This window comes from Canis lupus, chromosome 30, assembly GCF_048164855.1.
Source record: "Canis lupus baileyi chromosome 30, mCanLup2.hap1, whole genome shotgun sequence".
NCBI classification, from domain to species: Eukaryota; Metazoa; Chordata; class Mammalia; order Carnivora; family Canidae; genus Canis; species Canis lupus.
This window is the reverse complement of record NC_132867.1, coordinates 10,883,240-11,171,597: the sequence shown is the minus strand read 5'-3', so window position 1 is coordinate 11,171,597 and position 288,358 is coordinate 10,883,240.

Below are 288,358 nucleotides of genomic sequence, written 5' to 3'. Positions count from 1 at the left end.
TTGAATATCCCGGTATAGTACACAGAGGACAAATACAGTTCCATGACAGGTAAAATTAGGTTAACATTATAACATTTGTATAGTTTTATAATTTGCTTTCCTAAAGTTTGTCGTCATTTGCAAATCCTATCTTCTTAATCCATAAGGTACCCAACTTTTATCATTCAAACATAGCTGCATACAACTGCTTTGAAGACTGAGCTATGTGAAAAGCCTAAATGCTGGAATGAGCTTGGCAGGAACGACACTTTGAAAAGAACCAGTATACAATCCACCAAGCAAGAAAATGACTGCTAGAAGATTAATCTTATAGGGTTAGAACCTAAAAGAATCCATCTGTAAACCATGGTAAACTTCAGTTGCCATAGATGTCTACCAGAAGGTTTAAAGCAGCATGATGACAGAACATTGTAAAAAATGTCACCAGGAACCCTGGTGATAAAATTTTAGAAAGCAAAATTGAAAGTTGATAATTGGGAAGATTCAAGATATATTTTGAATATAGAGGGAAAAAATTCTCATGGTATGTTTATAGGAGGTGATGAACAAAGTAGGGTGGAAGTGAAATAGACTGGAATAAAAACAGGTTGTAGGCAGGTGGAAGCAGAGAAACAAAGTTGAGTTCAATTTACCAGGAAGATGTCCAACAGGATCTCATAGCAGCTGATATATGAGTTTGGACGTTAGAGCGTATGCCCCAAGTCAGGATATACATTTAAGAGTTGTCAGCATGAAAATGGCACTTAAAGCAAAAGGAAGATGGACCAGAGATACTGTCTACCAGTGGATACTCAAGTTGTATTAGGAAAACCAACATTAACTCTCTATTTTGACAAGTGTTCTGCAGGTTTTTCCTGCTAAATCTCATGTGGATTTTGGCAAGAACTGGAGAAGGTGAGAAGAAAACAGTTTTATTTAGGCAGAAACTTTTGTATATCTTTTACTGTACTGTTTAACTGACACGATTATAGCTAAAATATTTATATGCATCAGTTTAATAAAGCAAAGTTGTACCTTATTGATTTTAGCAATATTATTTACTACAGATAAGAAAGCTGTTCTAGGGAAAATAAATAATGTTATAAGAAGTATGACTCACAACTGATGTTAGGTAACTATTTAGTATCATTGATTTTATTGTTTGAGCCTGGTATAATGTTTTTTACAATTAGTCAAGAAATGAAACTAAGATTCAAAATTTTAAAAATCAAATCACATCAATCAATCAATAAATAAATAAATATGCACACACGTATTTAACAGATTTTTTCCTTCAGGTTTACTTAACAGTTATTTGTCTCACAGATTATTTTTTTTTTTCCCACAGAAAACATCGTATTTGAGAAAGTTTATTTTATACTTTATGAACACAAAATTCATTAAATTTTTAGTTGGCTTCAGGTTGAAGGGTATTTTTGAGGTTACCATGGGAAAAATAATAAAGCAGAAGAAGGTAATTTAATCAGAGGGGAAAAAATATTTCCAGGATGAAACCACTTTTAAAGGAAAAATATCTATGATATTTACCAAGTAGTTGTATTTCTTCATGCCCTATAGCCTCAGATCTTTGAAAGAAGACAAAGTTTTACAATATATATATATATTTTATATATATATATAAATAAAAAATATATATATTATTTCACATTTATAAGATTCTCAAGAAATATTTGTTGATTTGATAAGGATTGCTGCTTGGTATAATGTTACACTAACTTGAATGACAAGTATATTTCTTTGAAAGTATTCCTTAATCTAGTATTTTATTTGGTATTCTTTTACAGTGATTTTAATAGAAAGAAGATTTTATAAGAGTCTTACCTGAGAAAGAAAATATATATAAAAAGATGGCAAAATTATCTCCAATAATTGACTTGAGAACTTGCTAAGAGTAAAGCCACTCACTTCATTTATTAATACAATTCTAAATTAGATTGGTAAGCATTAATTTAAAAAATATTAAAACTTCAAGTAATTCAGATTGTATATGGAAAGTGTGTACAAGAGTACCTAGTACCCAGAATAGCCAGTGCAAGGAACTCTTAAAATTTAATAATAATGAGACAAGTGAAACAAGTAAAAAGTGGGCAAAAGATCTGAACAGACACCTTAGAAAAGATATACAAATGACAAATAAGTGCATGAAAAAATATTCAACATGATATGTTATTAGAGGATTCAAAATCAAAACAATAGTGAGATACCACTACACAAAATCCCAACACAGTGGCCAAAATCCCAAACACAGAAAATTCCAAATATTGGCAAGGATAAGAAGCCACAGGAACTCTCATTCATTGCTGGTGGAAATAAAAAATGGTATAGCCACCTTGGAACAGAGTCTGGCAGTTTCTTACGAAGCTAAACATACTCTCACTATACAATTCAGCAATCATGCTCCTTGGTATTTATCCAAATGAGTAGAAAACTTACATCTACACAAAAACCTGTATATCATGAGTGTTTATGGCAGCTTTATTCATAATCACTAAAATTAGAAGCAATCAAGATGCCCTTCAGTGGAATAATGAGTAAATCCTGTATATCCATACAATGGCATATTATTTAGCACAAAAAGAAACAAGCTACCATGCCATGAAAGGACGTGGAGGAACCTTAAATCCATATTGCTTAGTGAAAGAAGCCAAATGAAAATGCTACGTACTCTGTTATTCCAACTTCATGACATTCTGGAAAAGGCAAAACTACTGAGACAGTAAAAAGATAGTTACTAGGGGTTCAAGGGGAGAGAGGAGTGGATGAATATGTGAGTCACAGGGGATATTTTAGGGCAGTAAAACTGTTCTTTATGACAGTGTAATGGTGGATATATATCATCATGCCTTCTTTAAAATCCATAAAATGTACAGTGCAAAGAGTAAACCCTAATGCAAACTATAAAATTTACTTAATAAGGATTCAATTTTGACTCATCATTGTAACAAATGTACCACATTAACGGAGGATTTCAATGATAGGGGAGCTGAGGTCTTGCTAAATCCCATATACCCTTTCTTGTTCCTGAGGTAACAGGAAAGGGTATATGGGAACTCTTCCTACTTCCTGGTTACTTTTTCCCTGAAACCAAAATACACTAAAAATAAGTCTATCAATTGAAAAACAAAACAAAACAGAAAAATATCAATTCTATATCTTTTACCTGCACAGCTCTAGGAAATATATATAATATGCTAAAGTAGTTCCAATCTCATGAATATTAAATGAGATATATATAAATATATATATATGCTAAATATATACCTGGCATCTAGTAACCATCAATAAAAGATTGCTGTTTTTTTTATAAATTTATTTTTTAAAAGATTGCCTTTTTTTTATAAATTTATTTTTTATTGGTGTTCAATTTGCCAACATATAGAATAACACCTAGTGCTCATCCCATCAAGTGCCCCCCCAGTGCCCGTCACCCAGTCCCCCCCCCCACCTCCCCTTCCACCACCCCTAGTTCGTTTCCCAGAATTAGGAGTCTCTCATGTTTTGTCACCCTCTCTGATATTTCCCACTCATTTTTCCTCCTTTCTTCTTTATTCCCTTTCACTATTTTTTATATTCCCCAAATGAATGAGACCATATAATGTTTGTCCTTCTCCGATTGATTTAGTTCACTCAGCATAATACCCTCCAGTTCTATCCACGTCGAAGCAAAAGGTGGGTATTTGTCGTTTCTAAAGGCTGAGTAATATTCCATTGTATACATAAACCACATCTTCTTTATCCATTCATCTTTCGATGGACACCGAGGCTCCTTCCACAGTTTGGCTATTGGGGACATTGCTGCTATAACATCGGGATGCAGGTGTCCCAGCGTTTCATTGCATCTGTGTCTTTGGGGTAAATCTCCAGCAGGGCAATTGCTGGGTCGTAGGGCAGATCTATTTGTAACTTTTTGAGGAACCTGCACACAGTTTTCCAGAGTGGCTGCACCAGTTCACGTTCCCACCAACAGTGCAAGAGGGTTCCCTTTTCTCCACATCCTCTCCAACATTTGTGGTTTCCTGCCTTGTTAATTTTCCCCATTCTCACCGGTGTGAAGTGGGATCTCATTGTGGTTTTGATTTGTATTTCCCTGATGGCAACTGATGCGGAACATTTTCTCATATGTGTGTTGGCCATGTCTATGTCTTCCTCTGAGATTTCTCTTCATGTCTTTGCCCATTTCATGATTGGATTGTTTGTTTCTTTGCTGTTGAGTTTAATAAGTTCTTTGTAGATCTTGGAAACTAGCCCTCTATCTGATATGTCATTTGCAAATATCTTCTCCCATTCTGTAGGTTGTCTTTGAGTTTTGTTGACTGTATCCTTTGCTGTGCAAAAGCTTCTTATCTTGATGAAGTCCCAATAGTTCATTTTTGCTTTTGTTTCTCTTGCTTTCGTGGATGTATCTTGCAAGAAGTTACTGTGGCCAAGTTCAAAAAGGGTGTTGCCTGTGTTCTCCTCTAGGATTTTGATGGAATCTTGTCTCACATTTAGATCTTTCATCCATTTTGAGTTTATCTTTGTGTATGGTGAAAGAGAGTGGTCTAGTTTCATTCTTCTGCATGTGGATGTCCAATTTTCCCAGCACCATTTATTGAAGAGACTGTCTTTTTTTCCAGTGAATAGTCTTTCCTCCTTTATCGAATATTAGTTGACCATAAAGTTCAGGGTCCACTTCTGGGTTCTCTATTCTGTTCCATTGATCTATGTGTCTGTTTTTGTGCCAGTACCACACTGTCTTGATGACCACAGCTTTGTAGTACAACCTGAAATCTGGCATTGTGATACCCCCAGCTATGGTTTTCTTTTTAAAAATTCCCCTGGCTATTCGGAGTCTTTTCTGATTCCACACAAATCTTAAAAATAATTTGTTCTAACTCTCTGAAGAAAGTCCATGGTATTTTGATAGGGATTGCATTAAACGTGTAAATTGCCCTGGGTTGCATTGACATTTTAACAATATTAATTCTTCCAATCCATGAGCATGAAATATTTTTCTGTCTCTTTGCGTCTTCCTCAATTTCTTTCAGAAGTGTTCTGTAGTTTTTAGGGTAGAGATCCTGTACCTCTTTGGTTAGGTTTATTCCTAGGTATCTTCTGCTTTTGGGTGCAATTGTAAATGGGATTGACTCCTTAGATTCTCTTTCTTCAGTCTCATTGTGGGTGTATAGAAATGCCGCTGACTTCTGGGCATTGATTTTGTATCCTGCCACACTGCCAAATTGCTGTATGTGTTCTAGCAATCTTTTGGGTTTTCTATATAGAGTATCATGTCATCGGCGAAGAGGGAGAGTTTGTCTTCTTCTTTGCCAATTTGAATGCCTTTTATTTCTTTTTGTTGTCTGATTGCTGAGGCTAGGACTTCTACTACTAAAAGATTGCCATTTTTGGGATCCCTGGGTGGCGCAGCGGTTTGGCGCCTGCCTTTGGCCCAGGGCGCGATCCTGGAGACCCGGGATCGAGTCCCACGTCGGGCTCCCGGTGCATGGAGCCTGCTTCTCCCTCTGCCTGTGTCTCTGCGCCTCTCTCTCTCTCTGTGAGACTATCATAAATAAATAAAAATTAAAAAAAAAAAAAGATTGCCGTTTTTGTTGACGATTATGTTCCCATTAGAATTTGAAACAGGAACATAATCGTCAATAAAAACGGCAATCTTTTAGTAGTAGGAGAATTTGAAATCTAAGATATCATAATTTAAGTAATTTGAGAAAAATCAGGGAGAGCAAAATATGAATTGGGCATTTCTACACGGGCATGACTGGGATTGACAAGGCAAAAGTTAAAAAAGAATGAAATAAACTTTTCATAGCAAGCAAATAGATCCTATTGAATAAAGAAGTAATGAAGTATCACTTGATGACCAAGAGCATACTCTTGCTTCTCCGTAATCTGTTTTTGTTATCTCCAGAAGGTATTGTAATCAAACTGCAAACAATCAACCAAAAACATTTGAAAAAAGTAATAACACTCAAATATGGATACACAGGTAGGGAATAAAGCAACACATGAAAATAATCTAATATTTATGAGAGATTTCACGTCTATAAATGAGAAGTATAGAAGGCTCTTGCACATGTACGTTCAGAACAATAGTCAATGAGAGAAACCACGGACAACGGCCCACATCCAAAATAATGAGGCAAATATTATTGCAATTTTCCAAAATGGGAAATAGGGGATTTTGAAACTACATACCAATTAGCCAATAAACTTGACATGTGTCTTTGGCACAATCCTAAAACAGATTTATGCAGCAGATGGTTTGTGAGCATTTCACAATTAAAGTGTTGATCACTAGGCACCAACATGAATTCACATTGTGCAAATCATACCAAAATAATTTTATTTCCATTACCCTTGTGTCAGTTAGACCCACGGGTATAGAAATCATAAGATCTTGAATTCAGCAAAGAATTTTACAAGTTTATATCAAAAATTTTCATGTGCTTTTCAAAAAGTTAGCTGGCATGAGAATATTGTCACAGGGAAATTTTGCCACTGAATAACTCCAGCTAATTCTTGTTATAAATTTGTTCCAATGGTTCTGAATAAGTACTGTTTGTCAGAAACACCTGTAGAGCAGTTTCTAAAAACATATACTTAGGTCCAGGCCCTACCCCAGATATCCTGATTCAGTCAGTCTGGTTACATCTAGGCTATTTCAAATGGTAACTCATAAAATAATAGAATGAAATTGATTTTTCAATTCAACCTAAGGAAATCAATACTATTTATAATGATCCTTTCAGTTTTAGGGCTGCACTATATATGTTTCACTACTGACTTTATTCTACCTTTAACTATTCTCTAAGTATTCCATTGCTAATTCAAATCATCACAGTGACAGTATTTTCCGTTTTTATATTAAATTTTATTTCCTGACATTGAATATATTTTGACATAGCATGCAGAGTAACCCTTAAAAAATAAGTAATATCAGATTATGAATCCTCTTGAAAACCTTTAAGGACTTGACTTCCCATATGAAGTAGGAACTTTCCCCACGTGGTTAAGTATAATTGACTTCTCTATCACCTCTCAGCACTCACCTTCTAATGGCTTTTTTCTCATTCACTCCACTTTGGCCACACTGGCCTTTTTTATTACTTTTCAGACAAGCCAGGAATGCCACCACCCTGGTGCCCTTGCTTTTGCAGCCTCTCTACCCCTAGATGTCTGCAAGGATCGCTCCATCCCTTATTTACTTCATTTATTAGCTATCTCTCATGCAAGAATTTTTGTTTGTTTTGTTCAATGTTATATCTATGGGTACTTAATTGTGTCCATATAGAAAGAACATATATTAATGAATCAGATAAATAAAATAGTTCCTGCCCCTATGCATTTTAAAATAGAATTATAGGTTTACCTTATCTTATTGCACTTCACTGTATTATCCTTCACAAATACTGCATTCTTTATGAAATGAACTTTGGTGGCCACCCTGCTTTAAGCAAGTCATTTGGTGTCATTTTTCCAATGGCATTTGTTCACTGTATGTCTCTGTGTCACTTTAACAATTCTCAAAATATTTCAAACTTTTTCATCATTACTATATTTGTTACATTGATCTGTGATCAGTGATCATTGATGTTATTATTGTACTTGTTTTGGGATGCCACGAAATGTACCCATGTAAGATGGTGAACTTAATAAATATATGTGGTCTCATTGCTCCACCAACCAGCCATTCCCCCATGTCTCTCCCTCTTTTTGGGCCTTCCTATTCCCTGAGTCATAATAAAACTGAACTTAGGCCAAGTAATAACCCCCACAATGGCCTTTAAATGTTCAAGTGAAAGGAAGAGTAGTATGTCTCTCACTTTAAATCAAAAACTAGAAATGAGTAGGTTTAGTGAGGAAGGCATGTTGAAAGCTGAGATGGGCCGAGAGCTAGGCCTTTTGTACCAAACAGTTATGAATGCAAAAGAAAAATTCTTAAAAGAAATTAAAAGTGCTACTTCAGTGAACACACTAATAATAAGAAAGCCAAACAGTTTTATTCTGAAATGGAGAAAATTTTAGTACCTGGAGACATCAAACCAGCCACAACGTTCCATTGACAGAAAGCCTAATCAAGAGCAAAGGCCTAATCCTCCTCAATTCTATAAAGGCTGAGAAAGTTTAGAAAGCTATAGGAAAAAAAAAAGTTTAAAGCTAGCACATATTGGTTCACAGGTTTCAGAATATAGCCATGTCCATAACATAAATATGAAGGTGAATCAGCAAGTGATGACGTGGAAACTGCAGCAAATTATCCAGAAGATCTAGCTAAGATAATTAATGAAGATGGCCACACTAAACAACAGCTTCTCAACGTACATGAAACAACCTTCTATTGGAAGAAGATGCCACCTAGGACTTTCATAGCCAGAAGGGAGGAGTCAATGCCTGGCTTCAAACCTTCAAAGGACAGTCTGACTCTTTGTTCGAGGCTAATGTGTCTGGTCACTTGAAGTTGAAGCCAGTGCTCATTTACCATCCCCCAAATCCTGGGGCCCTTAAGAACTTTGCTAAATCTATCTGCCTGTGCTCTATAAATGGAACAACAAAGCCCGGATGACAGCACATCTCTTTACAACATGGCTTACTGAATATTTTATTTTTTATTTTTATTTTATTTTATTTATATTTTATTTTTGCTTACTGAATATTTTAATCCCTCTGTTGAGACCTACTGCCTGGAAAAAAGAAAAAGATCAAAAACAAACATTCCTTTCAACATATTATCACTCATTGCCAATGTACTTGATTACCCAAGAGCTCTGATGGAGACATAAAATGGGATGAATGTTGTTTTCATGGCTGTTAGCCCAACATCCATTCTTTAGTTCATGTATCAAGCAGTGATTTTGACTTTCACATCTTAAGTTTTAGAAATACTTTCATAAGGCTATAGCTGCCATGGATAGTGATTCTTTTGATGGATCTGAGCAAAGTAAATTGAAAACCTTCTGGAAAGGATTCACCATTCTAGATGCCTTTAATAACAGTCATGTTTCATGAAAAGGTCAAAATATGAACATTGACAGGAATTGGAAGAATTTGATTCCAACCCTCATGGATGACTTTGAGGGGTTCATGACTTGAGTGAAGGAAGTAACTGCAGATGTGGTGGAAATAGCAGGAGAACTAGAATTAGAAGTAGAGCTTGAGGATGTGACTGCATTGCTGCAATCTCACAATAAAACTGGAATGCATGAGGATTTACTTCTTCCAAATGAGCAAAGAGAGTGGTTTCTTTAGATGGAATCTACTCCTGGTGAAGATGCTACAGAGACTGTTGAAATGACAATAAAGGATATAGAATATTATATAACCTTAGTTAATAAAGCAGCAGCAGGATTTGAGAAGACGGCTCCAATTTTGAAAGAAGTTCTAATCTGGGTAAAATGCTATCAAACGACATCTCATGCTACAGAGAGGTGTTTTTGAAAAGAAGAATCAACTGATGCATCAAACTTCATTATAGCCTATTTTTAAAAATTGCCACTGCTACCCCACACTTCAACACCCAACACCCCGATCAGTCAGCAGATACCAACATCGAGGCAAGACCTTCCACCAATAAAAGGATTATGATTGATTAATAACTCAGATGCTAGCATTTTTTTAAAAAAATTATTTATTTATTTATTTATTTATTTATTTATTTATGAGAGACACAGAGGGAGAGAGACGCAGAGACTCAGGCAGAGGGAGAAGCAGGTTCCATGTAGGAAGTCTGATATGTTACTCGATCCCAGGACTCACTCCCTGGGCCAAAGGCAGGTGCTAAACCACTGAGCCACCCAGGGATCCCCAGATGATGCACTTTTAAACAATAAAGTCTGTTTAAATTAAGGTGCACATACTTATTTTTTTGATATAATGCTGTTGCAAACTTAATAGGCTACAATGTACTGTAAATATAACTTTTATGTGCATTAGGAAACCAAAAATCCATTGTATTTACTTAATTGTGATATTTATTTTATTGCCATAGTTGGAACCAAACCTGCAATGGCTCCAAGGTGTGCCTGTATGTGATTATCAAAATTATTTTTTTCATATGTTAATCAATTCTGTTCTCCTAAAATAACTTTGAAAATACACTTTTTGCTCTATATCCCCTAGATGCTGTCTATATATACTGCTTTAAGTTTTTTATCCTTTAAAATTTTTCTGAGCTTATTCAAATCCTAAGATTTCATTTCAAATTTCACTACATTTTTTAAAGTAGCTCTCAAAAGTAATTTCTTTCACTATTATCAAAATCTCTAGATACTTCAGTAATATTTTTTATATCTTAGAGATGTCACCTGAGTAAGACCATTTCTATTTTCAACTGATGATCTCTTTTCTGGAACAAATGTAATTTCTGTTATGATGATGCCATTTATATAACTAACATTTTCATATTAACCCTTAAGGCAGAAAAATTTGCATTTCTTCTTTCATTGTGGTTTTCCACCCACAAACTGATATAATACTGAAAAGTTATGGAGAATTAAAAAAATTTCATTCTCTTCCACTATGTTAAGTATATATCAGTTAATTTAGTTATATTTGTGTTTCCCTCCTTGGAATCTGGTGTGTGTATGTGTGTGCGTGCGTGCGTGTGTGAGTGTGGGTGGATATAAAGTAAGTTATATGATTCATATATTATTTTTTGTCTTACATTATTTTTTCATAGTTTTTCCCCCTGTTTTTTTTTTTTGTTTTTTTTTTTTGTTTTGTTTTGTTTTTCCCCCTGTTTAATGCTTTAGCTACGAAACATTTTCAAGTAAAATTTCCTCAGCGTTTTAGAATCCCTTGTAACACAAATTGAAAACCATAGCTTTATAATAACCTTGAAATCATTCCATGCTTACTATATAGCAGGAACTCAAACAGGAAAATTTTGCCTTCACCCTGGGGACACTTGATTATGTCTGGAGATAATTTTGATTGTCACAACTGTGGTGAAGTGTTCCTCTGGCCTTTAGAAAGTAGAGGGCAGAGATGCTGCTAAACACCCAACAATGCATAAGACAGCTCCCTACAACAGTAATTATCCAGCTCAAAATGTCAAAAGTGCCATTGTGGATGATTCCTATTATGGAAATGTGTTATGAATGAACATTTATTTATTCAGCCAAGAATATTGATAATCTTGCTGTTGGTGAATATACTCCATACGATAATGCCTTGAATTATAAACCAGTATGAAAAATTATTTACATAAATTTTCATAACTTATTCTCTAATTCCCATTAATGTTAAACAAGTACATCGATAACCTATGTTTTCCAAGTAACACCAATCTGGAGGTAAAAATTAAGAATTAGGTTGAACCTCAAATAATTCATGTTGATTTTTACTCCTAAAACTGCTCCTATGACATTGCTTTACAATACAACAAATAGCACCAACAATTCACAACTTGTATAGACCAAATTTTAGTCATCCATTCATTACCTTTTGTTGCTTTCTTCCTCTCACCTAACACATCTCATCCAATAGGAAATCCATAGTGCATGTACAAAATAGATTCAAGTAATCGGGTTTTATAGGAAAAATATATATTTGTGTTTGTATATAAGCTGACTACTTTTCCTTATTTCCAGTTTTATTGTTTTAGAGCAAGCCATGGCTACAGTAATAGCTTCCAGATTGACAAACTAATTTCTGTGCTGCTTCTCTTACTACTTCTTATCTTCTCCTCAGGTCATTTTGCCATGTATTAGTCAAAATTACATTCTTTTTTTTTTTTTTTTTTTTTTAATTTATGATAGTCACACAGAGAGAGAGAGAGAGAGAGAGAGAGGCAGAGACATAGGCAGAGGGAGAAGCAGGCTCCATGCACCGGGAGCCCGACGTGGGATTCGATCCCGGGTCTCCAGGATCGCGCTCTGGGCCAAAGGCAGGCGCTAAACCACTGCGCCACCCAGGGATCCCCAAAATTACATTCTTAAGACAGATGCAAGATCATGCTTCTCCTTTCCCAAACCTCTCCATATTCCCATGATATATAACATGAAAAAGGCAAAGGTAACACCTCACCAAAGATGTACAAAAGACAAATAAACATATGAAAATATGCTTAACATAATATACATTAGAGGATGGCAGGTCAAAACAACAGCAAGATACCACTATACTTTGACAACAATGATCAAAATCCAAATCACTGACAGCCGCCTAGTCAGATTGTGGAGCAACAGGAACTCTCATTCATTGTTGGTGGAGGCACAAAATGGTCCAGTCACTCTGGAGTACAGTGGGCCTGTTTTACAAACCTAAACATATTCTTACTATACAATCCAACAATCATATTCCTTGGAATTTACCCAAATGAGTTGAAACTTCTGTTCACACAAAAAGCCAGCACAGGAATCTTTGCAGCAGCTTAGTTAATAATTATCAAAACCTGGAAACAACCAAAATGTCCTTTTGTAAGGGAATGGGTAAATAAACTGTGGCACTTCCAGACAATGGAATGTAATTCGACCCTAAAAAGAAATGAGCTGTCCTGCCATGGGAAGCATGGAGGAACCTTAAATGCATCTTAAGTGTAAGAAGCCAATCTGTAAAGGCTACATCGTATCTGCCTGCTAGAGCTGCCATGACAAAATACCACAGACTGGATGGCTTGAACATCAATTTATTTCACACTTCTGGAGGTTGGAAATCCAAGATCAAGGTATAAAAAAGCTCCTTTCTCCTAAGGCCTCTCCCATTGGCTTGGAGACAGCTCCCTTCTCACTGTCAGCACATGGTTTTTTTCCCTGTGCCCGCTTATCTCTGGTGTCTCTTTCTCTTCTTAGAAGGACACTGAGTCTTTTTGGTTTAACTCCCCATCCTTATGACTTCATTTCACCTCAATTACCTCCTATCTCCAAATGGAGTCACAGTGGGGGTCAGGACTTCAAAAATTAAATTTGGGGCAGGGGAATCACAATTCAGACTATAGCAGCTGCAATTATTTACAATTCCAACTATTTGATACTCCGAAAAAGGCAAAACTATGGAGATTATAAAGATCAAAGGTTTCCAGCAATTAGAGAGGAAGAAAGGATGAATAGAACACAAAGGATTTTTAGGCAGTGAAACTATTCTGTATGATACTATAATGTTAGAGACACAAAACCCATAGCATGTTCCATATCAAGAGCGACACCTAAGGTAATCATGGACTTTGGATAATAATGATGTGTTGTCGCTGGAGGTTGTTAATTTTAACAAATGTGCCTCTCTAGTAGACAATATTAGTGTAGGGGACTGTGGTATGTGGGGCAGAGGATATGTAGGAACTCTCTGTACTTTCTTCCCAATTTTACTGCGAACCTCAAACCTAAGATATACAGTTTATTAAAAATTAAAAAATGTGCTATGTTGGTTTCCTAGGAATGCTGTAACAAAGTGCCACCACTCGGTAACTTAAAACAGGAGAAATGTGTTGCCTCAGGGGTCTGGAAGCTAGAAGGCTGAAATCAGGGCTTGGCAGGGCTGTACTCCCCACTGAAATCTGTAGGTGAATACTTCCTTGCCCCTTTTTTGCTTTGGGTGGTTTGCTTAAAGTCTTTCGTGTTCTGTGACTTACAGCCATATAACTAATCTCTGCCTCTGTCATCACAGGGTGTGCACCACTATGTCTCTGTCTTCATAGGGATGTCTTCTAAGGGCACCAGTCATAATGGATTACGGGACCACACTATTTTAGTATGGTATCATCACAACCTATTACGCTGGCAATGACCCTATTTCTAAATTAAGGTTACATTTGTGGTGCTGGGGTTAGGGGTACAACATTTATTTACTTTGAGTGGAGGAGGGGGGTAGGCAGACACAGACATGATTCAACCCCTACCAGTGACGGGGACTACATGGCTGTTTACAATCTGGCCTCTGACTCCCCCTGAATCCAGTGTCTGCCCATCTGCTTTTAATTCATCTTGCTAAGACCACACAGGTCTTATTGTTGCTTTGAGTTTATTTTTGTTGCCTCTTCTGCTTAAAATACCTTTTTCTAGAGATAGTTAGATGTCTCATTTCTTCACTTCATTCAGATAGCTCAGATGTGATCTCCTGAGAAAGCTTTCTCTGGCCAATTATGCTGCCTATCTCTGCTGTATTTTGCATCATGATACTTCTTGTTATTTGATGTTTGTTTTATTTAATATATACTTCCATTCAAGGATGCAGAGTAATATTGTATTTCCAGCCACTGGAATGGTTTAGCGCATGATATGTACTCAGTGGATATACATTGAATCAGAGAATGATAAAAGTTTGGTGAAATATTATTAGGTGGATCACTAGTCTAATCACTGTAACCTCAGCCCAGGAGACCCCCAAGTAATTTAAATATTCTCAATACTCTGTAAAAGTGTGTGTGTGCCATTCTCTATACTTTCCTTAATTGTAGGCTGGGTTTCTGGAATCTCTTTCTCATTACGTCGAGGTTGTTTTGCAAGTGTTGGATCTTAAGATTAGAGATTGGGGAAAAAAAACCCACTTCTTTCGTAAGTGTTATCTTTAAAAATTCCTTAACCCCTCCTCAAAGTATAATTTTAATCATGACTATAGAGTATAAAACCCTGGGTAGTAAAATGTAAAATATATTCTGCAATTCATGTATCCATAATAAAAAGTACACATTCGAAATATGATTTTGCAGCAGCTACCATTACATAAATAAAAAAATAAAGAGATTTTGTAAACATAAAATTGTATAAATTAAGTATGAAAATGACATGTCTTTCCACTCCTGATAAGACTCCCTGGTGTAGCCCCCGATTTAACATCCGTCTATGGCTGTTGTTGTTTATGTTTATGAAACAGTTGTTTCTGTTTATGTCACTTCTCTGCACAGTCCTAATGATCGTTCTTCAGAGTGATGCACCATGCTGACATGAGAGCAAGGTGCTTCTCTCACTAAGGTTAACCTTATGTTATTGGACTACAAATAAATTTGTGCTCCTGGTTTATCATAATATCGTTAGTCAAATGCTAGTTCGGTTGACCAACCCCTTCATTTAATTGGCCCTTTGAGGATAGCATTTCCCGAGGTATACATAAGAGTCCTTTTGCAGGGCCAGCTGGGGCAGCACACTCAGTGTCATCCTCGGATATCTGCTGAGAACCAGCTGATGTTGCTGAACAGAGCTGAGGCATATGCCTCTTCCTTTTAGGATAAGTTGCTTTTTCATTGAATGCACCCACTCTTAAGGTAAAGGAAAACTTCTGCTGCCCCTCTTTTTCTTTATAGTATAGTGACAGCTGTAGAGCCTATTTACAAAAATCGTTTCCTATGTCTCTTATTATATGGTTCTGTTAACATTTGTCCAGACTTGTATAACTTCTTTCAGTGACCATGCTCCTAAACAAACTCTGCAATGCTTTCTCCAAAAGGGAAGTCTATTGTACAATTTCCTATTTATTATCATAGTTCTAAATCTTTGTCTCATCACAGATTCTTTCACGTACTTTATCACTCTTTGTTTCAGGTCCTCCAAGACATATGACTTCACTGTGGTCCACAACTCATTCTTTAAAACTGGCCCTCTTTTCCGTTCCTCTTGACGTGAACTTGGCCCCTTTGCAATGAACCTGAATAACCTCCCTGGCTGTGTAACCTCCACCTGCTTTGTGCAAATACTCATCTTGTTTTTGCAATTCTTAGGATAGCTTTCCCCAGCATTTCTATTGTGCGGCTTGATGTACCACCGGTTTCAAGAATGATATCTGGACCGACCTCATAGGTATGTGGTTCACGTACTGTCCATACAAAACAGCCCTTACCTCCCCTCCCTTCTGTCTAACCTCACATACAAACACGCATCACAGACCATGTGCTATTCATAAATATTCTTGTGATGTCCTGCATAAACCAGACATTACCATCTCTAGGCCATGTTCAACTGCTTGTTTTCTCAATAGTGAAAGGGTTTGGCTTATCTGTCCATATGGTCACAAGATCCTCCTGTGACTAGGGAGAGACAGACATTTATAAAACAGCTGCCCAGATTTAAGAGCTCCTGCTCTGAAATAAAACAAAATGTACAATCTGGAGACAAACCCCATGACTATGTTGTAGGTGAGTTCTCTAGTAACAAAAAACATGCTGGAAGAAAATTTGCCTAAAGCTAGGCTGCTTTTTCTTTTCTTTTTTCTTTTTTTCTTTACATATGCTGTCGAGTTTCATAAAAATGGCTTGGGTTGTATGATTTCCTTTGTAAACATTTTAAGTCTTCAGAGAAAAATAACGATTTCAGTGACACCCTCCATAGAACCAAAGCAATGACATTAAGAAAAAACTAAACTTGACTGTGATTAATTCTTAGTGTATACATAATGTCAAAGAAAATTAACATTTTGTAGCATTCTTTGTCTGAAGAATGATTTTTCTTTAAAGGATGCTACCAAAAAAGAAGAGTTTTTGTTAATGGGAGAAAATAGGCATAGGTAATACCAAACAACACCAGAAAAATCATACTCTTTAAAAATCAAATCTCTTAAGCTTGGGCATAACTTGGAGATAAAATGTAGAGGCATGTCAATAAAAATTTAGAAATTCTAAGGCTAACATCAGATCGGCTAGAAATTGTTATTTATTTATTTTTAGCACAATGAATATCTCTCATGTTTCCTCTTGGTAGAAAACGAGTTTGATTAGGTCCTTCTTCAGTCTATTTCATATATGTATGGTCAATAGCGAGCAGAGACTAGAGAAATTGCTCAATGCATTTTTATGGAATCAATAATAACTTTAAATCTTTAAGTATTTACTATATGCAAACTCTCTGCCTATAGGCTCAATCCTTTTAAATAATCAACTTTAGACGTATAATTTAAATAGAATAAAATGCCACCACTTTGAATATATAGTTTCATGAGTTTTGGCAAATATATAATGTACCCGAATCAAGGTATAGAATATTTCCATCTCCCCAAAAACTTTCCTTTTCCCTTTATGCAGCAAATCTCCACCTCTTCTAAATTAGTGGTTCAGGCAGCCACTCACCTGTATTCTATCACTATGCTTTTTTCTCTTCTAGAGTTTAATATACATAGAATTACTTAGCAGATTTTTTTTTGTATGTCTGGATTTTTTGTTCAGTATTGATTTAAAAAAAATCAAGCCCTGCTGTTGTATCTATTAGTAGTTCATTCATTTTTGTAGCTGGGTACATTTTTTGAATATACCAACATTTGTTTTACTATTCCTGCTGTTGGGCATTTGGATGGTTTTCAGTTTGGAAATATGAAAACTGATCAAAATTCTTACACAAGTTGTTATGTGGGCACATGTTTTCACTTCCCTTGGATAAATATCTAGGAGTAGATTTGCTAGGCTGTATGGCAAACCTATGATTAATTTGATCAGAGGCACTGATTTATATCCTTACCACAGTGTATGAGAGTTCTAGTTGCTCCAGACTCTAATCAACATCTGTCATCTTTTTAATTGTATCCTTAATGTTCATTGTGGTATCTGATTATAGTTTTAATTTGCGTTTCTTAATGACCAATGAGAGTAAATATGTTTTAATGTGCTTATTGGCCATGTGTACATTTTGTTAAGTATCTGTACAGCTATTTTTATTTGATCATTTGTTTTCCTACTATTTGTATTACTGTATTATTATTAATCACTTGTTTCCTATTTCTTATTATTTGTAAGGATTAATTTAAGACTTTCTTTTAAAGATTTTATTTATTTATTTATGAGAGACACAGAAAGAGAGAGGCAGAGACACAGGCAGAGGGAGAAGCAGGCTCCATGCAGGGAGCCTGATATGGGACTCGGTCTCGGTTCTCCAGGATCACGCAGCGCTTAACTGCTGAGCCATCCAGGCATCCTTATTTGTAAGGATTCTTTAAATATTAGGATATAAGTCCTTTATCAGATACATGTACTGAAAATATTATTTTCTAGTATTTGTCTCCTTTACCTTTCCTTCCCTTCCTCTTCCTCTTTCTCTTGCTTTCACAGTGATTTTAAAAAATAATGTTTTATAATACATTTTGAAACTTTGTATTCATAGGCATAAATATTCATCCTTTTTATCAAAAAACTCTTGGCTCTCCTAAGTACTTTGAGTTTTCATATAAACTTTAGAACATTGTGCCTTTTTCTACGAACAGCCTCTTTGGATTTTGATTTGGAGTACATATTCTTTTAACTCCTTAAAACATATTAATAATAGCTCTTAAAAAGTTTTGTCTGCTAGTTTTATCATCTGTCATTTCTGGTTCTGTTTCTATTGTATTGATAAATTTCCTTGATTATCTGCACGTCAATTAAATTTTACTGTATGTTGTAGATTGTAGATGCTACGTTTTCGAGAGTCTAGTTTTTTTTTTTTTAAGTCATTCTTTAAGGGACGTTGAGTGTTCTGACAGGTAGTTAATTTAATTATAGTTCAGCTTGTTCCTTTCAAAACTTGTTTCTAAGCTTTCTTATTGTACATATAAACTTTATTCTGAGAGTAGTTAGCCTTGCTCTCAAAATGAGGCCTTTATGGGGTCTATTAACTCTCCTAGATGTTCCATGAGGTTACTTCACTATTGTTGCATAATTTTTGTAGGGTAGAAGAATATGTCACCCCAAAATATGTCTCTGGGCCCAAGATTATTTTGAACTGATTATTTTTGAGAAACTGCAGACACAGGGGGAAATTCTGAAAACAGAGTAGAAGTTAGCTTTTTGTAAGGGAAATTTTCATTAGAAAGGGGCCTAGGCTAGTAAGATAGCTATTACCAGGGATAGACTATTCTCCCGAGAGATCTATCTACAGAGCAAGACAGCATTTGTTTGCCAAACATTTCCTCTTCTTACCTTCTTGTGAATTGCCTTCCTGCTTTTGAAGGCTCCTATCTCTTTCCTTAGCTGAGGATAGTATATATATGCTTCAATAGTCTGGCAGACTTTTGAGCCTCAGATCTTTGTGGGGTTCTCTCTCTCTCTCTCTCTCTCTCTCTCTCTATATATATATATATATGTATATAGTTTATATATATTTATATTTAATTATATTTATATTTAATTTATATATAAATATATATATATATTTAATATTGCTTTTCATTTTCTTCCATGTTTTGTAACACAGAGACCTCTGCCAAAACCTAGAAGGGTAGAAGAAAAGTCATTTTTCCTTCCTTATGTTTAATATGGGGTCAAAGACTTAAATGGACCATATGCAAATTTCTGTGATTTTTCTCTAGTTCTCCTTTTCCATTCTGTCATGCAAATTTCATCTTTTTCTACATCTGTAAATTCTGATAGCTATCTCTTCTGCTGTCTGTTAGTGAGGCTCAGATGTTCTTTTACATTCTGTTCTGTCTCTAAGCTGGGTGAAGTTGGGTAGGGGTGGTGTACTTCCAGAAAAGCAAACAAGCAGTTCAGGCATGAGTGGCTTTAGAATGAAGCAGTAGGCTTCATGTAGTTTTTGTTTGTTTTTCACTGTGATCTCTACTCCCATTACCTGCTAAGCTGTACATTCACAGGTACAGACTTCATGAGTCCAAGCAAAGAACAAGCTTCTAAGTAAATAACAAAAACAAGGAAAGAACAACTACAAGGGAGCTCATAGGGGTTTGAGACATCTGAGCCAGTGACCTCATTGAACACTTACAGCATTTAACAGAGACTCCAGAGTGGTCCTACTTTACAAGCAGAGTTAATTACTCCCAAAATAAAGATTATCTATATTTACACTTAGGAAGCTTAGAAACAAGTTCTGTTAAAACAAAACAAAACAAAACAAAACAAAACAAAACACCCAAAAACTGGAAGCTGGAAGCAAAAGTATCTAGCTCTTAGGATAAAATAGGAATAAATCCTTTATTTTTTATTTCTGGAGTCCACTACCTATGAAATAACTCAAACTATTTGAAATGTATTTCTAATGTAGAAATTCCTTTCTAAAAAGGACTTTTCTGCCAGCTTGTAGATGAAATATTTTTTTCTTTTCCTCCTCTATTTTGAGAATATATCTTCTTACTCTCTTCGCATTAAGGTTTCTTTTGATGAACTTAGCTTTCCTTTTAAACTCTTATCATGATCGTGTTCATATTAATTTTTATTTCTGAGTAGGTTCTTTTCTTATGTTCTCAGTCTTTATATTCATTTAATTTTCATCTTAATTTCTTAGCTATAAAGTTTAATATATGTATGTTAATGTTTTAATCATTTTAAATAACATTTATTCTGGGTTTCTGAATTTTACATACCTATAGTTTATTTTAGCTCTATTTCCACTGAAATTTTTTGAACATTTTCTTTTTAGATAGTTGACTTAATTAATATTAACTACTTTAAAAGTCTTGAAATTATTTATCTATGTAAAATTTCTGTTCCCATTTAAATTTATCATTATATAATTATGATTATATTGCTATATTATTGTTTAATTTTATTTCTCCTTTGTAAGTTGACCTATAAAATAGTGATACCCAGTCATTCAAAACATTACTGAGATTCAGAAAAGTGCCAGAATTAGTCTTTCTCAAAACATTTACCCAGCTCTCCAAAAGTGAATAGGACAGTATTATTAGAGGATTTAGTTCCTTCAAGAGTAATCAATCCTTCCAGAAAATATAGCATTTGCCAAATAACCCAGTACTAACAGAATGTCATCCTGTCTGCAGGGCTCAGGTGACTTTTTTTTTAAAGATTTTATTTATTTATTCATGAGAGACACAGAGAGAGGCAGAGACACAGGCAGAGGGAGAAGCAGGCTCCCTGTAGGGAGCCTGATATGGGTCTCCATCATGGATCCCAGGATTACACCCTGAGCTGTAGCCAGGCGCTCAACCGCTAAGCCACCCAGGCATCCCGGGCTCAGGTGCCTTTTGAACGCTAAAGAACAAAGGCCCACTTGGAATGTGTTTTAGTTCAAAAGAACTTATTGATTAGAGAATATGACAAGACCTATACTTCTGCAAATCCAGCATTGCAGGGGGCTTCAGCATCTCATGACCATCCTTGAGGAATTCAACTACTTTTTACAGGGAACATAAGTTATCATGATGGCATATTCATCTATCTTATGATGTTCACTGGTCTGTCTAGGGTCAAATTTCTGGAAAGAGTGGGAAGTGGAACAGCTCCTTCCTGTATACCGTGGAAAAGCCTCCTGATTTAAGAGGTACTTTCACCAATAACATGATCATTAGTGCAAAGGTCCAGCCCTTTCTCTGGAGCCCAATAATGATTTGGAGGAAACTATAAGCCATATTTCTACTCAACTTCAATATCAAGGTAGAAGTCTGAAGAAAGAACAATCTGAATGAAACCCAAGTCTTGAAGGACATCAAAAAGGGAATTGTTAATTCTTGTACAAGTTAGGTTCAAATTAGCACATAACCATTTTTGCTTTTCTTTTTTTTTAAAATTTTTATTTGTATCCCAGTTAGCTAACATGCAGTGTTAGATTAATTTCAAGTGTACAATATAGTGATTTAACACTTCCATATAATAATCAGTGCTCATCACACCGAGTGCACTCCTTATTTTCATCACCTATTTAACCCATCCCCTACACCTCTCCCCTCTGGTAATCATCAGTTTTGTTCTCCAGAGTTAAGGGTTTATTTCTTATCTCTCTCTCTCTTTCTTTTTCCCTTTGCACCTTTGTATTGTTTTTAAATTCCAAATAAAAGTGAAATCATATGGTATTTCTCTTTCTTTGACTACTTATTTAACTTATTTACTTATCTTTCTATGATGGCTTATTATTATTATTAGCATAATACTCTCTATCCATGTCGTTGCAAATGGCAAGATTTCATTTTTTTATTGCTGAGTAATATTCCATTATGTGTGTGTGTGTGTGTGTGTGTGTATGCTACTTCTTTATCCATTCATCAGTCAATAAACATTTGGACTGTTTCCATATTTTGGATATAATAGATAATGTTGCCATAAATATTGAGGTATGTGTGCCTCTTTAAATTAGTATTTTTGTGTTCTTTGGATAAATACTTAGTAGTGCAATTGCTGGATCATAGAGTAGTTATATTTTTAGCTTTTTGAGGAAGCTCCATATTGTTTTCCAGAAAGGCTGCACCAGTTTGCATTCCCACCAATAGTGCAAGACAGTTCTTCTTTCTCCACATCTTTGCCAATACATGTTGTTTCCTGTTGTTGATTTTAGCCATCTGACAGATGTGAGGTGATATCTCATTATAATTTTGACTTGTATTTCCCTGAGGCCTATTGATGTTTAGCATCTTTTCAAGTGTCTGTTGGCCATTTATATGTCTTCTTTGGAAAAATGTCTATTCATGTCATCTGCCCATTTTTTAATGGATAATTTGTTTTTTGGGTGTTGAGTTCAAGTTCTTTTTTTTTTTTTTTTGATAAGTTCTTTATAGATTTTGGATACTAACCCTTTATCAGACATGTCATTTGCAAGTAATTTCTCCCATTCTGTAGGTCACCTTCAGTTTTATTACTTGTTTCCTTCACTGTGTGAAGCTTTTCATTTTGATGAAGTCTCAATAGTTCATTTTTGCTTTTGTTTTCCTTGCCTCAGCAGACATATCTTGTAAGAAGTTGCTATGGCCAATGTCAAAGAGGTTACTGCCTGTGTTCTCCTCTAGGATTTTGATGGTTTCCTACCTCACATTTAGATCTTTCATCCATTTTGAATTTATTTTTTGTACTAAGAAAGTGGCCCAGTTTCATTCGTTTGCATGTTGCTGTCCAGTTTTCCCAACACCATCATTGAAGAGACTTTTTCCCATTAGATGTTCTTTCCTGCTTTGTGAGGATTAATTGGCCATATAGCTGTGGGTTCATTTCTGGGTCTTCTGTTCTATACGTGTCCATTTTGGTGCCAGTATCATATTGTCTTGATCACTACAGCTTGGTAGTGTAACTTGAAGTCTGGAATTGTGATGCCTCCAATTTTGCTTTCCCTTTTCAAGGTTGCTTTGGCTATTTGGGAGCTTGTGTGGTTCCATACAAATTTTAGGATTATTTGTTCTACCATTGTGAAAAATTCTGGTGGTATTTTGTTTGGAATTGCATTAAATGAGTAGGTTTCTTTGAGTAGTATAGATATTTTAACAATATTTGTTCTTCCAATTCATAAGCATGGGATATTTATCCATTTCTTTGTGTCATCTTCTATTTCTTTCATCAGTGTTTTATAGTTTCCAAGTACAGATCTTTCATCTCTTTAGTTAAGTTTATTCTTAGGTATCTTGTTGTTTTGGGTGCAATTATAAGTAGGATTGATCCCTTAATTTCCCATTCTGCTGCTTCATTATTGGGGTATAGAAATGCAATAGATCTCTGTACCCTGATTCTGTATCCTGCGACTTTACTGAATAAAGCTGCTTAAAAATGTAATCAGGGTTTAGAACTTACAGATTTTTGGAGTTCTCCAAAACTAGATGTTCTATTGATTTTTCCTATAGGATTTATTGGCAGAGTTCTTGTGTCTTTTCCTCTTACAAGAGTACCAGTCCTATTGGATTAGGACTCCACTCTTATGACCTCATTTAACCTTAATTGTTCCCTAAAAGGCCTTATCTTCAAAATAATCACCTTGGGGGTTCAGGCTTTACAAATGAGCTTTGTGGGACACAATTCAGATCATAGCAACTACAGGCATAGGCATATACATAGATGGAATTTAGAATCAGAATATGAAGTAAAAACAGTTGCAAAAATGCTGAAAAAATTTCATAAGCCAAAATACATGCAATGCAAACCACTATGTTTTTGAGATATTTACAGATATGTATATTAAAACTATAACAGAAGAAGGAGAATATGAAGTCCATCCTAAACTTCTTAGATAACTTTGGTCTAATGAGTGAGAGGGAAGTCACTGCCACTGAATGCACTAGGGGATCCACAGTATGGATAATGTTCTACTGCTTGACATGGGCAGTAGATACATGATAATTCACTTTATTATTCCTAGTAACTTACATTTCAAGTTCCATAGCTCTTATCCTAATATGTCATCTGTTGTAACACATATCTTTAAAATATGTTAAAATTGAAAAAAAGTGCATCTTTTTATTTATGAGATATATATCCTTTTATACTAGTGACACATTCTACTATTGAAATTGTGAAACAATCTTTCTCTACAATTGATTTAGTATTATTAATATACATTTTCTACAAATTTATCCCACCAAAAAATAGGTGATATATTTTTGTATTATCTGAAACAATAGAGTGTATTCTTCCTCAGAGCTTGGTTTTGATTTTATATACATATTTCAACCTGACCCCAAGAAAAAAAGTATCTTAGCATAATTTCATTTAATATTTACTATTCTATTGTTCTGTGTTCCCTATACTATACTTTTCAACAAAAGAACATTTTTTTTTAAAGGTCTTTTTTTTTAAATTTTTATTTATTTATGACAGTCACACACAGAGAGAGAGAGAGAGAGAGAGAGAGAGGCAGAGACATAGGCAGAGGGAGAAGCAGGCTCCATGCACTGGGAGCCCAATGTGGGATTCGATTCCAGGTCTCCAGGATCGCGCCCTGGGCCAAAGGCAGGCGCTAAACCGCTGCGCCACCCAGGGATCCCAAAAGAACATTTTAATATGCCTTAGCTATCCAAATTCATATGTAAATTTTTCTGCTTTTAATTGATTTGATTGTTTCAATTTCTACTGGTCACCCCATCTCACTACTTCTACTTTCTAAATTCCTTGAGGAAATAGAATGGTGGCCTTTCAGTTTTCATAATTGGAAGTTGTATCATTATCTGTGTCAGGCTCTCTGATTGATTGCAAAAAGCATTATGCCTATTTTGTTAATTAACTTTAATCCTTATACATGCAGTTAAAAATATAACTCTTCGTAATTTACTGAAATGTAAGAAATTTAAATGTCTGTCTCTGTCCTAAACTGCTAAAATAATTTCAGCAGAAAAGGTTGTCAAATTTCCAAGTAAACATATCATTATCTAGCATTCATGCATTATGGATTTTTTTTCTTTTTAGTTTTACATCCCATGCATTTCATTATCCATTATCCAACTAGAGGACTTGCCCCCTCTAAAAGTTCTACATAGTACTGTATGCCCATGGTGAGAGCACAGAATTGAATTAAAAGTGCAGTATCAGAGCCAGGCATTTGTGGTTAGGTATTTTGCAATTAATTTAGTGTAACAATGCTAATTTAAGTCTGCATTAATATTCCTTTTCAAACATGCTGAAAATGTAATTGCAGTGTACACAAGACAAATAATAGGAATGGCTTGCCCAATTTATTACCCTACAAAATAATTAGTGTGATGGCCAATTAAAAGATGCTTTTAAATATAGTTATTATATTGTTTATCAAACAGAAATAACTCAAGGGAGGTTAAGGTGTTATTAAAAACATTAATTTAATTTCTTCTATAAATGACATAAAAATATCATAAGGCAAAATATATGGTCATGGAAGAGTACTTTAATGAAGTCTTGGAATAATTATAGGGGTTATCATGATAATTTGCCACTAATAAAATGAAAAGTCTACTAGTGCATTTCCTTTTTCTTATTTTCAAAGCAATAAGAAACAAATTTGATGAAATAGGCTCTTTGTATTATATTTTATATAATATGTATCCTATATACATATATATTCTATTGACAATAGTAATATTTTTGTTTCTTTTGTTAAAGATAACTGCTTTTATTCCAAATGTCTAATATAAAAAATTTTGGTCAGCTCTAATGCTACCACATGCTTTGTTGTTCCATCAAAGTGGAGATAAAACCAACACAGGCGAGGGGAAGAGACTGAAAATCAGAATGAATGAAGGAAGAGAAAAACACAGTTTCTACTTTCCATAAGCTATGCTTCAACTCCATCTTTTGTTGGTGTCCCAAGGGGGGAAAAATCTGTCTTGCATGCTTCCATCAGTGTTCCTCAGAACCTTTTTGTTTTTTGAGATATTAATTTTCATGCTATGGGGAAAAAAGTGAATTTTGCTGTTATTGTTAATTGTTTGCTGTACTGAACAGATTCAGTTCAACTTCTAGCAACATAATTCCTGAGGCTTTTAAAAATAAGTGCCAATAATCTATATGGATTTCTAAGAATGGAAAATTGATTCCATTATTCCTCCAAAACAATTCTTTAATAAAAGAATAAAGCACCCATTAACATTTATAAGAATACCGTACATCATAATAGACTCACACAATTTAGTTAATTTAAGTGGAGAAAAAAGTGTTGATCCTTAAATACCTAACAATTTCAACCCTCAGACAGAGTCTATCGTATTGTTTAAATATCTTAGAATGTCATTCTCGAAATCTCCAGTCACTAAACTAGTGACGGAAGCATAAGGACTCCATGGATTTAGTGATAAAACCTGTGTTTGAATTATATCCTTATCTCTTCACTCTTGAGAACCATCTTGCAAAGATGCATATAAACATTTCCAAGCACATCATCTTAATTTTTAGATAATCCACAAATCTACTGACTCAGGAAAAATGATGAATACAGGCATGGCACTTATTTTATATTTCAAAATTATGAGTCAAATGATACTGCAGGTTTTATTTTAAAGATTTTATGTATTTATGCATGAGAGACAGAGACAAAGAGAGAGAGAGAGAGAGAGAGAGAGAGAGAGCCAGAGACACAGGCAGAGGGAGAAGCAGGCTCCATGCAGGGAGCCCAAAGTGGGACTCGATCCTGGGACTCCAGGATCACGCCCTGGGCTGAAGGCAGGGGCTAAACCCTGCGCCACCCAGGCTACCCAACACTGCAGGTTTTATATTATTCATATTTATAACCAACCAACAAGCACTGAGCCATGGGTGATTATGATCAGCAACTGCTTAAACAAAATCAGAATTAGTAATTGGTAAGGGAGAGCTTCATCTGTCACGTATGGGTGAGAAATATTGTAAAAAATATATCTAAGTGCCACCTTAAGAAATTTTGAATTCAGAAGGGGGCTGATGTGTATCATAAGATACTACAAAGGAGAAGAAGAAATCATTTCCTGTTGAAACTCCAAAGGGATGTGTCAAAGCTGATCCTTTCCCCTTCCTTTATACTGACCTCTACTGTTATAATAAAATGTGGGTTGTTTTAGCAGTCATGGACTTGAATGGTCTTATGATAGCTATTTTAACTTAAATATACACTGATACTACTCAGATTTTAAAGTCTTGCTTTACTCTGGATTATTACTTGACCTCTGGTTGCTGACTTATAGCATAAGATCAATAACACCTAATATTCTATAAATCAAAATGTTGTAAGTCTTTACCACTTTAAACAACGACTCTAGGGAGACCAAAAGGATTGTGGTGAAGAAGGGATCCCCATAACGAATGCCTTAAAATATCACACCATTATTGGCCATTGAGCTATGAATAATGATTAATATTTTTTGTTTTTATTTGCTATTAAAATAACTTTTCAATATTATCTTCTAAGTCTGTTTTGTAAACTTGAATAGTAATATAATACTCACTGGGATATTTTTTTCCACTGGAATATTTTATTTTACCCCTGGCAAAACTATAAAAAGTGATCTCATACCAAATTTACAGTCTAGGTTTTCATCTCTTATAATCTTGGCCATCCTTAATTTATATTTCTTTACTGTTACCACTGTGGTGACATGAATGCATCTCTGACCTTTTGTATCGCACTGTGACCTTTACCTACAATATTTTATTTTTATTCATTTACAATTCACTTCAAAACCTATGAATTAGTCTAAATGCTAAATAGTAAATCATACATTATGTTATTTGAAGAAAAATAATATAGAAATTTAAGAAGCATTAAAAAATATGCCAGGACGTCTAGGTGGCTCAGCGGTTAAGCACCTGCCTTTAGCCCAGGGCATGATCCTGGAGTCCCAGGATGGAGTCCCAGGATGGAGTCCCACATCAGGCTCCCTGCATGGAGTCTGCCTCTCTCTCTGCCTACGTCTCTGCTTACGTCTCTGCCTCTCTCTCTCTCTCTGTCTCTCTGTTTCTCATGAATAAATAAATAAAAATCTTTAAAAAATGCCTATTTTCATTTGGTATAATGCCCTTCTGGAATTAATTGTGGGATAAATTATTTTATATATATAACTTCCATTAATTTGAATGTGCTTTTATATGTGATTGATAGTATGAAACATGAGTGTCTATTAGCAGGATTTTAGAACTTGTTGAATCACTTATTAATCAATAATCAGTTGTAGAGCAACTACCAATCAGGAAATTGTTCTAAATACTTTGTAAAATTTAGAACATATTCAACAGGCCCCTGCCCTGAAAGAGCTCATCATTTATTTAGAATTGTTTTGCAGGATAGTATTTGTTCCAATATACTTATTTTGCAACTAATTTATTCCTGAGTGGATTGTTCATATACATTTTTTTTCACTTCTAAAGACATCAACAAATCTTATTCAGATTTTGTCACTATTAAGAGTATTCAATTTTTCTATGAAAGATTCCTACCCACTTCAAACATTCAGACCAGGTAGCTATTCTTTGCATACTTCCTTTTATCTTGAGAGGAAAATATATTCAAACCATGAATGTAAACTTGAAATTAAAGATGACATTAAATGCAAATTCTGTAATAAATGTCAGCCACCATTCTAAAAGATATACTGTGCTTATCTTCACGATGATGATGACAAATAAAAAATAAAAACTCTACTTAACAGAAGATAGGAGTATGCTTTTTAGGAAATAAAATATATTTTTAGTCAAGACAGTAGCACTCTTTTGTGATGTTTTTAAACTCAGTTATATCGTCTCTGCCCATGGTAGGGAACATAAGGGTTGGAAGACAAAATTAAAAAAATAAAAATTAAAAAAACAATGTAATATGTGTGTGCATTTTGGTTTATGTTTAGATATACAAGATTGATAAAAATGGTGAGATTTACACTTTCAGATCCAGCGTACTCCTATCACGTCACTCAAGAATTTCATAATATCGTATAGCCATAAGATGTATGCTAATTATATTTCTAATAAAAGGAACATATTTTTTTTAGGAACATATTTTAACACCAAAAAGAACCACATTCAAGATAATTTAATGTTAGGATAGCTTTAAGTTTTCCTAGAGTGCAATATACTACAGATCAGAAAGACTAGACAGTTTTTAAAATGGCTAGATAGATGGCATTTAGGAGAGGCTGGCCAATAAGAAATAGAGTGTAATTGAGCATATGTGCTAATTTTAGTGCACATAGTGTGCCTCCTACCATTCTCACCCTTCCTCATCATCCCAAGAAAATTGTGAAGTTAAGTTGCTATATTTTCTTTACCTTACATTTCTCTAGAACTAAGGCCAAGCCCAGAAAGTTTCTTCACTGTCCTTCTCTATTGGGTGACTTGTTTTTCCCCCTGATTCATACTTAATATGTCTTATTTTAAGGGTTCTGTCTTTCTTTAGATTCTCAAATCCTATTTCTCACCCTTCAAGGGCATCAGGAATTGCCTCCTGTTCCTGACATGTGGCCCATTAAAATCCAGGCTATGAGCCAGCAAGACTGGCAGTTAACCCAGGGCAAATTCCATCATTAGCCTTCCCTTAATTCTGTAGATTCACACTCTGATGTTATTTTTTTTCTATTCTTTATTGAATTTTTATACTTTTTCGTCAGTTAGGCTATGATCTTTAGTATGATTTAAAACATATTTTCAATAGCATTTTTGATGCACTATACATAGTTTTGACAGAACATTAAGAAACAGTTTCAAGCCTTTCCATCTTGCCTTAGTTGAATACAGCTCTATTTGAATAGTAATGTGTAAATTATTCTTAAGCATTTAATTAAATGAACTTTCTTTAGCAGAGTGTAAGACTTTTGAAAGAAAGGTATTACACAAATCCAAGATATTATCATAGCCTACTTTACACAGAAATAGAATCAAAATAACTTTCAAGAAAAGGGCCTACAAATTATATTTATAGCTTCGTTTATTTAATTCTAAAACAAAAATATGTAAAATCAACTGCAAATAAAATAATGTAAAGAAACATTTATTATTACAGTATAATTATCATAAGCAGTATAGTATTTCAGAGAGTCAACACTGTTACTTATTGTAGCAATTAGGATACTTAAATTGAGTTTCTAAATGGAAGAATAGGTTAGATGCTGATTTTACAGGTCTTTCCTGTAGACTCAAATAGGTCAGATGCCATGAATCTTGTTTGACTCTTTCTTGCAACATTAACTCAAGCCATTGTTACGAAGATGCAAGAGCCAATAGTTTCCCTGAATTATAATGGCATGTGTCAAATTAGCATCATATTTTTTGACTGTACATGACCCAATAGTGGAGGGACTTGGACATCAGAATTTGTGCCTGCTAGCTATGAGATCACTGCTATGCTGTAGCTCTATATGCTGTGTTGGTTCTTGCCCTGTGGTATTCCTTAGAGTTAATAAATGTGATACCCAGAACAAGAGTATTCGCAGATATGGCATCCAACTTGAATGCAAGACCATTGCTCCCATCAAAACAAAATGGACAGACAATTAATTATCTATCAGAGTAACAGAGTTGCATTAGAAAATGGGAAATTTTATAAATTGAAGATTTTCCCTGGAAACTTACTGAAATAGTCTACAGATGAAAGGTATATGTGATATAGTACCATTTTTTAAAGGTGTGTGATTAAAATGTTCCCATTAGTATTTCAGGTTTATATGAAATATACCAGATAAAAATACTTTTTTTCAGGACATAAATGGAATTGGGAACACATTTATTAAACTCTACAGCCTAAATATTTATATGTTCTGAACAAGTAAAATGTATTTGATAGCCCTTTCTTCTACTGAGATTTTAATTGTCTAATATTATTTTATAGAGAATTTTATTAAAAGGTTTACATGTAATTTATATAAAACAGGACAATTATTGTTTGTTATTTGCAAGATTGAAAATAGTACATACAAATCCTTGGCTGTCTGTAATCCTTATGTTATCTGTGTGTATTTGTGTGTGTGTTCTCTCTGTGTGTATATTTTATATACATCATATTCAATATAATTGATTCCTTAGAAATGCAGATCTTACTATAATGGATTCTCCCCTATTCATTAACTGTGTGTAACCTTTTGAATAAAATATTAATCTAGTGGTATCTTGGCCATAGCTGAGAAAATTCAAGGCAATTTACTGAAAAAAGTTTGAGGGGAAAAACACATATTGATCACTACTAAGTAGTAAAAATTTATTGCAATGTTGTCAGTTGCTTTATTCCAGATCAATACAAATCTCACCAAAAGCTTCTTAAATGCAATAAGAGTCTGACAAGACCTTTTTGTCACAGATTAGTGTTAAAGCAATGAAAGAGCCCCCAAGGAAAATTGTCTTTCTGGCTGAAATGCCAGCTGTATTATGTATCTGAGGTGTTCCATGCATGTATGACATCTTTATCGATATTGTGGGTGTCTAAATTTTTTTTAGAGAGCTTAAACATTTTGTGTGCAGACTAATGCAAATAAGGATAACCTGAGAACTTAAATTTAGATTTATTAGTTCTCTCGAAAATCCTCTATTTGATGCATATTATATTGCTGAGCAGAATTAGATTATAGAAGCCCAAGCCCAATTAACTTCTGCAATATTTTTAGTCTTTTCCATCACATTGATTTTAAATTAATAAAAAAGGTAATGTAATATTTTCAATAAGATGTAAGAATAGGTTAGCAATACATTTTTTTAGAAGAAAACTGTTATAAATTGGATAAAATTTAAATTTAGATTTCACCCAATAAAGCAACTACATAAAATAGTAGAATCTAATTTGGGACTGCAGAAGGAGTTCTCTGGAGCTTGAGACAAGCTGCATTTCATGAATTCTGATAACACTAGAATTTAGTCATCTTGGCAGTATTGTAATGTCAGTTTGTATATGTAAACCCATTGAGACTTGCTTATTTTGGTATATATTTCTTTTGGCACTTTCAATTATTTGGACAGAGAGAGCACATGCATCTTCCATGATAGTTATGTGAATTTAATTTTATGAAAGGTATCAGTTTAACTGTGTAGGGATTTATCTTTTTCAAATAAAAGAAAAAAATCTGATTTTGAAACTGCAACTTTTGCTTAAATTTGTTATTTTAGAATCCTTTTCTCCAGGCACATAAACTCATGCATGCTTTGCACACAAGTCTTGCTTTTTATTCTGTCCCTTCTCTAGATTTTTGCCTTTGTAATCTCAAATATTTCTTGTTAGTGCACCTGTGTAGCTCTATATACTACAATTTCTATTAGCTGCCAGAATTAGTCTGATTTTAAGTATTGTATAAATACATAAAAACATCATGCCAATATAGAATATTGTTTTGCAAGTACAATATACAATTTTATGACATAAATCCAGAATATTTATAATCATTAAAAATACATATATAAATAAGTGATATTATATATGTATACACAAGTAAATTATTCTCTTCTCTTCTTTCTTTTCTTTCTCTTCTCTTCTCTTCTCTTCTCTTCTCTTCTCTTCTCTTCTCTTCTCTTCTCTTCTCTTCCCTCCCTTTCTCTCTCTTCTCTTCTGTCTTCTCTCTCTTCCCCTCTGCTCTACTCTATCCTATTATACCAGTGCCACTCTAAGCACTGTGATATTCTTCTGATAACTACTGCCACGATTTCAATTTTTCCAAGTTGACTTATAATGGATGCTGCTACCTCACAAGAAATTCCTGAGTTAAAACTGACAAGGTAGAACATGGAAATATATTTTGCAAGGAAATTAGAATGGGCATTTATTTAGCCTACTCACAAGTCTGAGCCTCAAGGAGAATTGCCCCAAGGGATACTCTGAGTGATACTTATGTATGTTGGAAAACACTGTGAGGAACAGTGTGGAGGGGGGTAGATTATTAGCAATATCACACTGGACATACTTTTATGACGTGATGGTATTTAAAAGCCATCATTAGGGTCTCGTTCTGCATTAGTGGGCTTTAAGGTAAATGTACATGAGCATATGGTTAATTACACCCTGTCCCTACCTGAGGCTGTCATCTATATATCACAGCTTTGGAACCCACTTTTACTGAAAGATTTGAGAAATGCTAAAGGACAACTAGTTATATAAAAGGAGGATAGCTTTGAGTGAAAAGTGTATCTGGCTTTAACCACAGGCTCCATGTCTAACTAGCCCTGTGACCTTATGAAATTCACTTCAGCAATTTGGCCTCAGGTGCCTGGTTTTTTGAAACAGGGTAGTCATGATATACCTTTCTGAGGAGTGTTTCTACCTTAAAGCTTTCATATATTCTGTTTGTATCTAGAGTGGTAGTGTCTCCACGTGAGTTCTCCTTCATCCACTAGCCTAATAGGCATGCTGTCCTCCATCATATATTAATTTCCTGTTCCTCCCCTGGGGCTTTACTTGTTTCTTGTCTTTCTTAGGTACTAATTTCTAATCATTAGGCTTTGCAACTGGATCTTCTCGAATTGGTCTCTTGGATATGGGATGCCTTCCCCAGTAAAATCAGATATAGCTTCCAGAAACCTCCAGAATGAAGATGAAATTGCAGCCTGTGTTGGAACATAGCCATGTCTGTGAGTTTACATCTTGTCTGTGCTGCTCTCACTACAAAGGCAGAAAGTTTCAATTTATGACCCTCTAAAGCCTAAAATGATTGCTATCTGACTCTTCACAGAAAAGGTTTGTGGATCTCTGATCTAGACAGTGGAGTGATAGTCTGGTTTTATGATGAGTTATTTCAAGTGAAACATATCTTTATGGTATGAAGAGGAAGGATCTAAACACCTCATTATGTCCTGCAACTACAGTGCCTCTGCTTTCATAACAGTCATTAAAAATCATTAGACATAAGTCAGAAGACCATATGTTGAAAGAAAGAAGGAAAGAAAGAAAGAGCTTTCAACTGATCAAATCAAGCACACCTGAGTCTCCTGACATCAAACTCCTGTGTCCCTTCCTTCCTCCAAAATAGTCTTTTAAGTGGTGACTATTACAACTAGAGCATATAGAGCAAAGATTGAACCACATTTTAATTCCCATAGAGAATTTCGTCTGCTTCTAAAATCATTCACAGATGGTCTCTACCCTCCATCCAAATTCCCAAAGACCTGATTTCCCACGTGAGTGGAGGAGGCTTTAGCTAATAGCCCTAGTTGTTACAATTTTTATGTTTCTTGCACTTAACATGTACCTAATTCTGCAAAGGGGGAAAAAAGAACTATAGTTGCTATTCCTGTAAATATAGCACCTTTTGTGCCTACTAAAACCAGCGTAAGAATCATTAAATAGATGCATTTATTCATTGAGATATTACGCTCCTGTGGCTACGCATATGGAATAAATCAGGCTGAGCAGTCGTGTTCCTCTCCCTAAGGGCCTCCAATTGGGTTGAAATATCTTTCTGCCTGAAGTCATATGGTTTAGAACCTAATCAAAATGTGTGGATTAGAATTCCTGAACATTTTTGACAGTCTGGGGAACAAATAAAAATGAAAAAAAGGAGTCTCTAGGAGTCAATGCTTTCTTTAGATACAGACAATAGTGAAAGGAGGTATTGCTCATTTTAATTTCTACTAAATCAGGTATGGTTTCTATATATCGTGTATGTCTCAGTATGTACGTTTTGGAAGTGCTTTTCAAGAGATAACCTGAGAGATGAAAATGACAAGAGAGCAAATTGAATTTTATTAAAAAATATTTTAAAAATCATTTCCTTGGAGGTGACTACTGTGACTTCTACCCTTACAATAGTTTTTAAAATTTTACATCCTTCCTCCCCTCAGATACATGCTGTTTCTTTATTCCTTCTTGCTGAGCTTATAAGAGCATGTTTTTCAAAAATAAACTTTTTTTTCAGTTTTATTGAGAAATAATGAACATACATTAATGTAAAAGTTTAAGGCATACAACATGATAGTTTGATTTACAATTTTGTAAAGTTTATATTAGATTTGAGAAAGGTTTAGCTGAGGTGGTTCATATGGTTACAGATAGCTCAGATGCCTTGGCTGTGTCCCTAAAATCTAGGGCTTCAGTTTGTGAAAATAAATTAAGGAAACTTTATTTAAAACAGAAGCCCTAAAGGGGGAGCTCTCATGCACGTACCAGCCTGCAGCGCGCACAACCAGCAGGAAGAAGGAAGATAAGAATTATCTTGACAAGGGAGGACACTTTTTCTTCATAGGAATTTTATTTCCTGCTTTTAAGAAAAAGAGGGATGATCCCTCCTTGCCCCTGCAACTATGCACTAACCACTGCTTGCAGCCCAGAAACTGCCACAACCACACAACCTCCTTCTCCAAAGAACTTTTATTCAAAACGACCCTCTCCAAGTTCCTCCTAAAACCTAATAAAAGTTGACTTTCCCTTTGTCTGTTTGGACTTGCCTATGGTTTGCTATAATTTGTTTGTCCTGAACTACAATTCCTTTGCTATTTCCTAATAAATTCACTTTGCTGGTGAAGTAACTGGCCATTTTATTTCAAAGTTAAAAGTTATACTTGTTATCAGAAGCCTTTGTTTTTTTTCTTTATATGTTGTCTGCTGAAGCAAGAATGTTCAAGATTGTTTCTTCATTCATATTATGGTGCCTGGGCTGGACTATGTGGAACAGCCTGGTTGGGCATCTCTCTTAAGGCCTTCTCACACAGCTAACTTGGGCTTTCTCACCACATAGTATTGTCAAGATGGTCAAACTTTCCCCACAACAGCTGTCTCTTTCGTGAGTCTTCTGAGACACATCGAGAGACAATACAAGGCTTTTTTCATTCAATTTCTGAAGTCATTTTCACTACACTCTCTGATCAAACAATGTGCCAGGACCAGTTGGAATTCAAGGGGTTGGGGGAATATACTGGCTTGAACATAAATAATATTCATACACAGTGGAAAAGAATTGATGATAGTTGATATTAGCCATCCTTTGTTCTTTTCTCATATTTGTCGCTTCTCTAAATGACAATAATATAAATCCAATGACATGAAGGAGGGGAAGAATATGAGTTTATCAAAGGGAACCGTAGACTGCATTTACTAAATGAGTGATTTGACATACCTTGCCTCATTTCTTTGATCTTTGCTTCCTTCCTTAGATATGCAAAGCAATATGGCCCCTGGCTGATACTAAAAAAAAACCCTGATTTTGCACTCTTTTCACAATAACAAAATTACGATGAACCATGTTGCTATTGCCTTCCTCATGCAATATTGTCTTCCTGTTCTTCAAGCCCAAATAGTAATACATTGAAAAACTGGTTAGAAGCATGGGTTCTTATTGTAAAAACAAGTGTTGTAAATATGCTCTTCCTTATGTGCTTGCAACACAAAGTCTTTCTGTGTATGGCTTAGAGGTGTTAAAACTAGATTATTGAAGAATCCTTATGTTACTTTGTGAATTAAAGGAAGATTTGCAGCCTGGGTCAACGAAAAGGCATGTAGATCAATGGTAAGGAACATCTGCTATGTATTGTTATGCCACTTGTACATCATAAAACACATAGTGGGGATCAGTCACACTAAAAAGGAAGCTTTCAGAATCCAGAACAAAACAGGTAACAGATGTTCCAGTCAGATGGTAAAACTAAAATATGTATTATAACTGGCATCTAAAGCAGAAAATAAACAGGATTTATGCCTTACATAGGGTTTTAATTACTCTGCATTCAGAAAAGTTTTATTGTTAAATTTAATACTCTTATCCAAAGGAAATGACATAATTTTTAAGGGTATTGGTGTTACATGGTGAATTGTGACAATGTATTTTTAAAATATTTTATTTATTTATTTGAGAGAGAGGGAGAGAGAAAGAGAGAGAGGCAGAGACAGCAAGTGAGAGCACGAGTGGGGAGGAGAGGGAGAAGCAGCCTCCCCACTGAGCAGGCAGCCTGATGTGGGGCTCCCTCCCAGGACCATGGGATCATGACCTGAACCCAAGGCAGACACTTACCCGACTGAGCCACCCAGATGCCCCTGAATTTTGAAAATATTGTTTATCATTAGTGATTTTACTATATTTGGCACAGAAAAAGTGTTGGTAAAATTAACACAGAATTTTGTATTTTTATGCCTACTCTGTAGATTATTTAATAGAGTTATGATTTTAAAATTTAATACATTTTTAAAGATTTTACTTATTTATTCATGATAGACACAGAAAGAGAGAGGCAGAGACATAGACAGAGGGAGAAGCAGACTCCATGCAGGGAACCTGACATGGGACTCGATCTCGGAACTCCAGGATCACAACCTGAGCCTAAGACAGATGCTCAACCACTGAGCCACCCAGACGTCCCTAAAAATTAATATTTTAAAATTCTTTATCATTTAATTTTTATACATTTTTATTGAGATATAACGGACATATAACATATTTGTTTCAGGTGTACAGCATAATGATTTGATATGTATATATTGTGAAATGATCATCACAGTAAAGCTATGTAATATCTATCACCTCCCATAGTTATATTTTTTCTTGTGATGAGAGATTTTTAAGATCTTTTCTTAGACTTAAATGTGAAACTTGAACCATACAACTCCCAGAAGAAAACAGAGGCAGTAATCTCTTTGACATCAACCGTAGCAACATTTTTCATGTCTCTTCAGGCAAGAAAAACAAATGAAAAATAAACTGTCGGGACTAAACCAAAATAAAAAGTTTTCACACAGTGAAGGAAACCATCAATAAAATGAAAAGGCAACCTAGTGAAACGGGGAATATATTTGCAAATGATTTCCCCCATAAGTGTTTAATATCCAAAATATATAAAGAACTTACATAATACAACATTTATTTATTTTTTAAAATTTATTTATGATAGTCACACACAGAGAGAGAGAGAGGCAGAGACACAGGCAGAGGGAGAAGCAGGTTCCATGCACCCGGAGCCCGACGTGGGATTCGATCCTGGGTCCAGGATCGCACCCTGGGCCAAAGGCAGGCGCTAAACCACTGCACCACCCAGGGATCCCTTTTTTTTTTTTATTAACACAACATTTAAAAAACCCAAATAATTCAATTAGAAAATGAACAGGGGACCTGAGTAGACATTTTCCCAAAGAAGATACATAGATGGCCAACAGGTACATGAAAAGATGTTGAACATCACTAATCATTAGATAAATGCAAAGCAAAACCATCATGAGATGTCACCTTCTACTTGCCAGATTGACTAGTATCAAAAAGATAAGAAATAAGGTTTAGAGAGGATGTGGAGAAAAAGGAGCCCTTGTGCACTATTGGTGCGAAGGTAAGTTGGTGCAGACACTATGGAAAATAGTACAGAGTTTCCTTAAAAAAATTATAAAATAAAAATAGCATAAGACTCAGTAATTTCACTACCGAGTATTTACCTAAGGAAAACAAAAATGTTAGTTTGAAAAGGTGTATGCACCCCCTTTTTATTGTTGCATTATTCACAATAGTCAAGATATTGAAGCAATCTAAATGTCCATTGATAGATAAAGAAGAGGATATATATGTGTGTGTGTGTGTGTGTGTGTGTATAGTTTTAGTTATTTATATATTTAGTTTATTTAGTTATATATATTTATTTAATTTAGTTATAATGTATATAGTTATATAATATATATATTTACCATGATCTATTACTCAACTATAAAAAAGAATAAGACTGCCATTTGTGACATGGATGGAATTGAAGCATATTATACTGAGTGAAGTAAGTCAGACAGAAGAATAAAAATAACATATAACTTCACTTCTATATGGAATCTGAAAAACAAGATAAATGAATAAATAAGTGAAAAAGCAGTAACAGACCCATAAATACAGACAACTAGTAATTTCCAGAGGGGACGTAAGAGTGGGGATGGGCAAAAAGGAGCATGGGTTGAGGGAAATATAGGCTTCCAGTTATGCAATAAATGTCATGAGGATTAAAGGTCCAGCATAGGGAATATACTCAGTATTGTAATAGCGCTGTATGGTGACAGATGGTATCTACCCTTGTGGGGAGTGTAGCTTAACCTATAGAGTTGTGAAATCACTATTCTGTATACCTGAAACTGATGTAACATTGTGAGTCAAATATTCTTAAAATATTATTTTTAAGTAGGCTCTATGCCCAGTGTGGACTCCAGTTTGGAGCTTGAACTCATAATCCTGAGATCAAAACCTGAGCTGAGATCAAGAGTTGGACACTTAACCAACTAAGCCACCCAGGTGCCCCTACTTTAATTTTTTTTTAAAAAAAGATCTACTCTTATAGCAACTTTCAAATACACAATATAGTACTAATAACTCCAGTACTATGCTGTACATTTCATTCCTAGGACTTACTTACTTTATAGCTGGAAGTTTGTACATTTTGATGGTTTTAGTGATTTTGTCTACCCTTCCACCCACCACCTTTGTCAACACCAACCTGTTTTATGTATGAGTTTTGTTAGTTTTTTTTTCTTTTAGATTCCACCTATTAAATGTTGCAAATTTATATATTACACATTGGTACCTTATCAGATACAATGATTTCACTTATTAGTGGATCACATTTGGTTGTTACTGGCTGTGTTTTAGAAAGCTTAGCTCTCTATTTGTATATAAGCATGCACTTATAAACCTCATACAGGACCACATAAAATTTACAAAATAAATAATAATTAAAAATAGTGAGTATTACTAGGAGTGAATATTACTCCTTGTTGTACTATACTGTACCATAAAATACAAGATATCCAGGATATTCCAAGACTTAACAGTACAAAAAAAAAAGCACTATTTTTCAAAAGCATAAGAAAAGAACAATGAAAACTGGTTAATACACAGCCATGAGAGAGTCCAGAAGTTCTATTTATTTCACTGGCCTGAAGAACTAAAAAAAAAAAAAAAAAAAAGAAGAAGAAGAAGAAGAAGAAGAAGAAGAAGAAGAAGAAGAAGAAGAAAGAAAGAAAATTAAGAAGCTTATTTAAGCTCCAAGGCAAAAGTGTCATATCCAAGCTGTCCCTCATTAGGTAACCTAGTGGCATCCTTTGTAAATCTGGTTAACTCTCAGGATTACTTTTATTCATTCTTACTTGGGAGCTTATTTTGAATGCTACTGCTGTGGCTGTAGCTGTCTTCTCCCATCTAAAAACTAGCATTGATGATAATTGCCCGGTTTTTAGACCACTTAGTTTTTCAAGGAGTCTTTGACATGCCGCCTCTGTAATGTTTCCACTAGTCGTCATTTACAGAGACGACCTCACAATTCACAAATAATTGGACTTAATTGCAGGTGCACTTGGACCTTTATGATAACAAAACAAGAGGCCAGAAACCAATTGTGGCTCAATTATTACAGAATGTCATAGCCACATTATCGTACCAAGAAAAAGAAATGAACTGACAAAAAAGGAATGTGCCTTTAAAACATATTTGTCTCACTGAGCTCCTTGTAATAAGTTTCTCTCCTTTTTTTTCTAGTAATGAAGCCTTATCTTCTCAGACTAGCTGCTTACTAACTGCTACTCTCTGTGTCCTTTATTATAAAAACATTGCATCGGATCCCTCACAATTGGGTAAAGTATTTCATCCTTTATTAGCTTTTTTCCTCTATAGACAAAGTACAGCGGGTAAAGATGTCATTCTTGTTCTTTGAAACAAGTAGATTAGTCCATTTTCTCATGGGGTTTGGCAAAGTCCTCCACAGACGTGACTGGCAGAGGAAGAGGCTGAAGATGCTGGCCCCAGGGAATAGATTGCTGACTTGATAAATCTTTGGGTCATAAAGGTCACCCCTTGATGTCTGGAAGAAAGATTAACTTACTAACAAAGACCAGCAAGAGATCATTCTGTAGTGTAAAATGTAAAGAAAACAAACAAATATCGAAGGAGCATTTGCATGCTGGCAACACCAACGCCAGAAAAAAATGCAGATGAAATTTGTTCAGTTTTAAATTTATGGTGAGTGATTTTTAAAATTTCAAAGTCATTGCTGCAGGAAAGCAAATCTTTTCTTCGTTGTTTCGATTTCCAGTGGCCTGTGTAGAAAATACATAGTGAACCCCTAAACAGGCAATTTTGAGCAGAAGTCATGATGGCCACATCCTGGAAATGCTACTTTGAAATCTAGGAGTAATAAAAAAAAATGGCTTGAAATTGTCAGGTGCTCATAAAAGCTGCTCAAAATTAAAAATCACATGGGCAGTTGAGGTTGAACTACTTATTATTAATGAATTCATAAACCTCACTGTAATATCTGGCTGCAGTATTTTCAGCTTGAAAGAGAACAGTAATAACTGAGTTGGAAAATCAGAAACAAAACAAAACAGGTTTCCAATCAGTTAGTCCCATAAGATCATTCCCCCCACATCAACTGTTCCTAAATTTAGGAAGCAAATCCAATTTCTTTCTTTAATTAGCTTTTTTTTTTTAAAGAATCAAAACATTGAAATATTCTGAGTGTATGCTTACAAAGCTTTGACCTGCCATTACAAAAAATGGCACCAATATTGCCAGGAAGCCCTTTGTTTGTTTGTTTACATTCCTACCTGTTTTTTTGACCACCTTGACTCCCCTTAACATGGCAAACCTGTGCTTTACCCCTAGCGAAGTGATCTGGCATGCTAAGTCTCCAATGTAGGAACTGTGCACTAGGAAATTTCTCCAGTACTCCACATCGGTGTAATTCTTTTCTTGAAAGAATATAAGAGGAGCATGAGTTGATACCCTGAAAGAGGAGTTCCCTTGCTAAAAGGAAGCAAATTCAGGCTGCTGACCATAGTGAGCTTCTACCACAGTGGCCCAAATGCTATTTCACCTTTTGCAAAGTTTGACATCTAATTTTAATGTTATATATCTACATACATATGCATGTGTGTGTGTGCAAGCACACACACACACAGATTGCTAGATTGTGGTGCCTGGCAAGAAATTCAAAATTAGACTTTGTTTCTGGCATTTTATAAATTCAATATTTGGATGTATCCCCAGGATCCAACTGGAATTAAATACATATGCATTATATATACACACACACACACACATTACATGCATATATATACACATTATAGGTGTATGTATATATAATATTTCATGTATATATAAACTGTCCTGCGGTAATTCATACAAGGCAAATATTTTAACCATATACATTTTGAGGGCTGTAAATTATTCTAAAACTTTGGCAACACAAGATTTGTATAGAAATCCAGATGCAGGGCTAGAATTTCATGAAGGATTTCTGAAATTATGTATTAACTGCAGAAGGGCTAGCTATAGTTTTTGTAAGGCCCTTTGTATGCATCATGCCCAATCCTTACACAGCTCTGCACACATATTACTACTTCTGTTTCGTGGATGACATCCAGAACAGCTCCATTACTTGATCTAGTCACAAATATTTTCAATGGAGTAATCGGGCTATCATCACGTCTGCCTGACTTCAATACCGAATGTTTGACCAATTCAAGGAAAACACAGTCACATATTTTTGAAATAACATAGGAAGTACTCATAAGAGAATATGATTGTGAAGAAAGAGACTGAAAGTTTCTTGGCCTAGAGATTTGTGTGGGTCAGAGTCTTTGACGGTGCAGGGACTGAGGGATATGGGAGGAATGTAGCTCTTTGGCAAAACTCTTATTTATAAATTGCTGCTGGTGGGGTTAGAGGCTGTCTTAGAGGATGAGTGCTCTTGTTAGACTGAGTCCTTGAAGATTACCTGAAAACAGCTCATGATGTTCTTTTCTGTTTGAGATGATGATAAGCTGGATCTGAACAGTTGAAAGAGGCCTCCACTCAATGATGACTTGAAATGATTGAAGGAATCTCAATTAGAGAATGAGTCTCAGAAAACAACTTGTCCAAGCAACTCATTTTACATAAAGATAATGAAGAGTTCCAGAGAATTAAAACTATCTTTGCTGAACATTCCATATAGGCTCTCCCTAGGAAATCTCATACCCTCCCTGTCACTGCACATCACTCATGTCTGAGCCATGCAGAACTTTTCTGCCTCCCTCCAAAAGGCACACATGCTGTCCCATCTGGTCATAATTCCCTTTCCTCATTTTGCTGCCTAGGAAATGTCACTCTTTCAGGAATAGGACCAAAGGCACAATGTATCTTCTCAGTAAAATCAAGGAAAATGTAAATAAATAAATAATTTAAAAATGAGCTATTTCTCCATACCATTGGTAATTCCTAGATGGTGGCAGGAAATAGGTGTCTATAGTCTGGAAAAATGCCTGGAACCAGAGGATGTAATTCAAGGGTACTTGTGTGTGTGTGTGTGTGTGTGTGTGAGAGAGAGAGAGAGAGAGAGAGAGAGAGAGCCAGCAAGCGCACCAGAGCTTGCCTAACATGAACTGGGGAGGGTCAGAGGAGATTGCACAACAGAGAATCTTAAGCAGGCTCCATGCCCACCACAGAGCTCAATGTGGGGCTTGATCTCATGACCCTGAGATCATGATCTGAGCTGAAATCAACAGTTGGACACTTAACCGACCAAGCCACCTAAGCACCCTGATTCAATGGTACTTTAAAGAAGAATCCTTGAGCATTCAGTGAACCTTTTGCCCACAGCCTCTTTCCCAGCAAAGTTATTCAGGGGCAACTCAAGAGTAGATCACTGTGTGTTGTGCACAATGTCTTCACCAAGCTTCTCACAGTGGAAGGAAGCAGGTGTCAGTGTTTAGGCACCAGACTGTGAGGCTGTTTTCAAGAACAGGACTAACAGAGAAGGTGTGTTTTGGATCATGTTTTGCTGGCTCACTTAGTGCCTCCTCTGGGAGTTTGAACATGGGATATGAAGGGAATGAAAGGCATCTTTAAGTGGTGCTGTGAAAATAAAAAAGCAGGGTAGCCCCGGTGGTGCAGCGGTTTAGCGCCGCCTGCAGCCCAGGGCATGATCCTGGAGACCCAGGATTGAGTCCCACGTTGGGCTCCCGGTGCATGGAGCCTGCTTCTCCCTCTGCCTGTGTCTCTGCCTCTCTCTCTGTCTGTGTCTCTCATGAATAAATAAATAAAATCTTAAAAAAAAAAAAAAAAGAATCTCTTAAAAAAGAAAATAAAAAAGCAGTAGAAGCAGTTACTTAGAGGAATTCAATCACCAAAATGGCAGAGAACTGGGGAAAGACAAAGGCTCTTGCTTGTAGTATTAAGAAAATGAAGAAAAGAGATGGCCAGAGGGGTCTGGTCTGTCTTCGAATTCCTACCTGCACAGCTAAGACAGTTTTCTGCTTTTTTCCTCATTCCCATATATCCATAGGTAAATCTTATATTACATAAGACAAGCTGATCATATGTCTGCCTTTTACATGTGACAGCTGTATGTGTTTTATGAGAAAATGAAGTCAGTCCACAGAGTGTTCCTTGAAGGAAACAACAAAGTAAACTTCCTAGAAAACATGAATACTGATTATTACATTTTTGTTTTTTGTGGCTAAATTAAAAAATTTCATTAGAAAAAATCAAGCCATGGGGTACCTAAGTGGCTCAGTCAGTTAAGTGTCCAACTTTTCATTTTGGCTCAAGTCATGATCTCATGGGTTGTGAGATTGAGCCCTGCGTTGAGCCTCTGTGCTCAGTGGGCACACTGCTTGAAGATTCTCTCCCTATCTCCCCCCCAACTCATGTGCACACTTTCTCTCATTTTCTCTTTAAATAAATAATTTTTTAAAATGGGAAAAATATTGAATCAAATTTTAAAACATGTTCAAGCCTACAATAGAGTTAAAGTGTTTTTCATTTTTATTTGAAAATGAGAAATGAAATATCATTGTATTTATAATTTGTAAACATATTTAGCAGCTGAGGAAAAAACATAGGACTATAAAATTAACAAAAAACATTAAAGTGTCAAAAGTTGTCACTAATACCAATGACCTCATGTTCCCATTTCCAATGGATGGTTTTTATCCTCATTTTACTTTCCATGTAATCAGCATGTGTTGTCATCATTTTATCTACAAAATAAAAATCCAGAACTTCTACTTCCTTAAGCTATTTTGGGAATTAGAATAAATATCACCTTCTAAGTGATTCACAGATCTTGATAATGTATTTTTGCTTATCCCATACTAATGAAGCAAAAAATTACAGTCGAAGGGGGTTAAATATATTGTTACATTAATTTTTAAAAAGAATCTAACATCTCTTAAAATCATATAGGAAAAAGTTTATATGGGTATAAATGAAATTTATCTTGTATATTAAGAAATAAAGATACTCTAATTTTCTATTGATGACTTAGTAAGGCTTATAATAGTAAATTTGATTGCAAATAAAAGTATTTATATGCTTCATTTCAACGAGTCATACCAAAAAATCAGTATATACAATATTCAATAGGATATGATTTATAAAGTCACATATGTATATTACCTGATACAGTAATAAATTAGTAAAGCAATACACTAAATTTATTTCCCAACAAATTATAATTAGAACTATAAATATCCCAATTAATAATAGAAAGCAGAAGCATTTTGTTACTTCATAAATAGGAACTAATTTAAATATATTCATGCACTTTAAACTGTTGCTTGGTTTCTGCTCAGAGTAATTAGGCAACCATGAAATTAAAGGGAATAATTTGATTACATTTCACATCACATTAAGATTTTTTTAGGTTTGGAACAGGAGAAGTAATAGATAATAGAGTCTCATATTTTCTCTTTCCATTGATTTAGTATGATTTTTCAAAGTGCATTTTATTTTTATAACTAAACATACATGTTTAATTCCATATACTTGTTATAATTTTATTCTAAATGCAACTTATAAAATAAACAGATCTTCTGTTAACTCTAGATTTCTGCTAGTTATATGTTTAAAGTGTGAATTTTTAAAGGATGAAAAAAAGACTGGCTAACTCCTTCAGTTCCTATGTCTGTCTATAATTCTTACCTTTCTAATGATGCCTACCACGGCCAATTTTGTGAATACTGCAAACTGGCACCGCCCCCCCCCCCCCCAATAAATCCCCTGCATCTAACTTGGTTTTCTTTCTATAGTGTTTGTCAACCTAAAACATACTACATAAGTTACCTAGTGGTTCTTATTTGTCCTTCTCAGGTTAGGCTCTTGGACAGCAAGGATCCTTATCTTTTAATGAACGTGTCCCAGCCTTGTTTAACAGTCCTTACTTAATGAACAAATACATTTGATAACAATGTTTCGTTGGATCATATTTTTGTTCATTTACTCAACTAGGGCAATCAAATAGAGCATTTTCAAGACACTATTTAAACGCAGTATGCATTTTAAGCATGGTTAGAAAAATGGCCTTTTAGTAATCTCACAATCTGTCAGTCAATCCTGCCCAAACTGAGCAGGAAAAGTAATCATAAAGGTTAATTTAGAAGCAGCACATTTAAAATAGGATCTGTTAATTAATTTTGCAAATTCATGATATATTTCATTAAGGAAATGTAAGATAGAATGCTTAGGAAATGCAGCGTCATTAATTGGCTAATCATTGTAATGGAAGTGTAGTGATCAGTATTAAAAGTATATCATGATGGGAAGTCCAGAAAGTAGCTCTGAGTTATCAAAACTGTCCTCAGGTACTAGTGACATAATGGTGAATATGCAAAGCCAAATGGTAGTTTTTCCTTACACTTGCTCAGCTGGCTGGAATTTTATCTCATCAATGAGAGGAATATTTACATCAAAATGAACTGCAGTCAATTAATGTACAGAAAAAATAAGAGAGTTTGTTCTGTGTGTTGGAATGGGGGAAGGAGAGTGCATGAATGCATGTGTGTGTGTGCACGTGTGTGCTGTGCATGCATGCGTGCTTGCATACTAAATCTTAGAACTGGGTAAAGAGCTTATAACCTGCCTATGACTCAATGTGAATGCTTTCAGGTAAAAATCACCAGTATTAGTGAGAAAATCTCTGCCTCTTTCATCCTGTTTGAATTACAAGCTTAGCCTCAGGATGAGAAGGGATGGGTGGAAAGGGGGCTGCAGACTGTATACTCAGGTATGGTGTCTGCAGTGAGGTCCATTTCCCACCTGAGAAGAAATTCAGAAAGTGCCAAACAACACTCCTAACTCCAAGTGTTTATAATTGTGTGGCTTCTCCGTTTCTGTAATTTCTTTTTAAATATCCTATCATATTTCCCCTAATTATGGGCAACAACAGCCTTAAATTGAAATGCCCTGTGTGTTTGTCTCTGCTAGCTCTAAAAATGAAATACATGATAGAATAATCTTTCCACTTTCCAGCCAGATTTGAGAGGAATAAAGCTTTCCCAATGGTCAATTACATGCGGGCAGCTGCCAAAATGGGAGAAAATTGGGAGTAGTCCCTATGGCTAGTAGTAGTAAAGGAAAAAAAAAAAAAAAAAAAACCTGAATTGAGCCTAAGAAAGGACCCTGCACTTAAATATTTTAAATATCTGTTTGTTTGCCTCATGTCTATCACTCCATATTACTGAAAGCAGTCCAAGTACACATTTATTCTATTTGCCTGGGATTCGCCTTTATGGACCGTCTTTAGACAGTACTAACCATTATGGGACGCACAAAAGAAAATTTTAAGTACGCAAAAACAACTAAGGCTCAGATCAGATTTTAGGACCAGAAAGGAATAAATGATTGCCACCAGAACTTCATTACCTGTATTTGGCACCTTACACCTTTGAGGAGCCAAATAAAACTGGCTTGCACAGAAAGCCATACAGGAGTTTTAAATTCTTCAGAGAAATGCAAATGATCCTATCTGATAAAGTATGGATTTTTAGCAAATTCTGAACACTGCTTTCATCTCTGTGTCATTAGCCTTCCCCTAGCACACAGCAGAGTGCTAAAACAATCCTGAGTAACAGTCCCACTGGAAAGGACAATAAGCTTTGGCCTTGAGCCTTATTGAGAGTCAACCGACATTCAAGCCCCATAACCACCCGCCATTTTCTTGGGAACATTGTGGACAGCAGGCCTATTTTCCTTGAGAGCCACTTAGAGTTTTCTGTTGTGACCTTCTGAGATTGCTCTTTATTCCCCCACCTGGAACTCCTTATTACAACTGCCTTTGCCCCTCTGACCGTGAGTTGCCTCTGACGTTTCACCTTTTGGTCTCCAGCAATCTGGATCTCATTTTCTTTCTGCAATACCAGTGCTGGTGGCTTGTGCTGGGACAAAAAGGGATTTTCCCTTTGTTACAGCTTCTTAATTAGCCAGATTGAAGAATTTTCCCTCTTCCTTCCTCTCTCAGAAATCATGAAACAAATCACGACAGGTTTGGGTCAGCCCAGTGTGACACCCAAAGCTCCCACAACTCACAACTGCCCAGCAGTCAGGAAGCATGCAGCGTCAGGCCCATATGCTCAGGGAAGTCTCTTCGGATGGAAGTTTCTTTTTCTGCATAGCTCAGGATATGATCCAGGGAGTTAGAGAGCAATATTATAAAAGCAGAAAAGTATATACAAATATTGATTTTATCCTAAAAGCAATTATGTATTTGTTATAATTTGTATTTAAAATAACTTCAATTAAGAGATGTTTTAGAAGATAATAAAGGCAAGGATAAAAAAAAAAACAACACTTGAGGATTGGCTTTAGGGTTAAACTAGCTTTTATAGCCTGCCTTCAGTCCTTTCTAGGTAAACATAATTATTATCACACAAGGACAATGCATCAGAACCCTGAGTTCTGTAATGTTCTCAATACAAGAATTTCTTGAAGACAAACTCAAGAGACTGTTGCCTTTGGAGGTTGATTGCTGTGTTCACCTCTGCTCCTGAATGAATCAGAGCTGCCAGCTTGTGCCCATGTGGTGGAGCAGACTGATGTTTTCCCATCTGTTCTGTTTGTTGTCATACAGGTTCAAAAGCATCGACCTACTACAATTTTATCTGTATTCTTGGCTTTTCTCTTCTCTTGGGATATGAAATTTTAATTTTTCTATAGAAGACTTTTAGCTTGACTAATTATCTAATACAGGTAAATAAATACAGAAAGCCTATGCTCTAAAAGATATCCATATAGTTATCTATCTATGGCAAGAAACTACAGGTGACATTATTTTGAGTTTGAGAGAGTTATGACAGATGTAGACAGGGAGAAAACTTCTTTAATTCAACTGACTGTTCCATGTCACAAATTCATAGGGCAAGGGGAAATTATGAACTGTACTTTAATTGCTAATTGTGTGATTGATGCATTTTAAATTTTCATTGCTCTAGCCAGATAAGAATCTCTACCACATTGAGGCCACATCTTAAAGGATGCTAAAGACACCTGAAATGCTTTTCTTCAATTTTATTTTCATTTTTCCTCTGTTATGTTTCTGCATTTTATCATTTAGAGAATAAAATATATATTTATATTAGTGCTAGCAATTTTGACCAACTTATTACCTGTTGCCTTACATTTTGTTTCTGTATTTATCTCTACATTTCAATTCCATTCTCTTTAAAGATGTCTTCCTTCAATGTTTGTTAATCTCCATTTTATTAGATGGTGAAGTATTGGCTGTAGCTTCCTAATTCTAAAGTTTATTTCTAATATTTGAGAAAATTAATAAGTATATCTTCTTGAATTTATTTATTTTTCTTTTTTGAATTAAAAATACTAATTGAGGTTTAATGACTTAAGTATATTGCATTGATCATGGACTATCTTGCTCAGGTATGAGCAATATGTGCAAAGGGACGGGCATTCTTAAATCACCCGGTAAGGAAAGGTTAGTTTTTCTAATTTTGTATGTTGTTACTAATACTCTTCTTCACTCTCATTCATAAAATAAAAATGCAAATAACAACTACACTGGACTACTATGCTGTATCTATCATTTAGAAAAATCCCAAAATTTGATAATACATTCTGTTGGCAAGACTAGGGAGAAAAAAAGTATGTTCATTTATCCCTGGTGGCACTATAAATTGGCTCATTCCCTAAGGAGAGATATTTGGCAATATCTATCCATATAGCAAATTCATATACTCTATACCAGCAATTTCACTTCTGGGAACTTACCCTTCAGATACTCTTGGCACACACGCAAAAGACAAATGCTGAAAGTCACTTAGTGGAGCATTGTTTATAATAGCAAAGGATTGGAAACAACCCAAATGTCTATCAGCCAAAGATTGCTTAAATACATTATAGCACATCAATAGGAAATAATATTGGGAAGTACTAAAGAAGAATGAGAAAGGATTCTATTTACTTGTAGGGAAAATAAATGTATAGTTTACATTGGGAAATGAAAAACAAGGCATAGGAAAGCATATGCAATATGTTAATTTTATATAAAAAAGAAAAATAAGTAAATATAAAAACATAAAATATAAATAAGTAAAATGAAATATATTTATTTAAAAATATTTATATAAAAATATAAATAAGTAAAAATGTAAATATATTTACGTTTGCTTGTATTTGCGCAAAGATAACCATAAAAACACACATACACACAGAAAAGCTGTTATCTAACAGGATTGAAACGGATTCAGAAAAACAAAGGACAAAATGAGTAGTGGGATTTCTATCCTATTCCATTTTGTTCTAACATAGTAAATATTTTACTTTACACACATACATAACAGGACAGGTCAGAATGGAGAAGAAAATTTATCAGAAAACTCATGGTCACTCTTGTTATTATATTGAGCAAAGAATTCGGCTCCAAGAAAATTTCTGCCTGCGTGGAAATATCTGTATCTTGATCATGGTAGTGGTTTCACAGGTTTGTATATCTTTAAAGTTCAGTGATTGGCACACTTTACATTGATGAAGGCTATCAAATGCAAATTATGTCTCAATAGAGTTGGTTAAAATAGCTTCATTCTGGACCTCCAAAACTAAGTAATAATAATTATGATTAGTAATAATAATTATTATATTGAGACGACTCTATCATATAGAAAAGCCTTTAGAAGTTATTTACATAAAATGGAAGGTATTTTTCCACATGTATAATGTTAAATCTCATATGAAGACATTTCTAAAGAATGCTCAAGTAGTCTGATTTGGTCTAAGCTCTTCATTTCTTAGAAAGTCCACGTGCTTCATTTTCTGTAAGAAATTTGTTACTACATATAATAAGTATCTGTACTCTCCCTTTAGAATGTAAGCTCCCTGAGGATGGGGACTTTGTTTAATTCATTGCTCTAACCTTGGCATCCTGTGTACCCATTAAGCGGTAGGTATTCTATGTTGTGCGCGCTGCGGCAACACGATCAGGGTCCCGAGGATAAGGGGATGAGGAAAATAAAAGAAAAGAGATGGGGACAGGCGAGACACAGTGGATGATGCCCAAGCAGTGCCAGCTTTATTCAAGGTTTTACAACATTTTATAGCATGAGCAAAACAAAACCAAGGTGTTTATTTTTAGCAGGTTTGTGAAACCCTCCAAAGTTCCCCTTTCTCAGCATGCAAGACAGACTCACGGGTGCCAGAAGACCTTGGTAAATAGATAAGCTTGTTGCTCCAGATGTACATACTTCACAGGAATATTAGGTATGGTAAACAGACCAGCAAGGACAGACAGACCCTTATTTACACTTATGCCCAGGTCAGAATAAGTTGTATCTATTGTGTTATGTGGGCGATCACGTACAAGCGAGCCCTGAGGACCATTGCTCAAGCCCTTTCTCAAGCGTCTACCAACTATTCACCCTTTAGGCTCTAGAGCCTTTTGAGTGAATGAGGGATGCAAGTCCGGGCCTGGTTTGGTTCAGTTACTCCAGCTAGTTCGTGGTCTCCCACAATTCTATAAGTACTTGTTTAATTACTTAATAAGTGGATTAAACTATGTTTTAAATAAAACCCTTAAATTTGCCATGTTGGGAGTCAAATATTCTTTCTCATTAGCTCTCAAAAACCAACATTTCTTCCAGTACTGGAATTAATCATCTTATCTTTTATTGAGTTCCAAAGGAAATAGTTGTCTAGTATTTACCAGGAAAAAAGTGTAAAACAATTCATTGAAATTATAGCTTTAGCAAAATTAGATGCTATCCTATGATACATGAAAGCCAAAGTTGGCAGTGATGGAAACAGATTAACTTCTTCCTTTTCAGCTCACTTTTGGGCATAAATTTATTAAGCAGAAGGTTTGCTGGAAACCATCAACTATTTAACTTGCTCTCTCGTGTAATCTGTTTTTGTTTAGTTTTTCCTTGTTTTGTTTTGTAGTGTGTGTATATTTGTTTATGACCATCTCAAAAGTTGAATTTGTGTATGTTAGATATGTATTATTAAGGATCCTAACTACTAAAGTCTTCATGATCATTGTGTACTTTGTTTCATTCATTCAATTATTTATTTAATACATTTTTTCAATCAAGACCTACTAAGAGCCAGGAGCTGTTGTAGGTACTGGGGACCAGACAAACAAAGTCCTGTCATCCAGAGTTCACAGACTTACGAGAAAGACAGAAAATGTACTTTTAAATACATAAAATTGAAAATACTAGTGCCAAGATGATACACAAAGTATGTGAAAAAATGGAAACTTTGTTTAGTGCAATGACAAAATCAGCACTTTAAGTGAACAATGTTGAGATGATTCTACTTTCAGTAGTATGGACATAGGAAAGCTCTCTGTGGAGGATACCTTTTGATGAAGACATGAGTCAACTCTAGTTATTACGGTCAAAATAGGCTTGAAAAGGAAAGAGTGAAGTCCGAAGATCTTTTTTAGACTTTTGGATTACTCAGGAGAGAAACAGAAGTGACTTGGTCTGCATGAGTTAAGGCATTAGAAATGATTAAGAAATAGTTGAATTCAATGTCTCTCTTGAAACTTATACTCAATGGATTAAATGGATTGGATGTGGGATGTGGGATGTGAGGTGATGATGAGAAACATGAATGCTTCTTTTATTTTGCTCAAAGAAAACAGTTTAAAGATGGGGAAGATAGCTTCTGAGTCTGTTTTTGTTATATGTTTGATATGCCTATTGGGCGCTAAACCAGTGTTGAATAGAAAATTGGAAAAAATAAAGCTGAATTCCAGGAAAAAATCTGCTTAAGATATTAATGTGGAGTTTATTTATTAATATTGCCTATTAATGTAAGATTTATAGCTGGCATTGTAAAGCATGAGACTAAAAGAGTCATCTAGGAAAGAAAAGAAGGTGGCAAGAGTATGTGATGGGCTTGAGCCCTTGATGTTCCATTATTTAGAGATTTGGGAAGAGAAAGAAGAGCCAGCAAAGGACTCTGAGAAAAAGTAGCATTAAGACAGTCAGTGTGTATTGAAATCACCTAGATAGCACTATATTTTTTTGCAGCATTATTAAAATAGCCAAAACACTGAAATAGTCAAAGTGTCCATCAATAGATGAATGAATAAAAAAAAACGTGATGTGTGTATGGAATGGAATATTATTCATCCATAAATAAGAAAGAATTTCTGTCATTTGTAGCAATAAAAGTGAAATTGAGAGCACAATGCTAAGTGAAATAAGTCGGAGACAAATACTCTATGATATCACTTATATGTAGAATCCAAGAAAGCTAAATTCATATTGATGGAGAGTAGATTGGTGATTGGCAGGGGCTGGGGGATGGGAGAAACTGGTAGATTGGTCAAAGGTATAAACTTCCAGTTATAGGATGAATAAGGAGTTCTGATGTGCAGCATGGTGATTATAGTTGACAATATTGTATTAAATACATGAAAGTTGCTAAGAAAGTCAGCCTTAAGTACTCTCACCACAAAATAAAAAAAAAGGTAATCATGTGAAATGATGAATGTGCTCACTAATCTTACCACGGTAATCATTCGACCATATATATGTGTAGCAGATCATCACAGTAAACACCGTAAAACTTAGGCATTGTTACATGTCAATAATATTTCAATAAAGCTGGAAAAAAGGACAGGCAGAAAATAACAAAACAAGATGAAAAGCCTCTAGTGGGCATATTGTTTCAGAAGCAAAATGAAGAAAACGCTTTTTAAAAGGAGGAAGTAAGCAGCTGTATTAAATCCTGCAGAAATTTGAATAAACTGAGATTGAGAAAGGACCATTGAATTATACCAGATATTGGTGTCTATCAATCTTGATAAAAGAGATCTCTGGGGACTGCTAGAGGTTTATGCCTAAATAGAATATATTGGTAGAAGAAAAAAACAGGGGACAGAGAACTGGAGATAGCGATTTTAGATAATTATTTCTATCATATTGATAGACTGCACTGTCTAAATATATCATCTGTGGGCACTTGGGTGGTTCAGTTGGTTAAGCATCTGTCTTCGGCTCGGGTCATGATCCCAGGGTCCTGAGATTGAGTCCTGCATAGGGTTCCCTGCTCAGCAGGCAATCTGCTTCTCCCTCTCTCTCCACATCTCTCTCTCTCTCTTTCTCTCTCTCTTGTGTATCCTCTCTCTCAAATAAATAAATAAAAATTAAAAAAATAAATATATCATTTGCACCTGAATTCTTGGCACAGGCTCATCTTCTTGGAGAAAGAACTACAAACCCCAATGCTTTATTTCAGTAATATTTCATACATTAGAATGAAAATTCAGAATAGAACTGAATAATCTCTGTAATGTAATACTGTTAATTTTTCACAAAATGTATCAGAAAACTATTTCCTATAGGAATTACTCATTCTGACAATGTTCTAAGCATAAGCCACTAGCTTTATGTGTTAGAAGTACAGATTTGTTACAAGACATAAGCAAAAGGGGAAGAAAATACTCACTTTTAATGACAGTGAATTAATAAAAACTTGATTCTTTTTACTAGCTTTTTCCACATCCAGGAAAAGACCTTATACCCAAGAAATATGAAAAATAATAAAATTGCTAAAATATTGATCTATATAATATTAAAAAGAATATGTTTCCTCTCTCCCAGTATTTCCCCAGTGGTATTAATTGTGAAACTGATTAGTCTCACACACACACAATGTATGTCAAGTGTTTTGAAAAGAAAAATTAATAAAAACAAGGAAATATAAAAATGTGTATAGTAAATAAACTCTTACAATGTTTTAGAACTTTAAATTTTATGGCTACAAAGATTGTTCAGTTTACCTGCATTGACATCTGTTAAAATTTAAATCTCATTATATTCTTGCTCCATTTTTCCAGAATTATAAGACTCTGTAAAGGAATTTTTTGACTGGGAATTTTTTTAGAGATTTTCTTGCAAAACTATTTACCTGTACCCCTATTCTTGGCTTGTGTCTCTCTTGATTATTTAAAAAAAAACCTCTCATGTATTCTGTGAATTTTCTTCTCCATACTAATGTTCAAAAATAAATCATCCTCTATCTGAAAAATTGTATTCCCTAAATGAGAACAAATATTTGTAAATGTCACATACAGAGTCTTGGAGGAGGAATGAGAAACCTTCCTCTATATGTAAGATGAGAATCAATCCTCAGGGACAGGCAGTGATTGATGTCACAACTAGATTATACTTGAACTGAATAATATTCTGTGTATTTTCCACTCGAATAATACTAACAGAGCATAATATATTCAAAAATAGCATGCTGCCTGAAATAACCACTTACAGGTTTTTTTCTAATTTTTCTTTACTTTTTAAGGAAAAATAGCAAAGTGCCTACAAATACTATGAATAGAGCCAGTATTTAATAAGTATTTGTTAAATGAACAAATGAAGAGAAAAATCACATTTCACATTCAACTAAAACATAAATTTCTTATTCTGTGTCAACTCTGGTAAAATCTACTTCTGTGCAGTAAGCTCTCAAATTTTACATTAGTACTTATGATGAAGAAGAAACAATGATGATTGAAGGCCAGACAAGGTCCAGCTGATAAAATCAGCTTAAGGTAATAATTAAACAGGTGAAAATTGGTTTATGCAAGGTGACTTCTGCTGGGAAAAGGTATTTTGACTAGTGCGAAATATATCCATATATAAAAATACAGTGATTGGGTCAATACATTTTCTCAAATATGAGAAAAAGGTCAAAGCATTTTCTCAAATATGATCCATTTAAAATGTGAGAATTGTGCTGGAGTCATATGATTTTTACAGTTGTGTCTGCTAAGTTACAGTTGGCATCCATGAAAAAAATGTGCATGAACCAAACAAGTTTCTTAGAAAGGATCCTCATTACAGGGTAATTTTGTTGCTAGCTTGAGGGGGGAAAAAGTATGGAAGAACCATTTTCTACACCATACATCAAAGACAAAATATACCATAACTTACATACATTATTGTGACAATATTTCATTTTATATTTGGCTTTTTCATTGTGTGCTTTGCCAGTGTGGGGGAAGAGAACCTGAGTAGTTTAAGGATGATTGTCAATAAGCCTCGAGATGTAACAGGAGTGATAATGAAAAATAATATTCTCTTGGAAATCTCTGGAGGTTCTGCTACATGTAGTATAATTGGAAAGGCCTAGCAACCCAGTACACCAATTTCCAAATCAAGATTATGAGTCATAGAAAGCATGGATACTCCATATCCATCATGGGATTCTAATCAATAACAACAGGAGGTACATCTTAATTTTAAAAGTTCAAGAGAGAAAGGATGCCCCATAATATTCATTATTTAACTACTTTGGTTTGTAGATTTCTCTCTTAAAAAAAAAGAAGGATAGGTTTCTATTAACTTCAAGTATTTTCTTGCATTTCTTTTATTGTTAAACCTCTTTAATTTCCAGATGCAAACTTTTTGGAAGCTGGAGGCAATCTGAAACTTAAATGATGAAAAGATGCAATTCAAAACTTTTTGAGGCAGATACGTTCTTTGCACATACATAAGTAAATGTAACAAATAAATATGTAACATAATTGTATTTTAATCATTAATTTGGCCATAATAGCATTTTGGCCAAAAAGGACACTGTTTTACTTATTTTATTATTTATTTATTTGTTATTTATTTATTTATTTATTTATTTTTACTTATATTTATATCAAATTAATATTGTAAAGTCACCTTGAAAATATTTTCTAATAAGCTATACAAAAGATTTCTTCTACCGAGGATGTAATTTCATAAAAATATAATTCATCTAATTTTTATATATATATGAATTATTTGATTCATGATTAGAAAATATAATGAATTTTTAAAAATGTGTACCTCTTGCTAATATGAAATAAAAATGTAGAAACTCAGAATTTCTACAAAATGATGCAACTATTAATTTCAAATGGGAGTCCAGAATCAAATATTCTTTACACGAAATATACCTATACACTCAATGACTTTCTCTCTGTATAAGCTCTGACCTTTTTCCTCTATATTGCCTATCCCTGTGGTAGAGTGTGAAGTGGTTAGAAAAGAAAGGACAATACCAATTCACAACTCTGGAACCCAACTGGGATGAGTTGCTAAAGATATTTCTGATCAGAAATAAAGAAATAACCTGCATCTGCAGGGTTTTTCAACTTTGACAGCAGGAAATCTATTCAATTCTGAAATAAGAGAAATCCACCAAAATAATTGTTCTGCAAAACTCTGACTCAAAATGTGGCTTTAGCAATAAAATGTTGCATCATCAAGATTTTGTCTTCTTAGAATACCAAGTCAGCCTATATATTTACTTCCATATATACTTATTGAATTTTAAGTAGTAAAATATGGGAAACATGGTGGTGTTCCCTTAATAGTATTACTCAGCTAAGAAATTTAGTTGTGTATATTGTTCAACACTGATCATTATTTTTTCTCATCTTTAAATCTATGATTTTTTTGTTTTCTGCAACTTTTTTTTTAGAATTTTTTTTTCTTGAGAAGCAAAAGAAAAGGATATATGTATGTTAATCTCCAAATTTTTATAACTATGCATTGCTTCTTGGCTAGAAAATGGTCTGGCAATTTTGAGAAATTATTTGGCAACACAAAACCAATTGGATTAGAGTGTCAGTGCAAATATTATTGTAACTGCTCCCAAATTTTCTGTCTTCTATGTGAATTCTCACAGGAAAAGTTCTCTAAGGAATTAACCAGACACTAAAACACTTTTTATTACCCAACTATCCTTGGGGTAATGTTTGGAACATTGGAAAAAGAAAATTCATACTCTTCCCTTTTATCCTTTCTTCTTCCTTTTAAACTCCCTTTTATAAACAAGTAAAACCAACCAAAGCAACAAGAAACAAAACAAGAAAAACCTTTTTAGGGTTTTAGCCCTGCGGAAGCAGTATTTACACCCAGAACCCAGGCTTTTGGGCCACAGTTGGTTGGAGTGATAAATAAATTGATCTTAGTTACTCTTACCAAATTCTCTTTCATTTAAATTAAGCTGACTCCTAGAAGCAAAAGGTCTATGATCTGAGCTGTGGTGAGGTGGGAATCTCCTACTTTGTGGCTAGAGAAGCCAGGCAAGCTGAAGTTAACAGAAAAAAAAAAAAAAAAAAATCAAAAGAATGCCATAGAAAAGCAGTAGAGACAAAACAAACAAAAAGGAAAGCAGAGAATAACCTATTTTTCTTTCAGCATTCCATTTCCAAAGTCTTGTTTCTTCTCAAGGGCTCACTCTATCCCTACCTTCAGCTTCAAGAAAAATTTCTGTAACATGATACATGTTTGATTAATCACCATTTATTATAATTGCTCTCTTCTCACAGGGATGAGGAGAGAGAGGAGGTCTGAATTGATTTTTGACTCCAAAAATTATTAAATTGTGATCATAAAAAATTGCTTCCTGAGAAAGTCTTCTCCAATGTAACAGAAACCTCATAATACAGATAACATAGGATGTCTGTGAGGGATACATTGTGTGCTTTAGGTAAAGCATCCTGAACAGCACCTCACATGCATGTGTCTCTCCCCCTTCACAGTCCTTTGACACGCCTTTATAAGATCCAATAAACAAGTGTACACACAAGCAATGTACACATAGATATTTAAATTCTGTTATGCATAGATTTATACCTAGTTCTATTATGGCCATAAAAATACTTAGATAATATAGTAATGCAGTAATACAAATGTGTCCACTTATATAGGTGCTCCTATACAGATAAAACATTGGTCCCAGCTGTAAACATTCACCAACACGCAAAGGCATGCCCATCAATGGTCTATATTGAAAATACCTTTGTAGTGTTGTTTTTAAATTCTGAATCTCTTTTCATATTTTCAAATAAATCTGAGTTTTCCTGACTCTTCTGGTTTAAAATGATAGAGATATAAAGATAAAATTATTTACTGTGTTACTCATTTGCATTTGTTTAGACTCTATGTATGTAAAAGCAGGTGGGCAAAATGGTAAGAGTGATAGCAAAAATCTTTGGAAATCAGAGGTTACAAGTAGAATCTTTGATATTTTCTGAGTTGACCAATTCTTTCTGCTTATGCATATGGATTTGTAATTCCTGAGTTAGCATTAGCATAGAGTGCCAGCAAAAGTCAAAAATGGTTTGATACACACTAATTAGAGCTTCATTTGGATATTGTCCTGTTGAGCTTTTACCTCATTGTGATTCTATAAAAACTCAATTTTGGATATTACCCTTGCAAAAAAATAGCTTACTTCAGATTATACAAAGAATACTATTCTTGCATCATCAGGCAGTTAACTTTTATCATTCTTCATTCAAATTTTTAAAAGAAATTAAAGGAACATGGCCATACAAAAGTAATAATTGGGGTTGCTATGCAGAAATATATGAAATACTGACTCTACCCTTAAACTTATTTTAGAATGAAAGCAGACACTCAAATAAAAATCTAAAAATGCACCATGGCTAGTAAAAAAGAAAAGCATAGAATTTTCAGGGATGGGAGAGATGTTAACATATTTAGAGAGTAGGAAGCACTCTTAGGTGAAGAGAACTGTATCAGGACTTGATGGGCATCGTTTGATCCTGGACTCCAAGCCTGGTTGAGAATTTTAAGAGTCTTAGAATAATGGATATAATTTCTATGTGAAAGGGATGTGAATGATTATTAACAGAAAGAAGAATATGAGCAATTGCAAAAATCATCACAATTTTCCTCTTTCAGTAAGGGATGGGGTCTCCTTCACACCTTGAATCTGCAGTAGCCACGTGACCGATCTTAGCCAATGGGAAACTGGCAGTCATGAAGCATGCATCAACTTGAAGAGCATTTGTACTTGCTGATTTGGGAACATTTTGTCATCATGTAAATTATTCTAGATTAGACTGCTCTATGAGAAAGGGCATGTGCTCCAGTGGTCCTTGTTATCCATCTGTCATCCCGTCAACCTCCTGAAACAGATCTGTTGAACTGACTAGGAACTGAACACAGATGGATGAGTGAGGCCAGCTTAAAGGAGCAGAAAATTACCTAGCTGAAACCAACCTAAACTTACTCTCAGAATCAGGAGCTCAGTAAACGATTGTTAATGTCCCTTTCCTTAGTTCTCATTTACCTGTATTCACTCATACCACTGAGTAAAACACAATCTTTCTCCCTATTGTATCCTATGCTTTTGTGATTTTGGTTCTAGAACTGAGATGAGAAAGACTGATCATGTATCATTTTTAAAATCTAAAATGCGAAAGTGGCAACTTTTGGCAATATTTTGAAAGTTATCTGTGTCCTTTAATGAAGTTGATTTCCCTTCTGACATCCCTGTTACTCATTGTCGCTCCTTCTTGGGAATTTCAGAGGCCCCTCTTTGTTATTTATTTATGTTTACTTTAGTCAATTGAATCAGGATTCTCTGAAACACGTTGCTATAAGGAATACTATCATTTTGTTGTTGTTACAGAAAATTTAGGAATAGAATTTCTATTTATATACTCCTATTTATTTGCTAAAAATTTCATAATATTTTGTTCAATAGAAACTAATAGATAACCTTATAAAAATACACCCAATGAAAAACAAAATATCAATGAAAAATATAAACTTGGAGTTGGAAAAATATGAGCCAGAATCGAATAAAAGAATTAAGTAAAATAGAAGTAGCAGATACTAACAGGAAAGATGTAGTTGTTTGAGTTGAGATCCAAATTTGATTCTAAGTGTCATAGTAAAAAAAAAAAAAAAAGTAATAATAGACAAGTAATTAGGTAAATTAATTATATCATGTAGTTAAATGATACATTTAATGTTGAGAGATGCCAGTCAAGATTAAACATTAACTTAGGAGAAATGATACTGAATCACTTTTTTAACAGTTATTATATTGAAAGAACAATTTCCTATTAATGATCCTTGTAATTTATAGTATGTCAACACACAGAATATCAATATCTTCAATTATATCTTCATATACTTTATATTATCCATGGCCATGGAAGACAAAATTGAAAATATTGACCACACTTACCCTTTTCAGGATACTTTGTTACTTCCCATAGAGTTTTTACTGGGGCCAGATCTTCTCATTCCATTTATCTGATTCAACTCTTTATGTTCTATTGTCTTCCTTTTCTTGGAGCAATAACCCCTAAATGATCTCTTTCCTTTTCAGTTTCTTCCTACAATGCACAGTAGAGTTATAGTTTAAAAAATCTGGTCATTCCACTGCTTAAAGTTCTCTGTCTATTGTATAAAGTACGAAATCTAAAAAGAAATTCTTGCAAATGTCCTTCAATGTTCACCCTCAGAGCTCTTTTTTAATAATACAGTGTATTATTTTTGGCAAGCACATACCAGTAGATGATACATTTATAAACATTTTGGCTTTGGGTTTCTTTACTGCCTGTCTCTGGTGCCCCCTCTCCTACCCACCCAGAGGAGAGTGAACCACCACAAACAGCAGGTAGGCAGCTCTGCGAATTTACTTCCCGGTGCTCAGTCTGTAACCATCTCCTCATTAACAGGCAGGGTAGTGGAGGAGTATTTACTGCCTGAAAGACTACGGTTTGTTCAATAAGTCCACTACATATTCCTGAGGACTTCCCGAGGACTTTCCATTAATCAGCCTGCAGAAAGGTCTTTATCTTTCTTTTCCAGAAAGACATGTCTATGTCACTATCAGGTCCTTGTAATCAGAATTGCAGAGTCTAAGAATTTACCCTGCCCACAAGCTAACAAGTTAGCCTGCCACAGTTCCATGAATATTGGTAGGAAAACAAACCTGTTGGCTCAAAGATAAAGACCAGTTTGTTACAACAAAAACAGTAGCCAGAGTAACATCACTTGTTCTGATTTCCCACAGTATGACCTATGGGAGCTAAATGATAGCTGCATGCACTGTGGGGTACATTGCAGGAGAGGAAACCAAGTTTAGGAAACCCTAATCTTTTGTAAGGGACCTCTAGCAAATCAAATCCTACCTTTTCCTAGAAGACATTGTCTGAACTCTCTTGGACAGCATTGAGATTTGTCCTCTGCTCCAGAGGGAATTACTCTTCTTTCAAGGGTATTTACTATCCAAACATCTTTGGGGAGGAAAAAACAAAAAAACAAAAACAAAAACGAAAGATAAAAAGACAGTCAAAACAAAAGCTGTTGATGGATTTTCTCAGAAGATGTGAGAGGTTTATGGAGAAACATCTCCTGACAGTATGAACGCATTGTTCAAATCAATTTATAAACTCACAATAGTATGTGATATCTCTCCTTCCCCCATGCTCTCGACTGGACACTGAATTTCTTTTTCGTTCTTCCAAGTTTTTATTTAAATTCCAGTTAGCTAACATATAGTTTAATGTTACTTTCAGGTGGAGGATTTAGCAATTCATCACTTACATATAACACCCAGCGCTTATCACAAGTGCCTTTTTTAATGCCCATCACCCATCTAGCCCACTCTCTGCCCACCCCCCTTCCATCAACCCTCAGTTTGTTCTCTATAGTTAAGAGTCCATGTTATGGTTTGCCTCTCCCTCTTTTCTCCCCACTCTGTTCATCTATTTTGCTGCTTAAATTCAACATAGGAGTGAAATATGGTATTTGTCTTTCTCTGCCTTATTTCACTTAGCATCATACACTTTACCTCCAACCATGTTTTTGCAAATGGCAAGATTTCATCCTTTTGGATGGCTGAGTATATAGGATTTCTTAATTTTATAGATTTTATGTAGGATTTCTTAATTTTACAGATTTAGAGAGTATAAAGTGGTACTTTATTATAGTCATAATTTGTACTTCCCTAATTATTAGTCAGCTTAATCCTCTTTTTGTAGGTTTCTGAGTCATTCCGAATGTGTTCAATTTGTGAAATGCATTTCCTAATTTTTGGAATTTTTTACAGGACAGACTGTATTTCTGGTCAATATACATAAATGATTTGTATAAAGATGTCCCCCTAGTCCTGGTTTTCCTTTTTCATTTTTAAAAAGTGGCCTTTGATAAAGAAATGGTTTTGATTTAATGTTGTCATAATTGTCAACATTTTTTTGTGATTGACACCTTTGTGTGTAATAAAGATACACTTTCATCTTTCCTTTCTCTGTGTTGCTACTATATGCTCCTGAAAGGTTTAAATTTTCTGCCTTTGAAATGTGAATCTAATTTACCCATATATAATTTTCTTTTTTGTGTGTGGTCTATTTATTTTATTTATTTTTGGCATATTTTATCTATTATCCATAATCAACTTTTCCTCATCTGGACAAGTAATTGTCCCACTACCACTCATTTAACAGTCCGTTTTTTTTTTTTTTTTTCCCAAAGAGCTTCAAAACCAGCTCTGACTTTTAATGTTCATGTGTATTTTGGGCAGTGTTTCTCCACTTGGTTCCACAGGTTGAATTTTTCTATCCCTGTGCCAAATCTCTATGTTTTCGTTATTAGGCCTTTATAATTCTTACCCAAAAGGCTGAGAAGTGATAGGCCTTTATAATTCTTGATCTGTGGTAGAACAAGCCCATTTTGCTATTTTTCTGCCTCCTGTCCTACTTTTTCCATTTTCTTATCCTGCTCCTCTTCACATTTTTTTGTCCTTTTTTTTTTTTAAGATTTTATTTTTATTTATTCATGAGAGACATAGAGAGAGAGAGGCAGAGACATAGGCAGAGGGAGAAGCAGGCTCCTTGCAGGGAACCCTATGTGGGACTTGATCCCAGGACCCTAGGGTCACATCCTGAGCCAAAGGCAGCTGCTCAACCTCTGAGCCACCCAGGCATTCCACATTCTTTGTCCTTAAAGGTATCTTGGCTATTTTGATTTTGGCTCCTAAATTTACATTAGAAAAAAACTTTTTAGGTGGGAGAGGAGGAGAGAGAGAGGCAGAGAGATAGAGTATCATAGCAGGCTCTAAACCCCGCCCCTGTGCAGAACCCTACATGGGACTGGATCATATGACCTTAAGATCATGACCTTAGCCGAAATCAAGGGTTGAAAGCTTAACCAACTGAGTTACTCAGGTGCCCTGGCCTAAATTTACATTTTAGAGATAAGATTTTATCCATTTCCTTGGGGGCAAAAATGTGGTTAGTAATTACTTTAAAATCATAGATTAATATAAGAGGAATTGGAATTTTTATCACATACAGTTCTTCTTATAACACACATGGTTTATATCTCCCTTTATTTAGGACTTTATTTCAATTACTTTAAAAATTTCCCATATGTGTTTTATTTTTTTTATTTTTTTTTCATATGTGCTTTAAATATCTTTTGTTTGATATGTTCTTATTTAACTTACATTTTGGTTGATGTTACAAATGAAACATTTTGAAATAAGTTTTCTAACTTCTTATTATAGGTTTATAAAGACATAATTTGATTTTTCATATTTATGTCAGATTGGAACATCTAAATAAATTATCTTATTGTTTCTAATGAGTTATCTATAGATTATATTTTTACAGGCTTAATTTTCTCTTTTTTTGTACAATCTACCTGTGTATGCATTCAATAAGACAGTTTCAAAATAAACAATGTAAAAATTGACAGCTGAACAGAAAAATAGGCAAATTAAAATTTTACTTGAAGAATCCACATTATTATATGGAACAAGTAGAATCTCAGTAAAGACAGAAGTTTTGAGTAACATTATCAACCAAACTGACCTAAGAAACATATACTGTATAATTCATGCACCGCCACCAAACCATGCATTCTGTTAAGTACCCATGCAACATTTACCAACACGATATATGCTGAACACAAAACGTGTTTCAATTCATTTACAAAAACTCTATTCACAAAGAATATATATATTTATATAAATATTATATTTATTTATATATTTATTTAAAGTAAGCTCCATGCCATTGTGGTGCTTGAATTCATGATCCTGAGATCAGAGTCACACATCCTACTGACTGAGCTAGAGTATATTTTTTTGATTGCAAGGAATCACGTTAGAAATCACATTAGAAATCAGGGATCCCTGGGTGGCACAGCAGTTTAGCGCCTGCCTTTGGCCCAGGGCGCGATCCTGGAGACCCGGGATCGAATTCCACGTCGGGCTCCTGGTGCATGGAGCCTGCTTCTCCCTCTGCCTGTGTCTCTGCCTCTCTCTCTCTCTCTCTGTGTGACTATCATAAATAAATAAAAATTAAAAAAAAAAAAAGAAATCAATAACATGTAGAAATCTGGAAATGTCTCAAATTCCTGCATCTAATTGACACACTTCTACCCATTTGTATTTTGTAGGATTTCTATTAGTCTTCTAGGGCTTCCATACCAAATTATACAAAGTGGGTAGTGGTTTAAGCCACAACAGAAATGTGTTTTCTCATAGAGGCTGGAAGTTCAAAATCAAGATACTAGTTTCTGGTGAGAACAGTATTATAGTTTCTGGTGAGAACTCTCCTTAACCTGCAGACCACTGTCTTCTCACTGGGTCTTCACATGGCCTTTTCTCTATGTGTGTGCACTTCTGGTATCCCTTCTTCTTCCTATAAAGACACCTGTCTTATTCCGTTAGGACACCATAATTATGACCTCATTTTACCTTAATTACTTCTTTAAAGGTCCCATCTCCATCTATAGTCACATTTGGGTTTTACAGCTGAACTTCAGTTTTGAAAGGACACAATTCAGTCCATGGTCCATTTTTCTTTAATTTTAAAAGCTCTTATCTCCTAATTCTTACATCTATATAACTGCTTGTTCTATTTCTTTTGACGGATTTTTCTCTGGACTTTGGGTTACACTTTTTGGCTTCTTGGCGTGCCAAGTAATTTTTGATTGGAGGCTAGGTATTCTAATGCTGAGAATATGAATTTTTGTTTTCTACTTTTAAAGGGCACTGTGCTTTGTTCTAGCAAATAGTTAACTTAATTGAGTATCAACTTTATCTTGTTTTTAGTTACTAACCAGTGCTACAGTTTAGTATAGAGCAGCTTGAAACTAGGGAAAGTTTAGATGTATTATTAAGGTGAGAACTTTTTGACGTTTCTACTGAATTACCCATACCATTAAAGAGAACCTTCTATTTTTGCTAATCAGAACACAGAAATATCCTATCTTATCCGAGCTCTCAGAATTGTTTGGCTTGGAGCTAATATTGGTCATTTAGTCTCGTGGAGCTAATATTAGTCTATTTAGTCTCATGGAGCTTCTCCTCACATTTGGGGATCTTCAGCAAGCTGTATCTAGCAAAAACTGAAGACAATCCCAATGCAGATTTCTGGGGCTCTTTTTCTGTATAGGTTCCTTCTCCCTGAAGCTCTATACTGTAACTTCCAGTTGCCTAGATTTCTCAAACTCTGATATCTGTATTCTCAATTCAGGAAGACCCTATAGAAAATTTTTCACTGAGGTCTGGAATATTATTCCAGATAGAAAACTAGGATAATTATAAAGCTTATCTGGTATATGTCCCTTTCACAGAAATCACTGATCTTCACTGTTGTACAATGTCTGAAAACAAATATTTTGTATAATTTCTCCAGTTTTATAGTTGATTACTATGTGAAGGTAAGTAAGGTGCCTCTGCAGCATGATCAGAAGTAAAAGTTGTAGACAACTGAATTTAAATAAAAACTAAATATAAAATTCTAATAAAGCAGAACATTTTACAGTCTGAATCTAACACTGTAAAAGACAAAGGAAGTTTATTTTTCTACCATAGATACTAAATTGAATTAGGTTAACTTAAAAAAAATTATTTGAGAGAGAGAGACAGAAATTGTGCAAGCAGCGAGGAGGAGCAGAGGGGAAGGAAGAGGAACAAGCAGATATCCAAATTCAGGCATATGCGTATTTATATTTGACATTGGACATGATAATATTTTCCATATTGATATGTTCATATACAAGAGACATGGATTCTGAACTGCTTTAAAATGAATAGGGGCAGCCTGGGTGGCTCAGCGGTTTGATGCGGCCTTCAGCCCAGGGCATGATCCTGGAGACCGGGAATCGAGTCCCAGATCGGGCTCCCTGCATGGAGCCTGTTTCTCCCTCTGCCTATGTCTCTGCCTCTCTCTCTATGTGTCTCTCATGAATAAATAAATAAAGTCTTTAAAAAAATGAACAAGAGTGATTTTACTCAAAACTTAACAAAACTAGTCAAAATGCAACTATATTATACCACTAAGATTAAAATTATGTAACGGGCACCTGGGTGGCTCAGTTGGTTAAGGGTTGGACTCTTGATTTTATCCCAGGTCATGATCTAAGGGTCATAAGAGGGAGCCCCATGTGGAGCTCCTGCTCAACAGGGACTATGCTTCTCTTTGTATCTCCCTCCCTCTGTCTCTCATCCTGCTCACACACTCTCCCTCTCTGAAATAAATAAATAAATCTTTAAAACAATATAAAATTATGTGACAATAGATATTTTAGATTCTATTCTATTCTAGACAATAATAAATGTTTTCAGCCACCTCTTTGAAAAGCAATATCTGAAGTGAATATTTTTAGATGATCTGGGATATTTTAAATCTTAAGGTAGTAAGGAGTAGATGACATTCAAGTAAATATTGCAGGGAAATGTAACATTTCCTACAATTTTTGTTTTTGCTGAGCCCTAGTTTCTTATCATCCACCATGACTAGAGATATGGACCAACGCAATACGGTCTAACCTTAAAGAAATTGAAGATAGGGATGCCTGGGTGGCTCAGCATGTGATCCTGTAGTCCCAAGATGGAGTCCCACATCAGGCTCCTTGCTTGGAGCCTGCTTCTCCCTCTGCCTGTGTCTCTGCCTCTCTCTCTCTCTGTGTCTCTCATGAATAAATAAATAAAATCCTAAAAAAAATTTGAAGCTTGCCTTAGGCACCATATAATATGATTGAGACAAGATGGAAATGCAATGCTTCATTAATTGAATAAATAAATCAAATATGTAATTAAGGGTTTTTTTTAAATCAAATAGCAAAAAGTAATTCTAGAAAGAAAGTCAAATGAAAAATTAATTTAACCACAGTTTTATCTAATTAATTTTGAAGTAAGAATTCTAAATTTGTATCTCCAATATACCAAATATTTCCTTTATTTTTTAATTTTTTTAAAAAAGATTTTATTTATTTATTTGAGAGAGTGGGAGTGGTGGGGGAGGGGCAGAGGGAGAAGCGGACTCCCCACTGAGTAGGGAGCCTGATGCGGAGCTCAATCCCAGAATCTTAGAATCATGATCTGATCCAGACCCTCAATTGACTTAGCCACCCAGGCATCCCTCTTTTTAAATTTTTTTATCTAAATTCCAATTAGTTAACATATAGTGCAATATTAGTTTCAGTAGTAGAATTTTGTGATTCTCCACTTACATATAACACCCTGTGCTCATTATAACAATTGCCCTCCTTAATATCCATCACCCTTTTAGCTCATTCCCCCTACAACCACCACTCCAGCAACCCTGTTAGTTCTCTATAGCTGAGAGTCTGTTTTATGGTTTGCCTCTCTCTTTTTCCCCCATGTTTACCTGTTTCATTTCCTAAATTCCAGGTATGCATGAAATCATATGGTATTTGTCTTTCTCTGACTGACTTATTTTACTTATTATAATACACTCTAGCTCCATCCACATCGTTGCAACTGACAAGATTTCATTCTTTTTTACAAACTCTTCTTTATCAATTCATCAGTCGATGGATATTTGGGCTCTTTTCATAATTTAGCTATTGTCGATAATGCTGCTGTAAACGTCAGGGCTCATACATCCCTTTGAATCAATATTTTGTATCCTTTGGGTAAATATCTGCTAGTGCAGTTACTGTATCATAGGGTAGTTCTATTTTTAACTTTTTGAGGAACCTCCACAGTGTTTTCCAGAGTGGCTGCACCAATTTGCATTGCCATCAACAGTGCAAGAGATTCCTCTTTCTCTGCATCCTCACCAATACCTATTGTTACCTGTGTTGTTCGTTTTAGCCAATCTGACAGGTGTAAGGTGATATTGTAGCTCTGATTCTAATTTCCTTGATGATAAGTGATGATGAGCATGTTTTCATGTGTTAGCCATCTGTATGTCTTTAGAAAAACATCTATCCATGTCTTCTGCGCATTTCTTAACTGCATTATTTGTTTTTTGGGTGTTGAGTTTGATGAGTTCTATATAGATTTTGGACTCTCATCCCTTATCAGATATGTCATTTGCAAATATTTTTTCCCATTCTGAAGATTGCCTTTTAGTTTTGCTCATTTGTTTCCTTCACTGTGCATGTTTTTATCTTGATGAAGTCCCAATAATTCATTTTTGCTTTTATCTCCCTTGCCTCCAGAGACATATCTAGTAAGAATGTCAAAGAGGTTGCTGCTATGGCTGATGTCAAAGAGGTTGCTGCCTGTGTTCTCCTTTAGGATTTTGGTGGTTTCCTGTCTTACCTTTAGGTCTTTCATCCATTTTGAATTTATTTGTGGGTATGATGTAAGAAAGTTGTTCATTTTCATTCTTTTGCATGTTGCTGCCCAGTTTTCCCAACACCATTTATTGAAGAGACTGTCTTTTTTTCCATTGGATATCCTTTCCTGCTTTGTGAAAGATTAGTTGACCATAGAGTTGTGGGTCCATTCTGGATTTTTTTATTCTGTTCCACTTTTCTATGAGTTTTTTCTGTACCAGTACCATACGGTCTTGATCACTATAGCTTTGCAGTGTAACTTGAGGTCCAGAATCGTGATGTCTCCAGCTTTGTTTTTCTTTCTCAAGATTGCTTTGGATATTTGGGGTCTTTTCTGGTTCCATATAAATTTTAAGCTTGTTTGTTCTAGCTCTGTGAGAAATGCTGGTGATATTTTGATAGGGATTGCATTAAATGTGTGAATTGCTTGGAGCAGGATAGTAGAATGAGTTTTCTAAGAACCACCTGCCCTCCCAAAAGAGAAAAAAAAAATCCATCCTTTGTTTGCCTCTACACACAAACATCTAGCAAAAAAAAGGTGACTAAAAATTTGAGGTCAACAACAGCAAAAAGTAGCTTTAAATTTCCCAGGATCCAAGTTAAAGAAGACTATTATGGAATTTATAACCTCTTTCTCCTTTTTTGTTCTTTTCTTATGTAAGGGAACATGGCAGTTTATCAGGACCAGTATGAAATTGCTCTTAATCTGGTGGAAAACATACATTTTACAAGTATTGTAGACATGTTCCACATCAGGTCATGTCTCATGTCAATCTTTCGCAAAGAATGATGTCATAATTTTAATTCATTTTGTTAATCCATTGACTAATTCATTTGAGTACAAGTCTTTTAGGACCCATGCTCAAAATTGAGATAAGATTGTTGAAAAGGAGTCTCTGGCCTCAGAAAACTGAAGTGTGGAAGACTTTCCATTATAATGAAGTCTGATATGTGCTAAAAGCAACAAAAGCAACGGGGACCTTGAGTACACAGAAAGAAATCCAAGGATGGCTTTCCAGAAGGATAACATATCAGCAAACAAGTTTTCTTTCTTTCTTTCTTTTTCTTTCTTTCTTTCTTTCTTTCTTTCTTTCTTTCTTTCTTTCTTTCTTCTTTCTTCTTTCTTTCTTTCTTTCTTTCTTTCTTTCTTTCTTTCTTTCTTTTTCTTCTTTCTTTCTTTCTTCTCTTTCTTTCTTTCTTTCTTTCTTCTTTCTTTTTCTTTCTTTCTTTCTTTCTTTCTCTTTCTTTCTTTCTTTCTTTCTCTTTTCTAGTCATTTTTTTTTTTTTTAGAAAAAGCATATGATTTATGTAATTTGAGAGAAAAGAAAGGTTGATTTTGTGGCCAGAAAACAAAATATTTCTGTGAATGCAGAGAAGAACAGGAAAGCCCTATTGCCTTTGGAAACTTTTAAAGTTGATATGACTACACCTCCAGAGGCATGGTTTTAGGGACTTATATGGGGGATAAGATCAAAGAGCAAAAAGACCAAGTGTATAGGTGTCCTTGTATCCTGTACAAAGACTTGACAGTTAATTCATTATGTAGTGGGGTTTCATTCAAGAATAACACTATAAATTTGGATTTTAGGAAGATCACTTTAGTAACAGAATGGGATTTAGGATCATGTAGTTTGAAACAAAGCAGAAAGAGACAATTTTGCAATACTGAAATGATGAACTAGTGCATTTTGATATACTACCAAAATGGTAACAGGATGGAAAGGCCAGAACTTGAACCAGAGTAGAAGAAAAAGAGCAATGGAGAAGCACGTTTACAAGCAGCTGTTTTTAGGAGATGTCCAAGAGAACACATTTAGAGAGAGATTGGAGTAAAATAGAAAGATGTTAGAGAACTCAGAATGGAAACCAATCTCTGTGACACCTACAAAGTTAGTCTAAGGATGAAATGTTATAAAATGAATTCCATGGACACCCACCAGAATTCTTGCTATAGCCTGACCCACTGTGATCTCTTCAAAAATGATAGAATCTAGGTTAGATTATGGAAGACACAGGGCAATTTATCTGCCTTCTTTTACTCAGTATTATATAGAAAAATAAAGAGAAATGAGAAAAGTTTTAATTAATCTCAAAAAATATAAATTGAAGCAAGCCCACGTGTTTGAGCTTTTGTGCATCTTTGAAGATTTATTTATTTATTTTAGAGAGAGAAAGAGAGAGAGTGCATGGGAGCTGTGGGAGGGACAGAGGTGGAGGGAAGGGAGAGGGAGGAAATCTCAGACTTCCCATCAAGACAGAACTCTACACAGGGCTTGATCTCATGACCCTAAGATCACGACCCAAGCCAATACTGAGTCAGACACTTAACTGACTGAGCCACTCAGATACCCCTTGTGCATCTTTGATTCACCAGTCCCAAACAAACCATATCCAATGGTTTTGTGTCACAAATTGTTCTACATTAAAGAGGAAAACATGAATTGCAGTCCCCGTGGCGCCTTGTGGTTTTCATTTATTAGCCTACATTCATGATTTTCAAGATTAAATCTTATAACCCATCCTCAAATTACCTTAGAATGGTTATAAGCATATTAATATAAAAAACAGCACAGCGCTGGCCAGAAAATTTGTATTTCTAGAAAGCCACCCAATACTTATGAAAGATACCGGAATCTTTTTCAAAGATCTCACTGGTCATAGGGAATAATTGTAAAATTTTTTGTTTTGAAATTTAAATGTGTCGTTCTGCTCTTTTGCAAATATCCTGTGCCACCCACAATACGAGGGCAACGTGACTTGCGAAAGATCACATTGTTAGTAGTAGACATTGAATGGGAGTTTTAATTTAGGACCAATTTCCTCCTTCCTTATCATGACAGAAAAGCCAGTGTATACTGAGCAAGAAAAGTAAATGGAAGCATGTCATTTAGTAAGAATCTTTTCCATATTTATGCTACTGGATTTTGAGTGTTTTTGTATGGTATCAGCCCTTTGACTTTTGTAGTATGTTAAGCTATACCTGGGATACTTATACCATTTAATGAATATCACATTGTGATCATAACTAAATTACGTAACCAGAAACTATAAACAGAACTTGCTTTATTCCCTTCTATATGCTCTCATGAGGGGGAAAAGACAAAAGGGCACTGCAATGCAACATGATTCTCTCATCTCCACTAGCACCAGGAAACAACTTGCATTCAATATCTCTATACCATTCCATTCTGTTATCCCCCTCTCACATCTTTTATTGGTTTTCTACTGTTGCTTCAGAAATCACTACAAATTTATTGCCTCGAAACAATAGTCTGTTATGGTTCTGTATGTCAGAAGTCGTACATTATTCTAAGCAGGCTCAAATCAAGGTGTCTGCAAGCTGCATTCATTTCTGGATTCTCTGAGGCAAAATTCGGTTCTTTGTGGTTGTAAGATTGAGGCCTCTGTTTTGTTGCTGGCTGTGAGTTGAGAGGTGCTTCCAGCTTCTAGAAGCTTCTTGCATTTTTTGGCTCATGGCTCCCTTCTTCCATTTTCAAAGCCTTTAATTGTGAGTCAAGTACTTCTTACACATTGTCTATGAGGAACTCTTCTGCCTTCTTCCTTGTCTTTTAAAGTATCATTTGCAGAGCCCTAACCCCAGTGCGAAAAGATTACAGGGCCCAAACCCTGACTAAGACACATTAGACATATCAATTTTTAGCTATACTACCTTACTTTCTCTTCTATGAGAACTTCTTCATTTAAGGATATCCTTACATATACTATTAAATTCCCTTTTAATTATATTATTAACCCCTCTCCATTATATCTTTTACATACCTATGTTTTGAGGCACAATTCAAAGCCAATTTTTCCACAAAACTTTTTGACTTCTAATTGGAATCAATGCCTCTGTCTCCTAGAGTCCTTATTGGAGAGTAGGATGGATAGGACAATTAGGAAAGGGGACTAAGATTTATTCCATGTCTATGATATGCCAGGTGCTGTAAAGACATTTATTGTACACACCTATCCAATGAAGTTGGTGTTATTAATCTTATTTAATAGGTGAAAAACATGTCCCAGAAAGGGTCATTCACTTCCCTGATACCACATGGCTTATAAATGGAGGAGGTAGGATATAGCTGCTGATGTGGTTAGATCCCTCTCCATTTATAAACAGCTGCATTTTTTTCTGCTGCCTCAGTACACTTTGTACTCTGTGATAGCCCTTATCAGAGAACATATATTTTAATATCCGAGATACTAATAATCCTTCAAATTTAAATAATGTAAGTCCTCATTCTGCATATTGTAAGAGGTCCAGTGCCTTCTCTGGAATTTTTGGCCAGCTCCTCTCCATGTAGCTCACTTTGGCACCAGACTCTTAGCAGCCTTCCTCCAAATATAGCTTCTGTTGACGTCTTTAGGGACTATCTCATGTCTTCTCTGAGTCTGCCTGCAGAACAGCTTTCTTCTCCATTGTCCTACCTTTTGTCCTCGAATCCTCAGCTGCTGTTTCTTCTCTTTACTACTTCATCAGACACCAAGTGCTTTCTCTTGAATTTTGCAAATCATGGAATCATGACTATTGTGTCTCTGAAGTTGGGAGAAAGAGAGACATATTCCAGAAAAGCATAGGCGATAATTGAAAAATAAATATGAGACATTGTCATTTTTAACAGTTCTTCGGTTGCCTCTGCCATGAGACATTTCTCACTTGCTGTGTACCTCCTTTAACCCAGTATGCTGTCAAGCAGCCGAGCATCCAACTGCCTCCCCCAGATTTTCCATCCCAACGCTGCCTCTCCCCCTATTCCGGATTACCCAGAACGCCTTGTGTCTTCTATCATTCATGGAGAAAATGAAATGTCTAGTTAATTTATTATTCAAGCAGTGCAATTTGGAAGTGTGTGGGAAATATTCCCATCCTATTCCCAGTAGACAGATGGGCAAAGGGGGAGGACATTCTACTCATTAAAAAGGCCTAAAACAGTGTTTTCCAAAATAAAAGAGCTAGTTATTTCTGAGTTGTGCAACACCTTCCCTTCAATTAGAATAGTGTTTTTTTCTTTTTTCTTTTTTTTTTCCAATATACTCTTTTCACGTTCTTGTCACAAATGTAGTGCGTGGCAGTGGAGTGAGATGTGGGGGACATACATGCATTTCACCACCAGACATGAGCTCTTCACTTTTCTTGCTCTTATTGGACTTCATCCACGTTAGTTGCCTAGCCAATGTTTTGCAAGTTGTAACTGTGAATGTTCAGCATGTGAACATTCCCCTAATAGCTTGCTGCCTAAGCCACCTGGGAAACTACAGTGTTGAGTGCTTTGGAGATTTTCTAAATGACTCTAAGATTTATAACTTCTAAAACCACACCTTTTTTATCCAATTACTTCAACTGCAATGATTCTTGCTTTATTTGTTTATTTTGCTAAGACTTAAGATGCCATTATATTACAAAATTGAACGCTTTCTTGAAAAATAAATTATTCACAACAGGCATTTTATTTTAAAATGGATTTTGCATATGGGCTCTATTTTTCTCTCTATAAAAGTAGCACAGCTCAAATATATATGTTCCTGAAAAGAAATGCCAGCTTTCATCAAGAATTCCAGACGTAGTCACAGCCCTTGAAGTGAAAAAAAAAAAACAGGTTAATTCTTTAAGATTGCTATTTGTTCACTCTATATTCTAATGTATTCTTAACTGGTATTGAGGATTTAACAAAATAATAGAATTAAAAATTTACAGAAAATTCATTGTCACTACTTTGTTCCTATATTTTCTGGCTCCCAGAATTGAAGAGCACCTAAACAGTAAGTTATCTATTTTTAAAAATTTTTTGTGAATATGCAGTTGATAGGAGGTCTTTGTTAAAATCATATGTAATCCCTTTTAAAATCCTTGGATTAATAGTTTTTAGGTAGAATTATTTTGGCCTATGCAATTTGCTGTGGTTATAATGCCTCTTTAATACTTACAGAGATGGTGGATAACTTAACTGAATTTGGAAAGCATTACACGTAGAAATTGTAAAGTGCCATGTACTTACTCGTCTTTGGAAAACTGCCAAAGCAGTGGGCAAGCACACTGCCAAATATGTGCATGGGGCATCCGTGAATGACAGACTAAAGTGCATATGAGTCTGTGAAAACAGGTGGTCTGGGATGCCTGGTATCAGCAAAGCATCTGGGCCCTGAAGTGTGACTGAATTATATTTTCTGCTCCCAAAGGAGAACAATGCTAATCATGAAAACGCAGAGGCTGGCATTGTTTAGAATCCCTTTGTTTTGTAACCCTTGCAAGGTATTAGACTAGAAATGGAACCATGCTTTTAATATTTGAAAACTAAGACTCATCTATGATTGCTCTGGGATATATCTATTCTTATAGTGCTGTTAGTAATACTAGATGCACATATGTTAATCTAGATGCTCAATTTGGCTCTTTTTCAGTTTTGAGGATGCACATATGCTAAATGAATGAGATGGCTTTCTGTCTTCATTGTTCAGTTACAGATTTGACCCCTAATAAATGTTACAAAATAAACACTAATTATAGACATAATGCTTCGTTCTTGATTTCCCTGTTTTTAGCTCTTCTTTTAAGACAGGAGGGCTCCAAAATGCTTTCCCAAACTATAATTCCTAGATATCATAAACTTAACTGCTATGCACTTTCTAGAAACAGTAAAACACTCTTTTAATTTATGTTTGAATAATATTTAAATGCAAGTTTGGAATGAACCAGAACCTAATGTAATTATGCTCTAAACAAAGAATGCTCAACAATAAAAGCAACTGGAATAGACATTATTATTTTCTTCATATGTAGGGCAAACCACCTTTTGACTCTATTATATTTCAGTGATTCTCAGCATGGAGCAAACTTTACAATTATGGAGGGAGGGCTTAAATACTGGTGCTTAATATCCACATGTCCATGAACAATTTCATTTAATTGTTCTGAGACAAGGTTCATGCTTCAGTATTTTTAAAAGCTCCCCCAGGTGATTCTAATGTCCATCCAGGATTAAAAACTATTGCTATGTCTAAAACTACTTTAATATACAATCCCCCAACCTCATATTGTGTTTGTAATATACTTCTCTTGTTATATCTCTGGACTTTGTAAAAATGTCTCTTGCTTATCTCTTTTCATATCCAGTATTCTACTTAATAGAAGGGAGATTTCTTTTTTAAAACACTACTGGTTTTGAAACACCATGATCACTAATCGCTTCATTTAATGCCCCAATCGGTGAAAAGTGAGGGAAGGGGAGAATCTTTCACCCTACTTCTTTCTACTGTTTTGCTAATTGACAAACTAGATAGAAATGCATAATCGTCTTTCCCTTTAGTTCTAATTGCAAATTGATTAGAAATTTGTCACTTATTAGCATGGCACATCACAATCAGAAAACTGGTTAGAAATTCAGAAAGAGCTTTTGGTGTAAGAAGCCTCCAAGTCCCCTCTGTAAACAAACAACGTGAGTAATTGTCAACATTGTTCCCTGGTTGATATTACTGCTAAATACTTACCTTGCATTATTGTAATTCATAGCAAGCAATATATTGATAAGTGGCTTTATGGAGTAGAGTCTAGGGAGCATAAAGCCAGAAAAAATTTGAATAGTGATATACCAATATTAGCTGTCTGTTTTACTAATTATCTATAATGGTCTGCAGTTCTTTTTTATTTTTTTTTAATTTTATCTCAATGTTTACATCTCTGATATTTGATAAATATTTTTATCTAAATAATCTACATTGAAATTGAAATTTAAGAATTAAATAGCCATATTTATAATCTTGAGATATTGCTAAGAAACAACAAGCAAAGAAAAACTTATCAATTTTTAAATTGACTTTAGTGATTTTCCAGAATATGGTGATGATGATGATGATGATGATGATGATGATGATGATGATGATGATTTTAAGTAGGCTCCATGCTCAGCATGGAACCCAACATGGGGCTCAAACTCACACATAGATCACAATCTTAACTGAGACCAAGTGCTGGGTGCTTCACTGACAGCCACATAGCCATCCCTCCTGAAGATTATTTTTATCTCCTCTCTCATTTACTTACCCTTCTTTCAATTCTTTTTTTTTTTTTTTTTAGGATTTTATTTATTTATTCATGAGAGACACTGAGAGGCAGAGACATAGGCAGAGGGAGAAGCAGGCTCCACGCAGGGAGCCCGATGTGGGACTCGATCCCAGGATGCTGGGATCACACCCTGAGCCAAAGGCAGATGCTCAACAACTGAGCCACCCAGGTGCCCTTTAACCATCAATGCTTGTCCTATTATCCATCTTCAATATGAAGATACCAATGGTCCTGACTTTGAGCTTTGTATACAGAGAGAAAGATAAGACGAGCTGGATGTAATGCTCATTTTAAGACAAACCGATTAAAAAAGCCAAAGGCTAATTAGCTGAATTATATGAGGCAATTTTTGGGTAGTAACAAAACTATGTAAGACTCCAACACATAACACATTTTAAAACATATATACATATTTTTAGTTTCCATTTTTTTTACAAAAATACTTATATCCCTTATTTATAAGAATAAATTTTTAAAATTTATTATGAAACTTCTATCTTAACATTTGCTTACGTATTCTTTATTATTTTTCTCAGAACCATAGCTAAAATTAAAGCATTATTAGAGGCAATAAGAAAGAACATAACTAAAATCCATTTTTGCTATAAATGAGACTTCTCTAATGTTAAATTTCAATGCCATAGTAAAAAGGTTATCATTATTTATTATGTGAAACTAAGAACTTAAATTTTACTAATGTACAATTTTCTTTCTAATTCATTCTTTACTTAATAGCACATAATTGTTTGACTAAAATTTAATGCCTTCTCAAAAAAGCAAAGGCATTGTGAAGAGGCATATCCAACTCCAACTTAAAATTTTAGTTAAGTTATAAAAAATTTGTGAATAATATTAATGCATTCTATGTTGGTGGTTTTCCCTCACATTTTTGAAACTGAAATATGTGTCAGAATATTACCAGTTATTTGTTCATCATGGAATAAATCAATATAAGGTGATTAATTTGGCAAATACCTTCTAGTATGAAGCAACAAAAACAGAAATATATATATCAAAATAATTTATCAGTTATTATAATGAAAAAGTAGCCTTATGATTTAATGATTTTTATAAACACAAAGTAGGAAGCATATGTAAACAGTGAATGCTTAACGTCTATCAAATGTCAATAACTTCCTTCCAAGGAAATATTGCTTAACAGTTGCATGATAAATTCTGGGAAGAAAATGTCCATCCTCTAATGTACCATTTTCTGCATGATATTAGACCTCTCTATTCTTTCTTTCTTTCTTTCTTTCTTTCTTTCTTTCTTTCTTTCTTTCTTTCTTTCTTTCTTTCTTCATAGACACAGAGAGAGAGAGAGGCAGAGACACCTCTATCCCGGGTCTCCAGGATCACGCCCCAGGCTGCAGGCAGCGCTAAACCGCTGCGCTACTGGGACTGCCCCTCTCTATTCTTTAATTCACTTAGGTGGTGAGCATATACCATGTATGTATGAATACAATTATAATAAGAACCAAAGAAAAAGTCAAGATTGGGATGAGAAATTAGTACAGAAAGACCTAAACCAAATTTGGCATTCAGAGATTTTTCTTTTCTTTTCTTTTCTTTTCTTTTCTTTTCTTTTCTTTTCTTTTTTTCTTTTTCTTTTCTTTTCTTTTCTTCTTCTTTCCTTTTTTTTTTTTTTTTGGAGAAGTGATACTCATGCTAATATATGAAGGATATGTTATAATTACCCATAAAATACAGTGGGAAAAAACACTGTACACAAAAAGGATGTACAAAAGACAATAATCGATTAACTAAAGATCTGAGTTCTGAAAACAGCCGGATTTGGGTCAAATTGAAATTAAAAACAAACAAACCATGAGTTAGATTTTCTGATACCTTGTGAAGAAAAAAAAGCTAAACAATGGCTGTCAGATTCTGCAAAAAGGTCATCTGATGGTTGACAACTAATTTGAAAACTACATTTGATTGTTTTCAAACTTTCTTAAACTTTTCTGTCTTTCTAAATGAGACATCAACCCCACATTCTCTATTTTGCTGATGTAAAATTTTAATTATATTTATAAAAAAATACCTCAGGCTGAAAGATTAATATTTCTCCTCTCATTTTTATTGCTACTTTCTTTTACTGTGTACACATGAATATAAATATAGGTACAAGTTATGTATCAATACTTCTATAATCAGTTATCAATTAATATGTACTTTGGTTTAGTGCTTTCTCCGTGTTTCTCTTTCTGCTCTGGTGGGGGTTTATTTTTGGTATGCTTTCTTACTTAGGTGCTAGTAGAGTATAGGACTTGTTCCTTCATTTTAAAAAATGCATTAATCCAACCTAAACTGACTGCCCACAATCTAATCTGATTCATTAGTGTTTTTGACTTTGATTTCTCAGAAGGGCCAGCATTCTTTTAATGAATGCTCCTGTCACTCTTTCCAGTCACACCAAGCACAGACCTGGAGACCTAATAGACTCATTTCATTTACACTTTGCCATTATTGCAAAAAAGTGGTGATTTTCTAAATGGTCTCTAACAGCCTGAAAGAGCTAATTTAACTTTCCGAAGTGCTTAACTTAACTGTGAAACAATTCATGTAAGACTGATTCAGTATATCTAGCTGTGATTATTGCACTAAGAAATCTCTGATCCTAAAAGTTTGGAACTGAAAGTATCTCCCCCAGGTGAAGATTAAATCACAATAGAATTACCACTCATACCCATTGCATTTTGAGACACATTTAAGCGTTTACGTTTTTCTTCCTACATGAAAACATGTTATGTTTATACAACATAAAATAATTATTTTTATTCCACATAAAATTAGTATTATCCTAAATAATGTTTATATAAGCCTAATATAATGAACATATATACATTTTTTTAGTCCAAAGAATAATACTTTCATCCACATAAAATGAATCAATATATTTAGGAAATGGGAGAATTAGCAATTTAGGCACCAAATATTATTTTTGTCCACAAAATTATATGCCCTGGTATAAAATATCTAGACATTATTTTATTTTTTCTATGTAAATTTTATTAAGATGATTTAATCCTAAAACATAAGCTCTACAGCTTTAAGACGACGTTACTTGTTAACTCATATTTAACACTCTTAGATAGTAAAAGAATACTCTTTTTAATTTATGGTAAGGATTCTCTGACAGCGTAATATGGCTAAAACAACTGTGAGGAAGTTTTATGTTCTTACTGTGGTAATGAAAGACCCTTGCCTCAGCAAGGAGTCGGCTACTCCCTCTTCCTCAGCCTCTCCAAATTTCCTCCCCCACCATGCATGCACACATACACACATGCTTTCTCTCAAATAAATAAATAAATAAATAAATCTTAAAAAAAAAAAAAAAGATTGTACGGTAGCAGTTTCAAGGTAGTGATGAAGGTGGAGAGCCTGAAAGTCAGAGGTAAAGTGCGGAAAGCCTGAGGAAAGTGAATACAGAGTTAGGTGAAGAAATAATGTGACGTGATTAGGGAACAAAGGGCAAGTTGGGAGAGTAGTGATAGTTGTTTCTAGAAGGGGAGGTGGGACTCAGATAATTTATACAATTTTAGATTGTTAGTCTTTGCAGCGATAGGGCATGTGAGAGATGATGGTCAGTTGGACTTCCACCCCAATATACAACACCAAGCCCTGCTCCAGAGGTGTGGACTTGCCTGACTGTCCCACAAAAGTTTTACTTACCAGCGCACACAATTACATGAGCCAGTTCCTTGAAATCACTATATCTATCAATGTATTTCTGTTATATCTATTTCTGTTTCTCTGGAAATATGAAATTACGCAAAGTAGAAAATTCCTTTGGGAATTTGGCTTTAAAGATAAGCAGAAAAAGCTGGATGATAGGACAATTGCTGGAGGGGAAATACAATTAAATGCTAAGTGAAAGACTGCAGTAGAAAAGGAAAGAATGGATACACAACGCAAAGAATTAAAAATGAATTTCTTGATCAAGAAGGCTGGGTGTATTCAAGGTAGAAGAGCAGGAGTTATTGTCCTTAAACGGTGATTGTGAAAACTTAGGTCTGAGTATTTTGTTACCAGGGTATAGTAACTAGAATTTGTATGTATCTAGTCTTATGGTTTCAATTTTCTTTATGAAGTCGGCTTTCTTTATGAAGTATCTACTGAGACTGAGCCCAGGTAATGTGAGAAAGAGGCAGTTACAGATCTGACAAGAATAGAAAAATTCTAAAATAGAAACTTAGGTGGGATTTCAAGCATGGACATAGCATGTACCTCCTTTTCCTCATGAAAATTATTTTAAACAAAAACAACAATCACTTGAGATAATAAATAAAAACACCTTACAAACTCAATTTCATGGGAAACTAGAAAGCAGATGTGATCCACAGACTCCAAATTATATGTAAATGATCTAAAATTGGGCAAATGGTGAGAGAATAGGGAGATAAGGTGTGGATAATGGTAACACTAGGAAAGTTTATTTCAGAAAATTCCAGGGAAAAGACATCTTATCAATGTTTATCTTGTGTGGGAACTATAATAGTTAAGGAAGACAGAAGAAGCTCTTCTGCAAGTGATTGAGCTCAGTTTTTTTTTTTTTTAAGATTTTATTTATTTATTCATAAGAGACACAGAGAGAGCAGCAGACACATAGGGAGAGGGAGAAGCAGGCTTCCTGCAGGGAGCCTGATGCAGGACTTGATCCCAGGACCACAGGATCACAACTTGAGCTAAGGGCAGACGTTCAACCCCTGAGCCACCCAGGAGCCACCCAGGGGCCCAATGGGTTCAGGATTTAGAACTGCACAATAAATCAAAAAGAATACAATCTGATTCTATGGCAACAGAGGTAGAATTATTCATTGGTGTATAGTAATTTTCTTGCCTGGTAGATTACCTGGACCACTTTCTATATACAGGAAATTAATAAAAACAGATAGACCAAGTATATGTAACATAGCTCATGGTGAAAAGTATAGTAGAAGAAATAATATGCTATTGTTATAAAAACATTATTAGTAAAACAAGAAGGAAAAGAAAAGATAAATCTACCAAGCAACAAAGTGATGAAAAAAAGTACTACCACAGACAAAATATAAATTTTGGCCATGTATGTTCCCATTAATTAGAAAACAAACTTAGTAAACAAATAACATTGATGAAGGAAGACAACAACACAGAAACAAAACAAAACAAAACAAAAGTTAAGGACTAAAGGATAAGAAAGATGGGGGAGACAAAATGGGAACATGGACAGGGTTTAAGAAGGAAGTAGGAAAAATTAACCACAGCATCACAGAAATGAAGGCAAGCTTGAATGAGACACAAATAAAAAGACCTATAGATATCACAGTAATAGACATGGAGGGTTAAAAATAAGGACAAGGGAATGGTAATAAAACCAGTGTTAAATGAGATAACAGAATAAATAAAAGATTTAGAAAACAGGCAGAAAGATTATATATATATATATATATATATATATATATATAATTGGAGTCTTTAAAGACAAAATAATGGAATGGAGTATAATTTTAAAATGTGATAATAATGAATCTGCACCGTTAGAATAAATTAATATCTGCATATGAAAGGAAACAGCATTTGTCTAAAAAATGAAATATCATCTCATTGAGAGGGAGAAATTAATTCAATTGAGATTCAGATTTCTTTCACAATGATATTCAGTGTCAGAATGTGGACCAATACCTAGAAGAGATAGCCTCAAGGAAAGAAAATATCACCCGAGACTTGATATTCAGTCAGACTTTCAACAGAAAGTCTCAAAAGAAGAAGAAAAAGAAAGAAATCTCTACAGATGGTAACATATTCTGTTAATGAGGCTTTGGGGAGATAGATATTCACACTGATGGTGAAAATTTTAACTAGTACAAACCTTTTAAGAGTCAATTGCTAACACTGACCAGATTCAAAACATATACTTTGACAGAGCAATCTCACTTCTCAGAATTTATCCTTGTGGCATACTTATTTATGTGTGAAATGACATATTTTCTATTTATTCAGCTCATTGTAATACATTAATTTTGGAAACAACTTAAATACATAAACTATTTATATCCACATAGTGATATAAGCATGTGAGGAATTTATTTACTGACATAGAATAGAGCTTATATAGAAAGATCTCCAGAATACATTGTTAAATGAAAAAGTTCTGAGCAGTGTGGACAGTATGATACAGGTAAACAAACAAAACGATGGAAAAATAAAATATTTATTTTTTCTGTCTGTATCTATCTACGTTAAAAAATCCTTATTATAAAGAAACATAAGAAATCACTAACAGCAGTGGGTTGGAGCCCAAGATGGTGGAGGAATAGTAGATCTTAGTTTCACCTGGTCCCAGGAATTCAGCTAGATAGCTCTCAAATCATTCTAACATCTATGAACTCAGAGAGCTAAGAAAAGAAAAACTGAAACTCTACAAATAGAAAAGCAAACTTTCTGCAAGGTAGAAGGTGCAGAGTAATGAATCTGAGACAATATTTGGGAAGATAAACTGCAGAGTGGGGGAAGGGAGCCTCTGTAACTTGGGCACTGGAAATTAATATAGCAGCAGAGCACAAAATCAGAAATTCTAGAAGTCTGATCCTGTGAGGATGTCCCTGCCTGAAAGGTACTCAGGCAGTGCAGTGGGGTGGAATCCTAGATGGGACCATATGGTCTCAGGACCTTGGGGTCACAGGAGGACTGAGGGTTGCTAAGTGTGGCAGAGTTCACAGGCATCAGGGCAGGGAAGCTGGGTACAATCAGCGAGCCCAGGAGTGAGCTCTCAGCCTAGAGTTGCCATGAACTGCCAACCACAGTGGTTAGGTGATTGGTCCCCTCCCTGGGGAGCAGTGGCAAGCATGCGCAGGAGAGGAGTCTGCAGGGTTTGGAGACTCTAAATGGGGTCACATGACTGATATTGAAACACTCGGTCACAGGCTGTCCACAGAGTGTGGACAGAGACCAAGGAGATAAGAGTGGTTGCTTTTCCCTGGGGGTGCACTGAGGAGTGGGGCCCCAAGCTTTTGGCTCTGGGAGGCCACCATTTTCATCCTTATCCTCTAAAGCTGCACAGAAAGCCTTCTGGGAACAAAAGCCACCTAGAGCAATCAGGGCAGATCACCTCACCTGGGCTCCTGGCAAGGACCCTGCAATTTCGCCCGGGAAAAGACGTTTGAGAATCAAATAACAGGCTCCTCCCCCAGAAGATGAGCAAGTGCATCCGACCAACAGCACGTTTACCACACAGAACTGCACAAGTCCAGCTCTAGGGGGAAGATAGTGTATAGAATTTGTAGGTTTTTGTTCCCCATAATTCTTTAGTTTTTCAATTTTAATTTTTTTCTCTTTTCTTTTTCAATTTCTTATTTTATCAAATCTTTAAAAAAATTTAAAAAATTTTTCATTCTTACAGTTACATTCTATCCTTTCATTGTATTTAATTTTATTTTATATATGTATAAGTTTTTCTTTCATTACAATTTTGGGATGCAGTTTCTTCTAACAAACAGACCAAAATACGCCCAGAATGTAGTATATGGCTTTGTTCTCTTCACTCGTCTGATCATATTTTTCTCTTTTTAGTTCTTCTTCTTTGTTTCTTAAAATCTTTTAAAATTTTTATCTTTACAGTTAAATTCTATCCTTTCAATGTATTTAATGTTATTTTTTCATATATGTAAGTTTTTCTTTGATATGTAGTTTCTTCTAACAAACAGACCAAAATACACTCAGGATATGTATAGTGTATTGTTCTGTTCACTTTTCTGTTTATATTCCTTCTTTTTTATTTTTGCTTTTTTCTCTTTTAATTTTAATTTTTATAGTTACACTCTGTCCTTTTATTTTTTTTTAATTTTTTATTTATTTATGATAGTCAGAGAGAGAGAGAGAGAGGCAGAGACATAGGCAGAGGGAGAAGCAGGCTCCATGCACCGGAAGCCCGACGTGGGATTCGATCCCGGGTCTCCAGGATCGCGCCCTGAGCCAAAGGCAGGCGCTAAACCGCTGCGCCACCCAGGGATCCCTACACTCTGTCCTTTTATTGTATTTAATTTTATTTTTGTACGTGTATAAGTTTTTCTTTCTTCAAAGTTTTGGGATTTAGTTTTCTAACAGACTGAAATACACACAGGATACGGTGTATTGCTCTATTCTGTTTACACGTCTGATAATACTCTTTAAAAAATATTTTTTGGTTTCAGATCTCTTCTGATTTGTTTAATGTATATTTCTCTGAAGTTGTTATTGACATTTTAGTATTTTGTTCTTTTGTTCACTACAGAATCCCTTTCTGTAGAAACAAAGAACTAAAATCTAATTAAGTCAAAATAAAAAAGGCTATGAATGAGATGCAGTGAAAACTAGAGGCTCTAACTACTAGGATAAATGAGGCAATAGAGAGAGTTGGTGATTTAAAAGACAAAATAATGGAGAAAAAAGAAACTGAGAAAAAGAGAGATAAACTACTGGATCACGAAAATGGATTCAAGAGATAAGTGGTAGCATAAAGCAAAACAATATTAGAAAAATTGGGATCCTAGAAGAAGAGGAAAGAGGGAGAGGGAAGAAAGTATATTGGCGAAAATTATAGCAGAGAACTTCCTTAATCTGGGGAAGGAAACAGGTATTCAAGTTCAGGAGACACAGAGAACTCTCCTCAAAATCAGTACAAATAGGTCAACACCCCTTATATATATAACAGTGAAACTTGAAAATCTCAAGAGAAAAGAGAAAATCCCAAAAGCAGCTTAGGACAAGAGGTTGGAAACCTATGAGAGTAGAAACATTTATCCTGACAGCAGACCTATCCACAGAGACCTTTCTGACAAGCCAGAAAAGACTGTCATCATATATTCAAGGTGCTAAATGGGAAAAAATACATAGTCAAGACTACTTTATCCAGCTACACTGTCATTGCAAATGGAGAGATAAAAGCTTCCAGGACAGACAGAAACTAAGAGCCTGTGATCACTAAACCAGCCCTGCAAGAAATATTAAATGGGATCCTTTAAGAGAAGAGAGAGCCCAAAAGTAACACAGACCAGAAAGGAACAGAAACAATATAAAGAAACAGTGACTTTACAAGTAATAAAATAGCACTGAATTTGTATCTTTCAATAGTTACTCTGAATGTAAATGGGCTAAATGCCCCAATCAAAAGACACAGAGTATCAGATTGGATAAAAAAGCAAGACCCATAGATATGCTATCTGCAAAAGTCTCATTTTAGACCTAAAGAGACCTCCAGATTTAAAAATAAGGGGGTGAAAATAGTTTATCAAGCCAATGAACATAAAAAAAAAAAAAAAAAGCTGGGTCAGCAATCCTTATTTCAAACAAATTAGGTTTTAAACAATAGTAGAATAATAGTGGGGGACTTTAACAACCCATTCACTGCAGTGGACAGATAATCTAAGCAGAAGATCAACAAGGAAACATACTGACCAGGTGGATTTCACAGTTATATTCAGAGCAGTTCATCCTAAAGCAACAGAATACCCATTCTTCTCAAGTACACATGGAACATTTCCAGAATAGATCACATACTGGGTCACAGATCAGGTCTCAATAGGTACCAAAAGCCTGGGATCATTCCCTGCATATTTTCAGATTACAATGCTTTGAAACTGGAATGTGGGACACATGGGTGGCTCAGTGGTTGAGTGTCCGCCTTTGGCTCAGGGCATGATCCCAGGATTCCAGAATTGAGTCCTGCATTGGGCTCCCTATGGGGAGCCTGCTTCTCCCTCTGTCTATGTCTCTGCCTCACTCTCTGGGTCTCTCATAAATAATGAATAAATAAAATCTTAAAAAAAAAAACTGAAACTCAATCACAGGAGGAAATTTGGAAATAACTCAAATACATAGAGGCATGCTACTAAAGAATGAGCGAGTCAACCAGGAAATTAAAGAAGAATTTTAAGAATTCATGGGTACAAATGAAAATGAAAACACGACTGTTGAAAACCTTGGGGATTCAGCAAAGTCAGTCCTAAGAGGGAAGTATATAATAATACAAGCCTTTCTCAAGAAACAAGAAGGGTCTCTAACATACAACGTAAACTTACACCTAGAGGACCTGAGGAAAGAACAGAAAATAAAGACTAAACCCAGCAGAAGAGAATTAATAAATATTAGAGCAGAAATCAATGAAATAGAAACCAAAAATATCCCAGTAGAACAGATCAATATAAGTAGGAGCTGGTTTTTTTTTTTTTTTTTTTTTTTTTTTTTTTTTTTGAAAGAATAAGATAGATAAAACCTGGACCAACTTATCAAAAAGAAAAGAGAAAGGACTCCAAAAAGTGAAAATCATGAATGAGAGAGGAGAGTTTACCACCAACACCCGGGAAATATAAACAATTATAAGAACATATTATGAGCAGATATAAGCCAACAAATTAGTCAATCTGGAAGAAATGGATGCCTTCCTAGAGATGTATAAACTACTAAAACTGAAACAGGAAGAAATAGAAAACCTTAACAGACCCATAACCAACAAGGAATGGAAATAGTAATAGTAATAAAAAATCTCCCAACAAACAAGAGTCCAGGGCTGGATGGCTTCCCAGGGAAATGCTAGGAAATATTTATTTATTTATTTATTTATTTATTTATTTATTTATTTATTTGTTTTTTTGTTTATTTTAAAGATTTTTTTTTTTTTTGAGAGATAGAGATAGGGAGATGAGGAAAAGGAGAAGCAGGCTCCTTGCAGAGCAAGAAGCTTGATGTGGGGTTCAATCCCAGGACCCTGGGATCATGATCTGAGCTGAAGGCAGATGCTTAAGTGACTAAGCACCCTGGCACCCCTCTACCAAACATTTAGAGAAGAATTAAAAAAAAAAAAGTAGGAATTGAAGGAACACTTCCAAACTTGTTCTATAAGGCCAGCATTACCTTGATCCCCAAACCAGACAAAGACCCAACCAAAAAGAATTATAGACAAATATTCCTGATGAATATGGATGCCAAAATTCTCTCCAAGATCCTAGCCAATAGGATCCAAGAGTACATTAAAAGGATTATTCAACATGACCAAGTAGGATTTATTCCTGGACTGCAAGCCTGATTCAACATCCATAATTCAATCAATATGATACACTACATAAATAAAAGAAAGGACATGAACTATATTATCCTCTCAATAAATTCAGAAAAAGCATTTGACAGAGTACAGCATCGTTTCTTGATTAAAAATCTTCACAGTGTAGGGATAGAGGGAACATGCCTCAATATCATAAAAACCATATATGAAAATCCCACAGTGAATATCATTCTCAATGGGGAAAAGCTGCGAGCTTTTCCCCTAAGGTCAGAAACATGGCAGCAATGTCCACTCTCAGCACTGTTGTTCAATATAGTACTAGAAGTCCTGGCCTCAGCAAGTAGACAACAAAGAGAAATAAAGGGCATTTGAATTGACAAAGAAGTCAAACCCTCACTCTGCAGATGACATGATACTCTATGTGGAAAATCCAAAAAGCCCCACCCCAAAACTGTTAGAACTTATACAGGAATTCATCAAAGTCACAGGATATAAAATCAATGCACAGAAATCAGTTGCATTTCTATACACTAACAATGAGACAGAAGGAAGAGAAATTGAGTCGATCCCATTTACAATTGCACCAAAAATCTAAAATACCTAGGAATAGACCTAACCAAAGAGATAAAGGATCTATACTCTAAAAACTACAAAATACTTATGAAAGAAATTGAGGAAGACACAAAGAAACAGAAAAACAATCTATGCTCATGGATTTAACATCATTAAAATGTCTATGCTTCCTAGAGAATCTATATATTCAGTGCAATCCCTATCAAAATACCATCAACTTATTTCACAGAGCAGGAACAAATAATCCTAAAATTTATATGGAATAAGAAAAGACGCTGAATAGCCAAAGTAATGTTGAAAAAGAAAATCAAAGCAGGAGGCATCACAATCCCAGACTTCAAATCTATTACAAAGCTGTAATCATCAAGACAGTATGGTCCTGGCACAAAAATAGATACATAGATAAATGGAACAGAATAGAGAACCCAGAAATGAACCCTCAACTCTATGGTCAGCTAATCTTGGATAAAGCAGGAAAGAATATCCAGTGGAAAAAAGGCAATCTCTTCAACAACTGGTGTTGGGAAAAATTGAACAGCCACATGCAGAAGAATGAAATGACCATGTCCTTACACCATACATAAAAATAGACTCAAAATGAATGAAAGACCTAAATGTAAGATACGAATCCAACAAAATCCTAGAGCGAACACAAGCAGTAGCGCATGTGACCTTGGCTGCAGCAACTTCTTGCTAGACATGTCTCCAAAGGCAAGGAAAAAAAGGCAAAAATGAACCATTTGGACTTCATCAAGAAAAAAAGCTTTTGCATGGCAAAGGAAACAGTTGGCAAAACCAAAAGACAACTTACAGGATTGGAGAAGATATTTACAAATGTCTTATCAGATAAAGGGCTAGTTTCCAATATCTATAAAGAACTTATCAAAATCAACATCCAAAGAACAAGTAATCCAATCAAGAACTGGGCAGAAGACATGAACAGACATTTCTCCAAAGAAAATATACAAATGGCCAAAAGACATGAAAAAAATGCTCAACATCCTCAGCAACAAGGAAGTACCAATGAAAACCACAATAAGAAACCACCTCACACCTGTGAGAATGGCTAAAATTAAGAAGTCAAGAAATGACAGATGTTGGCAAGGGTGCATCCACTCTAGAAAAGAGTATGGAGGTTCCTCGAAACATTGAAAATAGAGCTACCCTATGACCCCTTGATTGCACTTCTGAGTATTTATCCCAAAGATACAAAAGCAATGATCCAAAGGGGCACCTGCACCCTAATGTTATAGCAACAATGTCCACAATAGCCAAACCCTGGAAAGAGCCCAGATGGCTATCGACAGATGAATGGATAAGGATGTGGCATATCTATAATATCTATACATGGAATACTACCCAGCCTTAAAAATCAATCAATCAATCAATCAATCAATCAATCAATCTTGGCATTTGCAATGACATGGATGGAATTAGTGTGCATTACGCGAGGTGCAATAAGTCAAACAGAGGAAGACAATTATCATATGGTCTCACTCATATTTGGAACTTAAGAAATAAATCAGAGGATCAAAGGGGAAGAGAGGAAAAAATAAAACAAGATGAAATCAGAGAGGGAGACAAACCATAAGAGATTCTGAATCATAGGAAACAAAGTGAGGGCTGCTGGAGGGTAGAGGGGTGAGGAGGTGGAGTAAGTGGGTGATGGACATTAAGGAGGGCACATGAAGTATTGAGCACAGGGTATTATATAAGACTGATGAATCACTGACCTCTACTTCTGAAACCAACAATACATTGTAAGTTAATTAATTGAATTAAAAAACAAATAAAAATAAATAAAATAAATTTCCATAAGAGAAAGCAATCACTAACAGGAGTTATTTTGAGGCAAAGATATAGATTGGGAAAGTGAAAAATGGGCGAGATAGTAGAAGAAATATTTTCACTCTGTACCTTTCTTGGGTATTTTGGGGGTTTTTTTTGTTTGTTTTAAGATTTAATTTATTTATTCATGAGAATACACAGAGAGGAGAGAGAGAAGCAGAGACACAGGCAGAGGGAGAAGCAGGCTCCATGCAGGGAGCCCGACATGGGACTCGATCCTGGGTCTCCAGGATCAGGCCCTGGGTTATAGGCGGCGCTAAACCGCTGAGCCACCAGGGCTGCCCTGTTTGTTTGTTTTTAAGATTTTATTTATTTATTCATGAGAGACACAGAGAGAGAGCTAGAGACACAGGCAGAGGAAGTGCTTCTTAAGCAGGCTCCATGCAGGGAGCCCGATGTGGGGACTCCATCCCCGGTCTCCAGGATCAGGCCCTTGGCTGAAGGCAGGCGCCAAACCGCTGAGCCACCCGGGCTGCCCTATTTTGGGGTTTTGGATCATTGAAATGTATTACATATTTTAAAAAATTGTGAATAAATTAATAAAAAAATACTAAATACAATAGATGAACTACCTGAACAAATATTTCTAGGCTCACAAACTAATTCCTTATTAAGAATCTTTTCTTAAGTCAATTGAGAAAAATGACATTCATAGAATAATTTTCAATAATGGCTATATTCTGAGGGATAAAGAACAACAATGTTCTGTAATCCTACCCAGCTATGTGTCTCTGACATGTGACAAAATAATGTCACTATGTCTGCTTCAACTAAAATTGGAACTTGTGACAATCCTATTGAATTATTAAAATAAAACAAAACAAAAAACCTCACCAACAATAAAACTTTGCCACTATCATTAGTCATCGTTTAAGATTTAAATTTTTAAGGATCTGTTGAAATAATTGTTCTTCATGTGTCAGTGCTGTTCTATCTCTGTCATCATTGCAATGCTGGTGACTTTTTAGACAATCTACGTCATCTAAAAGCTACTAAATCTATTTTAGGGTAAGGTAGTTGGAAATAATGCAAAAATTATAGAAAGCTCCTTATTAGGAAAAATAGTTCTTTAAGGTAATTACATATGAAATCTCTGCAGAATACATGCTAAAAGGAAATATATATGTAGTGAGAGTAGGTCTCACCCCTAAAATAATAAGTATTTTAACTAGCAAAATTGTAATATTTTGTGACTCCATTCTTGTATTACTGGAAAAGAGTACAGAAATACAAAATTAACTCCAGTAATTTTTATAGCTAGAAAAAATTATGTTTTCTTCTGTTTCATGGACTAGGTGGTATAACTATTATTTTTGGACTGCTCTAAAAGTGCAATTTCTGCTGTGAGTGTGTTGTGTCCAGTCATCAGACAGAAGTACAGTGTTTAACTTTTGGATAATACAAAGCCACACTCATCTTGAATCCTGTTTATTACTTCCAAATAGGAAATTAAAGTGTAGGAAAATCTAATGGAGAATCAAATTAATATTACTAAATTGGAAACATGATCATTAAATATCTTAAAATGAGAATAATCTTGCTTCCTTAATAAAACCTTTCATTCATTTTAATAAGTCACACCAGTTGTTCATAAATAGGCTTTTTCAAAATCCATTTTTTGTTTGTCTCTTAAAAACATCATTTTTTGGAATTGGTTTTGCCATGCATCAAAGATATGATTACCTGGTATTTGAGAATGTTCTTTTGGAAGACTTCTATAAATTCACATCATGAGTTTTGTTTCATCTTGTTTTTAATCTCAAGTTTTTTAATTACCGTCTAAAATTAATCTATATTCCCCATTCAAATATATGATAATTAACTGGGATGAAATTATGTGTAATATAAGTTGCTGTCAGATACAACTTCAAATTGCAGTACATAGTATAAACCAAAGTAAATTATCCTCTTCAAATTAATGTATCTTCAGTTTACATTGACAATAATATAAAAACTAAAGCAGCCATTTAAACCAAAGAAAGCTGCAGAGCATATTATTGGATGTGAGATGTAAATGAGGACTGAAAAAAAATAGATGAATGAGTTTGCAATTCTTTATGTGACTGCTCAATGCTTCTGCTTTTAAATTAACACTCTAATTATCCTGTTTATAAATCTGCTTATATGATATATATGTTTCTGGTGTATTCAATATCTAATTACAGTGCTTGTTAATAGAAGTGTATTTTATATGTTAACATATTTCTTTTCTTGAAATAGTAATTGCAGAAGCTATAGCAAGCCATGGCTATCCTATCAGAATTGATGAATCTTAATATGCTCTGAACAGAGGAAAAAAGTACAATATATTAGAACAGAAGCACTGGATCATTAAAATAAATAACTTGTATTAACAACTGTAATGTGAAAATTTTAACAGTCACATCAGATATTTTCCCACTCATTTGTACCACCTAAGAATCTATTCAACATACTCACCAAAGAAATATAAAGGGTATAAATATAATGTTTCTTTGGAAAGGGAGTAGTTTTTAATCAATATAATTTATAAATTATTTTTACCTATTTTTCCAAACTCTTTTAAGTTTTTGCTGCTATTGGAAGAGAAGACAAAACTTATCAAGACAATAAATGACAAAATAACCAATAACATTGTCTATTATAGAAAATCACTTAAACAACAAAAAGAAAAAAACAAAACAAAACAAAACACATACACACAAAAATCTCCAAAATCTCTTGTATGAAATGGTGATGGGGGCATGTCAAACAGGTTGTACTACTTTTTTTTTTTTGTTCCTCACTTCATAACTTTAAGAGTCCATTTTCATGATTGACCAAATTTTTTAAGAAAGATTTTATTTATTTATTTGAGAGAGAGAGAGCATAGGAGAGAGAAAGAGATCATTCACAAAACAAGCAGGGGAGAGGGGTAGAGGGAGAAGCAGTCTCCCCACTGAGCAGGGAATCCGATGTGAGGCTCTATCCCAGGCCCCTGAGATCACGTCCTGAGCTGAAGGCAGATGCTTAACTGACTGAGCCACCCAGTTCAATTGGCTAAAACAATTTTAATGAAAAAAAAAAAAAAAAAGATCCTAGCTCTAAGGCAGTAAAATTATAGGGCACAAAATTATCCAACACGATCACCTAGAACAATTGTTCAATGACCTCTGATTTTGTCCCCTACCAGGGACGTTTGTTGATCTTTGGAAATAATTTTTATTTTCACCGCTTGTGGGGGGAGGCAAACTGACAAAGACTACTTCTTTGATCATACTTTAGTAAGGCTTCTTTAAGTCTTCTCAACTAGACCTCTATCTTGGTGTTCTTCATCCTTGGCTTGCTGAGCCTAGCTTAATAAAGAATCCTGATAAGTTAGTTTTTTTTTTTTTTAATTTTTATTTATTTATTTATGATAGTCACACAGAGAAAGAGAGAGAGGCAGAGACATAGGCAGAGGGAGAAGCAGGCTCCATGCACCGGGAGCCCGACGTGGGATTCGACCCCAGGTCTCCAGGATCGCGCCCTGGGCCAAAGGCAGGCGCTAAACTGCTGCGCCACCTAGGGATCCCCTGATAAGTTAGTTTTTATCAAGAACTCCACCACTGAACCCTTGATGTTTGAACAAATTCTCCACCCTCACTCTTGATTTCTAATTCCTTAGCCTGCCTTTAGCAAGAATCTTTTAAAGCCAGTTTAGCAAGTATTCCCTTTTCTGTGGTATTTAATGAAGTTCCTTTTACTAATATTTGGGTTCTTTTGAAAGAAGCCTCCACTCCCAGCATGGAATCCAATGTGATGTTTGAACTCACAACCTGAGGTCACAACTTGAGCTGAGGTGCAGTTGGATGCTTAACCAACTGAGCCACCTAGGCACCTCCCTTTCAATAAATTTCTTCTACTGATCTCACTATGTTCTTTAGCTATAATCCTCAGCTGTTTTTGTTCTATTCAAACTTGAGTTCAATCTCCCTTTTTTATGGCAATAGTCAACCTCTATTGTAATATACTTGAATAAAGCTCTTCCCATGATCTTTAACAAATTTTCATAGCAAAAAACAAATTGTAACAACCGTCAGAATAATTTTTCTTTAACAAGATACTATTGGCATCTTGTGGGTGGAGGCCAGCAATACTGCAAAACATCCTATGATGCACAAGACAACTTCCAAACAAAATTATCCAGCCCTAAATGTCAATAGCACATAACTGAGCACCCCCACTCTAGAGAGATATCAGAATGCCTGACATACATATGATCAAAGGTGATCTTTTTTATGCCTATCTTCAGTAAAAGTATTAAGCCAATTTGAATGAGAATTGCACTTTCTTTTTAAGTTTTGCCTGTATTAGTAGCTCATACTTTGAACTAGAATTTGGGAAATTTGTAGGAAGGAAAGCTGTTGGACCTAGCCTAACAAAGTGGTGGTGCTTTGGGAATCAACAGGTATGCATCTTAATATAAGTGAATATAAGTTTGACTTTTCTGAGTGTTGGGATCCTCTACAGGCTGATAGAAATCACACTAGCAAGAACATTCCTTCAGTTCTTGGCAATGGCTCTACATAGACTTAAAAGAGTGACACTACTTAGAAGCAGAAGTAGTAATAGTGGACTGCTCATACCAAGTTCTCTCTAAGTCAAACACTAGAATGACCATTTGAATACTGAAGAAATCCCTAGAATGTTAATATAGTTCCAACAAGGTCTTCAAGAGATGGGTGACTCTTGAACTTCCTGCTAACAAGACAAGTGTGAACTCATGCAGACAACTGGAAAATTAATCTAAGAGAGTTAATGAGAATGAACAACTAAATATAACTCTATGATGTGTCAACTATTCAATTGCATTCAGTTGTGTTAATGTTAATAGTTCCAGAGAGCTTAAGAGGATAAAAGACATGGAAATAAATAATATATGTAAAGCCTGACTTAGTTCAATTCTAGAGCAATGTGAGTCTTCCACAAAACAGCACTGATCACTATTATCTTATTTTTCTTTTAAAAATGTTCAAATGCAAGTTACCAAGAACAGGAAGGAAATGATATGCCAAGGTATAAAGACTGAGTTGAGAAAAATGCAATAGAAATAGAGATAGAATATACATCAAGCTCAGTATAATGCTAATACAGATTGGATCTAGGTTTATGTTGGGAATGATTGAAAACATCAGGGCAGCCCCAGTGGCTTAGCAGTTTAGCACCGCCGTCAGCCCAGGGCATGATCCTGGAGACCCGGGATCAAGTCCCATGTTGGGCTCCCCGCCCAGAGCCTGCTTCTCCCTCTGCCTGTGTCTCTGCCTCTCTCTCTCTCTCTCTCTCTCTCTCTAATAAAAAAAAAAAAGAAAAAAAGAAAAGAAAAGAAAATATCAGGTTGCTTGTCAGACTTTGGAAGATTGTGAACATCACTGAATGCCAAGTCCCTTAACTTTCAGCGTTTTAACATCTTACTCTTTGCTTCAGGAAAATGGAAATATTACAAGTCCCTATTTACATAGTCATTTTTGGTCCTTTTCTTGGTTTTGTTAAGACAATTTTTTTAGAAAGCAAAGTAGAGGAAACAGTACAGAGATTTTCCGTATACTCTGTGCCCCCACCCAAGTACAGCCTCTCTCATTATCAATATCCCCCATGAGTGTAGTACATTTGTTACAATCAATGAACTCACACTAACACATCATAATCATTTAAGTCTATAGTATGCATTATAGTTCATTCTTGATATTGTACATTCTACAGATTTGGACAGACCTGTAATGATGTGTATCCATCATTACGGTATCATACAGAGTACTTTCACTGCCCTAAAAAATCCTGTTTTCTACCTATTCATCCCTCCCCAACCCACTCCCAATCTCCCTCTGGCAACTACTGTTCTTCTTTTTCTTTTTTAAGATTTATTTGTGTGTGAGAGAGGGGGAGAGTGGGCAGGGACAGAAGGAGAGGGAGAGAAAGAATCCCGCGCAGACACCTCCCCACCCATCACCCTGCGCTGAGCATAGAGCCCAACAGGGCTTGATCTCACGATCCTGGGATTATGACCTGAACTGAAACCAAGAGTTGAATGCTTAAACAAATGAGCCACATAAGTGTTCCTACCATTGTTCTTTTTTACTGTGTCCATAGTTTTGCCTTTTCCAGAATGCCGTGTAGTTGGAATCATACAGTACGTAGCCTTTTCAGAATGACTTCTTTTACTTAGTATTATGCATGTAAGTTTCTTCCACATCTTTCTATGACTTAATAGTTCATTTCTTTCAGGTGCTAAATAATATTCCATTGTCTAGATGTACCACAGTTTATTTATTCATCCCTTTCTCTTTTATTTTATTTTTTTTAATTTTTATTTATTTATGATAGTCACAGAGGGAGAGAGAGAGAGAGAGAGAGAGAGAGAGAGAGAGAGAGAGGCAGAGACACAGGCAGAGGGAGAAGCAGGCTCCATGCACCGGGAGCCCGACGTGGGATTCGATCCCGGGTCTCCAGGATCGCGCCCTGGGCCAAAGGCAGGCGCCAACCCGCTGCGCCACCCAGGAATCCCAATCCCTTTCTCTTTTAATGTGATATTCTCCATTTATAGAACTCCCCTTCCTAATCCTTTCCTCCAGACACTTACACCTACAGTGACCATTTTCTGAAAATGAACCTAACTACCCATACTTTCAGGTGAGTAAAGCATCTTTTTTCTTTCTTCCTGGAAGTCCCTGTGCTCATTATGTTTATCACCCTTCTTTGTAATTGTTTGTTTACTTATCTGTGAGGACTTTTCTCTTTCACTAATCTCATAGTTTCTGGTACAGTGCTTTACACCCAGGGGAAGTCAATAAGTATTCCTGACTGACTCTTTGCTTAACAGCTTTAGGTAAAATAATTACCTTCAGTAATTACAAACACACCCACACAAAGCAAATGCTAAAAGGCAAGGCAAAAAAAAAAAAAAAAAAAAAAACGCGGAAAAAAAACTTACATTGTTACGGCAAAGAATGAAGGTAAAGACTTTTCTCCAATATTTATTGCAGATCATTGGAAAAGATCTTTAATTTTTTTCTATTATGAAACATAAAATACTTTTTTAAAAACCAATCATCAAGAATCACTATTTATTTAATATAGGTTAGGAATGTATCATTTAAAAAAAAAAAAGGAATGTATCATTTTGGCCTAAAGCACACAATGCAACACGTAAGCATTCTGGAAACTGCTTCATCTAAAATCCGGACTAAACCGTTATTAGTAAGTTACTTTACTTTCTCTGCCTGAGTTTCCTTTTCCAAAACAAAATCAAATTTAAAAAGGGGGGGGGGGGGGATAATAAAACAAAACCCTTCAAAGTCTGTGTTAAAAAATTAAGTGAATTATTAAATGCAAAGTGCTTACACATATGTCTTGCAAGTATATAAGCATTCAATAAGTGTTAGCTCTTGTTTTCTTATAAGTATATATTTTAGATTAAGGCATTTGTTTACCAGTTTTCAGGCTATAGGCATTGTTTATAATATCACATGTAATATTGACTAGTGTTGATCCAGTCTTCTTTATGAGACCACATTAAAAATAATAATGATAATAAGTACAGAAAGATATGCCAAGTATTTTCAATTTGTCCTTCCATATTTACACTCTACTCCTCTATACTTTTTATAAAACACATCCTTTGGCCTTCAATTTTCTTTTATCTTTATTTTTATTTATTTTTGTCCCTGGAAGGACAAAAAAAGTAGAAGGGAGAAAAGTGAAGTTGAGTATTATTTCTCTAACCTCATTCGTGATATATCACTATGTATTAACAAGATCATTAAAGGTCACAGCTCCTATTGGGAAGTTCTCTGCAAAACCCAGGTATTTTCTCTGGGTTCTGGCAACTTTTTTTCCTGGTGTAATAAAATACCATAAACTTAGAAGCTTCAAATGACACAAATGTGTTGTCTTACTATACTGCAGATCAGGTTTGAGAAGGTTAAAATCATGGAATCAACAAGGCTGCATTCCATATCATTTTCTTTTACAGTTCCTAGAGGCTTATAGCCCCTCCTTCTGTTTCAAAAGCCAACAATGTTTTGGCATAATCATTTCTCCCTCTTACTATAGCCATTGAAGTTTCTCTGCTATAAAGGAGATTGAACCCACTTGGGTAATGCAAGATAATCTCACCATTTGAGAGAGTCCTTATATTAATCACATCGGCAAAGCCCCTTTCACTGTGTAAGATAAAAGTTTCCAAGGATTACAATGTGGATATCTTTTAGGATCCTTTTTTCTACCCCCACTATTCTAGAGTGATTGATCCAACCATCCTCAGCTGTTGTGAGCCCTAAAATACTACAGCATCCCTTGATGTTTTCCTTAACTCTGACCACACATATACAAATAAAATCCTTATAAACAATCCATTTTGAGAGTGCAAGGATACTGACAGTCCCACAAAAATATTGGAGAAAGGGTATCAGTAAAAAAAAAAAAGCTCTTTTAGAAGACTGTGAGCCAATGTAGAATTGGTAGTTAGATTGGTAGTAAGTAGGAAGCAAAAATCTAAAGGAGTTTCAGGAAGAGACAACCATGTGAAACAAGAAAAATACTCTTGAAGAATTCCTGAGTAACTTGGAGGAACATGGGAACCATGGACCATGAAAGATGAAGGTGAAGCGACCATTTGAAAATAGATGTGTTGAGTAAACACCTGCATAATACATTACTACATTAACTGCTTCCTTCCAGGAAGAACAATTGAGGGTTTTGTTTGTTTGTTTGTTTTGTTTTGTTTTGTTTTGTTTTGTTTTGTTTTAGAAACATTGACTGGGCAACATTCTGAATTCCTGGGAACATAAAAAAGAGGGCAGGAGTCAAAGGCTGTAGTTTTGTTTTCTCAGGAAATAGTTACTCAGACAACCAGCCTTGCCCTGATCCTAAAGCCCTAACAGTGTTGAAAATTGCAGAATTCATCTTGAAAGACTGCACCTATGTTAAAGACCAGTATATACCGACATTTTAGGTCTTTTCCAACAAAATGGCCTTCCCATTACCTGCTTATCTATGAGATTCAAATAGCCTCATTCTTTTTTTTTTTTTCAAATGTTTATTTATTTATGATAGTCACACAGGGAGAGAGAGAGAGAGAGAGAGGCAGAGACATAGGCAGAGGGAGAAGCAGGCTCCATGCACCGGGAGCCCGACGTGGGATTCGATCCCGGGTCTCCAGGATCGCGCCCTGGGCCAAAGGCAGGCGCTAAACCACTGCGCCACCCAGGGATCCCTAGCCTCATTCTTAACACACGGAATGTCATTGACCATGTTAGAGGATGAGATAAACACCAACAATAATGGAATAATTTGAAAGTTGACCAGCTAAAGAACAGCAACAACAACAAAAATCCTTTAGAATAGTTTTTTTTTTAATTCTTAAGTACGTACAAAATCTAAAATAAATTATAATACAAACAATGAAATTTCCCAGGAAAATAGAATAGAAACAAGAATGGAAAAAAAAAATACTTAGAACATCACCCAAGACAGTTTAATAATAGCCTAATAAAAATTTCAGATAAAAGAAAGAGAAAATAAAGGAGCAAATGGATTGAGGGCTGTAGCAGGAGTCCTGCCCACCGTTAGCAATGACCATGTGGTGGAAAGCCATGATGTTAGTCTAACTTGACCCCTGCTTCATGACCTTGCTGTGTTTCCTTTTTCTGTCTTCTCTTACTCCTGCATTTCTTCTAATCTGGCTCACCAGCTTTCACAACAATGCAGTGAGCTTCCTAGGACCCTTCTCATAAATTTCTGTTCTGCTTAGGTTAGCTAGATTTGTTTTTCTTCCTTGTAACTGAGATCAATGAATCATACAATTTATTACCCTTTTAGTACTATTTGGCTTTTAACTATGTGTGTGTAGTAATTTTAAATGAAAAAAAAAGAAGAAGAAGAAGAAGAAGAATTACCCTGGAGAAAGACCTTATTTATAGCAAAATGGTAGGGAGTTGGAAATTTGTCCCCCCAAGTAGAAAATAACTTGTCTACTATTCATTTTGCAGAGAGAGGCATAGGTTTAGGCAGTGGTCATTTTTGAAGCATCTATGCATCTGGCGCTTGTATGAGGTCTAAAATATTATAATCATTAACAATTAGTATTTATTTATTAAACTATTTAAATAAATAAATATAATTTTAGATGATATTATAGAATATTTTTTAATTTCTTTTTTCTTTCTTTTTTTCCCCCCACTCAGGATTTAAATGCTCATTCTTTTAAAAAAACAATCCTGTTCTAACTAACATTTCTTCTTGTTTTATCTGCTGAGATAACTTGCCTTGTCTTTTTCAGTGGTAATGTGATTTTTTTCCCTAGAAGTTTGTTTTTGTATAAATAACAAATTCCTCTGCTCTGGGTAGGCATGATAAGGCAGGAATGAAATGATTAAAGTATTTAGATTTAAATAATCTCTCTCTTTCTTAATTTCCTTCTTTCTTCCTCCCTCCCTTTTTCTTCCCTCTCTCCCCACTTCCTCTCTCTTTCTATCCTACACACACACACACACACACACACATGCATACACACACACCCCTTCAGCATTTCTTTGTAATCCATTCCATTGCTTTTTAATTCAGACTTTTTGTATAATATTGAACACTAATTTAGACTGTTATACAACAAATTTTATGCATCTAGAAAAATATGTGGATGTTTGAAAAGCTTGTTTTCTAAGTATTCATATCTATAATTAAAGTAAAAATAATTTCTTCTACTTATATACATATAATATTTGTTGACTTTTCATATGAGCTAAAGCCTACTCTAGAATGTATTAATTCTGAAAAGTAAATAGAAAAATCAGATTGTGCTTTATTCAAATTATACTAAAAATGCCATATTTTAAAATCCTCAGCACAAGCTGCATAGCACCCCCCCCCCCTTTTTTTTTTGGTTCTCTGTGATTAGAATAAACATCTGAGCTATGTATAGCATTTTATGAGAGCGTATTATAATCAATCTAATCCCATTACACTGGGTAAACAAATTAGCCCTAAAATGGCTGAAATTTATCATAAATTCCAATAAATGTTCATGCATTATTTGCTCTGCTCTCCTTAAACATGTGTTGCTAAGCCCATTTTAAGCTTCCACATAAGGATTAGCCTTTCCAATCACACTGAAGGCCAGATTGCTTAACTACAGCACACAGTGTCATGCTACAGATAATCCATGCCCTTGATTAATGCTTTTATAATCAATTGCTGTCTGGAAGTGACTCCTTCCCATCACACTCTTCACAAAAAGAGCAGATGGTATTTAAAAGGTTATGGCAGGAGGGCATTGCAGAGGTCAAATGGAACATCGATCAAGTGGGCAGAAAAATTGCCTTTTTTCTTCTTCTTTCCTCTTATCCTAAGAGTCCATAAGGGAATGTGGTGTATGAATTATAGTTTGATCTATAGTTCAAGCCCAAGATATTTTCTTGTTTCAAATTCCTGTGTTGTTTTGGGTAATGAACCTGGAAATTGGATTTCTTGTGTGCCAATAAAAAAATTGTACCAATATGAACATCTCAAATAATTCTAGACTTAAGAAGTTTTTTTTATTTTAATGCATCCACATAGTTCCAACTTAATAAAGCCTAATATATAGTGACTCTTTCATCAGATTTTACAAAGGTATTTTTTTTATAGAAACATACCAAATTTTCATTTTTACGTGAAATTAAATGTAGTGCTATATGTATAGATTTTTCTCTCTCCCTTCTTGTCCTTTATCACACTAGTGACAGTCTATCATATATTTCAAAGTGATCAATTTTCTTTTTAATTGGCATCCTTAGTTCAAATGAGGAAGAATCATGGTCAGAAGGATGCATTCTCATGTGCAAAACACTAAGATTCAAATTAAGTAAGAAAATGTCAGTACGACTTTGCATAAAAACTGAGATGTTTCATTTTCATAAATCATTTCATAAACTTACTAAATACATAGATTCAGATGTTTTGATCATGAAAGTCTCTTCTACATATTATAATGATAATAAAGACACTCATTTTATAAATAAAAGAGATATGTATCCTGAAGTTAGATAGAAAAGGAAAGCCTTTTGAACAAGGCTTTGGTAGAATATTTATGATATGAAACATTTGTGCTGCTTCTATTGTTGCATAACTATTTAGTCAATAATCATTTACTAAGCGCCTACTCTGTAGCTAGGTGTTAACCACTTGGGGATACAAAAACATTAACTTAGCTGCCAAGTAATTTACATATATTTGAGGAGGAAACAACTTGTGCACAAAATGTAAAATAACATTGACATTTTTTTCAAAAATTTTCATAAGAGAATAATTTGTTCAATGTCAAATGAGTGGTCCTCACAAAAACACTGTCATGATGTTAGAAAGATGCCTGTGTGGCACCTGGGTGGCTCAGTGACTGAGTGTCTGCCTTTGCTTCAGGGCGTGATCCCGGGGTCCTAGGATCAAGTCCCACATCAGGCCCTCTTCGCAGAGCCTACTTCTCCCTCTGCCTATATCCCTGGCTCTCTCTCTGTGCTTTTCATGAATAAATAAATAAAATCTTAAAAAAAGAAGAAAAAGAAAGAAAAGAAAAGAAAGAAAAAAAGAAAAGAAAAGAAGAAAGAAGAAAGAAGAAAAGAAAGAAAGAAAGAAAGAAAGAAAGAAAGAAAGAAGAAAGAAAGAAAGAAGGAAAGAAAGAAAGAAAGAAGAAAGAAAAAGAAAGAAGAAAAGAAAGAAAGAAAGAAAGAAAGAAAGAAAGAAAGAAAGAAAGAAAGAAAGAAAGAAAGAAGAAATCTAGAATGGTCAAGGAAATTTTAAGGTTTCTGTGGAAAGGGCTTTAACAATGAATAACATTTAGAAAGTTATTGGGATCTGGGAAGGTGTTGCAGAGAGTAGCTATAACAGAAACAAAGACACAGAAGTGGAATATTCATAGCTTGTTTAGGCCAATAGAACTGCAGGAGAAATTTCATACAGCAGATATGTTTGAAAGTCTATTGAGCCAGATAGTAAAGAAGCTTAACTTGGTGCATAAATGTTTAAACTTTATGAAATATGCAAATGTTTTTGCTAGAGGGAGTTTTATTTCACAGAACCTTATGCTCATTTTTTTCCCAGTGGTATGTAGTCTTTCTACCCTTTTCCTTCCTATCTACTAGCATCGATTAATCTGAAATTAATAAAAGCTAATTTTTATGGATACTACCCTGAAAGTTAACTCTAATTTTGCAAGAAAGCTACCATGTGAAAGTATTTGAGAATGTTCACTTTACAATTATGATATGAATTACAATAGACCGGAGTAATTATAAAGGTTTCTTGGGTAGAGATAGATACTGGACGTTAAAGGGTTAATTGAGTGACTATGTCAGGCTTCAGGAACAACAGGCCTGATAACATATGCACCCTGCTTCTCCGGAGTTCCCAATCTAGTGGACAAGGCACTGCTGTATATACTACAGTAATTGACAGGTGTCCCATAAGTAGGACATATGACAGTGACCCCTTTTGTCAATAAGCATGTTTTGGAAAAGCAGTAGGAGCTCACCTTGGGTTGAAACATGGATGTTAACAGTGTTTGAGAGAGGAAAATACCAGGAAGAATTTGGAGACATGTTCACATTGTAAATACGTAGGCATTCTCATATAGCCTTGGGGTCAATACAAGAAGCCTTCCTTTCAACTCACTATGAATCATTGAATTTAACCTGGAAAAAGAAATAATATGAAGAAGGCTTTATTTTTGAATTATGTATGGAAAATGGGAGAAGAGAAATAGTAAAGTGTAAAATTACCTAAAATTTGCCTTACTGTACAGATAAAGGTTATATTCTTTCTTGTGTGATCCTTTTAGGCATCAATATTATACTGGCTTTTTCTATATGAATGAAAAGTAAAGGCAGGAAAAATAAATTCCCAACATGATTAAAGTATAAAAACTTTTAATCTATACATTCGAAAAAACTAAGGCTGCTGCCTGGCTCCTGCTAACTTTCCCAGAGACTGTTTCTAAACTTACAAAGTTACCCTTGAAAAAGCTCCTTCTTCTACCCTCACTTACCTGGAAATATAAATGGAAGGTACTGTCTTATACAATCTGCCTCCCTGGTCATAGTGATTGATTTAAAAGCATGCACGTGACTAAGCCTGGACAAACTGACCTCTTTCCCAATACATTTCCAGTATTTTTTTTTTTTAACATTTATTTATTTGAAGAGGAGGTGGGGCAGAGGGAGAGGATGAGAAAGAGAATCCCCAGCAGACTTCACGCTCAGCACGAGCCAGATGCAGGGCTCCATCTCACGACCCTGAGATTATGACCTGAGCTGAAATCAAGAGTTGGACACTTAACTGACTGAGCCACTCAGGTGCCCCCTCTTCTAGTATAAGAAGAAAGAAGCTGAGACAGAGACCTCTTACTTTCTCAATAGGTCGTGCTGCTATAGTACAAGCCCAAAATATGGACTGCCAGTTCTGAGCTTCCTATCATTGCTTCAGAAGATGATGGTAATAGTTTTGAAGTTATATATTAGTATTACATAAAACTTTAGGATTTGACATACTAATGCCTTATTATTTTCTGTGCATAAATTCAGTCATACATTGAACAAATATTTATTCAGCAACTATTATGGTCAACAGGTACATTTGTAGGTGTACATAGGATATATAGAATGAGATTCACTTCATGACCTAAAAGTCTTTTTTTTTTTTTTTTTTTTTGCTTAAATACTCTTAGGAATAGTGGTTACTTTTCAATCCTCCACTGTGACAGCACATTAGGCTCTGTTCATATTCTCTATGAACCACAACTTGCGTTATAAGAAAGGAACACCATATCAACCATTTAAGTTCTTACAGAATTATCTTGTGTCATTTTACACGAATGAGTGTATTTACACATTACTGGACAAGAATGTAAGTAGCTAGCTATGTCAATAGGTAACATCAGCTCTGAACAAGGGAGCCCATCCTGCGTACATTGCAGTTAACTGTATTTAATTCTTTCACTTATATTAAAGTGATAGGAGTATTAATTATCAATGTTACAAAAATATCTCTGATTTATAGGGCAAAAGCAATCTCTGATTATTCTTTTTTTGTAAATATTTTATTTTGTTTTTTATTATTTATTCAGGAGGGGGAGAGAGAGAGAGAGAGAGAGGGAGAGGCAGAGACACAGGCAGAGGGAGAAGCAGGCTCCATGGAGCCTGATGCGGGACTCGATGCTGGGACTTGATGCCGGGACACCAGGATCACGCCCTGGGCCAAAGGCAGGCTCTAAACCTATGAGCCACCCAGGGATCATTTTCTGATTATTCTTACAGGATAGTTTACTTGGTAGCCACCAGCCCATTACTTTAAAACTTGTATTAACACAAATCAGGAGGAAAAAAGTAAAAAAGGTCTCATGATTTTCTTTTCTCTTGCAGCCATAATAAGGATGAAACATTTGTCAATAAGCATGAATTGTCAGCATGATCTGTACATGGCAGTTTTAATGGATGAAAATGGAAAAGTAAAACACATTAATCCTAAATAAGTATGTAAATGCAAACTTTGCAATTTCCTCTATTCATCCATGATTTGATATAGATGTAAGGACATATAATTTGTGATACTGGATGGTACCTTTGGGGGGGTGGGGGGTAATGCTTAACAAAAATCCTTATTGACCTTGGAAGCTCAATAAGCTAGAGAGCCAGAAAATGCCAGCAAGCTCCTACGTGGTCAAGATCATCCCAATTGCAAAAGGATGCCAACTCCTGCCACCCCTGTGGTGTGGGTTGTGATGTTCCTCTATATCTTTCCTTTAATTAGAATAAACAAACAAATATGAACTGCTTGTGATGTGCACTGTAGGAACAAAGCACATTAAGGAAATCAGTGTGCTCCATAAAAGAATTAGAGCAATGATGTTTATGGGAGAGACTGGCATCAAACAGATCAAAATTTTTATTTAGGGATGTGCTTAAAAACAAATACATTATAAAAAGAAAAATAAAGCATCTTTATGTGTATATTACAGTGATGCTACTGTCATAATAAAATTATTGCATATTTTGTGACTTTCTATTTACTCAGAAATGTACAAATGTAAATGCAACAGTCACTCTGCTGGTTGACCCAGTCTTTTTTGCCTATCAAAGTTTTGTTCTCAGTCTCATAAAGGGCAAAAGCAGTCAAGCTTAGAAGTTTGTCCATATCTTTCACAGCTGTCAGAAGGGGAAAAAGTTAAGTTCTGCTCAAGAATAATGATGTCCTTATAGACTCCCTTATATTTATGTTTATTAAAGTAGTACATATATATAGTAATTCATCAAATAGTATAAAGGACTTATGAAGAAATAAGTAGTATGAAAGCACAATCATATTTACCTTAAGTCTTACCTTCTAGATTTTATTTTTGTTACTGGCTATATCCATAATTCCACTAAATGTCCTCATACTTATATTGCTAATTCATCTCCTGTGTACTACATATTTATGAAAAAAAGAGAAAATATCTTATTTATGCAAACTTCTTCCTCTAATTCTCCAGATTTTAGATACTTATACTACAATTTTAACTAAAGTTTTATGATGGCTTCTGTAACTTTATTTATTTATTTTACAGACACTTAAAAAAATTTAGTTCCAATATAGTTAACATACAGTGTTATATTATTTTCAGGTATACAGTATAGTGATTCAACAATTCCATATATCACCCAGTGCTCATCACAACAAACACACTCCTTAATCTCCATCACCTATTTCACCCATCCCCCACCTGCATCCCTTATGTGGGTATTCCATTGAATTAGCGTTTTTATATTTTTGGGGTAAATACCCAGTAGTGTGATTCCTAGGTCATAAGGCAGTTCTATTTTTTTTTAATTTTTTGAGAAAACTCCATACTGTTTTCCATAGTGACTGCACCAGTTTGCATTCCCACCAATAGAGTACGAGGGTTCCTTTTTCTCCATATTCTTGCCAACACTTATTGTTTCTCGTGTTCTTGATTTTAGCCATTCTGACAGGTATGAGGTGATATCTCATCATGGTTTTGATTTGCATTTGCCTGATGCTGAATAATGCTGAACATCTTTTCATGTGTCTGTTGGCCATCTGGATGTCTTCTTGGGAGAGCTGTCTGTTCATGTCATCTGCCCATTTTTAAAAATTGGGTTATTTGTCTTTTGGTGTAGATTTGCACAAGTTCTTTATATAGTTTGGATACTAACCCTTCATCAGACATAGCATTTGCAAATATCTTCTCCCACTCAGCTTCTGTAACTTTAAATACACTTAGAACTCCACTTCCTATTCCATCAACTACAAACAGTAAGTATTTCTTGTCACTCCACTTTTTTTAAAAAGAGGAAAATAGCTACAAATTTTGTTGTTGCTTCAAAATGTTTGTGATCCCTAAAGATTTTTATTTTTTTTAATGACTTTAATTTTTCCCCCATTTTTATATGCATTTACTGGTGCAGCAACTCTAGTAAATTTCTGGAGCAGCAGCATAATTATTTAAAGCTTAAAAATCTAAAGAAAGCCATCTTCATCAGAAAATCATACCCCCCCCCCTTTTTTTTAACATTAGGAGATCTAACTGTTAAATGTGTTGTTACAATAGATAGAGGCCTCGCAAAATTGCTGCAATTTAAGTACATCATGTATGATGTCAAAGGGTACTGAAACATAGAGACATTGTTCAACATCCCCCTGAATTATGTTACTCATTTGCCTGAGATTCAAAACCAAATATCTTGACTTCCTCTTTTGTTTATTTTGACTTAATAAAAGTTAAAGTTAAGTTAACTTAACTGCCACATAAAATTGGAAATAGGAAAAAGAAATTGAACGATAGAGTAAGTGAAATTCTTTCTTCTAAACTCAGCTCAAGAACCTGGAGAGAGTTACATGTCTTTTGGCCAAAGTTTCAGCATTCTAAATAGCAACTATATTGCATTAAAGCTTCTCTATGCCTGTGTGATATGATTCAAGGAATTGCCACGAATAATAATAACATGATAGGTAGAATACCTTGCAGTCCATCTCCATAGGGGGTGGGATGGGCAGCTGAGAAACAAGAAGTTATCTCTCAGTATATACTAAAGAAATTTCTTTGTTTGCATTGTGCAGCAGTGTGAGTGATGGCTATGTAAAATACTGAAAGAATAATACTGTCTCATTCTAAGATCTTAAAGAAGGGTTAGTACTGATTTGCTGAGTGACCTTGGCAGGGAACCTAAATCCCCCATGTAAGTGCTTCTACAGGTCTCTATCTTGACAAGGAGTTGCCTCAACTTATTCCCTTTATTTATTCACTTTATATTCTTTTCATACTTTTTTTTCTGCATTAGAAAAGAACAGGTTTAAATGCTTTTAAGCATTTCATTCATGCTGTACTTCAAGCTCTGCACACGTGCAATTGATAGCCTTGCAGAACAAACTTTTCCTAGGAAAGTGAATGACTTTTCATGCTCATTGGGATTAACGTTTGGAAAGTAAAAAGAAATCATAGGAAGAAGGGAAAGGAAACTGGATTCTTAGTCTATCTATGTAATAATGAGTTCCTTGCTATTAACCAAATGAGTTAATTGCATCCATAGGAACAATTTAATTTAATGTTAACAGAGAGATGTCTGAAGGCATCAAATCACACCTGGAAAGTAAAATGTCATAATCTTTCCCATTAAGTTAAATGAGGAAATGGCCCATTTTAAGAATGACTTGAGAGGCCTTCAGCAATATGACCCAAATTTTCTTTTTAAAATAATTGGCAATCTATAATTGCTGATTTGTCTGCAATGTTTTGTATATAGTTGAAAATCTAGATTATATTAAATACATATGGATATATAAACTAAGGCCAGACTTTTTAAAGTAAGCTTATCCATAAACTAATGGTATTTGATATATAAACAACTACTAAAGAAGTGGATAGAAATGTGCATCATCTACCATCAATGGTCATTTTAACGAGTCTTCATAATTATTACATGTTTTTACTCCTGGAGCCAATCCTGGGAAAAGTATTATTATCATATCATTTTTGCCAGTAAGGGAACATGAAACAGAAAAAAACTTGAGTGGTTTCTGTAAGTCAATTAAAAATAAATGCTATTTGTAAGATAAAAATTTATATATCCCAAGTCCTGTTCCTGTTTTTCTTTTTAAATTAAATTAGCCAATCAGAAAATACCTATAAGTACCTACAAGTTTAATAACTATCTTTGTTATTTTATTATAATTATTAATCCATTAACGGTCAACTAATGTCAACTTTATTCCAAATATTTGCCTTTGTTTTTTTGCTATCTGTTTTCTTTTCCTCTGAGATGATATATCACTGATCCATAGGTAATGCTCACGCCTAAATTTATGGGAACAACTGACTTACTCTCACCAATCTATCAAGTTATTCTCAGTTCAAGTGATGATTTTTAAAGCAGTGATTTTCTTTTTTAAAGTTTTTATTTATTTTGAGAGAGAAAAGAGAGAGAAAGAGACAGAGACAGGGAATCTCAAGCGGACTCCATTTAAGCATGGAGCCAACTCGGGGCTTTATCATAAGACCTTGAGATCATGACCTGAGCTGAAATCAAGAGTTGGATGCTTAGATGACTAAGCCACCCAGGCACTCCTAAGTTACTGATTTTCATTAGCAGGTCAGAAGTGGATCATCTGTCTCTTCCAAGTCTGATTTGTCTCTAGAGTAGACAGAGAGTAAATGCTTTATGTAAACTCATTGTCTCATCTCCTAACTCTATTGAGTACAGCAAATTTAAGTTTTACTTCATCCAGAGGACCTTAAATCTTCCAACATTCAAAGTTAGCACTTTTTTTATGTACTACATTCTGTTACCTCATTTTAAGAATCTTTGTGATTCTAGTCAATAATGTTAATGTCCTTGTGCCCTCCAAAAAGTAGATAAACATTGGCCAAATGCATACCATAGCTGAAACCAAAGCTGGATATTGCAAGACAATCATTCTCCAAATCATTCTAAAACCTTAAGCTATGTGTTCCATCCTACTCCATCTGAGACTCCATCTAAGACTGAAAGATCTTCACCCTTTTTAGAAGTTAGAATGGATAGTTGGATTCTGTAAAGCTTTTCATTCTGAAATTTTATGATAAAGTGAAGTAGAATACATACAGATTAAAAGTATATACTCTAGAACCAGGGGACTTAGGTTAGAACCTCGGCTCTGCCACCCCCAGCTTCAGGCAAGATACCACATCTGATGTCCATAGTATTCTCATCATAAAATGTGGATCTATTCATAGGCTGTGTAGTGGACAAACTCTAAAAGTCATCCTCTGTGGTATCCAACTCCCGGTGTTCATATCTTTGTGTAATTACCTCTCCTGGTGTGTGGGCAGAATCTGTGATTTGCTTCTAACCAATAGAACATGGCAAAGGTGATGAGATATCATTTCATGTATATACATACATACAATTACATGTATATAGACATGTAATTCCTACAAGATAAGATCTCTGCAGAGAATTACTCCTTTGCAGACTTTAAAGAATCAGGTAGTCATGTTAGTAGACCCACAAAGCAAGGATGGCTTTTAGGAATTCAGGCCTCTAGAAGCTGAGAGCCACTCACATGAAGCTTGGGTTCTCAGTCTTACAAATGCATAGGGAAAAACTGTCATCAGACTGAATAAGCTTGGAAGAAAAGTCTTTTCTAGTCAACCTCCAGGTGAGAGTACAGCCTTGCTAATACCTTGATTACAGTCTTGTGAGATCCCAAGTGTAGGATCAGCTAACCAAAACTCAAACACCTGAACCACAATGACTGTGATATAAGAACTGTGTGTGTTTTAAGCTACAGAATATGTGGTAATGTGTTACATGGGAATAAAAAAAACAATATAACTGTGAACATATATACTCTTTTGTCCAATACAAAACATATAGTGTGTACTCAATAAATATCTGAAAGTGTTTTCAATATGTGGTAAAGTTTTTTTAGTTCAGTCCAGATAATATCATGTACAGATAGAAGATTCATTTTTTAAAGATTTTATTTATTTATTTCTGAGACACACACACACACACACACACACACACACAGAGAGAGAGAGAGAGAGGCAGAGACGCAGGCAGAGGTAGAAGCAGGCTCCACGCAGGGAGCCCGACGTGGGACTTGATCCCGGGTCTCCAGGATCATGTCCTGGGCTGAAGGTGGCACTAACTGCTGAGCCACCAGGGCTGCCGAAAGATTGATTTTTTAAAAGATGCAAATACTAATATTTCATTGCATACCTGTAATAATGAGAATGTTATACCCTTAACAAAACTAGTCAGAAGCCACTTAAGGGACAATATTACAAAACTATATTTGCAATATTGAGAGGTAAGTTTACACACACACACACACATGCATATATATTACATATGTCATTGCTTTAATCCACATATATATGTGTACATCACATATGTATGCACATTATGTTTTCTTACACATTATGTAGTAGACATGATATGTATGTGCGTGGGGGGTGTGCATTTGGTTGTTTTGTTTTTGTCTTTTTGTTGTTGTTGTTCTTTTTCTTACTTCTAGACTGAGGTAGTGGCTCTCTCTTGTGATTGTAACTGTAGCACAGCAGTGACATAGTACCTGGTGGGTAAAAGACAGAAAATACTTTCTAAATTATTGACCTCAAAAAAAGATGCATTTATACAGTTTAGTTAGGAAACACTTACTGAACAACGGTTATGATCTAGGACATGTGATACAAACTGAGGCTATATATAGATTCAATAGGACTCTGATCACTAAAATTTATTGTCTAAAAATAGAATTAGATATGCATAAGCAAGCATTTACCACTTATTAAGTACTAATAGATAAATTAAAGATGAGAATGCAGAATTAAGTGGGCCAATTTCCTGGTTGTTTGGGTCACCTAAAGCATTGTAGAAATGAGGATATACATGAAAAGGGGAAATTCACAGATTGAAGATATTGAGAGAGATGATTTTTTCCCCCTTCTTAAGAAGACAAAGATCAGAAACTTCACTGGCAAAGGGTCTGACAAGTGTATTGGACAACCCACCATCACTGGGTTGGGCAGCTCCCTGGTACTCTTCTCACATAGAAGAAAGGGAAAGTAAGGAAATATCAGCGACAGCCTCACACATGCAAATACACCGGTTTTTGACCTGAAAATTGGGACTTTGTCCAGTTTGCATCAAAGCTGCTTTTTTGTTTTTAGAAAAAAAAAAATCAAGATTTTTTTCTTGCTTCTTTAATTTTGCTCTGCCTTCTAATCATTGTGTTATTCTTAAACTTAACTACCAAATCATTTCTGAGGGCAAGAAATGGATATCTTCAAGCCCTCACAACCGTTTTCTGTCATTTTCTCTGGAAGGTGACTAGTTCTTTACTTTAAATTGTTCAAATCCTTTCTCTCAATTGCCCTTCCCCCTCAAAATTGCCATTGAACATTTTGAAATTCCTCATCATGTTGTGAATTTTAGTTGATATGATATTATATCTCTTTGTGGTTTAGCCTTGTCAATAGTTATGGGATATGAATTATCCAAATGTCCAAATAGAATGAAGGGTATAGAGCCACAGTAGATAGGAAAAGATATTTGAGCTGCAATGTGATATAATGGCTCAGTGATTAGACTAAGTGATTACAATAAGACCAGAATTTTATTGATTTATTTTTGGCTATTTTATTTTTTTTTAAAAATAAATCAATTATATATATATGTATATATGTGTATTATATCCATGTATATAGTTTATATTTATTCAAGATGTTTGTGTCTCCCTCTCTCTTTCACACAAACACACACACACTCTCCAGGCCTTAACAGCATTACATTGCTCACTGTCCTTGAAAAGATAAATGGGTAACTTAGAACATAATTATACATACTCACTGGTGTAATGAAGAGAATTAGGAAATGTGTACACAATAGCAGTGCAGGAGAGAGGAATCATAATTGGCAACTATTAATCTAATAGACAGAAAAAGGGATGGCTGGAATAATTAACACATGCCACACAGTGATCGTTTATGATAAGGATGACTGAAAAGACAGCAGCATTACTTAGATTTCCCCATTGGCAAAGAAAGCCAGAGTAAAAACAAAATGAATCTTTGGCCCGGACAGCAAGCCATCATGTTTACTGAGCTGTGGTGAAAGTAGCCTCTTTAGGAATCCATTTGGTAATTCTCCTTTAACCCCTGCATTTACAACTAAAGAATCACATATTCTTGTTTCTTTCACAAATATGGTAGGCCTAAAAAAAAAATTAAGTTATATTTAAAACAATTTTGACCAGGAAAATGAATGTATCTGGATTGTGGAGGAATTACAATTCAGGGCATGCCAACTATGACAAACCACAGGCAAGTCTAGAGAACAAAAAAGAGGAATTTTATTTTATAGGGAAAAAGGAGAACGTTGGGAGGGGCTTACAATCAAGTTTGGTGGAGGAAAGCAAGAGTTCAAGGTGGTAATAGTTTTGTATTGGCTGGCTTGTGGCAGTTTTTCAGTGACTTGGGCTATTGATGGGCTGTTGCTGGGCTAGAAGAAAATCTTCCTTTCTTTTGCTGGGGAGGTACAGTAAACTTCCTCCTGGCTGGGAACACAAAATATGCTTCTATGGAAAGTTTGTGCATGAGAGCTCCCTCTTCAGGGATTTGTGACTCCAGTTTAAATGAAGTTTCCCCTTACTAATTTTCACAACAACTTTTAGTTTAGAAAATATTTATCTCTTGGGCAGCCTGGGTGACTCAGCGGTTTAGCGCTGCCTTTAGCCCAGGGCGTGATCCTGGAGATTGGGGATGGAGTCCCACGTCGGGCTCCCTGCATGGAGCCTGCTTCTCCCTCTGTGTCTCTGCCCCTCTCTCTCTCTCTCTCTCTCTCTGTGTCTTCCATGAATAAATAAATAAAATCTTAAAAAAAAGTTATCTCTGGATACCATTTGAAGAAATGAAACCTCAATGCATTTAAGAAACTTATGGTTGGGGCACCTGGGTGGCTCAGTCAGTTAAGCCAGTCCCACTGTTGGATTTCGGCTCAGGGTGGTGAGATCAGTCCTGCCCCAGGCTCCACACTCAATGGGAAGTCTGCTTGAGATTCTCTCTCTCTCTTTCCCTCAGACCCTCCATCCCACTCACACACTCTCTCTCTAAAATTAAAAAGAAAAGAAAAAAAGGAAAAAAGAAACATCATTATTTACTCTTTTGGTTTTGCCTAAAATATATGTGTCTCATCAAAAATGTCACTAGAAGTTATTTTAAATGCTATGGACAAATCATGCATCACTCATCATTAATGGGAAGATTGAATCTATTCACATAGTGTATAAATGGGTCATAAAATAGACATTGCTAAAAAGGCCTCATATGGCTGGGATAATGGCCATTTTCTTATCATTTTGACATCCTTTCTATGTATAAGTAGATAATCATAATCTATTGAAAATCAGGACATTTTTGAATTGTATTTTGTTCCAGTTTATTATTTTAAGTAAGAATTGAATGTATAATGAAAAATAGGAGACAGGCTTGAGAAAAAACATTTTTTAGAGGGCTTTAATCTCATGAAAAAATAATCTATATGAATCATTAAGTGAGGAATAGTCAAATCTATCTTCAAAACTCCACTGCCTTTTACATTTTTTCTTAGGTAATATTGAAATGCCTAATGGCTACCATGGGTATTTCCCATTATGTCCTCATGTTGTCTATAGTATTTTGTTTCCAAGAATCAATTTATGAACATTGAAAACCAGGAATATTAAGTTAAAAAAAAGTTCAATTTTGTTATCTGAAAACAACTTTTTTTTTTTTAATTTTTATTTATTTATGATAGTCACACACAGAGAGAGCGAGAGAGGAAGAGACACAGGCAGAGGGAGAAGCAGGCTCCATGCACCGGGAGCCTGACGTGGGATTCGATCCCGGGTCTCCAGGATCGCGCCCCGGGCCAAAGGCAGGCGCCAAACCGCTGCGCCACCCAGGGATCCCTGAAAACAACTTTTAATTTGTATCTTGTCAAGAAATAGACAGCATGATACATTATGATTTTTTGTAAATATTTGGTTACATAATAATGTAAAATTCAAACAGAGCAAGTACTATTAGTTGCTTTGAAATTTCTATCTATCTTTGGTTCCACCACTAATCACAAACTATTTTACAAGAGAAATTAAAATAGGCCATCCAAAAGTAGGGTACTCCTCATTTTTTGAGTTGAAATATATCTACTTTGGTAACGTTTATTCTTGTTTTCTTGTAACTCCTCACCAATTTATTTATGTGTTTGGCTTGTCTTGAAGTTAACTGCTGTGTTTTTGTCCTTCCAGCCTCAGTAACCCCTTTCTTGGATTCTTTACTCTTATAACCCCTTTTCCAGATTGTTTGCTCCTTCATCTCCATGGATGATTAAATATTGCATTAAATCTGTGCAATAAAAATAAAATGGATATATTAAATACGCTTGTGCATTTTATTTGATCACTTTCCCATTAAAAAAAAAGGACTACTGAATTAAGTTCAAGCACTTTATTTCTCACAGGAAGTGAAACTTTTTGTTTATATTCTCCATAATCATCAGCATGAATGCTTTTTTCTAGATACCCTGTATTATGTGCTGTTTTTGTTTATAAAATCCATTGATTTCAGCTTCCTTTACATAGCTATCCTGTGTTAATCTGTGAAAATTCTACAACTTCCTCAAAGCCTATTCAAATGCCATTGATTCAAACAGACTGTCCTTACTTCACCCCAACACAATGTGACACATTTTTACTCATCTCTCCCTAAGGCAGTTTTCTGTATAATCATTTTGAAACTTTTAATACTTTTTTTAAAATTTCCTTGTTGTTGTTCCCTACTTGCCTGTTTTTATTGCCTCTAAGAAAGACATTATATTCTTTTTTTAAAAAGAGATATAAACAAGTCTTTTCACCACATCAATCCTCAGTTTCTTATCTCTAAAGCAGTAATTATAGTAACAGTTATAAATTATTGAAAATAAAGCTAGATACACTGGTAAATATTTATATATTATCTCTTTTACCCTTTACAAAAATCCTATAAAATCCTTACTATTATTTCTGTTTTACAATAAGCAATCTTCCCAAAGTTTTGATTCAAGATTGAAACTCAGGTCTTTTTTACTCTAATGTTCCTAATATTAACTACTACATTTTCCCACCTATACCACAGATTCTAAATGGAAATGTAAGTTTAATAGTCTATATATTAAATAATTATTTTCATATTGCTTGAAATAGCCAATAACATTATACAAATTTCCAAATGTTCCTTATACATCATTAAATGTAGTAAACAAATAACCTTTTAAAAGAGTTGTACTATAGTTAATGGGCCCATCAGAGAACTGAGATCACAGCACAAACTGCCAAATCAAAATTTGGAGAGTCAGACATCACTAGAGAGTTGTAACTGAGATTTGCTCATGTGAAACAGAAACCACTGGAGCCATAAACAGGTAGGAACATTCATGCAATTTTGATCAAATGCTGGAGGCTGAGTGTGGACCTGTGTGAAAGTGAGAAACCCCCAGGGGCTGCAGTCTCAGCATCCCTGCCTACACACACACACACACACACACACACACACACACACACACTTGTGAGCTTTCCTTAGTTGAGCTCCATCAGTTTCTGATGGTAAAGACTGAGCAAGATTCCTTCCTGGACCCAACAGGGACAGGGAAGCCTGACCATTATTAAATATACATTAGAGGCTTCTTCGTATGAAAAGTGCACTCTTTCTGTTAATGGGACTTACCAAGAACCCAATGCTGAAACCATATCCTAATTGGGAAAAGATTTCCTTCCCCATTCAAATCCTCCCTAAATTTCCTGAGTTGCCTGAAGATAGGGGCAGGAGCATAGTTAGCAGGAGACAGGGCTTTAAGATAATAGTCTGCAGCCAGGGAAAGTTAGTAAAGGACAGATAAAATAACAAATATTTATACAACTAGAGGAAGGTCAGAAACACTAGAGAAGGGTACAGTCTTGAAATACTCACTGAAAGAGTGACATTTAATTGAAAGATTATAGAATACTTCCTGTAAAAATGAATAATGGGAAAGCTCACTGAAATGGTGGTTTCAGCAAGGGGAACTCTCGCATCTTCCCCTTGTAGTCAGTTGCAGAACCAACAGGAAGTTGACCTTGCACATGGATACTACTCTACTATTCCAGCTGAAGAAAGAGATTCTTTCCTTACCTCCCTCCCACTCCCCACTCCCTCTGGGCAACACTTTAACTAATGGAAAGCCACTATACTCCAATTTCCCAGTTTACTCCAATGGACGTTTAATTTATAATAGCTTTCCCAACTTACACTTTTTCTTATTAAAGTGTATCTTTTCTTCATTCCCTAGCTTGACTCTGATTTTGCTGCAACTTGTTTGTCCCATATTGCAATTCTCTTTAATCCCTGTATAAAGCCATCTTTTGCTGGTAAAATAACTGGAAGATTTTTGTTTTAATTTTGAGACAGGGAGAGCAGAGAAGGGGAAGAGAGAGGAGAGAGAATCTTGAGCAGGCTCATGACATCCAGTGTGGAGCCCAACATGAGGTTCCATTTCACAATGCTGAGATCATGACCTGAGATGAAATCACATCAGAGGGTTAACAAACTGAGCCACCCAGGCACCTCAATCACTGGCAGTTTTTATTTATAAGATTAATATTCTCCTTCCCTATGCATTGCCACCACCTCATAAAGCTCCAGTGGAATAACATTGGACTAAAGTGAAAAAAATGCAAGACACAGAATCTCTCTGAAGAGCAATACCTAAGAAGCCCACAAGCCAAGAGGAGAGGGGGAACAAAACCCACAAAATTCTAAGCTAGAACTCCAGAGGAATTTTAACATCTGGCACCTAAAAAGAGCAAATATTAAATACAGTTCAGCTTTTAACTAGATTAATGAAAACCTTCATACCAAAAACCTAATTACTTCAGTAATATTATGAATTGATTTTTATAAAATATTCTATCCAATAATAGCAGAACTCACACTCTTATCAAGCTCACATGGAACATCCACCAAGACAGAGCTCATTCTGGGCCATAAAACACATCCTGATAAATTTAAAGAATAAAAAGCATACAAAGTATGTGTTGAGACCAGAAGAGAATTAAATAAGAAGTACGTAACTTAAAGGAAAGTCCCCAGATATTTAGGAATTAAAAAACACATTGTGAAATATACCATTGATCAAAGAAATCTCTAGGGCTATTAAATAATATTTAAAACTAAATTAAAATTTAAAATAAGGCTTATTAATATTTGTAGGATGCAGTGAAATAGTGATTAAGAGAAACTTATGACTGATCTATATATAAGAAAGGAAGAAAAATTAAAAACTTAGATTTCCATCATATAAAATTACAGAAAGATGAACATATTAAATGTAGAATGAGTGAAATTGAAACAGGAAATCAATAGAGAAAAATCAACAAAACCAAAAGTTGGGTCTTTGAAAAGACTAATAACATTGATAAATCTCTAGCAAAAAATAACATAGAAAAAAGAGAAAGTACATAAATTGTCGATATCAGAAATCTATGAGAAGTGATTTCTATTGGTTCAGTAGACATTAAAAAGATAAAATGGAAATACTATAAACAACTCCATGATCACAGACTTGATAACTTGGATGAAGTGAACCAATTCCTTGAAAGACATTTTTGAAAGTTTCTTAAAAAGTTCAACATAGTCTTAATATTCATCCAGAAATTGTGCTTCAAGGTATATGCAAACTTGCTTAAAGACCTATGTCTGCAGAAAAACCTGCATGAGATAGTTTATAGCAGCTTGCTTAATAACTGAAAAAAATGGGAACCTAGCAAATATTCTCTGATGAATAAATGAACCACAGTACATCGCTACAATGTAATAATAGTCATCTAAAAAAAATCAATGAAATATCAAATCAAATCATGAAAAGCACACATGAATCTTAAATGCATATTACTAAGTGGAAAAACCAGGCTGAAAATGTTGCATTCTTTATTACACTTATATGGTATTTTGAAAAAAATGCAAAGATGCAGAGTTAGTAAAGAAATCAATGGAAGACAGAAGTTTAGGGAGGAGAGAAGTAGTGAATAAATGAAGTACAGAAGATTTTAGGGAGGAGAGAAGTAGGGAATAAGTGAAGTACAGAAGATTTTTTTAGAGAAGTTAAATGATTCTGTATGATATTGTATTGGTGGATACATGTTGACAGTATGCATTTATCAAAACATTAAATTTTAAACACCAAGAGTAAACCTTAATGTACAAACATTTTAAAAATAAATAATTTAGGAGATCAGATGAAACTAGGATGGAAATCAAACTCTGAAAAAAAAATCAAATTGTGTTATAAATGTATGAAATAGCCTCATAAAAGCTGAGGGAGGAATAGTTGACCCAAGTAATTTTGGAAATGAGTATAGCCTGGAAGACTAAAAGTAAGAACTGTACATAAGCACTGTATTCTAGTTGAAAAATTTCGATCTATAATAGATATGGGTTTTTGATTCTGAAACCCACTACATGTACTCTGGAAATGAATGTTTAAGTAAATGGATAGTATATGATAAGACCAGGTTCCTCACTATTAGAGTAGGGGATTAAAAACAAAGGGAGAAGGCTGAAATGATCCACATGGTATTAATTAGGGTTGGAGACATCAATATAAAGACATGCTGGTTCAATATAAATACAGAAGACACACAGGGAAATATTAATAGACAGGTGAATACAAACAGTTCAGCACACACATGTATGTTCTTGTTCTGTCAACTGAGAAGTTCTGATACCGTGTAGCAGTAAACATTCTTTACATCCAGATACTGTTTTCCACCATTCTCTAAGAAAAGAAGATACAGGATATTGAAGAAATAGCATATTTTAGGGCTGGGACAGAAAGTGTACAAGGCAAACTTGGAACATCTTCTAGTGCCAGAAAGTAAGGAAGTGCTAAAAAATATAGAGAAGAGAGAAGAGACACAGGTGACAACTAAAAGAGCCCTCAATGGCCACAGCTAGAAAAATGTACAGAAATAAAACAGTGTTGGATCATAGCCCACAGTATAAAATAAACATCCATGAGAACATACTGCTATAAATAAATAATTGAATATCTAAATAGGTGAGACAAGATGAATCTCTTTTGTAGAAAACTTCCAAATAATTTATGTAAATACTGCCCTAAATAAATAGAATATAATTCCCCACTCTCCAGGCTGGGGGAGTGCATTGTGACTTCTGCCAATGAGTATAGAATGTAAGGGGTCAGATAAATTTACGTGAAGAAACCTGTGAAACACTGCCCTAGCCAGGTGAACAAAGCTCAATAGTGATGTCATGAATAGTGTGAATCCTTGATATAATATGATGAAAATGGCACGTTTTCTCTGTGATCTTCCTATCAGAAGAAAAGCAACAACAATATAACTCTAATCAGAAGAAAAAAAAAATAACACAAACCTAAATTGAGGGACAGTCTATAAAGTGCCTGACCAGTATGTTTCAAAAATGGTTACTGTTCTTAAAAACAAGAAAAGTCTAAAAAACTTTCACAGGCAAAAGGAGCCATAGCGATATAACAACTAACTGTAATTTAACATGATAGGTGAGATTCTGGAACAGAAATGGGTTTTGTTAAAACTGAGAACATGTGAATAAACTATGGACTTTAGATAATGATCATCTATTGATACTGGCTCATAATTGAGAAAATTTATGCTATAAATGTAAGCTATTGAAAATAGAAACTTCATATGAGGTATATGGGTATTCTTTTATCATACTTTCAACTTTTATGTAAATCCAAAAGTATTTTAAATTCAACAGTATATTTTTAAAAGATAGACAAATGATTTGAATAAGCACCTCCCTTGGAAAAATGTATGGATGGCAAAGAAGTATATGCAAAGTTTCTCAAATGTACTGATCATTAAGAAAATATAATTTAAAACACAATGAAAGATTACTACTCACCTACTAAAATGACTAAAATTAAGAAATATAAACATATCATATGATGGTAAGGATGTGGAAGAGCCAGAGCTCTCATATATTGCTGGTGGGATTTAAAATGCATAATTTTGGAAAGCTGTTTGCCAGTCTCTTAGAAATTAATCATTCACTGACTACCTGATCCAACTATCCCATTCCTAAGTATTCATTCTATCTCCTCTTCAATGGTTGTAACCAATATGGGTTAAATGGTAATTTTGAAATCTCTCTCTCTTTGCCTCCCCTATGCAATTTATTTTAAAGATTTACTTTAAAGATTTACTTATTTATTTTATAAGGGTGGGAGGGGCAGTGGGAGAGAACCTCAAACAGACTCCTCTCAGAGCCTAGAGCCCAACCCCAGAGTCAGATCCCCGTGAGATCATGACATGAGCTGAAACCAAGAGTTGATTGCCCAACTGCCTAAGCCCCTCAGGTACTCCCCTCCCCTACACAATTTAAACCATTACGCTACAAGAAGTATTATTGGATACAAATGATTTTGTTCCAATACACACATTTTTCTTTCAAAATCAAGTCTGTAATTCCTTCAGGAAAATGTAGATATGTTAAATACAAAGCTAGAGGAAATCTGAGAGATTACTCAGTAAATTACTTTATAATTAGGGGTACTTAGAGAAAAGAATATTTAAATGGTCTACTAATTCTTCATGTGATGACAGAAAAAAAAAACCATCCACTTCTCTTCTTATACCTTGTAGAACTACCACTGGAATTCTATAGTTAATCTATATATTCATCTTTATGAAAAGTATTATTTGATTTCTATGTTTTTGAATTTTTTTATATTACATAGCACTATATTTATTGATTTGCAGCTTTATTTTTTCATCCATGTTGAAAAGCACTTTAATGCATTTATTGCATTTAACTAATTTACAGTATTCCATTCAGTTTATAACACAAGTAAGGATAAACTCTAATCCTATATGCAGCTTCTGCTTGCAGACTAGGCTAAAACTGTTATTTTCAGTGGAGGGTAGGGAAAGATGGTTAAGAAGTAGAAAGTCAGTACTTGGAAATTATCTCATTTTGGAAACTGATAATGTCCTTTGGTAAACATATAGAGTATTTCCCATTTTTTACATATGCACTAATACATACAACCTTGTTATGCATCTCCTTATTCACATATATAAGACATGTGAAGATATTCCTGGGAATAGAACTTGTTTCATAGATACGTGCTTCTGTGACTTTACTAGATAGAGCCAATTTGGCTTATAGAGAGCTCTTTCCAATTTAAACACACAATAGCAGTATATCAGATTTTGTGGTTCTTTGTATTGATCAACCCTGGTATAAATCCTACACATGTAAAAGCATAAGCAAATGCATAGATGGTTTCACAAATGATAGACAGACACATACACACATACACACATACATACAGAGATTTGAGGAATCAAATAGCTCCTGAAAAGAAATAATTATAATTCCAATTTCATAAAAGCTGATAGCTAATATTTATAGAATTGTGACAAAGTTCCATATAGTATGCTAAGGTTTTACATAACTATTTTAGTTAAATATCATAACAATTTAATGACAAAAACACTACTGGTTTCCCTTATTTATAGATAAGTAAACTGAGGCATACAGAGATTCAATAATTTACTCCAGACCCTAAGTGGTGAGGGGAAAGCCAGTAACATTTCCCTGTTGTTTCAACCCAAAAACCCATGGTCTTAATCACATTTCATTTCTTGGCTGCACTGAAAAAAAATGGCTAAGTCATCTGAAACATTTTCCATGTAACACTCAACCTAAAAATTGTCAATTTTTAGTCATTCAGTGTTTGGCCATGAAATTTAGGTATCTTGGGGAGTTTATCTTTATTCTATAATAAACCAAAGATTTTAAATTGGAAGGACCAGATGATAGAATTCAATCCTTAAACAATTTTGAAATTTCAAAAAGAAGCAAAGGAAGTAGGGAAGGAAAGAGGACTGAGGAGAAAGAAAGGAAGGAAGGAAAGGAAAAATTTAAATGTGTCAATGTCTATCTTTTGAACTATGTTGAGATATCCTGAATTGTGTTTGTTGTCCAATTAACTAGGATCAAAGAGAAAATAAATTAGAATTAATTTATTAACAATAACAACCTTAAAATGGAATCCAGACTCATTTCAGTTAGAATTTTGTTGATGACTGAGATGTGTGGTGTGTGGAATAGTTTCTCTGGATATTGATTTCCTACTGCATAAAACAAGGATATTGACTTACATTATGTTTCCATTTCTAGTATAAAATCTATGATTTTTTTCCACATATTCTGTTGAATGTGGGGGATGGATAGTAAGAGATTGACACAAAGAATGTTAAGAAAATAAATGGACTAGTGAATCCATAATTATTTTTATGACTACCACAGGGCAAAATGAAGAATCACTGTGATTTTACTCTACAGAAATTGCAATGCTCTCTGCTGTGCTGAGCATTAGGAAAAAAAAAAAATTATACAAGTGCCAGTTCCTACATTTACAAATCTATACAGACTAATTAGCAATTAAATGGAAATTTTAATAAATGCTATGAATCAAGCCTAATTGTATATTGTGTCAGCTAGCTCTGATGTGAGAAATGCCATTCCATACTTTTTCTCTATTACTCTGAATAATTGAGAATAAAGTGGGTATGAATTGCATAACACTTCCTCAGTACTTCAAAAACATCAAGGAAATTCACAACTCTTCTATCACTATGAAAACATTAATCAATTTTACATTTTCATAGATATGAATATGAAACCAAGCAGATGATAAAAATATGTCTTATTCTGAATTACGTCACAGTGAAATGAATACATTCTCACAGAGAACAGAAATTAGGCTTCAAACATAACATGTTTATGTTCATGCTCCAGGCACCCTAGACTATAGTCCATGTAATAATCATCATTATCATCATCATCATCATCATCATCATCATCATCATCATCATCACAGTATAAGAACACAGTTGAACATAATAGATTATACATTTGTATCCCATTTTGTAAATTATGAGTCACGAAGACATCATTTGATAGGCAAAAGCACAATGATATGCTTTTATATTTAGTTGTTGAATGATGTTCTTTGAAAAAGAAATACTATTCCATTTAAAATGATGGTATGATTATACTAATAGTCAATGATTAGTTCTTTTCTTTATGATTCCAAGTATTTTTATTAATAATAAGAATTTCAAAAGAATAAGTTCAGGACATACTGTTTTATGATACATTTTAACATAAGAAATAACCTGGTGTCATAGATAAAACTTTATTTTGGAATAAAAAAAGAAAATGTTAAATATAAAACTTACCAGTTAGGCCCTTAGAGACTTTGAGCAAACCCTGTAACCATTCAGATCTTCATGTCCTCATTGATAAAGAGAGAATAACAACTTATACCTCAAAAGTAGTAGTAATGATCCTTGAAGTCCTCAAAACAAGTTTTAGATTTTAAGTCACAAGACAAAAGTAAAATATTGTTAGCATGCTGATTCCAAAGCTCAATTGGTTAAAATAAGTTGAAGTTCATTTAGTCAGTTAAATCAATGTAGCTTAGTGGGTCAAAGAGGTAGAGTACATAATATCAGACATCATTTTTTTCTTTTCTACTGTTATTTTATTTGGGATTATTATTTTTTGGTTAAAATTCTAACACATTGGTCTGTAATAATGCATTTATAAATATTTGGTATAGTTGCGGGATTCTAAATACACCAGTACAAAGATATCTGCCCATTAACCACACTTTCTGAAATGTTAAAATTAAGCTTGAGACATTCAGTATTTCTAATTGTGAATCCCTTTATATAAATTTGATAATATAGCATGTAAATTGGCCTAAGTAAATTTATAAAATATAGTTCAAATGTTCCAGTATTTATTTTTCTTAGTTTTCATACCACATCCTTTCTAAAAAAAGATTTATCATCTATCTATCTATCTATCTATCTATCTATCTATCTATCTATCATTTATTTACAATTTTAGAGAGGGGTGCAGAGGGAGAGGAAGAAAATTTCAAGCAGACTTCTTGCTAAGTGTGGAGTCCTATGCAGAGCTGGGCAGGGTTGATCTCCTGACCCTGAGATCATGACCTGAGCTGAAATCAAGAATCAGATTCTTAACTGACTGAGCCACCCAGGTGCTCCTTCATACTGCATCTTTTTTTTAAAAAAGATTTATTTATCTATTTATGATAGACATAGAGAGAGAGAGAGGCAGAGACACAGGAGGAGGGAGAAGCAGGCTCCATGCCAGGAGCCCGACGTGGGACTCGATCCCAGGCCTACAGGATTGCGCCCCGGGCCAAAGGCAGGTGCTAAACCGCTGAGCCACCCAGGGATCCCCCATACTGCATCTTTTAAGGCAAATATTTCTGCCATTTTGATGATCTTGATGATTTGATCTTTTATTATCAAATGTTTAGGTTATATCATTAGTTCATGCTAGTCTGAGCATAAAAAATATTGATATTAGTACAGTTTATTATTCCACAGTAACATAAAATTTTAACATGAAGCTCCCTGAATCACTGAAACTACCCTAGTTAATTATAATAGAGAATCATTAAGTAACATAAACTCTTAATAGAGGTTATTTTTAGGTTTCATTTTTTATTTTGCTATGTTTGTTTCTTAACTAACACTAGAGGAAGAGAGGTAAATGAAAAGAATACATGGTTTGAAAAGGAATGTAGTAGCCTCGAAGCTAACTGTCAATGAACCTCACCTCTTGTTATTCAAATCTTTATGAAGATTCCTCCCATATTATGTCAAAGCTGAACTTTGTGACCAATATAATATGGCATAAGTGAAGGCATATGAGTTTTGAAGCTTGGTTATAAGAAATGTTGCTGGTTCTAGGATGCTTTCTATGCATCGCTAACTTTGAACGAAGTCAATTGCCCATTTGTGAGGACATGCAAACAGCCTGATGAGTAAGTGTATGTTGAAAAAAACTGACACCCATAACTACAGCCAGCACCAAGTTGCTAGCAAAGCTATCTGAGTGGTAAAGTTGGGAGCAGATCTTCTAGGCATAGTCAATCCTTAAAACAACTGTAACAATGGCTGAAATCTATCTGAAACTTGTGAAGACTTTGAACCAGAACTACCTTGTTCATTCACCTCTGAACTGACTTGCAGGAACTGTGAAAAATAAATATTAATTGTTGTTTTAATCCACTAAATTTTGAGGTAACTGGATATGAAATATACATAACTAGTAAGTAGTAGTATTTAAAATTATTATTATTGTTTATATAATCATGAGGTAATCCTTTTATAAAAATTTAAAATTCTGTATACAGAGATGTGTTATTTCTCAGATTCTCTAACAATATATTAACTCTGAATATAGAATTTACTTTACTTAACATACATGATGTAACACTTCTGGATTATTAACATTTTCAAACATATTTCTTTTTCTTAAATTTTCATTTGTGAAAGCTGGGTTGTTTCAGTCAAAATTCCCAAGGCTGTGACATTTTCACTGATAGTCCTACTTCAATCACACATTCTAAGTTATTTATTTTTAAGATTTTATTTATTTATTTATTTTAAAGAGAGAAAGGGGGGGGCATGTGAGCAGGGGAAGGAGCAGAAAGAGAGGGAGAGAGAGAATCTAAAACAGACTCCACACTAAGTATGGAGCCCAACAAAGAGTCGGATCTCATGACCCTGAGATCATGACCTCAGTCAAAATCAAGAGTTGGACATTTAACCAACTGAGCCACCCAAATGTCCCTCATTTGCACATTTTAATACACATGTTTCATTGATTGGCAATCTCATTACTCTTGACATTATAAATGCTTACTTATTAAATATGCAAGATTTAATGGAGTTTCTATGAATGTCTTTGTTTTAAAGGAATGAACCCATAAGACTTTTTGAAAAGATAAAGGAAAAAACAGAGAATTTATAAAGTAATCCAAAAAAGTCTATAAAATCTTTCTAATTGAAAATAGCCATATCTTCACTTTTGCTATGATGTTATTTACTAAATACTAATGGACTTTTCCAGTATATTCATAAAAATAGTGCCTTTTCTGGGTTCAGGTTTTCTGCTAAAATTAAGATAAAATAACTTGGTTTTCTCTATTAATTGGATGAAAATTAGTGGGTGTTTTTGCACTATATATTTTGAGACATAATAAAATACGAATTACATTTTCAGTTATGTTTCAGTTATAAAACACCCAACTAATTATTTTCAAAAAAGTTTGAACAATTAACTCTTTTTTTTTTTAAGGATTTTATTTATTCATGAGAGACACAGAGACAGAAAGAGGCAGAGACATAGGCAGTGAGAGAAGCAGGCTCCAAGCAGGAAGCCCAATATGGGACTCGATCTCGGGACTCCGGGATCACGCCCTGAGCCGAAGGCAGACGCTCAACCCCTGAGCCACCCAGGCATCCCAGTTCACTCTTTTTTTAACAAAAATAAAAAAGATGATATTATTTCATTCTTCATTTTTGAATCATGAACTAATTTGTTTCTCAAATGGAATATTTTACTAATATAGTAGATATTAAAAGCTACTTTTAGAAACTGAAATAAAATTAATTTTTGCTCAAATGAATTTATTTATTTAAAGATTTTATTTATTTATTTATTCATGAGAGATACAGAGAGAGGCAGAGACACAGGCAGAGGGAGAAGCAGGCTCCATGCAGGGAGCCTGACATGGGACTCAATCCCTGGACTCCAGGATCATGCCCCAGGCTAAAGGCGGCGCTAAACTGCTGAGCCACCTGGGCTGCCCTCAAATGAATTTAAATGAAAATAAAATTAATTTTACTTAATTTTATTCTTAAGAGGAAAATGTAAATTAAAACCACAAAGAAATACTAATTTAAACTTACCAAACAGATGAAATTTAAAGTATTTGACATATTAAGAGTTAGTGAAGATAAAGACTTTAGACTCTTACAGTGGCAATGTGGTGGGCAAAATCAATGTGTAAGTGATTTGAAGTAATCAGGTAAAATGGAAGCAGGAATCTCCTTCAATGTCCTTAAAGAAATTTTTGTTCAAATATACATGGAGATATGGCTCAAAATATCTATAGCAACATTTATAATACAAAAAGCCTAGAATGACGAAATGTCTATCCACAAAGAAAAATGAATAATGGAGCATGCATAGGATGAACTATTAAATACTGGCAAAGAGCAAGTGAACTGGAGCTGTGCAAATCCATGTGATTCTCAGGAGGGTAATATTGAGCGAAAGAGCAAGTTGCGAAATATCACATCCAGTTCAAAAACATGCAAAACTAGACAGTGTATATTAGTTACAGACTGTAAGCACAGGAACAACAAACACAAATTTTAGAATGATTATCTTTGGGTGTGATGAATGAGCCAATATAAGGAGGCATAAACAAGATATTCTAATGCTGCTGGTAATGTTCTTTTGCTATGTAGCATATATATCAATATTCTCTCTACATTTTCATCATATAGGTTTACATATTTGTTGGATATATGTCTATGTATGTAAATGTGTATGTATCTGTATTATGTATTAATAATTCTTTAAGTAAAAGTAGATAGACATTGAGAATTTGAACCCATGTCATTGTAGAATGATAAATCATATATACTGTGGACTTACCCAGAATAGCTAAAATATTTTTAAAAAATAATTCATGATAAAGAGCCATTAGAATATACACAGATAAAAACAAATAGGAATCCCCTAAACTATAAGTACAGAGTGAATATGACTTAAAGAAAGCACGTGTGAAGGGCAGCCCGGGTGGCCCCTGCCTTCAGCCCAGGGTGTGATCCTGGAGACCCGGGATGTAGTCCCACCTTGGGCTTCCTGCATGGAACCTGGTCTCCCTCTGCCTTTGTCTGCCTCTCTTTCTCTCTGTGTCTCTCATGAATAAATAAATAAAATCTTAAAAAAAAAAAAAAAGAAAGCACATGTGAAAACAATTAAGAGAGGGAAAACTCAGTTTAAGTAAGTTTGGTAAAATACAGATAGGCAACTACACACAATCAAAGTGACAATCCCAGAATCAGGCATCAGAAAAAATCAAAAAAAAAAAAAAAAAAAGCAATACAATGTTAGGTTACATTTAATAATGACTGGTGTGAGTCAGTTTATGGCTTTACATGACAAGAAGAATCTAGTTGCTAGAGGAAAAGGAAAAAGAGAAGAGGCAAAGTGGGGAGAGGAAAACCATAACCCTCCAAAATTCATAAGGATAAGTAGAAATTCAGTATGTAGAAGGATAAATGGAAGTTATTTATTGTAAACTTTTCGGGAACATATTGTCAAAATTTAATTTACCACCATGTAACATTAGAGGAGGTTTGCTTAGGAAATGGAATAGAAAACAATATCTAACTGATAAGCATTTGTCACAGGAAAATAGTTACATTACGACAGTTGAAACCTAAAGTCAAGATACTGCCAGACTCACCAAAGTAGATGTTGACCTTCTGTATCAGTAGAGCATGAAATTATGTGTCCTATACACCTTTTTTCATAATTCTTATAGCTTCCTTAGACAAGATCATACATGAGTATAACTGTAATAAAATGTTTAAACAGGACATTTATCTTGGCTTTAGGAGCATAAATCAAGAGTACAAATAGAAGCTCTCTTAGGAGTCATCTACATTATACAATGCACCACTATTTGATGGTTAATATGCTATCATAGTTACAGATCATAAAACATAACCATGCTTATCAGCAAAGTTATAGTTATCTTTCCAAAACCTTGAAATATAACTGTTATATGCAGGATCAGCCCATAAGCCAGATCATTTTAAATGAGTCAATTATTTGTTAAAAATATTTAACATCAAAATTATCCAAAATTGCATAGTATTTTAATAATTACATAGTGCTTCCATACCTATATAATATTCATCATTCTGCTATTCTAATAGGCTTTCTGACCTGGCTGGCCATCATCACTATCTATGGAAATAGCAAAGCCAAGGACTGGAACAGAGATTTTACTCAAAATCATTATGGATCTTCTGTGAGACAGCCCTAAAGCAATCTAGGCCCAAGATAAATAATACTTGTGAGTCTAGCCCAAAGTAATTACATGATACAGACTGTATGATAGTCATTTTTGTTAAGCTGGAAATATTGTTAAATAAAAACAATTCAAAAGTGAGCTTTAATGATGATTAGAACTGAAAGGTCTAGCACACCAAACTCTGCTTTCAGCAAGCCCTGCCGCTCTGGGCAGCTGCCTTGGGGGCTTGCTCTGAAACCAGTCCTCATTCTTCTACTAGATTTATCAGAAACACTAAAGAGATTTTCAGGACATTTACGCACTGTACAATTTTAACATTTATGTCTGGAATATCTTCCAAATGAACTTATGTTTCTGTCATTTAAAGAAGCAATCATAAAAATTCCATCATATTTAATCAAACTGGAAGCTGTATATGTTTTTTTCTCTCTAGACAATGCCTTGAACATACTACTTTAGAACTCATTCTTTGAGAGACGCCTGGGTGGCTCAGTGGTTGAGTATCTGTCTTTGGCTCAGGTCGTGACCCCGGAGTCCTGGGATTGAGTCCCACATCCTGCTCACCGCATTGATCCTGCTTCTTCTTCTACCTATGTCTCTGCTCTCTCGTGTGTCTCTCATGAATACATAAGTAAAATCTTAAAAAAAAAAAAAAAAAAAAGAAATCATTCTTTGAGGCAAGCCAACTACCTGTTTCTTCCACCACTATTTAGAATATTTGAAATTTACTTCATATTAACCAACTTGAAAAATAAAAAATATTGACATAAAAACAAAACTATAAAAACCAATTTCACTATTTCTTCTGTTCACCTCACAGGTCTAATTACCTGAGATAACTGGTTCACTTTCTAGTTCAACTCTGCTTTTATCTGTATACTAGCTAGGGAGAGTTGTCTTAATTTTTCTTTCTTTTAAGAAAAGAAAGCTCTGATATATTAGAATCAATTTTGGACTGGGACGAAGTTTCTAACCAGCAAATACTCTAAAGTTGATGTCTGTTTTTTATTCCTTACTAGTCTCAGAAGAAAACATCTACTGTCTGATTGGGCTGATTGGCCATTCTTAGCTCAACCTCTAAAATGACTATTTTCTGATTATTACTTTGGTATATGGTTTCTTTTCAAATAATTGTCATTTAAAATTTTTTAAAAGTATTTAAAGTATATTTTGTTTCTTACATCAGTTCATTTTTAAATTAAGCAATTTTGATTATTAAAATAACATATAGTTATCCCTTCATCTACTTTTAATTCCTCTTCATCTACTTTTAATAAATTCTGTTTATATAGCCTATAAATAAAACCAAATGCAACAATATTAAATATACATATACAAAAAATTTTTAAATGTATGTATCCCTGTATTTATGTCCAGAACAATGAATTTATAGACTATTACACTTCTTCAAAAATTTTACCTTATATCTCATCCCAATTAATGCCCCATACCATTCTTCTATCTCAGCAAATGACAGACCAGCTTTCTCCACTACACATTACACTTGCTTATTTTTAGTGTTTGGTTGACTTTAGAAATTCACACAAATGGCATCATACATTATGTACTCTATTGTATATGACTATTTTTTAATATTGTATTTTTAAAATCTCTCATAAGTAGCATATTAAAATTTCAATGCTATGTATTTATTGATTATACAAAGATATATGGTAAAATTTATATATTAACTTAATATTTTGCAATATTGCTTAACCCACTTATTCTTCCAGCAATATTTTTGTGTTTTCTGTGAGGTTCTATATACACACAAGTGTCATCTGTGAACATAGATAGGTTTATTTTATTTTATTTTTTTAAAGATTTTACTTACTTATTCATGAGAAACACACAGAGAGAGGCAGAGACACAGGCAGAGGGAGAAGCAGGCTCCATACAGGGAGCCCGATGTGGGACTCAATCCTGGGACTCCATGGTCACACCCGGCGCTGAAGGCAGGCACTCAACCACTGAGCCACCCAGGCATCCCTATAGACAGGTTTTTTGTTTGCTTGTTTTGTCTTATTGAAATAGTTAGCATATCTTATTGTAATAGCTAGTATATCTAGTACTAACATCTAGTAATAGCTAATATAGCTAGTATATTTTGTATCTGCTGCTTTGTACATCTAATTCTTGTTTTGATAGGGTAATGGAAAATGTAAATTTTATGGATTTACTGTCTGGATTTAGATATCTCCTTTAAAGAGTGTGGGGCTTATTTTAAACTGCAGTTACTTGTAGATTAATTTGATTGCTTTGAGGCCCAGTTTTAAGCATTACTATGGAGGGTCTAGATTAGTCTTCACTTCAGGAATAATTCAATTCTACAGATTCTTTGTGATCTCTAATTATATGACCTTTTTCACCTCTAGGTGTTCCCCCTTTCTGCCTGGCTAGAGTTTGAATGTATCCCTCTTTTGCTTCAACTCTGGAAGTTGTTCATCTTACAAATTCCTTGTGGTTCTTTGCTTGGCCTTGTTGAGTTTCTCACTATAGCTGAATGGTCAAGTACCAGAAAAGAATCTTATTTAAATAACTAAATTTAAATATCTGTACCTATTCCTGTATCTCCCTCCTTTGTTGAATTCTGTCCCACAGCTTCCAGTTGTGTTAGCATCCCCTATTCTCTAACCACAATCTCTGTTCTCTTAACTAAGCAAAGTCTCTAGGTTCTTTACAATTTTCCTTCTCTGCTCCCTCCTTTAAATACTTTATCCATGTATAAGTTAGGGTGGTCATTGGGCTTGCATTGCTTGTTTCTTTTTCTCAGATCCTAGTTTTGCTCTGCCTATTGTTTAATGTCTGAAAACTATCATTAATATATGTATTTTGTTCAGTTCCCCATTGTTTACAGTGGATTTTGATTCTGGTCTTTGTTACACTCTCATTTCCAATAAAGGAATATATACAAAAACAGAAAAAAATAATAGGTGCTTGTTTTTATTAGTATGTAGAATTTGACAAAGGGACTCCAGTTACCAAAGCCAAACAAAAAATTACTTAATTTTAAAAAATAAATTGAAAAAAGTCTAGTTAGATGATTATCCAGTGCAATACAGGTGCAAGGTAGGCACTTTTAATTTACTAATTTTCTAAAGTGTGTCCTTATTGCAAATGTTAGGTTTCACATTAACTAGAAAATGAATCCTCGAGACGATTTTATGAGCCTATTCAATAAGACAATGAAAAAGAAGTCACAGAGAATTCTAAAATAACATTTTAATGTATTCATAAGTGTATCATAATCTTAGTGGTACTGCTTGTAGGATTAAAAGTGAAAATCTATCAAGAAATATGCCTAGTATTTCCTCATATAGACATGGAATATTAGATGTGTTGATAAATTATAGATATGATTGAATGTAGAGCTGAATGATTAAACTTGGAACCAAAGAGTAAGCAGTTAATAAATACTGCCTGACTGATTTATAGGCAGGGTTGTAATCTTAAATGCATCCAAAAGTTAAGGAAAAAAAGCACACAGTAAAAGTAAAAGAAATAAATGCTAATAACATGTTGTTATAAATCTCCTAACCCCAAGACAGCACCCTTTATTTCTTAGAACAGGTAAGCCAAAATATAGGTTTACTTATCTCTGAGATCAATAAACTCATTTTTCTAGTGTGCCAGATTAGGAAATATTGGAGAAAAGGACCGTATCTGAAAATTTGTCTATTTTCTGTAGTTTTGTGATAATAAATCCTAAGTACTGAAGAGTCTAACTTAGATTGTGAACTATAAGATATAAATACTTGTAATTTCCAAATCCCTTGACTTAAAAAAAGTGTGTTTAATCCTTTGAATTAAAAAATGTAATGAAGACTTTTGTTGGCTTTTACATTCTTTCATTTAAGCTTCATTGCTCAGGCAGCTTAATATGTATGTGCTCAGTGTTTTCCTTTTGTAACCAAGTACAATACCTCCACCTAAGTGTTTCCTACTTGTCCCCCGAAAAGGAAGCTACTGCTATTCATTCCTTAAGGTTTCATTTGTTTATTTATTTATTTTTGCAAAGCATCAACTAAATTTATGGGATAAATTAATTCAGGATAACTGAACTACTGCTATAATATCAAAGATCTATCACCTCTAACTCTCCAACTCTCTTCCACAATGAAAAACATCCCTATTTAATAGTGGCCTTCATTATAATAACCTCGTTTTATTTTTAACTTGCAGAGGTTAAGGGTTAACCTAGAGTTAGGAGTTTATACTACTAAGTCAGACAGATATGTCATGACAACTCAGCAGAGAATATATCTAAAGAGATGAAATTGTGTGGAATTATGAAATCACTGCACTGGCCTTATTCCAAAAGTCAAATGTTTTATCTCATTTTTGTAAGGTTAAACTATGTAAAGTAACTTATTTCCAGCCACGTAAAGACCCTAGTTTAGGGAGTTCCTTAACTTTTCTTTTACTAGCATTCAGTAGAGTTATACAGAGGCCTCGGACCTATGACAGAACTTCCCATTCATTACATCACTAACAGCATGTTCAATTTACACTCATAGAAATTTGGCATGATGTCTCTGAAAGCCTTCAAGTGGTTTTAACCAATCGTACTTTCCTACCTAGTTACAATTATCATTTGCTAGTTCGAACTATGTATTTTGATAGTGAAAATGTGAAAGACTTAAAAAGAGAAGAATAAACTTGCTCTTAAAAACTGCACCATTCATCTAGAATATAGAATTTTTCAGGGAAGACTCATTGCTTTGAGTAATAGATCTTAGTTTCTTTCTGGCTTTTATAATTTCAGGGAACTCTAACTCTTAAAAGTCTGGTAAGTTTCATTATGTCTTGATTGGTGAAACACAAAGACAGGATTTCTTAGCAGGACTTATATTACAATAAGAACAAGTAAATGAGTAGATCTAATGGAGGTCTCCAAAAGCCTCACAAAATTAAATTACGGAATGAGAAGAGTTCCAATCAATGGCAATATCTTGGGTGCAGTCAGATCTCATAATCTTGGGTTATTGCTCATCCACAAACTTCTAATTGTCAATTGAGCACAGGAAAGGAGCTTCAAATTTCATTCAAGATCTGGAAAAATCTCAAAGCCTGGGCAGCTCTGTCTTATTTAAGAGTCTTAATTAATCTCCCAATTACAGTGTAGGTTCAAAAAAGTGGGAAAAGAGGAAAACAGTTTTACATAAATTCTTAAATAATTCCTAATGTTAGAAAAATTCAAACATTGTATGTTATACTGTGTGGCATTAATTTATATATTGTTTTCTTAAAAAAAAATAAAGTTCCACCAGTGGTTCTTCAACTGCAATTGAAACTAATACTGCAGAAAGGTTAAAACAGAAAAAAACATGCAGCAACACTGATATTGGGTGGGTAGAGTAATCTTCATTTTTGAGGTATGGTCCCTCTGACCCCATTTTGTTATAATTTTTTTATCATGAATGGATGTTGATTCATGTCAAATGCTTTTCTTGCATCTTTGAGATGATTATATGATTTTTATCCTTCACTTTGTTGATGTGGTGCATAACATTGATTGATTTGTATATATTGAACCTTCCTTTCATCCCAGGAATAAATTCCACCTGATTTTACTGAGTGATCTTTTTAATGTATTCAATGCACTTTGCTAAAATTTTGTTGAGGATTTTTGCATCCATGTTCATCAGGGACATTGGGCTGTAGTTTTCTTTTTTGTAATGTTTTTGGATTTGGTATCGGAGTAAGCTGGCATTATAGGATGTATTTGGAAGCTTTCCTTCCTTTCCTATTTTTTTGAGATAGTTTGAGGAGAATATGTATTAAATCTTTTTTAAATGTCTGATAGAATTCGCTTGTGAATTTATCTAGTCCTGCACTTTAAATTTTTGGTAGGTTTTGATTACTGATTCAATTTCATTACTTGTAATCCATCCATTCAGATTTTCCATTTCCTCCTGGTTCCGTTTTGGAATGTTGTATGTTTCTGGGAATTTACCCATTTCTTCTAGGTTGTCCATTTTTTTGGTATATATCATAGTATTCTTTTATAATTCTTTGTATTTCTGTGGTATCGGTTGTTACTTCTGTCTTGTTCCTGATTTTATTTGGGTCTTTTTTTTCTTGATGACTCTCAATAAGGATTTGTCAATTTCATTTGTCTTTTCAAAGAGCAAACTCTTGGTTACATCATTTTTTTCTGTTGTTTTTTGTTTCTATGCCATTTCTTTGTGCACTGATCTTTATTATTTTCTTTCTTCTACACAGCTTGGACTTTGCTTGTTCTTTTTCTAATTCCTTTAGATATAAGGTTAGATTGCTTATTTGAGGTTTTTCTGGTCTCTTGAGGTGGGCCTATATTGATATATAATTCCCTCTTAGAACTGCTTTCACTGTGTGAAATTTTTAGAATTTTTAGAATGTCATCTTTTCATTTTCATTGTCTCTATGTATTTTTTTAAATTTTTTCTTTGATTGCTTCATTTATCCACCAGTTGTTTAGTATCATGTTGTTTATTCTGGAAAATGTTCCATGTGCACTTGAAAAGAAGGTGTATTCTGTTGTTTTGGATGGGATATTCTGTATATATCTATTATGTCCACTGGTCTAATATGTCATTCAAACATATTGTTTCTTTATTGATTTTCTGTCTGGATGATCAGCCATTGATGTAAGGGAAGCATTAAATAAAGTCTCCTATTATTACTGTATATCATCAATTCTCTCTATATGTTCATTAATATTTGCTTGAGGTCTGTAGGTGCTCCAGTGCTGGGTGCATAGACATTTATAATTGTTATAACCTCTTGTTGGATCTAGCCCTTTATCATTATGTCCTTCTTTGTCTCTTGTTATAGTCTTTATCTTAAAGTCTATTTTGTCTGATATAAGTATTGCTACCCTGGGGTTTTCTTCACTTCCATTTGTGTTTTTCCATATTTTCACGTTCATTTTGTATGTGCCTGTAATTCTGAGGTAAGCCTTTCACTTTCATTTTGTATGTGCCTGTAATTCTGAGGTAAGCAGCATATTGATGGGTCTTGTTTTTTGTCCATTCTGCCATTTTGTGTCTTTTTTATTAGAACATTTAGGACATTTACATTTAAAGTTATTATTGAGGAGTATGCACTTACTATCATTTAAAAAATTGTTTTCTGGTTGTTTTTGTAGCTTTTCTTTATTCCTTTCTTCTCTTGTTCTCTTTCCTTCCGACTGATGAGTATCTATAGTGTTTTGTTTAGCTTTCTTTCTATTTTTTGTGTGTGTCTATCATAGGTTTGGGTTTTGAGTTTGTGGTTACCATGAGATTTGTGTATAACATCCTAATAGCAGTTCATATCAATTTGATGGTCATTTAAGTTCAAACACATTCCAAAAAAGGAAAAAGAAAAAAAATATCTTTTTTCTTTTTCCTCTTTTCTTCCTTTTTTACTCCCTTCTCTACATTTCGTGCATAATAGGTTCTCGATTTAAACAACTCCTTTTTTTTTTTAAGATTTTATTTATTTATTCATGACAGACACACACAGAGAGAGAGAGAGAGAGAGAGAGTGAGAGAGGCAGAGACACAGGCAGAGGGAGAAGCAGGCTCCATGAAGGTAACTCAATGTGGAACTCGATCCTGGGTCTCCAGGATCAGGCCCTGGGCCAAGGGCGGCACTAAACCGCTGAGCCACCGGGACTGCCCTAAACAATGCTTTGTTTCTCTCTTGCTACCTTTAGGATTCTCTCCATACCTTTAACCTTTGACATTTTAATTATTATGTGCTGTGGTGTAGAGCTTCTTGGGCTCATCTTGTTGGAACTCTCTGTCCTTCTTGGATTGGAGATCTGTTTCCTTCCTTAGGTTATGGAAGTTTCAATTATTATTTCTTCAAATAAATTTTCTACATGTTTTTGTTTCTCATCTTCTTCTGGGACCCCTATAATTAATGCAAATATTTGTTCACTTGATGTCCAAGAGATCTCTTAATGTATTCTCATTAAAAAAAAGTATTTTCTATTTTTCCTGTTTGACTGACTGTGTGCTTTCCTTTATTCTATCTTCCGGATTGCTGATATGCATTTCTGCATTCTCTAATCTACTATTGATTCCTTCTAGTATGCTTTTTAATTCGGTTATTGTATTCTTCTGCTCTTATTGATTCTTTTTAATTTTTCCTATCTCTTTATTCTTCCTTTCTCTTCTCCAGACCAGTGAGTATATTTATGATCACTACTTTAAATTCTTTGTCAGGCATATTGTTTATCTTTGTTTCATTTAATTCTTTACTAAGGTTTTTTCTTGCTATTTCTTTTGGAATATATTTTGCTTGATTTTCTGTGTTTGTTTCTATGCATAGGCAAAATGACTACTTCTCCTAAAGTTGAAGGAGTGGTCTTGTGTATGGTGGCTCTTATGCAAACTGGTGACTTTTGCTGGCAGGCTGGAGCTGTGGCTGTATATGCTAAGTTACTCTTTTAAACTATTCCTTTTGTTGTTTTCTTTTTTCTTTCTTTCTTTTTTAGAGAGAGAGTGTGTACACATGGAGGGGAGGGGCAAAGGCAGAGGGAAGGAGAGAATCTTAAGCAGGCTCCATGCCTAACACAGAGCCTAAGCAGGGCTTGAACTCATGACTTTGAGATCATGACCTGAGATGAAATTAAGAGTCAGACACCTAACCAACTGAGTCACACAAATGCCTTTCTCTTGCTATTTTCTTGCTGTTCTCTCTGTCTTTGGTTGTTCAGTAGCTATTCAGTCAGCCCCAGATCTTCCTCAGGAGGAATTGTCCTATTAATAGATGTAATTTGGTGTGGTCTATGGAGGAGACTAGTTCAGAGTCTTCCTAAATCACCATCTTGAATCAGAATTCCCCAGTAATCTTCATTTCTATAAGGCATGGTAAAGTTTTCGTGTGTGTGTGTGTGTGTGTGTGCGCGCGCTATACAATATGATATCAAGTTAGGATCCTTTTTTTTTTTCTTTTTGTGGATGTTTGTATGTAAAGGGACAAAATAACATCAGTGTGTTCCTGAGATACACCCCTGAGAAGGTGATGCTATTACTGTAAAAAGAGCTTTATTTAGATGACTATATCTATCCTTGTTCTTTTTATGGATAACTATTTTGGCACAGGTACTTAGAAATTTTTATAGCAAATCATCTATTACTAAACTTACAAAGAATAGACAGGGTCTTAAGGTTTCCCTTTATAATAAATAGTAATTTATCTGAGTGTGATTGTACAAGAAAATTATGCAGTGAATTAAAAAAATGAGTATAGTTGACACACAATGTTAAATTAGTTTCAGATGTACAACATAGTGATTCAACTGCTCCACGTATTATGCTGTGCTCACCACAAATATAGCTACCATCTGTCACCATACAACACTATTACAATATCATTGACTATATTCTTTATGCTTTGCCTTTTGTTCCCATGACTTATTCATTCTATAACCGAAAACCTGTATCTCCCACTTCTCTTCACCCACTTTCATCATCCTCTCACCCCGTTCCTTCTGGCAACCATCAGTTTGTTTTCTATACTTACAAGTCTGATTTTGTTTTTTGTTTGTTTATTCATTTGTTTTGTATTTTAGACTCCACATGTGAGTGAAATCATATGGTATTTGTCTCTGAGTCTAACTTACAATTTTGCATCACTTTGGCTTTTAAACTAACAGATCATTTGAATGCGGGCTAGTCTCTAATCTTTGGATCTTGGTTTTCTCATAAGTAATGATGGAGTGTTAAAAACTTTAGGATTTCCTGAAGTTATTTTTATTAAATCCACAAGACAAGTTTCCTTTCCACCAATACCTCAAATTCTATTGAATTATAGATACAGTGTTTTCCAGTATCCATATTTTCAAAACTGTAATTTCTACAAGAGAATATTATACATTGGAATATATTCAAATTTAGTATAAATGAACAACATAGCCAGGCAATGCCCTTTGCAGACCTCTTTAAAAAGACCTTAGTGACTTCTGTCCTTTAAAATTATAGGTACATGTGATATACTTCAGATACACATCCTGGAATACAATATGGAAGTTTTAACACCAAAATTGATTCTTGATCACAAAATTATTTTTAGCTAATACCTTCTCAAAAACAATTCCTAGAAGTTCTTATTATAGTTTTACCAGGAAAGAATAACTATTTTCCTTATACATTTTGAGGAGTTCACAGAATTAAAAATTACAAAGATACAAAGATTTTATCCCCTTTTGTTTTATTCTCCAACCTTACTTAGGCTTATTGAATGAGAATATGAAAAAGATAAATCTCGACATACATGAAATGGAAGGCTGCCTGCCTGGTTTTCTGGTTGATATAGACTGAGAACCTCTAATTTGCAAGCTAGTTAATGAGGAAAGGATGTATCATCTTTCTATCTTCACTTATACTGTGGAAGTATAGTTAAACTAATGATTACTCAGTTTATTTACATTTGCACAATTGTTAGTGAAATTTCTCTGGAATTCAGACATTAGTTTATATTTCTTATTTATATTCTATTCTTATAAGCCTTTAAACTTCTCTTAAATATTAGGGAGAGATGTTTCTTAACATATGGCATTCTAGCCAGAAATCAATCATTTTTCAATTTTGTGTTGCAATTCATGAAATGTGATGATTGAAGATTATTTATTCAAGGTACTTAAGAGTTTAGTTTCACCATATCCTGAATAAAAGTTGTGAAGACCTGGTAAGATAGACGTCAAAATCATTGACACTTTGATGATATAAAGGATATTTTTGTCAACAAAGTCCTTAGAATAAATAATAATTTATTCTTTCATTCCATTTTTGAACTATTCTTTCATTCAACATATTAGCTACATGCCAACTAGGGATAGATATTGTTTCTGCAAAGTAAGGAATAGGCAGGCATCCTTCTATTTCATGTAGGGGGAGATTGATCTGCTTTCTATTCTCATGTGGTAAACCTGAAGTTGGAGAATGAAGTGAAAGGGATTATTTCTTTTTCTATTTATGATTTTTAATTCTGTGAACTTCTTAAAACGTACAGGGAAAAATAAATATTGTACTTTCTTGGTAACACTACAAGAGCTTTTAGGAAATCTTTTCAGGAAGGTATTAATTATTTACTGATCAGTTACTTACTAATTAATTAACAGATACTCAGATGAAAATAACATATTGTGATTCTGAAAAATAAAATGTTGCCAGTAAGTGAAATTGTTTAAGATTCCTTTGATCACAAGCCGTCACTGCCACTTCAGCAAAACATCTCATTCCCATTAGTATTTGGATTAAAATGGTTGATATGCCATAGCTAATTTGGGAGACTGAACATCCTCTGCATTTATAGATGTTATAACTAGTTATTCACCCTTGTCACAACTTTATTTTTGCAAATTCTATCCTTTTTCCAAGGTTACAATTCATAGCATTCTTTAATTTGTCTGGTGAGCACTGATTAAGGAAGAAATAAGAGGAACTGGATCTAGTTTCTTCTTATAATTGAACATAATCAATATAGCCAATGCTTGCCTGCTTTCATTTTTTAAAAATATTTTATTTATTTATTCATGAGAGACACACAGAGAGAGAGAGAGAGAGACAGAGACAGAGACATAGGCAGAGGGAGAAGCAGGCTCCATGCAGGGAACCTGATGTGGACTGGATCCTCGGTCTTCAGGATCACGCCCTGGGCTGAAGGCGGCGCTAAACCGCTGAGCCACCCGGGCTGCCCCTTGCCTGCTTTCAACTACACAAATCCTATGGATCTAATTTTGTGAAATTATTAATGGGAGCTAAATTCTCCATGTAGTTTCATTCCTAACGACCATGTTTTGCCACATTAATATTCATGCAATTAGTAAAAAAATGTCACAAATTTTATAATTATTTTAACTATTTAAAAATTTTAGATTTCTGGAAAATATTCATATACCTTGTGAAGATTTTAAGGGAAATTAGGAGATGGTGTATCAAAGATAATTAGCATACCATTTGCACTTTTTTTTTTTTTGAAGCTTTTCAGTATCTATTTACTACATGGACTGAACTTTGCTAAACAGAATTAGTGAACATAAAAATGTCAAGAAATTTAGTTTAAAGATATCCAGTCTGGCAATTCAGAATGAATAATATCTGTTAAAAGTTCTTACTTTTAATTTTTTGAGAGAATTATTCCTAAAACATTACTTGGTCCAGAAAAAAATCCTAATAGATTAGGAATAGGGATAAAATGTGCTTTCTTCTGATAAACACTTAGAAATAACTTTGCCACTAAAAATCAAGTCATAGCTTATGTATGGCATAAATACTAATATAATATTATATATACACAGAATTTTCATCTAGGGGATGCCAAGGTAATTTGAGACTTGGATGTACAATTTTGAAACACAGAGGAAGAGACCTACCCACCTTCCTTCCATTAGCATTTATATCGAGAACCCAACAGAGTTTGTCTAGCATAAGGGTTGAACATCAATTACAAGTTTGTGGTTTCCATAGAGTCCCATGAATGCATATCATGTTGTCTTGGAAACTAAAGTATCTATAGACACAATAGTCCCCCAGTTAAGATTGTGAGAGCAGCTATGGACACTTTCTTGGATTCTAAACTATTCAAACTGTATGTTCATATTTGTACTTCCATGGTAACAAGGATAGGTTTCCGTTAAATAAAATGAAAAATATAAAGAATTTGATTCTTTGAATGTAGACTCATATCTGTGTTTCCTTTTTCTGTGTTTCTGTTCTTTCTAGAACTGTGATATAAATATAAATGACATCCATGTCCATAAAGTACATATTACATGTTTTTCACTTATTTTCAGAAAACTTTATAAAATTTTAAGACATTTGGTGATTCAGTAAAATATCTATTAATTAATTTTTAAATACTTATTTGATTACGCTTCTGAGTTAATTTAACTTTCTCTGTGATATTAAGATTCATTAAAATAAACTAGCAAAAAAAGAAGTATCTGAACTAGTTAATAATCCTCTGTGAATCATAACTGATAAAAACTTAGTGGTATTTAACCTAATATTACTTTCACTCCCTGCTCTGCATTTATTTTATTAAAAGCAAATTATTAGTGTTTCTTTAAAATAAATGAACATTCTCATTATAAAACTTAGGGTTATAATAATGGTTGAATTAAAATTAATAAATTGTTAAAAATGAAAAATTGGTCATTGGATATGACCACTTAACTGTTTATCCTAATTTGTATAGCAATTGAATTTTAAAAACCATGCATGCTGCCTACAAAAGTTTCAAGTGTAACAAAGTTAACTGGTAGAAATTTCCAAGCCATATATTAGGAAAAATAATCTAATTATGCTATTTAAAAAAATTAAATTCAAGTTATTTAACATATAAGGTAGTATTTGTTTCAAGAATAGAGTTTAGTGATTCATCACTTACATATAACATCCAGTGCTCATCCTAACAAGTGCCCTCATTAATGCCCATCACCCATTTAGTGAAACTCCCCCACCCTCTTCCCCTCCAGCAGCCCTCAGTTTGTTCTTCATCCTTAAGTCTCTTATGGTTTGCCTCCCTCTCTGTTTTTATCTTATTTTATCTTATTTTTTCCTTTCCTTCACCTATGTTCATCTGTTTCTTAAACTCCACATGAGTGAGATCATATACATATGACATTTGTCTTTTTCTGATTGATTTATTTCACTTAGCTGATATACTCTAGTTCCATTCAGTTGTTGCAAAAGGAAAGATTTCGCTCTTTCCTATGGCTGAGTATATAAATATATGTATATAATGGAATATTACTCCCATACACATAAGACATATATGGCTGAGTGTTTTATATATATATATGGAATACTTTATATATTCTATATTCCATATAATTAATATTATATATATTCCATATAATTATATAGATTATAAAATATACATTTATATATTTTATATAATTTTTATATATTTATATACATATATAATTGTATGGAATATATATTTATATAAAATATAAGAATATAATTTATATTATATATAAAAATATATACCCCACATTCTTTTTTTTAATAAATTTATTTTTTATTGGTGTTCAATTTACCAACATACAGAATAACACCCAGTGCTCATCCCGTCAACTGCCCCCCTCAGTGCCCAGTCACCCCTACCCCCCGCCCTCCTCCCCTTCCACCACCCCTAGTTCATTTCCCAGAGTTAGGAGTCTTTATGTTCTGTCTCCCTTTCTGATATTTCCCACACATTTCTTCTCCTTTCCCTTATATTCCCTTTCACTATTATTTATATTCCCCAAATGAATGAGAACATATAATGTTTGTCTTTCTCCGATTGCCTTACTTCACTCAGCATAATACCCTCCAGTTCCATCCACGTTGAAGCAAATGGTGGGTATTTGTCATTTCTAATAGCTGAGGAATATTCCATTGTATACATAAACCACATCTTCTTTATCCATTCATCTTTCCATGGACACCAAGGCTCCTTCCACAGTTTGGCTATTGTGGCCATTGCTGCTAGAAACATTGGGGTGCTGGTGTCCCCGTGTTTCATTGCATCTGTATCTTTGGGGTAAATCCCCAACAGTGCAATTGCTGGGTCGTAGGGCAGGTCTATTTTTAACTCTTTGAGGAACCTGCACACAGTTTTCCAGAGTGGCTGCACCAGTTCACATTCCCACCAACAGTGTAAGAGGGTTCCCTTTTCTCCGCATCCTCTCCAACATTTGTGGTTTCCTGCCTTGTTAATTTTCCCCATTCTCACTGGTGTGAGGTGGTATCTCATTGTGGTTTGGATTTGTATTTCCCTGATGGCAAGTGAGGCAGAGCATTTTCTCATGTGCATGTTGGCCATGTCTATGTCTTCCTCTGTGAGATTTCTCTTCATGTCTTTTTCCCATTTCATGATTGGATTGTTTGTTTCTTTGCTATTGAGTTTAATAAGTTCTTTATAGATCTTGGAAACTAGCCTTTTATCTGATACGTCATTTGCAAATATCTTCTCCCATTCTGTAAGTTGTCTTTGAGTTTTGTTGACTATTCCCTTTGCTGTGCAAAAGCTTCTTATCTTGATGAAGTCCCAATACTTCATTTTTGCTTTTGTTTCTTTTGCCTTCGTGGATGTATCTTGCAAGAAGTTACTGTGGCCAAGTTCAAAAAGGGTGTTGCCTGTGTTCTCCTCTAGGATTTTGATGGAATCTTGTCTCACATTTAGATCTTTCATCCATTTTGAGTTTATCTTTGTGTCTGGTGCAAGAGAGTGGTCTAGTTTCATTCTTCTGCATGTGGATGTCCAATTTTCCCAGCACCATTTATTGAAGAGACTGTCTTTCTTCCAATGGATAGTCTTTCCTCCTTTATCGAATATTAGTTGACCATAAAGTTCAGGGTCCACTTCTGGGTTCTCTATTCTGTTCCATTGATCTATGTGTCTGTTTTTGTGCCAGTACCACACTGTCTTGATGACCACAGCTTTGTAGTACAACCTGAAATCTGGCATTGTGGTGCCCCCAGCTATGGTTTTCTTTTTTAAAATTCCCCTGGCTATTCGGGGTCTTTTCTGATTCCACACAAATCTTAAAATAATTTGTTCAAAGTCTCTGAAGAAAGTCCATGGTATTTTGATAGGGATTGCATTAAACGTGTATATTGCCCTGGGTAACATTGACATTTTCACAATATTAATTCTGCCAATCCATGAGCATGGAATATTTTTCCATCTCTTTGTGTCTTCCTCAGTTTCTTTCAGAAGTGTTCTATAGTTTTGAGGGTAGAGATCCTTTACCTCTTTGGTTAGGTTTATTCTTAGGTATCTTATGCTTTTGGGTGCACTTGTAAATGGGATCGACTCCTTAATTTCTCTTTCTTCAGTCTCATTGTTAGTGTATAGAAATGCCACTGATTTCTGGGCACTGATTTTGTATCCTGCCACGCTACCAAATTGCTGTATGAGTTCTAGCAATCTTGCGGTGGAGGCTTTTGGGTTTTCTATGTAGAGTATCATGTCATCAGCGAAGAGGGAGAGTTTGACTTCTTCTTTGCCAATTTGAATGCCTTTAATGTCTTTTTGTTGTCTGATTGCTGAGGCTAGGACTTCCAGTACTATGTTGAACAGCAGTGGTGAGAGTGGACATCCCTGTCTTGTTCCTGATCTTAGGGGAAAGGCTCCCAGTGCTTCCCCATTGAGAATGATATTTGCTGTGGGCTTTTCGTAGATGGCTTTTAAGATGCTGAGGAATGTTCCCTCTATCCCTACACTCTGAAGAGTTTTGATCAGGAATGGATGCTGTATTTTGTCAAATGCTTTCTCTGCATCTAATGAGAGGATCATATGGTTCTTGGTTTTTCTCTTGCTGATATGATGAATCATATTGATTGTTTTACGAGTGTTGAACCAGCCTTGTGTCCCGGGGATAAATCCTACTTGGTCATGGTGAATAATTTTCTTAATGTATTGCTGGATCCTATTGGCTAGTATCTTGTTGAGAATTTTTGCATCCATGTACATCAGGGATATTGGTCTGTAATTCTCCTTTTTGGTGGGGTCTTTGTCTGGTTTTGGAATTAAAGTGATGCTGGCCTCATAGAACGAATTTGGAAGTACTCCATCTCTTTCTATCTTTCCAAACAGCTATAGTAGAATAGGTATGATTTCTTATTTAAACGTTTGATAGAATTCCCCTGGGAAGCCATCTGGCCCTGGACTCTTGTGTCTTGGGAGGTTTTTGATGACTGCTTCAATTTCCTCCCTGGTTATTGGCCTGTTCAGGTTTTCTATTTCTTCCTGTTCCAGTTTTGGTAGTTTGTGGCTTTCCAGGAATGCGTCCATTTCTTCTAGATTGCCTAATTTATTGGCTTATAACTGTTCATAATATGTTTTTAAAATCGTTTGTATTTCCTTGGTGTTGGTAGTGATCTCTCCTTTCTCATTCATGATTTTATTAATTTGAGTCTTCTCTCTCTTCTTTTTAATAAGGCTGGCTAATGGTTTATCTATCTTATTAATTCTTTCAAAGAACCAACTCCTGGTTCTGTTGATCTGTTCCACAGTTCTTCTGGTCTCGATTTTGTTGAGTTCTGCTCGAATCTTTATTAACTCTCTTCTTCTCCTGGGTGTAGGATCTATTTGCTGTTTTTCTCTAGCTCCTTTATGTGTAAAGTTAGCTTTTGTATTTGAGTTCTTTCCGGTTTTTGAATGGATGCTTGTTTTGCGATGTATTTCCCCCTTAGGACTGCTTTTGCTGTATCCCAAAGATTTTGAACGGTTGTATCTTCATTCTCATTAGTTTCCATGAATCTTTTTAATTCTTCCTTAATTTCCTGGTTGACCCTTTCATCTTTTAGCAGGATGGTCCTTAACCTCCATGTATTTGAGGTCCTTCCAAACTTCTTGTTGTGATTAGTTCTAATTTCAAGGCATTATGGTCTGAGAATATGCAGGGGACGATCCCAATATTTTGGTATCAGTTCAGACCCGATTTGTGACCCAGTATGTGGTCTATTCTGGAGAAAGTTCCTTGTGCACTTGAGAAGAATGTGTATTCAGTTGAATTTGGATGTAGAGTTCTGTAGATATCTGTGAAATCCATCTGGTCCAGTGTATCATTTAAAGCTCTCATTTCTTTGGAGATGTTGTGCTTAGAAGACCTATCGAGTGTAGAAACTGCTAGATTGAAGTCACCAAGTATAATTGTATTATTATCTAAGTATTTCTTCACTTTGGTTAATAATTGATTTATATATTTGGCAGCTCCCACATTCGGGGCATATATATTGAGGATTGTTAAGTCCTCTTGTTGAATAGATCCTTTAAGTATGGTATAGTGTCCCTCTTCATCTCTCACTACAGTCTTCGGGGTAAATTTTAGTTTATCTGATATAAGGATGGCTACTCCTGCTTTCTTTTGAGGACCATTCGAATGGTAAATGGTTCTCCAACCTTTTATTTTCAGGCTGTAGGTGTCCTTCTGTCTAAAATGAGTCTCTTGTAGACAACAAATAGATGGGTCCTGCTTTTTTATCCAGTCTGAAACCCTGCACCTTTTGATGGGGTTATTAAGCCCATTCACATTCAGAGTTACTATTGAGAGATATGAGTTTAATGTCATCATGATATCTATTCAGTCCTTGTTTTTGTGGATTGTTCCACTGAACTTCTTCTTAAAGGGGAATTTTCAGAGTCCCCCTTAAAATTTCTTGCAGAGCTGGTTTGGAGGTCATATATTCTTTCAGATCCTGCCTGTCTTGGAAGCTCTTTATCTCTCCTTCCATTTTGAATGAGAGCCTTGCTGGATAAACTATTCTTGGTTGCATGTTCTTCTCCTTTAGGACCCTGAATATATCCTGCCAGTCCTTTCTGGCCTGCCAGGTCTCTGTGGAGAGGTCTGCTGTTACCCTAATACTCCTCCCCATAAAACTCAGGGATTTCTTGTCTCTTGCTGCTTTAAGGATCTTCTCTTTATCTTTGGAATTTGCAAGCTTCACTATTAAATGTCAGGTGTTGAACGGTTTTTATTGATTTTAGAGGGGGATCTCTCTATTCCCTGGATCTGAATGCCTGTTTCCCTTCCCAGATTAGGAAAGTCTTCAGCTAGGATTTGTTTGCCTTCTGTCCTTTTCGGCGCCCTTGGGAACCCCAATTAAACGTAGGTTTTTCTTCCTCAGGCTGTCACTTATTTCCCTTAATCTATCCTCATAGTCTTTTAATTGTTTGTCTCTTTTTTCCTCAGTTTCACTCTTTGCCATCAACTTGTCTTCTGTGTCACTCAGTTATTCTTCCACCTCGTTAACCCTCATCGTTAGGACCTCTAGTTTGGATTGCATCTCATTCAATTGATTTTTAATTTCTGCCTGATTGGATCTAAATTCTGCAGTCATGAAGTTTCTTGAGTCCTTTATGCTTTTTTCTAGAGCCACCAGTAGCTATATAATAGTGCTTCTGAATTGGCTTTCTGACATTGAATTGTAATCCAGATTTTGTAACTCTGTGGAAGAGAGGACTGTTTCTGATTCTTTCTTTTGAGGTGAGTTTTCCTTCTAGTCATTTTGCTCAATGCAGAGTGGCCAAAAACAAGTTGTACTGGGAAATGGTGAAAAAGAGAGGAGAGAAAGAAGGAAAGAAAAGAGAAAAAGAAAAAAGAAAAAAGGAAAAGAAAAAAGAAAAAAGAGAGAAGAAAAAAGAAAAGAAAAAGAAAGGAAAAAAATGGGGTGGGGGAAGCAAACAAATCAGAAAGAAAAAAAAAAAAAAAAACCACGGGGGAGTATCCTCTGATTCTGTGTACTTTAAGTCCCTTGACTTCCCCTGGAACTTTTCCGTCCAGCTGGTCTTCTGGGGGAGGGGCCTGCTGTGCTGATTTTCAGGTGTTTGCACTTGGGGGAGCTGCTCTGCCCCTACCTGGTGCAGGGCTCAGTGGGGTTGTTCACCCAGTGAGGCCCCAGGAGGAACAACCGCAGTGGCGGGGCCAGCTCTGCAGCCCTGGAGTCAGCCCCCGCAGTAGCTCCGGAGCTCTCCGTCTGCAGGGCCTGGAGGCTCCGGGCGGGGCCGCTGATCTGCTCAGCTGGGGCAGGAGCGTCCTCGCTGTCCTGGGCCCTTCCGGCCTCTGCCTGTCCCGGGGAGGCCGGATCCTGGGCTGTGTCCCGGCGCCCTGTGCTCTGGAGCCTGCGCTGTTGGATTCGCGCTCCCGCCCCGCAGCCCCCTCCGCGGAGCCGCCCCCGAGCCCCCCCAGCTGCTCCCGCCCCGCAGCCCCCTCCGCGGAGCCGCCCCCGAGCCCCCCGAGCTGCTCCCCCCCCGCAGCCCCCTCCGCGGAGCCGCCCCGGAGCCCCCCGAGCTGCTCCCCCCCGCAGCCCCCTCCGCGGAGCCGCCCCCGAGCCCCCCCCAGCTGCTCCCGCCCCGCAGCCCCCTCCGCGGAGCCGCCCCCGAGCCCCCCGAGCTGCTCCCCCCCCCGCAGCCCCCTCCGCGGAGCCGCCCCCGAGCCCCCCCAGCTGCTCCCGCCCCGCAGCCCCCTCCGCGGAGCCGCCCCCGAGCCCCCCGAGCTGCTCCCCCCCGCAGCCCCCTCCGCGGAGCCGCCTCCGAGCCCCCCGAGCTGCTCCCGCCCCGCAGCCCCCTCCGCGGAGCCGCCCCCGAGCCCCCCGAGCTGCTCCCGCCCCGCAGCCCCCTCCGCGGAGCCGCCCCCGAGCCCCCCGAGCTGCTCCGGGTCCCCCGTGCGCGCTGCAGCCCTTAGGGAGCTCGGCGCCCTCTCCCGGGGCGCAGGTGTCTGTTAGTGTCCCCGGAGCCCGAGGGCATCCCCGCCCTCCCGGGTCCTGCTCCACCTCCCCGCGAGCCCCTTTCCCCCGGGAAGGTCGGTGCAGCTCCTGCTCCTCCGGGACGGGGCTCTCCTGTCCTGGGGACACTCGCCTCGGCCTCAGCCCGGCTCCCCGCGGGCCCCTCCCCCTTGGAGGCCTTTTGTGTCTTTATTTCTTTTTCCCCGTCTTCCTACCTTGATGGAAGCGCGAACTCTTCTCGCTGTAGCATTCCAGCTGGTCTCTCTTTAAATCTCAGGCCGAATTCGTAGATTTTCAGGATGATTTGAAGGTTATCTAGGTAATTTGGTGGGGACAGGTGATTGGGGACCCTACTCTTCCACCGTCTTCCCCTCCTCCTACCCCACATTTCTTTATCTATTTATCAGTCAGTGGACATTTGGGCTCTTTCCATAATTTGGCTACTGTTAACGGTGCTGCTATAAACATTGGGGTGCAAGTGCTCTTTAAAATCAGCATTTTTGTATCTTTAGATACATACCTAGTACTGCAATTGCTGGGTTGTGGGGAAATTCTATTTTTAATTTTTTGAGGCACCTCCATACTGTTTTCCAGAGTGACTGCACTAGTTTGGATTCCCACCCAAAATACAAGAGTTCCTCTTTCTCTGCATCCTCACCAACATCTGTTGTTTCCTGAGTTGTTAATTTTAGCCTTTCTGATAGGTACCAGAGGTATTTCATTTTGGCTTTTGATTGGTATTTCCCTGATGATGAGTGATATTGAGCTTTTTTTCACATTTCTGTTAGCTATTTGTATGTCTTCTTTGGAAACATGTCTGTTCATGTCCTCTGCCCATTTTTAACTGCATTATTTATGTTTTGGGTGTTGATTTTGATGAATTTTTTATGGCTTCTGCATACTAGCCCTTTATCTGGTAAGTCATTTGCAAATATCTTCTTCCATTCTGGGGGTTGCCTTTTAGTTCTGTTAGTCCTTTCCTTTGTACAAAAGCTTTTTGTCTTGATGAAATCTCAATAGTTAATTCTTGCCTTTGGAGATGTGTCTAGCAAGAATTTGCTGTGGCGAGAGTCACATAGGCTGCTGCCTGTGTTCTCCTCTAGGATTTTGATGGATTTGTGTCTTACATTTAGGTCTTGCTTCCATTTTGAATTTATCTTTGTGTATGGTGCAAGAAAATGGTCCAGCTTTTCTGCATGTTGCTGCCCAATTTTCCCAACACCATTTGTTGAAGAGACTGCCTTTTTTTCTATTAGATCTTATGGCTCTTATTCTTTCTTTTATTAATATGGTGTATCACATAGATTGATTTGTGGATATTGAACCACCCCTGCAGCCAAGGGATCAATCCCACTTAATCATGGTAAATAACTCTTTTAATGTGCTGTTGGATTCAATTGGGTAATATCTTGTTGAGAATTTTGCATCCATGTTCATCAAGAATATTTACTTGTAATTCTCCTTTTAAGTGAGGTCTTTAATTTTGGGATCAACGTAATTCTGGCCCCATGGAATGAGTTTGGAAGTTTTCCTTCATTTCTAAGTTTTGGAACAGTTTGAGAAGAATATGTAGTAAATCTTCATTAACTGTTTGGTAGAATTACCCTAAGAAGTGATCTGACCCTGAGCTCTTGTTGGGAGATTTTAAGTTGTTGATTCAATTTCTTTGCTGGTTATGGGTCTGTACAATTTTTATGTTTTTTCTGTTTTAGTTTTGGTACTTTATATGTTTCTAGGAATTTATCCATTTCTTTCAGATTGCTCAATTTGTTGGCATATAATTGCTCATAATATTCTCTTATAGTTGTTTGTTGTTCTGTGGTTCTGGTTGTGATCTCTCCTCTTTCATTTGTAATTTTATTGATTTGGATCCTTTCTCTTTTCTTTTGGTAAGTCTGACTAAGGGTTTACCAATTCTATCAATTCTTTCAAAGAACCAGCTCCTAGTTTCATTAATCTATACTATTGTTTGTTTTAATTTCTAGATCTTTCTTTTGGGGAGAATTTCTCTGTCTTGTCATTCATTATGCATAAGTTTTTTGTCTTTTGCATGTTATGAAAGCTTGCTAAGCTTCCTGCTTCTGAGAGTAATACTACATTAAGAAGTGGTCATACACTGTCCACGGCCTAGCATTTTACGAAGTATTTCTGGTGTATGCTATGTGCACTCTGCTATTATGTTTTGGCTGCAATTTCCCACAGGTCAGCCCTCTATAGATAAGCCTGATTTTAAAAAAAAGGGTGGGGGGTCACCTGGGTGGCTCAATGGTTGAGTGTCTGCCTTTGGTTCAGGTTGTGATCCTAGGGTCCTGGGTTTGAGTCTTGCATTGGGCTCCCTGCAGGGAGTCTGCTTCTTCCTCTGCCTATGTCTCTGTCTCTCTCTCTGCATCTTTCATGAAAAAATAAATAAAATCTTTATAAAAACCCTGATCCAAGAAAAGAGAAAAAGAAAAGGAATAAAAGAGCAAACAGACAAAGAAACCCATAAACCAGATTCCAAAGTAAAAGAAAAACAAGGAGTCTGACTTCCCAAAATTAAAAATAAAATAAAGTAAAATAAAATAAAACAAAAAAATGAATTAATTAATTTAAAAAGTTTTTTAAAAGTAAGCCTAGTCTTATTTCCACTGGAACTGAAACTAATGCTTTGGAGCACTCTATGATCAGTAGATTTGTTATATGCAGGGGGCCTGTGTTGGTCTTTTGAGGGAGAGGCCTGCTGCACTGACTTACAGTCAGACCTGCGCTAGTGAAAATGTCCCTGCTGGGGTGAGGGGTGGTGTGTTTGATACAAGCGACCACAGCCTTCACTGGAGGAGCTTGTTTCTTTCTGAAGTCTGACTGTGCTGGTAGGCATGGGAGAGGACGGAAGATAGCATCACCCCTGCCCTCTTGTCCCTGGGGAAGAGAACACATGGCTGTGGCTTTTCAGTATAGGCCCTCCCAGAAAAGTGAACAATCTCTCTAACAGTGTCCCAGGCTTTTATCAGATCCCTGTCTTCAACCTTTCTGTGTCCCAGAGGTCAGCATGCCTGGTATTACAGTTGTCCTGTATTTTGTCTCTGGCCAGCAGCTGGGATTAAAAACTCTAAATCTTAAAGAACTCAGCAAGGCATAGACACCCCCCTGCCCCACCCCTTAGAAGAGACCCTCACCACACTGCCCTGGGTACCATTCTGCTGCATAAAAGCAGTTACAGGGATCCCTGAGTATCTCAGCGGTTGAGCGCCTGCCTTTGGCCCAGGGCCTGATCCTGGAGACCCGGGATCGAATCCGACGTCGGGCTACAGTCCGATGTCGGGCTCCCTGCATGGAGCCTGCTTCTCCCTCTGCCTGTGTCTCTGCCTCTCTCTCTCTCTGTCTCATGAATAAATAAATTAAAAAAAAAAAAAGAAAGAAAGAAAGAAAGAAAAAGCAGTTACACACCTGCACAGGTACCTGGAATCTTTGGTGAAGCACAGTGAGAAGCTGCTACCAGGTTGTCTTCTGCACCCCTCTGTCCCCTGCTGTTGAACAACCACTCAAAGGCACCTGGCAATATACCCTCTTTAAAATGTACTCCAAGAAGGAGAGTGTTCTCTCCCAGTGTGACGGATCAGCACAGCACAGCATCTTGCACAAATCCTACATGCTTCTCTGTCTCCCACTCTCTCCCTCTCTTCCTGACTTCTCTTTTTGAAAAGGGCTTCCTCCCCTCCATGGCATGGCTTACCTCTCCTCCAACTCTCTCTCTCTCTCTCTTTAAAGATTTTATTTATTCATGAGAGACACAGAGAGAGAAAGAGATAGAGGCAGAGACACAGGCAGAAGGAGAAGCAGGCTCCCACTCTGATGTGGGACACGATCCCGGGACTCCTGGATCACAGGGCCGAAAGCAGGAGCTAAACCACTGAGCAACCCAGGTATTCCCTTCTCCTCAGTTCTTGACTCTGAACCTTCCATGTGCCATGTTCCATGAACATTCTCTTCCTTCAATTGTGCATATTGTTTTATATTGTTTTCTTAACCTTCAGACTCATTTCCTAGTTGTCCAAAACAATTTGATGTCGATCTAACTATGTTCAAGTGAAGAGGCAAGTTCATGTCTGCCTACTACTCTGTCATCTTAACTCCTTCCCTATGCTGCTTCTTTATTGATTCTTTCCTTTTATATAAGTAGATGTGCATATTTCTTATACGAACAGGTTTTTTTTTTTACATATCTGTATAATGTAGCTAATCCCCTAATTGAGGTTATTTTCAATTATCCTTTTACTAATTATATACAATGAGCATCTTTGCACATATATTTTTTCTTACATCTATACAGTTTTCCATAGGATGGTTTCCAAGAAAAGATTTGTTTTTTTTCATATAAAAACTTGATAGAAACAATAATGTAAATTATCTTTAATAATATTCAGTGAAAATAATTTCATGGATAGTGTGTATTTTTCTCCTACTTTTGCAAAAATGCAATATGCTTGTACAAAATTTTATCACAAGCATACTAATGAATAAAGATATTGAATACATTTTAAAAGATTTATTTATTTATTTATTCATGATAGACAGAGAGAGAGAGAGAGAGAGAGAGACAGAGAGACTGATGCACAGACACAGGCAGAGGGAGAAGCAGGCTCCATGCAGGGAGCCTGACATGGGACTCGATCCCAGGTCTCCAGGATCATGCCCTGGGCTGAAAGCGGTGCTAAACTGCTGAGCCACCTGGGCTGCCCTGTTGAATACATTTTTGAAGTCGAATATCTTAAGTATGTATTACACAAAGATAATTTTATTTATGTATCTCTATCTATGACAAAATTTGCAGTCATTTTTAATTGTTCTAATCAAGGAGCTTAATCTTGAATTAACAATAAAAACATGTAACAATAAATGCAATAAAAATATTAGTCCTTAGAAAAAAAAAAGAAACATAAGACAGCTATGATGAAATTCATGAGTCCAAGAGACAAATATTAAGTGGCGTCTGAATCATTGCTGTCATTGAGTAGCGGATTGAGATCCACTTCAGATTATGGAGTGCAGTGTCAAGGTGCTAATGTTATTCATGAAACAAATTAGAAGTTAGACAGCCTTTGGTGATAAAAAGAGGGATAATTGCAGGGGATTATAAAGAAGTGTTTTTTATTATACTTTATATAATTCAAGTATGGCTAAAATAAATAAATCTGTTATCTTGCAATGCATGTGAGTAATGTCAAAATTTCATGTGAAGCAGTCATTCCATGATATGAGAGGAATTTAGATCCCCCTTGACACTTTCCCCTTTCCTATATTGTGGTGCTTTTTCTTTTCTTTCAGTGGTCAGGTTTCTTGAAAGCTATTCTACTTGTGATTCATGTTACCCTGGATTTTGGGTGGTGCCAACATGCAAAGTTGTGAAAAACTGGTTCTTTCAGACTCTGATCATGGTCCTATATCTAGCACTGGGACTTCAGTGAGTGCTGCTCTATCTACGACTATTTCAAGCATATACCTTCATCATTGAATAAAGCTTCTCAGTATTCTGATAGTGTACAGTTTAGATACTGTTATCAAGCATGGTTGTTCTTTATTCTATAAGAGAAGTGTCAAAATATCCAAGTGAATACTTGATTTTTCATTTACTATTATTATTACTATTACTGACACTTCTGCTCCTGCTCTTATTATTGTTATTTGCTAGTGAACCAATTTTCTGGTAGGTTCCAACCATGTACTGTTTTTCCCCCAAGACAAACAGAAAAAGAGTGTCTCAAAGTTACAGAATTTAACTACTAAAATTTTTTCAAAATTATTGAGAATAATTTTTAAAAATTATTTTAAAGCTCCAGGGGCATGCCTGTGGGAAAAAAATGGTATTAACTCAAACTCCCTGTTGATCTCAACCTGTGTGATAATGTGAAAACAACTGCTGTCATTTATATTTATACACACTAGAGATCCTACCAATACCACGGTACCCTACAGAATCACTCAACATAAACAACAGCAAACAAGGAGCAACAACAAAATGTACCAGAATTCAATTGACCCTAGCATATGAAGTTTATGACTATTAAGTTTTTATGCCACAAATAACTCCCTGTGCCCATGTTTTTTTTTTTTTCCCCCTCAGAATCATTAACTACATAGATCCTCACTATAAAAGATGTCATGAAGTGTTGGTGAATTTCCAAAGTTCTGGGTTATAATAATAATCTCTTTTGATATAAGAATACATCAAAAAATAGAAGGAAAGAGTGTGTTTTTCAATTTATAAAAGAAAGAAATATAAATAGACAAGAAATATTTGATGTGAAAGACATACATGAATGTGTAAGATATGTAGAGATTCAGAAGGTAAAAATTTGTCACTTAATCTGGTAAAAAAAATAAAAAATCTGGTAAAGAGTCAGATTATGTAGATTAGCAATCTGTTAAAAAATAAATGAAATGATTCCGTTTAGGTTCATAATTGTTAGCTACCTCTCCACAAATGTAAGATTCTTTTTTTTTTTTTTGAGATTTTATTTATTTATTCATGATAGACATAGAGAGAGAGAGAGAGAGAGAGAGGCAGAGACACAGGCAGAGGGAGAAGTAAGCTCCATGCCGGGAGCCCGAGGCGCAACTCGATCCCAGGACTCCAGGACCACACCCTAAGCCAAAGGCAGGCGCCAAACCGCTGAGCCACCCAGGGATCTCCTAAGATTCCTTATAGTTTTGCTAACTCAAATAATCTTAAAGGAAAATATGAAAGTAGTTTGAAATTTAAAAATGTATCATAATTTAAGGCTTATATGAAACATTATAATTATTTAATTATATACTTTGGAGGAAAATAGCAATAACCCATTATTATATCCTCTTATGAATCAATTAAGTAAAATTAGACTAAAATTAAACTATGTTCCTACCTTATCAACTCAGAAGTAGTCAACTCAAATGAATTACTATTTTTACTTTTAAATATATTTTTACAATAGAAAAGAACTTTTGAAAATTTTCCAATGTTCTCTCTAAATGCCTTATTTAGCAAATTGCACCTTTGTTTTGCAAATATACATTTATAGTATCTGTGTATGAGAGAGAAAATAGGACAAGGGGGATTGAGAAAGGGGTGAGGGAGACAGAGACCGTGTCTTTCTTCACTTGCATTGGGAGTGATTATCCTGAACACCTGCAAGTCCTTCTGTGTCTACAGGCTTAACTCTTGAATCATAATTTAGTTCTAAATCCATCTATGCTAATTATTAGCTGCTTCTTTTGTCTTTAAAGTTGGTTCATATACACTTGAGGTGTGAAATTCAGTAGCACTGGCAAATATATATACCGATGCTACCACTATCATGATACTCATTCTATCTATTCCTCACCCTATCCCGGGGTTTAAGCTGGAACATCTATTTATGTCACTAAAGATTAAATTTGCTTTTCCTAGAACTTCATGTAAGCTAAATCACACAATATGTGCTCTTTCATCTTTACTATTTTTTTTAATACTAGGAAAATGCTTTTGAGATAAATCCTTGCTTTGGAGTATATGAGTAGTTTGTACCTTTTCAGTGCCAAGTAGCATTCCTTTGTGTGGATAAAGTACACTTTGTTTATTCGTTACCTGTTAAAGGATATTTAGATTGTTTCTGGCTTTGAAGTTGTTTCCTGGGTTTTAGCTTGTTTTCCAGTTTTGGAGTGGTTTCTACTTTAAATAAAGCTGCTACAAATATTCATACACAGATTATTTATGTGGATATGTATGTTTATTTCTCTTGCATAAATACCTAAGGGTGGAATTGCTGTATCATTTGAGAAAGGTATGTGTAACTCTATAAGGAATGGTCAGATAAATTATCAAATTGTTATCATCAACTTGCTTTCCAAAGGGTTTGACCATTTTATATTCCACAGAAACATGTGATAGTTATGATCAATATAAATACTCAACAATTTGTTTACAATTTAGCAATTTTAATGACTGTAAGTGGCATTTCATTATGGTTTTACTTGCATTTCACTGATAATTTTTGATGTCATCAGTTGATAAATTCTTTGTCATATATTTATGTAATTTTGGGATGTATCTGTTAAAATATATTGTCCATTTCTTATTTGTCTTTTGTCATTGAGTCGAAGTAGTTCTTCATAAATTCTGGACAAAGTCCTCCCTTATATATGTGTTTGTGAATATTTTATGCCACAATAGAGTTTGCTTTTTATTGTAATGTGTTTATTGAAGAACAGATATTTTTAGTTTGATGAAGTCTAACTTATCATTTTTTTCTTTTATACTTTATTTTTAATTTTCACTAAGAAACCATTGTCTGTTTCAAAGTTTGTAAAGATTATCTCTACTTTTTCTTTGATGAGTTTTATAATTTATTTATTATATCTAGTATGTGATCTATTTCAAGTAAAATTTTATTGGTGTGAGGAAAAATTTTTCATGTATATGTAATGTTTCTAGCACCATTTACTTAAAAGGCATTTATTTATTTAAAAGACATTTATTGCTTTGGCAAATGGATCATATATGTGAATCTATGTCTTGACTATTATATTCCACCAAGCTATATGATTACCCTTATGTGAGAACCACACTGTTCTTAGTACTTCAGGTTTATTATAAATCTTGATATCATGTAGTAAAATCCTCCAAATGTGCTCTTCTTACTTCCTCTGTATTTCATCTTGGCAATTTTTACACAATACAATTTTTAAAAAAGTAAAAGCCTTCTGGGATTTTGATTTGGGTTCCATAGAATCTATATATTAATTTGAGGATAATTGGAATATTAATAAAATTAACTTTTCCTATCTAAGAATATCTCTGAGACATGCTTCTTTATTTATTTAGCATTTATATAATTTTCTTATCCATGATATGAAGTTTTTATGGGAAAGGGCTTTTATATATCTTATCTAATTCATTCCTAATACTTTATTTTTGTGTGCCACTTGTCTTGAATGTTTAAATTACATTTTCCCATTGTTCATTGCAAGTTATTTGGTGATTCAATTTTATTTGTTGATCTTTGTCATTTGTCACGTTTACTTACTAGTTCAAGTAGCTTCCCCCCTGCCCCCCTTTGGTAGGCTTTCAAGTGTTTTCTATGTATGCAATCATGTCATCTGTGATTGAAGACATTTTTACCTCTTTTAAACTGTATGTATTATATTTGTTTTTATTGCTTTGTGGCACTGACCATGTCTTCCAGTACAATATTGAACAGAAGTGATAAGAGTAAAGGTCCTTGATTAGTTTTCCAACACAGAGAGAAATTATTCAGCCTTTCACTAGATGATGCTGGATTTAGGTTTCATGCTGATTTTTCTTATTTAAGTTGGATTCTCTGATATCCAGTACTCTTAAAATATTGATCAAAAATGAGTCTTGGATTTTGTTAAATGTTTTACTGTATCTCATTGGAAGATCATGTGTTTTATTCCATTTTAATCTGATTACATAGTAAGTTACATTCACTGATTTTTCAAATATGGAAATCACACTTGCATTACTGGAATTATCCTCACCTGGTTCTGATGTCCTATTAGTTATGCCTATTATTCGATTTGATTTATTAGGGTTTTGTTGAATTTTTGTACCTGTGTTCATGAAGGATAGTGGTCTTTACAGTTTTTGTATGTTGCTTTAATATTCTTGTAATGTCTTTGCTTAGCTTAGCAAAGCTTAATATTAGCTTAATGCTGTCTCCTAAAATGAGATAGAAAATGTCTCCTAAAATGTCTCCTAAAAATGAGATAGAAAGTGTTTTCTCTTATATTTTATGTACAATTAATTATTTCTTCTTTAAATGTTTTGTAGAATGACATTTTTAAGTTATTTGATCTTGTCATTTGTTTTTTTGTGTGCGTATTTTGTTTTGTTCATGGAAGGTTTATTAGCCATGATTTCAATTTTTATTTTTTTTTTATTTTTTTATTTTTTATTTATTTATTTTTTTGATTTCAATTTTTAAAAGATAAACAGCTATTTAGATTATTTAGTTCTTCATGAGTGGGCTTGGATGTATATGTTTGTAATCAATTAATTTTAATTATCCTTCTTTATTATCCTTTTCATATATCTAGTTTCTATAATGATGTCTACTATTTAATATTTGATAAATCTCATTAGATTACCTATAACTTAATCACATTTCCTGAATATACCTAATAGGCATTTCAAATATACTATGAATGAGAGTTCTTTTTTTTTTAAGATTTATTTATTTATTTATTTAAGAGAGAGCCAATGGGAAAGAGAGAGAATCTGAAGCAGATTTTGTGATGAGTGCAGAGCCCAATGCAGAGCTTGATCTCAGGATGGTGAGATCATGACCTAAGCTGAAACCAAGAATGGACTCCTTACCCAACTGAGCCATCCAGGTGCCCCAACTCACAGTTCTTAATAGACACCCTCTTTTAAAAACTGTTTCATCCTTTGGATACTCATAATATTATCCAATAGTTCCTCAAATCAGTTTGATGTGTCATCTTTTATTTTTCCGTTTCTAATTATTGTTCCTATACAATTATTCAAATAAATATTACTATTTTTCCATCGATAAATATTTCTAACATCTTATCCCCAACACAATTGTCACCACCTAAATCTTTCCATGCTGGCTAGAGAAATAAGAACTATTCACAGACTCTAATGAATTCTTCAACTCTTTCCCCTTTTTAAAAATTGCTTTTCCAATAATTTTCCCCTGGCTTCATTGGCAGTGCAACATGCACACACAGATCAGTATTCAGCCAATATTTGGTGTGATTTCTTTCTATCCAGCTCCCTTTTTTCTGATTTTATACTCTGCTAATTCTAGGCACTTCAATCCTCTGTCCTCCCAATTCAGTATACTCCTAAGCTCTGTTTGAGATCCCTTTGTGCTATAGACTAACTATTATTTTTGAGCAACAAGCTGGGCAATTAAAGAACTCACTTCATTTGGTTCCATTTTCTCAGAAATTGCAATCCTGAGCTTCCCTGATTCAGGGACTGAGGAGAGTTGGTTTTATTTATTTTGTCCAATTTTCTAGTTGTTTCTGGCAGGAAGACAATTGACAAAGAAGTTAATTCTTCATGAGCAGAAGCAGACATCTCACATTACTTTTGAAATATATTTTCACTGGGTTGAATGCTAGACTGACAATCCCTCACCCTAAATACTTTAAAGATTTTCCTACTTTATTCTTGCTTACATTTTCTCTGATAGTAAGTCTACAGTTATTTGTCTTGTTTTTTGGTCTGCAGTCAGTCATTTTTCTACATATCTCTGTTTTTTGTTTGTTTATTTGTTTTAGTAATTTAATTATATGGTCTATTGTGTTTTCTTGGTTTCATATTTTTATGAAAAAAATTGAGTTTCTTAAATCTTTTATGTTTATAGTTGTCATATAATGTTTATAGTTGTCATATAATTTGTCATATAATTTGGAAAATGTTCATGATTATTTATTCAAATTTATTTTCTGTCTTTCCCTTTCGCCTTCTACTCTTCTATTTCTTGGAGTTAATAAATATACCCTTAATCTTTTTATATTGCCCTGGAGGTTTCTGAAATTCTTCCTTTTTTTTCTGAGCCTTTCTTTATGTTTGTGTGTCTGTCATTTTGGTTGCCCTCAGTTCCATTTCACTAATCTATTCTTCTGACATTTCTCATCTCCTATTAATTTGACCCAGTGAAATTTTTATTTTGCATGTTTTATTTTCATCATTAAACGTTCCATTTGATTCTAATCTTTATCTTCCATTTCATTTCTCTTATGTTCATGGTTTCTTTTAAATCCTCAAAAATATTTATTATATTTAGAACTGTTTTCAAGCCTTCATTACCCTTTTTAAATCATTGCTGTATTTTTAGACTCTCTATTGACTAATTGTTCTACTACTTATCAATTATATTTTACTTTTTAAAACATATTTATTGAGTTTTAATAATTTTCTGTATATTGCTGTATATTACATATTGCTAAATACTGGATTTATTGTACTTCTTTAAAAATTGAAAATCTTTGTTTGGGCTGGCACATCAGATATGAATAGATTATCTAGATTGTCTGATATGTATTTTTTAACTTTTAAGAAAAAGTTTTATAGTCCTTTACCTGTTGCAGTATTGCTAGTATAGTCTTATAGTGAGGCATACTCTCTATGGAGTTCTCTATTGGAGCACAGTAGGTTTAGTGAGTAGATTCACCATTGCTTTGAACCATAGGTCCACCATTACATTGAATAGTACTCAAACATATCCTAACTCTGTGTGAGCTCTGGAGACTTTTTATTTTCCTACAATAGAGTTTGATTTTTGCCCACCCTCATAGAATTTCATGCTACACATATGTAGATTAGTTGTCAGTCACAAATTCAAGGAAAGCTTTATCACATTACTGGAACTGTTTTCTCAATACAACACTCCACTAATACTATGCACAAATTTCACTCACCTCAGCTCTTCCGAACAGTGTCTTTTCACCTCAGTGTGAAAGACATGCTCTGCTTGAGTTCCATCTCAATGTAACATAATCTAGAAAGTGTTTTCAAGCAAAGAGCCTGAGCAATGGTAGAGTTCACCTGCTTTGTTTTTGTTTTCCCAGGGATCACCGTTCTGAGCTACTTATTGTCCAGTATCCAAAGGCTGTGGTCTCATATTTTTCTCCAGGCTTCTATTTTTTTTTTTTTTTTGAGACAGTGATACTCCAGTCCCAGCTACTCTAATATGCTCAGAGCATATAAGCTGTTAGTTGTTTTTCATTGAAGAAAGCATTTAACCATTTTTGTGATTTAACACCCTTATCTTTAGGGTTTGGATAATAATATATACCTTAAAAAGGATTATTGGCTTTATCTCAAATTGCACAATAGATAAGATGCCCTGAATTTTTATTGTGTTGTTTTTCCATAAAAGTGCTCTTTCCCAAGCTGCCTAATCCACTGGAGACAAGCTACTTAAAGCCATCTCATTCATACCATGAAACTAAGTACACAGGTTTGTTTTTGCCAACCGTCCTTCATTAGACTATCAGATATAATCATATCATTCTGAAGTACCAGTTTACCAATGTCACCACCAGTAGCCATCTCATCCATCATCAGCAAGGCTTTTGCTTTCTTATTGGTTCATGCATCTCAATCTAACCTGATCCTCCTTTTGCCTGTCCTCTTAAGTCCTTTCCCTGGAGCCATAAATCGGCATTTACCAAATTTTCTATTTTTCTCTGAAAAATTCTTTACCTCTTTGTTTTAACTGACCCTTGGATGTTTCCTGAGATTGCTCCCTAATCTGTAGATGCTTCAATTGGAAATTCCTTTTTTTTTTTTTTGGGGGTCATTTCTATGACCTTATTCTATTCACCTTATTTTTGAACAGAGCGATAATATCCTTTCTGTTTTCCATCTCTGCTATCCAACCATTTCTTTTTCTTTCTCTTAACATTCCTCTCTCTTTTTTAAAATCATGTTCTCTGTGTATGTCATCCATAACATCTTCCTTCTATTACTACACGTCTTGCTTACTCCTTGAGATTATGCAAAATTTTAACTTGAGCTTTCTTTACACACTAACAAATTTTTGATTGTTAATATATCCTCTTTATTTTTTTTCTATTCTTTGTAATATTAATTCCAGTTAGTCAGCATATAGTGTTATATTAGTATCAGGTGTATGCTCATTATGAGAAGTGTACTCTTCGTTCCCTTCATCTACTCCACCCATGCTCCCCACTTGCCTCCCCTCTGGTAACTATCAGTTTGTTCTCCATAGTTAAGAGGATGTTTTTTTGTTTGTCTCCTTTTATTCTTTGTTCATTTGTTTTGTTTTTAAAATTTCACATATGAGTGAAATCATATGGTATTTTTCTCTTACTGACTTATTTCACTTATGTCCTCTAGACCCATCCATGTTGTTGAAAATGACCAGATTTCATTCTTTTTTTAATTGCTGAATAATATTTCATTGTGTATATTTTGATAGGTATATACTTATTGCCATTTTGTTACTTGTTTTACGGTTGTTTTTTATAGTTCTCTGTTCTTTTCTTCTCTTGTCTTATCTCAGTTCGCTGGCTTTCTTCAGTAATACACTTGGATTCTTTTCCGTTTACTTTTTGCATCTCTATTACTGGTGTTTGATTTGTGGTTACCATTAAGTTTGTATATGGCATCCTATGCATATAGCACTGTATAAAATTGTTAGTTGCTTAAGCTTGAACCCATTCACTACTCCTCTCCCCCTAAGTTTTATGTATATGATGTCCTACTTTACATTCTTTTGTTTTGTGAATCCCTTGACCAATTTTTATGGATAATATTGCAGCTGTTGCTTCCTACTTTTCTTACTGTTTGTTATTTATGGTCTTTCCTTTCCACTCAAAGAGTATCCTTGAACATTTCTTATGGGGTTCATTTAGTGGTCATAAATTTCTTTAATTTTTGTTTGGAAACTCTTTACCTCTCTTTGTATTCTGAATTATGGTCTTGGTGGATAGAATATTCTTGGCTACAGGTTTTTTTCTTTCAGCGTTTTGAATATATCATGCCACTCCCTTCTGGCCAGTAAAGTTCCTTCTGAAAAATCAGCTGATAGCCTTTTAGATTTCCCTTATATGTAACTGCCTTAATTTTCATTTTCTGCTTTTAAAATTCTCTCTTCATCACTACTTTTTAGTTACTGTGTGTCTTGGTGTGGACCTCCTTAAGTAGGTTGATTTTGTTGGAGGCTCTCTCAGATTCCTGAATCTGGATTTTTGTTTTGTTTCCCAGATTCAGGAAGTTTGAAGTCATCATTCTTCAAATAAATTTTCTTCCCACTTTTCCCTCTCTTCTCCTTCTGGGATCCCTATAATTTGAATATTATTACACTTGATGGTGTCTCTGTGTTCCTATGTCTATTTTCACTTTTAATTATATTTTTTCTCTTTTCTGTTCAAATTGATGGCTTTCCATTATTCTGTCCTCCAGGTCACTAATCCATTCCTCTGTTTCCTCTAGTCTAACATTTTATTCCGTCTAGTGTATGTTTAATTTCAGTTATTAAGTTCTTCATCTCTGGTTCTTTTTTTATATTTTCTATCTCTTTGTTAAGGGTCTCACTGAGATCCTCCACTTTTCTCAGTTCTGCTGTGATTTTTGTCCTGTTCTTTCTTTTGTAACATATTTATTGGTCTTCTCATTTTGTCTAAGTCTCTTCTATAGCTCTATGTTAAGAAGAGCAATTCTATGTTAAGAAAGTCAACTATGTCTCCTGCTCTATGTTAAGAAAGTCAACTATGTCTCCTGCTCTTGAAGATAGTGGTCTTAAGAAGAGGTCATATAGTAGGTACCCTGCCAGCAGTGTCCTCTGTTCACCAGAAACTGGTGCTTAAGTGGTATCTCCTCTGTTTGTTGATATACCCTGGTTTTGTGGTTGAGCCTCTTTTGCCTTGAGCCCAGTTGTCTGCAATGGCCTTCTTTGCCTGTTGTGGGCAGGATTTTGTTTCTGTGTTGTTTGTGGGCCAGTCTGGAGCTGCCTTGGGCTTGAGTCAGACCAGGTGTTTTCCAGAGATGCAGTAGTACCAAATAACAGGGCACATTCTCATTTTGTCACCTGAGAGGCTTTCACTGGTGGGCAGGGACTACATTCAGAATGGATGTCCGCCCTCAGCCCACTGCTGGGATCACAGTCAGACTGGTGTGTTTGGTTATCCTCCTCTTTCCATTGGGCAGGAGTCACTTTGGAGTTTTATCAGCCCTATTATGTCTGTTTGCACACTTCCAGACTTGTGGTACCACTTTGGATGGAATTTGGCCAAGGAAGTCTTGGAGACTACAGATCTGCAAAAGATTGGGGTGGAGGGACAGGGTGTGCCATGTTTGCAAGGTCTGCAAGGTCTGCTGTGGGAGGGGACCTGGAGCTAAAGCCTGGATGGAGAGGATATGTCTGCAGTAGAACATACAGGTGGAGCATGCTGTTGACAAGCCAGGTAGTGAGTGTAGGCACTGAGCTAGTTTCCAGAGGTGCCATGTATCTAGCCTTGGTGGGAGGAGAATGACACCCAATAGCTCCTTTGTTCCTAGAGAAGTCTCCCAATAATCCCTGCCACTCCAGCACATGTTGTGAGATTAGTTAACACATTTCCCTTCCATAAACCTCAGGTCTTGTTCAAACTGCTGCTTCTATGCTATATCTCTACAGGGCTGTTTGTTGTGCTGTCTCTTTAAGAGTAGAGAGTCAGTTTCCTTTCACCTTCTTGACTCTCCTAGAACTGTGTCTGATGATTTTTAAAGTTACAGTTGTCAAGCCCTGTTGAATGAGCCTGTGAGATTGAGCCCCTCTGGTTTTCAAATCCAAATTTTATGGGGAGTAGTCTCCTTGTGCAGGATCTGCATACCTAGTGCTTGTGTGAGGGCGTGTCTCTCTTCCCTTTCTGTGCCCCAAGCATCTCTTCCTCCCCAAACAGTCCCACGGATCCATTTATCTCCCAATGTCTCTGCCCTTCCTGCCCTCTTCCTTGAGGCCTCTTCCCTGCATTCAGCTGTGGAAAATCTGTTCTGCCTGTCCTCTGCGGGTATTATTTGGATTATTAACACTGATGTGGGTATTATCTAGTGGTATCCATGGGAGGAAGTGAGCTTAGGGTCCTCCTTCTCTTCCCCAGAAGTCTCTAGTATACCCTCTTTCAATTTGACCAATTATCTCCATGGAACTAACAATGTCTCCCTTCTTATTGAATCCGATTGCTTTCCCTCTTCTTATTTCCTTTAGAGATTTAGTGACATTACACTTTTATAGTCTTCCCTAACAATCTTCTTTTTGGTTTATCTTCCTCTTTTATAAAATTAAATATGTACAGATTTCTCTTTACTTTCTTCACTCTCTGTTGAGTTCACCCAGTCCTCTGACATCACTTACCACCTATAGGCTTATTCCCACTTACTTCTCCAGACTCATGATCTCTCCCGAGCTTAAATCACATAAGATTAACTACTGGATAAAAGATTAGGTGTCTAATTGGCATCTCATAATTAATATGACCTGAAATAAAATTAATGTTCAATATGCTATCAAAAAGTACCTTCTCTAGTCTCTTCTGGCTGAATGTATTTGTTACATTATCTACCCAGTTCCTAAAACCAAAGATCTAAGTGGCATTTTTATTATCCCTTCTTTCATTATTATCCACACAGAATTTCAACAAATATTATTAGTTTCCTATCAATTTCTATTTCTTTTATCGCTAATGCCATCACATAAACCCTAGCAATCTAAACTACTGAAAATATTTCTCCAGTTAGCTTCTTTGTTTTTCTTCTTTCTTTACAAGTTAATTTTCACTGAACAACCAGAAAGATTTTTATCACACTTTGCAGTGAACATCTTATACACACACTAACTGGTCTTTTCTTCTACATCATCCAAATTCTTTCCCATTCCTGAGTTTCTGCACTTACTTTTCCATGGCCTGAAACACACTTTTTTTTGACTCACACACTGAGTGGTCTTTCTTTAGTAGCCCATAAAATAACAATTATTCTTCTAATACTTTTAAACATTTTGTCTATATTCGATTCAAAACACTTATCATAATCTGACTTTATTATCTATTCATTTTATTTTTTTCTTTTCACTTTTCTTGTAAGCTTCTCAAAGGAATGATACTTTATCTCTCATGGTTGCTAAGGTGTTCAGAACCTGGAAGACTGTCTATGAACGAATGATATTTGTTGAATAAGTGAATAATAAGACATCAATATAGAAAAAGATGTGTATCTAAACAACCTTGTGTCATGTCTTAATAATTGTTATATCTGGTCTAGATGATTTTGAAATACCTGTGAAACTAGCTAGCTCTATTCCTCCAATATTGCTGGTCCTATCAGAAGAGACTGATTTTAGTTTGATTTTTCACTAAGTAGACTCTCCATTTACTTCCCTAGACTCATCTAAAATATGAGATCAGAGCTCTTCTCAGAACCCCAATTGATGGCTATTTCCAATTCTTAGCTGACTTCTTTCTCCAGTTTTGTTTATTGATACCCATATTCTGTCTTTCTCATATGGGCAACTCTCTCCATAAATAAATATTCTATTGTTCATAACTTGTTCAACTTCTGATTTAATCACTTGCCTATCCCTCCTACATTTGACCACCTAAAATGATTACCTAAATCAGTGATGTGACTATTCCTTTGGGTACTTACTTATGGATTTCTGACTACCTTTGCATAGTCTTTGATTATGTATGTGGATCAGTTTTCTGTGCCACCTTGATACCCTTTTCTTTTCCGTCTGTCCACTAGTCACATGTTTCCAAGTCTTAGTTTACTTTTTATACTTAAGCTCCTCAGGATTATGTCAGCACATACCTGTATTCAAAGCCTTTTAAAATATTCTAATATTTTTCATACCTAAAACACCTGGTTGGGTGTTGTTTTTAGTTTAAATTGAATAAGCAGTCACCTACATACAGTAGTTTCAGGGATGTAGAAATGTGATTCTACTTCAAAAGCATTTTTCTCTTGGCCTTTGTATTCATACTCATTTTTGATAAGGGTCTAGAAAGAGTAACCAGATAAAACATAGAAGTGCCACCTAAGAAGGTAAAATAATAAACCACATCCAAGCATTAATCCTTGGTTCTTGAGAGCCAAGGGAGACCAAAGACTTCTCACAAGTATGTAGTTATTCTTTTTTTTTTTTTTTTAAAGATTTATTTATTTACTTATTCAGAGAGAGCGAAAGAGAGGCAGAGACACAGGCAGAGAGAGAAGCAGGCTCCATGCAGGGAGCCCGACGTGGGACTCCATCCCCGGTCTCCAGGATCACACCCCGGGCTGCAGGCGGCGCTAAACCGCTGTGCCACCTGGGCTGCCCTGTAGTTATTCTTAAAAGAGGAACTAAAGGCAAACCTTAATTGTAGGTCCAACTGACCTAAAATTATTTTTCATTCATTTTAGTGAACAGCAAAGTATGAGTAATGGATCATCATCTACATTACATATCTAATATCTACTTTAGATATCTGTTTTATTATTCCAATTTAAATTAAATCCCTTATTGTAGCAAAAATTTAGCAAATTATGCCATTCTTGTTTTCCTAATTTTTTAAAATTCATTTTTAATAAAACACTAATATTTCTAGAGTTTTAATTATTTAAGAAATAGATATTTATACTTAAAAAAAACATAAGCAGTTTCCCTTGTGCATTTTAGATTCCAGAAATACCAGCTGTTGCTGCCATGTGTTATGAGATTCTGGCTATAGGCCTCAGACAAACAGTTTTTTTCTTTGTTAGTCACAACAAAGTGAACTTGAAACAATGTAGCAGCATGATGAGATGCTAGAGGAAAGAAGAAGAAACACTTGGAACCAATCCAACCAATTAAAACTGAGTAAAGAGCATTTAGTTAAAAAAAATCTGCTCATGGGAAAAATATAGTGTTCTCTGAAAGCTCAGAGTGAAATGATATTCCTCTCTCTCTCAAACTCATGTAACAATTGAACTGAGATTGTCATAAGGTGTGTGTGTGTGCATGACTTCAAAAATAATTGCTTATTAAAAATTCATACTGACTCTACGGTCTGAAGATCCAGACCAAGTATCTGTAGAGACCTATAAATTAGACATTTTCCCTGTGTAGATAAAATCTTGTATTCACTTATTTTTGACGTTACAATTGGAACACTTTAAAAATAAAAATAATTTGATAATTTTTGGCCATTTGCCATTGCTTGTTTTGTCAATATAGACAAGTGGATAATTACTTATATAACTTTATTTTTCTAATTTTTCTAAATTCCTAGACACTTGAGGATTTTGAAATAGTATAAAATCTTGAAACTAAAATTTTTAAAGAGATTTTTCTGACTTTTATTCAAACTATTAGAAGTATGTTTCCAAATTAATAATCATGTTAGTAGAGGTTTTGAGATTACATTCAACTGGAATTTAACTAAAGATATAACGTTTTAAATAGGATTTGGTAAAAATGAATTTGATTTAGATATCCAAAGAAGTTTAGTTTTTGAAAAACAGTATTTTCTTGAAAATCTCTGTTTGATGTTTTAATTAGTCATGTCCTTCTATTTGTTATTTTCATGTTTTTTTTTTTTTTAACAGTTGACTAATTCTGATCTGCGTAGTTCTAACATATAAAGGCAACAAGATCAAACTTCAGCTCAGTTTTTGATTTGGTTTTTCATTTTGATACAGAATGGTCGCTAGTATGAATTTTAATTTAATTTTTAAAATTTGTCTAAATATGTATTTTTGCATTTCCGTGTTATTATTTCAATGTCTCAATATTCCTTGAGATATATCAGTTCTATATTTTCCACTTCTATCTTCATGAATTAATTATAATTCTTATTTCTTCCATTGCTTTCTGGAAATCTCATATAGATTAAGTACTATGGTGAATTGAGTCCATGATTAGCAACACACTTTTATCAAATAAATAGAACATGCTGCATTATACATATTATCCTATTTTGACTATTTCCTTCTTCAGCAAGAGGTTTACAATTTTTCTTTGGTGGTGAAGAGAAGTTATTTTTAGTTATTTTAATTTTAATTTTAAATTACATGCAGAAATCCTTGTACAGCAAGTAACAAAAATTGAAACTCAAACTAGATTAAACAAAAGAGTTATTATTACATACTTTATATGGAAATCCAAGTATTTCAGGTTAATCCAAAGGTTAATCCAAAGTCTTTTTGTTATGTTCCCTCCCCTGTGTCTTCCTCCCTCTGTCTGTAGGCATACTAAGGATTGCTTTACTTCAGGACATTAAGGAAAATTCACCACCAATGATCCTAGATTTCACATTATCCCAATTTGTGAACCAAGATAGGAAAACAACTTCTTTCTTTCTCCTTCTATCTATTTATCAATTCAAGAGATTTTGTTTTGGTTTTTGTTTGCTTATTTTTGTTGTTTTTGGTATAATCTTAAGAGTATGTCCACTTTGGAGCACCGGGGTGGGGGGTGGGGGTGGGGGGGAGGACCAGCAGGTTTGTAATCTATTCCTTGTTAACTTGGACATGTGAGAAAAAGAATGACCTGGTCAAGTTTTCATGTTTATAGTTGATGCCCAAATGTTAATTTGCTTTTCTTTTTATTTTTTAAAAGATTTTATTTATTTAATCGAGAAACAAAGTGATAGCGAGCATGAGTGGGGGAGGGGCAGAGAAAGAGGAAGAAGCAGATTCCCCACTGAGCGGGAAGCCTGTCAATGGGGCTCCATCCCAGGACCCCAAGATCATGACTTAAGCCATCCAGGCACCACTCAATTTGCTTTTAATGAAGTAATCCAAGGCATATATCAATAATAATAATTCATATCCATTGAATGCTTGCTATATTCCAGAGGATAGTAATGATGTTTTGTGTGTACTGCTTTATGGAATCCTTGCAACAATTTTATAAAGCAAGTTATATTGTTTAGACATCTCTTAGTGTTGAAGAACCTGAGGCCCAGAAAGTTTAAGTAACTTGTCAAACTTCAAATATGAAGTCCTAAAGACAGGACACATCTGGACAGTCGAGTTCAAGAGCCAGATTTTTCACCATTTTAGTATCTTGCTACTTATCCCATCAGATTTTTAATCTAAAGCATTTTCAGGCATACTGAACTATGCTTCTATTTCTTAAATGTCCATATCCAGGAATGAAAAAGAGTAGGAGTGTTCAATGTTTTTGCAGCTAGCTTGGTAACTGTTCTATCAACAAAACTGTTAATACACATTGAAAGATTTCAATAAATAATATAGAGGAATCTTGTGATTTTAGAAAAGCAAGAGGCACATAGAAAAACAATTTTTTTCCTGCTTTATATAAGTAGCAAAGAGAAATGGTAACATTGTCAGAAGAAATCAAAAGATCCTGAAAAAGTCTAGGAAATTTGTGCTTTTCAAGTAATCATTATCTATGTATTATCCACTTAATCCGATGCAATGCCTACATAACCGATGGTCTGCAAATTATCTAGATTTCTAGCTTTAGCTTTTGTATATTAAATATACAAATTAAAAGATTCAAGCCCTCATCTCAGCCAGATCTTAGAAACTTCATTGCTCTCCCCTTGCATTTCTGAAGAGAAAAGCAAAACCACTAATTTTCCAGTTGCTGCTTTGCCGCAGGTTGCCCCTGTCTTCTCTGCACATCACCTCTGATTATCCTATAACCTACTTTTCTGTTTTTGAGATAATGGTATCATCACTTAAAATGTGAAAATGAAGGATCAAGATATGCCTATAGTCCTATTTAAAAGCAGTATTAAAACAATGCCAATACTTAGTTTAATCAAATAGCAAAAGTTTGATTTAAGGTTTATAGCTTGTCACCAGAATTACTAAAGTAAACCGAAAAAAAAAAAAAAACCCAACAGCTTAAAACACAGTATTAGTCATCATTGTTTCATAAGAACTTTAGTCAAATGTCTCTTACTGCTTATCTGGCCACCAACTAAATTCCTGACATGTTTCTTCCTGGATCCTCCAAAAGCTCTGCTTTCTTGATTCACCCAGATGAGAAATAAAACTCATTTAATTATACAAATAGTTTTATTTTTTGTTCATCAATCTTCCCTAACGGACCAGATCATGAAATTACTTTAAAAAAGCAAAAGGCTCAATTATTTTTTTTTCTCCTCCCCAAAGGACTTGTAGAAAGAAGCTGTGTGTAGGATGAATACTTAGGAAATATTGTTATAATGATTTTTACGGTTTTTTTTTTAAGATTTTATTTTTAAATAGCCTTACACCAATGTGGAGCTTAAACTTACAACTCTGAGATCAAGTAGTGTTCTACTGACTGAGTCAGCCAGGAACCCTGATTTTTAAGTTTTTTTTTTATTATTAATTTTTAAGTTTTTATTGAGCTATGATTGACACAATAAACTGCATATATATATATATATATATATTTTTTTTTTTTTTTAGTCACTCATGAGAGACACAGAGAGATAAAGAGAGAGGCAGAGACACACGCAGAGGGAGAAGCAGGCTCCTTGCAGGGAGCCTGACACGGGACTCGATTCCGGGACTCCAGAATCACGCCCCGGTCCGAGAGGCAGGCACTTAACTGCTGAGCCACCCAGGGATCACCAATAAACTGCATATATTAAGGCTTAACATATTTTCTTTTCTTTTTTTTTTTAAGAATTTTTTAAAATTTTTATTTATTTATGATAGTCACAGAGAGAGAGAGAGAGAGGCAGAGACATAGGCCGAGGAAGAAGCAGGCTCCATGCAGGGAACCCGACGTGGGATTCGATCTCGGGTCTCCAGGGTCTCCAGGATCGCATCCTGGGCCAAAGGCAGGCGCTAAACCGCTGCGCCACCCAGGGTTCCCAAGGCTTAACATATTTTCAAAAAATTGTTGAAATGCTAAATGTTATAAGGAGATAGATATGGATATGTATACCTGAGAATATGATCTAAGATAAAAACATGCATGAATCAGATGTCACTAATGTGTTTAATATTTTATTTTTACTTAAAATTCTAAATGATCCACTTGTCAATTTAATAGCATATGTTCATGTAATATTGGCTCTTTATGAGAATCTGAATTTACCAAGGGAAAATGCTACATTGTTACAAAACATGCTCACAACTTTAACATGAAAAAAATAATACTGGGTTTTATTTATTTATTAAGATTTCATTTATTTATTCATGAGAGACACAGGGACAGAGTGAGGCAGAGACACAGGCAGAGGGAGAAGCAGGCTCCATGCAGGGAGCCCGAGGTGGGGCTGTGGGACCCAGGAAATTGAACAAAATCCCCCACCCCTGGCCAAGCAGAGCAGGACTGACTCTATTTTGGGCTGCGCCCGCCTGGCGCTGACCTGCTTCTTAGTCAGGACCAGGGCACACCCTACCCGGAAATCCGGCTCAGGGATAGGCCAGTTCAGATGGATACTTTAAGGTAAAATGTAATTCAATCTGCCACCTGCGAGTGGACCAGCGTGACTGTGCAACTTTCTGCGCATCCCACGGGCCACGGGCCCCTATAAAGCTGCTGCCTCTTAGCCTCGGGGTCCAAGTCCCTGCTCCGCTGCGTCGGGTGCACTTGGACCCAGGCTCCAGCTTGTGAATCAACCCTCGTGTGTTTGCATCGGTGTCGGCTCCTCGGTGGTTTCTCGGATTCGCGATCTTGGGCACAACTGGACTCCCCGGGACCCCAGGATCACACCCTGGGTCAAAGGCAGGCGCTAAACCGCTGAGCCACCCAGGGATCCCCAATATTGGGTTTTAATAAATAGATTTATATATCCCCCATTCTGTCACAGTCTTATATAGGAATTGTACTACATTATAGTGGCTAATAGAGCCTATCACAAGAAAATTATGGCTATAGTGAACTTTGTCACAACGTTTACTGCCTGAATTTACTTCTGAGATTAAAAAAGTTGCTTTCTTTTTACTTGATTTATGAAAAGGTACATTTCTGTCTTCTTAATATCTTAACTACAATGGCTTATTTCCTAAGCAAGTGTCCTTAAGAACAACCCTAAAGAACATGAAGACTGTCAAATCATTACCTGAATATGTGCTAAAGGGACTTAATATCTAAAATTTTCCTGAGAGAAGGGGCAAAAGAGAGCACCTCCTTTTTAAAATAGTTAATGTCTAATATAAATCCTAAGTGTTATTGTATTTTAAAATCACATACATATAAATTTGAACCTCTAAAGCATGATTTTGTTTTTGTTTTTGTTTTTGAAGTTTTTCAGATAGCATATTTTCTTGACACCAAAATATAAATTTAACTAGTGGATGTGGGGGAAAACTTTATGAAATGAAGAACATTTAGCAATGCATTACATTTCAGAAATGCTTTCTATTCTAAAACCAATATTTTTAGGACTATTTTGTTATGCCATTTTAAATTACATTCAAGCCTATGCTTCTTTAGAAATATGTATGTTAAACCACAAGCATGGGATATAGAAACTAAGAAGAAAATAAAGTGTTACAAAGTTGTATCTTTTCATTTTATTTTTTTTTTCTAATTTTATTGACATATAATTGCTTCAGAACATTGTAGAAGTTTAAGGTGCACAACCTAATGATTTGATAAGCATCTAAATTGCAAAATGATCACAAGAATAAATTTCCTTAACATCTATCACCTCACAAAGTTATAAATTTATTTTCCCTTGTGATGAGAACTTTTAAGATCTATTCTCTTAGCAACTTTTAAACGTACAAGGAAGTATTGTTAACTATAGTCATCACATTGTATGGTATGACACCAGAACCCAAACATGTTTATTTTATAACAGAAAGTCTGTACCTTTTAAACCGTTTCACCCGATTCCTTATCTGTCACCCTCCCCATCTCTGACAATCACAAATCTGATCTCTGTTTCTATGAGTTTGTTTTGTTTTCTAGGTTCCACTTATAAATCAGATCAGAGTATTTGTCTTTTTCTGACTGACTTATATCACTTAATGCCCTCAAGCTTCATCTAGGTTGTCACAAATGACAGTGTTTATTTTATTTTTATGGTTGAACACTATTCCATTTTCTGTGTGTGTGTGTGACACTTTCTTTACCCATTCAGCTATCTATTAACAATTATTTCTATATCATGGCTGTTGTAAATAATGCTGCAATAAACATAGTGGTGCAGATATCTCATTAGGATTGATTTGTTTATTTCAGATATATTCCCAGAAGTGGAATTGCAGGATCACATAGTAGCTCTATTTTTAATATTTTGAGGAAACTTCATACTGTTTTTCATAGTCGCTATATCAATTTACATTTCCACAGGAGTGCTCAAAGGTTAACGTTTCTCCACGTCCTCAGCAACATTAGTTATCTTTTGTCTTTTTGATAATGGCCATCATAACAGTTGTAAGCTAATATTTCATTGTGGTTTTGATTTGTGTTTCCCTCATGATTAGTGACATTGGGCACCTTTTCATGTACGTGGCAGTTGAATATCTTCTATGGAAAAATGTCTACGCAGGTCCTTTGCCCATTTTTCATTGGACTGTTTGTTTTGTTATTGAGTTGTACAAATTCTTTAATTTTGTTTATTTATTTATATTTTACTTTTTTTGGTATATTTTTTATTAGAATTCAATTTGCCAACATATAGCATATCACCCAGTGCTCATCCCATCAAGTGCCCCCACCGAGTGCCCATCACCCAGTCACCCCAACCCCCCACCCACCTCCCTTTCCACCACCTCTTGTTGGTTTCCCAGAGTTAGGAGTCTCTCGTGTTCTTTCATCCTCGCTGATATTTCCCACTCATTTTCTCTCCTTTCCCCTTAATTCCCTTTCATTATTTCTTATATTCCCCAAACAGATAAGACCATATAATGTTTGTCCTTCTCCGACTGACTTACTTCACTCAGCATAATACCCTCCAGTTCCATCCACGTTGAAGCAAATGGTGGGTATTTGTCGTTTCTAATGGCTGAGGAATATTCCATTGTATACATAGACCACATCTTCTTTATCCAACTAGAGGACCTAACAATCATGAATATTTATGCATCTTTATGTATTTTAGATATTAACTTCTTATCAGGTAGGTGGTTTGAAAATACTTTTTTCCCACTGGGCATGTTTCCTTTTTATTTTGTTCATTTCTTTTGCTGTGTACAGATTTTAGCTTGATATGGTCTCATTTTTGTTTTAATTTTGTGCTTATGCCTTAGGTGTTATATTAAAAAAATAGTTGTCAAGATCCATGACAAAACAGTTTTTCCTGTGTTTATCTTCCAGTTTTATGTGTCAGATCTTACATTTAAATCTTTAAATTGGGATCCCTGGGTGGCGCAGCGGTTTGGCGCCTGCCTTTGGCCCAGGGCGCGATTCTGGAGACCCGGGATCGAATCCCACATCGGGCTCCCAGTGCATGGAGCCTGCTTCTCCCTCTGCCTATGTCTCTGCCTCTCTCTCTCTCTCTGTGACTATCATAAATAAATAAAAATTAAAAAAAATAAATCTTTAATTTACTTCAGGTTAATTTTTGTGAGTGGGGTAAGAAATGGGTCTAGTTTAATTTCTTTGCATGTGAATATTTAATTTTCCAAATACCTTTTATTGAAGAAATTTTCTTTTCTCCACTGAATATTTTTGGCTCCCTTGTCAAATATTAGTTAACGTGGGTTAATGCATGAGTGTATTTCCGGACTCTCAATTCTGTTCCATTGGTCTATGTGTCCTTTTTATGCTAGTATCTTACTGTTTTGATTTATACAGCTCTGTAATGTAGTCCGAAATCAACTTTCCACTTTAGAGATAGTAATACAATTTCTTTTACACTCATAATATATTTCTGATGGAATCATAATCTTTGCATTCAAATCTTTTAAACAGAGCACTAAGAGCACTGAAGTGTTAATTGTATGAAGCAATAAACAATAATTGTATACAGAAAAAAAAAGAATAGTAATATATGTAATTTGTTATTTTATAAATGATATTTATTTTATACTTATTTATTTTACAACTTATATAAAATAATATAAAGAAATATATGGTGTCCCAAAAATGTACATTAGTCCAATTATCAAGGATTGAGTTATCAGTGAATTAAGCCTCACAACATAGTGTAAGCACTGAGTATAAATTCCTAAAAGTTAAGTGGCAGTCAGATGGTGAGAACAAAACACAATACAACAAAGTCAATTCTATATGTGTATATATGTGTGTATATATTTCTGTGTGTGTACATATATTTGTATATATATTTATATATTCAATATAAAAATATTTCTCTTTAGTTCTAGCATTACAAAAAGATGAATACAAGCAAATACAAAATCTTATGACTCAATAACAATGATTATTTTAGTTAAATAAACTAAAATAAGCTTTCTAGTTAAATAAACTAAAATAAGATAGTTAAATCTTATATAGTGCTTGCCCTTTAATATGTTGTATAATAATCATTTTTACTATGAAAAGATAAATATTTGTGCTTGTTATTTTTTTTTTGTGAACTTGAAAAAGATAGTGACCATTTTATTCTTAATACTTAAATATTCTTAATACTTTCATTCTTAACACATGTATGTTGTGTGTGTGTCTGTATCTGTCTAGACTATTCATGAATGCTATGGGCAAACAAAGTATCCTATTTATCCTGATAATGATTTTATAGCAAAATGTATTTATTACATGGTAATTTTTAATTATATGATGGATCTTTTAATCTTCAATCATTTTAAAGAATAAAACCCTAGAAAATGTAATGTGTATAAAGCTATACTTTGGAAAACAGATATGATTTTTAAAATCTAAAATAATGACAAAAAAACAACAAAAAATAAAATAATGACTCTTCCATAAATGTGTCCATTTGTATTATCTTTCTAATAAAGCAATCAAAGTGAGAAAAGAATAGGAGAGAGAAGCAAAATAAGGCAGAAAGAAAAGACAAAAATAATCATAGGAGATATTGCTTGAATAGTCATATAATATATAAAAATTCTTAAACAATGTGTTATATGTTTTCTTTCTACTGAAAGGATATCAATAGTCAAAAAATATGTAAAAATGGTGTTCTTAGCTCTCAGAATAAGCAAGAATAAATAAAGAATTTAGATATTAGAAATTATCATTAAAAATTGAAGATGCTACTAATTTAATAAATATTTGAGTTATTATTTTGGCATATCAGATGTTTTGTTTACCATTTCAAATAATGTATCCATGGTGTTACTGAAACCAGAAATTAAAAGGCTAAAGTTAGCAATTGTTTCTAGTTAACTTAGTGCCATTTTTGTCTGAAGTTTTCATTTATTTATTATCAAATATCCACATCAGATTAGATCTGTGTTTTTTTACCATGGAAAAGTCAAAGCTTGGCCTAAAAGGATATGTGAAATTAAAGGTGACATACATATTGCATTTATAGCAGGAATGAGAATGTAATGCTTCAGATGTTGCATTAGGGAGAAAAAGGAATCCTTCTGAAGATGTTTGTGGTTCCTAGTAGCCAAATAAATCAGGATTGCGTGCTTACTAAACTGAATTATATGCATATCATGGAATAAATCTGGAATGTTGGCTACAATAATGAGTATATCCAAACAACATCAATATTTCATTTACTAATAGTAATGTATAGCACAAGACAGGTCATAATGTGTTTGCAGAAGCATTCAGGCAAGGAAATCAGACATAGAGGCTTATTTTGCAGAGCAGAGTATACTGATTATGCTCAGAGGTTGTGTATCATCTCTGAGCCCATAAATCTACGTGGAAAAATTAAAGACCAGATTTTGATAAGGTATTATTGGAATTAATAGAGTTGCAATATATATAGCCTACATACAATCCTTGGGGAATAAAATCTGTTTTTCCCCATCAGAAAAGAAAGTGATATTTTCTTTCTATTTTTCTTCAGTACGCAGTACATCTTACTTTTAAAACACCATTTTAAATGACATAAGAATGTTTTTTAAACATGCCTTTAGGAAATTTGGGAAAATATTTAGAAACTACACTACATAATGAGGTTATCTTTAACCTGAGGTGGATAGCCCTTTCTTCATTTGGAAATTAGGCTTAACAAAGTGGTATGCTTTGCTCGTCATTATAGAGGTATCAATGTTCAAGAAATAAAAATTTCAGTTTTCATCAATTCTTCAGAAACAGAATTAGGTTTTGTAACTTTAAGTCTAGTGATTTTCATTCTGTGCCATACCTTATTTTCCTTTAATGAAAAATATCAGAATACTAACTGACACTATAAAACTAAACAAGAGTAATGCAGCCATCAGCACTGCATTCTTTACCTCATCTGAAAAATAAAGATGTTGGAACAAGTCATCTTCAAGCTTTTTGCTGGTTTTAAAATGCCATAAGTGTGTTAGTTCAGCTGTGGGAAAACTGGCTTTCATACATTTCTGGTGCAATTTCCAATCAGTAGAACCCTTTGGAGATGAATTGAAATATGACCTCAAAATTACCCTTTTAGGAGTTTATGTTTTGAATTAAAATGCAGCCTTTGGGAAGACTAGAATTAACTATGTGGTGTTGAATTGCAACTGGCAGATAGGTTGTAGATAGGTAGATATTGCAATAAAAGAGATGTTTATAGACATGTGTGAATGTATGTATATACATTCATTTATTTCCTAGCTGTGTCCTCTGATGCAGAAAAGCCATGAGCTTTTCAGTAGCACTGTGTACTATGAATATCCAGATTTTGGTTTCCATATATAAAGTCTCTACTGAAAAGGAACTAGAGATCCTTCATGAAATGGCTGATGCCAAGACTAGATCAACTAAAATTCTAGGTGAACCAAGAATGCCTTTTTGTGCCAACGAGTCAGGAAGTTCTTAAAGAACGATGCAGATATTTTTAAAATATATAGGAGTCGATGTGAAGGAGTCCTTACTGGAAAGCTAATGACAATTTGCATATCAAATAAATATTATAAGTAAATAACCGTAACACAGTGAACACAATAAGAATCCATGACCCCATACTGATACAAATTAATAAATGTAAACTCATAAATAAGAAGAGAAAGTTCTTCCCTACAGTAGAAAGACAGCTAAAATATATAGAAAATGATTAAATTATAAAAATTTTCATTTGACAACCATAAAAATAGTAATGGACTCAGACAAGGATCATTCATTAGTGCTAAAATTAGCATTTGGAAGTGTTATGATTAGTTGCTTATTTGCAATAATATCAAAGTATATCACCCTAGGATACTTATTGATGACATTGTGGAAAATAATAATTTTACAGTGGAGAAACCTGGCTGTCATCACCTTAACTTAGTGCTTAAAACTAAGGTCTATAATAGTAGGACAAACAGGCATCATGAGTGCCTTGATTAGGGTGCACTGAGCAAAACTCAGCATCTCTTCCGAACTATTCAATCTATAAATGCAATCCTTGAATTTAATCATGAAGGATAATACACAAACCACTACTGAGGGATATTTTATGAAATAAATGGCTCAAAATGTTAATGTCATGAAAGACAAAGAAAGATTGAAGAACTGCTTGAGATTAAAGAAAATAGTTGACAAATGAATGGAACACCTGACCTGGATTTTCTTTTGATATGAAGGAAATTCAGAGGACATTCCAAAATCCAAAGTAATATGTAAATATTAATTAATTTCCTGCTTTTGATAATTTTATGATTATACATGAGATTGTCCTGATTTTCTAGGAGGCATACACTAGTAATACATTTTGGAAATCTACCCTTTACCTAAATTAGTAGACTAGGATTATTCTCACAGAATTTTATTAAATCTGCAATTACTTTAAATAAAACACTAAAAATACATTTCTATTGTAACATTTTTAACTATAATAATTTTGCCTATCTTAATTCTTTCATTTTAAATTGAGTCAACTTTACCTACTTTGCATATTAAATAACTTTACCAAGTCACTTATTATTAGAAAATGTACAATTCTTTTAGATGTATGTAGCACCATATTTTCCATCTTTTGCTTCTACAGTAATAAATGGTAGATAACTAAATAAGTAATTATTTGATATCACAGAGATTAGTGATCTGAGCCTAGGTTCAGCGATTGATTTCAAATCCTCACTATACCACCTTCTAGCTGTGTATCCATGGATAAATTATTAAATCTATTTACATTTAAGTTGTTGATTTTCTTTTTTTTTTTAAGATTTTGTTTATTTATTTGACAGAGAGAGCAAGAGAGTGCAAGCCAGGAGAGCAGCAGAGGGAGAGGGAGAAGTAGGCTGCCTGTTGACCTAGGAGCCCCATGTGGGGCTCCATCCCAGGACCTTGGGATCATGACCTTAGCCAAAGGCAGACACTTAACTGACTGAGCCACCCAGGTGCCCCTAGGTTGTTAATTTTCAAAACGTGGATCTTATTACCTAAGTCTTTGAACCCCACAACATCACAATCATTATAAATTAAAATGAGGCTCTAAAATATGAACATAGACTGACAACTACCACAGGAAGCAGTAAATACATGTGTGGCAGGCAGGATTTCAAGATGGCCCCCAAATTCCCTCCCCATGATATATAAATCCTTTATAATTCCCTCCTCTTGAGTGTTAAGAGGGCCTTACATATGGTTGGATATCACTCCCATGAGTGGGTTACACTGTATGGCAAGAATAAAGATTTTGCAAATGTATTAAGGTCCCATATCAATTGATAATTGCGTTAATCTGGAAAATAGATTTCCTTACTGGTCCTGATTTAGTCATATGAATCTTTAAAGAAGGACTGAGCCATTCATGAGAAGAGAAATTCTTCTGCTGCCTCTGAAGAAGTGAATTGTCACATTACACAAAAACTTGTGAGATGATCATATGGCAAGAAACGCAGTGGACTCTAGGGTCTGAAAGTGACCTACAGCAGACAACAAGGAAATATGGAATTTGCTCCTATTACTGAGAAGAACTAAATTCTTCTAACAACAGTATGAGCTTGGAAAAAGAGTCTAAACTCCAGAGAGAAACAAAGCTTAGTCCATGCTTGATGGCATCATTGGGAGATGCTGAATGGAAGACCTAGCTAAACTCTGCCCAGGTTCTTAATCCACAGAAACCATGAGTTAACAAATATATGTTAGTTAAAATGGCAAAGTTTGTGATAATTTGTTGCATTGCTAGACAGTGAAAACATACACATTAATGGGACCCCTGGGTGGCTCAGCGGTTGAGTGTCTGCCTTTGGCTCAGGGCGTGATCCTGGTCTGGGGATCAAGTCCCACATTAGGCTCCCTGTGAGGAGCCTGCTTCTTCCTCTGCCTGTGTCTCTGCCTCTTTATTTATTTATGAATAAATAAATAAAATCTTCAAAAAAGCCCCATACATATTATTATATCAGCTCTACATCAGGATACTGAAACCTTTGACTGACACTATGATGTTCTTGATCATACTAAAACTATACCTGGCATTTAATTTAATTGTTTTATATAGTGTAAACATATAGTCTCTTTATAAATTGAAGATCTTGATTTCCCAAGTTCTTCCATTCTACTATTAGTTTTTTTTTTTTTACAACTATTAAATATAAAACCTACCACAGGGCCAAAATTTATCTGTTAATGATTTATTACTAAGAATGGTTTGAAAAAAAAGTACATTTTTCCTGGTACAATTGTCATATATGATATTTTTAAATAGCAATTATTCTTTATTTACTTCTTATCACAAACCACAATTTAATTATCATTATGTATAGATGTACACATACTCTGAAGCACATTAAGATCTTTAAAAATTTTTTTAGTATAGTTGACACACAATGTTACATTATTTTTTTGGTGTGTGATATAGTAATTTAACAACTCTATACAGTTCTTCTATGCTCACAAGTGTAGCTACCATCTGTCACCATACAATGCTATTACAGTGTTATTGACTATATTCCCTAGACTGTGTCTTTTATTCCTGTGACTCATTCATACCATAACTGGAAACTTATATCTCTCCTTCCCTTTAATTTTCTTTCCCCCTGCCCCCTTCCCTCTGGCAACCATCCGTTTATTCCCTGTGTTTATAGGTTTGATTTTAGTTTTTGTTTGAGTTCATTAATTATTTTAGATTTAACATATAAGTGAAACCATATTGTATTTGTCCTTTTAAAAATATTTTTATCAAACTTTACTCTTTAGAACAGTTATAGATTTCCTAAAATAATGGAGACGACAATACAAAAAGTTCCTGGTTTCCCTATTATTAATAATGCATTAACAAATAATGCATTAACAAATAATGCATTATTAACAAATGCATGTATGATGCATTTGTTACAATAAATGAATGAGGGACACCTGGGTGGATCAGCGGTTGAGCATATGCCTTTGGCTCAGGGCATGATCCCGGGTCTGGGGATCAAGTCCCACATTGGGCTCTTTGCGGAAGTCTGCTTCTCCTTCTGCCTGTGTCTCTGCTTCTCTCTGTGTGTCTCAAATAAATAAATAAATAAATAAATAAATAAATAAATAAATAAATAAATCTCTAGATTTTATTGGTTTTTACTTAATGTCCCTTTTTATTTGCAGAATCCCATCTGGAGTATCACATTACATTTAGTTGTCACATCTCTTTAGACTCCTGGCTATCACACTTTTTCACTTTTCTTGCTCTTCATAACTTTAAATGTTTTGAATAGTACTCAGGTATTTTGTAGAAAGGTCTTCAATTGGGATTTGATGATTTTTCATGGCAAGACTAGTGCTGCGAGGAACCTTGTCATTATAACATATCAAGCATATGTATTATCAACGTGATTTATGACTCGATGTTGCTGTATGTATCTATATAGAATAATTAAATAAATGGATGATAGATGGTGAGAACCAGACTTCCCACTATTTAGTGAGGATATACAGATAAGCAAGAGGAGGAAGCTAGAATGATGTATATGAGGATGGGTTGGAGACATCCGATAAACTCAAGTTTATCTTAGTATAGTTATAAATGCTTACATATAGAAATATTTATAGATATGTGTATATAAACAGGTTTGTACAAATACAAATGATTTTACTGTTAGCCTAAAAGGCAAAAGAAGTGCCATAAAACTGAAAAGAATAAAAATACTCTAGTAACAATGAGCAAATTTAGTGTCCAGATCTCATTTTTTTAATACTATTCACTGATAAAAGGAACCAGTTCTCCCTGTTTCCAAATGCACATACACACACACACACACACACACACACACACACAGAGCCATCTTCAGTGATAGGGAGGTATGTCAAAGAAGTACAGGAGCCAACTGAATGACTCTCTAATATTGAGCCAAAGCTGAAATAATTTGGGCTATCTTAAAATAGCATAATGCAAAATATAATATAAATATCCATAAATTCTTAAGAATATAAATGATTGGATACATTGATAAATTAATGAATTATAAGGGAGAAGAGACAAATCTTTCATGCAGAAGTATTCCAAATAATTTATGTAGATGCCCTACCCTCAAAGTGGGGAAATATAATTTTCATTCCATCGTACTGGCTGGGCAGTGACTTCCAAGGTATATGGTGTAGAAAGAAAGGTAAGGAGGGAGAAAAGAGGGCAGGAGTAACTTTACAGAGAGAAAGCTCCACAGGTGAGTAAGGTCAACAAGTCAGAAATCCTTTGTTATTTTGAATACTTATTCTACCAACTTATATAGTAGTATCTGAAATTTATTCTGAGTATATTCTCAAACCTGTTGGCATGCTCAGTTACAGGATAAACCAGGACATTCAAAGTGAGAATGGGTGACTAAAAATGACTTAGAAAGAGATTGTATTATAAAGTCCTGTCTTGCAAGACACATCACCACGTTTTTAAAAAGTGAACCATAATTTTTGGATTTAGAAATATATAATTTAAAAATGATAATGCAGACTTTCTTAAATGTATAAAATTTTGTGAAAACAATTCTGAAGCAAATTAAAGGATCCACATATAATTTTTTCCTAGTATTATATACATTTACCTTATCATTTTGATGCTATTTAAGTTCAGTGGTTACAAGATTTTTTGCATCTGTAGATGTTCAATAAACAACTTTGATTTGATTTGATTATGACTTCATTGAGCAGAAAGAGTGCTGTAAAGTGATTATTCATTTTGGCATATTATTTTCTGCCCTTTAAAAATGGAGATTTATGTATATGACAATTTCATAGTTTTAAATGATACTTCTGTTGATGAAAACCCAGTTGATCTTCCAGAAAAAATAAAATAAAAAAGGACAAACTATCTCCTTTACCAATTAGAAATCAAGAGAATAAGGATTTTAATAAGTCCCCTGGGAGGCTTGTCTTTTCTATCTTTGATAAATACATGATTATAAGGACAAATTATATGAGTAGCAATAATTTCCCAGTAATGTGATCGTTAAAAGACCTCCCAACTGCAATATATCAGTATTAATTGGGGACAGATGATCATTTTAGTGACATGCTCAAGTCATTATCCATATTTCAAAACTTCATGAATACCTGAATATTCTTAATGATGTGATTATTTTTTAAAGATTTTCAGTGCAATGATCTTAATAGGGTTGTTTATTTTGAAACTATAAAAAAATTTAAAAAATCAAGCATTATTAATTAAGGCTAATTAAGAAGATATTAGAGGAAAGTGGACCAAATATTAACTTTTAGTTTGGGATGTAGAAAGGTTTTAGCATTTACTATAATTAAGCTGTATAGTACCAGTTTTGTTATATAACCAAAAATCAAACATATATGTGTTTTCTGAATCATTTATCCAAATTATATTGTATTCAAAATACTAAATGTATGCCCCCAAATCTCTTAAAAAAATCTTGTATTTTCTAATGATTGTTACTTTTAGCTTATGTGATTTATTTTTTATTTATTTTTTATGTGATTTATTTAATACCCATGTGTATCTTTCTCCATCTATGAAATGCAAGCTATAATGTCTCTAGTATATGAAGGGTTCCCAAAGCCAACCAAATTTATTTACATCTTTTTCCTATAATTAATTGTGTTTCCTTATTTTGATTATGCTACCACAGACATGTCCTATTATTAAGCTTACCAATATGGCAAACTAAGTTTTTACTGCAGATCTAGTTCCTAACTTTCAACCTATGCCCTTTTCACTAATACATAATTTACATAATTTATGATTGCATATTATAGTATGGTTCCAAATTTTTAACACAATATATTTATACTCCTCTCCTCTTACAAAACCAATAATTTTTTTCTGCATTTTTCAAGACCCGTACTCTCTATTGGCATGTTTTGCACCTCTCTATTCTGGTTCTCTTCCTACTTCTCTATTTCCTTTTTAATTTGATATATTTCTTTCTATTTTGAAATTCTTAAATATTAAGATTCTACAGGTTTTGCCAGTTGTTCATTTTCTCTTCTAATTTCCCATACTCCTGCTAGTGATCTTATTTCCACATTTATTAATTCATGAATCTCAAAATGATGTTTCCCCTGTCTTGAGCTTCTCACACTGGTTTAAGTCTTACAATTATATTATCTCATTTAATCTTCATAACAACTTGTGACTAGTGCTATTATTATTCTCTAATTTCAGATAAGCAAACAGAGATGTGAGGAAGTTGAGTAACTTTTTCAAGGCCACATAGGAAAATGATGGAGCCAGGGTTTTAACCTAGGCAGTAATACTCCAGCTACTGTATTTCATGGATGTTTTCTCCACTTAACAAAAAAGTTATTTTCCAGATAAACATGTCTCTTACTAGTCAGTAACATGTTCACTCAAAATAGAATTTTTATTCTCTTCCCTTATTATTCAAATTTAATAAATGCCATAATTTTTCATTACATATGACTTTAGCATCTAACCACTCCATTCCTACCTCCACAGCTTTAATTCTGGAACTTGCAGTGCTCTATTTTGGTGACCGCAACGGCATCCCATTCCCCTGATCAATATCTTCGTTCATCCCATTTCCAGTTAATCAATCATCATACTGCCTACATTGGCTTATCAAAGATAATGTTCACCATGTCAGTATGTCTGGAACTGTTCAAACCATTTTGTTGAGAGGACAGGATTTTGAATATTTCTATGCCTCAAATTGGCATCATGGCTTGTGGGGGAGTGTGGTCAGGCCTACCATATTAGTCCCAATGGTACATTAAGAAACAAAACAAAAACTAAAACAAATATAATCATTGCACAATGAGTAAAATACGATATGGTAATTACTTAGACTCTTTATGGTTGACAGGGCCCAACACCCAGCCTCATGGAATCCTCCATTGATCATTTCCTATTTGAGAAAAAAAGAAGAAAAAGAAAAAAGAAAAAAAAAAAGAAAAAAAAAAATAAAAGGTGCCTTAATGACTTACTTCCACCCTTGAGCTTGTGACTATACTTTGTTTGGTCTGCTAATTAGATTTTGTTAAGTAAATTGAGAGCAACTAAAACTGTTAGAGCAAACTAATCCTGAATTTCCATTCTCAAGCCTCATTTATTGTTGTTGTTGGAACCAGATTAATTTTCACAGAGACCTACTCACAGACTTTCAAAACCTCACCCCAGCTTAACTTTACAGTGTTATCTCTACAATGTCTCTAACACATTCTATGTGAGATTCTCTACATTCTGGGGACACTGCAAATGCTTCTTGTTCCTCCGCCTGGAATATTAAATTATTTGACAAACTGCAAAGCATCCTGCAAATCCTACCAAAAGTATTGTCTCTTCATTCAAGCCTGCTTCCTGACTTTCCCAAGCAATCAGTCTGCTGATTTATACTCTGCATGTTGTTTTCTAGGACTTCTCATACTTTATTGCAATTTATCTGCCCTCTTCTTCCCATTTCCTTCCTTGATAATTAGAATCTCAAGGGCAAGAATTGTGTTTGTCCATTCATTCTCAATGGCATCCTCCCTTTTCCATTTCTGCCTTTATATCAGTTTTATAACTGATACCTCTTGGTCTATGGAGAGTTTCTACTCTTTCCTCCCCTAGATGCTGCTAGTTTTATGACATTCACTATGGTTACTTTATAGTTATGTTTTTTCTTATTTTTATCTCTTTGCCACCCCTGCCCTTGCCATTAAGCTATCAAGTTCTAGGAAGTTAAGGATTGTATCTCACTGATTTTTATTCCCTCTTAAACCCTTAGCACATTGCTAGATATTTAATAGTCTCAGAATAATTGTCCTAAAATAATGTTTCTAAAACCAGCCCAAAGCTCATTTAACAGATTTTTGATGATCTTCTTATTTTAGGCTCTGCTACTCTTTGTTATAAACCATCCTACTACCAAAGAGAATTCTAATTTCCCTGATGAATCCTGTAATTCAATCAAACTTCATTTTTATGTACAATTTATTTTGTAATTAATCAAATGCATAGAAACTGACCATTAGAATTTGCCATTAATAAAAATAATTACGGGACCCCGGCATGGCTCAGTGATTGAGACCCGCCCCTGGCTCAGGACATGATCCCGTGGTCTCAGGATCAAGTCCCACATCAGGCTCCTTGCCTGGAGCCTGACTCTCCCTCTACCTCTGTCTCTGCCTTTCTCTCTCTGTGTCTTTTATGAACAAATAAATAAAATCTTTAAAAAAATTAAAAAAGATAAAAAATTACTAGCATTTCATATTGAGCTGAAGCAATTCCTACTGTAAAAAAAAAGACAGAATAAAGCATCTAGTTAATTTGTTATTTTTAAAGGTAAATACACAGTTTTCATTAACCATCATTTTTCTTTAAATAGCACATTTCGAATAACTTCTCAGACTCTGCTCATGCTGAAATTAAGACAAGGCACCATGGAACATGCTAGTGGTCTTTGGTCTTATTTAAATATTGTATTATTTCCCCAGGAATACTAACAAATTATTATTGTCCTACTTCTGCTTTATTTAGATTCTTTTGGCTAAAATATATATAACCTATGTAACCTTAGCCAGTATTTCTGGTTGTGTGTATCTATTTAATATATAGGATTTTATGAAAGCTCTTTAAAATATTTTGTTTCTATTAAGGTTGTGATTAGCTATGAAAAGATAGAAGAATGGCCAAAAAGGTGATGAAAAAATTTTAAACAGAAGTATAGAAGCAATGCTTTAGGGTCACAAAAATGGAATATTGAGGGGCTAAAAAGTAACATGATGATGCTGGAGTGACATTGGAAATCCTCATGTAATTTTTAAAAAATAAAATGTACATTTTTGAAAAGTTTTTGATTTACAGAAAAATGGAAAGGACAATACAGACAGTCCTATTTACCAGCACACAATTTCCTCTATTATTGAAAACATATAATTATGACACATTTTTTATAATTATTGAACCAATATTAATATATTATTATTTGTGAGTCGTCCATATTTTATTCAGATTTCCTTAGGTTTTGCATTATTATTTTTTTTTTCTGTTCCAGGATCTCACCTTGAATATGACATTCCATTTAGTAGTCATATTCTCTTAGGCTTCTGTTAAAAGTTTCTCAGTTTTCTTTGTTTCTGATAATCTGGACAATTTTATAGAATACCAGTAAAGTTTTTGTCCCTCAACTGCACTTTTCTTTTTTTTTTTTTTACATTTTGACAAATTGGATAAGGGTTATAGGTTTTTAGTGGGAAGACTACAGAGGTAAACTACAACTATCATCATATCATATCAAGGGTACATACTATCAATATAACATTGCTGATGAAATAGACCTTTGTCTCTGGGTTGAGTTGAAGTGTTTGTCAGATTTTTCCACTTCAAAGTTGGTCCTCTCTCATCCCCTCATCCCCTCTACACATCCCCTTCATTCTGTATGCTTTGAAAGAAAGTCATTGTGTATAGCTTATATTTAAGGACTGGGGAGCTATGCTCATTTTCCTTGAGGGTGAAGTATCTACATAAATTATTAGGAACACTTCTGCATGGGAAATTTGTCTATTAAACCTCATTTGTTTATTTACTAGTTTATTTATATTAGTATGAATTCATGAGTATTTTATAAGTCGATTGAAAATATGATTCTCTTTTTTTTGTTTTGTTGCTCAGGTTGTTTCAGTATTGGTTATTAAGAGCTCTTTTATCCACCTCTGCATTGATTGTATGTATCACAATCATTGCATTTTTGTTTTTTTAAAACATTTCTTACTTTCTGGCACTAGGAGATACTCCAGGATTATCTTGTCTATTTCCTATTTGCCATAGTATCAGCTACTTTTCTAAGGATCTCTGGTTTTTCTTATTAGAGAATTGTATTAAAATCATAACAGGCACTGAATGTGCTCATCATGACTGAAATCGCAATAATTTGCTTAGAGAGCAAGGAAATATATGTATGCATGCAAACCCATGTATGTACACTTGTCTGTTTCTCTGCCTACCTGCTTGTCAGTCTACCTAATATCTAATCTAGATATTTCTATATGTAACCAATTATATCTACATTTAATTAAACATGAGTTCACATATTACCTTAATCTGTTACCATGTATATCATCCTAGTCTCCACCCTTGCTTTGTATGTAAATTTTAAGTGAGGAAACAAACGGCAACCAGTCATTCCAGGATACATATACAGAAGTATCAAAATTGTTAACTCCTATTCCTGTAGGGTACTACTTTATCCACTAGAATGCCATGCTTATGTACAATTTATTTTGTCTTTAGTTTTATACTCTCCACTCATATATTAACTTTCCATCCTATGCCTTGGATAATGACATTCATTTCAGGAGGCTTTTTTGGGTCAATTCTTTGGAACTTTCTACATACATAATCATGTCATTTGCAACTGTAGATGGTTTAATTTTCCTTCCCAACCTGTATATTTGTAGTTTGTTTTCTTACTGTATCAGTTAGGACTTCCAGTATGACGTTGAATAGGAGTAGGGAAAGAAGACATCCTTTCTATTTTTTCACTATTACTTGTGATATTAACTATGGGTTTTTTGGTAGATGTTTATATAGTTGAGGAAGTTACCCTCTAGTCTTTTTTTAAAATAATATTTTATTTATTTATTCATGAGAGACACAGAGAGGCAGAAACATAGGCAGAGGGAGAAGCAGGCTCCTCACAGGACCCCGGGATCGCGCCCTGAACTGAAGGCAGGTGCTCAACCACTGAGCCACCCAGGTGTTTTGTCTTAATAAGAATTAAGAATTTTGATCATAAATAGGTTTGGAAGCTTGTCAGGTGCTTTTTCTGAAACTATTGCTACTATAATAAGATTTTTCTTCTTTAGCCTATTGATATGGTAATTAATGTTCAAATATTAAATCAGTTATGTATATCTGGAATAAATCCACTTGGTCATAGTATATAATAATACATATACATTGCTGGATTCAGTTTATTGATATTTTATTGAGGATATTTGAGTCTATATTTCTGAGAGACATTGGCTTATCTTTTTATTATAATGTCTTCATCTGGTTTTTGTATTTGTTTCATAGAATGTTTCTATATTTTGGAAGAATTTATAAAAAATTAGTATCATTTATTTCTTAATTTTGGGTAGAATTAATCAGTGAAAACATTTGGTTTGGGTGATTTCTTATATGGAAGTTTACTATTGATTCAATCCTCTTAATAGATACCATATATTCATATTATCTATTTTTTAAATTTTTTGAGATTTTAGCTTTACACTCATACATTATTTAAACTTATTGTTTAATATCTGCTTTTCTCTGTGTCTTCATCCCTGCTTTACTGAGAAGGAGGTATTCAACCTAATAGTGTGGACTTTAATCTCTCTCACTTTGCAAATGCTTAACTTTGTCTAGTTTTTTTTCTTCACAGAAGGCAAATTGCTCATCTCACAGTGTTAACTAATCTGAAAATACTATGTATAAATATTCTATATCTCTGAAAGTATCATTTCTATAAAAATTCATCACTACAGCTTTGTACATTAAGCATTTTATTTCCAAGATTTCAGTAATAATTTTAATCAAATCTCATTACAATCAAAAGTATTTAATTCATTTCTAGTACTGGGCTTCTTAAGTTTTAATTGATTGCCTTGTTTCTTCATAAATATATTTATTTTGTCTTCTCCCAACCTACTTCTTTTCCGGTCCTCACATGCTTGCTCAGCTCTTTCTCTTTCTCTCCCTGATCGTCTTCTCTTTCTCCATATGCACATGTGTGCACACACACAAACCCTCAAAACACTTCTATGCACGTCTTCTGACAAAGTGAAAATGAAAAGGTGGCTTATAGATTGTTGTGAAGTGTCCCTGAATATTTTATAACACAACATGAACTTTAACAACAAAACTTTTTATTTGATAAATTGTTATTCTTTTTAAAAAGATGTACTATAGAAACATTTTTCTGAAAAAGCCGAGAAGTACCTTATTTTTTATTACATTATCTTGAAATAGATTTAAAAAAATCACTCAAAGCAAGCTTCTTTGATTTTATCATGTGTGAAAGTAATTTTCTTTTGAATCTTTTTGTACCTTGGGACAGCAAAACTAGGATTTATGAAGCATTTTGTACTATAGGAAAGTACAATTTCTTTAACTTCTGTTAGATATGTTCTGTTTTTGGTTATGCTTTGAATTTTAAAATATTTATTTTCAGAAAGCATTCTCAGTTCATATAGCTAGTCCTTCCCATTGTTATGGAAGGGGAGGGAAGGAAAAAAAGGATAATTTGATTGCTTTGCTCCATTGCTTTTGCATTGACATATTTGAATTTTAAGTATATTACTAAAATGTCAATATTTATACTGAAGGAAAATAAGAAAAGGCATTTCAACTGATGGCCCTAGAATGTTTCATTTTCTTGTTCATAGGAATTATATACATTTCTCTTCTCCAAGAGTTTTACCAGATTATTTTAATTTCACCTACCCAGTCCCATAATCACCATTTTGTATTATTTTTATTAAGCTAGATTGAATATAACTATTTGTCCTGAAAGGGTTCTGTACTACATCTATCCTTTACCTTGTTTTTATGAATGAGACAGATTCAGAGAGAATATCAATAATTTACTCAAAGTCAACCATTCATTTGTGTGCTCTGACACACACACATTGCTATTGGATTTCGAAGCTTGCTTTTGCTCACCACACTGTGGTTCTTTATTTAATGTTTTCTTGACTGTTTCCCTGCTGATAAGTTTATTTGTCCATTGAGGTCAATACCAACTGTAGATTAAGCCTTATTCTTAGTCTAAGTGATCAATTTGGATCCGACTCACCAGGAATAAACTATCTTGAGGATTGTAATTTATTAAATCAACATTAAACCTTGCCTTGGTGCAGGTTTGTCTTGACTGTGTTAGTAGCTACATTCTAGTAACTGAAAAATCAACACCAAATCTCTGGGTTCCTGTTTCTTTCATCTTCAGAGATTAAATCTCAGGCCTGTAGATGAAGTTTCTCTGAAAGGACCAATTCCTGCTTCTGAATCCCAATCTCCCAATAAGCAAGTCTCCTCATTTTCCATACTCCCTTCTCTGCTAGGAGAGATACTGGAGATGCAAGACTGAAAAGACAAGTGCCAATCCTTTGAATTTACATTGCCTATTAACTGTTATGGGGATGCCCAATCTATCTGTCTCCTTAACACTTGACTTATAAGTCTTCTGTCAACTGCTATTGGAAGTAAAGATTTCTTTATGACCATCCTAAGAAAAATGACAATCTTAAGAAAAATCAATTTCCTAGTCTTCTCTAACTTCAGTTTAGGGACTATTAATTTCTGTAAGCTCTGTCACATCCCGTCCTGGCCGTATTTGTCTGGTTCTCACTAACTGAACACCATTTACTATTTAATGCTGTTTATGATATTCTCACTATGCAATAATACAATGTACCATTGTAATATAAAGCTAAATGAAATCACTGCACTACCTCAGTCTTAGCTGTCTTTAATTACTATTACTCATTTCATCATATGCTTAATTATAACAATGACCCCAAATGTTGACATTCTTTAAAAATAAATGTACATATTTCTAAAATAAGTATATGTGATGCTTAATAAATTAATTAAAAATAAGGTTTTTGGGCAGCCTGGGTGGCTCAGTGGTTTAGCGCCACCTTGGACCCAGGGCGTGATCCTGGAGACCTGGAATCAAGTCCCACATCAGGCTTTCTGCATGGAGCCTGCTTCTCCCTCTGCCTGTGTCTCTGACTCTATGTCACTCAAGAATAAATAAATAAATAAAATCTTTAAAAAAATAAGGTTTTCTACTTCACCATTACTAATATTCTCCATAAGAAAACTCAAATATTGTCATACTAATCGGAACTAATGACCAATAATTCTTTTTTCTTAAGGAAATCCTTTGCATATTTTAAATTTTCCTTTGTGTTTAAGGTTCAGGGTTCCAACCTAAGTATATAAATCCACTTTTGAACTCCATGTATTAAAAAAAAGGGTAATAAAAACTGTCAGACATCATGTGTAAAGCAATTTTTGAGAAAGTCAAATTTTATTTGCTGTTTCATCTGCTGAAATGACTGTCTTCATTACTAAACAAGTCAGTTCTATAAATTTTTAATAAGACAATTTCCCAAACTAGGAATAACATCTGGAAAGAATTATTCAAATGAAGCTTTCAAGTATGTGAATTTATTACTATGAGGTAAAGTTTTGTGGATTCCTGTTTGTTGTAGAAAAAATACGGAATTTCACATTTGTGCATTTTAGATTATATAATCAAGGCACTTAAAACCATGTGTTCAAATATTTAAGAAAATACTACGCTAGAAAAAGCATCTATCAAAAACCTATGATCACTCTTTATCTAGCTTTTTGTTTCATTTTTGCTTTTTTATTTTCATGGAATATAGAATAAAGCATTCCTGGCATTTATGAACCTATCTGGGATGGAAATACTTTAGGATAACTCTTCAAATTTAACATATTTTTTTTTTAGTTCACTCAAAGATTTGTAGGTTGTAGAAGATTCTGATTTAAACATATATATATATAATATATATAAAAGTCTTCATGTGATGTTAGCAATAACAGAAACCAATTATATTCACTTTATTGCTTTTAAAAGTGAATTTACAAGAAAGTCAATTTTTAAAAAAGATGAAACTGTAACTATGCTTTACATTTAATTCACTTATATTTATTTAGACAGGTGCAACCACTGACATAAAAGTGAAAGGCAGATTCATATGTTATTGAAGTAAAAAGCATGAACTTATAGCTATACTGAAGATATATGAAAGATATAGTCATTTTAAACATTATATTATTTTCCTACAACACATCTACCACCAATATCAAGAAAGTCTAGAAAATGACACAGATGGATAAGCTACATAATATTTATGTGAGCTTGTGTTCTTAATATATCCTCTGTGAAACCTGTAAAAAAATAGCTAAAATGATGAAAGGTATAAACTAAGTATTGTTTTTTTCTCACATTTTATTATATAGAAACAGTAGGATACTTGATATGTTGAAATCCAATTTTCTTGGGAAAAAGAAAGCACATATATCCTTCTTAAATTGTTTGCTTTTTTTTGTCAGAGGAATAAAATAAATCAATTTTAACCAAGGAAATATACAATAGTGGTCAGAATTTGTCTTTATAGAGATCATGTTTTGGAGGGAAATAAAAAAGGCAAAGAAAAAAATGACAAAGAAGACACAAAGGAGAATGAAGAAGATGGAGACACACACAAAGACAGAGACAGACACAGAGACAAAGATAAATGGAGAGAGAGAAAGAAGTCTTTAGGTGAAGTTAGTGTTGGCATGAAAACAAAAAAAAATTAATAATAAATTTATTTTTTATTGGTGTTCAATCAAAAAAAATTTAAGATTTTATTTATTCATGACACACACACACACACACACACACACACACACACAGAGGCACAGACACAGGCAGAGGGAGAAACAGGCTCCATGCAGGAAGCCTGACGTGGGACTTGATTCTGGGTCTCCAGGATCACACCCTGGGCTGAATGCAGTGCTAAACCACTGAGCCACCCCGGCTGCCCTGAAAACAAAATTATTGAAAAACTTGATTCAACCCAGGAGTTTGGATCCTTGGATAATTCATAGTCCTAGATAAAAACTGGCATTACTAATGATTCAGATGTTGGTGCTCACAGACTAGACTAACAATCCGTTGGTCCATCATCTAGTTAAGAATGTAGGAATTCAATAATAATTTACTTGTTGAATAGTAATAAAGTAAAAGCCATAGTTCTGATTTGTAAGACACAGTATGGTTGCAGAGGGGAAAAAAAAATTAAAACATATATAAGACCTAGATTATAAATTATCAAAATAAATCATCATTTGCAGTTTTCTGAGGTTCAGGAGAGAGTGCAGGAATTTAGATAAGAGTAGGATCAGCATAATTTGGGACACATAATCGATTTGGTAATGACCCCCCAAAACATCCTGGTCTTAATCCCTGGAATTTGTGAATGTTATCTTACATGGTAAACGGAACTTTGTAGATGTAATTAAATTAAATGTATTAGAATGGCTGGTTTATTCTGGATTATCTTTGCTGGCCCTAAATGTAATCACATTATGAGGGAGGTAGAGGAAGATTTGACTATGATAGAAGAATGTGAAGATGAAAGTGAAGGGAGGAGTGCATAGAGTCAATGAACCATGAACCGAGGAATGAGGACAGCCTCCAGAAACTGAAAAGCAAAAAGACTGGTTCTCCCCAAATCTTCCAAAGTACAGCTCTGCCAAAAGCTTGATTTTGATCCTATGAAACTGATTTTGGACTTCTGACCTCAGAATGTAAGAGAATTAATATGTATTGTTTTAGGCTACCAAGTCTGTGTAACAGCAGCCATGGGAAACTAATACAGTACATTCCTGAATTCATATTTTTATATTTTTGTTAACCATCTTATGCTAATAATTCTATCAGTGTCCTATCATTTTGGCGATACAGAATCTTTCTGCAAGCATTAAAGCTGCTTTGTGGAGTATAGACTGTAAATAAGTTATCCCATAAATAAGACAATTGCAGAAAGAATGAACTCTTATGCAGAAAAAATAGAGAATGTAAGAGAAAATAACTTTCAAGAAAGTGGAAAGACAGGCTACATCCTAAAAGAAAATACTTTCAAAGTATGTATTCAATAAAGGATTTATTTAGAATATGTAAGAATTTATCCCAGAGGATGAGGACAAAAGCAACAGTTTTAAAATGTACAAAATGCATGAACAGACACATTATCAAAGAATATGAGGGTAGCACAAGGAAGATGCTCAACATTATCAGTGTCTGGGGAGATGCAAATTACAACCCCAATGAGATTCCACCAGACATATATCAGAGTACCTTAAACAAAATACTGACAACACCAAATAATAGTAAGAATGCAGAGCAATTCAAACTCTCATATATTACTTGTGGGAATGCCAAATGATAAAGCTACTCTGAAAATTTAAACATACTATATAACCGATGTTGTCCCATATTCGGAAATTTATGCTAAGGAAATGAAAACTTTTATTCACTCAAATACCTGCACACAAATATTTATAATGGTTCTATTCGAATTTGAAAAAAAAAAAACTGGAAATAACTCAAGTGTCCTTAAAAAAGTAAATAATATAAAAGTAGCAATACATCCATGCAATGGATATTAGTCACAAACACAAAGGAAATGTATTGATACAAATAAGAACTTGGATGAATATCAAAGATATTATGCTAAACAAAATAAACCAGTCCCAAAACATTTTATATTATTCGATTCACTTATATGAAATTGCAGAAATCAAACAATAATGGTAGAGAATAGATCAGTGAATGCCCATGGTTCATAGTGGGTGGAGTGTGTGACTACAAAGGAATAGCACAAGGGGTTATTTTTGGGATTTTTGGAACATTCTAGTATACTGATTATAGTTATGAGTACACTCATAACTATAAGTAAGCAGGGTTGAAAGTCCGTAGAATGTACACCAAAAGAAAATAAATAGTCAATTTTATTGTAAGTTGATTTAAGTTTATTTTAAAAATAAAATTTCAAAATACTATTGTGGCTTTTCTTTAATTCATTAAAAATCATAAAAGAATAAAAGTGGTAAGAATAAACTAGAATGGTTAATGAAAGGATTCTGAGGAGATGAAATCTGATTGGAAACTGGGATGACAAGAGTGATGAATTAATGAAGATTTAGAACAATTGAGTCCTAGACATGGTTGAAAGTATATGCAAAATTAAGGCAGGGTTGGGGATCCCTGGGTGGCTCAGTGGTTTAGCGCCTGCCTTTGGCCCGGGGCATAATTGTGGAGTCCTGAAATCGAGTCCCACATCAGGTTCCCTGCATGCAGCCTGCTTCTCCCTGTGCCTGTGTCTCTGCCTCTCTCTCTCTCTCTCTCTGTGTGTCTCTCATGAATAAATAAATAACATCTTAAAAAAAAAAGTTAAGGCAGGGTTGACAATTGTATATCTGCATGGGAGAAAAGGTTAATGTGGGTGACATAGTGGGTATGGAAAAAAGGGTGGAACTAGAATGAGGTCTGCAAAAGATTAGTTAAGAAAGGCTTCACTAAATAGGTGCATCTTGAGTAATCAGGAAAACAGAATAGTTGAATAAAAAATCCTTTTTAAAAAAGGGCCAAAGACCTTAACAGATGTTTTACCAAAGAAGATATGCATATGGAAAGTAAACATGAAAGGAGACTCCACTTTATCTATCATCAGGGAAATGCAAATTAAATGCCCCAAATCAGGAATATTGACAACACCAAATCTTAGCAAGGTAGTGGATCAACAGAATCTTATAATTGCTGTTGGGAATGCAAAATGGTAAAGCTACTTTTAAAGACAGTTTAGTAGTTTCTTACAAAACTACACACACCCTTAACTATACAATCCCAGCAGTGGTGCTCCTTGGTATTTACCCTAAGGAGTTGAAAACTAATGTCCATATGAAGAATCTGCACATAGGTATTTACAGCAGTTTTATTCATAATTGCCAAAACTTGGAACTAACCAAGATATCCTTCAGGAAGTAAATGGACATATAAACTATGGATACATTCAGACAATAGAATATTATTTCATGCTAGAAATAAATGAGCTATTATGCCATAAGAAGGCATAAAGGAAACTTAAGTGCATATTACTAGTGAAAAAAACCAATCTGAAAAGTTATGATTTCAACTATATGACATCTTCGAAAAGACAAAACTAGGGAGACAGTAAAAAGATCATTGATTTCCAGGGGTTCAGGTGCAAAGGAGAGTTGAATAGGCAGAGCATAGAAGATTTAGGGGTAGAGTAAAAATATCCTGGATAGATGGATACATGACATTATGCATTTATCTGAACCCATAAAATGTACAACACCAAGAGTGAAGCCTAATGTAAATTATGGACTTCGGGGAATCATAATGTGTTGATGTAGGCTCAACAACTGCAATAAATAAATGTACCACTAGTGGAGGATGTTGATAATGGGGTAGACTATTATCTCGGTACCCTCTCCCTAATTTTGCTATGAATGTGAAACTGCTTTAAAAAAATAGGTCTTTAAATCAATAAATGAAAAAATCAATCTAAAACAAAACAAAAAAAGTTTTATAACTCTCTAGATTAAAACCCTTTACTCTGGACTGTTTCAATTCCTCTGCCAAGTTCACTGATTTGGCAAGAAATCTACACTGTCTTCAAGGTGTTTCTTTTTGTCTTATTCCCTCTCCTTCTTTCCTTCTCTTCTTCCTCTCCCTCCCTCCCTCTCTCCCTCCCTTTCTCCTTTCATTCATTTCTATCTTTCTATGTTTTTTTAAAGAATTTTATTTATTCATGAGAGACAGAGAGAGAGAGAGAGAAAGAGTCAGAGACACAGGCAGAGGGAGAAGCAGGCTCCATGCAGGGAGCCTGACGTGGGACTCGATCCCAGGTCTCCAAGATCAGGCCCTGGGCTGAAGGTGGTGCTAAACTGCTGAGCCACCTGGGCTGCCCTGTTGTTTTTAATCTTTGTAAGCACATTTTTATTTCTTTCTGAGATTTGACCGTAACCAAAATACAAATACTTAAAGTAAAAGTCTGTCTTGCAACATCATAACACATAGGATAATGTCTTCTGCATGGTAGACTCTTGATTTTAGGTCTGATTTTTGTTTATTTAGTTCTAAAAACTTTAATAAAATACATATATTGTAAAAAGAAGTGTAACATAAAGTTTTCTTTACAGAGTTTTCTTAACATTAGAAAATACAAGTTTCTAATATATTCTGTATTTATCTCAGTAATACATTTCTCACTCCAATATGAGTAAGAAAATTATCAAGATAATTAAAAATAGAAAAAATGGTCCCATGAAAAAAGGTAGAGCAGTCATAAACATATATTTAGATTAGAAAATAGAAGGTTAAGAGGATAACTGATACCTATTTTCAAGTGTACTAAGCTTGATTATAAGAATCATGTTGACCATATTTTTCTAAATTTATAAAGGTCATGACTAAGATAAAATTATCATAACTTGCTGCAATACCACTAATTATACATGAGGAATAAAAAAATGTTTAATCATGATGAGAATTAATTACTCAAGCAAGTTATCCTGCAGATTGTAGATTTCTTTTCCTGGAAAATGAAAAAATATGTTCCTAAGTTATTTGTATTTAAAGCAAAAGTTTAGTGCAAATTTATCCTCCAAGAAATATAGTTCATTTAGCAGAGGGAAAAAAAAAACTCCCTTTAAATTAGAAATACTAAAAAAAATGAGAAATACTTTGTAAAATTAATAAAGATGCTTAACTTTAAAAACTTTTAATTTGTAAAATAAAATGATTTATGTTAAGGTGGTTTTGTCAATTAAAGCCAATAATACTCCTGAGAATGTTTTCTAAGTATATTGAAAGTACTAAAAAAATAAAGACTTTTATGTTAGTCTCTGTAATCATTTATTTCTCTTCTATATTTTTAATCTTTCCAATGAAACAAATTTTCTATGAACAAAGGGAGGATATTTTTACATTTTAATTTATCTCAGAGTTTAGCACACTACCAGGTACAGAGAAGATAATGGTATTGGATTGCATATCTTAAAGTCATAACCATATTCTAAATGTTGATCAATAGCAATTTATGAAAAAACATTCAACAACTGTGGTAGGTGAAATAAGGTATACAGATGTATTAAACTGTCTTCTCTCTCCAAAAAAAGATAAATGCTATAAGACATGGTTCCTGATGTGAAAAATTCATGTCATAAGATTTTATGTCATTAGATTTAAAGTATACTTTAGATCTTTAAGGGCAGAGATGTCAGACACTATTGAGCAGCTGTGGAAGACTTCATTTTATTCATCAAGATTTTACTTCTTTCAGTGTCTTCTGGCAGGGAGTTACTGACATAAATCCCTAACCTCTACAAAGAAGGTAAGACTGGGGAAGGATGAACATTGCAAGCATAGAGTAGATATGAACACTGTGTGATTTCAGGATGTTGTAGTATGTGCTGGAGGTCTCGAGGATTTATGACTGGCTGGACAAAATGGTGCTAGATTTTAGAGGAGTTTTTTTCTTAATAAGATTTTATTTATTTATTCATGAGAAACACAGAGAGAGAGAGGCAGGGACACATAGTGTATTCACCTTCATAATTAGGCAACATACCCAGGTCATTTCCAGGCACTTGTTACGTTATAGTGACTGAGAACCACATTTTTATTTTAATTTTGAGGTTTACTTGGTTTGATATTTTCATTAAAGTGAGAATTGTGTTAGGCAAAATTTACAATGGGACTTTATTTATTCCTCTAGATTATATTACAAAAATTCTAATTTTTATTTGATTTATAAATAAAATCCCTGACAGTGACCTCCTTCTGTCTCCTGTGCAATCATCATCAAAATCTATCATTTTTACTTTTTGAATGTATTTTGTATCCATCTAATTCTCTTCAGGTTAAGTGATTATTATCCACAGTTTCCTTTCTTATTTTCCCCACATCTACTCTAAGCTCTCCTAATCTATTCCTCGAAACAGCAAGCAGGAGATTTGTTCACAACGCAAACGTGATCATCTCATGACAGTGCTTCAAATCTTTAGCATCTTCCTTTACCTATTTTTAAAATATACACAAATGTGCACACACATGTGCACGCACAGACACACACATACACACCATGACCTGTTACCTGTTTGCTGTGTATTTCTGACTCTTTTTTTAAATATTATTTATTTATTTATTTAAATTAATTAATTTATTTATTTATGATAGTCACACACACACACACACACAGAGAGAGAGAGAGGCAGAGACACAGGCAGAGGGAGAAGCAGGCTCCATGCACCGGGAGCCCGACGTGGGATTCGATCCCGGGTCTCCAGGATCGCGCCCTGGGCCAAAGGCAGGCACCAAACCGCTGCGCCACCCAGGGATCCCTTCTCTGACTCTTTCTTTCTCTGACTTTCTCTTTCTCTGACTCTTCCATTTGTATGGTCTTCTATCAGTTCTTCCAAACACAGCATTCCACTTAACTCAGAGTCTTCTCTAGGTTAATTTCTTCTTGACATGACTTCTTTCCCATTTATCTTCATTCTTCTTCATTCTGTAAGACTTAGATCAAGTACTGTTATCTCAGGAGCCTTCACTGTAATTCTAATTAGATTAGGTTTCTCTATATATAATATAATTGTTCTCTATAAGTTTACTTTATAAATTCATCAAAACTGACAATTATACATTAAGAAGTGGATGAATTCACCATTTTCCTAGGAAGACGTCACAAAAAATCATCCAAAACAACCACCATAGCTGGGCTTTGGTGTTCTGCGGTCTGGGCTCCCTTAGGCGAGGGAGATTTGATATCATTTTATAAATATCACAGATACCAGGGAGGCTCAGTCTATTCAGGGTCTGCCTTCGATTCAGGTGATGTTCCTGAGGTTCTGGGACAGAGCCTCATATGGGGCTCCCTGCTCAGCGGGGAGCCTGCTTCTCCCTCTCACTCTGTTCTTCTCCCTGCTTATGTTCTCTATCTCTCTCTCAAGTAAATAAATAAAAATCTTTATAAACAAAATCACAAATGCCCAACCTTTAAAACAACTCCATGCTGGCCTCAGTTCCTGAGGCCTATGTGTTCTATAGGTATTTCAATGGATCTACACACTGGGATAGAGTAGCTTTGTGCTTCATTATAAAACCAGGGAGTGGCCAGATGTCTACTTTTTTTTTTTTTCATTAAGTCTCTTCCATTGGATCATATACTCTGTGAGTCCAAGGATTATGCCTGATTATGTTTCTAGACTCTGGGCCTGTGTCTCCCATAGAGTAAGAATTCGACAAATGCTGTAAGTGAATAAATAGAACTTATTATTCAAATGTTGCTTCTGCCTAAACATTTTATGCTACTGTCATCCCTAGGTTCACCTCAGTTAACCCTTAAAACACTTATATATTTACTATTCTTATATAAATATATTTGCTTCAATGAATAAGATATGCATGCACAGATTGGAAGTCAGAAGTTGATGCATCCAACAGTGCTTTGAATTCCACAGTTCTAACATATTTTGAAACCACTAACAGTTTTTAACTCAATAACTTCTAATTAATTTTTGAAAGACAAAAGAGAAATTGAAAGGTAATTGAATTTATGCAATTTAAGTATTTACATTGAGGGAGGGAGAGAAAAAGAGAGAGAGAGAGAGAGAAGGAGCAAGTACCAGAAAGAAAATCAAAATCAAAACACTAAGAAAAAGAAGCATGACACCACCACTTTTTATTCATTCAAAACATTTTATGCCATAAGTCTGTTTCCACACAATATGCTTAATAGTTCTCATTCCAAACTAAAGCACGTTAACTTTTAATCATACATAAAATGTTAATTCTTAGCCAACGAACAGAGAGATTCTTTATAAAACTTATCCTGATAAATTAAAGCCTGATGTTAGCTCTGCCAAATCCGTTAGCAGAATTACTTTAGTGAATGTTAAGTAAAAGAAAGAAATTGCAGTTCAAAAACTTGGTACAAAAAGCTTCAGTTTGAGTTTTTTCCTTTGTGACTTACTTTTAAGGAAGAAAGTTCAGAGAGACTCTAGAATGAAGGTTTTGCAAGTGGAAGCATGTACTAATATTCAAAGGTATATGATAAATGAAGGTAAAATAGATTTTATAATATGTTGTAAAATATTTTTCTCTCCTATCATGTCTTCTATTTTGAATAAGAATCTTATTAAAAATTGAAAATGTTATTTATGCAATGGTATTAGAAGCATACACTTCTGAATAAAGGCAAGACAACGCTGTTGTTTAGGAAGCTCAGAAGAAAGTAGAGAGGAAGATGTTTGGTTTGTATTTATTTAGTAAGAGTGTATTACTGATTCTTTTTAAGAGACCATACAAATGGGCTTAAATAATCTTAAAAATGATCAAGAAAACTAATTAGGATCATAAATTAATATTCAGGGAAAATAAACATTTAAAGCAGTCTTGTTGCTGTTTTGTAGTTAATAGGACAGTTTGCAGATTGTTAATTTTATTTTTCAACAATCTTAATTTGTGTGAGGTGCAAATACCACTACAATCGTTTTATCATTGTGGGTTCAACACCAATACATGAATGAATGCTAGCATTCTCTTTGGCCAAACTTCTTTTTTCTTTCTTGTATTTTTAAAAATTATAGTTCTTGAATATAGTTCTAGTAAAACTTTCTTTGTGAAGCTTCAGTTTCTGAACACTCCCACCTAAATCCCTGCCCCCAAACCACATGCTCACTAATGCCTAATGGGCTGCTTTCTCCTCCGAGCATCCATAATATTGTGCTATTATAGCCTTATGTTATGTTTGCATGAGCTCCTTTCGGCAATGGCCCCACAAACCATCACAGTCTGAGAATTTGTTTCATATATATACATATACACATCTAGTCTAGCACCTATGTCAAGGTAGATGTTTCAGAAGTGTTGAGCATCTTAATCTATAATGTAAAATCTAGGTTAGGTAACAGTTTGTACACTTATAATTTAAGAAAATCTACATTTGTGCCCTATAGATTATTTCTTTTAGAGGACTTTATTGTGCATGTTCCATTCTGAATATATGTAATAGACTATGTAACTTTGACACCGGGATGATTTTTTTTTTTTTAATATCCACAAGGATGACTTTAAGCAAGAGACATTGAAGTCATTCCCCAAAGGGACAAGGAAAACTAGTATAATTAAAAGAGAATAAGGTCAATGAATGAAATTAGCCTCATATGCAATAGGCAATGGTAGGGACTATGGCCAAATAACATTATTTTATAGTTCTAAAGTGGCAGCTACTACTCACTTTTGGAAAATTTTTGCACAGAGGATGTGTACTTTTGGATATCCTAATTTTTCATGAGAAACCAGATGTTACATTAATTAGTTCATATCTCACTCATGATATATGTATCACAATTCTTTCTTCATTTATTTTTATTATGTCACTTCTCATATTTAAAGTCTTTTTAGCTCATATATAAACCTAATCATCCTCTTAGGAGTTCATGTTAAGATAGTAAAGTTATATTAAGGAGGGCACTTGTGATGAGCACTGGGTGTTACATGTAAGTGATGAATCACTAACTTCTATTCCTGAAACCAATATTACACTATATGTTAGCTAACCAGAATTTAAATAAAATATTGAAAAAAGAAGATAGTGAAGATGTATCTTTAGTTACCAACATCATAACTCAGCTTAAACATGCTCTCACTTTCAACTGCCAGTGAAAGAAATCCAATGTGTCTTATTCTGGGGTTCTAACCCTAGTCACCTAATTCCCATTTATACATTTCTTCATACTTCATAATTTGGAGCAATCAATCAATCAGTGTGTGTTGTTGTAGGGGTGGAAAAATGTTTCCTTCTTTCCTCCAAAAAGACTAGGTTCTTTGGCTAGTCTAATGGTTACATTGGGGATCCCTGGGTGGCTCAGCGGTTTGGCGCCTGCCTTCGGCCCAGGGCGTGATCCTGGAGTCTTGGGATCGAGTCCCACATTGGGCTCCCTGCATGGAGCCTGCTTCTCCCTCTGCCTGTGTCTCTGCCTCTCTCTCTGTGTGTCTCTCATGAATAAATAAATAAAATCTTTAAAAAAAAATAATAGTTACATTGACGTAAGATAGATTAATAGGAGAAAAACATTTCATACATACAGGAGGCCTATAAAAATATGAGACTCAAGATAGTCAAGTAATTGAGGCTTATACGCCAACTGAGCTAAAGAATGAGATAGGGGTCTAGGGTTTCAAAAGGGAGGAAAGCAATTCACAGGAAAATAATAAAAGCAGCTGTATGGTAATCAGATGCCCTCCCTCCCCCACCATGCACTTGAGTCTTCCAGACAAAAGAATTATCTCTGGTAATGGCTCTCTTACTGGGCTAGATTATATTAGATAGTTATGGAGAGATAAAGGTTTTCCTGAGTCGGCTGGGTCCCAGGTATCCTCAGCTAGAAATAATCCACTTGCCCAAGGGGCATTCTTCAGGGTGGCGTATTTTGCTCCCCATCATTGCCTTCGTGTTTTGAGTCTGCAAAGCACTCTCTTACATACAACCTACAAGGGGACTTAAGGAATCTGAATTTCCTAATTAATTTAAGATCTTCATACTTAACTATGCAAAAGATCGGATTTAACATATTCATTATTTGATTCACAAATTACCTTTCCCATATCAAACATACTCATTCGGTAAACTAAAAGAGCAAATATATTTTCCATGTCTCTAGATTGGTTTAGATTCCAAGATTACATGAATATTTTTGTTTAATAATTGAAAAATCATTCCAAGTAATGATTTGCATTGAATAATTTAGGAAGGACTTTAGAGAGTAGAGAGCCTCTTGCTTTTCCTTATTTAAGATAATCAGAATCTTAGATATTTAACTTGAAATCTTTTTACCATATTCATTTTTCCTTGCTCTATCATAATGTTCTCTCATAATCACGAGAATATAAATCTTCCACAACTCTCTCTACATTATCCTACAGATAATTTTTAGTCTTGTGCTTAGATAATTCACATTTGACTTTATAAAATACTGGTCTTAAAGTCTTACCATGCCAAACAATTTGCATTAATTTTATCCAAAGCTGAATCATATTTTTTTCTTAAATTTCTGTTTATAAGAATGAAAAGCTTTCTCACTGTCTTTCAAACATACGTTGCAGGTACTCATATCCTTATATTTTTTATTCCTAACCATAATACTGTGAAACATGGAAACTTCTAACATTTTTAAAACACCTTCCAGGTCATAGCAATCCATTTTTCTGAACTCCAATGCATTATGTTTTATTCCAGTGCTTGGAATTTTTACTCATTTTTTAAAATTTCTAAATTAGCTACAAGTAAACTCAAGAACAAAACATGTTTTCTTTTACATGTGCTACAATTAATACACAGCCATCAATATTATAATTGAGCAATAATCTTATAGAAAAAGGTATCAATAAAATCTAGGCTGGCAATGTAACTTGGAACACAGGTTTTGACTAAGGCTTCCTGTAAATCAAAACAGAAATGTAGAACAGTCAGTTAGAATGCTTTCATTATCTAATAAAAGAAGGTAAATAAATTCATAAGGAGTGGTAAAAGAAACATGTCCTGGCTCTAAATGTAAAGAGAAATTCATTATGTAAATTTTTTAAACAACCAATGGACATTCCTTTAATGCCGTTCCACAATATATTGGACTGATTTCTCATCTGGTTGTTTTCTATGTCTATGCATAATAAAAACAATAAGGATAGTGCAGAATCAAATTTCTGTGAGGGAATCTCTGGAATTAAAATTTTATTACATCATAGTCTTGAAGAGTATTTGCTGTGAGAAAGACCCATTGAATAACTTCATATTCCTGGCAGGGTAAACCTGGAGTTAGAATAAGAAATAGAAATGCTAAAAAGGTCATTTAGAAGTAAATAATAGAGTAAAGGTATTTTAATTTAACTATGGGGGAGATTAAAGGACTATAATGTGGGAGACATATAATTAGACTTGTGTTTAGAATGTAACAACTCAGATTGTACCACAACCTCAAGTCCATACATTTACCCTCTTGAAATAATCATACAGATATATTTTCAAAGGCTTCCATAGAAACAATGCTTGATTGAAAAACAGAATAATTTGTGACTATCATAATACATAATATGCTATATATCCATAATAAGAAATATTCTAGGGACACCTGGGTAGCTGAGTTGGTTAAGTGTCTGCCTTCAGCGCAGGTCATGATCTCAAGGTCCCAGGATCAAGCCCCAGGAAGCCCCAGGTTGGGCTCCCTGCTCAGTGGGGAGTCTACTTCTCCCTCTCCTTCTGTCCCTACCCTTGCTCATGTTCTCTCTCTCTTTCCTCTCTTTCCTCTCCCTCTCTTGCAAGTAACTAAAATCCTAAAAAAAAAAAAAAAAAAAAAGAAAGAAAGAAAGAAAAATAAATAAAAGTAAAGAAAAGAAAAGAAAAAAAATGTTCTATAGCACTGCAACATGAAATAGATTTATGTTTGCAGGTAGAGAAAGATCTACAAAATATGGTAATAAAGAGGTTCACCCTTAGGCATTTGCCCCAGGACATAGATTGCTGGAAACAGTCTTTCCCACATTGATGAGAGAGCTAGAACAACTTTAAATTCACAACTTTTTTTCCAATCCCTCGGAGATCTGAGTTTACAGAGTAACTGACTGGCTCAAAATCTGAAGAGAGATGGTGCCTACAGAAAGAACGTATGTGTTGAGATAGAACATGAGAGGAGCCTTGGTGGCTCAGTCGGTTAAGCATTGGCCTCTTGCTTTTGGCTCAGGTCATGACCTCAGGCTTCGGGATCAGTACCTGGTTGGGCTCCTCGCTCAGTGAGGAGTCTGCTTCTCTTCCTCTTCCCCTGCCTCTCGCCCTGCTTGTGCTCTCATGCTCTCTCTCTTTATCTCTCTCTAAAACTCTTAAAAAAGAGGTAAATTTTGACACATGAGTGAAGACTGAATGTGGGCTGGCAGAGCAAATAATACCATAGATGTTGCAGAAATTGGGGGGAATCTATAGCCTTTCAAACACACTTTCTCCAGGAGCCTTCTAGAGACACTAAAAAGCTTAGAAGAAGCCCAATAATGCTAATTGTGGTACAGACTCGGAGCTATAGTCATGGGGCAGCGTAAGAAATGCCATTGGTAACTTTCTCCTTGTCTTCTCTACAAAACAGAAGGCTTAATGTGTGGGGAAAGGGTAACAAGTGCTACTCACCTTACACATTGTTGCAGATAGGTCAAGAGAACAAGGGAAAAACAAACATTGAAGCAAACAAACACACCAAAAAAACCAATTGACTTCTTGGGGAGGAGCATGATTATATACTGAGCCCACACCCAAAAGGACTAAGTGGTACAACATCCAGGAAAATAGTTCTGCAGATTGTTTTATGGAAGATTTTCTTTATTTTTCTTTTTTTTTTTTTTAAGATTTTAATTTATTTATTCATAGACACATACACACACACACACACACACACACACACACACAGAGGCAGAGACACAGGCAGAGGGAGAAGCAGGCTCCATGCAGGGAGCCCGACGTGGGACTGGATCCCAGGACTCCAGGATCACACCCCGGGCTGCAGGCGGCGCTAAATCGCTGCACCACTGGGGCTGCTTATGGGAAGATTTTAAATGACAAATTCAACTTCATTACCAGATCAAGTGCTGATCGGGTTATTCATTTAATGTTGAGTGAATTGTGATTGTGTGTGTGTGTGTGTGTGTGTGTTTTGAGAGTTAGTTCATTTACCTTAGTAGACTTGTGATGCCTAGAAAGTCTGTAGTAATTTTCTTTCATTCCTCTTATGGTTAATATGTCATTTGGTTTTCTTTCTGTTTTGCTAAGGTTCAGCCATTTCATTGATTTTTATTACAAAGAGCCAGCTTTATGTATCCTTGATTTCTTCTATTATTTTCCTGTTTCAATGTACTTTATTTCTGCTCTTGTCTTCATTATTCTTTCATTCCTTCATAATATCCTTTTCACTGCATACTCAGATTTGTTTTGTTCTTCTATACTAGTTTTATAAGGGAAAAGCTGGGATGATTGATTTGAGTCCTTTCTCCTTTTCTAATAAAAGCACTAAATGATATAAATTTCAACTGCTTTAGCTATATATCTCATACCTTTTGATATCTTATAATTCTATTTTTGTTCAGTTTAAAAATACTTTCTAATTATCCATAGTAACCTATGAATTATTTAGAAGTATGCTCTTTTATTTCAAAATGTTTGGAGATTTTCCTGTTATCTTTATGTTAATTCCATTATGACCAGAGAACACACCTTTGTATGATTTCAATTAAAAAAAACAAGTTTGGGTTATGATACACAGCATAGTCTATCTTAGAGAATATCACATGCAATTAAAAAGAAAGTGAATCTTGTTGTTTTGTACTGTGTTTTTAATATTGTATTTTGCATTGTGTTTTTAATATTATGTGATGAGATTCTGGTGTTCTTTAAATCCTATAGAAGAAAATGATATTTTTGATTTAGAAGACAATTGGCCTGGTTGCATTTAAGCCTCAAGTTCCTACCAGATATTCCAGTTATCATTTCAATATTTATTCTACTTTTAAAGTCTTTGCAGCGCTATTCTGATCTGTTCTGTATTTACTTATCTAGTTTGGAATCAAGGTAATGGTTTATTGCTAGTTCAGTTTTCACTGTATGTTGTATGCTGCATAATATCAGATCCATTTATGTAGGCCTCAGGACTAAGTATAGAAGCTTATTTTTTTTTAAATGCATAATTGTCAGGACATTCTCCCTCTCTACTATATCTCTAGTATTTTCTGGTTCTCTGGGGCTTTTCTTTTTTGTTCCACCAGAGAGAAATAAAAGAACTTTATTTAAACCTTTCTTCTGCACTTGTACCTACACTCAAGACTAAGACTCAAGAAGTCAGAAAGAGAAAACAAAACAAGACGGGTTCGCCCCATAAATTTAGGGACCATAACTTGTTCAATCAGAGAGGAAGGTGCCCCTCCCACAGAGCTAAAGTAACTTGCGTGGTCTCTACTGCCATGAATCACTGCCAAGAAATCACTTTCCTGCTCCTAGAAACAAAATTAAGGTAATTACCCTGGAGTTCTCTCTGCCTTTGAAGACTACTGCTACTGGAAGACAAAGGGGGATAAAGGGGTTAACTTAATGCCTATTCTGTGAAACTTTGCATTCTGTTCTTCTACAACCAGCCTGCTACTATTTACTTTTCCAGATCCTTGCCTCTTGTGTTCTATTCCAGTTTTCTACCTGCTTTCAATGGGAGCGAGAGAACAGAGTATACTTACCCTATCTTACTCAGAATCAGAAATTGTCAACACTTCATATAAACTTAAGTATGCACTTATGACCCAGCAATTTCACTTCTAAGTATTCAGCCAAGGAAAACAAACTTATGTTCATACACATACAATATGTATATATATATTATATATATTTCTATCCTTGCTCAGGCTGCCATACAAAACACTGTAGACTACATGGCTTAACAACAGGAATTTATTTTTTCACAGTTTTGTGGCCTAGGAAGTTCTAGATCAAGGTCCTGGCAGGTTTCACTTCTGGTGAGGTCTCTATTCCTAGCTTATAGATGACTGTTGTCTTGTGTCCACACATGGCAGAAAGAGAGAGAGAGAGAATGAGAGAGAGAGAGATCTCTTTTTATAAATCTATAGTCCTATTTGATTAGGGCCTTACCTTCATGATCTCATTTAACCTTAATTACCTCATAAAGGCCCCATCTCCAGATCCTGACACAATGTTGAATTTTGGGGAGGCATAATTTGGTTCATAGCACATACATAAAACATTATCTACCTGTGTATCTATCAGTTATCATTTATCTATATGTTTTGTATGATATATATACCTACCTCTTAAGAACAGTTAACATTGAATTTTTTGTTTGTTTGTTTTCTTTGTCTCTTCACATATAACATTTTCGGCAATTACTTGCTTGGCAGTTCTTTTATGATGGTTTTCCCAAACCATTGAATTAGGTGGTTTTTTGTTTGTTTCTTTGTTTTGTTTTGTTTTGTTTTTTGTTTTTGTTTTGTTCTTGCTACATCCAGAGTTACAATCTAAAGATAATTCCAATCTTGTTCAACCACCAATTTGTCTTTATCACTGATTCCCTGTTCTCTAAATTTAGGGGTTTTCAGTTGGCATTTGAAGCAGTTAAAAGGTTCTTTCCAGCACGTTGTGGGCACGTAGTCAACAGAGCCACCAATCAGATCCACACACTAGTGTGTCAATTGAAATTGCCCCCTTCTATTTTTCAAGTGTTCTTTGGAGGAAAACTCCCTGGGTTGAGAAACGGTAAGAGGTACTTTGAGTGTTATATACCCAGTCCTAAAATTAAGAAATTATAATAGTCCCAATGACTTTTGCATTCTGAACAAAATCAAACTCTTGTAATTTCATCACCAATAAGTTTTGTGGTTAACACTAATTATCTGAAAGAATGACATCCAATTAAATTTATTTTTTATGTTTATGAAAATATCTTCACTATGTCACTCAGAGCCTGTTTTATCTGAGTAATGAACCATTTGGAATAATCAGTAGCCTTTTTTAATTTTTTTCTTTGACTAGCACTGATTAGCCTACTTCTAACTATGTAGGCTTCTTGAAAGATAGAGAAATTACAATGTAGATTAGTGATAACTGATATTCCAAATAAAGTGATGAGAAAGAATGAGGTTGCCAAGGTTAATTCATACTAATTTACACTTAATAAGTCATCAAAGAGCAAATTATATTATCATAATAAACATTATGTAATTGACTTATCTCCATTAGTAATCACTCAAAAATAACTCCCTATATTAGATATCGAACCTTAAGTTGCTTATTTTATCTTAACCACAAATCCTTAACAATTCTATATTATTTATCTTAAAATAGTGCCACTATAGTGCCATTATAGTGATATCTTAAATATAGTGATATTATAGTGATATATGACACATATGTATATATGTGTTTATGTATAATATATATAAGGACTATGACAGTATTCATTTCCTGAGCTTTTCTTTTATATGAAATCTTTTTTAGTCATGCCCATTATGATCCTAGTGAGGACTAACAATGAGGATTCTATCAAAATCTTCTAGAGTGTATATCTGAGTTCACATGAGATGACCTATCATACAAACAATACTACAATAATCTTTGGTCAATCAAAAAACTTTTTGATTATGTTGTTTGTCAAATTATTAAAATATAGTGTTTATCATTCATTCTATAAATATATCTTGAAGACCTACTATATAACAGGGTTTCTGCTATTACTGAGAGAACTCTGAGAATCAAACATATGTGATGTGACCAGCCCACTGCTGAATACAGATATGCAGTTACACCATGTGAAATCATTATGTTGTCAGGTTCTCAAGGTGCTATGGGAACACAGAGGAGGAGATCAATAAAAAACACAAAAATAAGTGAAAAATCAGAAAGATGGAATATGAAAGAGACTGGAAGGTGCTTTCTGTGCTTCAATGTGAAGTGCAAGAGGCATGGTAGCAAAAGATGAAGCTAAAGAGGAAAGCAATTGCAAAGCAGGAAATGTCCCTCAGTCTCGGGGGAGGAATTTGCCCTTCACACTTTGAGAAAAGTAGGAAGTCACTGAAGGACTTTAGTTAGAGAGGAGACATCACTCTTTAGATTCAGATTTCTAAGACTTTAGAAAGATCCCCCTGAAAAAAAAAAAAAAAAAAAAAGAAAGAAAGAAAGATCCCCCTGGGTATAGTGTACAAAATAGATTATAAGAAAAAAAATCAATTACATTCTTTTTGTTTCTTTAAATTATTAAATATACTCTTATAACTTCGCAGTTTCATTTAACTTAAAAATATGTTATATACTATGAAAATCATAAAACTTTATACGATAGTGTATTTTATACACTATTTTCCCTGATATGCTTTTCTATTTCCCCTTTTCTTTTCTTTCATAAAAGCAATTATCTTCATTGTGTTTTATAGTACATTTGTTGGGTTGAGAAATCCCATAAGGAAGGTTTTAGTCATTTAACCTTGGATGTCTTAGTTTTTTCATGACAGGGTTACATCATTGTCACTGTATATCTTTGTAGAATTCAAGTAAGGCTGATTGACCATGAATCCTTGGTCACAATAATTGGAGCTGGGAAAGAAAGCTGATTTGATGTGGGTGAATTGTATGCTCTTTCACATGGCATTTAAACTCCTAATCTTAATGACTGTGGTGGATACCTGAGTCCTATAAGTGGTAGAAGTAAAAATGAATGTTCTTCAAATGTCTTATATTAAATTCTTGGAACAGCATGTGATTATGATCTTCTTGGGACTGATCTATAAATTTTTCCTTGAATTTTGTGTGATACAAAGTATCCTTGAAATAAATATATTTTCCTTGAGGTCCTTTATTTGTTTTATGTTTCTTAGAAACAAAATGGTATACTTTCTATATATATATATATATATATATATTTTTTTTTTTTTTAAAGATTTTGTTTACTTGGAATGCCTGAGTGGCTCAGTGGTTGAGCGTCTACCTTTGGCTCAGGGCGTGATCCCAAAGTTCTGGATCGAGTCCCACGTCAGGCTTCTTGTGGGGAACCTGCTTCTCCCTCTGCCTGTGTTCTTTGCCTTTCTCTCTTTCTGTATCTCTCATGAATAAATAAATAAAAATCTTTAAAAAAAGATTTTGTTTACTTATTCATGAGACACACAGAGAGAGAGAGAGAGAGAGAGAGAGAGGCAGAGACATAGGCAGAAGGAGAAGCAGGCTCCATGCAGGGAGCCTGATGTGGGACTTGATCCTGGTACTCCAGGATCACACCCTGAGCCTAAGGCAGATGCCTAACCACTGAGCCACCCAGGCATCCCGATATACTTTCTATATTATCAAAGTAATGACTTGACAAACTAAAGAATTTCAGGTTTGCTGGTATTAAAATATATAGTGCATCGGTTTCTCTTGATCTGAGCAGAAGCATTCATGTTTGTGTCCAATTTTTTAAAAAATATACTTGTTAGATTTTAATACATTAGGATGGTTTCATCTATATAAAACAGAAATCCCTAACTTATCAAATTCAAAAATTCAGGAAACAATTGTCATAGTACTAAAAGCTCTGAGATAGGATGGGAGTTAATTTAGCAGCTCAATGACATCATTAAGAATAAGAATCCATTTCTCTCTTTCTGTGCGCATCATCCTCAACATGTCAACATCATTTCAACATTGTTGCAACAGCTGTGGTCATTTATTTTTCTGACAACAATATCATATTTCGGGAATGTATGATACTGCTTTAATATACTTGCATTTAAAGTAATAACTTAGAACTTAATATAAAATTAGAATCTTAGAGAAGTATCTTTGAAATTATCAAATACAACCTTCTCATTTAAAAAATTTAAATTGTTTCCCCCAAACTTTTGTTTAATTAAATTAATGGCTTCTTGACCAATACATTATTATATATATGATGAAAGTATGAGAGGGGGTCATCTAGAGATCAGGCAATGAATGGAAAAGGTGATATGTACATTGAAAAATTTGTGCTCCGAGGTATTGTATCATGGGTGGTGATGATTGTGGGTCACGGAGATGAGGAAGATCGAGGAAGTCAAGAAAGGGAGTAAGTTAAGGATGGCAACAAATATATTTAATCAGTTTGATGATTCCAATTTGCACATAGCACAATGTTATTTCATCCTCTATATGCACCATTTCTAGGTTTGAGATGTCACATTCATGTGGAAGTACTATCAGGCCTCTGGAAGAATGTTTCATTCAGAATTCAGATTTCCTGGGGATTGCACATGAAGACTCAGTTCCTGTTGTTGGAAATTCACAATCAAATTGGGGAAACAGAACTAATACGAAGAGAAAACAATTTATTGCTAAAAATTGAGGATAGATAAAAGCCCTCCAGGATTACTGTATTCAAAATATACCACATTCTTTTAATATTCCAAAGGTCACTTTGGAAACAGAGGCTGCTGACAGTCACTTCATTTGGGCACTGATATTTCAACCAAAGCAGTCATGTTTTTCCTGGTTTACATATTGAGTTCTCACACAAGATTGCATTTGAAGCAAAAGAGATAGTCACAAAAATCTTGCAAACAAAAGAATTAGAAAGCTAGGGAAAAAGGGTTATTTGAAGGAAGGGCTAGAAAGTTTGATAATATAAATGTTATATTTCCTTATTCTACATTTTCTCCATGACACCAATGCAATATAAGATTTTATATAGATATATACATATATATCTTTTAATGTGAACTCATAAATAAAAACAGCCATCTTTTCATATTAATGACAACAATGCCTTCATCTTAATAGAAAACTGTCTTTTATGTTATGTTCTTAGGCTTTCTGGAAATCGAATTTACACATATGCAGCTTCTCTGTCTCTCTGTCTTTCTCTCTTTCTTATATATTCAAAGTTCCTTTTTGTGGTTTCTTTTTTATACAAGTTTAATGTTATAGATATATCAAGATAAAAGAAATCTTCAGTCAAGATTTTTTTAAAATATTTTAACCATCTCTCTATTTGACCACAACAAGAGTAATGAAATCAATTTTTACTGGAATTTCAAAGCTTAGCAGCCAATATAATATGCTCTGTGAGATCAGTAGAAGCCATCCTTCACTTGTTCTCATTTTCTATTTCACTTTGTACCTCTTGGTTGTTGATGAGCTGAATCCTAAGTGTCAATTTGGAAATCTGCTTTTCATCTTGAATGTTCCAATATAAGAACAGTTACTTTGGAGAGACAAATGCTTATTCCATTGAATGCAGATGATCAATCACTGATCTTAATACTCTATCTGATTAGTTGTTCTGAAATATTATTTTAAAATACTATTTTATTTAACTTATTTTTTTAAATCAAGACTTTATTTAAAAAGCAGTTTTAGATTTACAGCAAAATTGAGAAGGTACAGAGATATCCCATGTACTGCCAGCTCCCACACATGAATAGCCCCCTCCACTATCATTATCACCCACCAGAGTGGTTCACGTATTATAATTGATGAAACTACATTGACACATCATAATCACCTGAAGTCCACAGTTTACATTAGGCTTCACTCTTGGTCTGGTGCATTCTATGGCTTTGGGCAGATGTATAATGACATGTACCTTCATTACAGTAAATTACAGAGTATTTTCACTGCCTTAAAAGTGCTCTGTTCTCCACCTATTTATTCATCCTCCCTTCCTCCAAACCTGGCAACTACTTCTCTTTTTGTTGTCTCTATAGTTCTACCTTTTCCCAAACATCACATAGTTGAAATCATGCAGTATGTAGCCTTTTCAGATTGGCTATCTTTCACACTTAATGCATTTCACATGCATTTCAGATTCCTCCATGTATTTTCATGGCTTGATAATTCACTTCTTTTGTGCATTGAATAATACTCCATTGCTTAGATATACAAAAGCTTATATATCTATTCATCTACTAAAGGATATCTTGACTGCTTCCAAGTTCTGGCAGTTTTGAATAAAGTTGATATAAACATCTATGTGCATGGTTTTTTGTGTATGTGTGTGTGTAAACATAAATTTTCAACTCCTTTGGGTAAATACCAAGAAGCAGCATTGCTGAAATTGTATGGTGAGAGTATGTTCAGTTTGGTAGGAAACCACTGAACTGTCTTTCAAAGTGGTTGCACTGTTTTGCATTTTACCCCAGCAATGCATGAGAGTTCCTGTTGCTCCACTACCTAGCCAGTATTTGATGTGTCAGAGTTTCAGATTCTGGCCATTCTAATAGGTGTGGGTATTGGTATCTCGTTGTTTTAATTTGCATTTACTTGATGATGCATGTGAAGCATCTTTTCACATGCTTATTTGCCATCTGTGCATCTTTTTTTGAGAGGTGTCTGTTAAGATCTTTGGCTCATTTTTTTAATCAGGTCTTTTGTTTCCTTACTGTCGACTTTTAAGAGTTTTTTGTGTGTTCTGGATAACAGTCTTTTTTCACATGTGTGTTTTACAAATATGTTCTCCCAGTCTGTGGCCTCTTTTCTCATTCTTTTGGCATTGCCTTTAGAGTGTATGATTTTAATTTTAGTGAAGACTAGCTCATTAATGATCTCTTTTATGAATTGTTTCTTTGGTGATGCATCTAATAAGATGTTACTATACCAAAAGCCATCTAGGTTTCCTCCTGTGTGTATCTTCCAATCTTCCAGGTATTTTTTAGTTTTGCCTTTTAAAATTTTTCTATGATCCACTTAGAGTTAATTTTGGCAGAGGCCATAAAATCTGAGTCCATATTTTTTTAAATGTAAATATCCAGTTGTTCCTATACCATTTGTCAAAAAAAGATCTTTACTCCATTTTTATTACTCTATTCTTTTGTCAAAGATCAATTCACTATGTTCACGTGAATCTATTTCTGGATTCTCTATTTTGGGATCTGTTCCACTGCTATGTCTAGTTTTTTAACCAATACTTGCTCATCTTAGTAATTGTAACTTCATAGTTAATTCTTGAAGTCTAGTAGAATCAGTCCTTTAAATTTGTTTTTCTCTTTATTTTTCTTCCTTAAATATTGCATTTTCCATTCTGAGTCTTGTGTTTTTTCATTTAAACTTTAGAATCAGTTTGCCAATAATGAAAAAGGTAACTGGCTGGGATTTCAATTAGAATTGAATTGAATCTATAGATTGAACTGGGAAGATAATGTCTTATGTCTTAACAATAATGAATCTTCCAATCCATGAATACGGAATATTTCTCTCTGCATTTAGCTCTTCTAATTCTTTTGTGAGAATTTTGTAGTTTAGATAGATGATAGATAGATAGATAGATGATAGATAGATGATAGATTCTGCAAACTTGCTATAATGTCTTATTAGTTTCAAGAGTTATTTTGTCATTTTTAGATTTTCTACATAGGTGATTATGTTATCTAGAAATAAAGATGGCTTAATATTTTTCCTTCTCAATCTATCTAACTGTGTTCCTTTTTCATATTTTACTGCATTAGCAAGAATATCCAGTATGATATGGAGAAGAAGTGGTAAAAGAGGACATCCTTGCCTTGTACCTAATCTTAGTGGAGAAAGTTCAAGTTTCTCACTATTGAGTTTGATGTGATTAATTTACTTTTAAATCATGTTATCCTAGGTCAATAAAAGTTTGGGAAGTTGAAAATTAAAAACAACCTAACCAGGGATCCCTGGGTGGCTCGGCGGTTTGGCGCCTGCCTTTGGCCCAGGGCGCAACCTGGAGTCCAGGGATCGAGTTCTGTGTTGGGCTCCCAGCATGGAGCCTGCTTCTCCCTCATCCTGCGTCTCTGCCTCTCTCTCTCTCTGTGTCTATAATAAATAAATAAATAAATAAATAAATAAATAAATAAATAAATAACTATTTTAAAAAGACTATATATTAAAAAAAAACAACCTAACCAAGTATTTATTTATTTATTTATTTATTATATTTACTATATGAACTTTTAGTTTTAGAGATGTAATTTTAAAATAATCTTTTTAATTTAAGAATAAATGTATTTGTTAGGAATGTGTTATTATGCCACAGCACTAGAGATTCTACATTTCCTTTGAAATCAATAAATTCACACAGACACTGCAAAATAAATTTTCTTCGGAGAAGCAAATCTATATTTTATCAAGAAACAAATTGACTACATAGAAATAATAAGACTTTGGGGATCCCTGGGTGGCGCAGCGGTTTGGCGCCTGCCTTTGGCCCAGTGTGCGATCCTGGAGTCCCGAGATCGAGTCCCACCTCGGGCTCCCTGCATGGAGCCTGCTTCTCCCTCTGCCTGTGTCTCTGCCTCTCTCTCTCTCTCTCTCTGTGTCTATCATAAATAAAAATAAATAAATAAATCTAAAAAAACGTATAAGACTGAACTTCAGATTCTCATGGTAATTTATAAAACCTCTTTTGTCATTTTCTTTTCAATTAAATGTTAATTTAGACATTCCTCAAAGATTAAATTATCAGCAAGGGTATAATATAATGCAAAATATTTATTTTGTATCAGAAAAAACAAATAATACAATTAAAAATGGACAGAGGACCTGAATAAACATTTTTCCAAAGAAGACATACAGATGGCCAATAGATACCTTAAAAGATGCTCAATATCACTAATCCTCTGGGAAATGCAGATCAAATCCATGATGAGACATCATCCTACCCATGTCAGAATGGCTAGAATAAAAAAGATAAGAAATAACAAGTCTTGGCAGGATGCGAAGGAAAAGGAACCCTTGTCTACTTTCTGGTGGGAATGCATATTGGTGCAACCACTGTGGAAAACAGTATGGAATTTCCCCAAAAATTTAAAAATAGAATTATCATAGTATCTAGTAATTCCACTACTGAGTATTTGCCCAAAGAAAATAAAAATACTGATTCAAAAGATATATGCACCCCTATGCTTATTGCAGCATTATTTACAATAGTCCAGATATGGAAGCAACACAAGTGTCCACAGATTATATGACTAAAGGAGATGTGATATACTTATAAATAAGTATAAGTTTATTTATATATAAGTATATTTATATATATATAAATATTACTCAACCATAGAAATTAATTAAGTCTTACCATTTGCAACAACATGGATGGACCTAGAGAGTACAATGCTAAATGAAATAAGTCCAACAGATAAAGACAAATACCGTATGATTTCACTCATATGTGGAATTTAAGAAAAAAAACAATGGATAAACAAGAAAAAAGAGACAATAACAAATAAAAACCCCAGACAAGTGCAGAGAACAACCTGGTCACTGCCAGAGAGAAGATTAATAGGGGAACGGGTAAAATAGATAAAAGGAAATTAAGTACATTTTTTGTGATGAGCACTGACTAATGTATAGAATTGCTGAAACATTCTATTGTACACCTGAAAATAATATAACACTGTATATTAATTATACTTCAATAATAATAGAACAACACTGGATTGAAATATGATTTATCTTGAAAAAATAATAAAAAAATAGGTTTGGGATCACCATTCCAAAGATATATAACTTTGTAACTAGAGGACTACAAAAAAACATAAAGAATCATAATAAAAATATAACACCATTTAATCTTTGCCACCTATTGTACCTAGCATCACAAGTTCCCAACTTCTTACAGCTTTTAACTTTGGACACGTGCTTCCTCATTTGTGTAGACCCTGGAAAGCATTCACTTCTGATAAAGATATTTTCAGAAGCGGAATATACTAAAAGGGGTGCTGGGGATTTTATCACTTGCAATCATAGCTTCAGAAAACAGCTTAGCATAATGGAACCGCTGTGCTTCTTAAAGATGCTCAAAAAGCCACTACTTCCAATAAAAGACAGTACTCTAGATTTTAAAAATAAATATTGATTTTAAAATAATTTCAAATTAACAAAAGTTACAGAGATAAAACCAAGGGTTATTATATACCTCTTACACATTTTTTATAATATTCTTATATCACGATGTTATATTTGTCAAATTAAGAAACCAATATTGGTATGTTACTATCAGCTAAATTAAAATCTTCCCTCAGATTTCAGCAGTCTTTCAACTAATCACCTTTTTAAGTTCCAAGATCCAATTCAGGATATCACATTGAATTTATTTGTCATGTTTATTAGTCTCCTGTGGTCTGTGATCATTTCTCAGTGTATCCTGTTTTCAATGACCTTGATACTCTAGCCAGTTATTTTTATAGTGCCCTCAATTTGAATTTGCCTGATGTGTTCCTTTAGTTTTGTGTGTGTGTGTGTGTGTGTGTGTGTTTTGTTTTGCCAGAAGACCATAGAAATAAGGTGCTATGCTCACCTCATAATATCAGAAGTACGTGCTATCAAAATGACTTATTCTTGATTACTCAATTGAAGTACAGTTTGTGAAGTCTCTTCATTGTAAAGTTACTGTTTCTTTCCCCAGGTCCATACTGTACCCTTAGGAAGAAAGTCACTGTGTAACAGACTTAAAGGGATGGGAGGTATTTTTTACCTTCTTGCTGGCAGTAACTAAATAAATTATTTTTTAAAATGTCCTATGCAGACAACCCATCTAGTCTTATTTGTTTGCTTATTTATTCATTTATTTATTTATTTATCCGATCATTTATTTTGATCAGTATGGATGTATACATATTTATTTTATACTTTTTTTATACTCCAATACTATTTTGTTTATTACAGTTTAGTCTTTGGGAGCTTTTTCAGTTGGCTCCTGGATGCCTTTGTGTTACAAAGCAGTCCAAAATCATTACATTTCCCCTGTCCCAGCCATTTCTCTAAAAGCTCTTTATTTTGTTTAAGAGCTGAACTCAAAATCAAGATATATGAGGTCTGGGTATGTTCATTGCTACTGGGCTATCACTGATTCCAGGCCCAATAAGCATACATATCTAGCAAGTATATGTATATATACTATCCTTGTATACTTGCATTTCTTTAATTGTAGATAGATGGGGGATCCCTGGGTGGCGCAGCGGTTTGGCGCCTGCCTTTGGCCCAGGGCGCGATCCTGGAGACCCGGGATCGAATCCCACATCGGGCTCCCGGTGCATGGAGCCTGCTTCTCCCTCTGCCTGTGTCTCTGCCTCTCTCTCTCTCTCTGTGACTATCATAAATAAATAAAAATTAAAAAAATAAAAAAAAATTGTAGATAGATGGTAGAGATAGGTAGATAAATGTTCATATTGAAGTCTCCACCTTTAGTCCCATACCACCATTTCATTTCAGTCTTCCCTTCTTGCTTATCTATAACTTCCCTCTCTGACAGAAACAAATCTGTCCCTCACATTTCCCATTCATTTACTCATTGGTTCATTCTCAGCTCCAAATCAGGGTCAGAATTGCTAACTCAAACTCCTGTAATAAAATTTGTCATTGACTCTACAGTGTTATGCACAGTTCCTTTTGTCTTTATCTCTACAATTTCCTATCAAAATACATTTTCAAAAGTTGCTTAGGTCAAATTCTTTTTCTTCTTCACTGGTTTTCAGCCTTTTACATGAAGATTTCTATACATCACAAAGCATCTCCTTTAATTGTGAGACAAGTTGCTTCTGATTACTTCAAATAATAACACATTGTAAAAAGATAGCATATTAACCAAGAGGTTTCTATAGAATTCCTCTGTTTGCCAGGTGAGAATGAAGTAATTTTCATCAAAGCACATAATTGAAACCAGAACAGATGGTGCTATGTGATTCAGATATTGAGTGATTTCTACATTCTAGAGAATTGGTAGAAGTCATAGCCAAGAAGGGCTAAGCTATGTGAGTATTTCCTGATTCAGTACACAGGTTCTTTGCCCTGTAGCATGTGGTCATTAATCAGGCATTTCTATTCTACTATTTGATTCTAAACTGCATTGGAAGAGTTGGTGCCATATACTAGGATTTTTATTTTATTTTATACAATATTGTTTTCTCCAAGAATTCCTCAGTTATCATTTGGCACCAAGTATCATATTGATAAAAAATTAAGTGATTACATAATGATATAATTCCAGCTACTTTCCTAATGTTCTGACGTTTTTATTCTACAGATATTGGTAAATTATTTATAAAGTGCAATGTTACACAAAATGAGTTTTCTACTGCTATATAGCAAATTACTAAAAATTTAGCAGCTTAAAATACTTGTCTATTATCTTACTGTATCTATGAAGCAGACCATCTTCTCAGCATTTCATGAGGCTATAACGAGAGTCTCATCTGGGCTGCATTCTCATCTAGAGACTCAACAAGGAAAGAATTCCCTCCCAAGCTCATATGGGGAGTTGGCAAATTTATTTCCTTGTGAAAAGTGGCTGTATGACTAAGGACCACTCCATTTTACTGGCTATTGACTGGAGGTTAATCTCAGATTGTGGAGGGAATTCCCACACTGCCCTACATCATGGCTCTCTCCATAGGCAGTTTTTTTTTTAAGATTTTATTTATTTATTCATGAGAGACAGAGAGAGGGAGGCAGAGACATAAGTAGAGGGAGAAGCAGGCTCCATGCAGGAAGCCCAATGCAGGACTCGATCCCAGGACCCTGGAATCATGCCCTGAGCCAAAGGCGGACACTGAACTGCTGAGCCACCCAGGCATCCCTCCATAGGCAGTCTCTGTCTTCAAGACCAACAAGAGTATCTCTTCTTCCAGGCTGCCAAGACAGAGCCTAATATAATATAATATAATATAATAATCATAAGACTGACATCCACACCTTTTTTATATTCTATTAATAAGAATCAAGCCCAAGGCTGTGCTCCTAATCAAGAGGCAAAGGGATTATACAAGAGTATGACTCATGGGGTGGGGGATCACCTAATGATGTGTCTGCCACATTGCTGTTGTGGATGTTAGGATAAATATATACACTCTCACTACTTATAAATTTTTCTTTCCAGCACAGCAGCAGATAACAAAATAAACAAGACATAAAAATAATTGCAAATATAAGTGTGTTGCAGGCAGAAACAGACAGGCTGCTAAGACAGATAATAATGTAGGGAAAAATCTACCTCAGATGGACTAGTGTTACATGGCTTTTAAAAGACACAACTTTCTGAGGACTGAGACCTAAAGGATGAGAAAGAGCTCATCATGAGAACAACAAAGGAAGGAGGGGCAGAGTGTTCAGACAGAAGAAATAAAATAATCCTAGAAGTGGACAGGTGGAATGGCTTGCCTGAGAAACTGCAATAAGTCACGTGTGACATGAATATAATGAAAGAAGGACATGGATGTATAAAGACCATTCATAGATTTTGAGGCCAATAAATGAGTTTACATCTTATTTTAAGAGCAATGGGTGGGCAGCCCGGGTGGCTCAGCGGTTTAGCACCACTTCAGCCCAGGGCCTGATGCTGGAGACCCGGGATCGAGTCCCACGTCGGGCTCCCTGCATGGAGCCTGCTTCTCCCTCTGCCTGTGTCTCTGCCTCTCTCTCTCTGTGTGTCTCTCATGAATAAAAAAAAAAAAAAAAAAAAAAAGAGCAATGGGTATCTGTGTGGGAGGAAAGTGGCATAATCTGATTTACAAATGAATAATCTTCCTCTTTTAAATAAGAAACAGTTGGAAGAATAGATGAGGAATGACCATGAGGAGGTTATTATATTATTTCAGACAAAAGGTGACTGAGGCTTGGTTAAGAATGGTGACAGAGAACACAAATAAGTGAGGAGAGTCAAAATATACGCTCAAGGTCGATATATGGATTTGATCTCAGTTTTAGATTATGATACATGAAAATTAAAATATTTAATGCACATACCTGGACCTCAGAAAAGACATTTAAATAATTTTTGTTTGATTTAATTTTTTTAATTTTTATTATTTTTATTTAAATTCAATTAACACACAGTGTATTATTAGTTTCAGAGATAGAGTTCAGTGATTCATCAATTACATCTAACAACCAGTGCTCTATCACACAACCTCCTTAATTTTATTTTAAGTAGGCTCAACACCCAGCATTGAGGCCAGTGTTGGGCTTGAACTCATGACTCTGAGATTAAGACCTAAATTGAAATTGAGTCAGATGCATAACTGACTGAGCCATCCATATGCCCGATATTTAGATAATATTTAAAGCCATGAGAAAAGCAACTATCACTCAGAAGAATCTTTTATGTAAAGAAATGCGCCTAGCATCCTTGAGTAACTTCTCAATGGATTAAGAGTATATAGCAATGAAATATGACTAACATTGGCTAGTAAGTTGGGAAGAGAGGAAAAAAAATAAAATATGGAATCATTGAAGACAAAGAGGATCAGTTTTCCCACTGAAGGACATAAACAAATAAACATGACTTCTGCGACCAAAAGGTGCATAACATGAGGACAGACTACCTCTGTGTCACATCTGGACAATTTTCACAGTATTTCAAACTTTTCATTATTATATTTGTTGTAGTGAACTGTGATCAATTATCTTTAATGCTAGTATTTTTTTTTAAAGATTTTATTTATTTATTCATGATAGTCACAGAGAGAGAGAGGGGGGCAGAGACACAGGCAGAGAGAGAAGCAGGCTCCATGCATCGGAAGCCCGACGTGGGACTCGATCCCGGGTCTCCAGGATCGCGCCCTGGGCCAAAGGCAGGCGCCAAACCGCTGCGCCACCCAGGGATCCCTAATGCTAGTATTGTAGTTGTTTTGCAGCATCATGAACTACATTCATATAAGATTGTGAACTTAATCGACAAATGTGTGTATCTGACTGCTCCCCTGATTAGTCTTGGGGCTCTCTATTCCCTGAGACACACCAATATTGAAATTAGGCCAATTAATAACCCTACAATGCCTTTGAAGTGTTAAAGTGAACGGAAGAGTCACGCATCACTCACTTTAAATCAAAAGCTAGAAATGATTAAGCTTATTGAGAAAGGCATGTCAAAAGCTGAGATAGGCTAAAAGTGAGGCTTCTTGCACTAGTTAGCCAACTTGTGAATGCAAAGGAAAAGCTCTTGAAAGAAATTAAAAGTATCATTCCAAAGGACACATAAATAAAAAAGTGAAGCAGCCTTATTGCTAATATGGAGAAAGTTTCATGTGGTCTGGATAGAAGATCAAACCGGCTATAACAATCTCTTAACCAAAGTTAATTTAGAGCAAGGCCCTAAGTTTCTTCAATTATATGATTCTATGAAGGCTGAGAGAGGTAAGGAAGCTGCAGAAGAAAAGTTGGGAACTAGTAGAAGTTTAAGGAAAGAAGTCATAGCTATAACATAGAAGTGCAAGGTGAAACAGCAAGTGCTAATGTAGAAGCCCCATTAAGTTACCTACATCTAGCTAAGATAATTAGCAAGGTGGCTACTCCAAATAACAGATTTTCAATGTAGATGAAACAGCCATCTACTGGAAGATTCTATCTAGGATTTTCATAGCTAGAGAGAGGAAGTCAACAGTGGAACATGAAAACCTTCTTAGTGGCCAGAATTTTAAGCAGTGGATGTGGCTGCTTATTTTATCAATGTGGAGATGGCCAATGCTATAGATGTATGCCCGCTAATGAGAAATGGCCAAGGACTTAGTCAAGGACTAATGAAAAGAAGATTGGAGAATTGATGACAAAAGTGATGAAGAAGAATATGGCCTCTGGAAGGGGCAGGTAGTTGAAGCTTTTGTGTCCCATATAAATGCTCATTAAAGAAATCCACTCCTGACAGGGTGTCACTAATTATATAGACATCCACCACCCAGGCTCTTTTACCAGGCACTGCAGTGTTTGGTCAATGCTTTCACATAAAAATTTGTCAGGGCACCATAGGAAGATGTTATGTACAGCCTATGATATCAACCCTCCACACAACTGGTTTCAGAAGTGTTGAGTACACACAAATCACCAATACCAGAGGCCATTCCTGGACCATTAATATGGTACCATTACCTGGGCAAACCCCTGGTAGACTGATTGTAGAGGAACATTTTATCAGGGAGAAAACATCAGCGGATTCTCAATTGAATAAATAGTAATTCAGGATATTGACTTGCTTTCCTTTAATGTGACGTTTTTCCTACTCATCCTCAATAATTACTTAAATTCCTTATCCATTATCACAGTATAACAAACTACATTTCTTCTACCAAATAATTCATTTTTATATCCAAAATGGGACATGAAAAAAGTACAGGCAATGGTGTTTTTGGTCTTACCATGTACCTCATCAACCAAAAACAGCTGGCCTGATAAAATGCTGGAATCTCCTACTAAGAATGTATTATGATGAGGATATTGTCCTACATGATGTGTTCTTATTTTATGGTGTTTTGCCTAAACCAGAATACATTGGTTCAGGAGATAAGGAAATTCCGTGGAACCGATTTTTCTCTATAGGATACCAAATTTCCACAGTTTGTCTGAATAATTATCCCCCTGAAGTGTAAGTTAGGAGTACTACCTGGCCATGTAAGTCTTTGTATACCACTGAAACACCAAATAAAGCAGAGAATTTATGGCGTAATTGATCCTGATTATGAGGAAAGAAAATCAGATTGTTGCTACCGAAGATGACGGACCTGTGAGTAATCCATAGAATTGTCTGGGGGATTCTCTTAAAAATTTAATTTCAATAGTAAAATTTAAAGGAATCCTATCACAATTGGAGAAAGTAAGGTCACTGAGCATTTACAGATTTACCCTTACTCAGTGATGACACTCAACTAGCCGAAGTGATGGCTGAGGGAAAAGATGCATGGCATGGTTAATAGAAAAGGAATTTAAGTATTTCAATTAAGTTCTCATGATCAGTCACAGAAACAAGCATTTAAGTAGATATGTGTATTTTTTCTTATTTGCTAATTATATATTTGAGTATAACCACTTTTTTGCCTATTCCCTTTTCTGTCTTATTTTCTAAGAATATGAATGTGGCTAACTTTAGAATGTCGCATCTCTAGGTTATAGAGTTTCTAGGTAATAATCCTCAAACTTCAATAAAATAACAACAACAACAACAAAAAAACCCAGTGTAGTAAAAATTCCCATGAACTCCTCTATATATTTGTGTCAGGTAGTTTTCAAGAGTAATCTGATTTCAACATAACTTATTCTACTCCTTTTTGCCACTGATCCCATGATCCCATGATGTTGCGTATATTTATCTCTAAGACTGACAAAGGTATGACAATTGGGATTGCATTACTCAGCTCCATTAAAAAAAAAAAATAGAAGCTGTGTATGTGTCATGTTGCCTATCCCAGAAAATTCACTATTGCCTGTCAGAGCTGAAATGCTGTGCACAGGTTGGCCCTTGTCCCTTTCTAGCTTAATTCTCATCACATACCTCCTCACTTCATACAGCATTATCCAAATACCCACGCACTGTTAGTCCCTGACCCTCCATCACACCCGCTCATTACCTGAACGGCCAATTACTAACAAATCCATCCTCTCACTCATGAAATGCACACTATAAAATCCAGATCAGCTCTAATCTCTCAGAGAACTTCATGATTTCTTTAGCAGAACAAATCACTCCTTTGTTCTTCCAGAGCACATTCATTTCTCTATTGCACTAATTATAAAAAGAATGTGACGGAGAAGATGAACACACATCTGCATTGGGAATTCTCATTTCTTCATTACTGTATTCTCATTGTATAACATATATATATATATATATATATATATAAAATATGAGATGGCTGCATTCATGAATTAGTTTATAATCATATGGAAGCACTACAGCATGGCCTGAACGTAGATAAATACTGATGGTAAAGCAAAGTGGGTAGTTAAAGGCAATGAGACCCTGCACAAATTATATAATTTCTGCAATCTTCAATCTTCAATTTCCTTAACTGTAAAATGAGTATAACTGGATCTATTTCATCAATTTGTAGTGAAGTTGAAGTGAGAAAATCTGTGCATAAATCTGGGCAGTGATTCTTCTACATAGTAAATCAGTAAATATCACCTATATAAGCAATTACTATGATTATCAGGGTTATCAGCAGATTAAGTACACAGATCCTGGAGCCACCTGTTTAGATGAAAGCCCCACTTTGTCCTTTCCCAGATGAATAACCTTGGGCAAGTTATTTAGTCTCAGATCCTCATTTTTAGAAAACCATAATAGTACCAACTTTATTAGGTTTTTGTGACAATTAATACACACAAGATACTTGGATAGAACCTGAAAACAATAAATACTAAATGATTAGCTCTTATGACTAAATCTACAGTAAATTAAAAAAGGGGGGATGTACAGTATAATTCACTTCCAGTCTACTGAAATGACTTTTACAGTAGATGGTGATGCGCTTTCTAATTTTATCTAAACATTAATAATGGAAAGTATGCATTTGTAATTTCATGGATAACTTCATTATGTTAATTAGACTTTAAACTGTTAAAATATAATCACCATGCACACTATCTATTAATATTTCATTAGAACCTGCATTAAAGGGAAACATGGATTTAACACTCATAAATAAAAACCAGAAACATTTTCCCCAAAGTAGAGATCACACACGCACACACACACACACACACAAATTCTATGATCATGATGTTGATTATACATTGAATTTTCTTCAGATAGTGAGTTATATACATTTATTTGTTATAAAGGCAACCAGCCCATATTTATTCTACGTCTCAGACAAGAAAAGGTAAAATGACAGCTTCCTGATGGTTTCCCAAGTACATCAATCAGTAATAATATTGCACGCACTCTATGCAAAATCTTTGAGCGGTGTCTATCAATTTCTTCAACTCAATCTCTCTTTCTGGAAGATTTGCATGAAGTTTTGGAAGCCACAGTCCCTAAGGCAGGTGAATTTGCTACAAAATAAATTAAAAATTAAAAGTTAAAAGTTCTAATATACTCACGGCTAAAGCATAAGACTCAATGGTTTCTGATGGCTGAAAAACAAACAACAGCACAACCGAAACCAGGGTAACAACAAAGAGGAAGACATTAGTCAGGCACAGAGGAGTCACTAGCTTATATTTCCCTCCATAATATTCTCCAGGGTTAGTTCTACACTTGAGTTTAATGATAAATATTCCAATATGCTAACGTACCTGATCTAAATTAGCATAATCACTGTGTAATCTGGATAGGCACTGAGAATTCAACCGAATTGTCATTCACTGAACTCTGAGTAGTAAAGAGTACACTCTGAGTAAACTCACTGAGCTTCCACATTAGACATCTAACTCTTACCTTATTAACACAATAAATTAACACAATTAAAGATTAATCAGTCCTCCTGATAACTCTAGGAGATAGCCACCAATTCAAATATGGGATTTTGGAGAGATTATTAAGGTAACCGATGCACAGAACATCTATTTTTGATATATAGTTCGTGCTATCTGACCCATAGTTATTATTTCTTATGTGACAGGAGCCAAATAAAAACAGTCATTATGAAGCAATTGGGTTATGTTTTTTTTTTTTTTTCCAGATTAGGATAAAGCTTAAAAGTCTGCGTATAATTCTGAGCAATGATCCTTCTGAATTAAATTTTCGATTAAAATTGAATTTTCATTTCTACTCCTCTTTTACTTTTCATATCTTTAAAAATTTATTTTAAAATGTTTGCTTTACAATGTGATGATTAGAATCTTTAACTCTCACTTAGAGCAATAATAGCAGCTACAATTAGGTCTATTGGTTGGAGGTCTGTAAAAGCCATGCATGATTAAAGTTGCTAAGATCAATAGGTATTTTACACTCTATAAACCAATTTTATATTTAATGTTATTTGCCGATGTGAATGTGTATGTTTTAATAACTGCCTATAGCATGTTTTCTAGTATATCTATTCTTCAAGATGTGAAAAGTAAAGTCAAGAAGCATTAGTAACATTTGAGATGATGTAGAAAATTCATCACTTCTGACCTAGAGGAGTGTTCTTCTAGATGAGAACCAAGACATCTGGGGACATATTATGTAATTCACCCTAAGGGTCATTTTCCCTTGTCACTTACACAGCATGTAACCTCTGCCTCAAACAAGAGAGGTGAATTATGTGCAGCATGAGTAAGAAGGATAGGATGAAGGAAAATGGCATTTCTGTTTTCAAATCTGGCATGCATCTCCAACCGCTCAGGAGCTCTGTCAAAGATGATGTCAGGATATACAGGCTTTGGAAAAGAAAGGAGACTATGCCAAGAAATTAATAAACTGAAAATAGTAACTGATCATTGCCCTCTCTTTCACTAAAATATCCAGTCCTTTCATTTTTAAATTCTCTTCAAATCATAAGCTTTTGTTATGTGGTGTATATGTAGAAAGTTGTTTCATAGCAACTAACTGATACCAAAAAATTGTAGAGAATAACACAATTGTTTCATGAATGACTTTTTAAAAAACTTTTTACTTCAAACAACTATACTCAGGAAATTGTAAGTACAGGGGGATGCTCTTTGCCAGTCACCCATTTCCCCTTCTAATAATATCTCACATGACTATGGTAACATTATCAAAACCAGAAAATTGATTAATGACTTTTTAAGGATATTATAATTATGAAGATGATGAAGAGATTAAAATGTTAGGCTCTGTTTAATATTATAATTAAATCATTAGACAATTCAACTATTTTTGTTTTCATTTTAAACACTCTTCTATCTATTGTAAACTAAGGAAGAATGCACTATTTTATTAAAGAGACTGTGCACATCTAGACTACAAAGTAAATTTGTTTTTGTTTAGTAACAATTTGTTTTGCATTTGAACATGTGGATAGTTTAAATTCCCATATGATAAACATGCATGAATAAACTTGCTTTCTATTAACATTCTTCACATTTATACAACTACTATTTTTATGAAGCCTAGACTACTTACCAAATGCTGCAAATATTCCTGATAAGCTGAAGACAATATTGAGGATTGCCACTGTTAAATTAATTAAATAAGGAAGCCATTAGACTGATGTGGTTCTAATTCTGTGGCACCTTAGCTAAACATATCAAAATCTAAGCCTGTAAATGCCTCAAGGTTATAAAATCAAAATACTAAAGACAACCAATCACAAAGAGCCAACGAGCCTTTAAGCTTTAGCCAATCAAAACATTTCTTTTCATTGTTTGCATATCTTCTCTATATAAGTCTTCCCTTGGCTCCTGTCCAGGAGCCTCCCTAACCACTTTAAGTTTGCCTTTGCCCATATAGAATAGATATTTTTCTCAAAAAAACTCTCAAAAAATTTTAATATGCCTCAGTTTATTCTTTTAACACTACTCACAAAAAATTGTATTTCCAACATTTATTTGAAAATCAATATTTTGAATTCATAATGCATTTTTATATTGGCAAAATTGTCAGAATAAAGAATAGTTTTTCAGGTTTACCTGTCAAAGCCTTCTGAGCAGATAATGACTCCAAAGTGAGTAATTTTTGCAATGAAACAGTGAGACAATACTGTTACAAAATAAATACTCAAGAAGGAAGAACACAGGGGCTGCCCAGGTGGCTCAGTCAGTTAAGAATCTACTTTGGCTCAGATCAGGGTCCGGGGATTGAGCCCAGCTTGAAGGACTCCTTGCTCAGTGGGAGCCGGTTTCTCCCTTTCATTGTGTTCCTCTCTTCTACTTGTGCTCTCTCACTCACTCTATCTCTCAAAGAAATCATTTTTAAAAAGGAAGAAAAACACAAGTCAACAGACAAAATAATAATAATAAATAAATACAGATAACCTAAAAGGAGAGAGTATAATTAGAAAAAAAACAATTTTTATAGAATGTTTTAAAAGTTTCTTATGTACTTTCAATTGATGTAAATATTGAGGGTGCCAGAGTTTTACTATGCTTCATTTCCCTTTAAAAATATTTGATATGATACACTGTATTATTTCTATAATTTATAAACCATAATTTAGGTCATATTGGCTTCATTTTCATTGTGAAGGATGTTTGAGCAATAATGATTTGATTGAGATTGTAAAGGAGGGATAAATGATGGATGTTAAGGTGATATATTTTTTCCCAACAGAAAAAAAAAAAATGGCATCAACGTGAAATTAATTAAAATACCTGTAGCAGAAATTCTGTTTCAAGCAAGCATTTACTACTGAAAATTATGTAACTTTCTTCTTTCTGAAATTATTTATTTCATCAGCAGAGTGATTATTAAAATCATTCATTCAACACATGTAAAGTAATATATTTCTTTTCTTTTTAGCATCTACTTTGTCTTTAAAGCATCAATCAAGTTCTTTTGCCTTGTAGCAGGTAATATGTAATTTAGATTTACAATAAGATGCCAACAGAGGCATATACCAATTTATAGGGAACATGGAATTAATTTAGGAGAACAGAAAAAATAGAAATGACAGGTCACAATTTTATTGTGAGTGATTTTTAATTCTAATCATTATGGGCATTTTTACATAAGCACTGGATAGGAAGTTTTACATTTTCACTTGAGGGTGACATTACTAGAGTCAGATCAACAGTGTTTGTAAAATGGATTTGTAAGAAGTTGAGATGGGTGATGATTTCCACAGAGATAAGCACCATAAGTAGAGGTATGGTTTAGCAAACGGAAGCTAAAGATTGGGTGAGAAACAAACAAACAAACAAAAAAGATATATATAATTATACAATATATATATAAATTATAATTTTCAAAGAAGAAGATAAAAAATTTGACTTTAGTCTCTGGTCCAAGGAGTTTAGAAGATTTTGTAACTGAAAAATAGTAAAAGCTACAAAAAGAGTTAGGCTAAGTGAGAAAAAGAAATGAATTCAGTTTAGATGTGTTGTGTTTAAAGGGCTCATGATACTTAGAGTTGAAGTGTCCAGAGGGGGAGATGAGAACTGATGTAGAACTATAATTAGATATTTTAACAAAGAATGGGGATTCACTTAATCTACTACAAATTGTGTGTCTTCATTATAAAGAAAGATATTCTAATGAGCATCCAAGAAAGTTCCAACCAACAGGACTCTACGGAACAATTACCAGAAGGCCATTGTGGATTCAAGGCAGCTCCAGAGACTTCAGCAAAAGGAGTCGTGTGCATCTTATGCAATCAGCTGTGGCTAGGAGCAAGAGGGTGCTGTACTTTCTTGAACATGTACATATAGGATTTTTACCCTGAGGAATTCTCTGGGTAGGATTGTAGACACAGAATGGGCTGCTTGAATTCGTAGGCTGTGGTAAAAAGATTTGTGGTTACCAAATGTATTTTATTTTTGTCTTGGGTAAACAGCTCAGCTATGTTGTCCAGCCTCCTCTGCAGTTAGGTAGGCCCTGTGATTCAATTCAGAGCAATGACATTTGCATTGTAAAGATATTTGCCACTTTCAGTCCTGATGTGTTAAACCTCCTTTGCGGTCTTTCAAATTTATCTCCTCTCCATCTATTAACATCTATTAGCAGGATGATGCCAGGGGAATCTTAAAGTCACATGCAGAAGATGGCATGAAGGGAACCAGGATCTACGAATCATCACTTGGGATAAAGCAACTGAGTCCAACGAGTGAAAAATAAACTTTTACGATATATGCTTTATTTTATTTATTTATTTATTTTTATTTATTCATTCATGAGAGACAGAGAGAGAGAAAGAGGGAGAGAGAGGCAGAGGCTCCATGCAGAGAGCCCGATGTGGGACTCGATCCGGGGACTCCAGGATCACTCCCTGGGCTGAAGGCAGATGCTCAACCACTGAGCTACCCAGGCATTCCAAACTTTTACTATATAAAGTCACCAAAATTTAAGGGCTTGCTATAGCAGGTAACATTAATTTTCCTGACATATTTATGCAATGACATATACAGCATATATTTTTTTTCAAACTTAAGTTATAAAAGAAATATATTTTTCAAACTTAAGTTATAAAAGAAATCAAGTTTTTAGGAAAAAACAAAAACAACTACCTACCATGAAGAGGACAATTTGTTCTGATTAAACTAGTTAGAATCTTTTGGTTTCTAAGCATGATTATAAAACTAATGCATTAAACTATATATAAACAAAATTCTGACGTACATGAATTTAATGTGCCTGTAGGGTATTTGCCGCTGATTTGGGGTGACTTATCTCCCTGGAACCTATTCCATTTGATGTTTTTAATCATATTGAGAAAGAAATGTCAGATGGTTAAAATTTAGAATTCCTACAATGGGATTTTCTAGTTCCCATATCATGCTTGATTCTTGCTGGTTGTTCATTCAGACCTCTATCTGAATCTGGAAATTAATACATTTTCCTAGCCTGGGATCAATCATTCCCATAATTCAGAAAGCAGTGTTATCCTTATTAGTAGTTGTCTTCTACATTGTATCCTACCACCTGCCAAGGCCGAATAGAGTTCTCCTTTTTCTTTTTTCCCCTCACTAGGCCAAATGACAGAGATGATGAAGAAAGTCCCCAAAGCTTAATGCTTTTAGGCCTTGGAAAAGATATGTCAAAAGATCACTGAGGTCCTCTGATCTTGGTTTAAGAAATTCTGCTCAATTGTCCTAGAAATACCCTGAATAACCTAGTAGAATGTACCTCAGAATTACCCCTCTGAAAGAGAAGAAACTGGCATTTATATGTTGGCTCCTGATCCTCGTTTGTTGATTATTGTCTCTGGGAAATTCGAGAATTCAGTTATCATAGACTCTCTTAAGATGTGCAAACTCATGGTTTTGAAGAAAGCCCAAATCAGAATAGGAGAGAAAGGAGAGAGGAGGGGTGAGTGGTAGAAAGTGAGAACTTGGAAAGGAAGTTGCCACAGTGCACATCTGTTTTTACCTGCCCTACGACCCAGCAATTGCACTGCTGGGGATTTACCCCAAAGATACAGATGCAATGAAACGCCGGGACACCTGCACCCCGATGTTTATAGCAGCAATGTCCACAATAGCCAAACTGTGGAAGGAGCCTCGGTGTCCATCGAAAGATGAATGGATAAAGAAGATGTGGTTTATGTATACAATGGAATATTCCTCAGCTATTAGAAATGACAAATACCCACCATTTGCTTCAACGTGGATGGAACTGGAGGGTATTATGCTGAGTGAAGTAAGTCAGTCGGTGAAGGACAAACATTATATGTTCTCATTCATTTGGGGAATATAAATAATAGTGAAAGGGAATATAAGGGAAGGGAGAAGAAATGTGTGGGAAATATCAGAAAGGGAGACAGAACATAAAGACTGCTAACTCTGGGAAACGAACTAGGGGTGGTGGAAGGGGAGAAGGGCGGGGGGTGGGAGTGAATGGGTGACGGGCATGGGGGGTTATTCTGTATGTTAGTAAATTGAACACCAATAAAAAATAAATTAAAAAAAAAAAAGGATGTGGGGCCTTTAGGAGTCAATCAGGTTATTAAAGTAAAGCTCTCATTAATGAGATTAGCGCCCTTATAAGAGACACCCTCTTGCCCTTTCTGCCATGTGGGGGTATGATGAGCAGACGGCCTACAAAGAACCAGAAAGCAGGCTCTCACCAGACACTGAATTAGCTGGCACCTTGATCTTGGACTTTTTGAACTCTACAACTGTGAGAAATAAAGTTTTGTTGTTTATAAAATGCTTGGTACATGGTATTATTATAGAAGCCTGAATGAACTAAGACACATTATATAAAAAAACTGAATTTTAGTGAGAACCTATACTCCTATAGGGTAATATTCTCAGAATCTGCTCAAATCACCAATGCAGAGCTATCCATACATTGCCAAACTGTGGCACTTTTCAAAGATTTTATTTATTTATTTGAGAGAGAGACAGAGGGAGAGCACTTGAGCAGGGCATGGTGGGGAGAGGCAGGCAGACTCCACGCTGAGTTTGGAATCCAATGCGGGGCTCGATCTCATGACCCTGAGATCATGACCTGAGATGAAGCCAAGAGTTGGATGCCTAACTGACTGAGCTACCTAGGCACCCCAAAGCTGTGGCATTTCTTGATGTGCTGCACTTCGGTGTGACGTAGATTCATCAACCAAAAAGACTTACAGAGTACCATAAAATTGGATGGAGAGACTGTATTGAAGAATGTTGTTGCACCAACTAGATCCCATTTACCAGCATTTGTAGTCTATCCCCAGCTTCTAAGAATTGTTACCCTTTTTCCAAAGAATTGCCCATGATCAGATACATGATCCCTGTGAGATTAAACATAACTTAGTATTCAGCTGAGGCCACGTTCTTGCTTAGCTTTCCCCCATCTCATATTATTTCCTCTCTTTCTGGAGGACACTCACAATTAAATTGCTTGAATATGATTCCCAGGCATGGTTTTACCTTAAGGAGACTCAACTAAGAGATGCCTCCAGGGTTCGCTGCATATGCATGTAACCTGTGCAGTCTCATAGGTCCTTAATGTCCTGCTATCATCTTGAAATTTTAAATTTCTGAAAAAGAAATATATAATTTTGATTTTCACTCAGCTCTGCTGACACCAAACTTGAAGGTCTTGGAACATCCCGTATGACTCTACACATAGAACAAATCAAGACATTATTTAAGAGTTGGGAGCATTTCAAGTTCCTTTTTCACTTGATATTAGAGAAAATAAACAGCTCGAAATGAGCCACACCCACAAAACCACCACAAATTATAACACAGAAGTATAAAGTAAGAATTAGGACACCTCAGGAATCTGAGGAGACGCTATGGGACTATACAAGGTTGACATTTTACCAGCATCATTTTCCTAGCCTTATAGAGAAGTCTAAAGTCTAGCAGCTCTTTGGAAGGAGAATCCATGTTTGAACAGTTTGGTTGGGGTCCTAGTTTTAGTTACCTTCTACCATGAAGGAAAAAAGAGGTGTGTACTCCTTGTTATTTAATGGGGCTGTGTGCTCCTTATCCCAGCCCAAAGTAGATTCTGTGTTAAAAAAGATCAAATTTTCTCAAGAGAAGTAATGAGAGTCGAGTTAGCATAGCTCTTCTTAGAAGAAAAGGTATCAACCTTAGGTAGAAAAGTGAGAACTTTAACCCATAAGAAGAATTAATAAACATAATTCAGAGAACTTTAGATAAAAACACACTTGTAGTTAATGCATTGTAAGGCATTGGGAATTTGCAGCTCAGAGTACCCAAATAAAGTCATTAGCCTACCTCTCCCCATTTTGTTCTTGGAGATGGGTATTTGAGAAGAAATACAGTCTCCCAATGGTGAAACATGGATCCACGGATTTATCAGACAGGCAGGGTGGAGAAATCTAGGAAGATGTCAATTTGGTCTAGGAACTCCACCCCACAGCCGTTCCTTGTCTCTGTGAGTTTCTGAGCTTTCTTATGGTCCAGGGAGCTAGAGTATTCTACGTCATTCTGGGGGTGGGGTAAAGACATTTAACAATTGCAGAGATTTAAATACTCACTTAAAAAACACGAGTGATTTTTATTAAATACAATTAAACTTTCTTTCTGTAACAAAATGTATAGTCCTTATCATTAAATGCTGCAGAAAATGAAAGATAAGATTGAAAAAGAAGCTGTAAAACCTTTCAGTCAGGGAAAAGTATCTAAACCTTGCGCATGCACCAGTCGGTGGAGCCTTGAACTGCATGTTGTCCAGTTTCTCACCAAAGCCTCACTTAGATCATTCATCTGTGACTATGACAGGCTATAGAGCATGCTGGTCATCCAAACTAATCTGTATACCCAGTTTAAGATTGCCGGTTTTAATGGAAAAGTAGTGATGGTTCTGTCATCCCCTAACTATAGTAAAAGGTGATAATAACACTTTAAAGGGTGTAATGAAAATTAGAGATAATGCATACAATATGCTTTCCCCATTTTTGGTACACATGGGAGCTCAAAAAAAAAAAAAAAAAGACACTGTGACTTTCATCTCTAGAAAATTATATCCTAGTCCTCAGTAGGTTAGTCCCCAGAGAATGCTTTCATTAAGCAATGTTTTGATGCTTTGATATAAATTTTTATCAAGGATTTTCATAAAAAGTTATTATAAGAATTCTTTACCTTCTGAAAACTATGGTCAAAAACAATGTACATTATGTTGTGCATTCAGTAATTCCAGGTTAATGATCCGTGATTAACCTTTTTTGAGTTTAGCATCAGAAAATGGTTTCTTATTTTTATTTTAATGTCAGTGAGAATCACTTTTTCTTCCTTCCTCCTCCTTTCCTTCCCTACCTTCTTTCCTTACTTTTTGGTTTCCAGGGATCTAAGGACTAAACTGAATATACTGTGAGTTTTTGTGTTCGTCTTCCCCATCCATAAGCTTTAGATTTTGGTTTTTATTTTCATTTTAAATCTTATTTGAACTTTGTCTGTTATTATTACTATAGTTTTACAAAACACAAACTACTATGATTACTGCTACTACTACTTTGTGTAGGATAGCAATTTGCCAAACACATAGTCTTATCATCACTTTATAATATGGCCAAAGCTCTTATTATGAGCCTCAACTTAGCAGTGAGGAAATGGAGGTTCAAGAAGTAATGACCAGGGCAGCCCGGGTAGCTCAGCGGTTTAGTGCCGCCTTCGGCCCAGGTCGTGGTCCTGGAGACCGGGGATCCAGTCTCACATCAGGCACCCTGCCTGGAGCCTGCTTCTCTCTCTGCCTGTGTGTCTACCTCTCTCTCTATCTCTCTCTCTCTCTCTCTGTGTCTCATGAATAAATAAATGAAATTTAAAAAAATGCTTGAAAAAAAAAGAAGTAATGACCAATAGGTAAAGTAATGATATAAAGCCATATATTTTTGTTTTTAAATCTGGGTTATTTTTATGCAATTGCAAATATTTCCAAGGAGTAGACTGCCTATAAACTATTAAAGCTTTGCATGGTATAAAGGGCAATGTTTTCCTCTATTTTTTTCTTTTGTTGTTGTTATTCCTCACCTTCGGTCCACATGTGATTATTTGTGACTTGTAAAAATTGTTTTTTGTTTGGTGGTAAGTTTTTGGTTTGGTCCTCAGCAGCACACAGCTGCTGTAGTGACTAATGGTATTTTGCCATAAAGATGGTTAGTAATCCCACGTGTTTAGCACAGACACTGGCACCTGATAAAATTGCAATAAGTATATCGTTATTAGACACTATTTTAGGTATATTACTAAGCTTGTAATATGCCTGGGTTGAAATAAAGTTGAGGCTGAACTTAGTTACCTCATTAACCTCACAAAAGCTCAATTAGGTAGGTGATTATCCCTATTGTCCATATCAATAAATTAGATTTGAGTCAATCCTTTGATAAGTTAGTCCAATAAAAATTGGACACTCTTTAAGATATATCAAAGACTGAGTAAAGTGTTCTGTAAACATCATCTCTTCCAATCCTTGAAAAAGAACACTGTGAGATATCACATATTGTCTCAATTTTCAGAGGAGAGAATGAAAGGAAAGTAAATGATTCATTCAATATACATTAGAGCATTAGAGCCCAGACTCCTGAACTCTCTCCTAAACTCCACCTCACCTTCTTTTCTTCTCCTTCTTTCCCCTACCCCTTTTCCTCCTCTTAATTTTTTAAGCCCTTGATATTGAGTTATCATCCACATAGTAAACATTCACCCATTTAAAGTATACAGTTTAATTTCTTTGGTGTTGTTGTGCAATCATCACTGCTAAGTTTAGAACATTTTTGTCATCTCCCAAATAAGTTTGCGCACCCTAGTAGTCACTCCCCATTCCTTCTGATCCCCAACCCAGCCTTAAGCGACCACTAATCTACTTTCTGTTTTTATAGATTTATCTCTTCTGGACATTTCATATGAATAGATTCTTGCAGTATGTACTCATTTTGTTGGGCTTCTTTCATTTAGTATAATGCTTTCAAGGTTCATTCATATTGTAGCATGTATAAGAACTTCATCCTTTTTATGGAAAACAGTTTGGTATATTCTCAAATTGATAAATATAGGGTTACTATTAGTGATTCATAACTTACATAGAATATCCAGTGCACAATACAGCAAGTCCCCTCCTTAATACCCATCAACAATTTAGCTTACTCTCTGCATACCTCCCCTCCATCAACCCTATTGATGGAACCATTGTTCCTATGGTTTGTTTCCCTCTCTTTTTTTTCACCTTCCCCTACATTTATCTGTTTTATTTTTTAAGTTCCACATATGAGTGAAATCACATGGTATTTGTCTTTCTCTAACTTATTTTGATTAGTACAATACACTCTAGCTCAATCCACATCTCCACAAAGGCAAAATTTCATTATTTTTGATGGCTGAATAATATTCTTTTATATATGTATACACACACATATATGTGTAAATACATATTTATATATACCACCTTTTCTTTATCCATTCATCAGTCAGTGGACATTTGGGTTCTTTCTATTATTTGGCTATTGTTATTAATGCTGCTATAAACATTGGGATGCATGCACCTCTTCGAATTGGCATTTTCGTGTGTTTTGGGTAAATACCTAGTAGTGAAATTGCTGGTCGTAGGGTAGCTCTTTTTTAACTCTGAGGAACCTCCATACAGTTTTCCAGAGTGGCTGTACTAATATGCATACCCATGAAGAGTGTGAGAGATTTCCCTTTCTCTACAACCTCACTAACATCTGTTTGTTTCTCATGCTGTTAATTTTAACCTTTCTGACAGGTGTGAGGTAATATCTCATTATAGTTTTGACTTATATTTCCCTGATGATGTGTGATGTTGAGCTTCTTTTTATGTGTCTGTTAGCCATCTACATGCTCTCCTTGGAAAAATGTCTATTTATATCTTCTGCCCATTTCTTAACTGGATCATAAGGTTTTTTGGGTGTTGAATTAGGTAAGTTCCTTATAGATTTTGGATGCTCACATTTTATCAGATGTCATTTGCAAATATCTTCTTCCCTTCTAGTTTTGCTGAATGTTTCCTTCATTCTGCAGAAGTTTTTTATATTGATGAGATCCCAGTAGTTCATTTTTGATTTTTATTTCCCTTGCCTTAGAAGACAAATCTAGTAAGAAGTTGCTACAGGTGAGATCAAAGAGGTTGCTGTTTGGTTCTCCCCTACAATTTTGATAGTTTCTTATCTTACATTTAGTTCTTCTGCATGCTACTATCCAGTAACAATTTTTTGAAGAGATTGTCTTTGTTTAATTGAATATTTTTTCCTGTTTTGTGGAAGTTAGTTGACATAGAGTGGGTTAATTTCTGGATTTTCTCTTCTGTTCCATTGATCTATGTGCCTATTTTTGTGCCAGTACAATACTGTCTTGATGACTACAGTGTGAAGTCCAAAACTGTAATGGCACCAGCTTTGTTTTTCTTTTTCAGTATTGCTTTGACTAAGGTCTTTTGTGGTTCTATACAAATTTTAGAATTATTTGTTCTAGCTCTTGGAAAGATGCTGGTGGTATTTTGTTAGGGATTGCATTAAATGTGCAAGTTGGTTTGGGTAGTATAGACGTTTTAACAATATTTCTTCTTGCAAATCATGAGCATGGGTTATTTTTCCATTTCTTTGTGTCATCTTCTATTTTTCTCACAAGTGTTCTAAAGTTTTCAGCATGTAGATCTTTTACCTCTGGCTAGAATTATTCCTAGGTATTTTATGGGTTTTGATGCAATTATAAATGGTATCAATTCCTTGATTTCTCTTTCTGCTACGTTATTATTGGTGTATAGAAATGCAACAGATTTCTGTATGTTGACTTGATATCCTGTAACTTTGCTGAACTCAAGTATCAGTTCTAGCAATTTTTTGGTGGAGTCTTTTTACATAGAATATTATGTTGTCTGTGAATAGTGAAAGTTTGACTTCTTCCTGTCGATTTGGATGCCTTTTATTTCTTTCTGTTTTCTGATTCCTAAGGCTAGGACTTCCTGAACTATGTTAAATAACAATGGTGAGAGTGGACATCCCTGTCTTGTTCCTGACCTCTCAGTGTCTACCCATTGCGGATATTTGCTGTAGGTCCTTCATACATGGCCTTTATGATGTTGAGGTATGTTCCCTCTATCTCTATTTTGTTGAGGGTTTTTATCAAGAATGGATACTGTACCTTGTCAAATGCTTTTTCTGCATCTATTGAAAGGATCATATGGTTATTATCCTTTATTTTATTAATGTGATGTATCACATTGATTTATAAATACTGAACTACCTTTGCAGCCCAGGAATAAATCCCATTTGACCATGGTGAATAATCCTTTTAATGTACTGTTGAATTCAGTTAGGTAGTATCTTGTTGAGAATTTTTGCATTCATGTTCATCAGAGATATTGGCCTATAATTGTCCTTTTTAGTCAGGTCTGTGTCTGGTTTGGGGATCAGAGTAATGCTGGCCAGATAGAATGAGCTTGGAAGTTTTCCTTCCATTTTATTTTTTGGAACAGTTTGAGAAGAACAGGTATTAATTTTTCATTAAATATCTGGTAGCACTCCCCAGGAAGCGATCTGGCCCTGGGCTTTTGTTTGTTGGGAGATTTTTGGTTACTGATTCAATTTCTTTGCTGGTTATGAGCCTATTCAAATTTTCTATTTCTTCTTCTTAATTTGTATGTTTCTAGGAATTTATCCATTTCTTTCAGATTGCCCAATTTGTTGGCATGTATTTTTTCATAATATTCCCTTACAACTGTTTGTATTTCTGTGGTGTTCGTTGTGCTCTCTCCTCTTTGATTCATGATTTTATTGATTTGGGTCCTTTGGATTTTCTTTTTGATAAAGTTTGGCTAGGATTTATCAATTTCATTAATTCTTTCAAACAAACAGCTCTTAGTTTTGTTGATCTATCCTGTTTTTTATATTGTCATTGTTTCTATCTCATTTATTTCTGCTTTAATCTTTATTATTTTCCTTCTTCAGGCTTTTGGCTTTATTTGCTGCTCTTTTCCAGCTCCTTTAATTGTGATATTAGGTTGTGTATTGGGACTTTTCTTGCTTCTAAAGGTAGGCCTATCTATTTTTTTAAGGTAGGCCTATATTGCTATATACTTCCCTCTTATGACCGCCGTTGCTGCAATCCAAACATTCTGGACTGTCATGTTTTCATTTTCATTCGCTTCCATGTATTTTTTTTTTAATTTAATATCCTGACTAACCCATTCATTCTTTAGGAGAATGTTCTTTAACCTTGCTTTATTTATGATCTTTCCAATTTTTTTCTTGTGAATGATTTCAAGTTTCATAGCGTTGTGGTCTCAAAATAAACATTGCATGATCTCAATCTTTTTGTACTGTTTGAGGCATGATTTATGACCCAGTATGTGGTCTATTCTGGAAAATGTCCCATGTGCACTTGAAAAGGATGTTTATCCTGCTGCTTCAGGATGAAATGTTCTGGGGAAAAAAAAAGATGAAATATTCTGAATATATCTGTTAAGTCCATCTGGTCCAGTATGTCATTCAAAGCCATTGTTTCCTTACTGATCTGCTGCTTACATGACCTGTCCACTGCTGTAAGTGGACTATTCAGGTCCCCTGCTATTACTACAGCCTTATCAATGAGTTTCTCTATGTTTGCTATTGATTTATATATTTGGTTGCACCCTAGCTGTGGGCATAAATATTTACAATTGTTAGATCTTTCTGATGGATAGGCCTCTTAATTATGATATAATGCCCTTCTTCATCTCTTGTTACAGCCTTTGGTTAAAATGTAGTTATCAGATTTAAGTATGGTTACTCTGGCTTATTTTGATGTCCCTTAGCATGATAGATGGTTTTCCATCCCATCATTTTCAATCTGTAGGTGTCTTGAGGTCTACAATGAATTTCTTGTAGACAGCATATAGATGAGTCTTGTTTTTGTTTGTTTGTTTGTTTGTTTGTTTCTGCAGATTTTCTGTGTTCATTTTTAGTCTTTGTTGCTTTTGGTGTCTCTTTCCCAATAGAGTCCCCTTTAATATTTCTTGCAGGGCTGGTTTAGTAGTCACACACTCCTTTAGTTTTTATTTGTTTGGGAGATTCTTTCTGTCTCCTATTCTGAATGATAGCTTTGCTGGATAAAGTATTTTTGGACTACATGTTTTTCCCATTCAGTACATTGAATATATCATGCCAGTCTCTTCTGACCTGGCAGGTTCTGTGGAGCTGAGCTTCTGCTAATCTGATTTATCTTCCTTTGTAGGTTAGGGATTTCTTATCTCTTGCTTCTTACAGAATTATTACCTATCTCTGTATTTTGCAGATTTTACTGTTATGCCCTGGTGTTGACTGGTATTTGTTGATTTTGGTGGGGGTTCTCTGTGACTCTTGGATTTGGATGTCTATTTCTTTCCCCCAGATTTGGGAAGTTTTCAGCTATAATTTGCTCAAATAAAACTTCTACTCCTTTTTCCCTCTCTTCTTCTCCTGGGACTCCTACGATATTAATGTTTTTAAGTTCTTTGGAGTTGCTGAGTCCCCTTAGACTATGTTCATGATCTAATATTTTTCTTTCCCTCTTCTTTTCAGCTTCATTGTTTTCCTTAATTCTATCTTCTATATCACTTACTCATTTTTCTGCTTCTTTCATCCTTGTGGTCATTACATCAGTTGGTTTTCCATTTTGGGTATAGTAGTGTTTTATCTCTGCAGTAAGGGTCTCTGGATTCTTCTATGCTTTTCTCAAGTCCAAGATACTAGCTGTATCTTTATGATTATTCTTTTACATTCTGGTTCAGGCATATTACTTATAACTATTTTGATTAGCGCCCTGGCCATGAATTCTTCTTGTTCTTTTTTGGGGATGAATTCCTCCATCTTGGCATTTTGTCTAAGACTTTGTCTTTTGTGTATTAGGAAAGCCTGTGCCTGGTTCTATTTCCACTAGAGCTGAAGTTTTGCAGTGATCTACAATCAGTAGTCCTGGTGCATGCAGGGAGTTTATGTTGGTCCTCTCATGTGTTCCAGGCTCCTGTCAGATCCCTGCCTTCACCCTGTCTATGTCTGAGCCACCTGCCTACCTTGCAGAACGGTGCTCCCATGTTTCATCTCAGGTGCGCTGCTAGGTTTAAAAACTCCACATTTTAGGGAACTGGTACAGTATGGAACCTTGTTGATCCTCTAGGGGAGTGTCTCCCTGGTGTGAGTGAGGTTAGTGAGGACTAACTAATGGTTAGTTATGAACAATTTTGTCCGGTTATGCTCACATAACCATGCAGTGGCTTGGAATTCATGGTAAAGCACAGCAAAAAGCCAACATCTAGGTTAGCTGTCCTCAGCAGGCATTTCTGCTCATATGCTGATGAATGGAGCAGCTCAATGACACCCAGCAGCTCTTTTTGTCCCCTGAAAGACAGTACCAACTCTTGCAAATGCACTCTAAAAGGGAAACTATCTCTCCCAGCATGTGACCCAAGGGATCCTCAGAGCACAGTGTCTGTTGTCTGTCCCAGGCCCCCCAGGCCTCCCTTCCCCACAGGAGCACCTCTACACCTGCCAGTCTCAACCATGTGATGGCACAGACTTCTTTTTTTTTAAAAAAGACTTTATTTATTTATTCATGAGAGACACAGAGAGATACAGAGGGAGACATAGGCAGAGAGAGGAGCAGCCTCCATGCAAGGAGCCTGATGTGGGACTCGATCCCAGGACTCTGGGACCACGCCCTGAGCCAAAGGCAGATACTCAACCGCTGAGCCACCCAGGCATCCCTGGCACGTACTTCTAAAATGTCAGACTTTCACTATCTTACTTATAAAACCTTGCAGCAGTCAGCCCTTCTTGTTTTCCCAGTCAGTGGTTTGGGGGAAGTGTTTTTCTTGTGCAATCCCCCACGTGCTGCTTTCTCTCTTTCTCTTTCTCTTGCCTCTAACTGTGATCAAGACTCACTCCCCTCTGCAGCACTTGATTCTTTTCTCCCCACCACATCTCCACACCTACTGCCTTCCATGATGTGGCCTCTTTTCTCCCTCTCATTGTGCACTTTGTTCACTTAGTCCTCTGATTTCCTGAGTGTTCAGAATGATTTGCTAATTATCTAGCTGTGTTTGAAGGATGAGGCAAGCATAAGGTCCTATTACCTCTTTATTTTTATTATTTAAGGTGATAGATATGAACCTGATAGTGGCAGATACTAATGTATTTTCTACTTTTATAAACGTTTACTGTCTTCAGACAGAAGTACTCTCTTAAAGCTATACTCTGTCCTTCAAAGGTCAAAGGCAGAACAAAGAAAACTTTCAAAACATCAAGAATCTTTAAATATAAAACGTATTTTTAAAATAAAACATATGTTTCATATTTTACAACTTCAGCAATAGTTATTCCAAAATAATAATATTTCCTATCATAATCAGCATTTACTTTCCTTTTTGACACTTGATATTTCCTTGGAATTTTATTTTCCATGGGTTTCTTTTATCTTTTTAGCATATTTTTTTGTTTGTCTTACTTCAGAGTTATTTATGTGCTTTCTGTTTATATATATGGGGGGACAATCTAAGAAAAGTTAAATATAACATAACATTATACTTTTCTAAGAAAGTGGAGATGGTAAATACTATATATATATATATATATATATATATATACTTTGCCTTAATTTATATAATATATATAACTTGCCTTAACTTATATAATATATATATATAGTGTTAAGGCAAAGAGGTCAATAAAATCACCCCTCCTGAATTTTTTTCTTATCTTGGATGTTATTTAATTGCTACTTAAATTAAGGCTGAATATGAAAACTACCAGGCATTTTTTGCTATTTCATTTGTGACAGTTTGTTGGATTGACAATTCATTTAAGACAGCTTCATCATAATTAGTATTCAGTTCAATTTTTCTAAGTTTATGGAGCAGTTAAATAAAACAACAAATCTGGTTAAAGAATAAAAGTCTAATTTTTGAAGAAGAATTTAAATAAAATATTTGGAGATTTTTTTTCCTTAGGAAGTTTTATTTGCAGTTGATAATATTATATAAAAAACTTAACATTCATAGTTTTAGAGCTGCATAATAAGAAGCCATCATTTTAATAAACGTCAATTTTCTCAATGCTTACTTGACAATTATGTGGATTTGCTCAAACCATTTAAAGTATATCTCAAAATGAAAAATACTATGCCTATGATAGTATTATACTTTTTTCACTACTGTAGATGGATAGAAATATTTTGCCAATGATAAGAAAACTGCCTTTAATTTTTGCTTCTAATAAAAAAATGTTGGGATCCCTGGGTGGCGCCGCGGTTTGGCGCCTGCCTTTGGCCCAGGGCGCGATCCTGGAGACTCGGGATCGAATTCCACGTCGGGCTCCCGGTGCATGGAGCCTGCTTCTCCCTCTGCCTGTGTCTCTGCCTCTCTCTCTCTCTCTTTCTCTCTCTGTGTGACTATCATAAATAAATAAAAATTAAAAAAAAATGTTTTTAACTTTCATTATGTTTGGTTGCAATTTGTTATAATTATCGATAATAATGTAGATCAAGGTAGTTATCAAGATAAGAATCAGGATAATAATAATTTTATTTATAAGAAAGTCCTGATTGACTTTCTTAAAAATACAGAGCATCATTTGAGCATTTCTCAAAGAGCATTTCAGAGCATTTCTCTTGTAAGAGAGAAACTCTCACAAGACTTCAGGAAAGAAAATAGAAATGAAAAATGTACTGAAAATTTAATATTCTTGGAACAGCAATCCAAGTATATAGTTGATGTTTACTCATGAAGAATATTATTCTTAGACTATTTCCAGTTGCATATTCATAGTAGTAAAACTTCTCATTATATATTTGTCATCCATTCTCTAGCTCCCAATCTAGAAGATAGACATCATAAAAAGTATATATAGTCTAGATATTTTATGTGGTTTAGATGTTTTGCCATTAGCATGGAAGAATTTGTTTAAATCAATGATTTTGAGGTTAGTGATAATGACTCAGCAAGGGCAATTACTCTTTATAGCAAAGGTATACTGTAATATGCATCATGCATCGTTCTCTTTATGAACTAATTGTATGATTATAAGAACTAAATGGCACACCCTTGTGTATTCCATCTTTTATCATGGCATGTTGTAAAAGAGGAATAGCAATCACAGATGAAAACAATGGCCCTTATGTTTTTGAAGGAACTAATAGCACCCTTTGGAGTTGCTAATTGGCAAAAATCTGCAACAACAGGCTTTCAAGGTACAGTTACCATGGCAAATTTGCTTTGAAGTTGGCACTTATGACTATTTGACTTAATTTTCTTTCCAAGTTTGGGGATTGCATGAAAAACACTGTCATTCTTCCACAGACAAGTCATTTTTGAGAAGTCCAATAAATGATTGCCATCACCATAATTTTGGTTATTGTATAAAGGATAAATGAACTTGTTACAAAAAGACTTTTCCTGATGTTTTGTAGTTATTTTCAATCTCTATTCTTCCCATAGTATATGTTGCGTGTAAAAAGATGAAGGGAAAATTTTTAAAGTCATTCTTTACTACTGTAGAATGTCCAGCAATAAAGCAATTCAAATCTCCAAAATGTGGAAATATTAAATGTCTATATCAGAAACATTGTGTTTAATTGTAGAGTCTTATAAATGGAGACTATCTATGAAAGTCTGTGATCATATAATAAGATTCATTTGACCATACTGATTTTGTGCTTTCTGAAATTATCAAAAATCAAATAATGTGGCTTATAAATAAAGGTTAAAATTTTTATACTTATAAACAGATGATTATTTATAATTTAACACTAGAAACCATGTTAGATTTCTTTCTTAAAACTTATACTTAGCAATATGTTAAATGAAATATGTGAAAAAGTGTTCAAATCAATTAGATTTAGCATATATTTGAATAAGCAGAAATAAGGATATGTCAAAAAAGAGAATTTAAGAAAACAGCAAGTAATGAAAACTTTAAGGGTGAATAAAATGCTATCATACAGTAACTGTAATGTGCTCATGTAGTAAGACAGTCCAGAAATGCAGCTCTATGTGTTCTATTTTCTCCTTTTCTTGCAAATTAGCACTTTCATGCTCTATCTCAGTAATAGCAGCCAAATTAACATTTTGAAATTTTATATAAAGGATGTCTAAATTAATCAGACTAAAATAATAGACAAATTCGAAAAAAATATTAAGCAAAGGCAATATTTGTATTAAAAATAAATGTACGCAAGTATAAACATGCTCCTGATTTTAAGATGCTTTGTATTCCTAGGTTAAATCATAGATTGCCTAATATTTATCAATTTTCTAGGGAATCTGAATGAACCTTATAAGTAGAATAGCTGTTAATTATTTTCTTCATTTTTTAAAAATTCAGTTTCTTAAATAAAGATCAGACCTAATATATGTCAAGAAGTAGGATCTGACATTCATAATTGTAGCTAACTTTTAAAAAATGACAAAATAATTTTCCACTTTTTGTTATTTTTCTCTTATATTTCTTTATGACCAAGGACTCAAAAATATTGCTTTTCAAAAATAACATATTTATATATTATTTTAAATAAATTACCTGAGTTAATAAGAGTCACAGTTCTTTTTTGCATTGGACTTTCTGATCAGTAGAATTCTTATATAAATTTCTTGGAGCTAATTAAGAAAACCGATAAAAAAAAGAAAACCGATAAAAGTATTAGATAAGTGCTTTCTTGATTATACCTTTAAAACAATATGTAATAATATAAGCAATTCTACATTGTTATTCTAAAGCTCTTGAGAAAACCAACAATTTGTTGGTTGAGTAACAGTACTAATGATCATAAGGTTGTATAGTTTATGAGAACATGCTATTGATTATTTATTTTATTTTCCAACATATAGTCTAATGTCATCCTAGTGGGTCTTCAGTAAATATTTTTTTTAAATAATAGTTTATTTAAAAAAATCAGTAGCTTAGGCTATTATATAGGGTTTATTTTTAAAGGAATGAATTCCAAAAAAACAGAGTATTTCAAAGTCATATATCTGTAGGGACATTGTTGAGAAATCACTTCCTGCTTCAATGACTTCATACCGTTTAAGTGAATAAGTGGGATTGAATCCGGGTTCTGTTGTTTCCTGAAAAAAGTAACTGGACATCTGTTTATTCTGCAAAATCTTCGATGCTTAGCTTTCTCACCTATAATTTGAAGGAATAAATTGTATTCACAACACTGGATTGTTGTGAGGATCAAATGAATTAATATGTCTGAAGAGTTTAAAGAACGGTTGATACATACATATGTAGTTGTCTACATAATACATAATAATGTTAGTATGCACAGAAAAATATTACTGTTCTTACTCGGGGTAAAAAATTGTAATCATTAAAACCCTTCAGTTTTTCAAAACACTTGACTTTCACCATTTAAGGTCTGAGATAAACATGGAAGGAAATATTTTACCTATTTTTTACAGATTAACTTATTGACAGTCAAAGCAGTTAAGTAAGATACTCAAAGATAAACATCCTTAGAAACAAAAGATGGAGAACTCAGATTTCAAATTTGTATTGTTTTTATTTCACGAATGCCACAGTGAAGATTATTAATGCGATGTATATCTGGTAATCAATACAAATGGCAGTGCAACCACAGTGCTATCTTATAATCTATTTAGCTATATATATTGCTATTACAGTTCATATTAAGAACCTGTGTTTAGTTACAAAAGTCATACTCTATTAAAAGTTAATTTTCTTAAACTTAGAACTACTTAAACAAGTTCTTAAAAACTGTATTTCTAAATCCTTTGAACCATAAACTTATTAAATATTCTGGAACTGTTTAAGTAAGACATAATTACCCCTTATTTTACCAAAATATTGTCCAGCAAATGAATTAATTAATCGTCCTTGCTTTGCCAAACATTTTGAAATCTGGCTTTCAGAATTTAAATAATGTGAAACTAATTCTTTATTTATTTGTCACTGCCAAGATTGAATTCTATAAACATTGCCTTAAAATTGAAATGATCTTGACAGATGTTTTTCTATTATTTTATAATTTCAAAGTTTATACACAAAGTATATAATAACCTTATTTGTGTTGTTTCTCAAAACAAAGCATACATTTTGAATTATATATACACATTTTTTTGGTCTAAACATTGCCTTTTTCCTAATACAACACTAGCATTCCTCCAAAGCTCTGAATATAACATGGCTACCTGAAAGCCAAGAGTCAGAGAGGTAAAATAGTTTGAATGCATAACTTGATTTTTCCAGACTTCAGAAAATTTGGATACAGATGGCAAGACATTGATATTGACATCTCAATTTTCAGTCAAGTCAATGATTTTGCTCAATCCACCAAATATCTTGAACATATATATGTATAGATAGAGCTACTTCATTCATATTAGTGATTGTATTCTATTAGATAAATAAATTATTGATTTTTTGTACTTTCCATGTTTAATTATAATTAGATTTTGTGGTGTTATATAATATACTCCAGAAGTAACGTGATTATTAATGAATTTGTTCCTGCTCCATAGTGGGGCTGAGGAACCAACATTCTTTTGTTTGGTCTTGCTTTTATTCTGCATGGCCTTGCCTCTGCACCTATTCTACTGGGCAATGAGACTTGCACACCACGCTATCAGGGAGTTTATTTATTTATTTATTTATTTATTTATTTATTTATTTATTTAATCAGGGAGTTTAGATAGTGATGAAGCTGGAGAAACTGTTGCCCTTCCTTTTATACAAGTGTTAGTTAAAAGGAGCCCAACACAGTAAAGAGGTCAGTAAATATGTGGGCAATTGATAACTTCTTCAACAACAATAGCTTCTATAATAATACAGATTTCCTTCTAAAGAAATATCTTCCTAAAGTAATATTCTAGAGGCTTTTAAAGTCTTATGCCCGCAACAATACAGTCAAGAGTAATCTCTTGCCTCAATTTCTTTTATAGTTCCTTGCTTCAATTTCTTTTATACCAATGGGACCACGAAGGGAGATTAAATTTTTGTACCAGGTTTCTGAAAATAAACTTCCCCTTTTTAGAATGTAGGCATGTGTCCAACACATTATACTCTGAAGATTTACCCCTCTTCTGAAAAAAATATTTATTAGGGGCTTAATTTTTGAATTATGACAATAACTCCTGGATTTTTCTTCCTTTTGAATAAACAGTTACTACAATAGAAAATTTCTTGGTCTCATGCCATATGACTTCTATGTGATAGGTTCAGCTATATCTAAACCCTCAAAGATGCATGTTGGTGTCCTGTCAGAAGAGTCTTCAGTTTCTATCCAGATGTATTAATGGTCAGCCCATGACATAAATTTACCATGTCCAGACTTGTTTAAATTCCACTTACATTTAAACGGGAATTTGTTAATAAATGATTTAGCAATACATCAAAACTAGCATTCTACTACATGATGTTGTGGTTACATAAAATAGATCATTACTTTTATATTTATCATTTATTTTTAAAAGAAAGATACAAAGCTAAAACTCAACTTCGTCAATGTGGACGAATCTATGGCAGATGATGGGCCAAAGGCCTTCACCTTTCTAGATGGCTGAACTGCAACTCTAAGCTACTAATAACAATGGATCAAATTGAATTTAGTGTTCAAGAGACTGAAAGCCACAAAACCACATCAAGTACTATTGATTTTTTTTAAGTGCTGAAGCTTTTAAGGGGATTTTACAAAGAAGTGTATTGTATAGGTCTATGTGCCATCAATTTTGTTGGATTTTGAAAGTTGAGTATAGTTTGGGAGAACTAAACAAATGGAGAGATCTTTGGGGTTAACACAAATAAAATCAAGTTCCCCAACAATTGTTTGGTGGGAAATGGAAAAGACATCACAGCCATTGAGTCTTACTGCGCTGGAATGGTAGAAACCAGCAATGCAATTAGATGCTGTTAACAAGGATGAACAGAATAAGGCTAAAATAGCACATTGGTTGTCACACTTCACTACTTTCCACACACAGGGGACATGGCTAGCTCATTAGTCATGTTCACATATTCCAGAACAGCATCAGACATATGCACAACAAAAGCATCACACACAAGTCTCTGCATTTACAAATATTTTCACCATACTAAATGACCTGTTTCAAATTGCCATTACATAAGCTCCTACCTTCCTGGCAGTTTACTTTATACATATCACTGAATACATGCATGGACCGTACATTTCCAAGACCAACCACTAAATCTTCTACACGAAAATTCAGTATGCTTACGTTGTTATCAGATGATGCCTTGAATTAAAATATTTTTATTTCAAGAACTTGAAGCCAAGAAAACAACTCAAAATGATCAACGTGAGGTGGTTACTGCCTTACATCTGACTTGCGTATATGTTTATGTGCAAAGTTACAAAATAATGAATGCCTATAAACACTAAAGCAGATGAAAAGAGAATGAAGGTAAAATTAGTTTTTCTTGGGGAAGGAGGAAATAAAATGTTTATCATTGAAACTGAACCTCTTCCTATTTAATTCCCATGTATATTGGATGATAATTGGAGACTATAATTTTCCTCTAACTTCTCCCTTACATGCTGTTATATTGATATATCTCATGTATCTAAAAATTCATTTTTTTTAAATTCAGGTTTTTGGGATCCCTGGGTGGCGCAGCGGTTTTGGCGCTTGCCTTTGGCCCAGGGCGCGATCCTGGAGACCCGGGATCGAATCCCACGTCGGGCTCCTGGCATGGAGCCTGCTACTCCCTCTGCCTCTCTCTCTCTCTCTCTCTCTGTGACTATCATAAATAAATAAAAATTTTAAAAAAAAGTGAAAAAAAAATAAATTCAGGTTTTTGAAAATAACCTGAAAATTCAGGTTTTCAAAAAAATATTTTTTTGAAAAAAATGTTATCCTTGACTTTATGAAGTCAACATAAGAGTGAGTTTTATATTTATGAAAGGAAATAGCTTATCGTTGCTTCTTAGACATTTCTTTTTGTTGTTATAGAAGGAAAGCAGTTTTGATTTGAAAACTATCTTTTCACACAACATAGATGATTGAGGAATAATTATATTTTGTGGTGGGCCATCCATATAGTTTTCTATGCAAATCAACATATATACTCATATAGATTTAAGGTCAGTTAATAATAAACACTGTGTAGAAATAAAGTAGAAATTTAAAAACAAAACCATGAGTGAAAGGGCTCAAATACATTAAAGTAATATTTTCTCATTTAGATATATATAGCCATTGTCATTGTTAATCTGAACTGCTATAATAAATTGGAGAAACTAGAATCTATTTCCAATGAAAGCAGATTAACATTCAATTTAGAATAAGAGAACTTTGTCCATTTATCTAAGAGAGTATATAACACAGATAACAGAGAAAGACTCAAAACAAATACTCCTGAGACAAAAATACTGAGCATTGCCCACACCACAAAGTATTTTCTACAACTGTATAAGAGATATTTTAAACAGATTTTGATAAATAATCCATCATTGAAAAAAACATCCTATTGGTAAATTTTTATTAATATTTGAATTAATTACTCTTAAATTAGCTATAATATTTTTGTTTTGTTTTATATCCTATAATTCAAAGTATAGAATCTGATAAGTACTAAAGGTGATTATTTGATCAAATTTACATTAATAGTGTTTATTCAGTGTCTCAAAGGACAGGGAGAAGTATATTGTTGAAGTGTTATTAGATTTGTTTTGGAAAGATTGATATTTGGCAACCAGGGACAACTGTATTTTATGTGTATGTGTAAAGTTACAAAGGAATATAGCAAACCTTAAACAGTATATTTATTAATTTTGTGATTAAGACTTTCAAAAAAGCATAATCATTGATTTAATATTAATCTAGAAAAAAAAAGGCATTCAGGTGTTTCCAACAAAATTTGAAGGTGTTCCAGAAGGTACAAATGAGATTCAGGAATGAAATGTGATGGTTTTCCTTCTAGAAAATGAATACGGTTACAAAACAATTTTGGAGCATTCTTTTCAGCTTAATTTTGGAAAATACTTAAAGATGAAGATTCGGCTTTTTTCCTTAAAGTGAATATCTCAATTATTAGAAAGTGCTTTGTTTTTCTATGGTTATTGAAGAGGGAATAACTTGAATAAGGCATTCTAGAAGACAAGTCACTTTTTCCACTAAACAAAAATTGCAGCTTCTCAAAAAAAAAAAAAGTTAATTTTAGATCAAAATTGGAAAAGAGACAGTGGAAAGAGAACTGTCAGCTGAGAAGTAGGCCTCTTGGTAGCTTCTGTTATGCATTAATGTACCTTCTCAGAAATATCAGAAATATAGGAAAAAAGAGATAGTCTTCCATTGGATTTAAGACATATCGCTTCTGTGAGCAGTCATGGCTATTATCTAGTATGTTGGAAATTATTGCATAATTACTGTGATCCGGATAAATCACCATTGTGGACCTGAAACTTTATATTTTCCTGTACAAAGCTTAGAAAACCTCAGTAGGAAAAAATTAAATAGACTTCAATCTAGTTTTTTTTTTTTCTTACCTCAATCCCATCATTCCTCAAGTCAATTCATGTTTTGATATGCAGCTGCAGTACAAATCAAGATACCATCTCAGTTTTCCAAAGATGATCCATCTGTCTTAAGTCCTGAGTGTCCTCCATCTATGGAGGATTGGGGAGGTTCATTTAGGTGACTGTTTTTCGTAAGAAGAGAGTATTTCACCTTGATGATACCGAGTGTTAGCGTGGAAGTTTGGCGACTATTTGGGTTCAATGCACACATTTGTCTTCTATGCATCTCGCTTTCTGGGGGTTATGGTATATCTTCCAACAGATCACATCATGCCTCAGGCTATGGCCATCTGCTGTGAGGAGCAAGCACTCTGGCTCTAATTCTCAACTAAACTTTCACCTGGGCAAATGGAAACCTAGATTTCCTAGACCTTCACTTAAAGAGCCCTGAAAAAGTTTGGAGATAACAGTACCTCCCATTAGTGTTCCATGAAACTATTTCTTTATTTTCCCTATACCAAGTAAGGGGACCGTATGAGACTGTCATTTCAAGTGTCCTTATAGCCAGAGATTTAATGTTCTCTTACCATTATATTAATATTATAAATAAACCGTTTCATTTTTTAAATAATTATTATATTTTTTCTACAAATTATTTTCATTTTCCTCCAGGTCAATGTTGTTTATGATCTTACTAGTGTTGGCAATCCCCTTAGTCCACAAATATTTCTAAATCTGTGATAAGTGCTTTGTAGCATATCAATTAAGAATTTGGGTTATTGCTTCATTATTCTTTAAAGGGATGCTGGGGGCAACTCGGAAAGCTGAATAGAATACATTTTTACTTTTTCACATTGTTGATAAGTCAGACATGAATATTCCTCAGAAAATATTATCACACTATCTGCAGGCTTTTTTAGTCTTAAGTCTTAGACTTTTTTTTTAAATAGGGCTGCCACATGCATGCAATAATTGGAACCTATTTATACTTAAAATATAGTCATTGGTTTTGTGAAGTTCAAATTTAACTGGGCATCTTGTATTTTTTATTTGCTACAAGAGACAACCTTTACCTTAATCTCCTAACATTACTCTCTTACTCCATTTAGGCTGCTTAAAAAAATACTATAGCCTGGGTAGCTTATAACACCAGAAATTTATTTCTTACAGTTCTTGAGGCTGGAAGTTCAAGATCAGGGTGCCAGCTTGTTTGACATCTGTGTCTGGTGAGGACCTGCTTTCTGGTCTATAGATAGCTGTCTCTTCACTGCAGCCTATTAAACCTATTTATGAGAGATCTGCCTATGTGAGCTAGTCATTTCCCAAAATTCTCACTTCCCAATACCGTAACCTTGGAGGTTAGATTTCAACATATTAATTTCAGTTTCTGCCTCTGATGTTACTTGGTGTTCTACCTTTGTGTGTCTGTCTCTGTATTTCTTCTCTTCTCATAAAAACACTACTGTCCTCCAATATGTATGACTCTATTAATTACATCTGTAATGACCCTATTCCAAGTAAGTTCATATCATGAACTCTCATTATCATGAGAATTAAAATGTCAACATATCTTTTGGGGGGCATAAAATTCAACCCATAACCACCCTATTTACAAAGCTATTTCTCTTTATAGAAACAGAATGTGGCTTATTATTTGGAATTAAGCAATAATATTTACCTGTATTAGAAACAGCTCAGTCTCTACCTATGTACCAAGTTTCCAAATACACAGGAGTTAAGGTGCTTTTGACTATTAAGTTGACTTATACATTTTATTCAAATTAAAAGCATTTTCTTTAGGGATTTTTCAATAATAGTTAATGTTTTCATAAAAGTATAAGTAAACATTTCTGATTTGTCAACCCAAAGCTATGAAGATTGGCTGATTTCTGTGCCATTTTGTTGAACATAATTTTCATTTTGCAAAGTTATTGAGATTAAGCTATGTATATTAAGTATGCTCAATAAAATGAATGGTGATATGGACATTATCTCTTGTAACTTCTAGTCTGATAGGCAAGATAAATGGTTACAAAACAAAAATATAATAATTCAAATGTCATCACAGATACACCAGTACAAAAGGAAATAAACTAATTGCCCCCTTTTAAATGTTTTAATATGCCTTCCTATACATCAGTTGCTGTCAAATCTTACTTCTGAGAATCAATAAGCAAATAATTCAAAATATGAGAGAAAAGCTATAAGAAGATATGTTTGTTGTGGAGTTATCATCATAGTGAAAACCTGAAATAATCTAAAACAAAGGTATCATAAAGCAAATATGACATACCTACTCTGTTTTGCATATCAAAACATATACAAGCCATTGTAAAATTTGGGGAAGTAATAAACAGAACTAGAGTTTTGGGTATTACTTAAAAATCATATATCTCTTCTCATATTTCCAAAATTTCTCTAGCATTGGGTTATAATTTATGTGATTAGAAAAAAATTTAATTCAAGTATATATTTCATAGGCCTATAAAATTTTGTAACCAAGAAATTGGATAAATGAAACTTCTCATCAACATTTGTTATAAATGATATATTCAACATAAAGTACTATAGATCTCAGAAAAGTAACATTGTATTCAAAATATTTCAGTCTTGCTCTGAAACTAGTTATTTCAGGATATGTAGTGTACATTTAATGCAGCAAACTGGATCCATTAATGGAGTGAAAAAATGGCATCATCAGTGAAAAATACGCCACTAAGAAAATTTACCCATTTTGAATGTGAAAATCCCAATAATATTTCTCCCTCATGCTCACAACAATTATATAGCATTTAGATTTTCCCACCATTATTCCTTTCATTCTGAGTATAACTCAAGAGGTAAAGGTGAACCATAATGCCAACATGATAAATGTTTAAGGTTGATATGTCACTTTGTATATTTATTCCTATCATTCTTGGTCTTTTCTATGTGATTCATTGTGCTGATGTCTGTTTGTCTTGAAATACCATTGCTCTATTTCTCCTTATAATGCAACTGACAGGGGCAGGGCATTTTTTAACACCAAGAATTGTTAATATTCCTTTGTGTGATACCATTAAAATATGCTAAGTAAATTTGAAAAGGAACACAAAGACACTTTGAAAGGTTATGATCTATGACAATCCACAGCTTTAGAGTTGGTTTAATTGAATTAATTGTTTCTCAAAAGAATCTGAGGAATAAAGGACATAATGACTGAATGTTTTCACGGAAAAAAAATTTTGACCTTTTCAATATTAGTCTATTGATTGGCAGATTATTCTACTTCTTTCACAACAAAAGAATTTTATAAGGGAAAGAGAAAGGTGGTATTTGAAAATACAGAAAATCTATGTAAAAATGGAACCTTCCACACGTTAGGAATCAGAAAGATTAATAACATATACATTTTGTGTATCTCGTTATAACCAAAAATTCCAATATGTTTCTCCTTTTATCTTCAGAATATTATATCATATTCTCAATTTATGTTAATTAATTTTCATTAAGAATATCAGAGGTTAGCTTCATTTGATTCAGTGATATAACTGGTCTAAAAATAGATTTTTTCTTTTTTTCTGTTTTGTAATTCTAAGTAAGTATTTAATGAATTTATAATTTTGTAATGCAGTTACCTTAATCTACGTCTTCAACAAACATATTCCCTAGATAATCATAAGACAGAAATCAAATTGCACCACATGAAAGGTGACAACAGGGTACTTGGAGAAAAGATTTATTCTGGCTGAGCAGAGCAGGGAAGGCTGCAAACAAGAGGTGGTAATCAAGTTGAGTAGAATTGCTTATAATTCCAAAAGCACACCATACATTTTTATACCTCCTAAACTTGATAGTGGCTATTCCATCTTGGAATTTCTAATCTCCAATGTTTTGTATTTTGGTCAAACTCACTGCTTTTTCAAAGGCTCAGCTATCACCTTCTCTGTGCAGTTTATTTCTAACCTTTTCAGATCAAATCAGGCATTGCTCTTTGAATTTCCCATTACCAATTACAACCAGTAGCTATAAAATACAATTTACCATACTGTGTGGTAATTTTTTTTTCCTGTCTCCATGACAGAATGAGCTCTTTTTTGGTCAGGGTTAGTACCTTTCAATATTATATTTTTAGTGGGATAGAATTGGCATCACATAAAGTTTTTTAAAATGGAAATAAATACAAGGACATTCACTTAAGATTTAATAGGGCATTTTATCGTTATTTTTTTTTGTAAATTTGTAATGCTGTTTACTGTATAAATGAGAATTTTTATTCTGAAAGTGTATTTTAAACATCCAAGTTACATGAAGTGATTTGATTTAATAACAGTAAAGGGAAATTCATAATGCAGCTTGTTAGACCCAAAGCACCCTCAAATCAGAAAGCTCTTTGTTGAAGAAACACAAGAAAGATTACAAGGAGGTAACTAACAGTGAGTGCCTCAAGGAACATCTGAAATGCCAATAGGAATTCTAATGCATCTTGAATGCTAACTGACAGGTAAATCCTGATTCAGAAATGACAACAGAAACAGAAACCAGAGATGCACAGTCAAAATCCATCTGGCATTTGGCATTTCCAACTAATGTTGATTTTTATTTGCTAACTGATATTGTTGTTAGAAATAATAATTGTAAAGAGAAAGAAGAAATATATTCTATATTTCATGTACACCGTATTTAATAACACTTTATAGTCAGATGTTGATAAAAATGGACAGATAAAAAGATATCTCAAAAAAAAAAGACATATCCAAATATTTCTATTTATATTGATGAGTTGCTTTTTTCTTAGCACCAGAGGAAGTGGTCACATATTTTGATATAATTATATTGGTTCTTTATAAGTATTTTATCCCAAACTTCTTAATTATTATCATCATAAAGACTATTTGTCTTTTTCTTACAAAAAGTAGTTTGGAAAAATATCAGTGACAGGACGAAATAAGATATCCCATAAATTGAAGAGTGAGTACATAAGTATGTTACAAGGAAGGAGAAAATAGACAACAAACAAAAGCAGTCTCATGCAGCCAAATATAGCATAACAGAGATCATAATTTACAACAGCTCAAGTTTCTGGGTATCATACATCTCAAATGCTTTTCTACAAGTTCTTAGGCATAGAGGAAAGATTACTAATAACAGAATATATCAATGTTGGGATTTGAGAGGTGGTGCTAAGAACTTTAAAGATAAGTTCATTTTATGATTCTGTATCTATTTACTTACTTAAGATTTTATTTGTTTCTTTGCCAGAAAGAGAGAGAGAGAGAGAGAGAGAGAGAGAGAGAAAGGGAGAGAGAGAGAGAAGACAAATAGGGGAATGGCAGAGGATGGGGAGAAGCCAACTCCCTGCTGAGCAGGGAGCCCAACATAGGGTTTAATCCCAAGACCCTGGGATCATGACTTGAGCTGAAGGCAGATGGAGCCTATGATTCAGTTTTTAAATTCAAGTGAACTAGTACTTAGCTGCTTATTAGAATGGTATGATTAATGGGTTTTAACAATGACTTTGTCTTCAATATATATTTAAGCTAGATATTCAATTCCTTAAAAATAAAGACAGTCAGACACTTGGGTTGTTTCCGCAATTTGGCTATTATAGATAATACTACTATAAACATTGGGGTACATGTAGCCCTTTGAATTAGCATTTTTATATTATTTGGGTAAATACTTAGTGGTGCAATGGCTGGATCACAGAGTAGTTCTATTTTTAACTTTTTGAGAAATCTCCATACTGTTTTCCACTGTGACTGGTGAACAGATAAAGAAGATGTGGTATATATACACAGTAGAATATTACTCAGCCATAAAAAAGAACAAAGTCTTGCTATTTGCAACAACATGGATGAAGCTATAGAGTATTATGCTAAGCAAAATAAGTCAGTCAGAAAAAGACAAATGCCATATGATCTCATTCATATATGGAATTTAAGAAACAAAACAAATGAGCAAAGGGAAAAAAGAAAAAGAGAGAGAATGAGGCAAACCAAGAAACAGACTCCTAACTATAGAGAACAAACTTGGTTACCAGAGGGGAGGTAGGTGGAGGGATGGATTAAATGGGGGATGGGGATTAAGGAGGGCACTTGTGATGAACCCTGGATATAGTATGGAAGTGTTGAATCACTATATTGCACACCTGAAACTAATATTACACTGTATGTTAACTGGAATGTAAAGAAAAACTGTTAAAACATAGAGACATTTTCTGTATAAGTTTTCCAAGTATATGTGTGCCTCAAAATTTCCAACCAAATTCCAATCCCTTTCTCTATAATAAAGTTTTTTGAGCATCTACTCTATTTCAGATATACTATGTCAAATGGTATGGATATGAAGTATGAAAACATATGTATGAAAACATTTAAGCATGAAAACACATATCCAACTTCCTCAGGAATTCCACAACTTACTGAATAAAGGATGTACATAGCATTAGTCACTGCATATTGTGGCAACTGTAAATCAGAGTGGCCCTTTCTTCCCTTGGCCATCTTAAAAACTGAAAACTTTAAAAATTTTTTTCCCTTTTATTAACACAAATAGGGGATCCCTGGGTGGCGCAGCGGTTTGGCGCCTGCCTTTGGCCCAGGGCGCGATCCTGGAGACCCGGGATCGATTCACACGTCGGGCTCCCGGTGCATGGAGCCTGCTTCTCCCTCTGCCTGTGTCTCTGCCTCTCTCTCTCTCTCTGTGACTATCATAAATAAATAAATTTTTAAAAAAAATTTAAAAAAACACAAATAAATGAAACTTACAAAATAACTCGTTTGAAAAGTTGATGAGTTTATCACCCAATAATTTGAATGAACATTTTAGCTTGTTCTTAATTTTGACATAATCTTCTACTTTATTTTGTTTTTGAATCGCAAAGATTTGAAATGGATCTAGCTGAATAAGTATTACTTTAACCTCACCCAAGGTATCTATGTTTTAGGTTAGTTAAAGCTAAAGTAAATTTTAGATTGATTATTAATAGATCAATTATGTTTTTACTACTTATCTTCATGAATAACAAGTCTTTAATTCATGAGGGAAAAACCAATTATAATGCAATATTTTCCTCAGGTTAAATAGGTATAAAAACCTGATAGCCATTTGCTTACCTTAAGTTTTTGCTTGCATCAGACACAGCTTGAATGGAGCATGCCGTAGGGCTAGATAAATGAGGCAAACATTCAGATGTAATGGTGCATTCCAGTTTGCTAAGCAAAATTTTCCAGAGGGGCTCTGTCACCCAAATCACATTCCATGTTCTCTCACCAGGCAACTGAAGTTCAAAATCCTTAAGAGATTGCTTGAGTACCTTAACGGAATAGTGTATCAGTGGAGATGATGTGATGAAAAGAGCAAAGACTTTGATTACAACACCTGCATTTCCATCCTTGCTCCCCTACCAATGGGCATTCAGCTCTGAGAAGTCATTTAACCTTCCAGATTATCCCCAGAAATGATTAAAATATTGGTGATCTCTTTAACTTTCTTATAGGATGTGTAGCTTTATAAATACACCTACTGTAGTTAATTTTTGACTTCTAATAAACTTTTTAAAATTATAACTTTAATATATAATTCTAATTTATATATATTACATTACATATTTCTATAATTTATATATTTTATATAATACATAATTCTAATTATATGATTCCAATTCCAATTTATATATGCTCCAATATAAAATATAATTTCAATTTTCTATTTTTCTTCTTCTGTTCCCATTTTTTCCTTCCACTCTAGTTCAAATATTCAGAAACACAAAGGTTTTTTTTTTCCTTTAATTCATACATATTCTTTGGATAATTTAAAACATCAACCTTATTCATACCTCAGTTGTTTAATGATTTCATATTTGAAATTGGGAATAATTCAGAGCTCCTGCAACATCTCTAATTCATTGTGCTTTATTGAATATTCATTTTTACATATGAAAAGACAGTTTAAGATCACTTCTCTGGGAATTCTGCTTCTTTTCTAGTTAATTGTATACCAATTTTATCCCCTTGTGTTTTATCTTTGGCATCAGGGCAGACTTTAAAGAAACAATGTTAACCTCTGACAAATTAATTTTATGGTCTGGGAAATTCTATGCACACCTAGCCAGCAAATGCCTAAGTTTCACCATTCCCTATGCAGTTATCTGAGGTGGATGCTGATTTCAATATCCCTAGAAATCTTGTTTTTAACAAAATAAGCTTTCATTTGTAATAAAGTGATCAAGTTTTTTTAGACAGTGGTTTCAGATTTCGTTTGAATGGCAGAAATTTGTTCTCTGTGGAAAGAAGTGTTTTCCTTTTATGCTTCCTTTTTTTTTTTTTTTTGTATTTTTGTATTTGTAGTCTTCTCTTTTGTTTTTCAATAGTTTGCATATCTCATGTTAGTTGATATGCTAAGGCTTAGTACACCTAATGAACTGCACAGATATCCGATGTGTAACTCTGGGAGCCAGATAGAAAATTAAGCTTGTGGATATATCACTTTTATTGAAGTTATGATGAAAAAATTCCCAGAGATATTAATAATATTTTCTGATATCTGTGCATAATTGTGTGCAAGATAAATCTCTATAGAATAATTGGTAGCAATTTTTAATGGCTCATTGTTCTGAGCCATTTGTTTCTTACGAAAAAACACCAGTTTCAATAAAATATCAAAGCCCTTAAAGCAACTCCTTTCTTTTCATTTCTTCATCTTTAACAAATTATCACAGGTCACTGCCTGAAGTAATATGATTGTTCTGTATAGCCATACTCAGTTTCATTTTAGCCACAGATCTGCCAAATGTTTTATTTTGCTTTGTTTTTGGCCAAATAAGATCAGACTAAATCAATCTGGGAATTCAACTAATAGACAAACAATGTGTCTTATTTTTTGAATTATCACTTTTATAATGTCATTTATTGGAGGTGTTGTGAATCACTTGTTCTCAATCTTATTTTCTGAAGTATTAGAATAGCTGAATTCTGACCATTACTTAATATTTTAGTCAGCAACTAAGCCCAAACCCAATATTATTGTTAGTAAAAACATTCATTTTATGTTCACACTATATTGGTGAGCTCATTAATATTTGGTATTTGACAATTAAATGGTAAGCGGTACTCAAAATTTCATTATTAATTTTCTCTTGCAAAATTCCCAAGGAGTTATTTTATACATATTTTAAACCCATTCAAAGCTTCTCAGTTAAAAACAAGAAGTTCAATAGCACAGTGTTTTTGCTGAAAAGTTACCCTAACTGCAATTAATTTATTTTATTTTATTTTTTTAGAGAAAGAGAGAAAGGGAGGGGAGGAGCAGAGGGAGAGGGAGAGAGAGGATCTTAAGCAGGCTCCATGCCTAGTGTGGAGATTAGAGGAAGGGCTCAATCTCACAACCCTGAGATTATGACCTGAACCAAAATCGAGTCAGATTTTTAACCAGCTAAGCCACTTAGACACTCCACTAACTACTATTACTTTAGAAAGCCTTGTATGACATATTTTTGTTTGATGTCTGATTTAATAGAAATCCAAAGGAATTTATTAGATGATATGTGAGAGCAAATTAATTAAAGTGCTTCCGACTTCCCAAATGAAAATAAAAATTTCTGAATTTTCCAATGAAATCCTTATTACTTTAAGCTTTAAAATTTATACTGTTTTCCATATTATCTTTCATAGGTAAAAATTTATGCTTTCTTTCTGTATTTCCATATTTTGGTGTCATAAATTGGAGATTTATATAAATTAATAATACAAATGCTCTGATATAACTATACACACATTAGGATAAGTGATTAAACATTTCTGATAAAAAATCAAAACAATATTTTTAATGAATCTATTAAATTTCACTTCAAAGATTCAGATTGAATGAATATTACTTTGCAGCACTTATTTGTATGAAGTCTCTGGTGGTTTGCCTTTCAGGCATCCCAGAGACTTGGAAAAATTCTAACATTTATTTTGGATAACATTATGTAGTTTTAATCAAAAGTCCTCATGAATTTGGAGTCTTGAACAGGTTCAAATGGAAGAAAATGAGAAACACTACTATTTCACGTAAAAACTAAAAAATAATTCAAGGATACGCTACTAATTTCATAATAACAGATAATATGCTGAGGCCTAAGATGTAAAATTCATAAAATCTGAGAGTCAGTGTATTGAAAATATGCTGTGACATATTGTGAATAGTTTTAAAGTAATATGAGCATTAAAAAAGTAAATGGATGGGAGATACAGTTGGAGAAGCAGTGTTCACATGTGATACTTTATTAACACCCAATCCTGCACACTTGTTTTTGTTTTATTATTATTTTTGTTACTAATCCGTTTTTAGATACAAAATAAAGATAAAAAGGATTAAATAACTAGTCCAAAGTCACCAAAGTAATGTTAGTAGTATAATTTAATGAAGGCAGATAATGCCATTAAATCTCTATTCTCTACCTAGAAAATAAACTCCAGAAAGACATGGGTCTGTATTATTTTTGTTCATTGGTGATATTCATGTGCTTTAAGCAGCCCGCGCACACCAGAAATACTCAAAAGACATTAGTTGAATGACTCCACATGTGTCCTTTGGGCATGTTAATTACTTCCTTTCTCTTGGAAAGCAAGTGGAGTTATTAATGACACCTACTACTTTGATTGGTAAGAATTATATAAGATATTACCGGAAATGCATTTAGTAACATTCTTTTTAGCTAAGTTTGAAATCACTTGATACAGTAATTCTGGATATGCATTTTAATTCTTTTTTTTTTTTTTTTTTTATTTATGATAGTCACAGAGAGAGAGAGAGAGAGAGGCAGAGACACAGGCAGAGGGAGAAGCAGGCTCCATGCACCAGGAGCCCGACGTGGGATTCGATTCCGGGTCTCCAGGATCGCGCCCTGGGCCAAAGGCAGGCACCAAACCACTGCGCCACCCAGGGATCCCTGGATATGCATTTTAATGGGAGATTGTCACTTTTATCTAAAGGCACTCCTAAAAATAAAAATAGGTCCCAGACCAGGTCAGTATAAAGAATACTTTCTTTTTTTTTTTTTAATTTTTATTTATTTATTTATGATAGTCACAGAGAGAGAGAGAGAGGCAGAGACATAGGCAGAGGGAGAAGCAGGCTCCATGCACTGGGAGCCTGACGTGGGATTCGATCCCGGGTCTCCAGGATCACGCCCTGGGCCAAAGGCAGGCGCCAAAGCACTGCGCCACCCAGGGATCCCTAAAGAATACTTTCTTTTTTTTTTTTTTTCCTAAAGAATACTTTCAAGCAGGTTTTTCACTGGTAGCCCTCACACTATATAAGTGATCATCGTATCATTTTACCTATGATATAAGATGGATTCTGGTGAAAATAATGAATATTAGTAAGAATTAACTATGTGATGGGAATGTTAAGTACTTTACCAACATTAACTCTTTTAATTCTCCGCCTTTCACATCTGGGAGATACATCAAGATGATAAAAATAAAACGGGTAAAATTTGTTTTAAGAATATATTTTATTTAAATTAAAAATACAAATTACTATTTTAATATTTAATTACTACATAAGCCACCATTGTGATATTTTATATTATTATTGTATTTAATCTTTGAAATCTAGTGTGTATTTTATATTCACAGCACATTTTAATTGAGATGTAGTTTTCATAGAAAAATAATTCCTACTTAGGTTTTATAAAACTTATTTGAAAAATTAGATTAAAATACTCAAAATGTTCCAAAATAACCTAAAAGTTTTCCAAGAATGGTATCAATTTTAAAGTGCCGACATATGATATTAATAGAGGACAAGACAGCTGGAAAACAAGATGCTTAAGAAACATATTCTGAAAGAATAAATGAATATATGACCTTCTAAAAGATGTCTGTCACTTGATAGAACTAAAATTTCTCAATTTTTCTGTGTCCTTTTATGTAAACTATTTATACTAATATTTTCTAAAGAGTAATAATTTTGCCTCATCTGATTTAGTCAGACTAAAGCTCTCAATCTTTCACTAAGAAATTAGTTTGATGATTCTCATATAACTCAATCTGCCCCTAAACTAACTCATTATATTTTTTAAATAGATAGATACATTTTCTAACTGTGTGTGTGTGTGTGTGTGTGTGTGTGTGTGTGTTGTTGAGGATCTTGTTAGGAGTCCAAAAAGGAAAAGCTAAAATAGATGAAAATATTGTGAGGTGTTAAACTGTGAAATTAACATGTTGAGCAAAAAAATATGTTTGATAATCTTTTTTTTTTCAAATTGAGGAGTGTCCATCTCTGCAATAACTTAGTAGCAAATGCTATAATAATTTTTGGACATGAAAAAGTGAGCACATATTTTAACCTGACCAAAAAAATGATAAAAGTTAATCTAGGAGGCACAACTAATTCACATTAATTATTTTACACTTTATCATTATTGATTATTGTGTTCATAGCATTTTTGAATCTAGCACTCAGTTGCAATGGTATCAGATTTGACACTGAGCCAAGTTTGATGTCATTTTCCCTGGCTTTGCATGATTATGTCCTAAACACATAATTCATTTGTTCTATTTTAGCATAATAAAAATAGATGACGAATTTTGAAATTTGAGTATATAGATGTTGATTAACAAGTGAAGACTGAAATTATAGCAAGTCCTTTTTATAATTTGGTGAATTTGTTCAAACATTACCATCTGTTTTTGCTGGGAAACTAAGAACAATCTCAGATACAAATTGATTCTTCTTGGTCACTCAGCTGGTGGAACACAAGGGTAATTTACAGAGAGATGATTGTTCATTTACTTACAAATTTCCTAACTCTTAGGCAAGTGAGCATTCGAAAAGCTATACACTACTCAGAAGTCTGTGTACACTCTGACAATTCTAAAATAATTCAAAATGGAACTCTTGTCTCTGGTGGCTTTCAAGTAGAATCCAATTATATATACCTTCCACTTTTTATAGAAGTCTATGTGCGATTTTAAATATAATTCCAAGACAGAACAGAAGGAGGGTAAAAACTTACTTTAACCAAAGGTATAATAACAAAAATATTTATTTAAAAATTAAAATGGTTTGACAACTATTGTGATAAATTCCAATAGTTGAAATGTAGTATACATTTGGCTTTTATTTTTTCACTTCTCCTGGAATAGACTATCAAAGAATCTTTTTTTTTTTTTAAAGAATCTTTTATGGACTTTTAATAACTATATAAAAATAGAACACAGTCTTTAATTAGAATCGATATATTTTCTTTAAAAGGCAAGATCATATCATTTGGAACTATAAATTAATTAAACAAAAAGGCCATTGGTCTATTCTAACACCTAGCCAAACAAGGACACCTAAACAAACACCTAGCCAAACAAGGACACCTAAACCTAAGCCTGCAATGTTGTAAAGAAATCAAAACTTAAGGGAAACCAACAAGACTTGTCCAAATAAGGTAACCTATATGTTATAGCCAATCAAATAATTTCTTTGTTTTGCTTCCATCTCTTTTCTATAAAAGTCTTTCCCTCAATATCTGTGGGTAGAGCTTTCCACTAATCACTTCTGGTTTGGCATTGTCCTCTTGGAGTTGATTTTTTGCTCAACTATACTCTTAAAATGTTTAATGTGCCTTGGTTTATCTTTTAGCAGAACTAAGGTTCTTTAAAAAGTTAATAATATATTCATTCACTTTCCAACAGATACTTTGTAAATTTTTGTCAAATGGATGAAAAAAATTAAATTGACTTGAGTTGAATTGAAATGAGTGTATTATCTATAAATGTAAAACTTCTTTATATCAGTGAGATTGTAAATAACATAAAGTAGGAGATAATTTAGTAAAATACTTCCAATATATATTAGAGAAATTTACTTTTTTTATCTGAGGATGTCTTTGCAAATCAACAAGAAAAAAATCAGCACTTCAGTTGAAATAAAAAGAATATGGGCAAAGATAATTGTTATGAATTATTTACAAATGACAAAAATATTTTCATTCCTATGAATACCAAAAAGGAAAAAATTAAAATAATACAATATACACATGGTTTCAGTTAGTATATTGCAAAATAGGAAACCAAAAGTTTTCTTGAATCTTTTCCAATTTACCTATTCTTTCCTCTCCAGCCAATGGTGACTCCTAATCTATTCCTTATCTCTACAGATTAAATTGTAACTTTTATAATTTTATAAAAGTGATGCCATAAGAAATATTTTCTTTGTCTGGCTACTTTCACTCAGTACAATAATTTTGAGGTCCATTTATGATATAGATTCATTTTTCTTGTATTTGTGTATATTATATATAAATACATTCAGTACACATTTGACATAGCTATATATTTTTTATAAATTATATGTATATATAATGTGTATAAATTATATGTATTAAATCATATTAAATTATAGTTTCTTATTGACTGTCATTTCTACTACAGTATAATCAAGGTGAAGTTAGAGATTTTTTCAGTGCCTTTCATTGTTTTAATTTCTCTAGCTAATGCAGTTTTTGGCATATAACAAACAATAAATAGCTGTTAAAAATAAATCAATGTATTTATTTATAAAACTTGGTATACATAGCTGGTGATTTCCTTAAAATATATTTCAAAACATGAAATTATAGATTTGAAAAGATAACACCAACTCTCCAATAATAGGTGGATGGATAAACAAAATGTGGTATACCCATACATGACAACTGGTATTAATTTTAAAATATATATTTATTTATTAGCGAGAGTGTGCTCAAGGGCAAGCATGTCAGTGCAGGGGTAAGGGCAGAGAAAGAAGGAAAGAATCTTGAGCAGATTCCCCATTGAGCCTGAAACCAGATAGGGGGGCTCAATCTAATGATCCATGAGATCATGACCTGAGCCCAAATCAAAGCCTGGATGCTTAACTGCCTGAGCACCCAGGCTTTCTTTTTTAATTCTATTCTACATTCTCTTAATTTTCTACAGTGTAATCAGTTACATTTATAATAGAAAAATACAGGCCATTTAAATTAAGTTTACTCCAACATGCAGTTGTATTTGTATTTATTTCCTTGTAAGGTAAAAGTATGACTTGTAATTATTTGAGTTTGATTGGAACTAAAACATCTGAACAGCCTATCCACAAGATAAGAGATACACGATCAATAAATAAGAAAAATATACAATCTCCCTTAAAATCTAAGAAGCACAAAATTAGATTGAATTACAATGAACTACCAGCTTACATTACCAAATTGGGAACAACAAGATAAATGTAATTCCTTTGTAATGTAATGGTTATTTCTGTGATATTTATAATACTTATAATTCTTAATTATTATGCTTCTTAGAATGAGGTCAGAAAAACAGGGGAATAACTTGCTTGGTTAAAAAAAAGTAACAAAAGGTGTATGTGCACAAAAATGTTGACAACGGCAATCTGATTGATGAGGTGCTGATTATTTCATTTTGTTCTGCATGAAAATGTATTATCTTATTGAAACTTTTTCAAGTATATATGTTGTGCTGAGTTACAGGACAAATCCTAAAATTTATTTTAATAGCCTTGTCCTTTTCATATTGCATATGTGAAAGCTTATTATTCTAAGACTATTGCGATTATGTTTCATGGCTTCAGTGTCACCAAAAACCGACTCTATCTCAGATTATTTTCTATGATGGAGCAATGTTTTTCCATCTTACGGATACTGTTAGATATTCTTCAATTTGAATGTAAAATATTTCCTCTTCTATTTTCTGATATTAATACCCAAATGTCTCCAATGTTGTGACTTTCTCCGAATTACTTATCCTCTATAAGTCTCACTTTTTCATTTATGAAATGAAGCCAATCCTACCACTCTTAAAAATAAATAAGTAAATAATTTGTATGTTTTAATTACAGCTAGAGTTTATTGAATAGCCACTAAATGTCAGAAATAAGGTTAAAGGCCTTGCAAAAATTATTCCATTGAATTCTAATTGCAAATATTTTAGCTAGAAATCTCATTTTATAGGTAAAAATATTGCTATATCAAGAAGTTTTATACTTTCCCAAAGTAAAAGAGTCACTAAAGGATGAAATCAGGATTTAATCTCACATAGTCTAATCTGAGTTCCCTGTTTTTAGCCTCTCACTAAACCTTCTATAAAGGCCTGATTCTCAACACGTACTGTGCATGCATTTAAACTGGGAATCATTTGCAGTGCTTTTTAGACCTCTTGGCTTGGAATTTTATTTATTTGTTCTAGCCATGATCATATTGCTGACTTGATGGAAAAAAGCATGAATGGTATTTTATATAAAAATAATAGAATCTCTCCCTACAATTCTACTTTACCTATTGATGGAAATTGACTAAAACTGGAAACTCACAAAAGTTACAGCCCTAATAAACAGTGAGAGAATGGTTTTATTGAGTTAACTTCTCTGAGCATTCAGTTTTGCTTAACATAAATATTTTGCACTTTCCTTTAGTCGTCACCATGGTTAATTTTATGCATCAACTTGGCTAGACAACGTTACCCTAGATTTTTGGTAAAACACTATTCTAGATATTGCTGTGAAGGTATTTTGTAGATGTGATTAACATTTATAATTAGATTACTTTAATTAAAGCAGATTATTCTCTATAATGTGGGTGGACCTCATTCAAGTCAGTTTAAAGCCTTAAGAGCAAAAACTAAACTTCCCATTGCTGCTATAAACATCGGGGTGCAGGTGTCCCCGTGTTTCATTGCATCTGTATCTTTGGGGTAAATCCCCAACAGTGCAATTGCTGGGTCTTAGGGCAGGTCTATTTTTAACTCTTTGAGGAACCTCCACACAGTTTTCCAGAGTGGCTGCACCAGTTCACATTCCCACCAACAGTGTAAGAGGGTTCCCTTTTCTCCGCATCCTCTCCAACATTTGTTGTTTCCTGCCTTGTTAATTTGCCCCATTCTCACTGGTGTGAGGTGGTATCTCATTGTGGTTTTGATTTGTATTTCCCTGATGGCAAGTGATGCAGAGCATTTTCTCATGTGCATGTTGGCCATGTCTATGTCTTCCTCTGTGAGATTTCTGTTCATGTCTTTTGCCCATTTCATGATCGGATTGTTTGTTTCTTTGGTGTTGAGTTTAATAAGTTCTTTATAGATCTTGGAAACTAGCCCTTTATCTGATACGTCATTTGCAAATATCTTCTCCTATTCTGTAGGTTGTCTTTGAGTTTTGTTGACTGTATCCTTTGCTGTGCAAAAGCTTCTTATCTTGATGAAGTCCCAATAGTTCATTTTTGCTTTTGTTTCTTTTGCCTTCATGGATGTATCTTGCAAGAAGTTACTGTGGCCGAGTTCAAAAAGGGTGTTGCCTGTGTTCTTCTCTAGGACTCCGATGTTTATAGCAGCAATGGCCACAATAGCCAAACTGTGGAAGGAGCCTCGGTGTCCATCGAAAGATGAGTGGATAAAGAAGATGTGGTTTATGTATACAATGGAATATTACTCAGCTATTAGAAATGACAAATACCCACCATTTGCTTCAACGTGGATGGAACTGGAGGGTATTATGCTGAGTGAAGTAAGTCAGTCGGAGAAGGACAAACATTATATGTTCTCATTCATGTGGGGAATATAAATAATAGTGAAAGGGAATATAAGGGAAGGGAGAAGAAATGTGTGGGAAATATCAGAAAGGGAGACAGAACGTAGACTGCTAACTCTGGGAAATGAACTAGGGGTGGTAGAAGGGGAGGAGGGCAGGGGGTGGGAATGAATGGGTGACGGGCCCTGGGGGTTATTCTGTATGTTGGTAAATTGAACACCAATAAAAAATAAATTAAAAAAAATAGAGCCCCCAAACCATCAACAACAACAACAACAACAAAAAATGGGCAGAGGATCCAAATAGGCATTTTTCCAAGGAAGACATATAGATGACTAACAGGCACATGAAAAGATGTTCAACAACACAAATTTTCAGGGACATGCAAGTAAAACCATAATGAAATATCACCTCATACCCATCAGAATGGATAATATCAAAAAGAAAAGAAATAATAAGTCTTGGAGAGGATATGAAGAAGAGAAAACCTTTGTACATTATTGGTGGGAATGTAAATTGGGGTGGCCACTATAGACAACTGTGGAGGTACCTCAAAAACTTAAAAATAGAACTACCAGATGATCCATCTAGTCCAAATCTTGGTATTTATCCAAAGAAAATAATTTGAAAAAATAATTTGAGATTATTATTTGAAATGATACATGCACCTCTGTGTTTATGCAGCACTATTCACAATAGCCAAGATATGGAAATAACCTAAGTGCCCTATTGATCAATGAATGGTAAAGAAATTGTGGTACACACACACACACACACACACACACACACACACACACACACAGGAATACTACTCAGCCATAAAAAAGGATGAAATCTTACCATTTGTGACAGCATGGACCTTGAGGGTATTAGACCAAATGAAACGCTTGACAGAGAAAGATAAATTTCTTATGATTTCACTTATATCAAATCTAAAATATAAAACAAACGAGCAAACAAGACAAAACTCATAGATACAGAGAATAGATTGGTGGCTATCAGAAGGGAAGGAAGGGGGCTGTGGGGTGTTGGTGAAATAGGTGAAGGGGGTCAACTGTCTGGTAATGCATGGTAACTAGACTTATTCTGATGATGACTTTGTAGCACATACAAGTATCAAATTATTATATTGTTTGTTATATATAATGTTATACACCAGAAGCTAATATAATGCTATACACAAATTTACCTCAATAAAAAATATTCATTTAAAAAAAAAAACTAAACTTCCCTGATAAAGAAGGAATTCTGTGTTAAGACTATAACTTAGAAATCTCTATCTATCTCTGTGTCTGTCTCTATTTCTGTTTCTCTATCTTGAATCTCCACTTCTGTCTGTTGACATATCTATCTATCCTGTTAGTTCAGTTTCCCTGGGGAGTCCTAACTGATACTGTTTTATACAACTAGCAATAATAAATCTAGTCAAACAGCTGATCAAACTTTTCTTGAGAGGCAAAATAGTACTAACAAAAGAAATAAATAATAAAAGAAGAAAGAGAAATGAAAAGTTCTCAGCTTTTCTATATGGCTTGTGAAATGATGCTTATAAACCTTAAACCTTAAAATGCTTTCTTTACATGGATTAATAAAGTCACATAATATTATAAGCTCTCAGGCATTTTCTTTTTTATTCTTTCTTGTGGAGTTTCAGGGACATCCAATTGAAAGCACACTAGTTAGAGGTCTTTTGAATATAACTCTTCATTTCTGAACCATATTTTCCTCACCTTTAAAATGAAGGAAGTTGCCCTGCTGGCTCCTAAGACTCTGATTCTATTCTCTGAGAATTGCACATAAATCCCATTAAGTAATGGAAAAGCAATTGTTTGTATCTATCCCTGCTACTTTTGTTGAGTATATATAAATGCTTACGTTGTGGATGTCTGAAAAAATACATTTACTTATTTAGGAAACCAGTCATTTTAGAGGAACTTCATTTCTCTTTGATCTCAAGCTAGAAATGTTTTAAAGATCATAAAAAAATATCAGCTCATACTTCTCACTCAAGATTTGTCCATTTCTATCCCAATAGGCTTTATTACTGGAATTGAATCCATGAACAGTTATTCCAGAAATCTTTATGCATACTCATTCAACCCCAAAGAAAATAAATGCAATAGAATTAGCAATAATGAATTATTTATTTCTAATTGATAATCGGGTCCAATGCCATGTTCTGAGAACTTCCATCATTTTTCCTCCTCTTTTAAAAAAATTCTTATAAGCATTATAGTTAAGATTTTAATAACTAAGTATGACATACGGAGGAAACCCTTGAATATTAGAAATACTATCATTAAAAATACTATCATTAAAAATTTTGAACTTGCTTTTAATAGCTGTTATACTTAATGGTCTATCATCATTTCATTATAAATCCAATAAGTGAGATGTCTATAACTCATTTTAATCATCCCTGAGTTGAAACTTACTATATTGGTTTAAAGCCATCCAGGGGCACCTGGGTGGCTCAAGTGGTTAAATATCCCACTCTAAGTTTCAGCTGAGGTCATGATCTCAGGGTCTTGAGATTTAGTCCCCCATCAGGCTCTATCCTGGGTGTGGAGCCTACCTAAAGTTCTCTCCTTCTCCTTCTGTCCTTGCCCACCCCCACCAGGTGATCCCCATGCTCATACACACTTGTGCTCTCACTCTATCTAAAAAAACAAATAATAATTTAAAAAATAGAGCTATCTTCTAGATAGATGGGGAACATTTTCTTTTCTCTGTTTAAAAATTAAATTCAAGAAGACGCCCAGAAATATTCCTTATGATACCATAATATTTTCTGGAGATTGGAAAGCACAAGTAGAAAATATTTTTAAGAACATGACTTGCCTGTTTGCTAAGTCAAGTGAATTTGTTATAAAGTACAAGTGTGAATGACCTATGCCTTTCCAAAAAGGTCTTCTATGTAGACATTGGCCTGCAGGCAGCAACAGAAAACTGCACTTCTCTGCCCTGAGAAGTTATACATTCATTGAAAGTGAGCAGTTACATTGTCAGCAATAAATAAATAAATAAATAAATAAATAAATAAATAAATAAAACTAACTGGTGAGAACTGTCAGGGAACACTTGTTTCTGTAGAAGTGTGCATTTGAAAGAAAGAAAAATGTTCTAAAGATATTTTGAAGTCCTGTCTTTTGAAATAAAGATCACTGTTTAAGAGACAATAGATTAATTATCATAGAAATATTAGAATGTCCATTTAGAACACAAAAGCATTTCATAAAAAAAGCATTTCATAAAATTTATTTTATAAAATGAAATTATCTTTTCTCTAGATCTTTAGCTGTACATTGAAGCCCAATTTTTAAAATTCTAAATGACTATTATCAGTTATTCAATTTTAATTATTTTTCTGAAGTCCGTATTGCAAAACATGAAAAAGATAAGCTTACCACGAAATCTATATTTTCAAACATTGTCAAACAACTGATTAAACAAATGGAGCAAATTCCAACAATTATTTTCTCTCACGTAAGATGTTTCACAAGCACACAATCAACTCTAAAGGACATTTATTTAATTCTACATGATGCTATAGTTATAGGTCAGTCTACCTGCACAATTTTAAGCTGGTATAGATTTTAAGAGATATTTAATCCATAACAACATACTCAAAAATTAATATTAACAGATGATACTATGCTTAACATTATATCATTAAATACAGGCATGGGTAAATGTATTTTTTCCCAAAATTTTATCAACTACACTTACAGCCAAGAGCTAATGGTAACCATTAGCAATCATGTCACTCTTTCCTTTTATTTACATGCTCTTGTAACATAGCCTTTTCATAGTTATTTCAACTTATTTTCCTGATGTTTAGGAAATAATTCCAGTTATACCGACACATTTCATAGGTGGCTATGTTTAATTAATGACTTATCTAATTTTTAAATTTATATTCTAGAGTATAACTCTTCTTTATTGAATAAGTTGTCACATCTTTTCTATTTTATCTCTAAAATATTTCCAATTTGTTTGTCTTTCTCCCTCCACATGGCACCATTGAAATTCAGGCTCTTAGATATTTGGCATAAGAAAGGAAATAGATGAAAAATGGTATAGATATATACCATCTGTACCACATGTATTTCTCATCTATTTCTTTGACTCTAGAGTATTTTCTTCCCTAATTTCTCCCAAACTGAAAATTGCTTTCATAACATGTATGTGTAACTATTTGCTTTCTATGTAACGATCACTCAATAACTATGAATGACTGCATGAGAAAGTAGATTTTGAAGCTAGACTTAAACTGTATATTCCACCTAACTTGCAAAGATGCACTTTTTAAAGATGCACTGAGTCCATAAAATTTTATATGAAGCCCTTTTCCTTCCATATGTTTCTCATTTTATATTCTGTAGCTAAACTTCATGGCTTCTGATTCTAGTTTCAGCAATCCTATACTTGTTGGTCCTACTATCTGAGATACAGTCAAATGAGAATAATGGTGTGAAGCAGATTACACCATTCTACACTGTTTTTAAATGTTGTAACCTTTTCTGATCAGAAATTTTTCTTTAGGATTTATTTATTTTAGAGAGAGAGGGCACAGTGGGGGAAGAGATAGAGTGAGAGAGAGAATCTCAAGAAGACTCCCTGCTGAGCATAGAGCCTGAAGCTGGGCTTGAACCCATAACCCATGATCATGGGATCATGACCAGAACTAAAATCAAGAATTGGATACTCAACAACTGAGCCACCCAGGTGCCCCTATTCTGACCAATTATTCATCAAAGTCTTCTCATTCTCCCTGGGGGAGTACAATTAGGCAATACATATTATATTTAGGTATGGTCATGTCATGAGTTCTGGCCATGGGAATGTGTTGACAAAGAAGTACGTTTTCCAATTTTCCATCTCAACACATGTAATTTGACTTACCGTCCTCCATGCTTACTGTTGATTTCCCTGCTGAGATATAGAGTGGCAGTGAGGGGCTCTGAGATCCCAGGCAATGGCAGCCCACTGGATGAACCAGTAATTGAATTTTCAATGATTGCCCAAAACAAAGCTCCCTACAAACTTGTAGAAACCTAACATGAATGCATTCATCTTTATTGTGTTAAGACACTGAGATTTTTGTTACACCAGTTAGCCTGTCCTGAACTAAAAAAAAAAAAAAAAAAAAAGCCCAGCACCATATTCAGTAGATACTGCTGCTAAAGATGCTACTAAACATATGTATTTCATTATTCCTCTACATAAACTCATGAATATTGTTGAAACAAGCTCAAGTAAAAATAGAACATAGAAAGCTATTTTCTCACTTAGGTAGGCCCTATCTGGATCTCTATCCATACCTACATATTTTTACAATAGCCATCATTTTCTTAAAGGACAATAGAGGCTTCTACTCTAGTATATGCAAACTTCCATATATATAATATACACTTTTGTTATGAAATTTAAAAACCTTTTTTTAAAGATTTTATTTATTTATTCATGAGACACAGAGAGAGAGAGAGAGAGAGAGAGAGAGAGGCAGAGACACAGGCAGAGGGAGAAGCAGGCTCTCTGCGGGGAGCCTGATGCGGGACTTGATCCCAGCATTGGGCTCACAACCTGAGCCAAAGGATCACAACCTGAGCCAAGGCAAACACTCAACCACTGAGCTACCCAGGCATCCTGAAATTTAAAATCTTCTATTGATTTTTATCTCTTTAGTTGAACTGTATGTTATCGTTTTCATTGAAAGATTTATAGCTAGAATTTACATGGGTGTAGATTTTACCTCACACACCAAATGCTCAGCAAATGTAGGCTTCCTCTTCATCCTCTTCACTACAGCCTTTGGGTTGGCTGTCCAGGTCTCCTTTCCCAAGTAGCGTCCATTCTTCCATATTCTTTATCCCATTTTTATCTCACAGCTGAATTCAAATTTTCCAAATACCATCTTTCCAACTAGTATCACAGAACAAAGTTAGTCTATAAATATCTATTCACACAACATGAGTTTATTTAATAATGACTAAATATATTGACCTTTTATGGTAATGTATGCTCATGATTTGCTACCTAATAGCATAAAATTGTCTTTAAAGCCATGCTATGAGTAATTTCCATGCATAACAAAGCAACTAATAGCTATACAGCACTTTCTAAGTACAAGGCACTGCTCTAATTACTTTAAATATATTGACATATTTAATTATACTCCAAATCCTGTGAGATCAGCAAAGGGATCTCAGTTCCTCTAAAGAATAACCTTGAATTTATGTTTTCAAGAGCCTTTTCCCTCCCTAAGACATTATACATTCTGACTGTATAGAGAAAAGTAATGACTAGTATAATTTCAAAACATCTTTTTAAATATATCAATGAGATGGGCTGGAAGTAAGGATATATCCTTCCCCCCAAATGAAATCAAACTGGCAATACTAGAAGACAAACACATGTGCCAAACATAATTCTCAGCCTGAGGATTTTCACTGAAACTTGGATATATTAGGCTTCTGTTGATGACTGATTTGGAAAAGGAGAATAAAATCTAGGGATGTACAAGCTGAGGAATCTAGTAGGACAACTAGATTTTTTTAAGAGTCATTTGGTATTTTAATTGACACTGATTCTGAACCCCCAGACATCAGAAAGTGGTTTAATTTGTTGCATATTGAGTATCCTGAGATGATAACTATTTGTAGTTGCTTCTTCCTACTTTCTTTTTTAGCTGTAATCACTGTCAGTATGCTTGTATGACAATAACATAGGCAGTTCAAGATTCGGATTCTGTAACAGTATATTAGATTCATCTGAGAATATCCATAAAAGAAGAGGTCTGACTGAAGGTCTGGCGGATAATGAGTCAGATGCCCTTTTACAGCTCAGATTTCTCCTGGCACTTCTTCTTACATTCTTTAATACTATCAGGAGAATCTCAGGGAAAAGGCTGATAAATATTAGAAGAACTCTGGCCAACCATATAGATCTAGAAGAAAGCATTTGAACAAATACGAAATACTGCATAAAACAGATTCTGGGAGATACATATTTAACGTAAGAAAGAATGAGGGATTAATCCAGGTACATTAGAAGAAAACACAAAGACAATCTGTCTCTCTTTACGCTGAGTAAAGGAAAACATCTATCTATCTATCTATCTATCTATCTATCTATCTATCTATCATCTATCTATCCCCTTTAGAATCATATTCCCATGAAGCCCTTCACCCCTATTATTGAAGTAAATTCTGAAAAAAAGGGAAAAAAAACCATGAGATTCAAAAAAATAGCAAGAATGTCCATCACTTCAATCATCATTGAAATATGGTATGAAAATAAAAATATAAAGCATACAGATTAGAAAAGAAAAAGTAAACATATTTATAGAAAACACTATTATGTACTTAGAAAGTCTTAAGTAATCTATAAAGCAGAAATTAGATCTAATAAGCCAATAGAATAAGATTGCAAGATAACCATTCAGTGTCCTAAAATCAATTAAATTTCAATATGCTAGCAGCAAAGCTTTAAAAAGGAAATCTATTAAGTGAAATCATGTATACTAGCATAAAAATAAAGGTTTAGACATAATTTAATAAAGGATGTTATGGGAATATTTAGAGTCAATTTTGTTACTATTTTGTTATTGTTTTCTTCTTAATTTGCAGTATATCTATCTGTTTTTCCTATGAAATGAAAAGAGACATTATATACATTGACAACTTCATCCATTTATTATTTGGCTATAATGCAAGGGTGATTGCTTCTCAACATTGAGCTCTGAGCTCAAATGTTACTTGCTATTGAAGGCTTCCATAGTTACTGAAGTTGGTGGAAGTTCCCAACTCTTTTACACAAACACAACATACACACATGCATCCTAGTAACTCTCTTTGGAGCATGCTACATTAATGGCCCTGGATCAACACAACGCCTGCTAACAATGCCCTTGTGTAGCCTTCTCCCATATTGACTCTAAGCTTCATCATGTAACTTGCATAAGCCAATAATGCATCAGCAATTCTGACACCAAGAAAGTACTGCACACTAGGGCTTGTCCTATTTTTACATTGTGACCACCTTGCAAAGAAGAACTGACAAACTTATTGGGGAGGACCTTTCAAGAGCCATCAGTAACTTCTAGACATGTGAATGAAGCCATCTTGAACTTTCAGCCTCAAACTACTACCTGAGTATAGTTGCATCAGTGACCACAGATGAGACAATTATCAATCCAGAAAATCATGGCAAGGAATAAGAGTAATTTTAACCCCCTATGATTTAAGTTGGTATGATGTATAACAGTATATAATTGATATACACTATGTAGTTTTAAAATTTTCTTCATGAAAGCAATTACTATCTTGAAATGCAACAATTATTATTTATGTATATATTTACTTTACTCTGTTTATTGACTGAAATTCCTCAATATAATACAAGCTTTATAATATGAGAAATGTTATCTATCTAGTTCACTATTATATTCCTATGTCCTGGAATATTTAGGGTACATCATCAATATTTAAGCAATATTTAACTTATTTTGAATAAATATAAATGCCTTTATTCCAAAGGATTTCTGGCAATTTATTTCCATGGAATAGAGCTTCCACTGACATTTTATTGCTCAACTCCATTGAGTATTAGAAATATAGAATAGGCATGATGTCTAACAACTCTTAGAGTTACAAAAAATAATAAATTTAAATATAATATATATTACATATATGATATGTCATATAGCATATGTTATATGTATATCATATAAAAATAGTGATACAATATGCAAATAACACAAGAAAAGTAAAAAAGTAACATGCTACGTAATAATATTTTAAGCTTTTAATTCACTTATGTTGGATTAAGATGGAGGAAAAACAGTACATTTCTCTTACTGAATTCTGTAGCTGAATCTATGATTGAGGTCTATATCCCAGGATTATCAAAAGTTGTTATGAGGGTCTTTGTGAAGTCTCAATAAGCAGCAGTGTTCTAAATGACCTGAGTTTTGATTAAATTGAGAAATAAAACTAAGTTGTAGCAAGTGGAGGCCAAATTATCGGTTTGGCTTGAAAAAAAGAATATATTTGAAGCTTTAAATTTTATGTGAGCAAAGACTTGTTTTATACAACCAAATTGCCAGGATTGTGCATGTTTACTCATATTATGTACTCAGAACAACTACAAACACACAAAACACACATTTATACTTCATGCAGGCATTTTGCCAAGATTTATGGCCTGAATAACAGAAGAGAATCCATGCTCCCAGTAGTTTGTTATTCCCAATAGGAAAAAATACAGAAACTGAGCAAAGAAAGTTCAATTTACTCCCTTAAATAGGGAATCAGATGACATTCAAAATACTCTGAACAGAAAGGGACAGAGAGAGGGCAGTCATCTCAAACTATCTGATCTCCCTTTGTATGGAATGAAAAATCAGGAATAAAGAGACGAGATCCCCTTACATTACTCAGTTATTTCCCTTTGGAAATATTTGGTTTATTGTCATAAATAGGGACAGAACAATGCCTTCTATCTGTAGGACAATTTTGCTTCTACCTTTATAAAGTCAAACAGTGCATTAACTGAACTAAATCAAAGGCCTCTTTGTGCCTAAGACTGAAAATTCATTCATTTGTTCATATGCAATACAAACCCTCTCCTTTTCACCAGAGTTTTAGGGAAAAATTAAATGTCAACCATCAAATGCCATTGAAATTCAAATCCAATGATGTTAATTTTCAAAGGAATTAAAGTCCAAAATAAAAGTGACTTTTGTCAGTTATAATCTAAATAAATTACATTATAAAATTCATCCTCACCTATTCAACTTTTTTTGAAACTGAGTTAGAGGAGTTCTTGATGAAGGAACAGCAGTTACAGATAGAGGGCTCTCTTACAAGAGAGGGCTTCTCTTACAAGAAGTGCAATCATTTCTCAGATTCTCAGAACAAGTGCTATCCCAATAAAAAAAATCCCTAGTGGGTCTCACATTTAAGGACTGGGATGAGTTTCTTAGACACATGAAATTATTAATACATAGATCTCCACACTCGCATTTAGGAAAACAAAAGTCTCCATGTTCTAAGGCAGATATCTCAAGGGAAATTATTTTTCTCAGAATCCAGTTCTAATTTTAATTATTGTTTCACCAGGATGCTTTTTATTCGTCCAGAATGCATGACCTAACCTGTGTGCTTAAACTTATTTAGGAGAAATCTCTCAGCAAATTTTGTTGTTGTGCATTTACCAGGACTTGAGTAGGAGAATAGGGTGGGAAGGAAAAGTATCTGTCTATGCTATGCCCTTTTTTTTTTTTTTTTTTAAATTGCATTTGGTGTACTATTGCAAAAATGCATTTGGTGTACTATTGCTTTCTTCAAAATTTAGAAATTTGAAATGCTGGAAGCCCTCCATAGTCACCCATTCTGTATATTACAATCTTTATATGTTCTTTTTGAGCTCTTCAATATCTACATTTTAATGTTGCTTTTCTGGTGAGGGCTCTCTGGTGAATATGGCCATCATATCTTGCGTAGAAACACTTCTAATCCTGTGTCTCAGTTTCTCCTTAAGTATTTTAGAATATTACACATTCATCAGGAATTTATGAGGGAGCTTGTTTACCTAGAGCTTTGCCAGTAAAGTATGTCATCACAAATAAGATTTTTAAACAAAATAATTGATTAGACACAATCCGTTTAAAGTTGCATTGCATTGGACACCTGGGTGGCTAAGTGTTGAGCATCTGCCTTTGGCCCAGGGCCTGATCCCAGGCTCCCGGGATCGAGTCCCACATCTGGCTACTTGTGCTTCTCTCTCTGCCTGTGTCCTCTCTTCTCTCTCTGTGTCTCTCCTGAATAAATAAATAAAATCTTAAAAAAAAAATAAAGTTGCATTTCTTTCATGAGTAAAACATCTTTTTATATTTTATTTTATTTATTTTTTTAATTTTTATTTATTCATGATAGGCACACAGTGAGAGAGAGAGAGGCAGAGAGAGAAGCAGGCTCCATGCACCGGGAGCCCGACGTGGGACTCGATCCTGGGTCTCCCCCTGGGCCAAAGGCAGGCGCCAAACCGCTGCGCCACCCAGGGATCCCTCTTTTTATATTTTAAAGGGCCTTTTGTGTTTCTATTTTTTGTTATATGTCTGTTTATAGTTTTTGTTCAGTTATTATCAGATTTTTTTTCTTTTCAAATTTTTGAAGCATTTTAGGTAACTCTTAGCTCTGTATAATTTAAATTGAAAATACTTTTCCTCTGTTTTTCATTTACTTTGTTGTTGCTATTATTATTACTACTGCCAAAAGGGTTTTAAAAATATATTTGTTAAGATATTATTTACATGGAATTAAATTAACTCTTTTTAGTGTAAAATTCTGTAGATTTTTTTAAAGGTTTTATTTAGTTACTCATGAGAGACAGAGAGAGAGAGACACACACACAGAGAGAAAGAGAGGGACAGAGGGAGAAGCAGGCTCCATGCAGGTAGCCTGACAGGGGACTCGATCTGGGGTCTCCAGGATCACGCCCTGGGCTGAAGGCAGCGCTAAACCGCTGCACCACTGGGGCTGCCCAATTCTGTAGATTTGATAAACGCATACAGACATGTAACCACTACCACCACCAAGGTAGAGAAGAGTTTCATCACCCCTTACATGGGCAGTTCAAGGTCACATAATTTCAGGTAGGGCTTCAGGAGGGAGCTATTGTCATATGACTCTAAAATTACCAATGTCAAAATAACATCTCTACATTTAAGATCTGATGTTGAATTCCACATTCTGCCCTATCAAAGTCTCACCAAATTTTATAATTTTCCACAAATATCACTTTTTTTCTTTGCCGCTCATGTTCTCAACCCATGCTCCAGAATATAGATTTTTGTACTTTAGTGTTTTGTTTTTTTTGAGGGGATATCACTTGTCAACAGTCTTGATGCCCACTGGTTCGTGTACTTCACCATCACATCTCCAATTACATTTTATTCCTTTGAAACCCTCTAAAACCTAACAGAACTGTGACTGTGTGGAGATAAAGGGGATAAATAAAATATATTTTATTCTTGTCCATCTTTTCTTCTTATTTCATATGTACATTGTCTCCAATATGGATTTATCAGCCCTTCATACATGGAAATAATAACTCTAGAAGGAGAGTCTGGAAAACACGTTCCCTCAAATAAGGTGGTATTTGAGTGACTGACTTTTTAGGATCTGGCCAAGCAAGATGATTCACATATGCATTTTTTTTAAAGATTTTACTTATTTATTCATGAGAGACAGAGAGAGAGAGAAAGAGAGAGAGAGAGACAGACAGAGACACAGGCAGCGGGATAAGCAGGCTCCATGCAGGGAGCCTGATGTGAAATTCGATCCCGGGTCCCCAGGATCATGCCCTGGGCTGAAGGCGGCCTAAGCTGCTGAGCCACCGAGGCTGTCCTCACATATGCATTTAAGGTTTGTCTTCTAGAACTATTCTTACTTGGCAATGGGCTTACTTATCTAGTGCTGTGAGATGAAAGTGCAGGCCAGAAGTCAAATAATCACAGTAAAGTGTTCAGTGGCAACTGACATTAGAAATATGTAAGAAGTAAAAAAATAAATATATATGTATATTTATATGTGT